The sequence below is a fragment of the Eurosta solidaginis genome, chromosome 3, assembly GCF_040869045.1.
Source record: "Eurosta solidaginis isolate ZX-2024a chromosome 3, ASM4086904v1, whole genome shotgun sequence".
Lineage (NCBI taxonomy): Eukaryota > Metazoa > Arthropoda > Insecta > Diptera > Tephritidae > Eurosta > Eurosta solidaginis.
This window is the reverse complement of record NC_090321.1, coordinates 193,738,461-194,026,818: the sequence shown is the minus strand read 5'-3', so window position 1 is coordinate 194,026,818 and position 288,358 is coordinate 193,738,461. Positions and strand designations below refer to the sequence as shown.

General features: G+C 36.2%; 5 protein-coding genes and 1 long non-coding RNA gene across 21 annotated transcripts; 2 read left to right on the top strand and 4 right to left on the bottom strand.

The window, feature by feature from the left end:
* Positions 1 to 20,340: 20,340 nt before the first annotated feature.
* On the bottom strand, positions 20,341 to 69,656 carry Pfk (ATP-dependent 6-phosphofructokinase). Of its 2 annotated transcripts, none has more exons than XM_067774423.1 (11): positions 68,799 to 69,656; positions 53,874 to 54,057; positions 53,650 to 53,807; positions 52,198 to 52,352; positions 49,728 to 49,836; positions 40,876 to 41,064; positions 40,546 to 40,815; positions 40,316 to 40,476; positions 23,851 to 24,470; positions 23,555 to 23,777; positions 20,341 to 21,759 (listed from the first exon to the last, which is right to left on the bottom strand). In XM_067774423.1, exons 1-11 carry the CDS (start codon positions 68,943 to 68,945, stop codon positions 21,621 to 21,623), a joined length of 2,355 nt encoding a protein of 784 aa, XP_067630524.1. In that variant the 5' UTR covers positions 68,946 to 69,656; the 3' UTR covers positions 20,341 to 21,620. The 2 variants fall into 2 exon arrangements, with proteins under 2 accessions (XP_067630524.1, XP_067630523.1); XM_067774422.1 differs by lacking the exon at positions 49,728 to 49,836 and adding an exon at positions 46,739 to 46,847 and having other exon boundaries at positions 68,799 to 69,654.
* On the bottom strand, positions 55,376 to 56,949 carry LOC137244833 (uncharacterized). The gene is made up of 4 exons (XR_010951207.1): positions 56,421 to 56,949; positions 55,998 to 56,313; positions 55,776 to 55,902; positions 55,376 to 55,713 (listed from the first exon to the last, which is right to left on the bottom strand). It is a non-coding gene; the product is annotated as an uncharacterized lncRNA (long non-coding RNA).
* Positions 69,657 to 84,381: 14,725 nt separating the features above from the next.
* 14-3-3zeta (tyrosine 3-monooxygenase/tryptophan 5-monooxygenase activation protein zeta) lies at positions 84,382 to 210,802 on the bottom strand. Of its 6 annotated transcripts, none has more exons than XM_067774427.1 (8): positions 210,528 to 210,769; positions 165,223 to 165,301; positions 111,046 to 111,261; positions 110,743 to 110,856; positions 107,318 to 107,444; positions 96,812 to 96,935; positions 96,394 to 96,557; positions 84,382 to 88,656 (listed from the first exon to the last, which is right to left on the bottom strand). In XM_067774427.1, exons 3-8 carry the CDS (start codon positions 111,105 to 111,107, stop codon positions 88,501 to 88,503), a joined length of 747 nt encoding a protein of 248 aa, XP_067630528.1. In that variant the 5' UTR covers positions 111,108 to 111,261; positions 165,223 to 165,301; positions 210,528 to 210,769; the 3' UTR covers positions 84,382 to 88,500. The 6 variants fall into 6 exon arrangements, with proteins under 6 accessions (XP_067630528.1, XP_067630527.1, XP_067630530.1 ...); XM_067774426.1 differs by lacking the exons at positions 165,223 to 165,301; positions 210,528 to 210,769 and adding exons at positions 145,621 to 145,707; positions 145,791 to 146,109; XM_067774429.1 differs by lacking the exons at positions 96,394 to 96,557; positions 165,223 to 165,301 and adding an exon at positions 93,264 to 93,427 and having other exon boundaries at positions 210,528 to 210,802.
* An 8,098-nt stretch (positions 210,803 to 218,900) lies between these two features.
* Positions 218,901 to 223,785, top strand: Sgf29 (SAGA-associated factor 29). 2 transcript variants are annotated; one of them, XM_067774418.1, is made up of 3 exons: positions 218,901 to 219,057; positions 222,786 to 223,407; positions 223,469 to 223,785. In XM_067774418.1, exons 1-3 carry the CDS (start codon positions 219,019 to 219,021, stop codon positions 223,681 to 223,683), a joined length of 876 nt encoding a protein of 291 aa, XP_067630519.1. In that variant the 5' UTR covers positions 218,901 to 219,018; the 3' UTR covers positions 223,684 to 223,785. The 2 variants fall into 2 exon arrangements, with proteins under 2 accessions (XP_067630519.1, XP_067630520.1); XM_067774419.1 differs by lacking the exon at positions 218,901 to 219,057 and adding an exon at positions 219,083 to 219,232.
* RpLP0-like (ribosomal protein LP0-like) lies at positions 222,318 to 224,797 on the bottom strand. Of its 2 annotated transcripts, XM_067774421.1 has the most exons (4): positions 224,651 to 224,797; positions 224,321 to 224,568; positions 223,754 to 224,269; positions 222,318 to 223,678 (listed from the first exon to the last, which is right to left on the bottom strand). In XM_067774421.1, the coding sequence occupies exons 1-3, from the start codon at positions 224,676 to 224,678 to the stop codon at positions 223,778 to 223,780; spliced, it is 768 nt and encodes a 255-aa protein (XP_067630522.1). In that variant the 5' UTR covers positions 224,679 to 224,797; the 3' UTR covers positions 222,318 to 223,678; positions 223,754 to 223,777. The 2 variants fall into 2 exon arrangements, with proteins under 2 accessions (XP_067630522.1, XP_067630521.1); XM_067774420.1 differs by lacking the exon at positions 222,318 to 223,678 and having other exon boundaries at positions 223,705 to 224,269.
* A 25,088-nt stretch (positions 224,798 to 249,885) lies between these two features.
* mi (minus) lies at positions 249,886 to 257,151 on the top strand. Of its 8 annotated transcripts, none has more exons than XM_067774412.1 (9): positions 249,886 to 250,102; positions 250,546 to 250,672; positions 252,850 to 254,198; positions 254,265 to 254,399; positions 254,479 to 254,610; positions 254,674 to 254,738; positions 254,799 to 255,502; positions 255,795 to 255,955; positions 256,020 to 257,151. In XM_067774412.1, exons 2-9 carry the CDS (start codon positions 250,613 to 250,615, stop codon positions 256,738 to 256,740), a joined length of 3,327 nt encoding a protein of 1,108 aa, XP_067630513.1. In that variant the 5' UTR covers positions 249,886 to 250,102; positions 250,546 to 250,612; the 3' UTR covers positions 256,741 to 257,151. The 8 variants fall into 8 exon arrangements, with proteins under 8 accessions (XP_067630513.1, XP_067630511.1, XP_067630512.1 ...); XM_067774410.1 differs by having other exon boundaries at positions 249,886 to 250,208; positions 250,571 to 250,672; XM_067774411.1 differs by having other exon boundaries at positions 249,886 to 250,258; positions 250,571 to 250,672.
* The last annotated feature ends 31,207 nt before the right edge of the window (positions 257,152 to 288,358 follow it).

Below are 288,358 nucleotides of genomic sequence, written 5' to 3'. Positions count from 1 at the left end.
CTAACAATTTGACAACTAAAAATTATTCAATAGTATTATAGCACTGAAAAAAATTTGTAATCAAAATTGATTCATAAATAAAAAAAATAAAATAGATAATTGTCCGCGGAGCTGAAATATATGGGGCATATGACCAAAGCATATAAGCAAAACTGTACCAAAACAAGCGGAGCCTATTCTAACTTCATATGATATTAGTTAATTACCCTCAAGGGAAGTTAGTAACTAGTGATACAAAATTCTTGTTCAGAACTAGACCTGGAGTGCCAAATAAGTATTAGTTCCTAATAGCTAGATTTTCAGTTATAAAATCGACAATAAAACTGCTACCAGCTGTAACGAGCTGCGACTACATATGAGTATGCCTCTTTCTCAACACTATTCCACCAGTACGTAACTATTGGAAAAGTATGAAAAAGAAATGTGTATATAGTTAGGAACTAGTGAAAAGTTAATGCAGCGGGGACAATTTTCACCGCCTAGGAAATCGCCATGTAAAATTCTCCAGTTGAAAACATGTAAAAGAGATAGATGGCGAACTATTAGTGGTTCAGAATGCAGTAGAAATGCACTTATTTTGAACTAGAGATTCTCCTTACGGTGTAGTTTCTGTGACTTTTTATTTCAATTCGGTATATATATATTTTTTTTTTGTGGTTATGAGACATTTTTTGACTGGAAGTGTGAGGAACCGTTAAGTAACCATGCCTATCATTTACTTGTTAAACATTTTATTAAATTCAAGTGGCATTTCAGCACCTCAGTAATCTCTGTTGCTAATATATGTATGTAAATTTGAACACATATTTAAAACAAACCACACGGAGCCCTCTAATTAGGCATTTCAAAAGTTCCAATTCAATTTCCAATGCAACATTCGCGGAAATCTCCACATTCACTTTTAGTATGAGTATTGAAAACCAAATTCCGACGATATAGTATGTATATAGAATATGTTCCCACAAAAATTGAAGCTAGAGGTCAATGTAATTTTTCGCTACTTTCAGAAATAAATTTATTGGCTCTGGTATATTGGTGATATAACTATTGACGTAAAGGGCCAGTTAAACTTCCTTAACCCTAACGCCATAGTCGTAACCATGCACATATCCATAACCATCTCCATTGTGTTTGATTAATGGTGCCATAACCATAAACAGCTGACATTTTCATAAAAATGAGGAAAACACAAAAACTTACAAACATATTTCACAAACAATAAGTCTTAGTCAAAACGTATCCAAAACAATAAATAAAATATACAAAAAGTTAATAAATTCACCAACTTTAATATTTTTAGGTTATGGATATGGCGAAAAACCAAAAACCAATTGTTTGGCTATGATATGGTTATGGCTTTAGCGTTATGGTATGGCACCATTAATCGATTACATTGATTTACATAAGGTTCGTTCGATCAGCTGTTTTATATGATTATGTATAAATCACCATTAATTGGCCCATATTTTAAGCAAATATTTTGTAACTTGAAACCAAATATTCAACTTTTTCCGACAATTAAAATTTTTTAAATATATTTTTTTAAATACAAAAGCAGTTTCCCCAGCCAGCATTTTTTGAAAATTTTGATCAAAAAATATTTAAATATCATACCCTAAGATGATTAAAAACGTTCAAATTTAAAAGCATTTTCTGTTCGAAAATTAACGTATCGTCGGGAGAAAGATGTACCATAAATGTGATTATTCCTATTTCGAAACGCTTTTTATTCATATTTGATATCATTGTAAAATTGAGCTTTAATATTTTTAGAGTAATATTTGACTGCTTTTCACAGTCATTTTCTGATCATATTCGTGAATATATTTCAATCGTTTTGGTCGAGATTTTTGAATCATTTTTGAATCCCATTATAATGCATTTATTCTTCATATCTCATTCAAAATATGATACTACACAATAATCTTATTTCATAAGGGGAAGAAAGCATGCGAAAGTGAGCTATTCGAACCGCAGCTAACTCGCAAACAAACTTGACCGATATACACTTGCGACTACAATATCCAACATCAGCATTATCGTCTGCATCTTAAAATACGGATACGGATGTTAAAGACGTATCCAGGTATGTCAAGATAGTTTCACTTACCTGGGGTTCAAATAGCTCACAACCTATGTATTGTCCAATCATTATGTATTTTCTGGGAAGCTGAAGGGGAGAAATTGTTTGGGGAATCTTCGTTCACGAGCAGCATTACAATATTTTTGTCGTGAAGAATATCTTTTGCATAAATAATAAAATGTTTATATATTTTTTCTTAGCTTCATGATTGAAAAAATATGTGTATGTGAAAAAAATAAAATTTTTAATGAAAAGTAAAATGTCAACAAGTATAAAATTCATTATTCAGTCAACAAATATATTCATAAAAGATTCAGAAAGCTGAATGAAAAATGAGTATAAATTTTTGATCACCTAAAGTAAACACATTTGATTTAAATATGATTCCGAAATGTGATTGAAAAACTATATTCAGTTTTTGGTCATCAAAGGTATGAATATTTGATTATTCTTTTTGTTGGTTTTTATGAAATATTAAAATTTAGTCATTAAAGGACTTCAAAAATGATTCCAAAAAGTGATCGAAAAATGCTTTTTAGTTTTTCATCATCAAAAGTATTCATATTTGATTATTTCTTTTGTTCAATTGTAGGATAACTCATTATTTAGTCAGAAAGAGTAATCAAATTGTTTTGATATGTAGGGAAATTCAAAATTGAATCACCTAAATGCTGAGTGGGATCACATTTTGGAATCATATTTGAATCAAATGTGTTTACTTTAGGTGATAAAAAATTTTAATCATTTCTGAATCTTTTCTAACAATCTTTGTTGACTGAATAATAAATTTTATACTTGTTAAAATTTAATTTTTTTTTTTTTTTTAATTTAACTTTTTTATTTTTTTTCACATACACACATTTTTTCAATCATGAAGTTCACAAAAAATATATTAAAATTTTATTCTTCAAGACAAGAAATAATGTACATATATACTGCTCCTAACAAAAGATATCGGCTTCCCAGAAAATACAAATTATACCATTAGACAATACAAAGGTTATGAACTATTTGAACCCCAGGTAAGTGAAACTCTCTTGACATATGTACCTGGATATGGCTTCAACATCCCGTACCATATCGTATTTTAAGATGTCGACGATCATAGCTGATGCTGGATGTTGTAGTCGCAGATGTATATTGGTCTAGTTTGTTTGCGAATTACCTTTTGTTCAATAGCTCACTTCTGCATGCTTTCTTCCCCTGATGAAATAAGATTACTATGTAGTTTTGTATGAGATATGAAGAATAAATGTATGATAATCGCATTCCAAAAATTATTCAAAAATCTCAACCAAAATGATTGAAATATGTTCACGAATATGATCAGAAAATGACTGTGAAAAGCATTCAAATATTACTCTAAAACAATTAAAGCCCAAATTTACAATGATATCAAATATGAACAAACAGCGTTTCGAAATATGAATCATAAATGATTATTCAAGAATAATCTCATTTATGGTAAATTTTCTCCCGACGATACGTTAATTTTCGAACAGTAAATTCTTTTAAATTTGAACATTTTTAATCATCTTGGGGTATGATATTTGGATATTTTTTGATCAAAATTTTCAAAAAATGCTGGCTGGGGTGGGTCAGTGCACATACAATTTTGTACATGTATTGTGATTCGCACTTCCATATAAAAAAATTTGAGCAGCAATGGTTATAAACATACAACCAACTTATGTTTATTAGGGTGAGCCATTTTTTTTTTTTTTTGCGTCATCCTTCCTTTCAGATCCGGATTTTCTATGGTAGAGTAGTCACATTCAAAGCCGCGCAATTTTGTAAGAAGCTTCGCATGAGTGAGTGTAAATATTTGAAAAGCTTTCACGCTTAAGGTATTTAACCGATCTTTCTGAAATAGCTGCATATAAATTGTCCCATCAGTATATTTATAAATGATGTAGCATTTTTTTAAGTGTGCATGCCAAATTTCTTTTTACTGTAATAATCTCCCAAAATACTTATGTACGCACGTATCGACATACATATGTATTTAATTCAGTTTATTTACAAAAAACCATGTAGCTTCATATGTTGAAAAAAAAAAACAAAATTTTAATTAGTGATAAAAATTCAAAGAGATAAACGTAGTTGTTTTGACTACGTACCGAAAAACTGCGTTATAAATCGATCAAATAAATAAATAAATAAAAATAAAATAAATGTAAGTCGCGATAACCTCCGAAGAGACTTTAGGCCGAGCTTCCCTTCCAATTTAGGTCGTGCTCCTTTTTTTAATTTTTCCTACAAATTGTCGGGACGGGACCTACTTATTTTATGCCTACTCCGAACGGCATCTGCAAGGCAGATGATCTTTACTAAGAGCCTTTCATTGCAGAAATACACTCGGAGTGCTTGCCAAACACTGCCGAGGGCCGTTCTCGCTTAGAAAAATGTTCTTCTAATTGAAAAAAACTGTTTTCTAAAATTTTTGATGTTGCTTTGCCCGGTACGTGAACCCAGGATCTTCGGGGTAGTAGGCGGAGCACGCTACCGCGGCCGTCGTCGATCAACTACACCGAAATAAATGAAGCTAGTAAAATCAACAGATCAAGTTTTTCGTTCTTGAATAAACGAAAATTCGGCCAAATTGATTGCGTTATGGTTAGTTAAGCCGAGTTTTTTTCTAAGAGAACAAATTGTTTTGGTAATTTCACCGAGAGAGAAACTGCTGGTCTCATGTTAACAATATTCTGTCAAAAATGACAGATTATCAATCAATCTAAATTATGTTTCTGTTAAGAGAATCGTAGCACCAACTTTCTTACCAATATTCGACAGAGGTAACTAAGCTTAACCACAATTTTCACAATTCTGCTATTCACTTACTTTTGAAAACCCCAAAACTTCGAAAAATAAACCCAACTGTTATCGTTGCCAACTTCGACAATTGGCAATTGTCGTGGCCTTTGTTGATGTGGTTAGGCTGTCGAGAAAGTTTTTAAAATTTATTTACTGACTTAAATACCCTTGTTAATATTATTTTGAAGTTTAATTTGTGATTTTTTGTTTAGAAAATGGCAAATGAGCTTGCAGCGAATAGTTTGCCGTGGAGCGCAACTGTGAATAAGGCAAGAGTGGTGGACCTTGCTGGTGCACGCCATACTGAAAAAAATATAAAAAAGGGCAGTAAATCGTGCCACGGAAATATCTGTCATATCAACAGCCACTGTAATGCAAATATTTAAACTAAGCATTTAAACTCAATGCAAAAAAATCACTTTCATGACGAGTTTAAATGACTCAGACGCTGACAGCTTTGCATAAAAAGGGCTGCACTCCATAAGGCGTCAGATGATTGCTGAAGAAAAATGATCGCCGGTAATGCCATACTTACAAGAAAATACAGCTTTGTTCATATAAAATTATATACATTTATTGCTTAATGAAATTAGAACTAAAGCTGCCTGAGGTTTATAAAGCAAAACAAAAAGCCATATCGCCATTCGACGACAGAGTCAATGCCAATTGTGGTTTAAGTTATATTATACCGAACAAAACTGAAAAATAGGTTTTAAAGTTCTTTGCATCTTTTTTGGCAGAAATCTCGCGGAAAATTATGTCAAAAAGCTGTAACTAATTTTAAAACCCAATTTGAAATTTCGATTGCGCTAATAACTACGCCAAATTTTAGTTACTGACTTAAGAAACATCTCGCCCTACAACGCTCTGTAAAACTTAAAGGCTAACCTTTTCCAGTGACTGAGTCATAACTTAAAAAGAGGCGTGAGTACCAAGTACTCGTGAAGTTCGATGTGTAAACATGCAGGTGAACGTCCAGGAAACTAGTTTTTTTTTTACTAGAGCTCACACAGGGTTTGAAGCCAATCCACAACAGAGGTAATTTTACCAGAAACAAATAGTTTCGGGCGTTTTGGGGAGAGCTTTGTCGGATTCTTATTGGTTACAGCATTGTATTATTAGCGGTTTATTATTTACAGCGAATTATTATCGTCGTGTTTTCGATTTGTTATCAGCTTGTCATCGACTTCTTATTGATTTCTTATCGAAGGGTTACACAATTGTCGCCGGCTTTATTTAAAGTTTTATTTACGTCCTATCCTAATCGATAACATGCCGATAACAATATGGTAACACTCCGATAGGAATTCGGTAAATTTTTGACAGAAAAATCTATTATTTCTCACCAATACGACGATAACAAATTGGAAACACTCCGATAACAAATTTATAAGTCTCCGAGAGGTAATTGATATCCTTCTGGTAACATATCGATAGCTTTTTGGTAAGTAATCGATAACTTTTTATTGAAAATTTTTCCATAGCACTCCGATAAGTAATTGGTAACAATATTGATATTTTTCGATGATAAACATTTTTTTATTTTGTATTACTTTTTTAATTTAATTTAATTTTGTTTTATTTAACTACATTTTACTTCAATTATTTAATTTGTTTTATTTTAATAACTTTTTTGCGCGAAATTCGAAAAATCTCGAAAAACTGAAAAATTACAAAAAAAAACTTTAAACATTTTTTTGAATTTTTTCCGAAAATTACATTTAAAAACATAATTAAAAAAAAAACTGATCTTAAACGGTCAATTTTTGAAAAAGTTATAGCATTTTGAAAACAAAAACGGTGTTTTTTTTAAAAATTCATAACTTTTTTTGAGTTGGATGAAAAAATTTGAAAAACTTCTGAAAAACGTCTTTCGTAAGCTAGAAAAAGAAGGAAAACTTTCAGCCAATTCTAAAGGGGTCGGGTTCAAAATTGGTCGAAATGGATATATATTATATATAACTCTTATAAAATAAAGTCGCTAAATGCCATGCACGCACATAACTTCACACAGAATGCTCCGATTTTAAAACGGTTTTTTGCATTTGAAAGCTTAGCTACGTGAGATGGTACAGCTAATATAATTTGAAGGTATATATTATAGGGGCGTAGAAAATTGCCAAAATGTAGTAAAAAATCATAAAATTTTTGTTTACATAGCTATAACTAATAAACGGATGGATGGATTTAAAAAATTCTACTTTTCAGTAAAACTTTGAAATATTTGCCTTCGATCTGCATCAAAAAAATGCTTGATTCCTTTCTTATATCAGCCAAATTGTTCAAACAAAAGTAACATTTTTACCACAAAATGCGTGTGTGAGGTTGTTCGCTGTCAACTGTGCGCGCTAATTGCTTTTGAGTGAGGCATGATGCGACACATAGTACATATATAGCATTCGCTGCGTTATTTAACTTCGGGCGTAGGTTTAATGGTATGTATGGATGTACATCACTACATAGTATAAAACTTACTTACTTACTTACTTAATTGGCGCTTAACCGTCTAAACGGTTATGGCCGTCCAACAAGGCGCGCCAGTCGCTCCTTCGCTCCGCCAACCGGCGCCAATTGGTCACACCAAGGAAGTTTAAATCGTTTTCCATCTGGTCCTTCCAAAGGAGTGGGGGCCGCCCTCTACCTCTGCTTCCATAGGCGGGTTCCGATAGAAACACTTTCTTGGCCGGAGCATCATCATTCATTCGCATAACATGGCCTAGCCAGCGCAGCCACTGCGTTTTAATTCGCTGGACTATGTTGATGTCTGCGTATAGCTGGTACAGCTCATCATTAAATCTTCTTCGGTACTCGCCATCGCTAACGCGTAGAGGTCCATAAATCTTTCGAAGAACTTTTCTCTCGAACACTCCCAAAGCCGCTTCATCTGCTGTTGTCATGGTCCATGCTTCTGCCCCATATAGCAGGACGGGTACGATAAGTGACTTGTAGAGTATGATTTTCGTTAGCCGAGAGAGGACTTTACTTTTCAATTGCCTACCTAGTCCAAAGTAGCATTTATTGGCAAGATTGATTCTTCGCTGGATTTCAGTGCTGATGTTGTTGCTAGTGTTGATGCTGGTTCCCAAAAAACGAAGTCTTTGACTATTTCGAAATTATGGCTGCCAACAGTAGCGTGGTTGCCAAGGCGCGTATGCGCCGACTCTTTGCTGGATGACAGCAGGTACTTCGTTTTGTCCTCATTCACCATCAAACCCATCTTTACCGCTTCTTTTTCCAGTTTGGAGTAAGCAGAACTAACAGCGCGGGTGTTTAGGCCGATGATATCAATGTCATCAGCATATGCCAGTAATTGCACGCTTTTATAGTATATTGTTTCAGTGCGGTTAAGTTCTGCAGCTAGTATAATTTTCTCCAGCATCAAATTAAAGAAATCGCACGATAGGGGGTCACCCTCTCTGAAACCTCGTTTGTTTCGAACGGCTCGGAGAGGTCCTTCCCAATTCTGACTGAGCTGATGGTGCTGCTCAACGTCATTTTGCACAGCCGTATAAGTTTTGCGGGGAAAGCAAATTCAGACATAGCGGCATATAGGCAGCTCGTTTTCGTGCTGTCGAAGGCGGCTTTAAAGTCGACGAAGAGGTGATGTGTGTCGATTCTCTTTTCACGGGTTTTTTCCAAGATTTGGCGCATTGTGAAAATCTGGTCGGTGGTAAATTTACCAGGTCTGAAGCCGCACTGATAAGGTCCAATCAGCCGATTCACGGTGGGCTTCAATCTTTCGCACAATAACAGGACCTTATATGCGATATTAAGAAGGCTGATTCCACGATAGTTGGTGCATTTTGCAGTATGCCCCTTCTTGTGGACTGGGCAAAGAACACTTAGATTCCAACCGTCGGGCATGCACTCGTCCGCCCATATTTTGCTAAGAAGCTGCTGCATGCGCCTTACCAACTCCTCGCCGCCGTACTTGAATAGCTCCGCAGGCAATCCGTCAGCGCCCACGGCCTTGTTGTTTTTCAATCTTGTTATTGCTATTCTAACTTCGTCATAATCGGGCGGGGGACATATATTCCACCATCATCGATTGCGGGATCGGGTTCTTCATCTCTGCGCGGTAAATTGCTGCCTCCATTTAGGAGAGCAGAGAAGTATTTCCTCCATAATCTAAGCACTAAGCGTAGTATAAAACAAAGTCGCTTTTTCTGTCCCTATGTCCCTTTGAAGGGAGTGCCACGAAATCCTCAAAAAAAAATACCCAAACACAAAATCCCCAAAATCAAAAACCCCAAAATCAAAATCCCCAAAATCGAAATCCCCAAACACAAAATCACAGTGCTATGATAAACATCATGACCGTGTACAAAATAGCAATATCTCTTTCCTCTTTCATTCATATTTATGTATGTATAACTTTATATTCACGTTTTGGCAATACATATTTTTACTTATCCATATATAGGACTGCTAGTCGCTCTAATTCGAACAAGCTAACAGAACCGTGTACTACGCAGAAGGACATCACCGTGGCGGCAGCCACGGTTATACCACACACCCGGACTTGGCATGGCGTAGCCCAGGGTTATTCTTTATAAGCGCGGCCGAAGGCCGCCTATGCAGAAAGTTGGTATGGATTATTAGCCTTTTTTGGTCGCGGCGATTTTAAACCTAATTTGAATTTATTTCACACATAAAATGTGGATTTTGTGTTGGGGATTATGAGTTTGGGGATTTTGATTTTAGGGATTTTGATTTTGGGGATAGCGTGGTAGACCCCCCTTTGAATGCTTAAACCTTTAAAAATACGCAACGGATTTTGATGCGATTTTTTTTAATAGATAAAGAGTGATTGAAGACGAAGGAGCGGATAAACATATTTGGCTGAAAATTGGTGGAGGAGTAGCTTAAAACCAGAAGACAGACATGGGATAATTTTTATCCCGTTCTGGCTAGGGTCTTGAGATCAAAACGTGGACCTGGGTAATCCTGGGATATGTTTGTACAATATGGGTATCAAATGGAAGCTATTTATGAGTAGTTTCATACGGGGTATTTTTCGTACTCCTGGGTGACTAGGGTCTCGAGATATAGGCCAAAACGCGAACCCGGGTACCCTAGAATATGTTTATACAATATGGATAACAAATGAAAGCTGTTGATGAGTGCTTTAGTACAGAGTAATTTGTATACCGCTGGGTGACTAGGGTCTCAATGGATGAAGAAGAATGGGAAAAACTTGAGAGAAGAGAAAAGAGGGAAGGAGAAGGAGACGGAGATAGAGATAGAGATAGAGTGAGACGAAGATAGAGATAGATGAAGCGAAAAGACGGAGGGAGGAGTGAATAAAAGGAGTAAGAAAAAGTGAGGAAGGGAGGGGGCAGAGTTAGACGGAAAAAGCTTATTAAAATGTATGCAGATAGACCAAATTTAGGGAAGTACAACGTCTGACGGGTCTGCTAGTCAGTAATAAAGTTTACGCATTTGCTTACTTTTGCCATTATATCCCCGGCTATCTATTTCCAACACAACAGCAGTGTCACACATATTCGTACACTTTCATGCATACAAATTGTGTAATGATATGCTCAGGGACATTAATTTATATGAAGGTGGCAAACACGTGCTTTGCGTTTTTGCTCATATCAACTCTACCATGTACTTATTTTGTTTTGTTGATTTTCCGACAGGGTGGATAAATGATGTATATTGGAACGATTTTCCGTCATCCCTTTACAAATTTGGTTTCGAGACAAACCGGTTTGTGTCGAAACCAAATTTGGCAAGGGATTACGGACATACATATATTTCTTCAATAGAGAACTAATTCATCTTAAGTATTAAGGGGTTTTTTCTGCACATAAACTTATTATGAAATTTATTCATAACCGAACATTTTCCCATGCGTCTATATCCGTTGGTTATAACTTTGTGATACTGCACTTTTACGTCATTTATTTAAACAAAGTATGTTAAATAATGATTTTAAAACTCCAAGTGATTACACCGTACAACGACAATTTTGCACCTACTAAAGTATATGTAAGTGTACAGTCCTACAAGTCCTCCCCGCCACAACTCTGTGGCCGCAATTCAAAATATTTCTATTATTTTCCTGTAAAGGAAGTTTTCTGTTTATTGCTGTGAGTAGAAGTTGCATCTGTACCGCCTCAGCAGCGTCCAGCAGTACGCCTACCTTTGCAAAATCGTCAGCCTCCTCGCTATTCGCAATGTTGCCGTGACCAGGTAAGCCAATGAGGGTGATACTGAGCGAATTTTTGCAGTTACCGGTGGCCTTGATTGCGGCTTCACTATCTGACTACCGGCTGGAGCAAGTCACTAGATTTATTGACCTGGGTGTTACATTGAACCCAAAACTTGAATTTAAATTTCATATTGAATCTTGCGTGACCCGATCGAAACGAGTTCTTGCTTGTGTCTAAGGAATTTAATGACCCATACGTTACAAAATCGCTCTTTACTGCTTTAGTGAGACCTATATTGGAGTATGCATCAATCGTTTGGAACCCGCGGTATCAAATCTATCGTGACAAGCTTGAATCGGTTCAAAAACAATTCCTACTTTTTGCTTTCAGTCATTTGGCGTGGGATCCAACCTCTTACAGTCGGTTAAAGCTTATAAACCTCCCTTCTCTCGAGAGTCGCAGGGAAATGCTTGGTGTGTTGTTTATGGTGAAATTATTGAGTGGCACGGTGAATAGCCCGTTTTTGCTTAGCGAGATCAAACTAAATGTTCCCATGAGGCTATCAAGGCATTTCCATCCGCTTTTTTTGAGCACATGTAGGTCGAATTTCGAAATGCACGAAGCTCTTCGTTGTTTGTGCCTGGATTTTAACAAGCATTATAGTAATTTTGATACGTTGGACTTGCTTTTCAAAATAAAGAGGTGTATTTTATTTGAGTTAAATTAGTATATATGTATACATATTTCAATAACGGCGGCCACCGTGGTGTGATGGTAGCGTGCTCCGCCTACCACACCGGATGCCCTGGGTTCAAACCCCGGGCAAAGCAACATAAAAAAAAAATGTTAGAAATAAGGTTTTTCAATTAGAAGAAAATTTTTCTAAGCGGGGTCGCCCCTCGGCAGTGTTTGGCAAGCGCTCCGGGTGTATTTCTGCCATGAAAAGCTCTCAGTGAAAACTCATCTGCCTTGCAGATGCCGTTCGGAGTCGGCATAAAATCATGTAGGTGCCGTCCGGCCAATTTGTAGGGAAAATCAAGGGGAGCACGACGCAAATTGGGAGAGAAGCTCGGCCTTAGATCTCTTCGGAGGTTAATGCGCCTTACATTTATTTATTTTATTTCAAATAACTAACTATAACTTACTGTTACTCCATTTTATGTATATATAATATAGCAGCTCTTTCTGAGCGATTCGCGTCAGCTCCCTTCTGAGCACCTTCGTCTGCCCCTTACTGGGCATACGTATACAAAACTCATACCCTCTTGTAAAGTTAAGTTATTTATTTAAATTATCGCGCATATAATTATACATGTCACCTCTTAATATCAAATATGTAACTATAACTCGTTAAGATCGTTTACTTAATGTTTTACACTGCACATTCGTTTTGTATAAGACATACTATTTGTAAATGTACTGCTATTTGCTATTTAGTCTGTTTAAATTACTCAATTTGTAGACTATTAAATAAATAAATAAATAGATATATCGCGCTCCCTCACTTAGTGGTCCAAGATGGGCTCACAGCCGGTCTCTTTCCATTATTTCTGCTTGATAGAAACTTTCCCAGTAAGGAACGTGGACAGAAAGAGGGACCCTAAGCTTCTCAGAAAAAATACCAAATACCACACCGCAGTCAACTTTAGAGTCGGTGATGAAATACGAGAGCGAATTGTAATCTGATGCCGGCGTCACCCCGCACAGTGTAACTTTTCCACTTTTAGGATGCCAAAAGTCCAAAAAACAATGTTCTCCAATCTCAAAAATGTTTTGACATGCAACAGATTAATAACCAACTGTTAAGAAAATGTATACACAGCAAAGTAAAAACCCACGATCACCATGATAAGCATTATGAAACTTGGATAAATGAAATGGATAGAAACCATTTCACAGTCCAAAATTTTTGACCAACTTTGTGGCCACGTGGTGGATTTTTCGATAACTGTTTTGACTTCAAACTATTTTATTTAACATACTTGGGTATTTTATAACAGGTGTGTAGGTTCCTGGGCATTCATCTCAGATCGCTATTTAAAATGAACGAAATCGGACTATAACCACGCCCACTTTTACGATATCAAAAATTTCGAAAAATCCAAAAAGTGCGATAATTCATTACCAAAGACGGATAAAGCGATGAGATTTGGTAGGTGGGTTGACCTTATGACGTAGAATAGAAAATTAGTAAAGGTTTGGACAATGGGCGCGGCACCGCCCACTTTTGAAAGAAGGTAATTTGAAAGTTTTGCAAGCCGTAATTTGGCATTTGTTGAAGACAAAATGATGAAATTTGGCAGGAACGTTACTACTATTGCTATATATGTGCTAAATAAAAATTAGCAAAATCGGATAAAGAACACGCCCGCTTTTTAAAAAAAAAATTTATTTAAGTCAAATTTTAACAAAAAATTGATTATCCTTACAGTATATAAGTAAATTATGTCAACATTCAACTACAGTAATTATATGGTGCAACAAAATACAAAAATAAAAGAAAATTTCAAAATGGGCGTGGCTCCGCCCTTTTTCATTTAATTTGTCTAGAATACATTTAATGCCATAAGTCGAACAAAAATTTACCAATCCTTGTAAAATTTGGTAGGAGCATAGATTCTGTGACGATGATTGTTTCCTGTGAAAATGGGCGAAATCGGTTGAAGCCACGCCCAGTTTTTATACACAGTCGACCATCTGTCCTTCCGCTCGGTCCTTAACACGATAACTTCAGCAAAAATCGATATATCTTTACTAAACTTAGTTCACGTACTTATCTGAACTCACTTTATCTTGGCATAAAAAATGCCCGAAATCCGACTATGACCACGCCCACTTTTTCGATATCGAGAATTACGAAAAATTAAAAAAATGCCATAATTCTAAATCAAATATGAAAAAAGGGATGAAACATTGTAATTCGATTGGTTTATTGACGAAAAATATAACTTTAGAAAAAACTTTGTAAAATGGGTGTGACACCTCCCATATTAAGTAGAATAAAATGAAAAAGTTTTGCAGGGCGAAATCAAAAGCCATTGGAATCTTGGCAGGAATAATGTTCGTGGTATTACATATATAAATAAATTAGCGGTACCCGACAGATGATGTTCTGGGTCACCCTGGTCCACATTTTTGCCGATATCAGAAAACGCCTTCACATGTAAAAGGCAGTGTTAAAACCCTCATTAAAACCTTTAATTTGATACCCGTATCGTACAAACAAATTCCAGAGTCACCCCTGGTCCACCTTTATGGCGATATCTCGAAAAGGTCGACCTATAGAACTAAGGCCCACTACCTTTTAAAATACTCTTTAATACCTTCCATTTGATACCAATGTCATAAAAACACATTCCAGGGTTACCCTAGGTTAATTTTCCTACATGGTGATTTTCCCTTATTTTATCTCCAAAGCTCTCAGCTGAGTATGTAATGTTCGGTTACACCCGAACTTATCCTTCCTTACTTGTTTTTATACTCAGTTGAGCAGAGCTCACAGAGTATATTAACTTTGATTGGATAACGGTTGGTTGTACAGGTATAAAGGAATCGAGATAGATATAGACTTCCATATATCAAAATCATCAGGATCGAAAAAAATTTGATTGAGTCATGTCCGTCCGTCCGTCCGTCTGTCCGTTAACACGATAACTTGAGTAAATTTTGAGGTATCTTGATGAAATTTGGTATGTAGGTTCCTGGGCACTCATCTCAGATCGCTATTTAAAATGAACGATATCGGACTATAACCACGCCCACTTTTTCGATATCGAAAATTTCGAAAAACCGAAAAATTGTGATAATTCATTGCCAAAGACGGATAAAGCGATGAAGCTTGGTAAGTGGGTTGACCTTATGACGCAGAATAGAAAATTAGTAAGATTTTGGACAATGGGCGTAGCACCGCCCACTTTTAAAAGAAGGTAATTTAAAAGTTTTGCAAGCTGTAATTTGGCAGTCGTTGAAGATATCATGATGAAATTTGCCAGAAACTTTACTACTATTACTATATATGTGCTAAATAAAAGTAGCAAAATCGGATGAAGAACACGCCCACTTTTTAAAAAAAAATTTTTTTAAAGTCAAATTTTAACAAAAAATTTTATATCTTTACTGTATATAAGTAAATTATGTCAACATTCAACTCCAGTAATGATATGGTGCAACAAAATACAAAAATAAAAGAAAATTTCAAAATTGGCGTGGCTCCGCCCGCTTTCATTTAGTTTGTCTAGAATACTTTTAATGCCATAAGTCGAACAAAAATTTACCAATCCTTCTTAAAGTTGGTAGAGGCATAGATTCTATGATGGTAATTGTTTTCTGTGAAAATGGGCGAAATCGGTTGACGCCACGCCCAGTTTTTATACACAGTCCACCGTCTGTCCTTCCGCTCGGCCGTTAACACGATAACTTGAGCAAAACCCCATATATATTTACTGAACTTAGTCCACGTACTTATCTGGAGTCACTTTATCTTGGTATAAAAAATGGCCGAAATCCGACTATAACCACGCCCACTTTTTCGATATCGAAAATTACAAAAAATGAAAAAAATGCCATAATTCCATACCAAATACGAAAAAAGGGATGAAACATGGTAATTTGATTGGTTTATTGACGCAAAATATAACTTTAGAGAAAACTTTGTAAAATGGGTGTGACACCTACCATATTAAATAGAAAAACTTGAAAAAGTTTTGCAGGGCGAAATCAACGGCCCTTGGAATCTTGGCAGGAATACTGTTCGTGGTATTGCATATATAAATAAATTAGCAGTACCCGACAGATGATTTTCTGGATCACCCTGGTCCACATTTTGGTCGATATCGCGAAAAAGCCTTCACATATAACATCTAAGGGCCACTCGCTTTTAAAACCATCATTAATACCTTTAATTTGATACCCATATCGTACAAACACATTCTAGAGTCACCCCTGGCCCACCTTAATGGCGATATCTCGAAAAGGTGTCCACCTATAGACCTAAGGCCCACTCCGTCTTAAAATGCTCATAAAAAACTTTCGTTTGATACCCATATCGTACAAATATTCTAGAGTCACCCTTGGTCCACCTTTATGGCGATATCTCGAAAAGGCGTCCACCTATACACCGAAGGCCCACTCGCTTTTAAAATACTCATTAACACCTTTCATTTGATTCCCAAATCGTACAAACACATTTTAGAGTCACCCCTGGTCCACCTTTATGTCGATATCTCGAAAACGCCTTCACATATACAACTAAGGCACACTCCCTTTTAAAATACTCATTAACACCTTTCATTTGATACCTATATCATACAAACAAATTCTAGAGTCAGCCCTGGTCCACCGATATGGCGATATCCCCAAATGGCGTCCATCCATAGAACTATGGCCTACTCTCTCTTAAAGTACTCTTTAATACCTTCCATTTGATACCCATATCGTACAAACACATTCTAGAATCACCCCTGGTCCACCTTTATGGCGATATCTCGAAAAGGCGTCCACCTGTAGAACTAAGGCCCACTCCCTTTTAAAATTTTCATTAACCCCTTTCATTTGATACCCATATCGTACAAACAAATTCTAGGGTCACCCCTGGTCCACCTTTATGGCGATATCTCGAAACGGCGACCACCTATGGAACTAAGGATCACTCCCTTTTAAAATACTCATTAACACCTTTCTTTTGATACCCATATTGTACAAACAAATTTTAGGGTCACCCCTGGTCCACCTTTATGGAGATATCTCGAAACGGCGTCCACCTATGGAACTAAGGATTACTCCCTTTTAAAATACTTATTAACACCTTTCATTTGATACCCATATCGTACAAACAAATTCTAGAGTCAACCCTGATCCACCTTTATGGCGATATCCCTAAATGGCGTCCACCTATAGAACTATGGCCCACTCCCTCTTAAAATACTATTTAATGCCTTCCATTTGATACGCATGTCATACAACCACATTCCAGGGTTACCCTAGGTTCATTTTCCTACATGGTGATTTGCCCTTATTTTGTCTCCATAGCTCTCAACTGAGTATGTAATGTTCGGTTACACCCGAACTTAGCCTTCCTTACTTGTTTTTTTTTTTTTTTTTTTTTTAAACAGCCACTAAAAGTTTGGTAAGCTTAGAAAATTTTTCGTTTTCAATAGAATAAAACTTGCCTGATTCCGCCCAATTCCATTGAACGAATACATACACGTTAAAGAGAATTTGATATAGTTTCAGATAAAAAAAACAAACAATTGCGAAATTTTGCGTTTTTCTTTGTAATCGCCACGTAAGAAGCGCAGTGACCTAACAATGAAATATCCTCAATTCAAGTCTACAATACTAGATCCCAAAAAAGACAGTTATAACTGAAATAGTGAAACCCAGAAAAAGGAAACTTGTGCACTGAATAGCGTTATGAATATGTATAGCGAATATGAGTTTTCCCATAATTAACGAGTTGTGCACTTATCCCATCAACTTATGTTATGCACGCCTACCTGAGAGTCGTCTATTATAGGTAATACTTCTAAGCAATTGATTGCTTCTCCAAAAGATATGAACAATTTGCGAGCCCTGTCAGAGCGAAATGTTGACAAAAGCATGCTGGCTTACGGAATTTCCCCTTTACATTCTTGGATACGATGCATGGAATATATGCTACACATCGCTTATCGAATGGAAATGATGACCTGGTGTGTGCGGGGCGAAGAAAATAAGGAAAAGATGAAAAAGAAGAAAGAACATATCCTAAATAGATTCAGGAAAGAAGTTGGTCTTTTGATTGATATTCCAAAGCAAAAAGCACAAATGATGACAACACTGCGAGAAGATTCTTTGGAGATCCTGAAATAATATCAGACATAACCGGCATAAACGTCAATCTTTTGAAAAGGTTTCATACAATACTTTCATGCATAGGATGTGGGTTTCAAATTAATTCTGAAGCTTTTGACCACTATGTGACAGAGACAAGTGTACTATATTTATCGGAATATGCTTGGTACAATATGCCAGTGAGTGTACATAAAATTATGTTTCATGGAAAGAGCATAATCGTGTCTGCTATTGTTCCTATTGGTCAACTTTCGGAAGAGTCCAGAAACAAAGATGCACGAAACTATCGTGAACTTTTCACCACAAAAAAGTCCAGAATTTGTAGTAACTTGGATTTGCTGCACAGATTGCTGATATCGCCAGACCCGTTCATAAACAGTTTGCGGAAAACCCCTAGGTCAACGCGGCGAGCATTAACGAGTGAAGTTATTGGCTTATTATCTAAACCAGAGCATGTCGACGATATTGACTCCGACTAACTTTATACCAGTCAAAATATCACTTTTTATTTATAAGTATGTATTTCGATTCAGTTTTTACAAATAAATGTACCTATGTTGTGTTTGACTTTGAAAATAAATTTTTTTAAATATTGTAACGAATTTGCTGCAAATCCTCTTATTTGCCCTTTTGCTAGGTTCGTATCGCTAAACTGATGAATAAATAACTCCAATATTGAATAATGGAAAAATGGCCTTTATTAAAATATTCCACAATAACACTCAAACTGTGCAACGAATAGCTTAATAACCAAACTGATAGCTTAAATGAAACTAACTTTCAAAATAATACTGCTATTGCTCGCTAGATATCGTCTTAGTCGTAGCTGCTTGACAACTCAAATCAAACTGAATTCCAGCGCCTCTACATCTGTCGCCTTTTATACTCTTTGGTTTCCTCGTTCGCATCTTCTAGAATCTACTAGCATTGTCCATGAGCTCTCAAACTTCTAAGCTGTAACTACAATTGCACAATTTTATAGTTTTTCTCATTGCATACTTATAGGAGTATCTCTCTCCGCTGCTCGTATACGTACATGGTACATATATGTAGACGCAGTTATTGTTTCGTTTATGTAGATACATGATGATTGAATTATTGATGTGCATTCACGTCACTGCTTAGCATCGGCTTAGAGCTGGCAGCACTTCTTACTTTTGCTAATATTCGTAACAATATTAATCAAAAGCCTCTAAGCTAAAGTTAAGAAATATAAACAATTTTTATTTATATTGGCACTGGAAAAGGCTTTTAAAGTAGAAAATATGATTATGTGAAATTTCACCTTATATAAGCGCAAGGAGAAAAAGTGGGCGGATCACGCCCATTTTTATTCTCAAATCAGATTTAGGCATCTGCAACCACATTGCAAAATTTCAAATGGATTGCTCTATTGGTTTGGCTATTATTAATTTTGACATCCTAAAAGTGAAAAAAGTTACACTGTGCCCGGGAAGGATGTTGTGAATACCACTGTAGCCATAATACGTCAAATGCTACCCGCTGTATGTCATTATGAGTCTGACGACTGCCGTACGAAACCACATCATGCCATTGGGTTTTAGAGCTTACTCTCTGCTAATTATTTTCCCACACGAGTAGTAAGCTTATGAGTTATACGTTCGATGTAAATTTTCTAGCTAAGCTTACTATTTATCTCTATGCCAAAATACTGAACTCTTGTAAATATGAAAGGAGTAGTTCCATTTAGACAGGGCAGTCGAAACTGTGATATGTTGTTTTCATCATCAGCTCCGTTGTATTTGTTTGTACATTTAGCCCGCTTTTAAAAGCCCAGATACAAGAGGGAAAAGGCATAGAGAAAGGAGAGAAGAGAGATAGCAACTGGGAGGAGAACGTTTAGAAGTAAATTGGGAGAGGAATGAAGGGTAGCCGCTTATAAGAAAGTGTTTTCAATTACAAAAATGTTGTGCCATGGAAAGCTTCTCAGTTAAAATTCATCTGCGTTGCAGCTGCCGTTCGTAGTGGGCATAAAACATGTAGGTGCTGTCATGCTAGGAAACTAAAAAGGAGCACGACGCAAAATGGAAGAGGAGCTCGGCCTTTATCTCCTTGGATGTAAATATTTATTCTTTTAATGAAGGAAAAATGAATGTATGATGAAAAGGGAGGCGGAGAGAGGAATTGTGGAAAAGGAAAGGGGGAGACGAAGAGAGTATGTAGATGAAGAAATAATATTGAAAATAACAAGACGAAAACCTCGAAAAGAGTCTTGAAATGGTGGAGGTGAAACTGTTGATATCCTCTGCCGGATATATATTCGATACGCCCCGGCAAAAAGCACTATTAAGGTACTAGCCCTACCATATTGGGAACGATTTAATATGAAACAGTGGACCTTCTAGACCAGCCCTACCCCCAATCTTCTATATCCATGAGGAGCTTTGGATCGCCAGAATCAAATATTTGTTTAAATAATACACCACATTTTTTCTTACGTTTCGTTTTTTTTTTATTGACAGTGATAGTTGTTACAGAGATGAGTTGACTTTAAGTATACGAGTTTTTTAAATTTTAATAACACTAAAATATCATCTGGCCAGCGTAGTCGTCTCTTTGGACTCCATTGATTTACTCTTATGAAAAAAGTACTACCTATGCTGCCTAGACTTAAATAGTTTCGAATAAGTTTGTATGATAGATTGCAAGTACTTCGATATTTATATTTACTTGTACATACATAAGAGTATAATTGTTAAACCATGTAATGATTTATTGTGTGATGCATTCCCGATGGCTGCGGTGGGTGCATGCGTTTCATAATCCTTTTTTAAATTCTGCACAAAAAGTTTATAACAATAACAACAACAATTTGATATTAATTACATGCTAATAGATGTATGTATGCATGGTATTTCTTATAAATTTAGGTTTTAAGCTTTACTTTTACACAAATAAAACATGATGTTAACATTTTATAAATAAATCACTGTAATCCTTTCGTTTCCCTAAATATAATTTTCTACTAATACAAATTGCTGAATATCAATTTTTTGTTTGCCTTTAAACAATTAAGCCAAATTAACCAAAAAAACGTAATAATAATAATACATTGGGAGTCATAAGCGTAGACGTACAAAGGACATACTATGTACGTATGTATGTAAATAGCTATGTATGTATATGGATATTTATGTTTGTTCTGGCTAAATAAAAAAAAAATTGAAATTAAACTCAATATATGAAGATCTACATACATACATACGTTCCACATATGTGGCTTGATAAAATTAAACATCTAGTTGACAATCGCAAAATTTAAAACTAAATGAATGTACTAAAACTATAAAACTAAAATTTGCGCCACATGTACATGGTACAATTATATATGTTTTATTGTCTACATATGTATGTGCTAAACATTTAAACTGAGTTTTTATAGAATTGTGCTATGTCCTGAGTTATCGTTAACAACTTTCAACTTTTACTGCAAAATGTTTCTTCAAAATATTTAATGAACAATTGTTAAAACTGTTATGAAAACAATAATAACTTAAATCATAAAAAGTTGTGCAGTGCACCTTTTTCGGCGCCCGAAAAAAAAATTTTATGTGAGTATGTTTACTTTATGCTTTTTGGTTCGTGAATGTTATAACAATTTTTATGCTGTCGAGCAGCAGCTACTACAATAAATATGGCTTGCTTTTAATTACGACTAGTAGATTGCTGCCTAGCCGTGTCTTTAATGTCGCCAAATGTTTAGAAGCTTAAGCAACTGCATCTGTAGCACATTCTTCTTCGACAGTGATGTACATACCCTCCTCCTCGTAGGCCGAGTCATGTTTCGCCAAGATTCTTAAAAGCGGACGTAGTTTTAGCCACCATTGTGTTTTAGGTATGCGTTGCCTGTGTGTAAACAAAAAAATTGCATTTTCAAAAATACATTTTTTATAGAATGGTGGTAATAAATGTGCAGTCTCGCATTGTCAATGGAAATCTGGCAGCAAACCGACAATACCAAAAAGGTTCAAAAGTACTGTGCAAGTGCAGTATCTTGAGATTAGTATCGTAGAAGAACTTTGTATAATGAACTTGAAGACACAGAGAATAAAAAAAATTTACGTCCATTACAAATATATAGCTTTTCCAACCAATTGTCAACCTCACCTTCGAGCGGCGAATCCCGTTTCACTAACAGACAAGGCTCTGGCGACCCCAAGCTCCTCATGGAACTTGGGGGTGGAGAGGGAGGGATGGCCTGAAGGTTTAATGTGGCCATATAAATCGTTCCCGAGATGGTCGGGCTAGCACCTTAATGGTGTTGTTTTACCGGAGCGTGCCGGATCTGTATCCGGCAAAGGACCATCACATCGATAACCCACCCCAAAGCCTTCGGGGAGTAACCTTATCGCTACAACAACAACAACAGCGGCAGAAAAAACAGTTGGTACTTCAGACAACCCAGCAAGTACCGCTCCGAAACCATCAGTGGTAATATAGCTTCAAAGAAGATGTGTAGCTAGCTAATTGGGGATTCGACTCTTTAGTAACATCCTAGATACGAATTCAGTTTGCTACCAAAAAAAGATGCCAGGTATCTCTGCCAAGCAAATTCATGGCAAACATCAGATGGCCGACATAAAGGGTCTACTGCTGGACATCATCCAATCCACGACACAGTTCGGCTGCGCGCTGTGGCCAAATATACTTCAGTAGGAAAATAATCATGGTAAGCTCTGTAACAGAACCAGCCGTACAAGTGATCACCAGAACAGTCCCCACCGACCTATTAGCGCTGCAAAGGAGAGCGTTCGAATCAAGAGCGCCTGAAAGTCGTTACCAAGGGAAGGAAAAGTTGCAAATTTTTTTAGATACACTACTAACTTTCCTATATCTTAATAACTGCGGATATTCTCCGACCCCAAGGCAGACCCAGGACAGCCAACCGAATATTCTTTTTGTTTTGGATTCCCATCTGAATTGAATAGCAATAATTTATAGCAATTACACTTGGAGGGCTTGATGTTAGTTGTCTATACAAAGCCGGGCTTATTATAAATAATATTTAAACTATTAAAAGTTTCGTGCACACAAGTTAACAAAAACAAGTTTAAAAGAAAACTAGCTCATAGCAATCGCCAGAACATCAGATTAATAAATATCCTCTTTCTCTATCCTGCTAAAATAGATTTCCTTTCATTGTTCTCACATTTCAGTACAATACGGAATTAAAACATATATAATTTTCCTCGTGGGGTTTCCATTAAGAAGAGAAGGATACTACCGTGACGAGAACCGATGTATTCAGCGTGGTATGGTCGTTGGGAACCCCTGGGAATATACCTACCCGCGGTAGGTATGGCTGTCGTAAGAGGCGACTAAAATACCAGATTCAAGGGGCTGTGTAGCGCAACCCTTCAGGTGCCAGCGCAATATATAGCTTCTCCAAACCCAATTGTCAAGCTCCTCATGGAACTTGGGGGTGGGGAGGGAGGGATGGCTTGAAGGTTTAATGTGGCCACATAAATCGTTCCCGAGATGGTCGGGCTAGCACCTTAATGGTGCTGTGTTACCGGAGCGTACCGGATCTGTATCCGGCAAAGGACCATCACATCGATAATACTCCCCAAAGCCTTCGGGGAGCAACCTTACCGTTACAACAACAACAACAACAACCGTTCTGGGATTTAATAATACTAACTCGAAATTTGTTTCACCAATCAAATCGGCCAATGGTGTGAAACGATATTGGCGACGTACAATACCAAGTAGACAGGCTGAATCGCTACTCTCACAACGAACAGTACCATCTGGTTTTATATTATTCTTAATTTGCGAATTTAGCCAATCAACACACTTGGCAGCCATCTTAGTGCCCATATTACGATCGAATGGTGTTGGTGAACCGCCCTGTTGCATATGACCTACCCAAAAAGAAAATAAACAAACATTAAACAATTAACTTTCAATACACAATGTTAAATTAAGTTTGCTTACCTAAAATATTCATACGACAAGAGAATAACCCTTTGCCTTCTTCCGAGTAGAGGCGGTGAATGAAATCCGTATTGTAATTTTCGGAAGCCTTCTCATTACGCAAAATCAGACCACGTTGTACACCTTCAGCCATTTTTGATGCCATATGATAGACATCTTGTTGTAGATCTTTTATAGAGAACTTTTCCTCAAAAATATATGCAGCATCAGCACCACCAGCTAGACCAGCCAAAGTAGCCAAATAGCCGCAATAGCCACCCATTGTCTCAATAACGAATACACGACGCTTTGTACCTTGCGCCGATTGACGTATACGATCACAGATTTCTGTGATTTCATTTAAACCAGTATCGCAACCAAGTGAAAATTCAGTGCCTGGAACATTATTCGATATGGTCGATGGTACTACAACCATTGGTATGCAAAATTCTGGATAGTTAGGACGTTGATCCGAGATTTGACCACAAGCATGATAAGCCTCAAAACCACCAATCACAAGTAAACCTTGAATTTTGAATTCTTTGAGACGTGCAGCAATCTCCTTAAATTTTCCTTCGGGCAGCGTACGTTTAGTACCAAGAAAAGCACCACCTTGACCAACCCAACCAGTTACATCGGACCTAAAATAATGTGATAGTTTGTATGTTAAGATTTTTCGATGTTTGGTAGTCTGCATGTCAACCACGCCAAAAGATGAAATTTTACGCACAGAGATGACCAATAGTTGGGAAGAATCAACTGGCAATTTCTTTTATTTAAAAGGGCCTCCCAGGGGACACTTACGTTTTAATCGGCTTTGTGATTCAATCACGCCGCAATGGCTTGCCAGATTTGGGACACTTATAGCCAATAGTCTGGGAGGCTATGTTTATTCGGAAACGGTGTTGGGTCTCACGTCTCTGCAAACAGCAGCTTTCGAATTATTATTTATCGTTATAACTCTTAGTGGATTGATCGACATCAATGATATTGCGAAAAAGAGGTACATATGAGTTGGGGTCTAAGAAATTTAGGAAAATAGGACCTATTCCAGTACATTCATTTATTCCGATCAAGTACATTCATTTCTTCCTGAGGATGGTTTCAGATTAAAACCGAAATATCGACCAATTATATAAATTATAATACCACAAAATATATGGTGTTTTATTTATCTTTACGGCCTTGAGCTCAATAATTAACCAAAACGTTAAAATTAAATATTTTCTGTATTTGCTGCAGCTTTTTCGAAAATAGGTACATGTTTTGTTGGGTGCAACATCTGGTGCCCCCTCCCCCCCCCCCCCCCCCCCCATAAATTCAGAAAGCAAAAATTCAGAAACACATTTTTTCAGAAAACATTAGTCAGAACCATTTTCAGAAAGACAAAATTCAGAGGTCAAAACTCAGAAGCCAAAACTCAGAAATTTAATTTGAGAAGTCAAATTTCAGAAGGCAAAATTCAGAAATCAAAATTAAGAAAATAATCAGACGACAGCAAAAACATTAAATTTTTCTCAAAATTCAAAAACGTTTATTTATTTGGAAGGAATTATGTATAATGAAAAAGTAGTACAATCTAAAATTTTTAATTGTGCGCAATAGCAAGCATGTAATTAATTAATTTTTTTTCGCGTTTATCTTTTTCAAATGAATTTACAATTTTTGTTGTTATATCGGCCTACCGATTTGCAAGATCGCGGGTTTGAATCGAGCTCAAGGTCTAAGAATAATTGTTTTATCATTATTATTGTTATGATACATTTTTTTCTTAATTGAAAAAATTGTTTAAATTAGAATAGAATAAAGAAAAATTGTTGACAACTGCCAAAGCTCGTTGTATAGATCCATTTCGGGAACTGCTAAATTCCGTCATCGGCAACGTTTAGGCGCCGCGCATAGCGGAATGATACAAGGTGGCAGCATTGTGACATACCTACAAACATAACCGCCGCGGCTATAACCATTCAGCCATTGTGAATGATAACTAAGTGTGATATCTGCTGCATAGACGTCAAAATTCCAAAGTGATTGGATCACCTGATTTGTAATTGACTATCGCTGTCTCATTCTGTATCTCTTTCTATCACCCGCTGAAGATAGGCGCCGCTATATTGAACACCCTGTCAGAACGCTAAAAAGTAGCCATATTGAACATCCTGTCAGGCAGTTGACAGATAAGATATCACACTTAGTTATCATTCACAATGCATTCAGCTATCTAAGCGGTTGTTTGTTTGTCTTCTTTATTTCTACTTTTATCCTTCTTGCCAATTGATATTCACAGCACTGCGACATCTGTTGTAGAATGGATGTGAAAATTGGATTTGTTTCATGGCAATGATGCCATAGTGTCATATTTATTGACACTTTTTCCCCGTGCTCTGGGATGTATTAACACTGTTTGTTCTTTCAATTAAGAAAAAATTTATCATAACAATAATAATGATAAAATAATTATTGCTAGGCCTTGAGCTCGATTCAAACCCGCGATCCTTTGAATTTACAGTATTCAAAAAACGAAGTCTTTATATTTTTTCTTGCGTTTCCGATATGGCTCGTTTCCAGCTGAAAATTGCTGCAGTTTTGTTTCTGTTATTGCCTGTTCGTTTTTTATTTTATTTATGCAATTAAATATATTAGGTTGTGTCCCAAACGCACTTCGAATGACCACCTTTCTATGGAATTATTTGTACGGACTTCAACCAATTTGGTGATATTATACATATTTCATAATTCGATTTAATGTAACGTCTTCTTTCGACGTTGCTGTGTTCCAGGGTAAAAAAAAATTCAGAAGTCAAAATTCAGAAAGTAATCAGACAGCAAAAAACATAAAATTTTGAGCAAAATGAGAGAATTTTGACTTCTGAAATTTTACTACTGAATTTTGACTTCTGAAATTTGACTTCTGAAATTTGACTTCCGAATCTTGACTTCTGAAATTTGATTTCTGAATTTTTGTTTCTGAGTTTTTACTTCTGAATTTTGGCTTTCTGAAAAAAGGGTTCTGACTAATGTTTTTTGAAAAAATGTGTTTCTGAATTTATGGGGGGAACCGCAACATCTATGATTAGGTGCGCATGCATTTTATTTTCATTGTCTTTATACTTAAGCAGGAATCGGTTATTATCTATTTTAACATTTTATGTAAAAGCGTAATATATCGAGCCCTTCCCGCAATTTAGGTGTAACCAACAAAAAGTAAATTTTACAGTAGAAGATTTTTTGCAATTATCTTCTGACAAAAACTAGCTACTATCATGAAATTTGGTATGTGTATAAAATATTTCTTGAGCCTACAATTAAGACTTCGGTTTTTGACCACACTGTACCGAAAGTCCTGTTATCTGTACTTAGGTTTTTTTTGCTGTCATGTTGGCTCACTTTCCAAACACTATTTTGTTGGTTACCTTAAATTTGAAGTTATTCAATTATATTTTTCAGATTACATAGGAGTACATTAAAGGCGTATTTATTGTAATTTTTTAGTACATACATACATTTGAAATTAAAGGAAACTTATACAATTCCAAATTTGAACACAATATATTAAACAGTATTGTTGTAAACAAAATAATTCAGTAATCTTCGTCTGTCTCAGGCAATGTATACATATATTATCTTTCCAGTATGGGATAAGCTAATATATTCATAGTGAAATTGTTTTGGTATGATATTCATTTCGCAAAGAGCTTTTAAGTCGTTATATTTTGCAGATGAAATATGTAAGAAGTGATCATACAAGGTAACAGGACCCTTACTAAGTATGAGAGAATTTCCTCTTGACCGCACAATTGTACTGAGATCGTATACCTTTTTTTCCGCTATCGTGAAAATAACCATGGTGTAGTTTAACCAATGGAGAATTTTTTTCGAAGATAGCGCAACGCAAAGACGTAAATGATATTTTAACTGAAGCTGGAAGCAAAGCTTGAGAAAAGGTTTTCCAATCTTTAAAATCCGAATTATGAATTGAAATGCATGTATAATTTTCTGGTATAGTTCTTGCATTCGAAATAATTGTATACCATTCACTTGGAGCCCAAACATTTGTATCGCGAATAAAAGACTCAATAGTGCTATGTATGGGGTCCACGGGCATCATGGTATGTCCAGGCAACAGGTAAGTTAATTTAATGTGTTTTATATTAGCAGCCTTCTCTAAGAAATATATTATCATTGCTTGCATAGCTCTGTTCCTGTTCTGCCCAACACAACTATCATAATATAGACTTATATCAGAATGAGTCCCCCTTTCATCCACGATATTTAAGTATTGGAAAATTGCACTGGAAATTTCGCTACATCCACGTTTTCCATCCGATTGACCCCATCAAAAGCAATAACCGTTTCTTGTGCCGTTTTCGTAAACGCTTTCATTATAAAAAGCATATTTTCTTGAATAGAAAAGGTTTACGCTTTTTCCGTGTGGTGTATTCAATACTTTCTGAAGGTCGAAGCTGGCGCAGATATACGTCCCATTCTCTTTGCTTTTTCTTTGGTCCTCTAAGAAAATTTATTTTGATTTATCTCTGTCCCGTATGTGCATTTTATGTTCCTCAGTTTGTTGTAAAATGTTTTGTGCTTCTCTGTCCGAATGCTTATACTTTTCACAAATAATGCATTTGTCCTTTTTTGGCAAATGGAAGCCTATATGGTATTCATTTTTGAAAATGGTACGAAAAACTCTTAGGGATAACTTAGCTTGCTCCTGATTTGTATTTATCAAGTGCTGCGTGTAACACCTATACAAAGTTGGCACGTTTCGAAAGTACTGTGCAAGATATAACTTAGTATTTTTGTTCCTACAATAGTGTGAAGGAACTGCTGGTAGGTGTTCAATGAATGATTTCAAAAGAGCCACATTTATTTCGTCAGACTTATTATGGGAAGGAGGTCTTTTTTTGGTCAGGCAAGAGGTATTTGAAGAGTTATGTTTTTTTCTAACATATTGTAACGAATTTACTGCAATTCCCCTTATTTGCAATCTTCTTCTAACGTTCGAATCACTAAACTGTTGAATAAACAACTCCAATATTTAATAATGCAAAATGGCCTTTATTCAAGCTCTTTACAATAACACTACAACTGATTTTCAAAATAATACTGCTATCGCTCGACAGATAGCGTGCTTAATCGAAACTGACTGTAGCGCCTCTACTTTTGACGCCTTTTATACTCTTTCATTTCCTCGTTGCATCTTCTAGGCGCTTCTGGTCTATAATCTACTAGTTGGTTATCTGTTATAATTATAACTACAGATGTACGTGTATAGCTCCCATATGCGCGTGTGTTTGTGAGCGACACTTCCACAATTATAATTGCATATCTAAGATAAGATATATGCATGTGTTTGTGCGTTGCTTCTCTGCTGCGTGTACGTACATATGTGTAGACATAATGATTGAATTATTGATGTGCATTCACGTCACTGCTTAGCATCGGCTTAGAGATGACAGTACCCCTTAGTGTTGCTAATATTCGTTACACTGCCCTCCACCTAAGTCTGATCGTCCCGATCAGACAAATCTCTCGATCTAAACGCTGCCAGCCTTTCCAAATGGACCACTTTCATTTTGGTTCTGGTTTACCGATGGTTTGTATGCGGTACACTACATCGTTGATCCGTTTTATAACTTTGTATGGGCCTTCCCAATTACACTGCAATTTCGGGGACAAACCTTTTTTTCGTTGTGGGTTGTATAACAGCACCAAATCTCCTTCCTGAAAACCTTCTTATTTAATTGCTTTATCGTATCGGACTTTCATCTTGTCACTCATAATCTTTGCTCGTTGTCTTACAAGATCGTGTATCTCTCTCAGCTCTTCTTCCAAGACACCAGTGGATTTCTTGACATTTCTCTCAGTATCGGCATCTATCCCAAACTTCAAATCAGCTGGCAGTCGAAGGTCATTGCCAAAAATTACCTTTTCAGGGGTTTGGCCCGTTGTCTCATGCACTGCTGATCGGTAAGCCATCAAGAATAATGGTATGCGGGAATCCCACTTCTTATGGTACTACTTTTCTTAAGTGCTCCTCCAATGTTCTATTGAATCGTTCCACCATACCATCGGACTGAGGATGCAATGCAGTTGTCCGCGTTTTTCGAATGCCCAATGATTTACACATTTCCTGGAACACAGCTGATTCGAAATTCCTGCCTTGGTCAGAATGTAACTCTATTGGTACACCATACTTTGCAACCCAATTGTTTATAAACACTTCTGCTACTGTTTCTGCTTCTTGATTTGGGATTGGGTATACCTCTGGCCATTTGCTGAAATAATCCATAACCACCAGTACATATTTGTTTCCGCAGTTGCTAGTAGGAAATGGACCTGCGACATCCATAGCGATCCTTTCAAATGCGCACCTGAGTTATATTGCTTCATCTGGCCATGACTTCGGGTGTTGGGCCCTTTCGCTCTGCTGCAAACCACGCAGTTCGCAATCCACTCAGTGACCGACTGACGGCAACCAACCCAATAGAATCTCTGTTTAATCTTCTCGAACGTCTTCGTGGTTCTAAGATGACCTTCGCTTGGACCATTATGCAGCTCACTGAGCACGTCAGGAATCCTCTTTCTGGGAACAACTATCAGTTTCTTCTTGCATTGACCATCCTCACTCTCCCATACTCGATGCAAGCAACCGGATATCAATTCTAAACTGTTCCACTGTGCCCAATATGACTTCGCAATGGGACTCACTGCTGACATCTCCTCTCTATTTGGTCTTTCGTTTCGTTCGAGCCCTTGCATAACATGTGACAGACCTGTATCTTCTAGCTGACACTTCCTTAGCTGTTCCTTGTCCCATTCATCTGTACATGTTATAGTCATTAGCCGGACATCTATAATGTCTGCTTTAGCCTCGGCCCTTGAACAGTGCTTGCATTCCAAACTACATGGCCTTCGTGACATTGCATCGGCATTCCCATGGGTACTACCTTTCCGATGCTCAATGGAAAAGTCATAGCTTTGTAGCCGCTCGATCCACCGTGCCAATTGTCCTTCTGGATTACGGAACTGCAGAAGCCATTTCAACGGTGCGTGATCTGTCCAGACGCGGAATCGCTGGCCGTAGAGATATTTGTGAAAATGTTTAATGCACTCAAAAACAGCTCTCTCCGTGTAACGCAATAGTTCCTCCCTGGTTTTCCAATCGAACGGCTGTAGTATGCAACTCCCTTCTCCTGTACATCGACGAGTTGTGATAAAACGCCTCCTATAGCATATCCACTCGCATCTGTATCTAGAATAAAGGTTGCTCCTGGAATCCGATATGCCAACATTGGGGCAGTGCACAAACGCTCTTTCAATTTTTGGAAAGCCACTTCTTGCTCCTTCTTCCATTCAAAAGCTTTATTTTTTCTTGTAAGCTCATGGAGGTTATGGGCTACGCTGGAAAATTTTGGTACAAATCGACGGTAATATGTGCACAGCCCAAAGAAACTTCTTAATTCATGCAAGTTATGTGGTCTTGGCCAATCCTTTACTGCCTCTATCTTTTCATTTGCTGTACGGATACCTTCTGTCGTTACCTTGTGACCCAAATACTTTACTTCCTTCTTAAACAGCGCACACTTTTTGGGACTTAGTTTCAGACCAGCGCCAGCTATTCTCTCGAAAACTTCCTCCAAGTTTTTAAGATGTTCATCGAAGTTCTTGCCCAATACGATGATGTCGTCCAAATATACCAAGTATGTTTTCCAGTGCAGTCCTTTCAATACCTGATCCATGAGTCTCTCAAAAATAGCTGGTGCATTACAAAGTCCAAAAGGCATTACTGTAAATTGCCAAAGACCATCTCCGATGCTGAAGGCTGTTTTTTCTTTGTCTTCCTCCTTCACTTCCACTTGCCAGTACCCACTTTTCAAGTCCAGTGTGGAAAACCATTTTGTACCGGAGAGCGAGTCCAGAGTGTCGTCAATTCTTGGCAATGGGTAGTTATCCTTTTTCGTGACATCGTTCAACTTGCGGTAGTCCACGCAAAACCTCATTTTCCCATCCTTCTTCTTCACAAGTACCACAGGTGAGCTCCATGGACTAGCTGATGGTTCGATTACGCCGCTGTCGCTCATTTCTTGTACGATTTGACTCACAACTTCCCGTTTTGCCAGTGGAACACTACGAGGACCTTGACATATCGGCCTCGCGTCTCCAGTGTCAATTTGATGTTTCACAACATTGGTGCGGCCTGGTTTGGAACCATCCTGGTCAAATATGTTTGCGTACTTTAGGAGCAGTTGCTTTGCTTTACTCTGATAATCTTCCTCTAGCCCATGCCGTGATGTCATTTGAAAGATCAGTATCACTAGATGAAACGTGTTCCTGGAGCTGTTCACAGTTAGTAACTACTTCAGCCTTTTGGCATCTTCCCAAAATAGCTTCTTTAGTCAGTTTGAGTGGTGACTTGAACTCATTTAGTACTCTTACCGGAATACGTCCATCTTGTTTTGTCATAGCCAGGGTTTTTCCTACAAGCATGTTCGGTGCTGATTTGTTTGCTGCTTCGACAACCCACAATTTTTTTGTCCCACAATCCCCATCAACCTTTGCCCAGATGACTGCTTCGGATTTTGGTGGTATTTGCTGACTTTCTTCCACCAGCACTCGTTTACTGCTGTAGCCTCTCTCGTAGCCGAAATTAAGTGGCAGATCCATGTTCTTATATCGCATCGTCTTGCTTTGCATATCGATCTTGATGCCTTGGTCGATTAAGAAGTCCACTCCAATTATGATTTCATCAACAATATCTGCCACTATAAAATTGTGTAGTACCGTGACGTTCCCAATTGCTACTTCACATGCTACTTCTCCAATTACCCGGGTGTCCTCTCCCGTGGCTGTACGTAATCTTGCTGCAAGAAATGGTCTTATCTTCTTATTGACTAAATTTGATCAAATGATGGAATGGGATGCACCCGTATCTACAGTCAGTAAACGTTCCTTTCCATCCACATATCCTCCGACAGTAAGATTGCTTGACCTTCTTCCAATTTGCGAGATAGAGACTATGGGGCATTCAATTGAGGGAGCCAGCTGTCGCCCTTTGCGGCTGACTCGCTTTAGTTTAACGATTGAGTGGATTTTGAGATTTGCTCCTCTCCTTCAGCCCTGCGTTTACGGCCACCCACATTGGTGGAACTGTTAGGATTGGTACTGCAATAACGTGCAATGTGCCCTGGCTTTCCACGTTTAAAGCATTTGACGGCACCATCGTTTTTCTGCTGCGTTCCTTTTTATGTTTCCAAAATTGTGTATACCCAGTCTGGCCTTTCCACTTCCACGCGATGAGCTTTGTATGTGGGCTTACTCAAAAGTGACGCTGTTTCCTGAGTCAGCGCATGGGATACCGTTTCTGCGAATGTGGGTTTTGGGTTTGCATATGTCGCTCGCTTCGTTTCTATGTCCCGTATGCCATTTATAAAACTCTGAATTTTTACCCTCTCGGTGTACTCCACGGGTGCGTCCGAATTTGCCAAATGAGCCAACCTTTCAACATCATAAGCAAACTCTTGCAAAGTCTCATTAGCTTTTTGGTAACGGTTTTGCAATTCTATTTGATATATCTGTTTCCTGTGTTCGCTTCCGTATCTTCGTTCTACAGCAGCCATCAATGCGTCATAACTGTTCCGTTCGTACTCTGGAATAGTCTGTAAGATTTCCGCGGCAGGCCCTTTCAGTGCCACGAACAGAGCTGCAACTTTATCTTCAGCATTCCAGTTGTTCACTGCTGCGGTCTTCTCAAACTGTGGCTTAAAGACCTGAGAAGGAACAGAACCGTCAAAGGATGGTGTCTTTACCTTTGGATTACTCGCTGAAACTGTTGGGCGATTTATTTGTAACTCCTGTATACGACCTTTCAAAGCTTCTATTTCGGCATCCATTTTGTCCCCGAGCTGTACAATTTCTGTGCTTCTAACTGCGAAGACATTTGTGCCACCTGCAATGATAAGCGCTCCAATTGTGCTTCCATCTTGGATGTAATCTGTGTCGACATATCTGAAATACGCGTTTCTTGTGCTTCAATCGTCGATGTTATTTCTGACGACATTTCTGCAATACGTGTCTTCTGTTCTTCCATCTTGGATGTTATACGGTTCTCCTGGGATTCTAGTTGAGATGCCATATATGTCTTCTGTTCTGCCAGTTGAGATGACACTGTCGATGTTTGAGCAGATATTACAGCTAAAATCATGTTCAAGTCTGTGCTCGTAACTGTCTGCGATGTTTCATTTTGCTCTTCAATTTTTGTTGTCTCGTCGACACCAAGATGAAAGACATACTCTTTCACGTTAATTCCTTCTGCTTCCATTGCCTCTCGTGGTCGTGCCTGAAGTTCGAGTTTAATGCCGGTTGTATTCAATCCACGGCTCTCCAGCTCCTTCTTCAGTTGCTGGATCTTCAATTCACTGTACTTTGCCATGTCCTTGTTTTCCTCTGGAATTTATTCAACAATTCCTCTTCTGACACCAATTGTAACGAATTTACTGCAATTCCCCTTATTTGCAATCTTCTTCTAACGTTCGAATCCTTAAACTGTTGAATAAATAACTCCAATATTTAATAATGCAAAATGGCCTTTATTCAAGTTCTTTACAATAACACTACAACTGATTTTCAAAATAATACTGCTATTGCTCGACATATAGCGTGCTTAATCGAAACTGACTGTAGCGCCTCTACTGTTGAGGCCTTTTATACTCTTTCATTTCCTCGTTGCATCTTCTAGGCGCTTCTGTTCTAGAATCTACTAGTTGGTTATCTGTTATAATTATAACAACAGATGTACGTGTATAGCTCTCATATGCGCATGTGTTTTTGAGCGACACTTACAAAATTATAATTGCATATCTCAGATAAGATATATGCATGTGTTTGTGCGTTGCTTCTCTGCTGTGTGTACGTACATATGTGTAGACATAATGATTGAATTATTGATGTGCATTCACGTCACTGCTTAGCATCGGCTTAGAGATGGCTGTACCCCTTAGTGTTGCTAATATTCGTTACAATATATTAACGTGTTTTGGGAAATATTAAGTGTTTTCAGTAAAAACTGCTGACAAGCTTTAAAACGCTTTTCGTTATAGGTAATGAAATATGCATAGCTCCACTATTTTTTAAGGCTATCTGATGTTCTCCTTTGAACGCATTTCCGGGTCATGCACGATAGAAGCCAATCTCTTTGTCGTATATTGTTGCCTAAGCCCCAAAAGTGTTCATTTAGCACCAACCGATCTTGCTCACTAAGCTTTTCACAACACTTGTTTCCACACTTTTTACCTGCGCAGGGATTTGGTTTAACTTCATACAGCTTTCGTTTTTTACTCCGAAATCTTTTAGGAAGTTTTCGTTTCTTCTTGTACCCTCTTGTTCAAACGCATATCTCGTTTTCTAATTCCCCAGAATATGGCTTTTCAGACAGTATCGCCATATGGCACCAGTGATTTACTCTTGATCGTTCATTGGTATAAAAACACAGTTTTGTTATTTTATTTTAAAGATAATATAAAATAATTTATCACCTTATTTTGTAAAAGCTCCATATTAAAATAATAAAACAATTTTATTGTATTTCACGAACTTAAGCAGAAATGATTTGTATCAAACTAAAATATTGTAACGAATTTACTGCAAATCCTCTTATTTGCAATCTTCTGCTAAGTTCGAATCACTAAACTGTTGAATAAATAACTCCAATATTGAAAAATGGAAAAATGGCCTTTATTAAAGTACTTCACAATAACACTTATACTTTGCAACTAACTTGCTTAATAACCAAACTGACTGATAGCTTAAATGAAACTGATCTATTTCCCGACAGATAGCGTGCTTAACTGAAACTGCTTGTAGCGCCTCTACCGCTGGTGCTTTTATACTCTGTGATTTCCTCGTGGCATCTTCTAGGCGCTTCCATAATTTACTTAGTCACCGTCTGCTTTATTGTTGTTTTGACTTCGTTTACTTAGCATCAGACTAGGGATGTGAGTATCACCTAGTGTCACTCATATTCATCACACTGCCCTCCACCTAAGTCTGATCGTCCCGATAAGACAAATCTCCCGATCTAAACGCTGCTAGCATCTCCAAATGCACCACTCTTCTACTTCGTGGTTTACCAATGGTTTGTATGCGGTAGATGGTGTCACTGATCTTCTTCACAACTTTGTACGGGCCTTCCCAACTGCACCGAAATTTGGATGGAACACCTTTCCGCCGGTGAGGGTTGTATAACAGTACCGAATCTCTCGCCAAGAAACCTTTCGAATTATTGTTCATCCTACTACTCAATACCCTTGTTCGTTCCTTCACACTCTGTTGTTTGGCCAATGAACTACTTCGTAGAGCTTGCACTGGACGGATTTGCCATGCATAATCAGTATCGTTCCGACGCTTCACAATAGTAGTGTGCCCTGGCTTGAAACCACCCTTGCATTCTTTCTGCGAAGTTCTTTCCTTCGTTTTAGTATGTCCGTTAGGGCTTTTCAATGCCAGTGTTTCTCTCACAGGTACCTTCGGTTTTGTTTGGCCCATTTGTTCCATCAACCTTTACCTTTGAATTTCGTGGTCTTTGTCGAGTCTTCTCCACCAGTACCCAATTACAGCTGAACCCTTTCTGCAAACTGAAGTTAAGTGGTATATCCTGGTTCTTATAACGCATCACCCTTCTCTGCATATCGATATTGATGTCATGGTCAACCAAGAAGTCCACTCCCAATATGACTTCATCAACAATCTCCGCCACAATGAATTTGTGTAGAACCATGACCTTTCCAATTAATACCTCACATACCACTTCTCCTTGGACTTGGTTATACTCGCCCGTGACCGTACGCAACCTTGCTCCAGGTAACGGTTTTACTTTCCTGTTGACCAAGTCAGATCGGATTAAGGAATGAGATGCGCCCGTATCTACAGTCAGTACACGTTCCTTGCCATCCAGCTTTCCTTCGACGGCAAGACTGCTCGATTTTCTTCCAATTTGCGACACAGATATCACAGGACATTCAATAGCTGGGGCAAGTTTTCGTTCTTTACATCTGACATGCTCTTGCTCATCCCCTCCAGCTTTGTTATTAAGACCACCCATGCTGTTGAAACCACTAGGATCAAGATCGCAATGACGTGCAATGTGACCGGGCTTCCCGCATTTGGAGCATTTGATAACTCTTTCACTCCGCTTTTGATATCCTTTCAGCGCCTCCAATATTGCGTCTACCCACTCTGGCCTTTTCCACTTCCACGCGATGAGCTTTGTACGCTGGCTTACTCAAAAGTGAGGCTGTTTTCTGAGTCAGTGCATGCGATACCGTTTCAGCAAATGTTAGTTTTGGATTCGCATATGTAGCCCGCTTCGTTTCCACATCTCGTATGCCATTTATGAAACTCTGGATTTTTACCCTTTCCGTGTATTCCACGGGTGCGTCCGCATTTGCAAGATGAGCCAATCTTTCAATATCTGAAGCAAACTCCTGCAATGTCTCATTTGCTTTTTGGCAGCGGTTTTGCAACTCAATTTGGAATATCTGTTTTCTATGCTCGCTTCCATAACGTCGTTCTACAGCAGCCATCAATGCTTCATAACTGTTCCGTTCGTACTCTGGAATCGTCTGTAAGATTTCCGCTGCAGGCCCTTTCAATGCCACGAACAGTGCAGCAACTTTATCTTCCGCATTGAAGTTGTTCACTGCTGCGGTCTTCTCAAATTGTAGCTTGAAGACCTGGAAAGGAACAGAACCGTCAAAGGATGGTGTTTTTACCTTTGGATTGCTTACTGAAACAGCTGGACGATTTCAACTGCTCCATACGACACTTCAAATCATCGACTTCTGCCTGAAATTGAGCGATTTTTGCATCCTGCGCTTCCAGTTTTCATGATACCCTTGCTTCCTGTTCTGACAGTTGCGAAGATATGCGTGTCTCTTGTTCTTTCAGTTGTGTTTCCATCTTTGATATTATACGTGTCTCCTGTGGTTCCAGTTGGGATGCTATACTTGTCTTTTGTTCTTCCAGTTGAGATGCCATATATGTCTTCTGTTCTGAGATGACACTGTCGTTGTTCGAGCAGATATTGCAGCTAAAATCATATTCAAGTCTGTGCTCGTAACTGTCTCCGGTGTTTCTTCCATTTTTGTTGTTTCCTCGCCATCAAGATGAAAGTCATACTCTTCCACGTCAATTCCTTCTAATTCCATTGCCTGTCGTAGTCGTTCCTGAAGTTCTAGTTTAATGCCGGTTGTATTCAATCTACGGCTCTCCAACTCCTTCTTCAGTTGCTGGATCTTCAATTCACTTTACTTTGGCATGTCCAAGTTGTATTCGAAGTCTTCGGAATTTATTCAACAATTCCTCTTCTGACACCAATTGTAACGAATTTACTGCAAAACCTCTTATTTGCAATCTTCTGCTAAGTTCGAATCACTAAACTTTCTTCTTTTTCTAGCTTACGAAAGACGTTTTTCAGAATTTTTTCAAATTTTTTCATCCAACTCAAAAAAAGTTATAAATTTAAAAAAAAAAAACCGTTTTTGTTTTCAAAATGCTATAACTTTTTCAAAATTTGACCGTTTGGGATCTTTTTTTTTTTTAATTTGTTTTTAAATGTACTTTTCGGAAAAAATACAAAAATATTTTTAAAGTTTTTTTTTAATTTTTCAGTTTTTCAAGATTTATCGAATTTCGCCATTTTTTTTGCTCATAAAGAACTTCAATCAATTCTGCAATCATCCCCACTAATCCCGGAGTGGGCCGATTTTTTTTATACTTTTTTTTAGTTAATTGAAAAAAAAATTTTCAAAAATAAAATTTTTTTAACAATTTTATTTATATAACAAAAAAATGTAAGAAAATGATTTTTAAGTATCCTTTTCTTTTTATATTATGGTAATTTATGTGTATACCGGCCTAATGCAGTTGCTGGACAGCGAAAGCGAGTCATTTTAATCGTAGATTACCATAATATATAAAGAAAAGAATACTTAAAAATCATTTTCTTACATTTTTTGTTATATAAATAAAATTGATAAAAAAAAATTTTATTTTTGAAAAAATTTTTATTTTTGAAAATTTTTTTTTCAATTAAATAAAAAAAAAATATAAAAAAAATCGGCCCACTCCGGGATTAGTGGGGATGATTGCGGAATTGATTGAAGTTTTTTATGAGAAAAAAAAATGGCGAAATTCGAAAAATCTCGAAAAACTGTAAACTTTAAAAATATTTTTGTATTTTTTCCGAAAAGTACATTTAAAAACAAATTTAAAAAAAAAAGATCCCAAACGGTCAAATTTTGAAAAAGTTATAGCATTTTGAAAACAAAAACGGTGTTTTTTTAAAAATTCATAACTTTTTTTGAGTTGGATGAAAAAATTTGAAAAAATTCTGAAAAACGTTTAGAAAAAGAAGAAAGTTTAGTGATTCGAACTTAGCAGAAGATTGCAAATAAGAGGATTTGCAGTAAATTCGTTACAATTGGTGTCAGAAGAGGAATTGTTGAATAAATTCCGAAGACTTCGAATACAACTTGGACATGCCAAAGTAAAGTGAATTGAAGATCCAGCAACTGAAGAAGGAGTTGGAGAGCCGTAGAAATAAAAATGTTTTTGTCTTTTTCCCGAAAAGTACATTTAAAAACAAATTTTAAAAAAAAAAAAAAGATCCCAAACGGTCAATTTTTGAAAAAGTTATAGCATTTTGAAAACAAAAACGGTGCTTTTTTTTAAATTCATAACTTTTTTTGAGTTGGATGAAAAAATTTGAAAAAATTCTGAAAAACGTCTTTCGTAAGCTAGAAAAAGAAGAAAAACTTTCAGCCAATTCTTAAGGGGTCGGGTTCAAAATTGGTCGAAATGGGATGGAATACCCCATATACATACTCATATACATATGTACGTAGGTTAGGTTAGGTTGAACTGGCCGATCAATTGAGACCTCACATAGACTGAATATGTCCATAGAAAAACCCCTATTTAGGTACCAGGACTTATGTAATAAATAATTCCGCTCTCTTGGCAAATATTAGAAGTTGTATAGGCCCTAGCTTAATTGTTGCCTCGAGATCTGGCAGCTCTGCCGCCCCTACCAGCTGAAGCCTTGACCACGCGAGCGCAGGATACGAACACAGAACGTGCTCAACCGTTTTTGATTTAGCTCGCACTTCCTAAATCTGCTGTTACTGACAAGGCCAAATTTATAAGCATGTGATGCCAGAAGGCAGGGATCAGTTAGTATGCCCATCGGGAGCCTTAAGTCTTGTATCTTTGGAGATATGAGCAACTTTGTGAGTCTAACGTCGTAAAATTTGCATATGATCATAGACATTTTGCAGTCCTAGATTTTTTCCACATCTTTCCCGTTTGATGTGTATCATATGCAATTCCTGTCTCCTTTTGATTTCTTCCAAACGGATTGGAACGTCTACCGTTGATTCCTCGAGACATATATTAGTACCAACAACAATATTTTTGCTTAACTTACCAGCCCATTTCTTTGATATTACCAGCAATAAGACCCTCAATACCATCGTGTACACCAAATACGGTATCACCACGATAAATGCAGTTTCGCACAAAGCTACGCACGGCAGCATTCATACCACAAGCCGGAGCACCTATATGCAACACAGCCATACGATAACCCTGTTAAATATAGATGTGAAAAATTTATAAATTTACACATTCAAACTGAATTCAAGACCACATACAGACCTTGGCATTTTCAACTGATTCTTTTGGTGGCTTTAGTCGTGTCAACATCTTGTAAGTTTCTAAATTGCGTTCGAACGAACGTCCACGCAATTTGACGGCAAGTTCCCAATTTTTCTCCGCCATAGCTTTTGCCACCTCTTTGGTGCGTTCAACGCATTCCATTAATGGTACACGCACTGCCTGATTACCATCTAAAGAGACAACACATGGCACTGAATCGGGAGTGGCTTCCATAAGTGCGAGAGTAGCTTCAGCACCCATGCGACAAGCCTGTAAGAACGAAAATGTTAGATATGTGGGCACGTACACAATTATAATGAAGTAACATACCAAAACGCGATCAAAAGCACTGGGATTCCCACCACGTTGTACATGACCGAGCACAGTTATGCGTGTGTCCTGCTGAAGCTTATCAACAACCACTTTTTTGACATCTTCAGCGGTGATGGGATTACCGTCACGATCAATAGCACCCTCGGCAACGATAATAATGTTCAAACGTTGACCAGCATTACGCTCCTATGTGATGCGCGGTTTATAATAAAATTTAAAAAAATTCTAGTTATTTCGCAATTTAAAAAAGTTCGAGAATGGAAATAAATGATGATGTTGTTAACTTTTAATATAAAACATAAATTGATAAATGCGCATACAGCTAAATATAAACATATGTATATACCGCAAATATTTTTGTCTCAGCATGGAAAGGGCATGACTCGCACTCTCTCAGATTGGTTTGGAAGAAGAATAGTTGTTTGAATTGAGTCGTAATAACCTTTTAATGACAATTTCATAGTAGCAGGGTTGTATATAAACCGGACAAACGGTCGGAGGTATTTCGCTTGGAATCAAACGCTTGAGGGGTGTCACACTGAAAAGACAATCTGATAGTTTGGATGTGCAGATAATTGGAAGTCCAGAGTTTGTTTTTGTGACTCAATCAGTATGGCAGGGCGGATTTGATTGAATAGGCAATAGTATGGAAGGATCTAACATTTAATTTTTTTTAAAAAGTGGATGACGAGTCCCTGTCAAACAGTCACTTTTTAATAATTTGTAACCATTACAACTTTAAGTTATATTGATCTTGACGACTAATATAAACTTTATGGATCATATGAATCGAGATCTAACAGTTTTTGAAAAATGGGCAGTGCTAAGTATGACTTTGAGTATGCCGGTATAATATGTCAGGGTATAAGCAAATGTTACTTGTTTGGGTATAAACATCGGAACCATTTCAGATTACCTTCGGAATTGTTTCAAAACTATATTACAACCACATCGAGATCAATATTGCTTTTGAAATAATTTCCAGACTGTTTTCGAATCATTTCTGGTCCTTGTCAGGGTAATTCCGTTTTCTGTTTCGTTTGAGGTCCATTTTAAAATGTTTTCGGAATTATTTTAGGGATCGTATCGGAACTACTAGGCTACATTTCAAGATAACCTCTAAGTGATTGTTTTCGCGACCATTTCGAAAATGTTTCGGAATTGTTTAAATTACTTCAGTACTACTTTCGACTACTAATAGTGATCGTAGGACTATTCGGGACCATTTCGGAAGTTGTTTTTGCGATAACTCTACGACCAGTTTAGAATAATTTGTGACCATTTCGAGATAGTTTCGGAATTAGGAATAATAGGATAACTCCAGGATGACTTTCGGGAATGCTTAAGGGTAGTTTCGATATTGTATTCCTGATCATTTCGAAAACGTTTCGGGATTGCCTTAAATATTATTTCGTTACCACTTTCTACTACTAATAGTGATCTTCAGACTATTTCGTGATCGTTTTCTGACTATTTCGAGATAGCTACGGTAAAAAAGATCTTTTTCAAGACCGTTTCGAACATTTTTCATGGTAACTTTAAGATGGCTTTCAAGATAGTATTAAGGTAACGATCCAACAACGATTTTTTACTCACAAACCAAAACGAATTTTGTTGTTGTAGGTGGCAGTGACAAGAAACTCCGATCTTTTAAAGAGGCAGAACGCGCTTTCCATACTATTATGACAATATATCGAATTCTAACCGTCAAAAGGTTCTAAGGGCTTGACTTAGCAACCAAATTCAACTATTTTAACACAATTTTTATATTCTTGGGAAATATTCTTCTGCTGTTCAAGTTGCTTAAGGGCGTTTAGAACTCGATATATATGGAATGAAAATGGTGTTAAGTTTTTCTAACTTAAATCTAAATGCAATGAAAAATCGTATTATATGACAATGAAGGGAATGAACATGTGAAATTTCAAAAGCTACAACTAAGTACTAGAGAACATGAAAAATTAAATGAACGGAAAAAGCTTTCAACTAAAATGAAGAAAAAGTGACAAAAATATATTACATACATGGAATACTGAAAGACTTTTGTGCATAGAATGTAGATGAACGCCATATAAATATGGCGAGAAGCGGCAAAGTATGAGAGCGAATGTAGAAAGGTATTCTGCCATGTTCCAGCTTTCGATTTCAAAAAATGGTCTCAAATTCAATTTAAAAAGCTTTCTTTTTCTCGTATCGATAAAATTTGCCGAATTCAATTGGAGCATACAATTTCGCGAAAATCCAATCTCGAAAAACTCGTAAGGCTCGCGAGGTTCTCGACATTCAATTTAATCGTTGCATTGGCAGTGTTCGAGAAAAAATCGTAAGTTTTAAATATAAAATACTGCCAATGCAGCGACTAAATTAAATGTTGACAAGCTCGCGAGCTTTACGAGTATTTGGAGAATCTTGCGAGAAGCAGAATTTTCGATTTCAATTTCTCAAATCTCGAAAATCTCGTTTGTATTCGAGAAGAAATCATAAGCTGTAATTTCAATTCAAATAGCCCCCAACGTATGGATTGATTAATATTGAACATTTTCAATACGACTGCTATAACAGCAAACAAATTAATCGTTCGAAGTGGTTTCAAAATCGATTCGACACTTTTTGTGAAGACCGGAACAGTGGAGAAAGTTGTTTTTTGTTTAAATATACATAAGTTTTTATTTGTATGACTATTTATTTAAGAGTTTCGATATATTTTTAACGCCATCAAGAACAATTTAACGAAATTTGTACATAAAAACACATAACAACAAAAAACAACAAAAGCGCCAGTTTAAAGATGTCAACACAAGAACCCTTACCATAATTAATTTACTTTAAGTAAAAAAACACAAAAAGTAAATAAAGCGTATATGTAAATATACACATACACACGTAAAAGGAAAAGAGCGAAGAGTTATTTGGAAATTTTATCAGGTATTTTCTTTTTTTGATGGTCGTTAATTCAAAAAATAAAGATAAATAAATTCTATAACGAAAACAATAAAAACCGAATCAGAAACATGTTCGATACATTCGAAAATTTTTATTTTATATTTTTATATGAAAAAAAATCTTTTAAAAAAGTTTTTTTCAATCAGTGCGAAATTCAAAACTTCAGACTTCGTCTAAAATGAATTTTACAAAAACTCTGAATAAAAATTTGAAGTTTTTATAAATTTTTTTTTAAATTAGTTAACATAACTTTCCAAAAAAAAAGTTAATGAAATCCATAACGAAAACTATAAAAGTAAACGCACTTAAAAGCGTGTTGAAATATTTTCGAACATCTTTATTTTTTTTTTTGTAATTTTTATAATTGGGAAAATTTCTTAAAAAATCTTTTTAATCAATGCAAATTTTGAAGCTCCAAGCTTCGCCTAACTGAAATGAATTGGACGAAAATTCTAAATAGGGATTTCAAAATTTTTATGGGGCTTTTTAAAAACTAGAATTTTTGTCTTGTTTCTAAAAAGTTATCGAAATCGGTTATCATAATTTTCCAAAAAAAAAAAACTTAATAAATGTCATAACGAAAACTATAAAGGTAAACCAACTTAAAAAAATGTCAAAATATTTTCGAAATTTTTTTTGTAATTTTTATATGGAAAAAAAGTTCTTTAAAAAGTTTGTTTTTGAAATCAGTACAAATTTTTAAGCTTCAAGTTTCGCCTAACTGATATGAATTCGACAAAAACTGAAAACAAACACATGAAATTTTTATGAAGATTTTTAAACAACTCAATTTTTCGCCTTTTTCCCAAAAAGTTTTCGGAATAGGTTAACATAATTTTCCAAACAAAATTATTAATAAATCCCATAACTAATAATCTACAAAGTATTTTCAAAAATCTAAATTCATCATCATCATCATCCTTCTCAACTCCTATTGGAGCATAGGGCCTCGACCACCGACTTAAATCTTATTCTGTTAGGTGCAGTTCTTGTGATGTCATTCCACGTATATCCTGCGTCTTCGAGTTCTTTATCCACAGTTCTGCGCCAAGTTTTCGCAGGTGCACCAGGTCGTCGGCTTCCTTGTGGATTCCATCGCAATGCTTGTCTGGCTATATTTACTGGAGGTCTTCTGAGAGTGTGACCAATCCACGACTATTTACGCTTGGTTATTTCTGTGGCAGCCTTAGGTTGATTCGTTCTAGACCATAAGTCGTCATTTGAAATTCTTTCCGGCCATCGAATTTTCAGGATTCGGCGCAGACATTTATTAATAAGAACTTGTAGACGTTTCTGAATTGAAGTTGAGCTTTTCCACGTCTCGCAAGCATAAAACTGTACTGATTTAACATTCGAATTAAACAGTCGAAGCTTCGTTTTTAAAGATATTTGGCTGGACCTCCACACGTTTGCCAGTTGCCCAAAAACCATTCTTGCTTTGTTTATGCGAGACTGAACGTCCTCATCTGCACCGCTCTTATTTGAGACAATACTACCAAGATAAACAACGGACTCTACACCTTCGATTTCATTGGCTTATTAACAATTGTTTTTGTTTTATCGGCCTATTGATAAAGGATTCAAGGTTCGATTCTAGCTCAAGGCCAGAACAATAATTTTTTAATGATAATTATTGTTTTTTAATTTTTCTATAATTGAAAAATTGTATTTTGTTTTTGGAATAGTAAGTATAAAATTTATTTAATTATAGAAAAATTAAAAAAACAATAATTATCATTAAAAAAAATATTGTTCTGGCCTTGAGCTAGAATCGAACCTTGAATCCTTTATCAATAGGCCGATAAAACAAAAACAATTGTTAATAAACCAAGGGCACACGGGAATGTCAAACAAAGTAACTGAAAATAAACAAAATCAGGAGTATCAGTGAATTGCAACAGATGGCGCAACGCTGCTTAAATATAGTTGGTACAAACCACCACTAAATGGTTAGTGCAGCGTGCCTAAAGCGTACTGATGATGAAGGCTTAGCACCTTTCCAAATGGATCTATCTGCGCAGCTATGGCACTTACTATTCCAAAAACAAAATACAATTTTCAATTATAGAAAAATTAAAAAAACAGTAATTATCATTAAAAAAATTGTTGTTCTGGCCTTGAGGTTGAATCGAACCTTGAATGCGTTTTTTTTTTTGCAAAATTATGTTAACAGTTATTGATAACGTTTTTGAAAAAAGACGAAAATACGAGAAATTTTTAAAATTCATTTTAGTTAGACAAAGCTTGAAGTCTCAAAATTTGCACTCATTTAGAAAAACTTTTTTTAAGAATTCTTCCCAAATTGAAAAAGTTTCAAAAAAACAAAAGTTAATTTAGATTTTTGAAAATACTTGGTAGATTATTCGTTATGGGATATGTTAATTATTTGGTTTGGAAAATTATGTTAATCTCTTCCGAAAACATTTTGGGAGGTAACCAACTTCAAATTAGAAAATTTTCGAATTTTTTTGTTTAAAATTTTATATGGAGAAAAATTCTTAAAAAAAATTTGTTCAATCCGTTCGAATTTCGTCCGAGTTAAAAGACTTGGACAAAGATTAAAAATAAAATTTGCAAATTTTTATGAAGATTTTTAAAAACTTACGAATTTTTGAGTTTTTGCATACGTTTTTGAAATTGGTTAGTTTTAATTTGTTTTTCTTCGTTATAAATTTCACTAGATTCTTTAATTAAGGCAATAAAAAAGTAGAAAATCACTGATAAAATTTGGTAATAATTTTTGCTGTTTTTAATGCCGAAATTAGTTTTAGTAACTTAGTTAATTGCAGCTTTTCATTCTACGCACCAGCTAATAAACTTTTTGACAAGCAATAACTTAATTATTTTACAAAAGCTTATATTAACATAAAATAGTTGAAAAAAACTAAAAATTTCCAATTGGAAGCTGCATTCTGACCTGCAGTATTTTCTTGCATATTTTTTCGGGCCAGTTAACAGGGACCGGCTCCTCGGGTATAAATATAAAATCGGCTTCACTCGCTAAAGCCGCCGAAATGGCTAAATAACTAAGTGAAATTGTAAAAACAAAAAAACAAAAACATAATAATAAAGTTAATCAAACACACAAAGCAAATATACATACATAAAAACATACATATAATAATGGGTAGTTACACAATTAATAAAATACAAAATAAGTGTAATTTTAAGCTCATTAGGGGTAATCATAGTTTCGTGTTACATAGGCTGTTAACTTCAACACACTTAACACTCTGTTAACATTATTTGTTGTTCATATGTATTTAATTAGCGAGCTTTGCTCATATTGCTTTATACAATGGTTTTTGTAATTGATATTAGAGAAAAATTGTAAGTTTACAAACGGCGATGGTTACTAGGACATGTTTCCGAATTTCACTTCTTCATCAGCTAGCTTTTCGGGAGCTGAGCGTTGAACTCGAATCTCCAACATTCATATCAGTGCAAGCCTTTAGCTGCTAAACCATATGAATGTCCCGTTGTTCGCTGTACAATTGGTCTCTAAGAGTTGCCTTTTTGTTTTATATTCCTTTTGATCACCATGTAGGCACATACACTCTGTATGTAGTTTATTCCTAATGGTGTGGATATGATTTTTAGACGCGCTTTTGAAAGCTTAGTAACATTTGTTCGGATTTTTACAGTATTTGTTTTTTAATACTTCCGCTGTTACTATTATATCAATATGATCATATGTATTTAATTAGCGAGCTTTGCTCATATTGCTTTATACAATGGTTTTTGTAATTGATATTAGAGAAAAATTGTAAGTTTACAAACGGCGATGGTTCCTAGGGCATGTTTCTGAATTTCACTTCTTCATCAGCTAGCTTTTCGGGAGGTGAGCGTTGAACTCGAATCTCTAACATTCATATCAGTGCAAGCCTTTAGCTGCTAAGCCAAATGAATATCCCGTTGTTCGCTGTACAATTGGTCTCTAAGAGTTGCCTTTTTGTTTTATATTCATTTTGTACCTTACAATTTTTCTCTAATATCAATTACAAAAACCATTATTTGTTGTTGTTTCAAAAAGAAACGAGAGGCTACACGAGTTGGCAAACATATCTCGCTCACTTTTGTGTTGAGCTGGCAGCTGGCATCAGCTGATTAAATTTTGCTCATTGATGTTGCAGTTATGCTTCGCTTAATTGATTAGTTCAAAGTATGGCCTCACGTGTATCTTGTTACACAAAATTTGTGGAATTTAAAGCGAGAAAAAAGTTAAGATATTTCAACTTATGGCGCTGTCAAAGCTAAGTAACGCGGCAAGTAAATCCGGTACAGGAATGATAAATGGCAACTTTCATTCTTCAGCGCAAAGCTTCTTTCGGTTCACGAAGTAAATCAGAGGGGCAAACATACAGAGCATATATATGGCAGATTTCTTCTTTAAGGACCAATTAATGGTGACTTATCCATAACCAGATAAAACAGCTGATCGAACCAACCTTACGGAAATCAATGTAATCAATTAATGGTGTCATTACTTGCATTTTTACTGAAAATTCGATGCGATACTGCGGTCGAAATACTCGATACCAAAAAGTATCGCCATAAAATTATCGATTGTAAGTATCGGCATCGAACGTCAAAAGAGTCGGTATGGTAAAATATCGTTTCGAAATTCGTGTCCCTGGTGGTGATACCAAAGAGAGAGTATTTGTTGGCTAAAGATGTGTTAATTTATACACCAAACTTTGATTACCCGTAATATTGAAAAAAGGAAGGGAAAAGATTTGGGATTACCTCAAATATATACAATTAGGAACAATATTCATTAACAGAAATTTTTGTTTTTAGAAGTTGGTAGGGGCAGGTAAAAGTGCAAGAAACTGAAAAATTTAAATAATTTTAAAACACTGAAAAATTTAAATAATTTTAAAACATTTAAAATCTTTATTAGCAATACTAATTACAGAACAAAACAAATTTTAATTGCTCCTCAGAGAACGTCCTATTTACGAATGGAGCGTCACTAGGCAACCATAAAATAGGTGCAAATTTGCACAATGAGTGCAAAAAGATCCATAGAATGAGGAATTTACTAAAAAATAAGAGCATGTCGTCAAAGCGTATGTAAAATCAGCATAAATATGAATAGCACCTTTTTTGTTAATCTGAAATAGTTTGTATCTATTCGGAAAAAGATACTTTAATGTCTACACGGAAAGAAATGAAGCTAGTAAAATCAACAAAGCAGGTTTGTTGTTCTTGAACTAAAAGAAATTCAGTCAAATTGATCGCATAATGGTTAGTTCGACTGAATTATTCGTCAGAAAAAAAAATGTTTTCAGGTTATTTCAACAGAAGAAAAACTGTTGATTTCGAGTTATGACTATTCTGTAAAAATTACCGATTCTCAAGCTCGGAAAAAGCTACATCAAAATCTTGAGAAGAAAGTATTTTCATTTAGAAAAAAAAATCCGAACGGCTTCGCCCCGTAAATATTGTATCTATTTTTATTTTTTTAACAGACCTGTGGCCAACATTTGATAAATTTTTTTTTGTTGATTATACTGTTGACTCAATTCAGAATCAACACTCAATTCAGAATAAACAATTTGTGCGAAGTTGATTCAATAGCTATTTGCGATAGATAAAAACTTACAGAAATACCCGTAAAACTTACAGAAATGCCTATGTCGCTAGTGCTTTTTTAAACATTGTTTAGTTTAATTTATTATCCCAAGTCAATAATAATGAATTGACCCGTAATTCGGTTGATTTTATAAGCCTTTTTCTTTCAGTGTATGAAATTTATAAAAATTGATAAATAAATAAGTAACACGTTGATTGTGATTATAATGAAAGCAATAACATTCTACTAGTAAAATAGTCAAATTTATGTGTGCTTATAGTATTTAAGTGTTGCTATATTTAAAAGTTTCCATTTCTTTTTTGCTTGCCTGCGACAATTGCTGACATAATCTATTTGGCCAATCTGCTCTTGGTGGATTTTCGGGTATGAAAATATAATCAGCCTCACTGCACAGACCGGCTACAAGTGCCAAATAGCTGTAAGAAAAAAGTTTTTGCACCATAACGAGAACACAATCAAAAAAAAACACTACATAATGCGTCTCCTTCATTTAGGTTATATATCTTCACTTTACAACGTTTCTTCAATTCTCTTGGGGAGTTGTGTATATTGTTTGATAAATTTCCTGTTCTACGATTTGCTGAGCCTGTGGCAAAAGATATTTTGTGGAAACTGGTGAAGAGAATACGTACACCGTCCACGGTAACAGATTCTTTGTACCGGAATGACTCAGATTTTTTCCCGACCAAGGTCTGTAATTTCAATTCAACGACAACAACAACAAAGAAATAATCGGCTTTCTGTTGGCAAACTAGTGAGTACGATTTATAGATGTATACCCCACAGAGAGCATGACCCCAGTTCTCTGTTGGTATTGGTATAAGAATAACGTATACGAGCCTCGTTAATATTTTGGAACTCACAGCTACCGATGAAGTTCTTTAAAGTATTCCGCAGAGTATCATAACATATGTAAGTACGAACTAGGACAATACATCTGAATGGAATGGAACAAATGTTATAAAAATGTCAAACAAGCAGTTCCAGAAGAAAACAAGTAATATAAGAAGATATATATGTACTATGAATGTAAGCATATTTGTACATAGGTACTTCTGGTAAAATTTAGGCACATATGTATGTTAATTCATATTCATTCATCAAAAATATATACAACTTTGTCACTAACTCACTAGGTACATCTTGCCAATTATTTTACAATCGTATTTTACTGAGCGCATCATTAACGAGTGCGGATGGATATGTGCGTGTGCAACTAACACTACATTCAAATGCTCTCATATGCATATGCATTTAAGCCGATTTTGCATCAGTATTTCAATAAATAAATATCTAATAAAGGCGAATTCAGTTCCAGGTGGTGTTATCCCATCAGCTGATTTCTTCTTCTTGATAATTTCCAAGCAATCGCCTCGGCAGAGCAATATGTGAGTCAAGGCGAATTCAGTACCAGGTGATGTTATCCCATCAGCTGATTGCTTTTTCTTAATAATTTTCCATACAAAGCCCTCTACAACAAAATGTCAGTTAATAGGAAACCTATGAAAATTTTCTTTTGACTTGACATTCATCTGCACGGCGAATTCTTTGAATTCGCTTTGCCACCCCCTGGTATAGATTCGCCTTGATGTGAGTGAATCGAAATCAATGATAATTTTTTTTTGATTTGGCATTCTTTTTTGCGGCGAATCGGGTAAATTCGTTTTGCTATCACCTTATTATATACATAGATTCGCATTGTTGATATATTATTCAGTGACGGCGAAAATATAAACAAGGTGGTGGCAAAGCGAGTTCAACCCAATTCGCCGAGCATAAGAATGTCAAGCCCAAAAAAAAATTTACATTGATTTCGATTAACTGGTGATACAGCTGCCAGATCTAGAAGCGGCAAATGGCTTAAAAAAACAAAAAAGCTTCTAGTTTTTTCCAAGAGGACGGAGTTATTTTATAACATAGGTGCTGGTTTTTGATAGGGGTTTTCAGTTTGGTCGGTAAAATAAACTTCTGGTAACAATACGGACTCATCCAGTCTATGTGAGGTCCTCATGGACCGACCAGTTCAAACTAACCTAACCTCGATTAACTGGCATCTGGCTGAACCAAGGCGTTGCTAGGAAATTATTAAGAAGCAGTAACCAGCTGATGGAATAACACCTCCTGGTACTGAATTCGTTTTGTTAAGTGAATAGATATTAGAATATTTGTATCCAATTACTGCTAGTCAAAATAGTTCTGCTAATCAATCTTCACTAATTTATGTATAAATGATTATACTAGTTTGGTGGATATGCTGAACCAATTTGTGCACATTAAAAAGGTGTAGCAATAGCTTCAGTTTCTTAGATAAAAACTAACAATCCAAAGGATATAAGAAATAAAATAAAATATCAAATGCCATATGCCATATGTGGAAAAGAACCACACTCATGTACATAATTCGCTTGCCTGGATTAGTTTATTGCATAGACGTTCGGGCCAGTCGCAGGGTGGTGGCGATTCAGGGCAAAAAACGTAATCAGCTTCGGAAATAATACCAGTAACGACGGGCAAATAACTGCATTTAGAAGGAGATCGCTTATTTAATAGAAGGACAATTAAATTAATAAAAAACAAAAATTGTTAAATATTTCCGTTCGTTTGCTACTTTTTTATTCGCTTCTTATTTTGGTCGCATGCCATTTGATAAGATAGGTTTTGTTTTACTATAAGGACTTAGGCATTGATTTCTTATTGTTAATTGAATTGCACTTTTTATATGGTAAAATAAACAAAAAAAATTATTGTAAAAGAAAATGCTTGTTAAAAGTTCTTACCCACAATGACGCCCCATCACCTCCATGATGAATGTACGTTGATGAGAGTAAGCGGTGCTCACAATAGCATCGATAGCCTCAATTATGCGGTGCAATGCTGAATCAGTGCCGATAGTCATGTCAGTGCCACAAAAGTCATTATCAATGGAGCCGACCTACGTCAACAATAATGATAATTTTAAAACAATACGTATACACATTAAACTGGGTTTAAAAAAAAATTGCAAAAGTCCGCCCTAAATTTTAATCTTGGTCAAAATTTTTGTCTTTATAATCTCTATAAATAATCCTTTCGAGCTACGAAGTCGTTTTCCTATGGTTCATATTATACCAAACTATAAAAAATCGAGCATGTGAAAACGACTGCAGGGCTCTAAAGGACATTAAGACGATGTAAAGATCTTCTCAAAGCGAAAATAATGACATTTTTTAAAATCTGGTGTCAAATAACTAATATTAATAAATAATAAAATACAAAAAAGAAACAATTTCGGCTGCAATTGCAAGGTTAAATAAAAAATAAAAATGTTTCGAGACCTTCAACATACATAAGCGTAAAATTAAGGGGCGGACCCTTGCAACTTTTTTATTTCGTAAGAAGACCAACCAAGTCTAATGCACATTAGTGTATAATCAATGACATTTTCTGTCGGTATAGGGGACAGCGGAAAAGGAGCACCTGCACCCAGGCTTTTTGACGTGAAAGTGATATTATCATATCCGCCTTCCCCTATTACTTTAGAACACAATATCTAAAATTTTTCGGGACAAATCAAATGTTTTTAATAAAAGTCATATTTGTTGGTTATTACGTAGTACCAAGCGCGGCTGCCTTCTTCGGCAGCGCCCAACTTTTCTTTCTTCGAAAATTTTCAAAAGTAGCGACATAGGCAAATATTTGCCCTACAAATTAACTTTTTTCTCGACCCCTAACTCCCAAAGTCTACACTTTCGGATATTTTCGGAGAGATAAAAGTTGGGCTTTTCAGAGAAAAGGTTATAAGTTCTCAGCAACAAACAAGCTGCGCTGGAAAAGTCGACTAAGCTAAAAACACGACGGAAATTATAACGACTAATCAATTTAATATGACAGTCTCAAGCGTCTTGCAAAAAGTCCTTTCCTTACGCTTTTAAAAATCGCCTACTTTCGCGACTGATCCAGAACGCAATATATATAAATATCTTTTATTTTTGCAAAGAAAGGGCTAAATTTTTTAATTTGGGATTATTTCTCTTTCATTATGCAAATTTCACCAAAACATAAAAAAGATTACCAAAACCTCACAATTTTTTCCTCAAGTTATCAAAAAAAATACCGATTATAGACTGAATGTCTTGTTGCCTATAGAGAATTTTCCAGCAAATTTTCAGCGTTTTAACTTACTAAAATGCTTTTGAGTTAAGTCACAATTTTAAAAAATTTTGCCATTTTGTACTGTAAACAAAATTTACCATGCCGACAATGTGCAATACGTCAAATTTTTTTCGTTGTTCTGGTGTAATTTTCTTTGATTCCAGCAACTCATCCAATAAACCAGACCATTCGGTACGGAACAAATTCGCACCAGTAAGTGAACCATCACCACCAATTACAACAAGATTGGATATGCCTATATATATTTATGCATTGGATTATAACAAGTCATTAGTTAAATAAAAATTTAATATGAAAGTACCTTTTTGTATTAAGTTGTAGGCAGCCTTTAGACGACCAGTGCGCTCACGGAAATCTTCACAACGTGCCGATCCAATCACTGTACCACCACGATGGATAATAGATGACACAGAGGCCCAGTTAGCTTCGACGATATTATCACCACCATCAACCATACCCTGATAGCCTTCACGTATGAAGTACGCCTGAAATAAGCAAACAAAAATTAGTATTTTTTATAGTTTCATATTTTTATTAATGCAAGTGGCTGATGATGATCTTATACTTAATTTAGGAAAGAACATTTGGGGCTATTTCGGTAGTGTTACAGGATCATTTGCAGACTCGTTTGGAACCATTTGGTTGGGTTAATGGTCTTATTGAAAATTATTTCATGACCATATCCGGATTATTTCGGGGCTTTTTCGGTATTATTTTCAGATTTTTTAGGTAAGATTTTGGAAATATTTCAGGACGCAATTGGAATTGTTTTCTGTTATTACCTCGTGATCATCTCCAGCTCTTTCGGGATTATTCCCAGATTTTTTAGGTATGATTTCAAGACTACTTCAGAATCAAAGCGGAATTGTTTTGGGATTCTTTTGGGACTATTTCAGTTTTTTATTATTGCGAGCATCGGAAATAAAAAAACTGATTATTTCTCAATATACGGCGGCCACCGTGGTGTGATGGTAGCGTGCCTCGCCTACCACACCGTATGCCCTGGGTTCGCACCCCGGACAAAGCAACATCAAAAATTTTAGAAATAAGGTTTTTAAATTAGAAGAAAATTTTTCTAAGCGGGGTCGCCCCTCGGCAGTGTTTGGCAAGCGCTCCGGGTGTATTTCTGCCATGAAAAGCTCTCAGTGAAAACTCATCTGCCTTGCAGATGCCGTTCGGAGTCGGCATAAAACATGTAGGTCCCGTCCAGCCAATTTGTAGGGAAAATCAAGAGGAACACGACGCAAATTGGAAGAGAAGCTCGGCCTTAGATCTCTTCGGAGGTTATCGCGCCTTACATTTTTTTTATTTATTTTTTTATATGTAAATAAAACCAAGTAAGTACAAAACCCAGAAAACAATATCAGGACCGGTGGAAATTTCATTTGATTTGCATATTTATGTGTTGCGCGTAGACGTCTGTAAATCTTAATAAGAACTTTTCTCTCGAACACTCCCAGAGCCGCCTCATCTGACGTATTCATGCACCATATAGCAGTACGATAATACATTTTAATATTTCAATATTTATTTTTCTAAACAAGGTAGTATGTTTGTTTATATAATAGGACATATAAAGGTCATCCCTAGTAGATATTTCGTTGTACAAAATGTTTTTAAATATAATACTGTCACCATGCTCTGGACATATTACCATCATTTCATCTACTTCATCATTAACTTTGTATACATTTATAAAATTTTAGAATTGTTACATTTACACAAACCGATATATTGTTTGAATCTATCTCAAAAAAGTATTTTTGTATGAATTGCCAAACATGAGCACACTGTTTATGATATTGAACATTTAAAATAAAATGCAATTTAAAAATTTTTGACACTGCGTCAATAACAGATGTGTAAGAGTATTTCATATCGTCAAATATTCCAACTATCTGTAAATTTCAAGGGTCTTCGTCGCAAATTAATACTACAAGGGGCTGTAGTTGTAATCCGTACTCCTTTAATTGCATGGAAAGGGTTTATAAAGATGTCTGTAGATCGTTAGCACTGTTGACTCTTAATAAAAATTGTCCTTGAGAATCGCTGATCCGACGGCTTCCAAAATTTTTTATTTTTCGATTTAATAACTTTGGTAGGGGGCATTATAGCTGACAACAAATAGAATACGCGTAAATCTAAGCAATTGGAGAAATTATGTAAAAAATGCACATTAACTAAAAAACACTGACTAGATTACCTTTGTTTGTTATATCACAAAGTGTTGAAAAAACTTCCACCTTGTGCTTATATTTTATAAGGAAATTAATCCCATTTTGATTACAGTCCATAGCAATTGCCTTCGCTTAGTTAAAGTCTATGTCGAGCTAAGATACCATAAACAAATTAAATAACAAAAAATAAGCATTTGAATACTAATACATTATCATATATATTTTTCAAAGCGATGGGGTGCACTTACCAAAGCCTTTCCAAAGTGCTTTTTGTAAGCAGGCCACTCCAAAAGTAAGTCGGTAATTGGTTTGTCCTTACTTTTCTGTAAGGATGTTTTGCGGTATTCTGAAGTTTCTACCCAACGTCTTTGAACCTCCTCCCACGGTTCACAAAAATATCGGAGCCATTCCTTGTGTTCCTCAAAGGCATCAACTGACGAGCTTGGAATCGGTTCGATGTCTTGACGAAAACAAACTTTCCTTACGCAAATGTGCAACTGCATTTTTATAAAAATGGTAAAATTTTCCGCTTGGATATCTGCTGTTCTTATTCTAATAAACCTCCTGTAATTGTAATTGTTTTAGCAGTGCATAAAATTGAAATAACTTGCTAAAACTATTTACATTTATGCATTTTTTGTTTACGCTTTATTTTAAATATATTTACTTACAATTTAGATGCCCAAATAACGTGTCCAATTTCCACTCGCTAAGTGTTTTGAACAAAATATCCGCCATTACTTCTCTTGTTCTATTTTCTAATCACTTGTATGAAAAACGTATTTTCACTTTAAAATGCAACCACTAACTGAAGATTTTTGTGTGCTTGTGGTGCCAATAACATTTTAATTTTAAAAGATCCCGTTATTATGTCTGGTTTCGTTTATCTTAATAGCGAATGAGAGCCCAAGAAACTTGGTAGGCGATGCGAAAAAACCAAGATACGTTTTTCTTCATTATAGAAAACATTTCTTATTTATTTGCAAGCTTCTGCTACAATCTGTTGTACCCAGATTCAAACTAAGCAATATTAGGTAAATGTTTTCTTGATAATTTTCACAGTTTTAAACCGTTTTTCTTCATACATTTTTGTTGTTGTTTGGCAGCAAGGAAATCGTTTGCCTAATTTTTTCTTAATATAAGTAAACCCCTTATTTCAAATTAAGTAAATGTTAAGAAATATTTTCTTGTTTTTTAATTATTTTTTATTTACATTTTTCTTCCTGTATTTTGTTTTTTAATAAGAAACGAAATTTCTTATTTCAGGAATAGTCGTTTTGTTAATTCAAGTAAGAAACAAGTCAATATTGATTATATCTTAAATTTTTGGAATAAGAAAATATTTTTCTAGATTTAAGTAAAATATTTTTCTCCGTGAACAAACGCCAATTGAGACCAATAAGGGAGTTCACGTTCTCCTTTCTTGGCCGGAACTTCTTCGTCCGTCCGCATAACGAGTTCTAGTCAGCGACACCTTTGGGCTTTTATTCGTTGCACTTTATACATATCTGCATAAAGCTCACTCAGCCCATCCGTATCTCTCCTTCGATACTTTTCCTCGACATCGTAGATAGGGCTATCTCATCTTCTATCAACACCATCAAGAGAGGACTTTACTTTTTAATTGGGTTCTCAATCCAGAGGACCCCAGAATACCTCATCACTCTCGCCCTCTGTATCCTTTCATTAAAAAACGTCAAAATAGAACAAGCACAAGTAAACCAGAAAAATGTGGATACCTATCAAACAAATAAAATAAATATAAACATTTTTGTCACTTGCGATATGGGAGGTTATTACTCCTATTACCAATAAAGAATAAGTTTAACGAGAACAACTGAGACTCGCCAAAGTCATATTGATTTAAAATTGTCAACAAAGTAATTTTGCAATCATATTAAGAAAGATGCTTAATAAATAAGCAAGAAGAAGAAATTAATGTTCAAATTGATTGTTGGGTTAGTGATGTTCTGTTCTAAGACTAATCGAATGTTTGGTTTTGGTACTAGCAGGTGCATTCGCGCCTTGGCATCCAAATCACTGCCGACGAATTTATATTCAAAACAGTGAAGGGCTTCGTCCTTTTGGAAACCAGCATTAACAGCAAAAACAATGTAAACTTAGAAATCAAACGGAGAATAACTCTTGGCAATAAGTACTGCTTCGGTCTGAGTAGGCAATTAAAAAAAATAACGCTCTACTAGTCGCTCATCATACTTGTCGTGATGTGTGGCTCGGAGTCATGGACGGTATTGAGAGAAGATGACATGGTCCTTGGAGTATTAGAGAAGAAATGTCTCTGGGTCTTGTCCGGGATGCCGACGGCGAGCATCGAAAGGAGTTATACGGATAAGCTGTATGAGCTTTACGCAAATATGAAGATAGCGCAGCGATCAAAAGCTCAAACGCTTCGGTGGCCAGGTCATGCTAAGCGAATGAACGAAGGCGCTCCTTTCAAGAAAGTATTTCAGTCGACACCGCCTTTTGAAAGAGGAGGAAGGGGAAGCCCTCCACCGTGTTGTGTGTGGCAGGTGAAGAAAGACCTCCCTCGGTGCTACCAATTGGCCTCAGTTATCGCGAAACAGCGAAAGATGGGTGTTTTATTAGTCTTTTGAAATCCACGATACTCGGGAACCGGTTTCTCAATTATGTACATCATTAATAAACATGCTCAAAGAAGTTCGTTAATAAATTTAGTTTATAATAAACGTGTAGTCGTAGCGCACTTTTTCACTTTCATCTGCGCTACAACAAATACTTAAAGTGTAGATACAATTTACGTTGCCAGACAAACAGAGATCATTTAATAGGTCTCACAGTTGCACTAGATGGTAATGGCAAGCACTTAACAATTATTCATGGAGATAAATAAAAATATAATAGAAGCATGCATATTAGGGTGCTCCCAAAAAAATATAGTGACCGTTTTTCCATTTAAATGGTAAAACTAAGGTCAAAAATAGCACATATGTATGAATTTTGGTATTGATTGTAGACGATTGAAGATTGCCGCACATGCACCAGAGTTAAGATTTCTCTATGGAGACCAAAAAAATTAAAATTTCGGGACATATTATGTATAACGCAACGAGTTGTATTTTCTTCTCCGACATATGCAGCAGAACTACAGCCTGGGACCGGGCCTAGGTGCAATACCTTTCCGGAGCAGGAGGGTGTGGAGCAGTCCAGCTGCAAGCAGCTGCTCCGAGGATGACAATTTGTGGGAGGGACGTAACAAATTAAATGGAGTTACACTGAAATGACAGCCCTTGGTCGGGAAAAAGAATCCTGAGTCGCTCCAGTACATAGAACCGGCTGCCGTGGGAAGCGAAGGAGTTACATTCCCCACCAGAAGGAGTTACAATCATTTTCTATGCCGACGATTGTAATGGCAAAGGGACTTGGCCCTTCAATTGATGAATTAGTTTCTAAAATAAACAGCTATCTCCCCGATCTTTCTAGTTTCTTCACCTCACGCAACCAGGCATTATCACCGACAAAATCCACGGCCACTCTGCTTACGACGTGGAAGGAACAGATGTCGCAAATATTGGACGTTCACGTCGAGTGTGTCACACTACCGACTGTCAGTGACCCAAAGATCTTAGGGGTAACGTTCAATAATACTCTGACCTTCAAGGCGCATGCCACCGAATTTGTATCTAAAGTACAATGTCGCAACATAATCCTCAAGTCGATTGCCAGTAGCACCTGGGAAAAGACAAAGAAACGTTGCTAACCACGTACAAAGCAATTGGCCGGCCGCTCATGAGCTACGCGTCACCAGTTTGGTCGCCTGGTCTTAAAAACACATACTGGAAAAGGCTGTACGCCTGTCAAAATGCTGCAATGTGAAATGCCACCGGATGTCTCCTTATGATCCCCGAACACCACCTACATAGTGAGGCCAAAGAGCACAACGAAATGCTGAACAGGCAGTTTTCACAAACCAGGTCATCCTAGCAAACAACTGCTTGATCTAGCCCCGCCCCCCACAGGGGTTAAAGGAACATCTCCATAAGCACTATGGCGAGATCCGGTACCTGCCAACACAGACGTTTTATCCAGACAAGCATAAGCAGGCCCTACGCCTTGGACTCCCGTTAGAGGACTTTGATGACAATTTGTGAGTGGTCGTGCCCATTGAATGGGGCGAAGCATTGTTAACACAACAACATCAGCGCCGAATTTTCTCGTGTGAACCATTATTCACCTCAGTGAGTGACAGTAAACCTGATTGCCTGTATGAAATTTTTAGAATTATATAGTGATGAATGTGAATGTGAAATTCTTCATTGTCTCCTATCGGGACCAAAATTTATATGTGATATACCTGACTTGGATATTGGAACCACCCTAATATAAACGCTCAAAGGTTCGATCTCAAAAACTTCAAAAATAGAGAAAATGGATAATGATTAAAATTATTGAAGCGAAAAAATCGGTTAAAGTCTAGAACAACGGTCGACTGCTAATACGCATTGAAAATTTCTAGAGAAGTATCAAAAGACGCATTTTGACCTCTGTATCATTAATCCGAAGGCGAAAAAAGAATGTTGCGTCCATCAACACAAAAACGAAAAAATCATCCCGGACCACAGCGAAACCGGTGGTGGATCCATAGTATTTTTGCACATGACATCTTTCTACCTTCCGCCGCGCTTGTAAAAAATTATACTGGCCGGTCCACCAATTGTTGGGGATCCAAATGAAATTCGTTCATATACACACTTTTTTCCTGTGTAGAACAAAATAACAAACACGTGACATTTTTCTTTTCTTTCTTCGGAACATTATTGCCGAGGTCAATACGCGTCGTTTGACATCTCCCTCGATAATTTTGGACGCGTATTACCTGTCGACCGCTGTTCTAGACTTTTACCAAAAAATCTTCGGAGAGTATACATATCTATTAGGGATGCCAATTTTTTTGATTTGTATAATCCCGGGATTTTCGGGATATTTATTACAGTCCCGTGATCATGTCACGAGATTCAGATATTCATTATTTTGCAAGAGCTTAACTTGAAAAAAGTTAATCAATGCTGTTTGCGCAACCGCCGACTTAATGATAAGAAAGATATTTAAAATATTTTGTTTTTTTTTTCAAAAATGTTATTATTTATTTCATTTAGTAACAAACAAAAGAATACAGGTACACAAATTTGTACAAATTTAATAATACTTACACGCATGCACATGTTTGATATATTTCAGAGCAAAATCGATGCAAAAAACGAAAAAAAAAAATAATGTATGAGTTTCAAGCGGGGATTACCCTTATTGCTTTAAATGTATGAAAACATTTATTTGAAGCAATTTTTAATTTATAATTTATTTAATAATTTGGGAAAAAATTTAAACAACGTGACATCAGGACGGACAAGGCGGCAGCTGCTTCCCCGCTTAAAACTCACACAAATAGGCAACATTGGTTAATTCTTTGTAGTCCTATAAATAGAACAAAAGCAACAACACCAAGTTACTTTGAAACCGCCTTACCGATGTATAACTTTACCACATGATGCCATAAGAAGTGTGGACTGTGAATAAAGAAAATATGCAAAGGCAATTGGGATAAGGTTTACAACAACTAAGGCATGACTAGGCTGAATACGTTTGTAACACTTCAACCATCGTAGGAGTGCGGATTCAAATCACACTCCCGGGAGAAAAGGCTTTGAAGAGATTTACAAGGTATAATCGAAACAGCTGTCGCCTTGTCCGTCCTGATGTCACGTTGTTTAAATTTTTCCCAAATTATTAAATAAAAAAAATAATAATAAGAATATTTAATACAAATTCATTGAATTATAATAAATTTTGTCCTTGAATAAGAATCTCTGAATATTGAAGAATCTTTGCACCTAGCTTTAAATTATGATGTATGTTAAAAAGTATAAAAAAAAACACTTTCGTCCAGCAGGGCAGCTAACGTTGCCTTTAGGAACACAGTTAAGAAAAAAAAATTCACTGTTGAAATAAGGTGTCCCTAATTTAATTTTTCTAACATGTGAAATTTTTTTAATTAAAACATTATGTTGGTAATTTCTTATATAACGTAAAATATATAAACAGAGGGTAATATACCCTCAACTAGGGTCGACTGCTAATACGCGTCCAAAGATATCGAGAGATACAAATTTTAACTCGTTCAAAAGATATTAACAAAAAACCGAAAAATTACCCCGGGTCCCTCCGAAACCGGGGGTCGGATCCATAGTATTTTTGCGCAAAAAACCTTTCTGCGTTGGCGGTCTTCGGCCGCGCTTATAAAAAATTAACCTGGCCGGTCCACCAATGGGGTGGGATCAAAATTAAATGCGTGCAAATTCCCTTGGTACATAAAATTTTGTTCAGTGCACAACAACATTACAACAACCACATGAAAATTGCCAACTTCAACTACAAATATCTTCGGACAGAGATAAAATTTTTATTTTCGCCTTCGGATTATTGTTGTCGAGGTCAATACGGATCTTTTGACACATCTTTTGATATTCGTGGACGCGTATTAGCAGTCGACCGCTCAACTAGACCAAACAGAGTTTAAAACTATGCATTAACTCCGTGAACAAATTTTTATAGCTCAAAAAGTTTGCATAAAGAACTTCACTCATGGGGATATCCATGGAAACTCACGTAACATCGCAAACCAAATGTTACAAGTTAACACCGCATATTACTCTTTATATAGTATTTGTAAACAAAATTGCATTATCGCTACATCCAACTAGGTGGACGTTATGAAAATACATCGTTTTTTAAAAACTAAGATAAATAATTCTTTCGGTCACTCACTTTACAGTTTGTTATGAAAAATTTTGAGAGCATTCGGAAAACCCCAAAACTCTCGGAGTTACTTCCTTCAACAAAATTTTAATAAAACCTACTTCAATTATGTTCAAAGATATTTATAAAATTACAATCACTCACTTTACAAAAATTTGGTCAATTACGTTATATCTGAAATGTACCAAGCGTGTAAGCGTTTTTAAAGTCGATACGGATATTATAAGATAGCTCAAAATACCCAAAATTTACTAACAAAGAGACCCAACTAACATTCTGCCTCGGTTGCAAATTTTATGTAGCTTTTTATTCATCTAATTTGCAGTAACAAAAACTAATAATGGAGACCGCCGTGGTGAGGGGCAGCGTGTTTCGCCGGGGGTCCTGGGTTCAACTCCCGACAAAGTTACATCAAGATTTAGAATAAAGTTTTTTCAATTAGAAAAAATTTTTTCTAATCGCGGTCGCCCCTCGGAAGTGATTTGGCAAACACTCCGAGTGTATTTCTGTCAATAAAAGCTTCTCAGTGAAAATTCATCTGCCTTGCAGATGCCTTTCGGAGTCGGATAAAACGTGTAGGTCCCATCCCGCCAATTTGTAGGGAAAATTAGAAAAAGAGCACGACGCAAATTGGACGAGAAGCTCGGCCCAAACCTCCTCCGAGGTAAATCGCGCCTCTTTAACTAAAAATTTACTATTTTTAATCAAGATAGGACAAGGTGATTCAAAAAAAATAAAGATTCAGAGATTTTTTTTTTGTTAATATGTTTTTTTATTTGTTTATAAGGTGGGGTTATGCTCACGATCAAACAAAATATCGACCATAATGTGGTTTTTAGTTTTTAACGCAAATTAAGCGCTTTTGACGCCGTACAACTATCAAATTTAGCAAATTTTAATGTAATAAAAAGTACTGCCGTGGAAAAAATTGGTTAAAATTGGTTGGTGGCGGCCGCGTCGCAGCTGAAAGAAAAGACGCTGCCTACAGGGCTACGTTGAAAGCGAGCGCAACAAGAGAAGTGTGTGAACGCTATCGCGAGTTAAAAAGGGAAGCGAGACGCCTTTTCAGAAAGAAAAAAGCAGAGGCAGAAAGGCGTGAGTGCGAGGAGCTTGAGCTGCTTGCCACCAGGAATAACGCCCGAAAATTTTACGAAAAATTCTGCGACAGACCGAAGGTTTTAAGACCGGGGCAAACTCCTGTAAGAAAGAAAACGGCGACTTTGTAACTGATGCCCATAAAGTACTTAGATTATGGAGGAAACACTTCTCTGCTCTCCTAAATGGAGACAGCGATTTACCGCACAGGGATGACCAACCCGATGCCGCAATCGATCATGATGGAATAAATGTCCCCCACCCGATTATGACGAAGTCAGAATAGCAATAACCAGATTGAAAAACAACAAGGCCGCGGGCGCTGATGGATTTCCTGCGGAGCTATTCAATAGTAATAGAGTTGTTAAGGCGCATGCATCAGCTTCTTCGCAAAATATGGGCGGACGAGTGCATGCCCGACGATTGGAATCTAAGTGTTCTTTGCCCAGTCCACAAAAAGGGGATACTGCAAACTGCACCAACTATCGCGGAATCAGCCTTCTTAATATCGCATATAAGGTCCTGTTATTGTGCGAAAGATTGAAGCCCACCGTGAATCGGCTGATTGCACCTTATCAGTGCGGCTTCAGACCTGGTAAATCGAATTTAAATCCGCCATCGACAGCACGAAAAGGAGCTGCCTATATGCCGCTATGTCTGAATTTGGTTTCCCCGCAAAACTTTTACGTTGAGCAACACGTAAAAAGAAGCGGTAAAGATGAGTTTGATGGTGAATGAGGACAAAACGAAGTACGTGCTGTCATCGAGCAAAGAGTCAGCGCATATGCGCCTTGGCAACCACGCTACTGTTGGCACCCATAATTTTGAAATAGTAAGTCTCCGTTTATTTGGGAACCAGCATCAACACTATCAACAACATCAGCTCTGAAATCCAGCGAAGAATCACTCTTGCCAATAAATGCTACTTTGGACTAGGTAGGCAATTGAAAAGTAATGTCCTTTCTCGGCAAACGAAAATCATACTCTACAAGTCACTTATCGTTCCCGTCTTGCTATATGGTGCAGAAGCATGGACCATGACAACATCAGATGAAACGGCTCTGGGAGTGCTCGAGAGAAAAGTTCTTCGAAAGATTTATGGACCTCTACGCGTTGGCGATGGAAGATTTAACGATGAGCTATACGAGCTATACGCAGACATTAACATAGTCCAGCAAATTAAAACACAGCGGCTGCGGTGGCTAGGCCATGTTATGCGAATGAAAGATGACGCTCCGGCCAAGAAAGTGTTTCTATCGGAACCCGCCTATGGAAGCAGAGGTAGAGGGTGCCGCCCCCCCTCCGCTGGAAGGACCAGGTGGAAAACGATTTAAACTCCCTTGGTGTGACCAATTGGCGCCGGTTGGCAGAGAGAAGGAGCGACTGGACAGCCATAACCGTTTAAACGGTTAAGCGCCAATTAAGTAAGTAAGAATTTTGTATTTTTATTAATGTCATTAATACAACAAACAGGCCGTCGAAGAAGCTATGATAACTTTACATTTGAGATATAATCTGTAAGTACTACGTACGTATGGAATGGGATTAGTAGAATACCACTGAGCGGTCGCATGAACAAGTGTACATTGGTGCGGAGATAACTTTTTAAACAAACAAAAACCTTCAGTCAACCTTAAAATATTAAATTTAATCTTTAAATCCATTTTCATTATCCATTTCTCCTCTTGAATTAAGGTGCTGATTTCACTATTTCAATAAGGTTGAAATAGCTTGGCTTTGAAAAACTGTCAAACAGTTTATGACTTACCACTCGAGTGATTAATAGGAAAAATGACTTCCTCGTAAGTCGCCTTTATTTAATGAAGCTGATTTAACCTTCCTATACTCGCGCCAATTTTTGTAACACATATACTCGCGCACGGTCTCACAGACCGAAAGTTTGAACTAGATGAAATACTAGCTTTTTGAAACAAAACTTTAAAAAAAAACGATTTTTATTTAAACTCGATGATATAAATTAAATTAATATTCAGTAATTTTATTGATTTTCAGTCGTTAACAGATTAGTCTTCAAAATCGATTGTTTGTTCCTACATGCTACAAAAATAAAACAAAAGCATATTTTTTTCTTCAAATAAACGAAAATTAATCTTGGAATTTTAAAAGCACTCCTTGCGCAATACACGAATTGATTTAATTATCGGCCTTTAAATAAAAATTAGGGCATATCACATTTCATTAAAAAAACAGCATTCAAAAACATTAGTGTTGCTGCAAAAACAAAACTTAAATTTTGCTTCCTTTAGAAAAAAAAAATAACTCTCTTAGCTTAAAAAAATACTTTTTTTGCAATAATAAACAATAAGATAACTTTTTCATTATCCTTATAGTAGCAGTTAGAACAAAATCAATAAAATCGTCAACCTCGCTGTCATTTTCATCTTCATATTCAGAAATCGAAATTTCTTCCTACAAAAGTAGTCTGATTTGCTCTTGATTCATTTTGATAATTAAAGGTGCCTGCAAAATAACAAAATACACAACAATGGTGAAAAAACACAAACAAAAAAAAATAATTTTTACCTGCACAAAAAGTTACACATACACGCGCCGGTCTCACAGACCAATTGCTATCAAATACACCAATATGTCCGTCTCGCACAAACACCAAAACAGCACTAAAACAAAGCTTGTAAAAAAAGCGGCAGCTAACAGAAAATTCAAATTTCTAGGGTTTCTGGAAAAAAGAGTATTTACGGAGAAGCGTTTTGTCGGTCTCACAGACCAACGCGCGAGTATAGGAAGGTTAAATGCCTAATTTTAGAAGCCCTATGCTCTTATTATTAGATGTATCGAGCAGTATTAGGTTTGTGTCACTCGTGACCAAAATTGTACATTTTAAAAGTCCTATTTCATATTTGTTTTCAATGTGAGAAACTCGTTTCAAATAATCTAACAATTAACTTCTATTATTGGGTGAGAGGAAAAAGGTAATTTTTGGCACACCCTAATGTGTACATATGTCATTTTTAATACAAGCTTTATTTAGTAAAACAAAAAATAAAACTACTAAGAAATAATAAATAAATAACCATTATGAAAGCTCGAGCGTACAGACATTTTGTCGCGGGTATGCATGCAGTCAGATGTTCAGCACTCTATATATGTATGTAGGTATAAACAAAATTGAATAAAAATAAACCCAATGCCCATGATTCAATCACAAGAGGTTTGCTCGACAGACACATTTTTTGACAATTGCAGCCATTTTGCTCCCAAATCGAGTTGACATCCGTTAACTGTGTTGTTTCTTTGGGAATTTTTGAAAAATAATAGTAGTAGAAATAGGAAGCAATTAGTTTACAAATACCCGATAAGTACTTAACTGCATAATTCCTTACAACATTTATTTTAATTTTATGATGAATTTATTAACTATGCCATGATCTATTAGTGTGGCTGAACATAGGTTTTATGAAAAGTACGGACACCAAGGAATCGTGCACTTTCGTATACCTATGAACATACAAACCTAAACTAATTCAAAATTCATCGTTCAACGTCAAAACCTCGATTATTAAATCGATTCACGTAAAAATGTCATTAGTGAACAATGGAGATGCCATAACGAAATGTACTCATTGTGCATTTAACTTATTCAGGTAAAAGTCTAGAACAGGAGTCTACTGCTAATACGCGTCCAAAAATATCGAGAGAGGTGACCTCGACAACAATAATTCTAAGGCGAAAGAGAAAAATTTTATCTCTGTCCGGAGATATTTGCAGTTGAAGTTGGCAATTTTCATGTGGTTGTTGTAATGTTTTTGTGCACTGAAAGAGATTTTGTGTACAAAGGCATATTGCACGCATTTATTTTGACCCCACCTCATTAGTGGACCGGCCAGGATAATTTTTTATAAGCTCGGCTGAAGGCCGCAACCCGGGGTCATTTTTCGGTTTTTCGTCAATATCTTTTGAACGAGCTAAAATTTTAATTTCCGCCTTCGAATTATTGTTATTGAGGTCAATACGCGTCTTTCGACACTTATCTCGACATTTTTGGGCGTTTATTAAATGTCGACCTTCTGTTCTATTAATTCCGTATGTTCGGAACATTCGTCTTCATTTTAGAATTTGGATAATCGGATTATATTTGGAATATTATGCATATTCGGACCTCGTGAGGTAGTATCAAATGAACGTATTCCGAATATTCTAAATTAACGGTTTATCCGGAACGCTTCCATGAATACTTAACGGAAAAGAGCTTTCCGAAATTTCAGAATAAAAAGGAGAATACTCCCTGTGTAGCAGGACCGAACAAAAGCTTAACTCTTCTGTCAAAGTCAAGGTAGGTATAAAGTTTTAAGACAATAAGCCATTTGCTTTTATTTTTGTTTTTGTCAGTTCATTGCGGCTACTGAGTAGCATATCACCCAATGTCGGCTGCCTGTTCAAAATCATGCTATCTCAAAATATTTTTCAAAATTTTCCCAATTCAGGATTTGACACAAAATCGCCCTATATTAGAGTTGGATTGAAGAACGATTCATCTCAGAATACTTTTCATTAACCACCTGTTATGACAAAATGCATTGAACTTATGCTCATGTAGGGAGTTCTGGGAACAAATTTTGAGATAGTGCATTTTCGAATAAAATTCTAACGTACGGCATTCTTCAAACAATTTCTGAAAGAAGGACCAAACCAACATAACACGAAATATTTAGAGCAAAATGAATTATTTCCCCAAAATATTTTGGCATTTATAAATTTATTATCACTACTAATATACTACCAAAGATACTTGTCTACTACAATTTCACTGAAGGGGATTGAATTATTCCCCGTTTTCCGTACTTCGTAAAAGCAACCCGTCCAGATTTTTCAATTTGGGAGTGTCAAAGATCTGTCATCATTGAAGAACAAACCTCTAGTAATTGAATCATGCCCAATGCCATTGTTATGCACTTAGACAATGCGATGAGATAAAGGAACTTCAGCTGACGAAATAAAAATTGACATAATACATATGTTCATACGATTTTTATAAACAAATTTAAACGAAGCCGACAGACGACAAATGTGGCTTAAGACACGCCCACAGCCCATCCCCCTTTTCGCTAAAAAACAAAAAAAAAAAAAGAAATGCTAACCCACACAGGCATACATATGTATATCTAAGTATGTATGCGACTTACCTTGCATCCCAAATAGATAGCCATACGAACGCAGGCACGCACTGCAGCGTTCATTCCCTGCGAATCGCCGCCACTGGTGAAGACAGCAAGTCCTTTGCCCTTATGAGAGCCACGCTCAATAAAGCGTTGTCTTAGTTCATTAGGCATTTTGCAAAGTTGAATGATGCAACAACTAACTTTTAGATAACTTCACACACACCCAATAAAATAGAGCACTTTGCACTTTTAGAGAATTTTTTAAATAACTTTTGCAATTGCAACGGTTTATTTTTATTCACTTCAAAATATACACAAAAGTTTATTATAAAAAAAATGTCACTATGTCATATGTATTTATGCGTATGTGAGACTTTGCATTCGCCACAATGCTGCTATCATCTGATATATTTACACCAACACCACCGCCAAATATACAGAAAACACTGGAAGCACGTAACAAGTTAACTAGCTTTTGCCTTTTATCAGTCACTGGTGCCCGCTGCACATTGACTCACTCACGCACACAAATTATGAAAATTTATCCAAAATTTGCGAAATTTTTTTGGCAAAATAAAGCGTTAAAATTCTCTTTTTTGTTATGTGCGCTCAGTAGCAATCAAGGTGACACAGTTTGACATTTCAAGGTGACCTTTATCGATTGGAGCGCTGCAGCGTTGAGAGACAATTATAGCGTAGATACGTCGTATGGCGTAATTGCAGTGAGATAATACAAAAAAATGTTATTACAACATAAAATCGTAATTATTCAATGTAAATCAGTTTATTAATCACTGCTTTAAAAAATTATGTTAAACGCTTAATAAATTGTAGATATAAAAAGCAATTAACAGCAAAATATAATTATGAAATACGCGCTTTCATTTGCCATATACATCTAATGCACACTATTACTTCATTTGACAATCAGCTGTTGCACAGCTGCTTGCACGCTAAAGCACATGTGACGTTCTCTGCCACACTAGTGGCCAATTTAATGCAATCGGAAATCGAATTTTTTGTTTCACCGGAAATAGATTTTATTATTTCCTGTATGTACAAGTTCAACTCAGTTTGTCAGTTAAACTACTCTTGAACTTATTAAACTTAAGCTGAAGTTTAAGCTGAGCTGAAGCAGCTGAATTAAACTCTAGTTAACCTATCAGCTATTTGCGTTCTTATTTGTTTTGATTGCAAAATATAAAATTGAAAACATTCCTACATTATACAATTTTTGTATGTGCATATATGTATAAAAAATTTATAAAAAGCACATGTCGCTTATTTACTTCAATAGTGTCATAACTCAAAAAACATAATTTTCCAGGAGAGCCATTCAAAGATTTTAACTGCCAAATGTTGCGCATATAAAGGCATATTTTCATTTATATAGCACGTGGTAAATTTTTAACTGATCACAAAAATTTCTTATACAACATAGATCATGATGTTGTGTAAGTTTATATGTTATTAACTCAAAAGTCGTGTTTTTTGAGTTATGACACTATTGAAGTAAATGAGCGATATGTTATACTCCTATATTGCTAATAGAGCATGCTCGCAATGAGTTTTGAATTCGAAATCAAAACAAGACCATAAACAAATGAGCCAAAACAAGACTGCCTACAAAATTTTTGTGATTGTAGCAGCATAAGTGCGACAAGAAAAAAGATAAATTTAGGTACATTCGTACATTATTGAATACAAAAACAAAAACACTGATGTTTAGGAGTGTACCTAGCCTGTAGTAGCAATATAGGAGTATTACATATATCGGTAGCTTAATGTGAAAATGTGCTAACTCACTTTTTACGAATTTTACAGGAGACGGAAAAAAATTAATAATTTTTGAAATAATCCTTTTTTTCAAAACTGTGAAGGAGGATACCTTAGTTGCAATACTTTTCAGTGTAGAAGCTTTGAAAAAGATAAATAAAAATCATATATGCTAACACGCACTCAAAACAAATTTTTTCTCCTGACTTAGCTATTTTTACTCAATATGTTTCCCCATCACTCCTCACCTTTAATGATTGAAATATAACACTAAAACTATATATTTCACAAAAAATGCAATTTATGTCAAACTATTTCTAACGGTTCTGATCTGGACTCTTTTGCCGGATGGTGCGCAGACAATAATTCATTTTTAAATTCAAACAAATGCTGCATTGTGTCTTATTCCATAAAGACAACTGCCACATACTTTATCTACAAAGTAAATGCTAAATCTCTTAAACGTTGTCAAGAGAGTAAAGACTTGGGTGTAATTTTTGACTCCAAACTCTCTTTTTCTAGCACATTGTCTTCATTGTGTTCAAAATTTGTTGCAATGGTTGGGTTCAGTAGACGTAACACCAGTGACTTTAAGGACCCTATGACGTTGAAGGCACTTTATATGTCCTTGGTCAGAAGTGGTCTTGAATATTGCTCAATAATATGGAATCCTTTCTATGAACCTAACTCCTATAAAATTGAGAAAGTTCAAAATATGTTTACAAAAATTGCTTTACATATGCTTCACTGGCCAGACGGCCTCCCATCATATACAAGCAGTCACAAATTGATTGGTCTTCAGGCTTTGCATGACAGAAGAACTTTTATCTCCCTCATGCTTGCCTATAATGTCATACACGAATTGCTCTTATTTATCTAATTTGTCCATTCCATATATTCCACTGCGTGATCTTCGGCATAATAGATTATTTATCGAAATAAGTCATAAAACGAATTATGCTATGAATGGACCTATAACTAGGACTATACATCTAGAAAATGGATTCAGTAGTGTTATTAATTTTAATAACAGCTTATATAAGTTTAAGCTTGAATTGTTTTCTAGTTTTAACTAGTCTGTAAGAAACCATGTACTTTTAGACTGAATGAATTAAATAAATAAATAAAATGCGCGCACAGGTTGACTTAGCACATTTTTTTTGAACAGTTGACGACTTAGCACATTTACACCTCATTGCCCACAGCACCTAAAAATGAAAAATGAAAATATTTTTTTTTTGTGATCGATTTATTTTGAATTCAGTTTTAAAACTGCATTAAAATAAAATTTTTCAAAAAAAGTGACTTAGCACATTTTCACATTAAGCTAACGATATGTAAAAAAGTGATATTAGTTTATTATTTTATACTTTTTACTTATTTGATCACAGCGTTTTTTTCCTCAGCAATGGCGTCGAAATTTGGGAACCAGCATCAACACTAGCAACAACATCAGCACTGAAATACAGCGAAGAATCAATCTTGCCAATAAATACTACTTTGGACTAGGTAGGCAATTGAAAAGTAAAGTCCTCTCTCGGCGAACGAAAATCATACTCTACTTATCGTACCCGTCCTGCTATATGGGGCAGAAGCATGGACCATGACAACAGCAGATGAAGCGGCTTTGGGAGTGTTCCAGAGAAAATTCTTCGAAAGATTTATGGACCTCTACACGTTGGCGATGGCGAGTACCGAAGAAGATTTAATGATGAGCTGTACGAGCTATACGCAGACATCAACATAGTCCAGCGAATTAAAACGCAGCGGCTGCGCTGGTTAGGCCATGTTATGGGAATGAAATATGATGATCCGGCCAAGAAATTGTTTCTATCGGAACCCGCCTATGGAAGCAGAGGTAGAGGGCGGCCCCACTCCGTTGAAAGGCCCAGGTGGAAAACGATTGAAACTCCCTTGGTGTGACCAATTGGCGCCGGTTGGCGGAGCGAAGGAGCGACTGGCGTGCCTTGTTGGACGGCCATAACCGTTTAGACGGTTAAGCGCAAATTAAGTAAGTAAGTAAGTAATGGCGTCGAAAATGTACCAAATAAGCATTTGGACTTGAGTGCCTTTATAGCTCTTGTTTGTAACTATCATACTTCAATGGCGGAACCATATAAGGTGGTGACTTACGTACAAACATAATTAAAAATGCCCTGTATTTTGTTTTTGTAAAAAGATGGACCAATGTCAAAATCGTACTGCGTCGGAAGTCAAAGTGTCGATTCATATTAAAACAAGTACCAATCAACTGATTTACGGCGGTCATCTGGAGCGCTGTTTCTAAACAACTGCTTAACTTGAGATTCATAGCGTTCTCAACAAAAAAAAAAACATTTTTTATAATACAAAAAGTGATGTTACTCAAGTTGAAAAGAGATAGTTAGACTCTCTAATTGGACTGAAATTTCAATAATGCAGTATTTTCATGAAAATAAACTAAAACAAAAAATCACTTATGTGAGAAAGTCACAATAAATAGCTGTTGGTTTTACTGGTACTACCTAGGAGAAGATTTGTTCATCGCCATATCCAATGTAGGATATCAACTGAAGAAAAGTACTGGATATTCATTTGAGAAACATAAATTCTTAAAATCTCCCTAAGGCTAAAGAATAATTTGAGAATGATGTTAATTAACTCAAGAGCTATAAATTTTACAAAATTTCTCCAAAGTTGGAGTGTTTGGAAAATAATGTTGGGTATCAACTTGAGAGCTCAGGTTAGAAAATAATTAGATTAATGTTGGATATCAACTTCAGAACTAGATACTCCAAGGTTGGAAAAATATATAGTAAGTTGTGGAAACTCATATGTGGAAAGGAAAGCGTAGAAAACATCCGGGGTACTATGTGCTCGCAAGGGGATGCTAGGATTCCACACAGCCATACAAAATAGTACGTATGTATACTAAAAAACTTTAGGGGTGGTGCAGATTATCAATGATTGCCATAACGGGAGCCCTGAAAACTACCCCGACGGCAGCCTTGCATTCCATACTGCACATCTCGCCTACAAACCTAATAGTCAAAAATGTAGCGCCAGCAACTGCAACAAGGCTTAAGGTCTTGAGACAGTTTGAGTACAGGCCGTATGACCATAGCAGTATAAATAAAATTAATACAAAGCGCAATATACCTCCAAAGAGAATTTAGGTCGAGATTCTCTTCCAATTTGCGTCGAGCAAGGGTGATGAAATTTTACTAAGAAGCTTTTCAAGGCAGAAATACACTCGAAGTGCTTGCCATATCACTGCACAGAGGCGCCTCGCTTAGAAAAACTTGTTTCTAATAGAAAAAATGTGTTTCTAAATTTTTGATGTTCTTTTGCACGGAGATCGAAACCAGCATCCTCGGTGTGGTAGTCGGAGCACGCTACCACCACCGCCACGGCGGCCGCTGCAGGTCCCGTGCCTGGGCTTCGAAAAAGATCGTGGGGCCACAATAAAGCCTGTGGTTGGCCCAAGAACGCAAAATGACAGTACAGTGTTTACCGATGGTTCCAAACTAACGGAAGTCGTCTGGTCCGCTGTTTACTGTATCGATGCAGAAGCAATTAATCCCACCGGCTTTTAGATGATAGAAGTTAATTTCAGACATAAATTGTTGCCGTGTAAAAGCGGCAGAAATACTGGAGGGAGCGTGCTTAAGCTGCAGTGGCGTCGCGTCAATAAACATATATATTGATAGTCAGGCGGCAATCAAGGCAATAATCTCACACAGCACTTCAACAATAAGTGCCCTGGAATGCAAAGAAGCATTAAGGAGACCTCGCTCAGGCCGGATTATACATCTATACTGGGTTCCCGATCACAAATGGATAGAAGGTAACGAAAAAGCCGAGTTGACAAACGAGGATGCAGCACTCGATAAATCGAGGGTAAACGTTCCAATCCGTTTGGGAGAAATCAAAAACAAACAGAAGTTGCATATAACCTATAATTCTACGTTACACTCAGAATATTTCTCATATCTCTAAAGAGAGATGGGCATACAGATGTAGAAGGAAGAAACGGTTCAGCACGTTTTATGTTCGTTTCGTGCGCTCGTGAGGCCAAGGCTCCGCTACTAGTGGCAGCAGAGTTGCCAGATCAGAAGGTAGCAATCAAGCTACATAGGTTTTAAAAGACTTCTTGTATTTGGCAGCAGGGCGTAGTTATTATATAAAATAAGCCCTGGTTCCTTTTGGCCGTCGAACAAACTCGGGGTAATACTGTGGACACATTCAGTATATGTGTCTTTATTGATCGGCCAGTTCAACCTAACCTATAAGTTATGGCAAGATAAAACTTGCTCATATGGTAAAACAGGGTAAACATAATCAATCAGGGGTCACAGCTTTTTTTCTAAATCTATGTAAATATTGAAACTCCGATATTCGTTTTACAGTGTCGCCTTCCGGTCCAAAAATTAATAAAACACATAATAGTTCTTGTTCTTTTTTTAGTTATCTTTTATTGTTTTTTTTTTTATAATTAAGAAACTGTAATTTCGATAAACTTAAATTGTTCAATCTTCACCTCCATATTTTTTTTAAGTTTATAGTTTTCTTTCCTTTTTTATTTGCATATGGGTATTAACTTATTTTTTTGTTTATATTCACGCTTGTTTGAGTTTACGTTTTTCGTCTTCTCTGGCATTTTAGCGTTAATATTGAAAAAATTTTGCATTTATATATCACACTCCATAGACATATCATAAGTATGAATGTATGTATTTGAGAAAACGTTCAAGGACATGTTTAAAAAATGTGAAATATAAATTTGCGCACATTCCAAACTTTTTTAATTTTCCTCTGGCTTTTTGTTATCTTTTTTGTGTGTTTGAAAGTACATAAAATGTTTACCATTTGCATTTAGCATTTCGTACATATTACAACATATTTTTATTTTTTATTATAATAATATAATTTTTGCATTTACTGTTTTGTTCCATATGATAGCACATTAAATTTCGTGTATTTTTTAAACGATTCGTACCATTGTGGCTGCTTCTTATTTATTGCAGATAATGCTTTTCGAATACTTTCCTGGCCTCGTTTGGAATAAAAAAAGTTCTGAGCTTTTAGTACATACATTTGTTGTTGCCTTTGGCTTCTAGTGTGTTTTGTTGTTTCAATGCAAAAAATAATTATTATTTATTATGTATACAGGCATGTATGTATGTATAATCCGCATACGCGAAAAATGGGGAAGCAATATATCAACAATTTTGTTTTTTTTTAATTTTTTTGTTACTTTATTTAAGTTTGGTTAAGTGTAAGTAAATACAATATTTTTTGTAATTCAATAATGAATTAAATTGATGTATGACATGTTGATTTCAGGCTAATTTATTTAGACTATTTATGTGGGCCTTTGAACGAAAAAGTGAGGTTGTAAACGAAAAAAGTTAGGTTATAAATGAAAAAAGTGAGGTTATAAACAAAAAAAGTGAAGTTATAAACGAAGTTTCACCACACATTTTCGACAAAGAACATCTGTTTTAAAAAATAAGTTTTGAAGAACGATCGAACTTTGAATTAAGCCATTGTCAGCTACAGCGGTTTGGTTTGGCTGTGACAAAATAAAGTCCAACTCTGGACGCACCGTTGACTCTTGCTACCAATTGACACATCTACAGATGTGAACACGAAAATAGCAACACTTAATTAGTTTTTTCTTCTTTAACTTTGTTTACTAAATTTAGAAAAACAATAATGAAATTTGTAACGAAATCAGTATAAACCCACTCCCAAAAAACTTTAAATAGTTTAACAAAATGCATGTTAAAAAAATTTTGTAAACCGTTTTCAAAAAAAGGTTTAGACAAAAATCGAAAAGAAAAAAAAACAGAATGAGAACTCTAAACTAGTTTCAAAAACGTTTTCGAAAAAATTCCAAAACATCTAAAAAACAAAAAAAAAACTTGAACATCGCAATTATTACGATAACTATGTAAATCAATTTCCAAAAAGTTTTCGAAAAAAGATTAAGAATACTCTTTCAACAAAATGCAAGTATAACGAAAACTATGTAAACCAATTTCAAAACAAAGCTTCAAAAAAACAATATATTAAAAAGAATGCTTTGACGAATGAATGTATACGAGAACTATAAAAACCAAAACAAACCCAAAAAAACTATAGCGAGACAGTAGTTTCAAAATCGTTTTCAACAAAATTCGAACATTTGTAACGATAACAATGTAAACTAATTTCAAAAGTGATTGCAAAAAAAAATTCGAAAATTTATAAATACTTGAAATTTTCAGAAACTTTTTGCGCATGCATTTTTGTAGCACGACGAATTATAGTCCAACAAAGTACAAATTAAATGTAAAAACCCTTCGGAAAAAATTTTCAGAGACTTATCTCTTACAATAATACTCAAATTAATTGGACTAAAAAACTACATGCTGAAAATTACAAGAAAACGCTTTAACCATTTCATAATTTTTAAACACTTCTCGAATTTTTCAAAAACGAATTTGTAATTGAGTTATATAACGTTCACATTGCGTTTAGAACAGTAGTGGAGTTTAATAGTACTGGTAAACTCCAAAATGACCCATAAACTCCAGTTTATGGCACGATGTGAATGCACACAGTTTTCGTTAAACATTTTATTAGTAAAAAATAATTAAAAATTCGCAAATGTTTTTGAAATTGGTTTACATAGCTTAAATTAAGCGGTTCAATCCAATATTAAAAATAAACAAGACTTCATATTCTGTCTTCCTTAGACACTTAGACTTGAATCAAATGGACTATAAAACTGCATACTACTAAAAATTTCAAAACTTTGATGATTTTTTAAACATTACAAAAATTTTCAATTTTTTTTTTTTTCAAAACTTTTTTGAAATTGTGTTACATAGTTGTCATGGTACTGCGGAAACTGGTTGGACTACTAAATTAGCACTTTAAGCTAGTCCAAAATTTTTAATTAATGCTTCACCTTAAATGAAGTCCACCCTTACAAAAAATGTTCGCTTTGGTTTCGGTCAAAGTGCGGTTCTGTTCGTCGGGGCTTAAAAAATCAATAGTCGATCGTTCTCTCAATTTTCTTTGCTTTCGAAATTTTTTAATGCGCTTAACAAAACTGGAGTCAGATTCAAGGGCGCTTTTGTTCAGCATAGTTTTCGCAAATGCTCTACCTCAGAATTGGGTCGAAAACGACCTACCTCATAATTCTGTTCAAAGCACGATATTCTGCAATTAGTTTCAAAAACATGCCATGAAAACTGAAAATATGTTTTAGTTGTGATAGCGCGTTTACGATACAAATTATATTCAACCAAATTCTCAGGTCATTTGCTGAGATTACGTTCTATCGAATGATTTTCTACTAAAATGACAAAAAAATTAACTAAAATTTCAAGGTAAGAAATGAAAACCGCATTCGCACACACTGAAATACTTAAAAAGGTGACATCAGGGAAATATAAAATTCGGCAACATTAAGATTTATAATAATTGTATGTATGTATGTATGTACATACATATGTATGTAGTATCGTTTTCGTTTATGTATGTTTTTGATATACATATATGTATATCTAATAATGAAATTGTATTTATATACACAAAGAATTAATTGCTACTTACCATTTTAAAGGGTTACAGTGCAGGATATGCGAAAGTATTTTATACACAAACATGCATTTAGAAAATAAGAATAACTGAATAAGAAACGGGGTAGAGGAGTTACCACAAATTCAGCCAATTTCAAGGCTCCAGATGACCTAGTTCAAATGTTAGAATTTGAGAGTGCAATATGAGGGTATCATTTTTTCCAGAAAAGAAAACGCCATAAGATTCGTTTGCAATACACCGTTTTTGAAAAAAGAAAAAATTCTGAGAAATAGAGTTCATTTCATTTTGTCCAAAAAATACATAAAAAAAAGCAGCTGGTCGTAAAATAAAATCAGCAACCCTGACTTGCAATTTTGGTGCTAATATTATTTTTATTTTATTTTAAAAAATAAGTAACGATATTAAGAAAACTTTGCAAACAAATTCTGAAAACATTTTTGAAAAATTTGAAATCTCGAGAAGAGTTTCAAAATATTCATAAAAGTTTTCTGTTGCTAAATTAAAATTTTTATGAAATTTTTAAGTATGCAAAACAAATTTTGAAAACGTTTTCCAAAAAACGACAAGTGTTTTAAAAATTACATAGTAATTTCGAAGTTTTTACTTTGATTTTCTAGAAATGTTTTTAGTACGCGGTTTTGTAATCCTATCAACTTTAGTACGAAGACTGAAAGGTAGCATTGATTTTTTACAATTTTTTATTTTTATTTATTTATATGTTAAAAATCAATGCGAATTTCGTTTGTACTTTGTTAGACTTAAATTGTAGTCCACATTAAAATTTGTATGAAGCCGTTGAGTATGCGAACCAATTTTGAAAAGCTTTTCGAAAATTCGAGAGGTGTTTCAGAATCTTCATAAAAATTTCGAAATTTTACTTTGATTTTTTAGAAACTTTTTCACTTATAGTCCAATCAATGTTATACTATGTACAAACACACACCAAATTGACAATTTATACCATTTGGGCAATTTATTACGCAATTTATCATATAATAAATTGTAAAAATAAATTGCCAATTTAAAAAAAATTCCGTAATAAATTGTTTCAAACTGCAAATGCAACGCTGTAAAGCGTGTTTATTGATTAGATTTAAACGTCAGTTATACTATGTTCAAACAGAAAAATAAATTGAGGAAATTTCGATTTGAATTGAGTGCTGTTCATACAACTCGATTTAGCTTACACAATAGTAATTTGATAGCTGGTTGGCTTATCTCTACAGCAAGAGCATACCTTTGTTCAGACTGTAAAAATGTGCGTATTGGTATTAGGCGAATGAAATGGAATGAAAACATAAAACTTTGAAATTTTTGTGTGTTGTAAGAAAATGTGTTCAATGTTTTGGTTTCATTTTGAGTTTGCCATCTTCTTTTGACAATCCCTACTCCAGTGAAATGAAAGACATAAAATCAGCTGATGAGATGAGCCAACCATATAGTTCAGCCATGCGTAAGTGACGTTTAAATATACTCAATAAACACACTTTACAATGTTGCATTTGTTGTTTGAAACAATTTATTACGCAATTTTTTTTAAATTGGCAATTTGTTATTACAATTTATTATATGACAAAATGCGTAATAAATTGCCCAAATAGTATAAATTGCCAATTTGGTGTGTGTTTGAACCTAGTATTACGCATGGCTCAACTCATCAGCTGATTTGATTTTTTTTTTTTTTTCATTTCACTGGAGTAGGGATTGTCAAAAGAAGACGGCAAACTCAAAATGAAACCAAAACATTGAAAACATTTTCTTACAACACCCAAAAATTTCAAAGTTTTATGTTTTCATTCCATTCCATTCGCCTAATACCAACACGCACATTTTGACATTGAATAAAGGTATGTTGTTGCTGTAGAGATAAGCCAACCAACCAGCTATCAAATTGCTATTGTGTAAGCTAAACTAAGTTGTATGAACACCATTCAATTTAAATCGAAATTGCCTCAATTTATTTTTCTGTTTGAACATAGTATTAGTCTGAATAAAGTCTTTGAAAATAAGAATTGAGTTTTATATTTTTTTTAGTATTCATTTATCAAAAATCATTGCGAAATTCTTGAACTCAAAACGTTTCTAAAAAATCAATGTAAAGTTTCGAAACTATTATGTAGACTTTTAAACACTTGTCGAATTTTCGACAACGTTTTCAAATTGATTTACATACTCAAAGCTTTCCGAAAATTATAATTAGAAATTTCTCGCGTTTTCTTAAAAAAAAAAAAAACAAAAGCAAATCTGATAAGTGCAGGTCGCAGTGAAAACAACATATTCATAGACATTAACAAGCGAACATAAAATCGATTTGTGTCAAAGACGTTTATATTTAGGGTCTAGACACGGTGCGTCTGACTCCCGAGGCAGATGTGTACATGTTGACTCGCCGTCAAAATCAAACTCATTTTGATTTTCACGAATCAGCCAGTCATCTCTGTGTAACCAATGCTCAAATATATTTTCACTAACACGTCAAAACTGTGTCTTGACTCCAACTCGCTGTATGTAGACCCTAATAAAGATGAGAAAATTTTCGTTTATGTGGTATAAAAAAATTAATTAGAAAAATCAAAATTGGGGGTTTATTGCTACTTCGAATATATTCCGACGGGAATTTAAAACTGAAATAATTTAGAGAAGTATTTAAAGACCCCGCTCTAATAAAAGAGATGTTTTGCATGTGGCTAGTATAATTTTCTCCAAGTTTCCAAAGCGTTAGCAAATTCGAAAAGCGTTTTAGCCTGAACTCCGCTCCAGATGGCTTGGACATTTCAGCAATTTTCGAGAACGTAAAATACTAAGACGCTTGAAACGTCCCATGTAGATTGGTGTGAAGATCGAACTTAACTTTTTTAAGCCACATCTATTCTCATACAATGAAAAAGCACAACTGGAAATGTTCTGTATGCTATACAGAAGTCACTATCATAAGAATATTTTATACGTATTTGCTATTTATTCAATTCAATCTCCAACGAATGTTTCATGCCACACATACATGTTGATAAACATACACTCATGGACAAAATAATAGGTGTGCATAGCTTTGGTTCTCTATCATTACAAGATTTTGCAAATGAAAACAAATTTTGTGTGGTAATATTAATAACTTTAGTAACTTATACTAAATATATGAAAATGATTACAATTCATCCATTTACAAGGAAACTGTATATTAATAAAAAAAATTTCGTTGGTCAAAATAATAGGTGTATGAAACTTTTCTTAGAAATCAAAGAACACCATTGAATTATAATTCCATACTCCGATATTTTCTTAATCACCGGTATCTCCTCCACGTTTAGTATAACTTTGCCTATTCTATTGGGCATGGTTTAAAATAATTTTTGGCATGCTTCCAATGGATTGCTATGCCATTCCAAATCCTTCGTCTTCTGCCAAAATAACTCGCTTGTTGTGAAATGAAAAGGACACCAATCTTCCCCTAAAGTCACTTCACAAGTTCTCAATCGGGTTGAGGTCAGGGTATTGACTTGGCCATTGCATACATGTGACGATTCCATTCCGGAACAACTTAGATACCTCCCGAAAAGAATGCAGGAATACCTTGCGAAATGTTAAGCTGCCATATGCGGAGGAAAACACCTCACTCACATTGAGTTATCACCAAGATAACGATACAAAACATTATTTTCGGGTGGTATCTGAGAGGTTCAGCAATGGAATCGTCACATGTATGCAATGGTGAGGTCAATACCCTGACCTTAACCCGATTGAGAACTTGTGATGTGACTTTAGAAGATTGGCGTCCTTTTCATTTCACAACAAGCGAGTTATTTTGGCAGAAGACGAAGGATTTGGAATGGCATAGCACTCCATTGGAAACATGCCAAAAATTATTTTAAGCCATGCCCAATAGAATAGGCAAAGTTATACTAAACGTAGAGGAGATACCGGTGATTAAGAAAACAGCGGAGTATGGAATTATAATTCAATGGTGTTCTTTGATTTCTAAGAAAAGTTTCATACACCTATTATTTTGACCAACGAAATTTTTTTATTAATATACAGTTTCCTTGTAAATGGATGAATTGTAATTATTGTAAAATTTTCATATATTTAGTATAAGTTACTAAAGTTATTAATATTACCACACACAATTTGTTTTCATTTGCAAAATCTTGTAATGATAGAGAACCAAAGCTATGCACACCTATTATTTTCTCCATGAGTGTGCATACTAAACTTGTGTATGTATGTGCCAGTGAAGTTAAATTTTAAAAATTTTTCATTTTAGTTTATTAGCTAAGCTCTTATCAAGACAGAATAATAGTAGTACGTATGTTAAATTTTCCAATTGTTTTTTTTTTTATTCGACACCATTTAACATGCACATATACATATACATATTCTTTTTATATGTATATAAAAAAATTTAACAACCAATTTCCTATATTAACACTTATTACGCAATTAAAAGAATTTGAAAAATTGTTTAATAGAAAAGCTGCGATAGTTTACACCTAGAAATATATAAATATGTATATATTTTTTTTTTCTTTGATAAAAAAGCGCGAAAGATTAAAAACAAAAACAATAGATATAATGATGTTAGCATACCTACATCTGCATGTAAACATTAATAAATAAAACATATAACAATCTGCGTGTGAAAATATAGCAGCAAAAATTATTTACAAATTTTTTCAGTAACGTTTCTCTCTTTTTTTGTATTTTTCTTTTTTTTATTATTGAGAAAAAACTTTAGATGAATATATTAACGATAACTATGTCAACCAATTTAAAAAAAAAGTTCGAAAATTTGAATAGTGCCTAAAAATCTTCATGAGAATTTCGAAATTTTTATTCAGTATTTTCAAAAACTTATTAAGTACTCAGTTTTGTCCTACAATAAGTTTTGGAGGAGAAGCTCGGCCTAAAATCTCTTGAGGTTATCGCGCCTTACATTTATTTTTTAACTCAAAATTTGCATTGATTTTTTGGAAAATTATAAGATAAAAAATTGTATACCACTTGCATAGAAGATAATTTAAACACCATTCTAAAAAAAACCAAGGCGCGATAACACTCTGAAGAGATTTCAGGCCGAGCTTCTCTTACACTTTGCGTCGTGCTCCTTTTTATTTTTCCTACACATTGTTTTATGCCGACTCCGAACGGCATCTGTAAAAAATAAATAAAATAATAACTGATGCATTTTTTAATATTTTTGCTGCTACTTTCTTTACAAAGTGTTTGTGATAGCATTTCACCTTCTTTCTTTGATGATGTCCTTTTCAATTTCTTTCAATATATTCGAAAATATCTCATATCCACCATATGCTGCAGTTTAAATTGCAAAATTCAATTCAATTTTAAGTAAAAAATGCATTTCTTTTGAAATAACTTTCAGAGTAACTGAAAAATCATATGAAATCATTCCCACTTTTGCTGTGAACTAAAATAATGGTTTAGTTTAAATAATTACTAGCAATTGCATTACTCAAGCCTGAATATAACATGTAAAGCTTTCTAAACACCTGCAGCACAATGTAAAAGCATTCACTGAGCTTAATATCAAAAAAACACATGTTTATAAATTTGGTACGAAGTGAAGAAAAGAGTTGAGTCTGCGGGCAAGTCCACGCTCATGCTGTGCAATAAGATTTTGGCAAATGACATTATCGTATCTACATATATGTTAATATGTAAATGGATCGGAGCCTTCAATTCTCAGTGATAGCGAAATTCGACTTAAGCTACCACACATTTTTTGGTAATAATTTCAAAATATGCATTAAGCTTAACCATGGTATGTACTATTAATACACACATACAAATATATGTAGCTATAACATACAAAAAGAAATGTTTAAATAATTACATAGCGCTTTATTTAAGTTGTTTATCAATTCGGCATAATTTTTATTATTTTCACATTTATTAAAATATCGTATTATATAGTTAGTGTGTACTCCATATTATGTTAAGTAAATGAATTTTTTTTTTGTTTTAATTTAAAATTTGCCATATTTAAATTATGTTTGTTTTTGTTTTTATTCTACTTCATACTGCAATTAATGTTTCTGTAAAAAGCTGATGATAATAAACGAATATGAATACGAATTCGAATATGTACTAGGGGTGAGACTATTCGTATAATAAGCGATTTTATAATAGTCAATAATAAAGTATTCGAATAGTAAGATATTCCAATTATTCGTTTATTCGAAAATATTCCCACTACAAATATGTACCAACAAATGAAAAAATCTTAGATAATGTTGGGTGAGTTTATTTGCAATTGTTGTATTTGTTTTGTGGAATTTTATTTTTGGTACACACACACATAAAAATTTATTAGCACAAACTTTGATTTAATTTCACACATAAACATCATCAATTTACATACATACATTAAAAGTTCTTAATGCTGCGAAATATTGCAATTACAATTTTTGAATTTCAAAAAATAAATAAAATACAAAAACAACAAAACACGATTACCAAACACAGAATGAAATAACACATTCAACCACATTATACAAACAACGCCATTTTAGAGGGAAGCAGGGTAAACGTATACTGGCATTAAAAGCAAAATGCAGCGCGCGCATTTTGCATGCAACAGGAATCGATTGCACAATCAACATTGAATTCCAAAGAAAAAAAAGAGTGACCAAGTGACTACATTTTTCAAAAATTACAAAAGCAAAATTTTTCATAAAATATTTGCATAGTTCTAGGCGCATATCCGCTTTGACAGAGCCACCGTAAAAAATGCTTGGTATTGAATTTCATTATCCCTACTGGACCACAGTATTTCTAAACCTGCATTATACGTATAATGTATTTGGAATAAAGCATTTTAGCATTTTGTTCACAACGTTGTTCCAAAACATTTTTCTCACAACTGGTTCATCGCAATAGCTGGCGTTCATACAGCCCCCGAATTCCAGCTTCTACTAAGCTAAACTTCCATCGCCAAAAATATCTAAAGCAGTAGCAAGTCCGCAGAAAAGCATGCAACATTTAGCACCATACGGTCATAAGGAATAGCCACCTAAGTCCTATGTAAAAGTATAGAAGTTAAGCTGATATTCCTTGTGACCATATGGTACTAAATACTGCACACTTTTTCTGCGTACTTGATACGGTTTTCGATATTTTTGGCGATGGAGTTTTAGCGTTAACGAAAGCTGGAGTTTGGAGGCAGAATTTATCCCGCGCAAACAATATTACATACTGCAATTAAAGGTTTTCTTTTTCTTCAAAATATTAGTTACGGCTAGAAAATATAGCTCTCCATTATAACTTTATCATTTTTTTAAGTTAACTTGATCTATATCAAAATGTTAAAAGTAGTTTAATAGAAGTTAGTAAAACGCTATCAGTTTGCTTTGTTATAGTCAATTAAAGTTAAGGATGATAGCAATAAAAATATTTAATAGATATTATTCAAGCCATTTTTCGGCGTTTTAGTCAACTTAATGAATGTGAGACGTACGTCGTTTTAATTTTGCTCTCAGTCTCCCACAATAGTAAAGAGAGAACATTCTCAGTTTTCTCAGCTACCATTACCAGCTTGTCAGTGGAAGGTGTTTTTCAGTAGTAACTTTTTTGTTTGCTGAAATATATACGATTGTTTTTTAAAAATACGTCTAAGAGACGTTATCTTTTACGTGACTACAAATTTTATATGTAATTTTTGCCTAAAATGGTAATTTTAGCTTAATTTTTAATATATTAAAAACCCATATTTTTCTTTAAAAAACATTTAAAGGAAGTGAATATATATCAAATAAATGATTAAAAAAAAACCAAAAAAAAGATGTAAGTTTTATTTATATCTTTAGGGTCCTTAAACTTGAACACGTCTCTCGGACGTACGTTATCTTTCTAGGGTAAAACAATACCGTTACCTTTCTAGGATTAAACTTTGTACAAACGCCCCATTTTAAAATTTGATTAAAATATATTCAGTGAAAATTTATTTTCAGAAAGCGCTATCTCAGTTCTTGTTTTTTAAAAACGAACTTTCTGCACATAGGCTCAATACATTTTTTCAGATGCGACGAGTTCTGAGAGCCGCTTTAGCCGTTGTGTTCTTTTAACTGGAAGAAATCGTGAAAATTAGAATTTTTGAACATGCAGCTGCTATATATTGATCTTCCACTCACTTGTCGGCCATACATAATAATAAGCCTAAAATAATAGTAACTAAACAAAAACAATCCATATTTATAACGTATTAACGTTTTTTTTTTTTTTATTTAAAAATTATAGAAATCATCTTTCATGGATTTTTCTTTACAAAACATTTTTTTAAAAGGAATTAAAACGAAATTGGTATGTAGCCACTAATTATGTGGAAAAAGCATGCTGCATGAGTTGCTTCTTATTATTTCTTTTTTGGCGGCAAACTGAAAATGTGTGCACTTCTTCAAGCTACCCGAAATTTGGCGACTTTTGATTTCACTTTCCTTTTGGCAAATTTGTTTTGTAATGAAATTATTATAAGAAAATGTGCACTCAAATCACTTAATCTTATAAACACTTATCTCAAAGTGTAAGAACTACGTTCTGGAATTGCTATTGAGCGCAAAAGAGCGTCGAGTAAAGAGTATGATTTTAAAGTTCTCTGTACCCGCAGCCTTGGCTTGTCGCTTTCTAGTCCACAAAGTGGTAAGGAAGCAACATGTTGTTTTAGTGTGCTTTTTTACTGCTTCGTACTTTTACCATAGGTTTATTTTTTTAGTGCACATTTTCTTTTTTCTATGAAGGTACGTACAAAATTTGGAAAAACAAAACAACTATGACTGACTTTTGGTTAATACACAAAAAAAAAAAATTATATAAAACAAAATCAAAATTATTTATTAAAAAATAATAAATAATATTTATATATATATATTAATATGTATAATGCTCTGCCTAACAAGTATGCTTTCATAGCTCTGTTGTTATCGTTTCATTTTCATGTATATATATGAATCTTAATTCTTGCTTTGATTGTGAAATTTTGCTCATCTTGTTGCTTGGTTTTTCTTCTTTTTTTGTGAATTTCTCGACCGATTGTTTCAGTGCCTCATTGCTGTTGTTGCAGTCACACACATATATATTCTTTGTCATATTTTTATTGTTACTGTTTTTGTTTTATGGCAAAGGGCATAATAATTAGTTTATGTATTTGATTGTGCAAACAAACCCAATACAAGAAGGCGAAATTTTCAAATTCCAAATAACTTAGGTCGTCCCTTTGACTGTATGTGGTGTTGCAGTGCACGCAACCAACGCCTGCGTTATTCAATTGTGGGAACAGTAAGTGTGGAACTTGGGGAAACTGCCAAAAAGAACATACACAGCATTACATTTTTTTGCGCTGACGCATATGGCTACATGCCCATACTTTTCAAAGTCCAACTCATAAGTGAGCCTGGGGGCGTTGTATATATATGTACATAAGATGAAACGAAAAACTTTTTTCTACAAATTTCCATTTAATTTCATGCTTCTGTTTTTACTATGCTGCACACAAAATAATACACATTTATGCTATGCTCTGTAGTAGATGCTTAAATATGTATGTACATATAGATGGTATGATATATATACATATATAATATACACATATACATACATACATAAGCTCACTTTTATGTATATGTATGTGTGTAATATGACCAATGCAATGCTCAGCAAATGCAACCGAATTAGAAATTCGTTGTACAAGATTTCTTGTAAAGCGTATGGCCAATAGTTTTTTATTTTTCATTTTATTTTGCTGCTGCTAATACAAACAACAACGCTGTTGCCTATTGCCTGTTGGAAATCACATTTGACATTTTGTTTTGCCTTTCTTTTCATTTATTCATTATTGTGTTAAAATATTGCTATTCATTTAACTTGATGATGGTTGGATGGTTTTGCTTTTTAGTTAATTTTTTCTAAAATTTCGCATTCACAAATGGTAATCTGTTCTATTGCTGGCTGGTTTTCGGACACTATTGCTGTTGTTTCTTTTAGTTGTTGTTGTAGTTCACTGCTTGTTGTTGTTGTTGTTTGTTCCTGCTTTCTATTTTAGTTGTTGTTGTAGTTCACTGCTTGTTGTTGTTGTTGTTTGTTCCTGCTTTCTATTTTAGTTGTTGTAGTTCACTACTCTTTATTTCAATTGAATTCTTTAGTTAAATTTAGATTGTAGTTTTTTGCCTCTGTGTTTCACTTATTTTGCAGATTGCCTGTTGCAGTTTTGTTTTTGCTATAATTTTTTATGTTGCTGGTACTTGTGTTTTTCCTGTTCTTCTCTCTCTGGATGTTGTTGCTGTATATTGTTCCTTTGCTGATTTATTTATTTATTTTTTGTTTAATTAATATTTATTTGCATAGTCAAAAAGGAAACAGTTTAGTTTGGTTAGTTGTCGCCACCCTCTTGTGGTTCATCGCCATCCCCTTGCGTATCCGACGTCCAGAGTGTCAAATTGTCTCTCAACAATTGCATAATCAGCGTTGAGTCTTTGTATGAGTCCTCGTTGAGGGTATCCAGTTCAGCTATCGCATCATCGAACGCCTAAACACAGGCGCCAAGAAATTGTCGTATATTTAAGAAAAAAAAAGAGAAAGAAAAAATTGTATTAATTTACTATGTTTAAGCAAAGTACTTTAATGCAAGCAAAGCCATATTAACCCTGCAAGGCATAGTGTGTCACATATAATACACGTTTTAAACTTTTATAGCACATAGCGCAAACATTTTTTTTTTTGCTTTAAAGAACATTCTGCATTAAAGGGTTAAAATTGCAAAAAGATGCTTTACATATACATACATATAATTTAAACAGAATAATTAAAGCATTTCAAATTTAAAGCAAACAGTTATATGAAATTAATTATAGCTATATAAGTATGTATTTGTTTATATGAATCGGTAAGTATAAATACACAAATATGTGAAAATGTATATATTGCTTTTTTTAAATTAAGCATAATTCGCCATATCGACGGATCAGTGAAAGCAACTATCTTTCTATTTGCCACATATGCATACGGAGCATTCCATAGTTGATAAGGCATAAATCGTACGAATTTTAACAGTTTTCGTCCTTAACTAAACAAAAAAATTCGGGTAAAGATTCCCAAAAGAACGAACATTTTTTCAATTAAATTTTTTTTTTTATTTTTTCATTTTTTTTTTTTTAATTTAAATGTTTCTTATTTTTTTGTATTTAAATTTTTCTTATTTCTTTGTATTTAAAATTTTCATATTTTTGTATTTAATCTGTTCTTTTTTTGTACTTAAATTTTTTTTAATTAAAATGTTTCTTATTTTTTATATTTGTTTTATTTCAATTTTTAAATTTTTTTTAGTTAAATTTTCAAATTTTTTGTTTTTTTAATAAAGTTATCATTTAGTTTTTTTTTTTTTAATGAAATCTTTATTTTATTTTGGTATTAGTTTATTCTTTTTTTATAACTTTTAATTTTTTATAAATTGGGTGACAGTGTCTCAAGTGGACCACCCAAAAATTCTTAGGTCTCCATTTTTGTAACAAATCCACCATTTCGAGACTTTGACGCCTTTTATTCATGTGCCAAGTGATTTCGATTTAAAAATTTGTTTGTTACTAATAATATCAACAAAGTTTTTTTTTGTATAACTTTCGCTAGATTTGTTCGATTTTAAAAGTTCAAACGGGCATCGACAGAGAATTTATCGTTCTTTAAGCTTATAATTTTTTTTTCGAATTCATTATTATATTTAAATGTTTTTCATAATAAATTTGTTATGTAAAATAATGCAAAAAAGGTGTTCTGCACAAAATACTGGATGCGCAAAAATCAGTTATGTTTATAATTCTGTTGAGATAAAAATTGATCGAATTGGGAATAAAAGTTATAAATAATATACTCATAACCCACACGTGAGTGAAAATATATATTTTCTTTGTCAAATTTTTTGCATTATTTTGCATAAAAAATTTATTATGAAAAACTTTTAAATATAATAATAAATTCGAAAGAAAATCATTTGCTTAAAGAACGACTAATTCTCTGCCGATGGCCGTTTGAATTTTTTAAATCAAACAAACCAAGCGGAAGTTAAAGATTTTTGCAAGAAAATACTACAAAAACTTTGTTTGGTGATATTAGCAACAACAAATTTTTTCCATCGAAATGGAGACCTAAGAATTTCCACTTTCACCCAATTTCATTTTTTATAACTTTGTTTTAATTTTATTTATTTTTTATAACTTTATTAAATCATTTTAAATTATTTCTCTGTATATTAAGGTGTGATATACTCAAAATATAATCGTGTTAAAAATTAAACAGAATAAATTGGAAAATTGGCAGAAATTTAAAATTTTCTATGGAATACTCCCCTATACATATGTAGTATGTAACTTCGAATCAAAAAATATTGTAAGAGTTACATATTATAATAAGAGTTATATATTATAGATTCTAGCTAATTTCGATAATATTCGAAAAATAGTACCGAGCATAAACACGTTACATCATCATATTCAAGTCAATACCGATCCAAAAAAAAAAAAAATGGGGAAAAAACATTATTTATTCACATTCCCGATTTGTGGACTTTTTGCAAACTATTTGAAACGTTTTACAAAAACACATGGGAGAAAACAGCTGTTTGGTATGTAATACAAGCAAGTAAGATATTAAAATATTGCAAAGGTTAAATTCAAATAATTATGCACACAAGCCGCAGCAATAAGCCTGATAAGTTTTATTTTGTTAAGCGGTTTCGCGCCTCCGCAGTGATTTGGCAGCAAACACTCCGAGTGTATTTCTGCCATGAAAAGCTTCTCGGTGAAAAATCATCTGCCTTGTAAATGATGTTCGGAGTCGGTGTAAAACATGACGGTCTCGCCAAATTGTAGGAAAAATTAAAGCACGACGCAAATGGAAAGAGAAGCTCGGCCTAAAATCTTCGCGGAAGTTGGGTCGATTCGTATTTATTTATTTTTTGAATACTTTTATTTTCTTGTTTGTTTGTTTTTTATCAATTTATTTTGTTTTAATTTTTATTTTATTTATAATTTTTATTTTCTTGTTTTTTTATATATATTTTTTATTTTTTATATACATATTAGGGCTGGGACTATCCTATTCGAATATACGGATATCCGTTTTTTTTTTCTTTTTTTTTGGATATCCGTTGAGACGGATAAAATCCAGACGGCACGGATATTCGGTTAATATTCGTTTGTGAAACTATCCGGATATCCGGATTTATGAAGATCCGGTTAATAACCGTATTTTGGGATATCCAGTGAAAGCAACAAATTGGTGTACCATATATGTTTATTTAATATTAATAACAATAAATTCGTGGGTCATTTAAATCAATTAACAACGTTTTTTGACAATATAAACAAATGGCACTGTTCTTATTTTCACTTGTTTGTAAAATTGTAGCTTTTTTTTATTTTTGACGTTGATTTAATAATCCACAAACATATTTTGAGATATTCAACTTCTATATTCTAGTATCCAGACATACGGATATCCGGATTTCCCATTTATGAATCCGGATAGCCGGATTTTTTGCTTAGCTATCCGGTTATTCGAATATCCGGTTTATCCGAAAAGTTGAAAAAATCCGGATGCAGTTCACAGCCCTTATACATATATATTTATTTAAATTTATTTTTTATATATATATATTTTTTTTTACTTTATTTTTTATTATTTTTACTTGTTTTTATTTTGTATTTCCTTTAATTTTAATTCCGTTCTATATTTTAAGTTTTTTTTTTTCAATAAAATAGCTCCTGTCCCGTCCAGAATTCATTTGGAAAAATTCCGGAACAAAAAAATGTGTAATTTTATTCTTGTTTTTAATTTCTTTTAACTTCTATTTTCCCCCCTTGACTTTTAATTTTTTTTTTGTTGTACATTTTTTATTTTCGCTTTACTTAAATTTTTTAGTTACTTTTTTTTATACTAATTTCTTTTGTTTTACTGTTTTATTATTTTTTTTTTGTTACTTTATTAATAATTGTTTACTTATTTTATTTATTTTTCTAAATTTGTTTCTTTCTTATAGCCCTTTTTATTTTAATTTTTTAATTTTGTTTGTTTGTTCCTATTTTTACTTACTTTTATTTAAGTTCTGCATTATCCTTTTACTTCTGTTCTATATTTTTTATTTTTTATTTAAGTTGTTTTAATTTGTTTGGTTCGATTTTAAAATTTTGGTTCTGTTATAATTATTATTTTTTTTTTTTTTTTGTTTAAACTGATTTAATCTGCAAATAATTTTTGCTGTTATCTTTTTATTCGCAGGTATGTACTCTCATAGCTCCTTGTCATAACTCTTTCTGGATATCTCGAGTGCCTTTGGTCTAAAGGTTTTGTTCTAGGTATGCATTTTTTAGGAGTAGCAAACATAAAAAAGTAGCATAGAAACATTTAGCAAATAATTAAAAAATAAATAAATGCCGAAACAATCAAATTCACACAAAAATAAGCTGTTTTCAGAGTTGGGCAAAATTATGCGAATTTCGAATGCATTGATTTGTGCTAGAAATTGCGAGGTATACCAATTTCAATCGGAATCATTAGAACTGACGAACTTGTTAAAACTATTCACCCGAGGAAAAACTTTTTTACACAAGATTTCTCACTTTTTTTCTAAAAATTAAATACGAAATAATCCAAGCTTGATGAAATCTTTACAAATCTACTTATTAGTGTGAACTTTTATTAGCACAATCACCTTAATAACATGTTATACGAAACAATGCCCAACTCTGTCTTTCTTTTTAAATTGATGACATGCCGAAAAGAAACAGAAGTTAAATTAATAAAAAAGATAATTTTTCGCTATCTGCTTTTCGCCTAATGTTTCTTTTCGTTACTTTTCTATTCAAGCAGAAGTTAGTATAATCTTTACAACCAGGAAATTAATAAAAATGGAATTTTCGCTTTAGGTGGCTGGCTTAAGGACACAAGTGAGCGCATGTACATACATACATCTAGAAGCTTTTTTGTAAATGTGTAAGTAGAAATTATAAAAAAATACAGTTAAATATGTAAATCATACAGTGGTTATTAAAAATTCCAAAAAAAATCACAAGGTCAAAAAAATGTGTTAATGATCTATGCACGTTTAATTAACCTAAAACCAAAAGAAAACTTTAATTCAACCTGTTTAGCCAAGTGACAAGCCCGTGCCGGCGAATTGATTATTTCGTAATAAAATACGGAAAAGTTGAGAGCGAGGCCTAAACGTATTGGATGTGTTGGCTGCATTTTGCCCTTAGCAATATCGAATGCCTCCTGATAGGCCTTTTTCGAATCCTCAACCACGTCTGGTAAAAAGCCAAATCACGCAAGATTTTTTTGTATTGAAATAAGACAATTTTTGTTTGTTTATTTGAAGCGAATAAAACGCGATTTCATCATTAGAAACAATTTCGGGAGATAATTCGTGCGTGCATTTTTGTGGGTGTGAAGTTGTTGAACGTACACACAAACGGAAGAGGTGTGTGTGTGTGTGTGAGTAGCAAATTCGATGAGCACATGAGTAGGTAATGAAAAGAAACAAAAAAATTACAAAATAATAAATGGAAATGGACAGTGGCATAAAAATATGTGTACAAGCAGTGGTAGTAAATATAGATACTAAATTCAGGAAAATAATTGAAAGATTGGGAGAACTTCTTACACATTTTAGCAGATACAGATGTAAATAAATATATATTTTTTATATAATAGACCAAAAACAACCAGTTGAAGACGTAATGCTAGGAATCTTTCAGCTGATAAAACTTTAATGCTGGTATTACTACTAGCGAAGCAGGCCAGTTTGCCGAACCGATTTTTGGCTACATAAGTTGGGTATAATTTTTGCAGTAAGAGAGGAGAGTCTGTCGAACGGGTTATAACTTTAAAAAATTTATTTTTTAATTTTTAATGTACAAATTTTTCCTTTTTATAAATTTTATTAATTTTTTTTTATTTTCTTTTATTTTCCATATTTTTTTTAACTTTTGTTTATTTCATATATATATTTTTTTATTTTTAATATATATTTCATTAAAAAAAATTTATTTTATAAACTTTTCAATGAGCAAAAAAGTTTTTCTAAGCGGGTCGCTCCTCGACAGTGGTTTGATAAACACTCCGAGTGTATTTCTGCCATGAAAAGCTCCTCAGTGAAAATTCGACTGCCCTGCAGATGGCGGTCGAAGTCGGCATTAAACCACGTAATTTTTAGGGAAAATTAAAAAGTGGCACGATGCGAATTGAAAGCGAAGCTCAGCCTTAATCTTCTAGGAGATAAACCACGCCAATTATTTATTTATTTTATTTTATTTTTTTATTTCTTACACATTTTTTTTTTTCTTTTTAAGCTTTTTATCTTTATATTTTTTTTATCTTTTCTACTTTTATATTTTTTCTGTATTTTTTTTTTATTATTTATTCCAGGTTTTTTATAATTTTATGTATATTTTTGCTTATTCATTTTAATTTTGAAGCTTTTTTATTTTTTTTATTTTTCTTTTTTAATTTATTATTCGGTTCCAAAAGTTGATCGTGGTAGACTTTGTTGTACTTTTTCGTTCATTTTCTTCTTCATTATCGTCCGTAACTTGTTTTCGCCATTTTCATTCATTCGTTTTCACCCTTGACTTGTTGTTGGCGTCACTGCCTTCATTGTCACATTTTTCTAATCTTTAATAGCTTTTTACTATCCCGTTCCCCCTTCGTCTTCTTTGCCATTATAATGTTGGTCTTTAGTTTGCTTCTATCCATTCTACTCTTTGCCATCTAACTTGCATATTGCACTTGGCTTTTTTTATCTTCGAGCTTTTGTTTATCCTCATCGTTCTGTTCATTTTGGTCTCATTTTTTTTACTTCGTATTGGCATTAATTTTGTTTTGTTTTTGTTCATCTTTATATTTGCTCTCGTCTTTCTTTTGACCTTCGTCTTCCCCAAGCCTTCCCATCATCATCATCGTCTTCATTTCTCATAGTCTTTTCCCTTTTCCTTGTGCTCTTAATCTTTATAAATGGCTTTGTTCTGTTTTTATACTCAGCTGAGCAGAGCTCACAGAGTATATTAATTTTGTTCGCATAACTGTACCCTGTAACGGCACAAACTAATCGAGATAGATATCAAAATGATCTGGGCGAAAAAAGAAATTCATTTAGCCAAAACCGTCCTTCCCTCCGTCCGTCCGTAAACACGATAACTGGAGTAAATTTTGAGGTATATTATTGAAATTTGGTATGTAAATTCCTGTTATTTAAAATTAACGAAATCGGACTATAACCACGCCCACTTTTTCGATATCAAAAATTTCAATAAACCGAAAAAGTGCGATAATTCATTACCAAAACCGGATAAAGAGATGAAACTTGGTAGGTGGGTTGACCTTATGACGCCGAATAGAAAATTAGTAAAATTTTGGACAATGAGCGTGGCGCCGTCCACTTTTATTAGAAGTTAATTTGAAAGTTTTGCAAGCTGTAATTTGGCAGCTGATTATGTAATGTTCGGTTACACCCGAACTTAGCCTTCCTTACTTGTTTGTATTTGCATTTGTCTTAATAATACCAGCTTAAAGCTTAATTTTTTAAACTCAAAAAATACCAAAGAGTTTCATCTGTCATCTGATGTAATAAAATGTGTGACATGTTCGAAAATTTTAGAAACAAAAATTTATTCAAATACATAATTTTAAAAATTAATAAGGATAATGCACGTCAGTATTTCTTTTATTAAAGCGGAATCTCCGTCACGATTGAATGCTTAAAGAAAACTTAATATTGTCTCGAGCTTATCCTAGAACCGACATCAAATGTAATCTGCTAGGCAAAGATTTTTTATGACAAAACTATACTCAGTAGGGCTTACCATGCGCACCTGCTTTGAAACAACTATTTGGAGACATTGTCCTTTTTAATCTTACGTGCCTTGAGAATCTCAAGATTCCGATTTTATACGAATTAAAAAAAATTTATAAATCCTACTACTTTTTGTAGAGTCCTCTAATAAGTTTCCGAGTTCCCACTGGTATACAAATGTACAGTCAACGAATAGTCAACCAAGAAATTTAGAAACTTAAGCCAAATAGGCCGCTACCAAAACTCTGAATGCATCAATAGTCAATGTTTATGAGTGTAATTGGAATATTTTGGCTTTGATCGATCGATGACGTGTTGTGGTTTAAAACATTTTTAGTGTAATAATCTTAATAAATAGTTTGCTTCAATTGTGTTGAAATGCTTGAATTTTTCAATTTGTTTAAACTTTTTAATTTTATTAACCTGTTTGGCTAGTTGGCAAGCCTTATCTGGAGAATTCAGAATCTCATAATAGAAGACTGAAAAGTTTAGAGCTAAGCCCAACCGGATGGGATGTGTTGGCTGCATTTTTCCCTTACTAATTTCAAATGCATCCTGGTAAGCGGTTTGAGAGTCTTCTACAACGGCTGTACGATGCATGATTATATGCAATATTTGGAATTTTTTTTTATTTTTTGTAGTAGAAAAAAGTTTAAAATAAATATTAGAATATTTTAAATAGGCACATAATATATGTAAGCTAAAATGATTTCATGTAAAAAACGGGAATGCAATGTTGGGAGCAGAATATTGGATTGTGTCTTCAATGGATGGTAGGGTAGTGGTAGTGAATTGTGGGCCAGTGAATTGAACCTAAAACAGGTACAAATCGAAAACTTACCGTTGCGTGCGTCTCCTGTGGCCACCTCTGCTAAATACCTGTAATAATCTCCCTTCATTTTCAGGTAGAAAACCTTGCTCTCTGGATTACTGGCTTTGGAAATAAGGTGTTTGTCCAGAAGACCCTATGAATCAAAAAGAATAGCAAACGAAAAAATAAAATACGATATATGTAATAACAAATATGTTTAGTTTATCTAGATATCGATGATCGAACAATCAAACTTAAATGAACCGCCAACAATAAAAGCGTAGCTTTAGTACAAACTAACATATAAAGTATGTACTGTTCGAAGACTAAACTAGACAAAGAAGCAGGCAATTGGGAAAACTTGCACAACAACAAAGACAGTTCAACCATCGCAGAGTTACGGGTTAAATGCCACTACCAGGAGAAAAGGCTTGAAAAATATTACAAGGTAAAATCAAAACAGCTGTTGCCTTCCTGTCCATCCTGATGGGACGTTTCAATTTTACCCAAATTATTATATAATTCAAACTATATGCAGTTGTGGGCGTTAAAATAGTAGGAAAATCAGGAGCATATTTTATAAGTTATTTTCTTTTATTATTTTTGCCTTAAAAACATTTTTCAGTTTTAGTCTAACAAAGTACAAGAGTTTGAAGTATAAAGATTTGCATTAATTTTTGAAAATTTTTTTCCGAAGAGTGCTTATAGAAAATCTGAAAGACCATTCGAAAAAAAATGTCTAAAAATGCGAATATTTAGAACAAAGTTAAGTACAAGAGATGCGGGTCGTTCATTAATGCACCAGCCTGCACTCACAGTTGAGTAGTAAAACAAAATAAAATAATTTAAAAATTTTTTTTAAGTTAAACGGTTTTATTGAAAACAATACTTACATGAAATAATAAAAGCGTTGGACGCGTCAATTTTCTATTGATAGTCATACATATATAAGACCAACTGAACCTTAAACAGGTTATGCTACGCCTCACAATTTTTGAAATTGTGCTGTAGCTAGAGCCCAGCTAAGGTTCCCGTTTCTAGAAGACCTCAGAGGGTTATCTGTGATAGCAATCCCGAATATTCTTAATTTTATCAACAACTCTGGCTGGTTGTAATACATTGACCGTAAAATTCCGTAGGTTTTTAGACGAGTTACATGGCATCAAAACGGCTTTAAATAGCTACTTGGGCGACCAGATTCGCAGCCATTTCACCTACCTACCTCCCTAATGCTAATGAAAGTGTAATTCAAAACCTCCAACAATGTTAAGTACTCGGTTTTTTTAAATTTCAAACTCAAATTTTCGAAATTTTTAGGTTTTGCTGAAGAAATACAGTATTTTCTTAATTAACGAAAATACCTGATAAAATGTGTTAATGAATTTTGCTGCCATTTTCGTGTTCACAGCAGTACTAATCCTTGTTGGAGACTGCACATAACGACGTCGATTTCCCCATGTCAGAGGGCGATCGAGCGTTTGAGGAGTCGTAAAAAATGACTTCGAAAGGTGGTGACGCTTTAAGTTCGCGGATAATGGAAAGAGAGATGTTCGATACGGTAACGTACAGGGGACACTGGCGGTAGATTGTGAGCGAATACATCTTGCGTCGAGATGAAGCGGTTTCGCAGGCTGTTGAGCGTCAATGAATACCACAGAGAAGAGAGAGACTATTTCTGAGAAGCTCTTAGGAGCACCGCAAAGACGATTCCGGTCTTTGAAAGGTTTACCTATCGGCAGCACTGCCGAAGATGAACTATCATCACATAGAGCGTATTATTCAACGAACATGCCCAGACGGCGATATTTGCGAAGGACAGACAGCCACAATGACTGGGTAGAAGAAAGACACAGCCTCTGTTGTAGCAGCAACAAAGAAAGGCTCAGCAACTCTCACTGCAAGAGACAAAGAGCCTATGAGGAAACATCGAAAAATGTTAGCGTACTTGGTTCCTAATTTAATTGAGCGTGGACGTTTCAAATTAACAAAGCTGTAATCACGACTTAAAGGAAGCTAAAGCACAGAACTTTTACTTTATTTTAACTTGGCCGGATCCTCACTTGAAGTTGGTACTTTATTTGGCATGCGTTTTTCAATTACAGAACTGCAACACTGTAACGTAAGGAGCACATGAACATCATATTTGGGGCATCCTTTAGTTCCTTAAAATAGCAGGTATCATATACATATGCATACGCATTATGAATGTGTGTTATTGTATATTTATTCCTTTAATCCGAATTATTTACGGGTGATTAATTGTTTCGATTAGTCTACGTAAAAGCAAAGGAGTCTCCACTCAACGGTTGTAAAAAGTTACTGTGTGATTAAACAAGGGGAATGTATGTACATTAGACTGGGTCGATTTATTAACCGATATCACGCCATCGATTTTTCGATAGGATTTGGGTTCAGGAAAATAAAGTTCCACTTAACATTTTAAAAAGAGAATTTTTAAGTTATAGCAAAGTAAAGAATCAAATCGCAGGAAGGTAATTCACCACTGGAGTAACTTTACATGTAATTCGGCAAGTTTAATTTTCGTAACGCTTTAAGTTGAAGCGATTCCAAAACAACTCAAACTTTTATTTTCTCGGAAACATCAACATTAAAAAAGGATGTTTTTTTTATTATCTTATTAGATTCGTTCGCGTGAGTGAATATTCATAAAAACTTGAACAAAATGTTACTAACTTTGGAAAAATCCTGTTCGTTCAAGCAAAACTTTTGCAGCAAGATGGCGCAATTTTGCATTTCGCTTGGAAGAGAAGTTGCAAAATTGTACCTGATAAATACTTTTGTGTTTTTTCGATTTGATGGTTTTCTTAGTTTGGTGTTTTTTTTTAACAAGTAGCACCATTCATAAGTACAAAGTAGAAAGCGCAGTGAGCGTAAAATTCGCTTTCAAATTTGCTCATGTATTGACAGTTGCTCGCCGTTGAAATGACCTGTAAGATCAATTGTGTTAACAGAAAAATCTGTTAGATTGATTAGGAATCTGTCAATTTTACAAAATTTTATTAACTTAAGAGCGACAATTTCTCTTCTGTTGAAATGACTAAACTAATTTGTTCGCTTGACAAAGAACTCGGTCGAATTAACCATAATTCGATCAATTTCACCGAATCTCCGTTAAGTCAAGAACAACAGAACCGATTTGTTGATTTTACTAGCACCATTTCTTTCAGTGTAATACTCCTATATTGCTACAAAAGCCTAGGTACATTCCCAAACATTAGAGTGCCGATATATTGCTGTTTACACGTTTTTGTTTTTGTATTCAATAATCGAATGTACCTAAATTAAAATTTTTTCTTGTCACACTTATGCTGCTACAATCACAAAAATTTTATAGGCTGTCTTGTTTTGATTTCGAATTCAAAACTAATTGCGAGCATTTTCTATTAGCAGTATAGGAGTATTTTTTTATTTTTATATTTTTTTTATTATTTTTTTTTTTTTTTTTCAAATACTGTTATCGACAACGTTTTTAGCGGACATTTTTGGTTCGGACAGGGTATACATATGAAAGTTTTTTTAGTAGGTTATGAATTTACAAATCAAAGTCGAAAAAAAGTAAAAAAAAATTAAATTTCGCAAGCTCGAAAATTATTTTTTTGGGTATGCGTAGTGGAACTTTTTTCCAGAGCCCAAATCATATCGAAAAATCGATGGCGCGATATCGGTTAACTTTCGTCCGTATAAATCGACCCACCCTAATGCACATGGAGAAGTACATATGCTATTTCAACGTTATTGTTGTACGCATATCCAAATAACGGGGTAGAGTAAAGAATATAGTGTTTTATTTCACGCATGTATAAGCATTAGGTATGTACGCATACAGCTATGGACACATACATATATGACACAAATGCCATATGAAGTAAATGTGAACATTTTTCGACAAAAATTTTATCGTAACACAAAATGTGTGTGCTATTTTTGGTGACGCAGTTTTGTTTACCGTTATTTGTTTGTTACAGCGCCATTACATAAGCAGTTTTTCATACAAATGCTTTTAACGCAATCTTATGCATGATGAGTAGATTGCATGTATTGTTATGGAGATCGGCAGATCGAGCGACACTGGCGCCATCTGACATGAAAAAGTAGCCAACTTCAAACTTTTGTTGCAAGCAATTGCTTTGGTTAAAGGTGCTTTCAGACTTTGCAAGTGATATTATTAGTCCCACGTGTTGATACTTTTCTAACATTTTTTATAGTTAAAAGCTGCAATATAACAAATGAATAGGAAACAAAATATGTTAGCAACAGTGCTTTGCGAAATTTTGTTTGTGAATGGGCAATGCCAAATAAACTTCAATTGCTAAGTCTGAAGTTCCGTTATATTTACAAACGCAACATCTTGCGTGATTGTGGCGGTGCTACTGGCATGCAAAAGATTGCGCTGAACGCATTTATATGAAAAAGTTGATTGTGGCTCGGCTTTTAGCTTCACTGATTATAAGTGGGCACATAAATGGTACAGTTTTCTTCTGTATGCACTAAAGGCACAGCCTTCATTAGAAGTGTACAATATTTAGAGTAGTTAAAGTGTCTTGAAAATAAAAAGAAAATAAAAATTAACTCTATATGGGGTCACGTAAACACACAACAATTGAAGAAAGAAGGATCATAAGGAAAATGCATATAGCAGGGCAAAAAAAGCTAAATTGCTAAAATGTTTATATGATTTTAATAATCGGGGATTGCCCATATTGCTTTTTTAAATGTATGAAAACATTTATTTTAAGCAATTTTTTAATTTTATAATTTATTTAATAATTTGGGAAAAATTTAAACAACGTGACATCAGGACGGACAAGGCGACAGCTGTTTCGATTATACCTTGTAAATCTCTTCAAAGCCTTTTCTCACGGGAGTGGGAGTCGAACTCGCACTCCTACGATAGTTGAAATGGTTATAAACGCATTCAGCTACGTCATGCCTTGGTTGTTGTAAAGTTTTTCCCAATTGTCTTCTTTTTGCATATTTTAATCATTTACACATTGCTTGCTTCGTATGCAATTATGTGTTAAAGATATGCTTGGTACGGCGGTTTTCAAAGAAACTTTGGTTTTGTTGCTGTTTTTGTTCTATTTATAGAACTACAACGAATTAACCAATTTTGTCTGTTTGTATGATTTTAATAATCGGGGATTGCCCATATTGCTTTTTTTAAATGTATGAAAACATTTATTTGAAGCAATTTTTAAATTTTATAATTTATTTAATAATTTGGGAAAAATTTAAACAACGTGACATCAGGACGGACAAGGCGACAGCTGTTTCGATTATACCTTGTAAATCTCTTCAAAGCCTTTTCTCCCGGGAGTGGGAGTCGAACTCGCACTCCTACGATAGTTGAAATGGTTATAAACGCATTCAGCTACGTCATGCCTTGGTTGTTGTAAAGTTTTTCCCAATTGTCTTCTTTTTGCATATTTTAAACATTTACACATTGCTTGCTTCGTATGCAATTATGTGTTAAAGATATGCTTGGTACGGCGGTTTTCAAAGAAACTTTGGTTTTGTTGCTGTTTTTGTTCTATTTATAGAACTACAACGAATTAACCAATTTTGTCTGTTTGTATGATTTTAATAATCGGGGATTGCCCATATTGCTTTTTTTAAATGTATGAAAACATTTATTTGAAGCAATTTTTAAATTTTATAATTTATTTAATAATTTGGGAAAAATTTAAACAACGTGACATCAGGACGGACAAGGCGACAGCTGTTTCGATTATACCTTGTAAATCTCTTCAAAGCCTTTTCTCCTGGGAGTGGGAGTCGAACTCGCACTCCTACGATAGTTGAAATGGTTATAAACGCATTCAGCTACGTCATGCCTTGGTTGTTGTAACTCCCGGGAGAAAAGGCTTTGAAGAGATTTACAAGGTATAATCGAAACAGCTGTCGCCTTGTCCGTCCTGATGTCACGTTGTTTAAATTTTTCCCAAATTATTAAATAAATTATAAAATGTTTATTGTTTCTCGAAAAAAAGTATACATTGCAATTAATTCATGTGACGAAGGGCAAAGCTTGGAAGATAGAACCATGACAGACCGATGCGCGAGCGGATACTGCCATTATAAGGATGGGGAAAAATTATTATTTTAAGCCATCGCAGCATACAGCATCAGATATTAGTAAATAAGAAAAACATGTTTTTGCGCATTTCCAGCAAAAAATACATATATTTCATTTTCATGGCACTACGCTACCGACTGTCCTACACCCCAAACTCTTGGGTGTGACGTTTGATCAGGATCTACATTTTGGTGAGCATGCAGCCGCAATTGTACCGAAAATTCAGAGCCGTAATAAAATCCTCAAATCTCTTGCTGGCAGTACTTGGGGAAAAGAGAAAGAAACGCTCATTACCACTTACAAAGCAATTGGCCAGCCGATTGCATGCTACGCGTCCCCTATATGGTCGCCAAGCCTAAAAACAACTCACTGGACAAAGCTAAAGGCCTGCCAAAATACTGCTCTCAGAACCGCCACGGGCTGTCTTCTTATGTCCCCAGAACACCATCTACATAATGAGGCGAGAATACTCCCCATCAGGGAGAGAAATGAGATGCTAATCAAACAGTTCCTGTTGAATACCCAGAAACCTGGGCATCCCAACAGACATCTGATTGATGAGCCAACACCGCCCAGGGGCTTAGGGAGTCATCTCCGTAAGCATTATGAGGAAATACGGCACCTGTGAAATCATCCGTATGAAACAAAAAACACAAGCAGGTCCCCAGTGAACTCCACAAACAGGCGTTGGACCTTTATGCCAGGAATTGCGCGGTGAATCCAGTACTAAAAGAACAGTACCCAAAACTTGTGGAAGAGGAAAGCATACTCTGCAGGGAAACGCGAGTCACTCTAGCCCAACTTCGATCTGGATACTGCAACAGGTTAAACTCTTTCCCATCCAGAATCAACCCCGACATACAAAATGTGTCCCCACATGACACCAACAATCTATTTAATTGTAATGTGGAACCAACACCCCTCTCATTATGGTCCACCCCTGTTGAAACAGCAAGTTCCCTTGGGCTCCCGTTAGAGGATATTGATGACAATTAGTGATCGGTGGCACCTATTGGATGTGGCGAAGCACTGCTACAACAACAACAACAACAACAACAACAACAACAACAACAACAACAACAACAGGGTAGAACCAGACTGGAGTATTTTTACATCGTCCGAAATGCCAAGAATACAATCCCACCTTCACCCAGACATTCGTCTTGTTCGAATTGATAGTAAAATGGACAACTTTCAGTACTTAAACATTTTAAAAAATCACGTGTAACCCTATGCCTTTAAAAACATGCCCATTAAATGGTATTTTATGCAAGACAATAAATAACTCAAAACCCTCAGCCAAACGAGTTAAAGTGGGTTTAGTACGAACAAATAAAATTTTGGATTGGCCTGTAGGCGGAGTAAATTACAATGAGTCATCCTTAAAAAGATTATGGACAAAATATATTAAATAGGTGACTTTATCCTCTCATTTTCGAAGTGGACCACCATGAAAGGCCACTGAACGCGTTGATAGGAATATCGCCACCATGGCTCTTCTGAATACATTGAAAACTACTCCAGAAACTTCCGCGGAATTGAAGGATGGTATAAACATGAATATTAGAATCGCAACGGTACAACGTCTCTTGAGAAAAAATAATTTCATGGCCCATGGCTATAGAAAAAACCCGCTTTCCACCACAAAAAACCGATCCCGCACGCTAGCTGGTATTGCGAAATCATAAATTGGGCAGGAAACGATTGGATTTGATTCATATTCTCTTATGAGTGCAAAATAAGTTTTATCCAGTTAAGGTTCGCGATGCGTAGTAAGGCCCTAAAATCAGGAAGGTTAAGTCAAAACTGTGTTAAGGCAACAGTGAAGGATTCTCCGTATATAATGGAGTGGTACGCATTAAAAACCGTGAGAGTTGCTTAGATTTTGTTAATGGGGAGTCAAGCTACCTTCGCCGCCTACATCCAGCATTCACGACGGCATCTTACCAAGAATTGGGGGGCTTATCGGGCACGGTAATCTGAACGCAGCTGTGAATTTTTTGTATTTTTGGGGCTAACCACGCATAACAAAACTTAATTGAATATACATATTGCAACGAATTTAGGAAAATTCCGCTTATTTGAAACCTTCTGCTAACGTTCGAATCGCTAAACGGTTGAATAAATCACTCCAATATTCTGTATTGCAAAATGGTCTTTATTAGCTTACTTTGGGAGTAGTACAATTATACTTCACAATAACACGTATACTTCACTTCGCAACTGATAGCGTGTTTAAATCAAACTGATTACTGATTGTTCAGCTCGCGCTGCTTTCATACTCTCCGTTGCTGCGTTCGTATTTCTCCAAAGGTATAGACGTTTCACCTTCTAGAACTCATGGTAATAAGTGTATGAATGCATGCATATTTGTAGTTTATAGCCATACTAGCAGAACCGGCAGACGTTGTTCTGCCCCAAATTTGGTCTATCTGAATACATTTTAATAAGCTTTTTCCATCTAACTCTGCCCTTCCCCCCTACAATTTTTCCTAATCTTTGTATTCACTCCTCCCTCCGTATTTTTCGCTTCATCTATCTCCATCTTCGTCTCATTCTATCTCTTTCTCAGTCTCCTCTCTTTTTGTTCTCTCTAGTTCTTCTCATTCTTCTTTATCTCTTATTGCCAGTCCCAGAGGGTGGTATGTATTTTGTTCCAGTCCCACTCCGAATCCCAGTCCCAGTCCTAGTCGTAATCTCAGCCGCAATCCGTCTCTGGGCTACTTCCCGGAAAAAAGCATCGTAAATACTAATATAGGCAAATTTATATACCAAATTACAGGCAAATCGAATAGGACGTATGTAAATATGTATGTGGGTGTTATTAATTCATGCCTTTATTTCGGCTTTGCATGCATATTTATCAGTTTTGCCACGTTGATGCGACTAAATCGAATATGACAATGAAAATTTCTTTACAGCTCTCAGCAACAGCTTTCATACACACACTATACACATATTCTATGGGTATCCGGGTCCATGTTTTCGCCTATATCTCGATACCCTAGTCATCCAGCGGCATGATACTTACTCTGTACTAAAGCACACATCAACAGCTTCAACAGCACATCCTAGTGTTACCCTGATCCACGTTTTTGCCTATATCTCGAGACCCTAGTCACCAATAGGTATGAAAACTACCCTGTACTAAAGCACTCATCAACAGCCTCAATTTGATACCCATAATGTAAAAACACTATCTAGGCGTTCACGGGCCCACGTTTTGGCCTAGGTATATCTCGAGACCCTAGTCACCCAGGGGTATGAAATTACCCCATGTTCTATAAACACGTTCTAGGGGTACCCGGGTCCACGTTTTGGCCTATATCTCGAGACCCTAGTTACCCAGGAGTATGGAAATTACCCTCTACTAAAGCACCCATCAACAGCTTTCATTTGATATCCATATTCTATAAACACATTTTAGGGGTACCCGGGTCCACGTTTTGGCCTATATCTCGAGACCCTGTGTGTCGATCGCAACCAAACCTATGTGCAAACCACCGCGTGAGGTATACGCAACTTATGTGAAAGTTTGAAAAAAATCGACCGGATAGTTTTTGGGGGTGTATGTGTAACTACTTCGGCTGATGACCACATCTGTGTGTGTGAGATAGTTCTTCGTTGCTTTCTACATAAGTGTTGCTAGATTTAATGTGTACATGTACATAAGAGTGCCTGCTTCATGTTTTTGTTGTTTTGTGATTATTTACTAACAGCTTAGTGATGCTCATATTCGTCACAATATTTATCTTACGCTAATCAGAGAATATGACTCGTTCCCAGTCGCTCCGCTGCCAGTTTATATTTTCGCAGAACCTGCTTAATGTGGGAAAAGGATTTTTGTGGTAAGACGCTGGTTTTATTCTAGCCAGGGACCATCTAATTATTATACCACAAGCGAGGGCGGACCAACGGTATTATAGTTTTCATTTTTATACTATCCCTTAATCCCGCGGGAGTTTCTGGAACAGTATTAAATGTATTCAGAAGAGCTATCGTGACGATATTCTTATTAACGCGTTCAGTGGCCTTTCGTGGTCGTCCGCTTCGATACCGAATGGATAAAGTTCAATATATTTCGTCCAGAATCTCCTTAGGGATAATCCATTTTAATGTTCTCTGCCAACTATTTTTATATATTTTGTAATTTGTTTTTTTAGATAATTATGTTAATTTTTTTGTTTCAAGGATAAGACTATTATATGAAATATAGCTGATTTTACAAAAACTGCTAGGCACTTTCTAACTTTCTCGCCTTAAGATACCACATAATGTGTTAAGGAATTATCGATGTTAACCACAATAACTAAAAAGTTTCGTTACTCAGATGTAGTTACTGTAAAAACGCACTAATTGGAAAAACATTTTCCTCGGTTGTTTTACCGTAAGTGTATATCTAACTTTAAAAAACAACCAAAAAAATATATATAACTTACCAAAACTTCGTAACAAATTTCCCTAAGTTCCTTCTCCACGCGTTCTCTGTACTCGCGGGCGAGCTGTTGTTTTCTGGCGGAGGATTCAGTTTTTTGCTCGATAGATGAAATCACTCTCCACGACGATCTATAATGTAATTTAGAACAAAATATAAATATAAATGGCACATGATTCAGTAAGTTAGGCCCACTTAGACCACTAACCCTGATTCTAAACACAATTTAAAAATAAGTAAATATATATATTAGGGCGGGTCGATTTAAAAGCGCTCATTGCTCTGTGAAAATCGTATTCTAGGGATCTAAATAAGAAACTTTGCCGAAGGAACCATACCTCTAAACGAATTCTGATGCCCCCCCCCCCCCCCCCAGGTAGGGGAAAATTTTGAAAAATCCGACTTTGACCCATTTAGAGTGCTACAATCGAGTCCAAATGTATGACCGACCCCCACTAACTTTGGAAACCCGACCCACCGATTCCAGTGGCACACCCCCTGGAATCCCCTAGGGGTTCACCATACAAACATTTAAAATTATTTTATTGCACATTTTTGTATATGTTTATACGTAATAATAAAATGTTACGTATACGCAGTGGTGCACCTCTTTTCAGTTGGTATGGATATGTTTGTGATGATTTTTTCATGTAAAGTGCAAAACCGGCGATTTTTTGAAATGTTTGTATGGTGAACCCCCAGGGGGTTTTCACGGTTTTCACAGAGCAATGGGCGATTTTTTTGCCTCCCCACAAATCGACCCGGCCTAATATATATATATATATTTTTTTTTTTTATTAAAAAAAGTCGGGCCCATGCTATCCGTAATGGAAATCCATTTTGTAAATCACAAAAGCTCTGAAGTGATTAATCCTTTGAATGACATATGTTGACTAGTAACCATACGTACTCATTGGATGAGAATGTTTGGGCATAGAATTCACGCATGAGATCCATACCTATTGTAGTACTAGATAAAACTGATCCGTGGTAGTATAAAACGATACGGGCCCAGTTTTTAACTCGAAAACTTCTAAATTTATACTGGCGTCAATTCAGATGCCTCTTTCCACTCAGCCATTTGAATGCCTCGTTGCATGCTTTGTAATTTGTCTCTAAGTACTGCGTTTTTGGTGCTCATTTTTTTTATACACATTTGTGGGGAATATTTTTGGGCTCGTTCAACAGAAATTGATCAGTGAATTTAATTTTCTAGCGGGCATTATTTGCAATGTTTCAGCTGTTAACCATTGAGTATGTAGGGGCATTTGTCTTAATACCAGTGTGAATGTACGAGATTTTGAGTTTAAAACTCAGCTAGCTTATGAAAAAGTGAAATTCAGAACATGACCTAGCAACCATCGCCTATGCAAATTTTGTAATTTTTCTGTAATATCAATTACAAAAAAATTTATAAAGAAAAATAAGCCTGTCTTGCCAATGAAACACAAACAAAAAAATTTTATTTCAAAAATTTGTTTATATAAAAAGAATTATGTTACTTTACGGGCGGCGCACCTGGGACTTGTGAAACTATATTTTCGTAAATAGATAAGATAAAATTTGGGTATTTTAAAACCAACACCTTCAAATATTCTCCCTATTGCAAATATCATCGGTATTGCCTAGAAGTTTACAATAGAGCGGAACTGAGTACAAATGAGTAAACGTAATTTTCACATTCCCTGTTTTTATTTATATGTAAGTTTTATTAGTTATTTTCGCTAGTTAAAAAAAAAAAAAAACTTGAATGAATTGCATAGCGGAAACTAAGCTAACTAATTACAAGACGTTCTCGAAAAAATCGAAGTCTTGAAAACTACTGGGACAATATGTCCTAGTTTCTTTCAAAATATATTTTTATATATGACGACTTCTATTTTTCATTTACCCTCAAACCATATTTGACCTGTCATGTCTAAGTTTATCAAATAAATATCAATAAAATAAAATGCCGACCTATTTTGGTTGTTATTATTAAACATGTAATTGAAAAAATATGTCCCAGGATAATAAATGGAATTCCTGATTTATTTCGCATTTCAAAAATATATGTGAAAAAAATCCTAATTGAATGGAGACAAAACTGCGATTTTTGCGAATTAAAAAATTTAATTTTACGCACTCTTCAGAAAAAAAACGTGCACTTTATTTTAGTGAAATTAATGAAATTTAATTAGTATTTGGAAATCTTCATTCAGATTTTAAAAACTGATCGACTTATTTCGAAAACGGTTCCGGAATTGGTTTCCATAGTTGGATAGTACAGTTCAGTCCTATAGGGCTGCTGCACTGTGAACAACATAATTTCACAGCTGGGCTGGTGTGTTGCGTAATTTTTTGCAAAAAAGTTAACATGACGGCGTAGTTAAAAATTTTGTAAAATAATATGGTTGCTAAACATGCTAAGAATTCTTACAAACAATAGTACTTGAAGTTATTCACTATAAAAATAACTTTTTGATAAGTTATTGCGAAGATATACATCTAAAGCGATGAAGCTAGTAAAATCAACAAATCAGGTTTGTTGTTCGTCATTTAATAGAAATTCAGTCAAATTGATCACCTACGCGAGGGGAATCCTGTTAAAAATATAAATGTATCATACACATATTTATCAGGCGAGGCTCTGGCGACTCCAAGTCCCTCATGGAACTAGGGGGTGGGGAGGGCGTATGGCCTAGAAGGTTTAATGTGGTCATATAAATCGTTCCCGAGCCGAGATGGTCGGGCTAGTACCTTAATGGTGCCTTGTTACCGGAACGTACTGGATCTATATCCGGCAAAGGACCATCAACATCGATAACACTCCCAATACCTTCGGGGAGTGTCTTTATCATTAATACAACAACAACTACATTCTTATGAGCATCGTGATACAAAAATCTCTGTCATATCAACAGCTATGTTATTCTTTTGTTGACGGACATCTGTTATTTTAACAGCTTGCATTGGTATTTTTAGGGTTTAATTAATATATTTTAGTTAATAGAGCGGAGCTAGGCGGCCACTATGGTGTGATGGTAGCGTGCGAGGCCGAACCATACCGAGAATCCTGGGTTCAAAATTTTCAGAAAAGTTTTTTCAAAAACAAAATTTCTGAGCGGGGTCGCCGCGCAAATATTGTATGTATTTAAATTATTTTTTACATTTTATGAACTTTTTTTGTTGATTTGATTGTTGAAACACTCAATTCAGAATCTACAAGTTGCGCAAAATTGATTTAACAGCTATTTGCAAATGGATAAAAATTTCCAGAAATATCGTTTGAATTGACCTGTGTTTGGATTAACGAACCTGCCGAATAGCCTCTAAGAAAGGGGGAAGAACAAGTATTTTGGTCAGGTGTACACACCCGTAAACAAACAGCGCTGTTACATATCTTACTTGTAAGTTATTTTATTGTATGTAGTAAAAAGGCACACTTACCGGCGGGCACCTACAACATTTTTGTATGCAACGGAGAGTAAATTTCTTTCTTCATTTGACAGTTCAACGCCTGTTTCTGTGACTGATTTCATAGCTTGGGCCATGTCATCGTATCTGAAATGGAAAAATTATTCAATCAAATATAAGAACTTATGAATCTATATATATTCATAGATGGGCAGCTTCCGTTACATTTCAATATCCATGAAAGAAAAAATTTCTTTAAAAAATTGCAACTAGTTTTGGAAACCATTCAAATAAATTGGTCAGAAATGCCCATCTTTGCTTTGTATGAATGCTCACCTTTCGGATTGTTCGGCTAATTTAGCTTTTTGGACCAATTCCTCTTTATCGACTGTAGACATTTTGATGTGTTTTTGTTTTGTTTTTTGCTTGCTTACGCTGAGCTTACCAAGAGCTTAAAGAAAAAAACTGAAGTTGGGTTTTCCTATCAAACCGCCAAAAGAGATAACAACGCAGGATTTCTTAAACTGTTTGCGCTGCTTACGGTGTCACTATCTGAAAGAAAAAACAAAAATGTAAAAAATTAGTTTATTTATTAAAAATTAAAGCAAACTAAAAAATGCTCTGAGGTATGAAATTATAGTGTGTATGTTATCTAGAAGAAAAAAATTCCTCAAGAAATTCAACGTTTTCAAGCAAATGTAAATCGCATGTCAAAAGTTTAAGTTAAATACTATCACTTGTTTTGAAGTTTTCGCAGTAAGTTATGCCATAATTACAGTTGGGAACGCAAAGATAGCACGCAAAATTCTAAAAAAAAAACTTTGTCAGTTTATTTCTTTTATTTATTTCACTAGGAAAACTTTAATGAAATTTCAAAAACATTTTCGAAATAGTTCGAAAATATTGGAGTTATTGCTTAAAATTTTCATAAATTGTTTGAGTTGTGTAGCTCATTCAATTTTAGCCGATCAAAGAACATGATTGAAGACCCTCGATACTCTTATTAATTTTTGATAATTTTTTGTTCGAATGCAGATTTCTTCCTTATATACAATTTTAAATATTCAAATTTCTTCTAATCCGTTTAGAAACCGGTTTCATAGTTTTCGTTACACAATTTGTTCAAGTTTCTTCTGAAATTAACAAAACAATAAATTGTAGCATTCGAAGTTAGGCTCTAAATATAGATCGGACTTTGGATAATTTTATCGTAAATTAACATATTTTGAGAACTGAGAACATCTTTGTTATTTTAATATTATAATTTTGTGTTTTTTTTTTTTGCAAGTTTCCCATATAGTCGAAAGTAAGATCTTCGAAAGTTATAGATTATTATTCTAGTCTACGACCTTTTTAAACTTGTTTTATACAAAAGTGGGCGTGGTCTTTACCGATCCCGTCCATTTTTACTAGAAATATTTTCTGCTATAGGGAAAACTTGTGTACCCAATTTTGTTACGATATGTAAATTTTCCTTCGAGTTATCGCTCCCGAAACATAGAAAATTGCTTAGTCATAAAAGGGGCGTGCCACGCCTATTTTTTTTAATTTAAAGTTTTTCCTATTTATTGTTATAAATCCACTTGGGAAATGAAATACCATTGATATAAAGCTTTTTTTTTGCAAAGATAGCTTATTTCATTCGTCCGCGACCTTTTTAAAAATCTTTTATATAAAAGTGGGCGTGGTCCTTAACCGATTTCGTTAATTTTTCTTCAAAGCATTCCTTATAGTAAAGGCAGCCTCTCTGCCGAATTTTGTTACGATAGGTTTAACGATTTTTGATTTATAATAAATAATATTTATGAAATTGATTTTATCACAAGTGGCCGGTGCCACGCCCATTTAAAAATTGTTTCCCAAATTTTTATCAAGAGTCTCAATATCAGTCCACATGTCAAATTTCAACATTGTAGGTGTATTATTTACTAATCAGGTTTTTTGTGTTTTCCAAAATGTTATATATATAAAAAGTGGGCGTGGTTATCACCCGATTTCGCTCATTTTCAATACCGATCTATTCTGTGTCCAGATAAGCTCGTGCACCAAATTTGGTGGAGATATCTCAATATTTACCCAAGTTATCGTGTTAACGGCAGACGGACGGACGGATATGGCTCAATCAAATTTTTTTTTTTCGATACTGATAATTTTGATATATGGAAGTCTATCACCCTTATCGCGAGTTTTCGTTCACCCTATCACAGAGGGTGGCGAAACAATTTTTCGTGTTCGAAAAAGATTTCACCTTATCGGCAACTCTTTGTTCGGGCGAAATGAACAGCGGGGAAACCCAAATTTGTTCACTTATATTTTACAGGCGAACGAGAGGAAAACAAAATGTAAATAATTTTTTGGTTTGAAATTTGATACTCTTATAATATGTACTTTTATTATTAGAAATAAATCAATAAATAATGCATAATCGGAAGCTGAGTGGAAAAAAGTGAAATTCCTGTATTGCTAAGTATGTAAATTCTATTTTTTATGACAACGTATCAGTTGGCCAAGTTATCCATAGTGGACAAAGCAACGTTCCAAAATGTTGAGCACCTCACTGAAACAAGATTGGCTAAGACCCACTTCATGGTCCTTTCCAACACCTTTTCCCTATGCGAAAAAATGGAGACATGTACTCAACTTTACAATTGGTGGAACTCCAAATTTTTGCTTCAATGGTGGCAAGGAGTTGGTAAGAATATCTAGCAAATATTAGAATGCCGGCTTGTTTAGCCTGTAATATTGGCGAAAGCTAATTGAAAAAAAATTAAATTGTTATTCAAAAGTGCTGACAATAGTAATTCTTAGCTTACAGTGAATCATTCAGCTCCAAAGGGTTAGAACTGTCCCTTAATCAATACCAACCTAAGTGCAATACTAAACATTATTTTATTAATTTTTTATTTATATTATTGTTGTATTTTAAGGAAATATATGCTTGCTTACAAAATTTACACAATTGTAAGTAAATCATTTGCCAATTCGCAATAGAGCATCAGCTGTTTCGAAGTGAACTTTTGTTCGCCCGAAATTGCCGATAGGCGGAAAAAGTTCACCCGAACAAAAGTAGTGAAGGCGAACACTTTTCCGCGTGAACTTCGCGATAAGGGTGTATATCTATCTCGATTCCTTTATACCTGTACAACCAACCGTTATCCAATCAAAGTTAATATAATCTGTGTGCAAAGCACGCTGAGTATAAAAATATGAAGTTCTGACTTTTCACCTCGTATAACAGCTGCTATACTAAATTTATCAAAAAAAATAATTCAGGAAAACGGAGATAGTACTTTTTAAGCATCAATCTCCTCAAAAAAGTTGGTTTGGTCCAATCCCAGGAAAAAAGTTGATTTTGTCGCATAGTGTAATGGATTAGCCTTACTTGAACCCATGGAAACGTTTTTGGATGGTGCAAAATGCAATTATTTCATGAGTTTAGAGGGGACTGATTTGGTGGAAACTCCCATACACAGGGGTTTCTCAATTTTTTGGCGCTTCTCATTTAAACTTGAAAGGAAATAAGTATATACCGGTAAAATACAAATTTTTAAACCAGCAAATAAAGATTTATAGACAACGGTGTTTCAAATTTCGAGCTTCGAAAACTCGTACCTCCGGAAACTAGTTTTCCAAAACGAAAAAAAACCATTTTGCCAATACGTTGCCTGTACAGTGTAATGTATCTAAAATCAAAAAATAACGCCAATGTACAGAGAAATGAGAGGTGTGGCATACTTTTAAGAGTTAGTAGATTTAGCAGCGTTTACTTTTCTCGATATAAAGAATACATCTATTAATTTTACGTATGTCTCAAGACGCAAGAGAGCGGCAAAATACAAGGGAGCGACAAGTTGTTTTTAACCAAATTGGACAATCAATCAAACATCAGTCTTCAACAAACACATTCATACGAAATTCAAATCAAAATTTTCTTGAAACACCAAGAACATATTAAATGAATTTGAACTTATCCTAAAATCATCCGACACCACACAACTAATGAGCTAAACTTGACACAACACCCACCACTTCCACTGGAAGAGCGCAATGACCAAAAATAAAATAGTACGAGTTCTATAGGATTACTATTCGGTAACCAGGAAAAAAAGCACAGGGCTTATCAGTAAAAATTTTATATCACGCAAACACACACAAACCTCACATGCGTTTGGGCATGCAAAAGTGATTGCATAATCGAGGAGCGTCATGAGTGTGATTATGTGCTTTGCTTTTGCAATTTTTTTTTTTTTTTCATTTTTGCGCATATTTGCCATCTTGCTTAGTTTATTACTGTTGCAAATTTGGTTTTTTCCTTTTTTATAGAAAAGTTCTTTGGAAACGCTTGGCTAGTTGGTTGGATGTGCCCAATTCAAAAAGTGTGAACTGTGAACAACCCTGGCCCCACAACTTTTATTCATGAAATTATAAATACAGCAATAAAAAGACTAAAAATATTTCATAAAAAAGTAAATTTAAATAATTAGCATAAATCAGGGACAAGCAAATCAAATCAGATATAAATTTAATTTTTTATTTGGTTGATGCATCTTATTAAAACTGTAGCCTGATGTTGATTGTCTTAAACTTTTTCTCCTGAAAATTACAATATATGTAAAATAACAAGATAGAAGCTTAATGCTAATCTCAAGGGATGAATGTTTACAGTCTGTATTAATATACAAAAATGTACATATATCTGCGAGTTAAAAAATAGCAGCAAAAAGTATTTGCAAATTTTATAACTTTTTTATTTTTATTTTTAGATAAATTTTGATGTGTTTTAAACGAAAACTATGCAAATTAATTTCGAAACCGATTTCGAAAAAATTTTGAAATTTGTAAAATCTTTGTTAACGCAATTTTGCAGTCCACAAAAAAGTTTGAGGACTCCCAAAATTTACGTTGATTCATGAAAAAAATAAAATGAACTACTAAACTGCATACTTAAATTTTTTTACATTCTAAATAAAATTTTGGAAATTTATATGGGTTTAAAAAATTTTTTAATTTTTCGAAAACGTCGCCATTTTTTTTTTTAAATTAATTTACGAAATTGAAATTGGAGAAAATAGCTGATAAAGTTTGCAAAACATTTTTACTGCTGTAATTTTTACACAAAGTTCTATAAATAGCCTTAATTTGCATCAAAACGTTTCAATATGGTATGGACGTACAGATGTAACCCATTCCAAAAAAAAAAAAATTTTTTTTATATTTTTTTTTTTGTATTTTTATAATTTTATTTTTTATAATTTTGGTGCTTTGCACACAGAGTATATTAACTTTGATTGGGTAACGGTTGGTTGTACAGGTATAAAGGAATCGAGATAGATATAAACTTCCATATATCAAAATCATCAGTATCGAAAAAAAATTTGATTGAGCCATGTCCGCCCGTACGTCTGTCCGTTAACACGATAATGTGAGTATATATTGAGATATCTTCACCAAATTTGGTACACGACCTTATCTGGACCCAGAATAGATTGGTATTGAAAATGAGCGAAATCGGATGATAACCACGCCCACTTTTTATTTATACAACATTTTGGAGAACACAAAAAATCTGATTATTTAGTAAAGAATATACCTAGAATGTTGAAATTTGACGTGTGGACTAATATTGACTCTTGACAAAAATTTGAAAAAAAAATTTAAATGGGCGTGGCACCGCCCACTTGTGATAAAATCAAATTTACAAATATTATTAATCATAAATCAAAAATCGTTAAACATATCGTAACAAAATTCGGCATGGAGGTTACCTTTACTATAGGTATGCTTTGAAGAAAATTTAACGAATTCAGTTAAGGACCACGCCCACTTTTATATAAAAGATTTTTAAAAGGGTCGTGGACGAATAAAATAAGCTATATCTTTGCAAAAAAAGAGCTTTATATCAAGGTATTTCATTTCCCAAGTGTATTTATAACAGTAAATAGGAAAAACTTCAAATTTTAAAAAATGGGGGTGGCACCGTCCCTTTTATGACTAAGCAATTTTCTATGTTTCAGGAGACATAACTCGAAGAAAAGTTAACGGATCGTAATAAAATTTGGTACACAAATTTTCCCTATAGCAGGAAATATTTCTAGAAAAAATGGACGAGATCTGTTAAAGACAACACCCACTTGTATATAAAATATTTTTAAAAGGATCGTAGACGAAAATAATAAGCTATATCTTAGCGAAAAAAAGCTTTGTATCAATAAAATTTTACTTTCTAAATTGAATTATAACATTAAATTGGAAAGTACAAAAATTTTTGAAAATGGGTGTGGCACCGCCCCTTTTATGACTAAGGAATTTTCTATGTTTCAGGAGCCATAACTCGAAGAAAAATTAACGGATCGTGATAAAATTGGGTACACAAATTTTCTTTATAGCAGGAAATATTTCTAGAAAAAATGGACGAGATCGGTTAAAGACCACACCCACTTTTATATAAAAGATTTTTAAAAGGGTCATAGGCGAAAATAATAAGCTATATCTTAGCGAAAAAAGCTTTGTATCGCTAGAATTTTACTTTCTAAATTGAATTATACCATTAAATTGGAAAACACTAAAATTTTTGAAAATTGGTGTGGCACCGCCCCTTTATGACTAAGCAATTTTCTATGTTTCGGGAGCCATAACTCGAAGAAAAATTAACATATCCTAGTGAAATTATGTACAGATATTTTCCTTATAGCAGAAAATATAATAAAAGGGTCGTAGACTAGAATAATAAGCTATAACTTAGTAAAAAATAGTTTTGACCCAATGACATTTCACTTATCAAGTTTTATTGTAAGAGGAAATGGGGAGACATTTTTTTTAAACGGGCGGTGCCACGTGTTATGTAGAAAAGTAATTTATCTGAAATGAAGTATACGATTGAAGCTCACGCTGAGTATATAATGTTCGGTTACACCCGCTTTTAGACAACTTTACTTGTTTTTTTCTAAGTTTTATATTTTCCACTTCCTTTTTCATTTACATATCTTTTTATTATTTTCTTAGTTTTATATTTTTTTCTTTATTTTTTTTTGCCGCCATGGTGTGGTGTTAGCGTGCTCCGCATACCACACCGCAGATCTTGGGTTCAAGCCCCGGGCAAAGTAACATGGAAAATATAGAAAACAGTTTTTTTTTAATTAAAAGTTTTTCTAAGCGGGTTCGCCCCTCGTAAGTGATTTGACAAACATTCTGAGTGTACTTCTGCCATGAAAAGCTTCTCAGTTAAAGTTCATCTGCCTTGCAGATCCTGTTCGGAATCGGCATAAAACATTTAGGTCCGGCCAATTTGAAGGAAAAATTAAAAGTAGTACGACGCCGAAATCACTTCGGAGGTTTAAATTTGTTCTTCAAATTTTTTTCGGTATATTTTTCTTAGGTTAATATTTTTTTTAAATTATTTCTTATTTTTATATTTTATTTTTTCTTAATTTCATATTTTTTAAATTTTGTCTCAATTTTTTTTTTTAATTTTTTTTATTGTTATATTTTTAGGGTTTTATAAATTTTTTAATTATATTTTTAAAATTTGTATCTATGTATACTTTTTAATTGTTTATTTATATCTTTTTACAATTAACATATTTCAATCAAAATATTAAAATTTTTAATTTTATACTTTTTTACATATTTTTAAACATACTTATTTATTTCTTTTGATATTATGTTTATTTTTCATATATTTGTTTATATTTTTATTTAATTTTATATTTTTTTTAATTCTTCCCTTTATTATTTTTAATTTGTTATAAAATGTTTTTAGTTCTTTTAACGAGTAAATTACATACAATATTTTTATTGTGGCATTTGTTAAAAATAACAGAGTGGCAACGCTGGCCACTTATGTACTTACTACATGCAAAGGATACATCCAATTTTGTACTGGTTAGACGTGGGCGGCTACCAACAACTTTTTAACATAATTAAAAGTTTTTGCGCTCTAACGGAAAGTTGTCACAATTAAAAATAACTTAGACAGAGAAACTTAAATAGAGAAACTCATTCATACATATGTACATACATACATTCAAACACAGAATCAACAATTCAAACAAATAATTCAAAACTGCTAATTGCAGTTCTAGGAAAGGCAAAAAAATTGGATTGTAAAACATTTAAGACATGTAGGTAGAAAAGTTTCAGCATGAAAAGTGAAACCAATTTAAAAGCCAAATTATTGCAATTAAAACTGATTCAACATTGTTATTGAAAATTAAAGGTGAAATTAAAAGGCACTACAACTTAAAGTATACATTTTCTTCCACGTCTCCATAGCTTAATTTTTTATATTTAAGAAAATCTGAGAAAGAAAAAAATACAATTTTCGAATATCAATGCGAGTTTTTAGGGCCTACAACATTTGCTTCGTTGTACCAAAATTGATTGGGCTACAAAACTACATACTGAACAATATTCAAATGTTTTAAAGATTGATATGCATAGCTTCCATTATAAAGCTCATACAATTTTTTCTTAAAGTATCGAAAATAATAAATCCGATAAAAATTGCCACAGCTAACTATTATTCGTATAAGCAATATATGTAGGTATGTACTACATATGTATATGTATGTCTAATCTAAGTTACTGTACTCTATATTAACGTAGCTTATAAGTAAACGATTTTGCACTATTTTATAATAAAAATTAAATGCGTAGTTAAAAAAATTTCATCTGTAACTAAGGCCAAGCTGTATACACACACCATAAAGCATTTGAAAACAAAACTACAAAAGTATGTACATATATATATGCGTATATATCTACGATCAAAAAAATAGCAGCATGTATGATTTTCAAATTTTATCAATTACTTTTTTTCTGTTATGTAAGTTAATTTCGAAAACATTTTCGAAAAATCCGAAAATTGTAAGTTTCTAAAGTTTAAATTTTTTTCGTAGCCTTTTCTTTCTTTTGCATAATTTTGCAAATAAAACAAACGAAAATAAAACAAAAAAAAACAAGTTCATGAGTACGATGTTTAAACATAGAACTGTACGTATAGAAACTATTGTTTTAAATTAGCACCCCCAAGTTTAAACACGACAGAGGTAAAAGAGACATGTGTACACACTAAGAGTGCATCCAAACAAAAGGAAACTATTAGATGAGTCATTTGAGCAGCAGACCGAAAACACTTCCGTAATTACGTCGTCGATAACAAATCGGAAACACTTCGGTAAGTAATCGATAACTTTCAATAAGAAATCAATAACTTATCGGTAACGAATCGCAAACAAACCTATAAGCCGTCGATAAAAAGCCGGTGACTCATCGATATGGTTTGGTATCGATAACAAATTATGATAGTTCGATAGCAAAGCGATGTCTCATCGATAAGATAGGTATTTCAAGTCCGACAACGGGTAGAAAAAAAGATAACTTAAAGAACCGAACCCGCCGATAACAAACCAATAACTCAGCGTTAACGGTTATTATCGATAACAAACTGTTAATACTTCGAAAACAAATTGATAGCACTCCGCGCAATTTCGATACTGGTTTCTCGTATAGCCTTTCCTCTCCCCTTCTTTTCTTTTTTCCTTCACTTTCTTCCCGTCCACTCACACACATTCCCGTACAGTGAACCAAGATGTTTTTACACATCAAACAATAAGTGTGTTTGTTATAAGTTCGCTTCTGCTGTTATGTTGACAGGCTGGTAATTGCTTTATTTATTTATTTTTTTCAAAGTGGCGGAAATTTTCGCGATTCTATGAAATAATAAAACAAATAGTTCAGTATTACCTCAATAAGACGAATGTTTTGGTCACACGACAGTTATTATTTGTGTTCTTTTATCTAGCAAACAAATATAAATTATAGCAAACAGTTGCGAAAAATTTAGAAAAAAAAAATTATGTTAAAAAACACGTCCAAAAGAATGGTTCTGGCTTTTATTATCTTTTATTTACTTATACGCACCGGACCCGCGCGCATCTTGCGCAACAAATATAAGTCTGATATGAAATATCAACAGAAATCAGCTGCTCTATCAATCCAACATCTATAAACCTACACCCGCTTGCGGTGCCATCTGGCGAATGCTAGCAACTGCCGGTAATGCAGTATTAGCTCTAATCAAATATTCACAATAGTGCCATAGTACAAATAGATTTCTTTGTGCGCTCACAATTATTTTAATAAAATATGGCTAAACAAAAGCACTACGACTAATAATGCCCAAAGCTCGCCAATAGTCCGAATCCCCAGCTTTACAACCAAAACTTTATTTATAGATTTGGATTCCAAATAAGAGCGAAAAATTGACCTGTACATAAAAACAGCAATTGGAAATAATATATAAGATTTAAGTTTCAATTGACAAAATAAAAAGGACGCCACTCGCTGTCGCTGCCCATAAATAGAATTTGGTTAAATCTGGCTTCAATAGCATTCGTGATTGTTTGTCGTGCCGCTCTGTCGCGTCGAAAATAACGAACCTCATAAGAACATGTGTAAAAATTATTCGACAGATGTCGCTTTGTAGCCGCCGTCGCGAATGTAATCAGGCCTAATGCTTCACAACGCTCGTGTGCAATCTGACATTAACACAATTGAAAAGAAATTTGCTGGTCTCTTATTATCTACCTTTTTTCTGTAGTTTTTTCTTGCGCCTGCTGTTTCTCTTTCTCTCAATCTTCCTATCCCTTACATTGTATTCTAATACTGTTTTCACACAGACGGCTTATTGAATAATAAAGGCAGTTTTCTACATTAAGACGCTTATTGAGCTCAATCTTCCCTACAAAATTCGAATCTATTATTATTTCATTAGTAGCTAATGCGAATGCCTAATGAAGTCAAAAGCACAATGCAACTCTGTTGGCAGCGTTCCGCTTCCGTTTCCGCTTCTTAGTTTTCAAAGCAAATGTCATTGTCTGCATGGCGGAACGATACAAGGTGGCCCATCGAACAGATGATTATAACCTTTTTTATTTGATTTGATACATCAACTACCGGCGCAGTACGATTTTGACATTTTTGTACATCGAATTTACAAGTACATGGATTTTTTTTGTTTGTAGGTATGTCACCATGCTCCCACCTTGTATCGTTCCGCCATGATTGTCTGTCTCATCCTTCATACTAATCGAGCAGTTACTTCTGTGTGAAAGCAAAAAATTTACAATTTCATTAGCAGGTGAAATGAGATCATTAAGTTTCTGTGTGAAAACAGTATAACTCTCGCTCACCATGCGCTTCAATCTCTCCCGCTATCTTTTTGCCTACTTTTACTTTTTACCTCCGCTTCCATTATCACCCTTTCTTTGACTATTTACACCAGCCGTTTAGAAAATATTTATTATACATTTTTTATTATTTCTTTTCAAATTATGATACTCACATTAAATATTTCTTTTTTTGTACTTTAAATTTTCTTTTTTGGCATTTTCCTATTTCTTTTAAATTGTTTTGTTTGTTTGCTTTTTTAATTTTTTTTTTGTTTTCTCTCTTTAAATCTTTTGGTTTACTTATTTTTAAAATTTTCGTTTAACTTCTTAAATTTTGTTTACTAATGTTATATCCACTTTTGAATATTTTTCAAAGTTTTTTAATTTTTTAATCTACATATCGCTCGCTGCATTGCAAAATGATGTAATCCAAAATTTTAATTTTTCCAAATTTAAAGATACCCCACAATAGCCGACTGGTAAGATTATGTTCACATATGTACATAAAATATCTACTCCTGGGGCAAAAATGAAGCTCTTTGAAATTAATTTTTGTAATGAAACTGTATGAAAAAAATTAAATTTTGCGTTTTCCTAACAAATTAAAGTTTTGAATTGCATCAGTTGACAATAAAACGGGCGATATGTATATATTTTTGTATATGTATTTTTTATGTATGTATATTTTTTTCCTTAATTTTTTTTTTAATTTTTATTATATATTTTTTTTATTTTTATAAATTGGTTTTTAATTTTTATTATATTTTTTTTAATTGTTCTGGATTTGTTTTACATTTTTTTTTTTAGTTTCGATTAGCATAAACAGGACAATGCCAAATCTACTTCCCAAAAAATCTTGTCTACTGGCGGCACTATTTTAAATCTACATAGTTTAAGTTTACAATAAAAAAATATTTAATTTTATTGTAGCACAAAAGCAAACACTACCAAGTTTTATAAATGTGAACAGCTTTTAGAAACATGACGTTATTTTTTTTTGGTTATGCTTTAACTTTTTATTCACAGCATAGCAAACAAAAATAGAAAACCGAAAATAAACTTAATACACACACACAAAGAAGCCGAACACTTAATTGCAACGAGTTAGTAACGCACTTAAAATAAGTAATAAATAAAAAAAGAAATGTCCGTGGAGCCGACAACAAATGCAATGGCATATAAAAGTTAATATTTGAGGATATACACATGGAAAAAATTGGAGAATCGACTTAGCAACTGGATGGATAATAAATGTGGGGCGCGGTGGGATGGGGTATCATGCTGGTCGTAAATACAAAACGAGGCTACAAATAATGCGGCAGCTATAAAAAAATATATGTTTATGCGTTTGAGCAAATAAAATATGTATGCACATGTGCATAGATATATATTATAGAAGAAAGAGGCCAACACTGCAGTGCTAGCAATGAATATTGACCACGCCAGACTGGTGCCACACATAGCGTACAGATAGTGAAGATGATGGCACCAACGATAGCATTCGATGACTCACCACTGTCCACTTCCAGAAAACCACGAACTTAAAGCTTTGATGCAGTTCAAAGAAAGAGAGAGAGAGCAACTAATCTCGTCAAATTCTGCTACAACAAAACATCGTATGCAAAATGAATCAAACAAAGATATATGTACAATGTACATTAGACTGGGTTGGTCCCCATACAAAAAAAAATTGCAAATGTCCGCCCCTAAATTTAAAGATTATGTTGAGAGGGTTTCGAAAAAAACATTTTTTTTATCCTTCGAAATACAGCCAAAAAGGTTTTTTCATTTTAACTTGGTTATTTGACGTCCGATTTTTAAAATTGACATGCCATTATTTTGACCTGGAGAAGCTTCATATTTCCGTTTAATGTCTTTTTAAGCTTTAAAGTTGTTTTCACATGATTAGGTCAGCTAACAAAGTTGTACTCCCCCTAAAGTACCCTTTTTTCCTTACCAAACGAAAGTACTTAAAAATTCAAGAAAATGTTGCTTTCAAACCATATTACTAAAATAATAAACAAAGAAGTTATATCACTTTCAATATTTATTGCAACTGTTATTTTACCTGATTCTTATTATACTTGGACCTGAAAGTCATGAATTTTTGGAGGAAAAATCATTATTAGGGTTTGCATTGAAAAGTTAATAAAGATATGCCAAATATCATAAATAGGGGAAGTCAAAGTAAATTAGTGAGTCAAACCTGTTGTTTCGTATTTATAATAATAACACTATGCAACAAAATCAACTTTTTTTCTGATTATTGGACAAACCCCACTTTTTTTTAGAGATTAAGGTTTAAGTAAACAAAGTACTATCTCCGTTTTTGGAAGTTAGCCTCCAAAAAATAGATATCGGCTTTCGAAGTTCGAAATTCTACATTTCGAAATTTTATTTATTTTTTTTTGAAGGGCTGAATTCTTTTTTTCATAAATTTAGTATAACAGCTGTTTTAAGAGGTGAAAAGTCAGAAGTCAGAGTCTGACTGTAGTCAGAAGTCGTTAACAAAAAATAAAATTTCGAAATGTAGAATTTCGAACTTCGAAAGCCGATTTTTAGCGAACATTTTTGGGTCGGACAGGGTATACATGAAAATTTTTTTTCAAATGAAATTTTTTTTAATAGGTCATGAAAAAAACCTTAAAAATCAAAGTCGAAAAAAGTCAAAAAAATTAAATTTCGCAGACTCGAAAATTATTTTTTTGGATATGCGTAGTGGAACTTTTTTTCCTGAGCCCAAATCTTATCGAAAAATCGATGGCGAGATATCTGTTAACTTTCGTCCATACAAATCGACCCACCCTAATATCCATATCATATTATTGTAAAGTATATGCCCAGCTATATGTTTCACTGGCTCTATCACGCCGGAACGTCTTATAAGATTTTCGACGCAGATTGCCAATAACCAGCAAGGATTTACTATCTATATCGACCAATACTAACGTATGGAGCACTTGTCTGGTGGAATGCGCTAGACAAAAAAAAGCAAACAACATAAGGTTGGAAAGGCGCAAAGGCTAGCATGCCTGGATATGCTAAGAACAGTGAGCAGCGCACCTCAGGAAGGGTTAAACATAACTTTTAACTTGATGTCTATACAAGTGTTTGTGCAGGGATTAGCCGCGAAAGGTGATCTACGACTAAGATAATCCAACACGTGGAAATCAACCGAATATGGGCACACGACGATATAAGATGACATAACAAGTGGAAGTTAAATCAAAACTGACCTAATGTCCGATACCGACTATATCACAGCTTCCAGAGGGTGATAAGATATACTTGAAAGGAGGAAGCCTTAAACAGTGGAGGGAGCAGTACAAGCTACACATGAGGCTCCCTCTTATTTGTGGAGCCTATTGGGAGTACCTCGGGATACTTTCCAAAGTACTTTTAAAGACTATTTCTGGATTATTTCGTTATTGATATAGAGATCTATCTAGCGCAGCTTTCTTCTTATACTCTTCTATTGTTGTAGCTGGGTAACTAATTCATATTTCAGTTGGTCATAGGAAACACAAGTAATATGGTTACCTATTAGCCTTATACATTTACATTGTTTATCAGAAAAAGATATTTAAACTCAATGTCTGATAACAACAGTGCAGCACATAAAATACAGATGAAGACCTATTCTGGAAAGCTCAGGGACTATATTCAGTAAGTTTGAGTTTTAAAATGTACATTTTTCTTTTATACAATTTATATGAAGAAAAGGTGTACATTGTAAATATCACCGTTACTGAATCTACCCCCAGTACCTTATGAAATCAGTCTTATATAAGGTGTAACCTTTTTGGGCGGGTTTACATATGTAAATGTTTAATATATGCAATTTAACTAGTTAACAACGTTGTTTGCAGATTTAACAAGCGAACCACACAAAACCCAGTGGTTCAGCTTAGATGGACACTTAGCAAACCGGCGAAAAGAAATGGTTGGAAGACTTACCGGTTCTTAAGTGAGCGAACTATTTGATAGTATTGCGCTCGCAAATAGTTCACACTTGTTCACATTTTAATGCCAATACTACTCACTACTCGTTGCATACAAAGTTGGCACAAATATAAATTAAACATTTAAAGATAAAACGACGCAATGCAGCAAAATGTGCAAGTTCACAACGAAATTCAAAACGAATCAATGTTAAATAAATACACAAAAAATGTAACAACAAAAGGTTAGTAAAGAGAAAGCGTAGCACACAAACCAAACGCTTAAGCGAATGGCTCAAGCACGCAAGCGGAATATAGAATCAGATTTTAATTGAAAAATAATAAACGGAAATTTTATAAATCAGTAATTGTAAAATTATAAATTTAAACATTGTTCTTGTACTAAATTGGATGATAAGATAAGAATTCCATATTTGGATTCGACACAGTAATTGCTAGGAAAAATAATACAGATGTTCGAAATATTTACATTTTTTCTTTCTTTCTTTCTATACATATTTCTTGTTTAGAAGACCTTTATTTATTCTCGTTAAGATTTTTTTATATTTATATTTCTACTCAATCAGTTTTTAATTTTATAAGTTTTTTCATTATTTTTAAATTTTCCTTCGTGATTTTGCCAAATTTAATTTTTTAGTTCAAATTTATTTTGATAGCTTTCTAATTCCTTAGCTTTTTTATTCGTAGGTAATTTATTTAAATTTTTTTTATTTTTTCCCGTTTTTTATTTATTTATTATTTTCATTTATTTATTTTTTTTTGTTTTTAGCACAAAAACAAGAACTAAAAAATTAAAAATAAATAACAGGAAAAACTAACCGAACGAAAAATTAGAAAATTGTTTTTAATCACAAATAGTTTATGTTACAGTAAGTGAAAGTCGATTAATGCGTGCGGTCCTTGATATATTAAATGTTACAATTATTCTATAAGAAGAGAGTTATGAAAATGGAGTAAAACGAACCCCACCCTTTTTACTCTGAATTGACTTATTCTGTTAATAACTTAAATTTTGTATATTGGAACGATTTTCCGTCATCCCTTGTCAAATCGGTTTCGGCGTTGTGCCATCATCAGTGTCGATTTTCGTTCTCAATATACATCATTTATCCACCCTGTCGGAAAATCAACCCAACAAGATAAATCAACTTAAATTTTATTATAAGTAAAGATATTTTAAGTTAACTTTGTATAGTAAATTATTCGACCTTCACCTACTGTAACACAAACTATTTGTGATCAAAACTCTCTAATTTTTAGTTCTGTAAGCTATAAAAGGGTTTTTTTTTTTCAAACATTATTTATTTATTTACTGTTTAATTTTTTATTTATGTACTTTATTTTTTGTATTTACTTTTTATTTTATTTTTTTCCTTTTTTATTTTTTTTTCCTTTTTTATTTTTTTTTTTCCTTTTTTATTTTCCTTTTTTATTTTTTTATTTTTTTCCATTTTTATTTTTTTATTTTTTTTTCTCCTTTTTTTATTTTTTTTTCTCCTTTTTTTATTTTTTTTTCCTTTTTTATTTTATTTTTTTTTCTCTTTTATTTTTTTATTTTTTTTCCTCTTTTATTTTTTTATTTACTTTTTCATTGTGTTATTTATTTACCTTTTTTCAATTTTTTTTTTTTTGTATTTTTTAATTGTATATATTTTTTTTTAATTTTTCATTTATCTACTTATTTTGTTTATTTATCTATTTATTTTTTATTTATTTAGTTGTTTTTTTATTAATTTTTAACCTTTTATATTCAGCCCAATTCTAAACGAAAATTCCGTGCGAGTTTTTTCCCTTCTCCCATTCCTCGTATTCTAAATAAAAATTCCTTGTGAGTTTTTTCACTTCTCCCTTTCCTCCTATTCTGAACAATGTTCGAAAAAGAGGAAACCGGTTATGGGAGAAAATTAGGTATTATGAATGTGAGGCAGAGGGAGATTTCTTTGCCATTTCATAAGAGTTTTTTCACTAGTTAAATTAAAGGGAATGCATCAAAATAGTTAAAGGAAATTCGTTCTTTTAAGAAAGAGCACTTATTTGTACAAATTTGTGCTAAAATATGTATTTACATTCTACCACAATATTCTCACTGTTAATACAACAACAACAACAACCACAATATTCTTTATTTTAAGTCGAAAAGTATATCATAAGCAACGGAAGAGCTCTTTGTATATTTGATGCAGCCATCCAGAAATTGCGCAAGGGTTTTTTAAGAAGGCTTAATTAGATTTTGACATATGGTGAAAGGCGAACTCAACTCGACGTTGCCGCCAGAAAATTGCTTTGCAGAATGAAAGCAAGCAACTCCGGCGGATTTGTGTTATCCCGCCGTCTTCTTCTTATGCTCCTCTGTTGAGTTGCTGTGGCACCAATTCATTACTCATTTCAGTGAATACCACATGAAATGCAATAATGTGCATTGTTTATACCTTATTTCTTAATTTCAAACGAATTCGCAACAATAATTAAACTTTTAATTTTTTAAACAAAATAAGAAATGCGCAACGAAATTTCAATTGACAAAACAGCTGACTTCGAAAATTCGAAATTCCTATTCCCCAATTTTTCTTCTCCCTAGGAGAAAAGAATTGGAGGAATTTTACCGCGGGAATAAAAAAATCCGCGAGAACAAAATTCCGCGAGAATATTTAGAATTGGTCTGATTCTCTTAATTTGTTTCTTTATTTTTATTTTTACTTTTTTCTTTATATTTTTATTTATTTCTTTCTTAATTTTGTTTTATTTTGTTGATATTTTGTTGTTGGTGATAAAGGTTTTTTGAAAAAAAAAAACTTAAAAAACAATGTCGAAAAAAGTAAAAAAAATGAAATTTCGCAGGTTCGAAAATTATTTTTTTGGATATGCGTAGTGGAAATTTTTTTTCCTGAGCCCTAATCCTATCGAAAAATGGTTGGCGCGATATCGGCTAACTTTCGTCATACAAATCGACCCACCCTAATATACATACATATATATGAACATCTCCATTTTGTCCATCTTCAAACATTATTGTACAACTATTATGTAGGATTTTATTAACCTCCAGATTAAATAAATAGATAAATATAAAAATATAATACATATTAACTTCCTGCTTATAGCATGATTAATACATTTACATATGTACATACATACAAATATAACACTTGCGAAATTTTTTTTGCCTGCCAAATTATGATTGCTGAATACTGTTTATTACTCTTAATTCATAGTTCTGTTTACTTTAAAATACTGCTACATACGAATGAATGTATTTAAGTAGATATATTTTTATATACATATACACACATATATGTATATAAATAAATATCAAGCAGAGCCAAAGAGTATATATTTATATATATATATATATATATATATATATATATATACTCTTTGGCAGAGCATTAACCGAACTGTCTGACTGACTGATTTGTTCAGCGAACATTGAATGACTCAACTTTTGAATATTGTAAAAGTGCTGTTGTTAAAATTCATATATTTACATATACTAATTTACCCATGATACTCAATAAAATTGTCTTAAAAAACAGAAAAAATAAAATTAAAATAAAAATATTTGAATTAAAAAAATAAGTAAAACATAAAATAAATAAAAAAAATAAATAAAAATATAAACAAATTAAAATATAAAAAATAAAAATAAAAAAATTTATGTCAATTTACAAAATTAATTCAGAATTTGCAAATTGGATTAAGTTTCAACATATATCTTAGTTTAGATGAACTTATTTTTAATCGTGTCGGAGTGACCGTTACCCCGAGCACCAAAGTGTTTGTTGTTAGCAAGAGTTGTTTTTAGCAAGCTTTGAAATGGTTATTTTCAAATTTATCTTATCCTTATTGTAATTTTAAGCTCTGGACATGTCGGCGATAGCAAATACATACCTATATAATAATATATTGAGTATATTGTCGGAATATACGTGATTATGAGCGGCAGAGTACACTTTTCGAACAGCAATTATGGTTGCGCTGCATGGGAAATTGGAAGCCCCCTAACCCGCGTTCCCAAGCCACTCAACCTAAAAATTGTTCTTAATTATTCAAGCCAGCAAGTATACTATTTTTAATTTTATAATCCGAATAAGAATCAGCACACAGAAGAAATGCGGAAAGTACGCCGTATAAAAACAAAATTGCGTTATTTAGTTGTGAAGCCTAAATGAGGTTTTTTTAAGTAATTATTAACTATAAATTATTTAATTCTTCTTGTTTTTGTTTTGGGTTTATCTTAGCTAGTTTAGATATATAAAATTCTACTTCTATTTAACTTATTTTGAACCGCTAATTATGTATGTATACATATGTATGTAAATTGTATTATAAAATCAATAGAAATATATTTGAGCGCGCAATTACAAGTTCAATGGCTTTACTCGACCAGAGAATCGCGCATAAATTAAAATATTCTTACCAAAGTCAGAGCGGTCATTCATTCATTCGGCCAATAGACCGGCCGGCCGGTAAGTTATGCACGAAGATCGAAAATCTAAATATCACTACGACTTTTCACTATATATGTATGTATATATAATAGGCAAACAAATTTAAATGTGTATACACGCCTATACTAAAACCAGTGATAGAATGTCTCGCCGCCTACCGCCCTCCTTCGAAAGCAACCATCACTATGATCGCACCTAATGATCATTAACACTATTTGAAAAATGTTAGATACACGTTAAGTTGCATACACGCAAGCACATACAAAACGACTGGCATTTTATATATGTACATTAGACTGGGTCGATTTATTAACCGATATCGCGCCATCGACTTTTCTATAGGATTTGGGGCCAGGAAAAAAAGTTCCACTACGCATACCCAAAAAAATAATTTTCGAGCCTGCGAAATTTAATTGTTTTGACTCTTTTTCGCATGAAATTTTTTCAAATCAACAACTTTGGCTTTTGAGTGAGTAAGAGTGTACGCCTTCCTCAAATACTAAGAAACATTTGAACAAACCCAGTAAAAGAGGTGTAAGCGATTGAAGGATATAAGAAACACAGCCGCACTGGTCTTGGTCCGTTCAGCAAAATTCATTGCAACGATCTGGATCAACTTAATGAAAGCTGGTAGCACTAATATAAAACATCTGTTTTGTTGAAAATAAGTGGAAGAAATACACACAAAAATTGAAGATACTGATAGCATTATTAAAAATAAAATAAATGTAATGCGCGATAACCTCCGAAGAGATCTAAGGCCGTGCTTCTCTTCCAATTTGCGTCTTGCTCCTCTTGATTTACCCTACAAATTGGCCGGACGGGACCTACATGTTTTATGCCGACTCCGAACGGCATCTGCAAGGCAGATGAGTTTTCACTGAGAGCTTTTCATGGCAGACATACACCCGGAGCGCTTGCCAAACACTGCCGAGGGGCGCCCCGCTTAGAAAAATTTTCTTCCAATTGAAAAACCTTATTTCTAAAATTTTGATGTTGCTTTGCCCCGGGTGTGAACCCAGGGCATACGGTGTGGTAGGCGGAGCACGCTACCATCACACCACGGTGGCCGCCATAGCATTATTAACATTTAAATAGTTTCGCACGTAAACAAACTATTTATTTTCCTAACATTTTTTTCAAGTTGGTTACTCTTTCCGTGTTTTTGCCTTCAAATATGGCGAAATCTTTTATGTATACACATATTTATTTCAGTGCTACCATGGCTCAACTATATGGTTGGCTCATCTCATCAGCTGATTTTATTTTTTTTCATTTCACTGGAGTAGGAATTGTCAGAAGGAGATGGAAAACTCAAAACGAAACCAACACATTGACAACATTTTCTTACTACACACAAAAGTTGCTAAGTTTTATGTTTTTATTCCATTACATTCGTCTAACACCAACACGCTGGTTTTGACAATCTGAACAAAGGTATGTTGTTGCTGTAGAGATGAGCCAACCATATATGTAGTTGGGCCATGAGTGCTACCAACTCAAAAGTGGTTAGCTGTTAAAAAATCTACTACAGAAAACGAAATGTACAGAACTGCTCTACGGATCAGAAATTAAACCAGATAAATGTTAGGATCACAACGTTGTTGTTACATTTGCATGTTAAATTTCTATCCGGATCTGGTTCACGGGTCTTTGGAACGTAACTTTTGTACACAAATGAACATACAATTGAGCAACTGATATCGGCCTTATATAAGATGACAATTTTTTGTTGGTTTCATTTAGTTATGTTTATGTACGGTTATGATTAAGCCATTTTCAAATGCGTGCATAGCTACATTTTCGTTTCTACAAGTCATGTGTGTACCTACATATATGTATGTACATACATGTATGGATGTACATAGATATATCGATAAGGGTGAATATTTTAGCGCTCCAGTTTTAACTTTAATGTTTAAGAAATTTTTAAATTTCTTTTCATTTTTCATCGTTGCTGTTCCCTTAAACTCTTTTTATTATTTCTTTTATTATTAAAAAAAATTTTCTATTTTTTATTTTCGTTTTTTTCTTTATTTTCTTATTTTATTTTACTTTAATTTAATTTATTTATTTTTTTTTTATTTGATTTCTTTTATACTTAATATTTTAAGAATTTACGAGCTTAACACCGGCTTATAACAATTAAATATTCAAATCTTTCTTCTATTCTAATTTAAAATTTTTTCAATTAAGAAAAAATATATCATAACAATAATAATTATAAAATAATTATTGTTAGGCCTTGAGCTCGATTGAAACTCACGATCTTACATTTCAATTATTATGTTTGTTTTCAAGAGAAACTGAAAAGAAAAAACATTTACTGGCATATTGCGATGGTACCATTTCGAAAACTGCCACGTAATCATCATCAGGCAATTTCGTAATGATATCAAGGATTTCCTGATTTCCTTTATTTTTTATTTTATAATTTTTATTTTCTTTGTTTTTAGTTTTATTTTCTTAAATTTTTATTTTATTTTTTAAATTTTTTACTTTTTTAATTTTTTTTTTTTTTTATTTTAATTTTTTATGTAATTTTTATACTCAGCTGAGCAGAGCTCGATATCGAAAATTTCGCAAAAACCGAAAAAGTGCGATAATTCATTACCAAATACGGATAAAGCGATGAAATTTGGTAGGTGGTAGGTGGGTTGACCTTATGACGCAGAATATAAAATTAGTAAAATTATAGACAATGGACGTGGCACCGCCCACTTTTAAAAGAAGGTAATTTAAAAGTTTTGCAAGCTGTAATTTGGCAGCTCAGTATGTAATGTTCGGTTACACCCGAACTTAGCCTTCCTTACTTGTTTATTTATATTTTCTTTTCTTTATTTTTTATGTAAATTTTACATTTATATTATACGAGCCGAACTCTTGCGCATCTTGCGCAACCAATATAAAAGTCTCTTATCAAATATCAACAGAAATCAGCTGTTCTATCAATCAATTAAAACTTACAGCTGGCGTATGGGATTGGCCAACATAAGGTTGTCGCCAGCAAATCGTCCCATAAATTAGATATGGAATAGGTCGACTCCTGAGCTGGGTTCTCTAACTATGAGTACGAGCCGTACCCGTGCGCATCTTGCGCAACCAATCTAAAAGTCTCTTATCAAATATGAACAGAAATCAGCTGGTCTATCAATCAATTAAAACTTAAAGATTGCACTACCATCTGGCGTATGAGAGCAACTGCCGGTAACGCAGTGAAAATATTCACAATAGTGCCATAGTACAAATAGATTTCTTTGTATGCTCTCAATCATTTATTTTTAACAAATTATTTTAATAAAATACAGCTAAACAAAAGAACTACGACTAATAATGCCCAAAGCTCGCTAATAGCACGAATCCCCATCTTTACAAACAAAACTTTATTTATAAATTTGGATTCCAAATAAGAGCGAAAAACGGACCCGTACATAAAACCAGCAATTTGAAATAATATATATTTTTTATTTTCTTTATTTTTATATACTTTTTTTCTATTTTTATCCAATTTTGTTTTTTTTTTATTAATCATTTTAAAAAAGTTTTTTTTTTATTTATTTAATAATCAATTTATATTTTGTATTTATTTTCTCTAGGATTAAATTATAAAGCATTGTTTGCTTATTTTTATATTTGTATTTTTATATTTTTTTAATAAAAATTAAAAATTATTTGTTTCAAATTGTTGAAGTTTTTGTTAGTTTTTACTGCAACCGCTCTCAGTTTTAAAGCGAAATGTAAAGCAGCAGATGGCCTGAGTTAAAAAGTATTGTTTTTTTGGCACCCGAGCAGGAACTTATAAATTCGTGCTACCTAAAGACCTAATATGTATTTGTTGCTAACATTTCGACAAGCGTCTTATAACGTATCAAACTTGTTTTTGTTGCTCGGGCACAATCAAAATTGATACGTCAACAAGAAATACACATAATATGGAATTTCTTTATTAAAAAACACTGACGTAATACACATATAAATACATATTATTAATTCAATGCCAACGGCACAAACCTATAAGCAATCAAAATGAAAAGAAAATATGTAATAAAATAAAATTGCAAAACACACTTAAAAAAAGTAAGTAAACAGCATAACGTAGTAAGCCTCAGATAGAAACACACCGAAAATACAAAAAATCGTGAAATATCGCGCACTTGACATTCAATGATGTGAATGGAAAAAGGAAAACGAACAAAGTGATTAAATTATGTAAACGAAGGTTAGGATAGGAGGATAGAAAGAAAAGCGAAATGCTGATAGATAAAAAAACATGGGCTTGCTAATAATAAATGAACATTACACCAAAAACAAAAAACCCCTCATGATTTTTTGACAGCTTAACCGTAAATTGATTTCAAAATATATAGAACGCTGATACAGAAATAAATAACAAAATTATATTAAATGGTAATAAAATCACGTATGTAAATATTTGGCAGCCCTCCTCCATTCAAGTACATAAAGACAAGAAACATTTTTTATCACGACAGAACGTACCACACGAAAAAGTGGGCGCGAAATTAAGGCATATTCTTATATTCTCCAGCCACTCCAATCTCTCCCCTTGCAGTGTGTTGTACCGCGCAATACCCCTCAGTTCACTACATCAACCACATTGAAGCGCCGCGATGTGAAAAAAATGCGTAGGCGATGAAAAAGAAAATTGAAAGTTTTTCCAAGAAAATTCACCCACCCCACCCCCACTCTTTGAGTACCAATACTAAGTTAAATTTTAAAACTTTTCAAGCAGAAGGTTTAAGACAAATTGGAAAGAACAAAACAACAACCTGCGAACTACAACAACACTTATAGGTAGGTAATTACTTAAGAAGCAACACAAGAAAATTCGGTTTCAATACTAAGCTGAGCTCTCAACACAAACCAACAACAATAGGCAAAGAGAAATACAGATACAGTGTTGTGGATATAAATAGCAAATTTTTATAGAAATAATATCCACAATGGCTTGTATGCTAACATTTTTGTGTAGCTTTCTATATACCGATACCGGAGTTGAATATAACCCTATGCTGAGAAAGGGCATTTTTGAAAAAGATTCTGATATAGGGCGTTCTTCGAAAACAATTCGATATAGGGCGTTTTTCAAAAGTTTGCTAAGATGGGGCGCTTTGGCAACGGCAGCCAAGATAGGGTGATATTCCAGTCAGCAGTCTGTATATAGATGTGAGTCCCTATGAGCCGTGTATATATTTACACGCTAGGAAGAGAACCAGGTCTATTCCTATAAAAGATCTTATTTATTGAGGTATTTGTTTTATGTACATACCCTTCTGGCATCTTGCCGAGGTTACAATTTAGGAACTTTTTATGGGGAATTGGACGAGGTGCCGACACCTGTTCTTAACAGGTATTATTTATTAAAAACTATGATTGAATTTGGATACATAGATAACTTTTTGAAAAGGTTAATTTTTCGAACATTTTTTTCGAGAAGTCGACAAATAATACCACGCTCTGCAGGTTGTCGCTGATTATTGATTTCCAAGCACGCTTGCTTAAGTACTTACACTGACCCACCTTATGAATGAAAATGACATGGCGTTGATGAGGAGGCTTTCTGCAGAAAAAATTCGCAGTAATAAGAGGTTAGCTTAGTTTGAATTGACCGGTTCTTGAGGAGCTCAAATAGACTGAATACGTCGAGAAGTTTGTTCAACGACCAAAATTGAAAAACTATCAGATACCAGGATATATGTGATAAAATAACTTCATCCTCTTCGCAAATACTAGAAGCTTTCTAGGACCTTTGCAACTTGCTGCTTATGGATCTGATAGCTGTATCACTACTTATAGCTAGGATCCTATCCTGACGAGCTCAGGGCACGAGCACAAAACATGCTCGATCGTTTCCTTCTCCAACTCACACCAACTACATCTGCTATTACTGAAAAGACCTTATTTAAAAGTATGTAGCGCCAGAAAGAATAATTTGTTAAGTCTAAGGTTGTAGGATACCTGCACATTATCTTCGAAACATGCAGCCCCGAACTTGATTCCACGTATTTCCGGCTCGGTCATGGTTATGTGGAACGTCTACGGTACAAGCTTCGAGGAATGCGCCCTGTTTAGCTAGCTCATCCTCTTTTTCATTTCCACCTACTTCCATATGCCCAGCGATCCAATAAAGATGTATACTTCTACCTATCCGATTCTTTCCAAGGATTGCTTACACTCTAAAACACTTTTAGATGTTCTGCTAGGCGAAAGTACTGCCTTAATTGCTGATTGGCTGTCAATTTAAAAGTTAACACGGTTAATCTATTTTCCTTCATAGATTCTACTGCTCACAGGGACTACTTCTAGGTGTAAATACTACATCTGGCTGCTAGTAACATCTGTTTATTTCCGGATCAGCGTAGTTTAGCAAGCTGGCCCAGCCACCGAATCTCGTTGCAGTTGTTAATGCTGTGTTCTTCGCCGCCATGTCTTCAGGTGGTATGTGCAGAATGGCATACAGTGCAGCCGCCAGGGTTGTTTTCGGGGATCCCGTCATGCTAGAGAGAAAGTGTGAGAGAGAGGGAGAGAAAGAGAGAGGGAGAGAAATAGAGAGGGTAAGAGGGCTTGGGTACAGCACACCTCAGCATTCTGTTACGTGCATAAAGTGCCTTCGAGGCCTTCTTCGCTCTCTCCTCCACCTTGAGTTTCCATGAAAACTTAATGTCTAGAATGGTTCCTAGATATTTCGAACAAGGTTTCTCCTGTAGGGTCACCCCTCCTAGCTTAGGCCTAATCCAATTAGAGTATAAGGATACCTCCTTGAAAACAAGACCATATCCATCTACTCTGCGTTGGCGCTCAACCCGATTAGTAGATGTAGACTTTGACGAACTAAGTTAAAAATACTTAAAAAACCATGATGAGCCTTTGAAGTACAAAATATAGTGGCTGGGGCGCTGCAAGTTCACAAACATGACTGTAATACCATACCATCAGTCATAGTGGACTCGTTTATTAGCCTACACAAATTCAAAAGCAAACTTGAATGAGTTATTTCAATACCAAATTGTGTGGCTTAATTGGAAAAGGATAACAAAAATTGTTGAGATAATTAAAAAGTTGAACTAAATAAGTAGGCAACGCATTGACACATATGTACAAGATGTGGGCGTCATGATTTGTAATGTGAAAGGAGTAGGCTGGATTATTGCAATTCGTCGACTTGGTTTGTTTGCAGAAAAGTGAGAACTTTATAGAAGCTTGGCAAGAATTTCAAGTGCTAAGAAGTGGAAAAAAGGAGTGCACATTCTTATTCAAAGAAAGAAATACACAAACACCTATAGTCCGATGGTACGTTTCATCTTATGGAATTGGGGAAACGGTCCCATCATCTCTACTTAGCAATGAGAAAAAGTGGTACCTCCATAACTTAAGTACACTCTGCACATCGGTCAACCTTACGTCATTTGCATTTTCGTTTATTTTACCTATCGGCCTCCAAATCGAGGTCATGCGGAAATTGTTCTTGATGCCCGTCTTGGTGTGGTGGCACCCTAACACACCGATGATCCACAGGAAACATCATAAAGTGGAAAGAAACATCATAAAGTTTAAAAACAAGTTTTTTTAATCAGGGTCGCCCCCGGCAGTAATTTGGCAACACTCATAGTGTATTTCTGCCATGTAAAGCTTCTCAGTGAAAACTCATCTATCTTGCAGATGCCGTTCGGAGTCGGCGTAAAACATGTAGGTCCCGTCCCGCCGATTCGTAAGAAAAATTAAATAAATATAGTTTAAAAAGAACTAAAAAAAAAACACAAATATAGTGCCGTTTTAGTATCTAAAATCCACTTGGATATTTGATGTTAGAGGGTTCGTGTCTCCGCTATTAAGCACAACTCGTTGTGTAGCGAGTTATTTAGCCAATGCCGCGAATCTTCAATAATTGCCGCTAGATGGGTCTAACTCTCCTTTACGCGCCCAGCCTAGAGAGTTACAAACAAGCATACATACAAGTGAAGCTAATATGAGCGGGTTAATAAGGAGTACGACGCAAAGTAAGAGAAGCTCGGCTTAAATGCTCTTCGGAGGTATATTGCGCCTTGCATCTATTTATTTACTATTTTTCATGATGCCCAAGATGATGGTCGCAGTGGATGTTTGCACCTTAAAATGCGGTCTCTGGAGCTATACATGCCTTCCATCATTTCGTCATTGATTGATCATTGAGCCGTAGATTTGGTTCCGGGCTTTTTGCTTAGGAGACACAATTAGCCTGTTTTTTTTTCCGGACCTTAAAATACTGTTACCCATAGAACGAGGCGCAACGAAGGCCAATAATCTCTTTAAATTGAGAAGTATTAAGTCGTTGAGACTGAATTTTCCGGCTGTAAAACCAAATACCCAGCCCACCTCAGGGCAATCCCTTCAGCCTATCCGTCCTAAGAGTTATCCAATCTTATAGATCACAGCTTTTTATAATTGCAAGCTTGAAGGCAAGCATTCGGGAGAACTCTCCGAAGAAGTCGTCAACATCAGGCATCTCCACTTTATCCACCTGATAAGAGTATTTTGTGGGCCGGCACATCTAATTCGCATGATATGACCACTGCAGCTGTAGCTGTTTGCTTTAATTCACTGGACTATGTTGATTTCTGCATAAAGCTCATGCCTAAATCTTCTTCGGTGCTTGCAGTCGCTAACGTTTCGGCTTTCATTAATGTTTCATAGAATTTTTATCTCAAATACCACAAGAACCTCTCATCATATGTTGTCAGTGACTTTTTGAGCTTGATTTTCGTTTGCGGAGCCAAGCTTATTGAACCCAACCGTAAATGAACTCATTCGGCTGGATTTTCTTCATACTCAAAACCTTTCGAGAGCCTTCCACATCTTGCTCAGTAAATGCGTCACTTATAAACCGGTATATTTTTTTAATTGTGTAAAACAAAGCAAATTAGGGCTTTGAGGGGGAGGGCAGAGTTAGACGGAGAAAGCTTATTAAAATGTATGCAGATAGACCAAATTTAGGGCAGAACAATGTCTGCCGGGTCTGCTAATTATTGAATAAAATTTTTTAAATTTTCATTCAGAAGCTAGTTTGAGGCAACATTAATGCGATAAAACTTATAACTATTATTTACCTAGCTTTTAGGAAATTTGAGTGCACATGACTTCTTCCTGGCTGCAGTAATGCAAAATCACTGACAATATTTTACATTGGCGAAAAGGTTATAATCTCTTACTGCAGAAAACTGATGCAACACTAAATCGAAAAATCGCCACTCAAACCAGAGACGTAAAACTATAGAGAACCGCCAACGACGGGCCGCAATAGAAATTGTCAAACTGGCGGTAGGTAATTCACCACATTACCTACTTGAAGATTGATAAAAAAAACGCGGTGTTTTCGTTAAAGTTTCACAAAAAAGTGATTGAAAACGTAAAAAAATAGTTAAATTGTGGTTTATATATCAACATAAAGTTTTTCTACCGTTGGAATTGACGAATTTCATGCCACATTTCGCCAATGGTGAATTACCTACACGCGATTTGATGGTTTACTGTTTCCCACTATTCGTTCTATTTGCGGTTCTCTATTGTTATATGTTCTCTGACTCAAACGATATATTCTTAAATATTACTGGAAGGTAAACACTTTTGCATATCAGTCATTTTGTTTTCTCTTCTTTCATTTCGTAGCCATTTTTTGCCACTACAAAACGATTACCACGCTAAATGACATTAAAATATTGTCGTCATGTACACAACATTTTTGGGAGTGGCTGGAGTAAATGGTTGACTGGTTAAAGACAAAACAGACAAAAAACAAATAAAATCCAAAAAAAAAGCGAGAATTGTATGCGATGGCAGGCGTGTAGCACCATAAAATATGCAAAGAAACCCAACCTTGGACGTAAAAGAAGCAACGATATTTATAAAACATTTATTTGTATAAAATAAAAATGTGTCCTAAAACATTACCACAGCGAACTGCAGGCACATTGAGAAGCAAATCCTATTCCAATAACTACATAGGCAGATATTATTACTATTAAGCCTCGATGCCTTGCAATCTTTATTTAGAACTACGAGGCGGACCCGTGCGCATCTTGCGCAACCAATATAAAAGTCTCTTATCAAATATCAACAGAAATCAGCTGTTATATCAATAAATTAAAACTTACAGCTTGCGCTGCCATTTGGCGTAAGATAGCAACTGCCGGTAATGCAGTGCAAATATTCAAAATAATTCCATAGTACAAATAGATTTCTTTGTATGCTCACAATCGTTTATTTTTAACAAATTATTTTAATAAAATATAGCTAAAGAAAAGCACTACGACCAAAATTGCCCAAAGCTCGCTAATAGCCTGAATCTTCATCTTTACAACCAAAACTTTATTTATAGATTTGGATTCCAAATAAGAGCGAAAAATGGACCCATACATAAAAACAGCAATTAGAAATAATATTGTAACGAATGTTAGCAGCACTGAGCGATGCTATCGTCTCTAAGCCGATGCTAAGCAGTGACGTGAATTCCCATCCATAGATCAACCATTATGTATCTACATAAACGAAACAATAATTGCGTCTACACATATGTACCATGTACGTATACGAGCAGCGGAGAGTCAATGCACAAACACATGCATATATCTGAGATACTCCTATAAGTATGCAATGAGAAAAACTATAAAATTGTGCAATTGTAGTTACAGCTAAGAAGTTTGACAGCTACTGGACTAGTAGATTCTGAAAGCGCCTAGAAGATGTATAAAATTGTGCAATTGTAGTTACAGCTGAGAAGTTTGAGAGCTGCTGGACTAGTAGATTCTGGAAGCGCCTAGAAGATGCGAAGGTTGAAATCACAGGGTATAAAAAGTGGCAATTGTAGAGGCGCTGGAATTCAGTTTGATTTGAGTTGTCAAGCAGTTTCGATTAAGACGATATCTAGCGAGCAATAGCAGTATTATTTTGAATAGTAGAGTTTCATTGAGCTATCAATCAGTGTGGTTATTAAGCAAGCTATTCGTTGCACAGTTTGAGTGTTATCGTGAAGTACTTTAATAAAGGCCATTTTGCATTATTACATATTGGAGTTATTTTTTTCAACAGTTTAGTGATTCGAACTTAGCAGAAGGGCAAATAAGAGGATTTGCAGTAAATTCTATTGTGCTTAACCTTTCAACCTATTACTCTATGTGGAAGCTTTTAATGCAATTACATAAGTACCTCTTCAGGCTTTTTACTCCATAACAGCAGAGAAATAAAAGTCACGTCCCCCTAGATGGGAGGTTGCCTTACCCGAGCGATGCATTCGAAGACAAAGTGAGCCGGAGTTTAATTCTCCAGTTCACAAAAGCGACAGGTTTGTGTATGGGATAGGTTTAACTTGCTTCTCTCTGCTTAGATTAATGAGTTGTGCTGATACTCTCCTTGCTGGGAGTATTAACAATTTGGCCTGTCTTTGCCCTGGACATTCAATCCAGTGTCGTTTGAAAAGCTATATGTGCTAGTTACTTATGGTTTCCCTAGTATGTGCTTTTGTGAGTCCACATCCTAACCAAACCGTTTTTGTCTCCCAAATAATTTTGGACTTCAATGGGTTCGTTCACTAGTTTTGAAGTAATTGTGTCAGACTGCAAGGCACTTAAGGCTGTCTGACATAATGAGGTTACTTTTCGAGTATAAGCCCCTTCTAAGACATTACCTACCGTAAACTTCTATTGCATGGATTTCTATCTTAAAAAATAGCGGGGTAGCATCCTATTGGTATCGATTTCTTGAAGTTCGGCCTATAGATAGCAGCTCACGTTTTTCCGGCATCAAACTTCGATCCATCCGTGAACCAGAGCTCTGAAACAGGCTCAGCATAAAGGGGTTGCCTGTTTCCTAAAAAGTGCTGTCCACAATGGACACCTCAAAGTTACGTGAGATTCTGGGCGTAGGGGCCATTGCATCGCATAGTTGCAATATGGGATTTCCCATGAATTTTCATATAACCTATATGCTTTGTTATGTTTCCGATATTAAGCTTAGAAATAGTTTGAAGTCTTAGCGCAGCAAGTGTTGCCTCTTTCTCAGTTATAATGGGGAAGGGAGGTATTCCCACTTAGGCAGTAAGTGCATCAGCAGGGGACTTTCTCCTCGTATTCGTTCTAGGAATACAAACTAACTAGTCGATGCAGTTTGCTTAATATAAGCTGTGTTTTTTTTTAAATCTATAAACGTTTAAGCTTGAACTTTATATGGACTGCTAAGCGTCAAACTTTAAATACACCTCTGAAATTGCTGCGCATAAAATTTGTCCTACTAAATTTCAATACGCATTATACTCAGATGTAACTGAAATATGTGTCTATGTTTCACCACAACACTAATTCTATGTTTCATCTCTAAAAATTGTGTATCCACTATTCATCGCAACCGATTCAGCTATTTGTTGTACATTTTGGACACCAGAGGTTCGAGTCTTCGATTTTAGGTACACCCTGTTCTGTAGCTAGCTATTTAACCACTGCCGCTAGATGGGTCTCCTAAGCATTATCTAAGCGAGGATAAGCGTTTTTTTACGCGCAAACGTAAACGTATACGCTTGTAAAAAAAAACACGGCTATTGTTATTGCTGTTCTTTCCGTGGTTTTCGGCCACCAAACTAAGAAAGCATACATTGGTGATTATTAGCTTCACAACAGTATTAAATTCCACTATACCATTTTGGGAGAGTCCCCATGTTTTGCCATAGAGTCGAGTGCATGATAGGAAAGCTCCTGTTGCTTTGTTGAAGTTAGCAGCAGATGAGCATTCCACGTAAGGGTTCTGTCCAGTGTAGGCATTTTTGCTTTCATTGAAAATCGGATGTTGGTACCACACAGTGATGGTTCTGGCATGGATAGTTTTCTTATTCGGGTAAAAGTCACTAGGACAGTTTTGTTAGACAATCTTTTGCTATCACATCACCTTTCTATTACGCACAGGGTGATGCAGATTACTAAATCATATGCAGACCTTTCTGTAATTAGATTTCGGAAACTGAAAAAGGCTATATATGCCTTATGTCCACAAGATAGGAGAGAGTCAGTCCCTTGATGGCATCCCCTAGTGGCACAATTGACTCAGTTGTTTCGCCCAACTCAAGACTGATTTTTCGTCTCTTTAGCAATGGATTCTTGCAAATTATAGCTTGATGTTTCGCGTTTTCTAAAGCTACTGAAATTAATTTATTTATGGTTTCAATAAAAGCGGGCCTGCTTTATTTTTAGACTCCAAAGCCTTTTCAGCGAAGAATCATTTTTGCCAATAAATGCTACTTTGGGCTAGTAAAGTCCCCTCACTGCAAAGGAAAGTCATGCTTTACAAGTCACTTATCGTACCTGTCCTGCTATATGGCGCAGACGTATCACATAACACTACTCGGAGTTCCGCATTCCCACGACGTGCTGATTGGAATCTTGTTGCATTCCAACAGCAAGTCGATTGGAATCCAGAGCATTCCGAAATAATGCTGAGCCGAATCTGATGCTCTTATTTCTTACTATTATATTCTGAAATTAAGTTGTAATGTTAAATAATATTGTAACGAATTTACTGAAATTCCTCTTATATGCAACCTTCTACTAACGTTCGAATCACTAAACTGTTGAATAAATAACTCCACTATTCAATAATGCAAAATGGCTTTTATTCAAGTACTTCACAATACTACTACTTCTCGACAGATAGCGTGCTTAAATCAAACTCATTGCTGATTGCTCAGATTGCGCTCTTTTATACTCTTCGATTCATACTTCTAGGCGTTTCCAGAATTTACTTAGTTATCAGCTATAAAATTATAACTACAGATGCACGTGTATAGCTTCTCATATGCGCGTGTATATGTGAGTGATACTTGCACAAATTATTGCCTACTTTTGGGAGTATCTCAAATATATGCATGTATTTGTGCGTTTCTCTCCGCTGCTTGTATGGACATATTTGTAGACATAATGATTAATTTGGTTATGTGCATACAAGTCACTGCTCAGTGTCGGCTTAGAGATGATACTATCCCTTAGTGTTGCTAATATTCGTCACAATATATTTCTGATATAACATTGTTGAAATTTCGATGTATTTTAATTTGAACTTTTGAGTTGTATATACATACATATGTATACATATATATATATATATATATATCTTTTATATCATGTAGTCGACCATTTTACGTTTGTTGTCGACTTTAAATGAATAAAAAACAAGTAAAGGTGTCTAAGTTCGGGTGTAACCGAACATTATATACTCAGCGTGAGCTTCAATTGCACATTTCATTTAAGATAAATTACTTTTCTACATAACGTAAAAAAAATGTCTCCCCTTTCCTCTTACAATAAAACTTGATAAGTGAAATATCATTGATTCAAAACTATTTTTTGCTAAGTTATAGCTTATTATTTTCGTCTAAGACTCTTTTAAAAATATTTTATATAAAAGTGGGCGTGGTCTTTAACCGATCTCGTCCATTTTTTTCTAGAAATATTTCCTGCTATAGGGAAAATTTGTGTACCCAATTTTATTACGATCCGTTAATTTTTCTTCGAGTTATGGCTCCCAAAACATAGAAAATTGCTTAGTCATAAAAGGGGCGGTGCAACGCCCATTTTTTTAAATTTGAAGTTTTTCCTATTTATTGTTATAAATCCATTTGGGAAATGAAATACCATTGATATAAAGCTCTTTTTTGCAAAGATATAGCTTATTTTATTCGTCCACGATCCTTTTAAAAATCTTTTATGTAAAGTGGGCGTGGTCCTTAACCGATTTCATTAATTCAAAAGCATTCCTTATAGTAAAGGCGACCTCTGCCGAATTTTGTTACGATAGGTGTAACGATTTTTGATTTATGATTAATAATATTTGTAAAATTGGTTCTATCACAAGTGGGCGGTCCCGCGCTCATTTAAAACATTTTTTTTTTATTTTTATCAAGCGTCTCAATATCAGTCCACACGTCAAGTTTCAACATTCTAGGTGTAATATTTACTAAATAATCAGGTTTTTTGTGTTTTCAAAAACTTTATATATATAAAAAGTGGGGGTGGTTATCATCCGATTTCGCTCATTTTCTATACCAATCTATTCTGGGTCCAGATAAGCTCGTGTACCAAATTTGGTGAAGATATCTCAATATTTACTCAAGTTATCGTGTTAACGAACGGACGGACATGGCTCAATCAAATTTTTTTTCGATACTGATGATTTTGATATATGGAAGTCTATATCTATCTCGATTCCTTTATACCTGTACAACCAACCGTTATCCAATCAAGTTAATATACTGTGTGCAAAGAACGCTGAGTATAATAAAAGAAATTTGGAATTCATTACCTCAACTAAGTTGTGAGCAGCAATGAGTAATGTCGCGACCGCTTTTCAATGCAGAGATGTATCTACTTTCTGCAATATTTGCAACAGCTAAAATAAAAAAAAAACACTGCAACATGCAACAAATCCAAGTACGGATATATGTATGTATGTAGTTTCGCACCAATCCTTACCACTTATTCTGGTAGGATGATTTTGCAGTGTAAAACTGCGTGAACTTGTAGCCAATTCTGGGTCGACACTTTTAAAGAATTTACACGTTTTTACAAACAAACAAATGTTTTAACAAGTATTGCAAATTTTTTTCCTTTTTTTTTCAATTTTCCACTTTAAAAATTCGTCAATTCTTTTTTGCAGGGAATTAATAATTTTTTTTGTTTTCAAAATTTTCTAGTGACTTTCTTTGTTAATACATATGTATATGTATGTGTATTTAACTTGCTGCTTTTTTTCATTCACGCAACACCGAAAATAAACATGCTAACACGCTTCTCACGGTAACTAAACTAACTACCCAGATACCAATAGGCCGAACTGGAGTTTAGCATCCATCTGAACGAGCCGAAAAACAAACGAACCAAATCTCGGCGCAGCCAGAGTAGCGAGCAATACACAAATGAGCGCTTTAAAGAAATGGGCGAGTAAATGAGAGCGAAATTTGTTTCGGGTTTTTTTTTCGTTTAACGATTTTGCGCTGCTTGTGGATGCTCGCTTTGGGGCGAGATGATTAATGCTCTGACGCGGTTCTGTCACTGATGGCGCTTTAGTGGGGCCTGAGTAACATTTTGCAGCTTTGACGCCACAAAAGCCATCGATGAAACAGCGAATATACAGCATACATTTGATTTACAATTCTTTGTATGCAGTGTTACCCAATGCCAACATTTGTTACCCAAATGAAGATTTTTTAGCTGGGCCCGTATCACGTGTTATGATCAGTGACTGAAAACCATTTCCAATCAAGCGATAACTATGCAACTGTCAAGCTATTTTTAAAAAATTATAATAAGTGATGGATCTAACGAGTACTATTTATCACAAGTTCGCATATGCCATTAATCCGATCTACCGTTTCAGAGCTATTGTGTTTTAAAAAAGGAGTGCCGATTACGGATCGTAACACGTAATACGGGCCCTGTTTACCTTTATTTGCACTAGCCTCATTCTAATTTCGCTTAAACTTCCCTGCAAGACTCGATTGCCAGGACAAGAATCCATCGCAAGAAAATACACTCACGTTATTTATTTATTTTTTTTTTTTTAAGCTCATAACACGTCGTTTAATCATTATTTTTCTTCCGGGGCTTCTTTTAGTAAAGGCATGTCAAGAGCGTGTGTGGATCCCATTTGCAGGCCAAGTGCGCTGAAATGAGTCATTTGGGATATACGATTTGTATGAGGAAATGCGTCGCATTAGGAACTTTTCACGCAAAATTACGCATTTTGTCCAGTTTAGATGTAGCATCAGAATCTTCAAATGAATTGTGTTGGAAAAATTAAGTCCTTTAAGATATACGCTAAGCGATTTGGCAACCTACAGCGCACCGTCGAAATAGTGATTTCTCGTGTTGGTAAGATCATGAAGTTGTTCAAGGACATAGGTCTAAAATGCCTTTGGTTGTCCAGGCAGCGCTTCTTTGTCGGATCATTTGGTGGTTAACAAGATCTTAGATGGCAATGGCACCAATAAGGATGGTATAAAATTATCAATTCAAGTCATCGGGGTAAATAGCATCCGATATTAGCCAGCCGTTGGGCACACAAATATCCGCGGTTAAACGAGGCAAACTGGTGGTCTTTGAAAAAAAAAAATATTACGAAAGAGTCCTGTAATAATGAGGCACTGAATGAACTTAATAGAATGAGAAATAATAGGCAATTAAATTAAGACTAAAAACGTGAAAATAAAGTAATAATAATAAAAATTTAAGTTAAACGGTTTTATTGAAAACAATACTTACATTAATTAATAATAATACTAAAAGCTAGAAAATAATTAAGTAAGTCCTAGGTACTAGTCATCACACTCCTAATCAATCTAAGGCGTTGATCAGACAATTAAATAAAAGCGTTGGACGCGTCAAATTTCTATTTATAGTCATAAGTAAGACCAACTGAACTTAGCACACATTCTCACTAGTCTTAATTTTCAGCTAACATTGTGACAATATATCCAAAAATTGTGATGGAGTTAGGATAAGTTTTTTTTTATTCTCTTCTAAACTTTTAACTTCAAATAAAAATTTACTTAATTTGTCCCACTTATAAAAAGTAACGGTACTCATCACCTGATCGATGAATAAATAAAAAAGTAGGGTTGCCATGTATGGAAAACTTCCAAATATAATAAAAAACGAATTTGAGATATTTACATTTACTAAGTTTAAATTAAGAATTTAAGTTTGTTTCAGTGACCTTTTTTATAAAAAACCAATTAACAAAATTCAAGGTTTAAGGAAGTCCCGATAAAAGTGCGCAAGTCTACTATTAAAAATGCTGTTCGAAATGATTTAATGGATACATTCCCCATCGTTTGTCAAAGTTTTATAGAAATATCTATCGATGAACTTTTTTGACTTTTGGCCGCTTCGCGACACTGTGCGCCGTCGCTAGTTATTGTTATTTATGGCTGCTGCTGCTGCAACTGAACAGCGGCCAATGTTATATGTATGTACATAGATGGACCATACTACTTGCCGCTTGGCACCACTAACATCATCCAGGCGCATAACCCCAAAAGCAGCTATTATAGAGTTTGGGGCAGAAATATGCAATGAAAATGGTTAATAAGTAAAAACAATTGCAACCGCATTGAGACAGTTAGGTGGTATCATTTACATGTGTTAGTTGGTTTAGTCCAATTGGAAATCGAGTACACGATGACTACATTTTTCCATAGGATTGGCATTCGGAGAATAAGTAAATATGTATGTAAGTCAGTAAATCGTGTGCATGCGTACAACTCGACTTTCGAGTTCCGACGCATTGGCGTGGCATTTTAAAGCAACACATGAACACGTTGCTATGCGCCATGACCACAAGCTGTAGCACATACTTTTTTTATTGTGGCAATACTAAAGAGTGAGTAATACGCGGTAAATGAAAATTTAAATGATCTAGGTAAATCTAGGTTAAAATAATTGTTTTTGACACAGCCGCCCGACTACCACAGCAACCTCACTTAACACGTATCCATACGTCCCCTTGCTGGGACAACGAATTTTCCACAAGAATCCCAGAGAGGAACGAGTGGGCAAACGGCAGGGAGCCGGGATCTCACGATGGCTCTAAACTGAACAACAGAGTCGGCAGCGAAATATTCTCAGAGACGCTCAATCTAAGCGAGAACTTACGCTTACCCGACCACAGCAGTGTTTTTCAGGCTGAACTTATAGCTATCTGGGAAGCAGCCCTCTATCTTGCTAACCTGCAGGAGACCAATTCTATTTCAATTTTCTCGGACAGCCCAGCACCCATAAAATCCCTGCGATGCAGTAACACCTCGTCACTAGTGGCGTTGAAGTGCAGAGAAACCCTCAACAAACTAGCTGATAATTGCAACCTGGGCATAATATGAGTTCCTGGTCACTGTGACAACTCAGGAAACTACGCTGCGGATGAGCTAGCTAGCGAAGGCACCAATCTGCAAACAATAACCTCCGCTGGTTGGGCCAGCCCTCCCCTAAACACCTGCAAACACTGCTTACGATATATATTCACGGATCAAGCCAGATGGGCCATGGAACCTACATGTATAATATCCAAGCAAATCTGGCCTCAGCTGGATGAAAAGAGATCGCAATGGATGATACTGTTAAAACGTATCTCTATAAGCCCACTAGTGGGCCTTCTTACAGGTCACTGTCTCATGGGCACTCTTGGTGCCTATATGGGCCTGCAGACAAATGACTTCTGCCGCAAGTGTAGGGACGAGGAGGAGATAGAAAGCGTAGAGCACTATGTGTGCCACTGTCCCGCACTGTCAAAAACCAGGTACCGATGCCTTCACAGACACTCCTTTGGGTGCCTTGCGGAGCTTGAATCTGCAAACACAAACAACATCTTGCGTTTCATCAGTCAAACGCGATGGTTTAGCCTCACCGGGGTCTAAACGTTCTTCGGAAGTAGGGAAATAGGAAATAGGGGCCCCGCGTGGTAGCACAACGGCCTACGTGAGTCTCCGCTTGGACAGCGGAGGCAGCCACTTCAACCTAACTGCAGTAGAACGCTCACCACTGACCCATCAATGCGAGTTTAAACTATAGTTAAAGATGACTCGAGTTTGCTGAGATGAGCAGCGAAAATTTAAGTTATCGAAGAAAGTGGCAAGGTTAAACTCTCTAGTCAACTTTAACTGGAGTTTAAACTCGCACTGAAAACCAGGGCATAAGTATGTGGCGGATTGAGTATGGCGCACTAAATTTAAAACTCTTAAAAACTCTTAAAAACTCTACACCTGTAGTGGAATTCACTAATCTTTTTAACGATTTTCGTGATCGATATACTGACGAATGGACAACTATAACCATTTTGGTATTCAGTAGCTAGTTTTTACCGATATTAGTCAAACTTTAATTAGCTATTGACTCTAAATTATAGAAGATCATTTTAAGATTGTCAACGGCATTAGCTGAAATTCTATTATTCCTCTATTTGAACTAATAATAATTACCCTTATTGTCATTGTCGGCGTCGACATCGTCGGCGTTTTTCAGTCGACGTTACATCGTATCGACGTCGATGTCACTTCGACACCAAATCGGTATTGGCTAATGTGCCTATTACTCATACTTAGCATAGACTTGACTTGACTTGAGAACTGTCACTTACAGTTCTGTTAAATGAGCATTGCATGTTACTGATTACTCAAAAGTTAGGAACACTTAACTTAGCTTAGAAGTCTGTTAAATTTTGATTTTCTATGTGAGTTCTAATTGACGTTTACATTTTGAGATGCCATTTGTTTGTTTCCATTTAATTTGGATATTTTGTCATACACATTGACATTTATTTTTATTTTATTTATTAATTTTTACACTCATAAATTAATTGTAGTACTCAAAATTAACTTTGTTTAAAAAGCACCACTTTTTGTAGCAAATATTTCACAATAAAATTACAGCTGGAAAGCAGCTGATTATGATGCCAGATTGTATGCGCTAAGTGGAGTATAATCGTGGCAACTTAGCCAAGTTTACGCCAAGTCATGTCAAGTCTATGCTAAGTATCAGATAACACCACCTCTACTGAATTCGCCTTGGTATCAGTAATGGGCCCTTAAGCTTGTTGAGACGACGACGACAATTTATCGATAAAACGAAAGAAAAATATACAATCTATGCAATTTCTGGATCAGCTGCTCGATTTTTTTACTATTTCTGTATATTTTTTGATATGAGATTTATTTAAATGTTTCAATTCAAGATTTTACAAAAATGTTTTATTATGACAGTAGTGCGAGCTCTAATGACGAAAATAATAAAGAGGAGCTTAGACTCAATAGAAAAAAATCAGAAATAACTCCGATTTTTTCTAGCTCAGCTACAAGAACCTCGAATTGTTGCGCACTCATTTTCAAGTAAAAACAGCGTCGACAAAAATGGCGTCGTGTGAAGGTGACGACGACAGCAAATTTGCTTAGCCAATACCAAACATGTGTCGATAGTCGTCAATAGTTATCGAAAACGACGATGGCAATACCGAATTTAACACGTCGTCGTTAGTCGGCGTCGTTTGTGATGACGACGACCCTAATGACAATAAAGGTGAATGGTCACCACATTAGCCATATTAAAACTGACTTAGTTAATAGCACAATCGTTAACGAAAAATCGTTAGTTAAAATATCCACAAATATCGTTAAATGTTAGCGAATTTCAGCACTGAAAGTTTGTTATCGATAATTTTGAATTATGAATTTAGATTAACAGCCTTATTCTGTGCACTTGACAAATTTTCAATTGACAAGTAATCAAGATTTTTATCAAGTTGACAAATATTTCTATTCTGTGCATAATTTGCAACTCTAAAAAGCTCTACGACCTGTGCTTTTCACCATACTGTGGTGACCTAAATAAATTAAACAGAAATCAGCTGTTTAGTGCAACAATCGCGAAATGGAATAAACGTAAGAATTAAATATTGTTCATTATTTTTTGTAACAAATATTTTAAAATCATGTTTTTTTTTTCAAGGAAATCAAAAGTGGAACGTGCTACGCATGAGCAATTGGAGCGATATGTCTCATTTTATGCTGCTAACCCCGAAATGGGAATAGGAAAAAATAATCCGCGGGGTTTTTTCGGGGGCATGGCTTTGGAGACTCCCTCGGGGTCATTTGGTGGTCATTCCTGGATGGTTTTGGGGACTCCATCGCGTCCTCCCGGGGTCATTTAGGGGTCGTTCCGGGATATTTTTGGGGAATCTCTCGGGGTCATTTGGGGGTAATTCCAGGATCGTTTTGGAGACTCTCTCGGGGTCATTTGGGGGACATTCTGGGATGGTTTTGGGATACCCTCGGGGTAATTTGGGGGTCAATCCGTGATCTTTTTGGGGACTCCCTCGGGGTCATTTTGGGGGTCATTGGGGAATGGTTCGGATGACCACTAAATGACGCCGGAGGACCCGATGGAGTCCCCAAACCATCCCGGAATGTCCCCCAAATGACCCCGAGAGTCCCCAAAAAGATCCCAGAACGAACCTAAATGACCCCGGGGGAGTCTCAAACACCATCCCGAAATGACCCCCAAAAACCCCAGGAGGATCTTCCCACAATAATAGCAAAAGTAATAAATGTTCTTCCATTTTCTCTCGATCGCAAACAAACAGAATTCTAATTTAAATTTATCCGTATAAATTAAATTATCAAGAGCGTTTGACTTATTGACAATTTGTCAGCGAAAAAGCTTTTTATTTTTTACATAGAATAGCAATTACTTGATAAATTGTCAAACTTGACAAATAAGCAAGATGGTGAATTTGTCAAGTGCACAGAATAGGGCTGTAATACTATGTCTCCACGGTACACGATTTCGGTAGTATGATTTCGCAAATAAAATTCCTGTCCACACGATTTTGCTTCTTCTTTTGCATAATTTCAAATGACATTTGTTTTCGATTTTTTCCCACAGCCGAATTAAAACATTCAAGATAAACATATGTTTTTGAAATTTGACAGCTAGTGCGGGCAGACCATCGATTATTTTGTGTAAATTGTAATCGACCACAGAGTCGCTCAGTAAATTGCACCTAATTTCGATGAAATTAAGAATTCCTAATTTCGTTTGACAGTTTTCACATAACGAAATTAGCTAATTTCGAGGTAGGTAATTTCGGCTGAAATTAAGTATCTTCCGAAATCAACTTAATGTCGGTGCCATGGAGACATAGTATAAGTTACATAATTCTACTCGGGAACCAGATTAAGAATTTTAGTATACAGGTTTTCATGACGTATGAGTGACTTGACTGCCATTTAAAGCAGTTCTAAAGAAAACCAAAAAATTTATAAAAAATGACACTCAAGCAATGCTTAAGAAAAAAGTCATTTGCCATCTTTTCTTATGAAGTACCTACGCAGCTCTTAAAAAATGTCGACTACTATTTTCCAAGGATTTTTAGTAAATAATTCCCCCGAAAACTCTGGTTTTGATAAGAAATAATTGATTATGCATTGTTTATAAAGGAAAAAGTGACATTTCGGCAGGAGGACAAACACACAAAGTTAAACATTTATCAAATTCAATTGAAATTCAATATTCTTTTCTGTACTGTGCATAGATCACTATGCGTCGTGAAACGCCAACATTTTTTGGCTTCTGCTATTTCCTTGCAAAAGAAATAAATCCAAATATTTCTTAAGCGATGAGTTTTAACTGAGAGCTTTTCATGGCAGAAATACACTGGGAGTTCCCCCTGCGGGCTAGGGGTGAAGAATATATCCGCGGTAGGTATACCGATCGTAAAAAGCGACCATGGCTAACCAATCCATGAGTAAGGTGTCTTTACTCGACAGGGAGCAGAGTCGACGCGGCTTATCACCTGCGCGACCCTACCACGGTCGTTAATAACTGTACACGCGGGGAGCAGGAAAAGCCAGTTGTGACCTGATACACTGCATCGCGTGATGCTTGTATTCAGGCCTCACCTCCTGTCCTTGGGTACGGCCCTCTTGTGGGAGAATCGCGGCGGCTGTGGTTTCAACCCAAAGAGTTCACTTATAGACTAGCTCTGAGTAGACAATAAAGTCTTCCCCTGGGACTCCAACCCAGGGGAATTCGGTCTCTTGCTTGTCTCGGTAAACCTCAATCATTGAAAACTGACCCTGAGGGGCAGATGAAAAGTTTGGCCACATCCCATAATTGTGACAACCGGAGAAAAAACGGTGCGCAAGCGGAGAAACGCATGCCTGTCGTCACCTAAAAGCTATCGATAATTGTAAGAGTGGGCCAGTGCTCATCTTGTCTTTTCAGATGTTTGAAGCTGCCTTAGGCTACGTTAAGAAAGAATGCTTTCGTAGAACGGGTGGCCACATCCAAAACTGTACGCTTCCCAAGGCAGTCGGTTCTATGTACCGGAGCGACTCGGGATTTTTCCCGACCAAGGACTGTCACTTCAGTGTGACCCCATCTAATTTGTTTCGTCCCTCCCACAAATTGTCATCCTCCCAGCAGCTCCTTGCAACAGGACTGCTCCATATTCTCTTACTCCGGGAAGGCATCGAATCCAATCCGGGTCCGTCTCCTGACCCCGGTCCTGAGAAATGGTTTTGCTGCATCTACCGGAAAAGAATCTTTTTAGGACGGTCATACTCTGTTCAGTGTGTCTCGTGTAAGGGATGGTTGCATCGGACAGGTTGTTCTGGGCTTGATCCCAAAACCCGACGTCCACGTAACTTTTATAAATCTTTTGTGGCTCCTTGCTGTTCACGCCCAAGGGCGTCCCGTATTCTACGCCTTAGCGCCCCCCCCCCCCCCCCCCACTACCTTCCAGCAGCCCCGCTGCTCAGCAAGCCACAACAAGTACCCGCTGCTGCTCGCGCCCCACGGCGCCAACAACTCAAACAGCTGATACCACTCATAACTACTACCTTCGTAGTAGAGTTGGTAGCAATGCTGAGCTTCAGCCCCTGCCCCCGTCTTCTCCCACCCTCTTTTCCGGCAGCAATCGTGCAGGTCAGGGAAACAGACTCTTAGTCCCTACCTCCGTTTGCACCGTCTGCCAGCACAGAATATATAGGTTTGCGACATCCGCCCAATGCAGCACCTGCCTTGGGTGGTGCCACTTTCCCAGATGTTCTGGTCTCCGCGACAGCAACCCCCTGACGGGTTTCATCGCGCCATGTTGCCAGGTCGCAAACCCAAATCATCCGGGTACACCAATGCTTGCCCAAGGACGCCCAGTCCCAGGGCCACAACAGCAATTGCGTCCTGGCCTTCCACAACCCAGGCGTAGTCACCCGTCACTTACCCCCAGAGTGCCGACGTCTCCTCTTATTCACTTCAGAATCCTGCAGTTAAACTGTAATGGACTAACTGGGAAGATTACGGAGATAGTCCATTTCATGAAGTGGCACAACATCCGCATTGCTGCGATTCAAGAGACTAAACTCACAGCAAGATCTGCATTGCAGACCTGCTCTGGGTATAACGTCCACAGGAAAGATCGCGAGAGCGGAAATGGAGGCGGTCTTGCGTTTATCATACACCACTATGTGCAATATTATATATTTGATCCTGGCATCGACCGCAGGGACAATGTCTTAGAACGTCAAGGCTTATCTGTCCGGTCAGGCGGTGCAAACCTAGAAATCATCAACATCTACATCCCTCCTGCCACCTGTTGCCCCAGTGGATACCGCCCTAATATCAGGGCCTTACTCACTGGCAACAATCGCATTATCTTAGGTGATTTCAATGCCCATCATGATCTATGGCATTCAAACTTTCGGGCGGACAGTAGGGGTGAGATGTTGGCGGATCAAATAGAAGAAACGACGTTCTGCACAATAAACGGAGACGCCCCCACACGTATGGTAGGAAGCTGTCACAGCTCGCCAGATATCTCAATCGTGAGCGCAGAACTCTTAAACTGCGTCAACTGGCAGCCGATGGTAACATTGGCATCCGACCACCTGCCCATACTTATTTCGCTTGCGCGTACCGCCGACTTCATCGTCACTGAAAAACGCACTTTCATAAACTTCAAAAAAGGAAAGTGGGAAGAATATAAATCCTTTACAGACAGCCGCTTTGCTGCCCTCCCTATCCCGACTGATGCCCGCCAAGGGGAGCGTGCCTTCCGTAAGGTCATTAAATCCGCCTCGGCACATTTCATTCCCGCCGGGAGAATTCCCGAAATCCGGCCCACTTCCCGGCGGAGGCCGCAAACTTAGCGAGAGAACGTGACCTTATACGACAGCTTGATCCAGGCGACCCCCAAATAAGGGATATAAACCAACGCATCAGATTGCTTGTGGATGAACACAAGCGGGCGAAATGGGAGGAGCACCTAAGAGGTTGTAACCTCTCTACCGGTGTGGGTAAACTTTGGTCCACCGTAAAGTCCCTATCGAATCCGACTAAACACAAAGACAAAGTTTCCATCGCCTTTGGCGACAAAGTGCTGTCGGACGCGAAAAAATGCGCGAGCGCTTTCTGCCGACAATATATAATGCATCCTACGGTCGACAAAGATAGACGGATAGCCAATAGACACGCACATAAACACAAATTCAGCGCGTCACCAATCACCATCACCGCTAAAGAGGTTGAGGACGCCATTGGTCGTGCTAAACCATCCAAAGCAGTGGGCCCAGACGGCATAGCCATGCCGATGCTTAAAAGCCTAGGGAAAGAGGGTTTCAAATATTTAACGCATATCTTCAATCTGTCTCTTTCCACCTTTGTCATACCTGAGAAATGGAAAATGGCCAAGGTGGTCCCGCTACTAAAGCCTGGGAAACCAGCTAACATAGGTGAGTCGTATCGTCCGATATCTCTCCTATCGCCAGTGGCAAAGACGCTTGAATCCATTTTGCTCCCCTATTTCCAAGCAAATTTGCAGCTAGCCCCTCATCAGCATGGCTTCAGAAAACTCCATAGCACTACCACCGCGCTAAATGCCATTAGCACCCAGATAAATTGCGGTTTAAATCAATACCCCCACCATAGAACAGTACTCGTAGCGCTAGACCTATTAAAAGCTTTCGATACGGTCAACCATGGCTCGTTACTGCAGGACCTGGAAGGGTCTACCCTTCCCCCATGTCTTAAAAGGTGGACTGCAAATTATCTGGGTGGTCGGCAGGCATCGGTGCAATTTAGAAACGAAACATCAAAACCAAGGAGAATTAAACAAGGGGTGCCACAGGGTGGTGTCCTATCCCCACTTTTGTTTAATTTCTACATATCTAAGCTACCTTCACCACCGGAAGGAGTCACAATCGTTTCCTACGCCGATGACTGCACAATAATGGCCACAGGCCCAGGCCCAAAGATCGATGCGCTATGCAATAAAATAAACGGCTACCTCCCTGATCTCTCCAGTTTTTTCGCCTCGCGAAACCTGGCATTATCACCGACTAAATCTTATGCGACCTTATTTACAAAATGTCGACCATTTTGAACATCCACGTCGATGGCACTACGCTACCGACTGTCCTACACCCCAAAATCTTGGGTGTGACGTTTGATCAGGATCTACATTTTGGTGAGCACGCAGCCGCAATTGTTTCGAGAATTCAGAGCCGTAACAAAATCCTCAAATCCCTCGCTGGCAGTACTTGGGGAAAAGATAAAGAAACGCTCATGACTACATACAAAGCAATTAGCCAGCCGATTACGTGCTACGCGTCACCCATATGGTCGCCAAGCCTAAAAATCACCCACTGGAAGAAACTACAGGCCTGCCAAAATACTGCTCTCAGAATCGCCACGGGCTGTCTTCTTATGTCCCCAGAACACCATCTGCATAATGAGGCGAGAATACTCCCCATCAGGGAGAGAAATGAGATGCTGACCAAACAGTTCCTGTTGAATACCCAGAAACCTGGGCATCCCAACAGACATCTGATTGATGAACCAGCACCGCCTAGGGGCTTAAGGAGTCATCTCCGTAAGCATTTTGAGGAAATACGGCACCTGAGAACCCAGCCGTATGAAGTGAAAAAACACAAGCAGGTCCTTGGTGAACTCCATAAACAGGCGTTGGACCTTTATGCCGGGAATTGCCCGGTGAATCCAGTGCTTAACGAAAATTATCCAAAACTTGCGGAAGAGGAACGCATACTCCCCAGGGAAACGCGTGTCACTCTTGCTCAACTTCGTTCTGGATACTGTAACAGGTTAAACTCTTACCTATCCAGAATCAACCCCGACATACAAAATGTATGCCCCGCTTGCAACGTGTCCCCACATGACACCAACCATCTCTTCAATTGTAAGGTGGAACCAACGCCTCTAACACCCCTTTCCTTATGGTCCACCCCTGTTGAAACGGCAAGTTTCCTTGGACTCCCGTTAGAGGATTGATCGGTCGCGGCTATTAGGTGGGGCGAGCATTGCTACAACAAAAACAACAACAACATCCAAAACTGTGGCGAGAATTGACGGAAGATGTTGAGAAATCGGCTGAGTATGTTGGTTGACAGCAGTGGACGAACTACTTTGCGAAGATATTGTTGAGGCAGGTGCGCGTTGCAAACAAGTCTATGAGAAGAAAAGGTTGATCACAGCCGTCAATTGTGGTTGAAATTGGAATGAAATTGGGAATGGAAATTGGAACGAAATCTGGAATAATAATTGGAGTGAAAATTGAAGCAAAAATAAAGCGCAAGAAGGTGCATAGCTTTGGTCAAGGAAGTACCGTCTTAAGCAATATCGAAGGAAAGGCAGTTTGTCGTCAACAATGTATCATACATTGTTGCAACGGCTGGGCAGAAGAGGTTGGTCACATTCCTAAATTGTGAAAAACAAATACATATCTCGTACTGATTGATACCTTAATCAGATATTGACAAAACAAAATCAATCAGAATCAATGGGCCTGTGATCAACGGATATTGTTAATGTTTAAGTACACCGTGGGCTTGGGTCTTCCATGACCGGTAACCACGTAACTTTTACACTAGCATAAACTGGGAGTGCTTGCCCAAAAACTGTCGAGGAGCGGGCCCGCTTAGAAAAAATTCCTTCTAATTGTTTCTAGCGGAGCACGTTACCATCACACCACGGCAGCCGCCAAAATAAGGAATGTTCACACCAATATGATGTGGCTCAATAACGTCTCGTCCTCAAAACACCTTAAGCTTAGATACAATTGAAAACTATTGGCTCTTGCTACCATCTCTTTGAATTGTTGGTTGCACACAAGCGACAGTTTGAATCAGATAATGGCTGTATGGAAATTATGCAAAAGTTGAACAAAGATGCACAATTTCCGAGGTCATTGTGTCAATATAATTGCCATGCGCACATATGTATACAGTGATGGTCAAATAAATATGCACTTTTATATTTTCAAAAAATATGCAGAACTTACGTTTACTTTTATTTTGTTAATTTTCAAAACAAAAAAAAACATTGCCATCATCCATTTATACTACATAGATTGTGTCTATAATAATATTTTATAAATGATCATCCTTTGAAGAAAGTAAAAAAAAAAAGCGTAAAAACACCGTGGATCCAAAATTAGTTTGCATTTTCACATTGCACTATTTTAAATTAGTTTGGTTATTATTCCAAAAAGTGTTAATACTGCACTTTATATTTTGGTGTGTAAGAGTTAAACTAAACGCGTTTTTAGATACTTTAAATTTATATTTTGTTGGACAAACATCTTTAAATTTAAAAAAAAAATTTTTTGAATTTGGGAACCTCTTTGAGAGAGGTTGAAATCGGTTGACATAGTTTACACAAAAGTCTTTGTGGCGTCGGAATCCTTTGCAAATTAATTGTTCAAATAAAACGCGATATATCTAGTAATTCACTTCACTTTATTAAACAATTAAATATTAACTTTTACAAAGGTTATAAGCGGGTTGAAAAGGGGTATTAATATGCGGAATAACTTTAGCGAAAGTTTACTGAGCGACGGTGTAAAACTGCACTAGTCGAGTTATTAGTTACGGAAATGTTAAGTTTACGGACATAGCCACGGTTGCCACACCATGTTTTCATTTGGGACCGAAATTCATCGAAAAAAAAGGACCAAATCTCAAAGAAATGCACCAATTTTTTTATTCTTTAATTGGTTTGTAAAAATTCACAAATGTGTCAAATTCATTGTATCATATTTAAGTCAGGTTGTGGTCAAGTACAATGTCACACCCACCCACTTTCATTTTAACAAAAAGCCTTATATAAATGTATGTTTGAACGAAAACCCTTAAAGAAACCCCGTGACGCACGCCAAACTAGTTCAGGCCCCGTATTACGTGTTACGATCCGTGGCCGAAACTAATTTTTCAAATCACAATAGCTCTGAAAGGAGGCATCAGGTTAATGGCATATTCGAAGTCGCGACAAATAATACTAGTTAGATCAATAACTTTGCATAGTTATCGCTTAAGTGAAAATAGTTTTCAGTCGCTGATAGTAACTCGTAATACGGGACCAGTTTCATTTACGTAAAATTCTTATTTTTTTTAAACTAAATTACTCCATAGCTCGGTTTTATCACAATATCTGTTCTAAAAATGTTTTTCCAATAGCTGGGTATTCCAATTTTTTTTTTAATGGTAAGCAAATTTAATTTTTTACTCTTCCGTTTGCCAATACACCCTCACGCTTCAATTTTCCCATCTATGGCCTACATTCAGTAAAGACCAGTTTTTTTTTTTTAATGGTAAGCAAATTTAATTCTTTACTCTTCCGTTTGCCAATACACCCTCACGCTTCAATTTTCCCATCTATGGCCTACATTCAGTAAAGACCAGTTTTGAAATGTACACTTTTTTTCATATAATTTTTTGAGAAAAATTTATAATTGAAAAACTCACAGTAATGGAATCCAGCCACAGCCCTTAGATTAACCATTGAAAAATTTAAACTGTCTAGTAATGGAATTTTGATCACATTTAACTAGGTACGAGAAATTAGTTAACAACGTTATTTGGGTAGTCTGGGGTCTTTTCTCCAAGGGGAGTAATTTGGCACAAAGCGTTTATAATGTTATCGCTTTAAAAAACATTTCTAAATTATGTACACTGAAATTGCTTAAATATCCAATATTTTGATACGAGCCGGGCCCGTGCGCATCTTGCGCAAGAAATATAAAAGTCTCTTATCAAATATCAACAGAAATCAGCTGTTCTTTCAATCAATTAAAACTTACAGCTTGCGCTACCGGTAATGCAGTGCAAATATTCACAATAGTGCCATAGTACAAATAGATTTCTTTCTGTGCTCACAATCGTTCATTTTTAACAAATTATTTTAATAAAATATAGCTAAAGAAAAGCACTGCGACCAAAATTGCCCAAAGCTCGCTAATAGCCCGAATTTTCATCTTTACAACCAAAACTTTATGTATAGATTTGGATTCCAAATAAGAGCGAAAAAGGAACCCGTACATAAAAACAGCAATTAGAAATCATATATATGATAATCCTTGTACATACCTAGAATTACTCAAAATGTGCTTCATATTAATGGTATGATCTAGGCAAACAAACCTTTTCTGATTGCACTCTTCCAGAGTGAGCCAACAAGTAAAATAGATAGGCCGCTTGCTTCATCAACGATTAACGAAAACGGGTTTGCTTCAAGATCCAGCACTTTTGTAAACTATCTGCCAGGTGAAGTGTTATTATTCTGCTACATTTTAATGACAGAATTTTTTTCGTAAGAAATCTAGTATGGTAAATTGAAAATTAGATAAGGGTCAATGAGAGACCAGCGGACCAAATGGGGTTGGAAAGGACCATTTTTGGTCCAAATGGACCAAAATGGCAACCTTGGACATAGCATAAAAGGAAATGGCAATTACAGTAGTGTAGACTTGTGCGTTAACCCTTAATGTTGCGATATTTACATTAGCTTTAAAATATGCATAAGTGAACTCGGCAGTATTCCGTAAAATTCAAGGGGTTGTGTAGCGCAATATATACATTCTCCAACCCAATTGTCAACCTCACCTTCGAGCGGCGAATCCCGTTTCACTAACAGACGAGGCTCTGGTGACCCCAAGCTCCTCATGGTGGAGAGGGAGGGATGGCCAGAAGGTTTAATGTGGCCATATAAATCGTTCCCGAGATGGTCGGGCTAGCACCTTAATGGTGCTGTGTTACCGGAGCGTACCGGATCTGTATCCGGCAAAGGACCATCACATCGATAACACTCCCCAAAGCCGTCGGGGAGTGACCTTATCACTACAATAACAACAACAACAACAGTCTTCCATAACAGACTGTTGCTATTTGTCCAAAGAATTGAGCCCATAACTTCCGTGTTTTGTTATTTTTTTTTTTTTAATAGTTTGTTATATATTTTTCCATAATTTTATTTCTTTTATTTTCATTGTTTTTGCTATTATTTTCTTGCATGTTTTTTCTCTAATTTTTTCCTTTAGGTTTTTTTTATTTTTTTCCTTCTTTTATTATTATTTTTCCTTTTTTTATACCTTTCATGAACATGAAATGGTATATTAACTTTGGTCCGATGTTTGTAACGTTGAGAAATATAGAAGATAGACTCACCATTAAGTATACCGAATTGATCAGGGCGACGAACTGAATTGATATAGCCATGTCCGTCTGTCCGTCCGTCTGTCTGTTTGAACGTAAACTAGTCCCTCAAATTTTGAGATATCTCAATGAAATTTGGCACAAGATGCATTTTTGTATGATATTAGACATTTGTCGGATCCGGTAGGATCGGACCACTATAACATATATCTCCCATACAACCGATCGTTCAGATAAGACGATTTTGGTAATTTCTGCCGCAATTTAGAAAGTATAAACGTGAACTCGGTGATATACATATATTCTAATATGTCATAGAAGATATTCTGAAAAAATTATTTTGATCGGAGCTATATATATTATATATCCCATACAACCGATCGTTCAGATAGAAAGATTTTTGCCATTTCTCCCTTAATTTCCAATATAAAAAGGTTTAACTTGGTGATATTTATTCTAATATATCATAGAAGATTTCCTGAAAAAATCACTTTGATCGGAGCTATATGTATATAGTATATACCTATCCCATACAACCGATCGTTCAGATAGAAAGATTTTTAACCATTTCTCCCTTAGTTTCCAATATAAAAACGTGAACCTTGGTGATATATATTCTAATATATCATAGAAGATTTCCTGTAAAAATCATTTCGATCGGAGCTATATATAATATATATCCCATACAACCGATCGTTCAGATAAGGGGGTTTTTGCCATTTTTTATTTTATATTTATCTTAAAAATCGTTTAGGTATGTATGTACATCTGTTCACTATATATTTCCTATCTTATTCATCCTATTATTTGGAGATTACGAACGATACGATAAGATTATTGTTCAGCCCCATTCATGAAAGGTATGAAGTCTTCGGCACAGCCGAAGACAGTCCCGTCCTTACTTGTTTTATTTTTTTTACGTTCGATTTTTTTTTGTTCTGATGTTCTTCACTCCAGACAAAGAAGTTGTTTTCTTTCTTATGAATAGCTACTTCGTAACATTTATCTGACCACTACTGTTATGCACATTTCCATAAATAAGCAAAATTGCTTATTAAAATCATAAACACGTGAACCGTCAAGATCAATGAAAATGAAAATAAAACAAAATTTAAACTTAATTGAAAACTGACTATGATGATTAAGAAAATGGAATAAAAAAACTTGAAACGGAAAATGTGAAAAGCACCATTCATTTATTCAATATGAACATACAAAGCTACTAATCTGTAGTCATTGATGTGAAACAATAACAACAGCGGGCGTTTTTAGAGGTAATACCTAATCTAAAAAGCTTTTTAGTGTTGAAATGTTGCTAAGTTGTGGGGTAAAACGTCTTCCCGATACCATAATCGCCGTTTACGAAACGTGGTTCCGGCACCCGACTAAGACGAAGTGAGAATGGCAATATCTAGGCTAAAGAATAACATGGCGCCGAGAAATGACGGACTACCCGCCGACCTGTTCATAAAGGGGGGCGAAGAGTTGGTAAAGAGTATACATCAACTCCTATACAAAATATGGTCGGATGAGCGTATGTCTCCAGATTGGAATTTAGGTATGCTCTACCCAAACCAAAAGAAAGTCGATACCACAAACCGCGCCAATTACCGCGGAATCAGCTTGTTTAATATCGCATACAAGGATCTATCTAGCCTACTGTGCGACCGGCTGAAGCCCAAAGTCAAAGAACTGATTGGACCTTCACTGTGTGGCTTCAGACCTGGCAAATCTAATATCGACCAGATCTTCACGATGCCCTAAATCCTGGAGAAGACACACGATAAAAGAATCGACACTCGCCATTTTTTTGTCAATTTCAAAACAACCATTGATAGCGCGAAAAGAGATGGCTGGTATGCTGCTATGTCTGAATTTAGGTTCCGTGCAAAGTTAATATTGATCTGCCAAATGACGTCGAGCAACACAAGTAAGGATTGGGAAGGACCTCTTCGAGCCGTTCGAAACTAAACGAGCCTTCAGGCAAGGCGATTGTTTTTCGTGTGTTTGACATAATCCTGGGTAAGATAGTTCTAGCAGCAGAACTAAACCGCGATAGCACAACTTATTATAAGTTATTATTATTAATTGAAAAAACCTGTTTCTAAAATTCTGATGTTGCTTTACCCGGGGCGTGAACCCAGGATTTTCGGTGTGGATAGCGGAGCACGCTACCATCACACCACGTGGGCCGCCCTAGATAAAGGTGCGAAAAATTTAGTCTTGCGGTAAATGAGACAAAGTTATCCAAGAAAGAATCGGCGCCTTGATAGCCTCGTCACTGTTGATAAATTGAATTGAATGAATTTGAGACTGGGAAGGACTTCGTCTCTTCATAGGCAATTAAAAAGTAGTCATGTCTTGAACAAAAATCACGCTCTACAAGTCGCTCAGCATACCTGTCCTGATGTTTTTTAGATATTCTTACACACAAAGTGTAAAAATTGTTTTAATGCAAGAAAATCTATAAAAAGCTATTTCGAAAAAAATTTCACACACTGATGCGATTTTTGAGAGATTTCAAATTTGTATTTGTCATCCCAAAACTGATTGAAATTTACAAATATTTTCAAAAACGTTTTAGGTCGTGTTTTTTTTGAAAATTATTAAAATTAAATAAAGTAATATCAAATTAGGTTGTTGTTGTTGTTGTTGTAGCAGTGCTTCGCCCCATCCAATAGGTGCGACCTATCACAAATTGTCATCAATATTCTCTAACGGGAGTCCAAGGAAACTTACTGTTTCAACAGGGGTGGACCATAATGAGAGGGGTGTTAGGGACGTTGGTATCAAATTAGGTGATAATTGTTACTGATATTTTCGTGTTCACAACTGTGAATCTCTGTAGTTTGATCGTCTATAACTTCGAGTTGACAACACGAAATAACGTAAAAACAATTTAAGTTGCATATTTTTACCTGGTGAAGATTATAGGCACATTTTTATCACACAATTCCGGGAAGTGCATTAGGGGTGGAGTTCTCTCACTGTGAAAAACTGAAAAATGTACAGTGATTAAAAACTCATTTGCACACAAAATTTATACTGAACATTATCATGCTGTGCTGTATGGTATTTAGCATACTGTTTTGCTGAATAAGAGCTGAATGTCATATGTCAGTGAGAAAGTATTTATCAAACGTCATGAAAACAAAAAAGTCATTCTGCAACAATGCGTGTGAGTTTTGACTGTCCATAATAGAAAAATCACGAAGTTTTTATCAGTGAGTTTTCTTTGTCACAGTTGTTCTTTGCGGAATCAAAATTCTAAAGTTTACACAATTTCCAGTGTACACATTAATCATATATTATTTCTAATTGCTGTTTTTATGTACGGGTCCCTTTTTCGCTCTTATTTGGAATCCAAATCTATAAATAAAGTTTTGGATGTAAAGATGGAGATTCGGGCTATTAGCCAGCTTTTATGTTGGCCAATCCCGCAACTTCTCCGATTTGTTCTTCTGGACTCAAAAAAAAACTGGTACACTGCAAGTTCAACTTCTTTGGTTTACGTAACTTGCTCATTGTATCATAGAATGATGTGTTGGGAGCTTTGTTTGTGTCTGTAATTGCTTTTAATGGTAAGCGTGATTGGGAAAGGGAAGCAGATGCTGTCGCAATCAGGCAGTCACGGTTATTCCTTCCAAGGTCACGCCGATATCACAATCACAGTAACACGGATGCCACTTCTATGATTATCATAAATCACGGACATTTATACCACGATGATCAGATTTACATAAAATAAAAACTGTCACATAAAAAGTCAATAAAAATTTACCGCGCTTTAAGCTGTCTGCTCTGAGATCTGATTTTTTTTATTTAGTCCAATACCGTCGCTATCAAGGCGAATCCATACCAGGTGGTGGCAAAGCGAATTCAACCAATTCGCCGTGCAGAAGAATGTCAAGTCAAAAGAAAATTTTCATTGATTTCGATTAAAGGGTCAGTTATACTTACAGTGCATTGCATGACAAAACAGTACATAGCATGTGAAACATAAACGTGATTATACTTTACGTAGCGTACATAGACTATCGCTGACAAGGGCAAGCAAACACATAAATAAAGTTTGTATGTAAAATATACACAACCACAAGCAAGCAATATGTGCTACTCTGAGTGTTGCTCATTTTTCCACTCTTTGCAATAACAATGTTAACAGCACGGGAGTGAGAGAATCGCGCGCATAGCACAAACATGAAAATCAAAATTCAACATACTTCCATGCAATGCAATGCAATGCACTGCATAGTCTAATCAAGTACACGCAAATCTCATTGAACAGATATTGTTTGTGAGAGCAATGTTGCTGTGCCCTGCTATGCTATGTAAGTAGAGTAACTTCAGGTATTGTGATATGGGAGGGTAATGTGATATACCCGCTTATTTTCTGAACTATGCATGCTTCAACAAGAACTTGCTGTTTAAAGTAGGCATAATGGAAGAAAACTGCTGCAGCAGAATTATATATGCTGACGAATGCTTCGTTTGTTCTCATTGCGAAAAAGTTCATTGAGTGGTGGGGTCGTAATTATTTAAGTGCGTACTTTGCAAATCGATTTCTTTGAATTTAACACAAATTTTTTTAAAATAATATTTAGTTTTCCATTAACGCGAGTCTATTTAGCTGTAGATCAGGTAAGTTTTCAATAAAGTGAAGTGGAATTTTTAAAAACAAATTAAATATAAAAAAAGTTAAATTCGGCTAATGTGATATAGCCTTAGTCGTCTAATGTGATATGGTATATCACATTAAACTCCTAACCTGTTAACAACAAACAAGTGATGTATTTTCTGTATTTTGTTAGATCATGCCCAAGAAAGGCAATATTCGAAAATGGGATGCCGAGAGTATGAGGAAAGCCATTTTAGCTGTGAGAGGAGAAAAGATGGGTATACTCTTGGCTTCAAAACCACTAGGGCGTAAACCTGTATTCAAGCAAGATTTGGAAATGGAACTGGAACAATATTGACAACTCATTTTTTTTGATAAAGGAATGTGCGGGTAAGGATTGGTTGTATGTCTTTCTAAAAAGGCACAAGTCCGAAATAAGTCTTCGAAGCACGACAGGAACTTCAATGGCTAGGGCTAAAGGCTTTAATGAGGAAAGCGTCATTGATCATTTCCTACGGTTCACCAACCCTTCAAAAGAAAACCCAATGCTGCTTATTTTAGACGGTCATTATAGTCATACCAGAAATATTGAGGTTCTTGACAAAGCTCGTCAAAATGGTGTTGTTATTATATCTTTACCACCACATTTTACAACCAAGATGCAACCTCTCGGTAAATCGTTTATGCGGCCCCTTAAAACGCATTATAATGACGAGAACAAGGCCAAAAGATAACCCAATTCGACGTTGTTGAGTTGTTCTCAAAAGCATATCTTAAGGTTCAAACAGCTCAGGTCGCAATAAACGGGTTTAAGTGTACTGAAATGTATCCTTTTGATAAACATATATTTCAAGAAATCGACCCTATCGCTGAAAGACAAGATCATTTTCAAGAAGAAGCTTCTATGCAAGCAAACTTAGAAGAACCAGTCGCCAGCACTAGTAGTGCAGCTATGAGCAAATTTGCAACACCTTGGGAGATCTCACCACAACCGAAAATAAAACAATCTACTAGCTCCAGAGATAAACGATCAGCTGCGACGGTATTAACAACATCACCATACAAATCATCTTTAGAGGAGATCATAAGAAATGCCGAGAAGCAAAAGAAGAAGCCACCAAAATCCCGTAGTGGTAAAAACCCTCGCAAAAAGCCAAATAGGGAAAGTTCTGCGAGCGAATCTGGCCCAACTAAAAATTATGAATCTGAAGAAAGTTTGTAGATGAAGACCTTTGGATAGAGGCTCCACCTAGTAACGATACGGTGTGTGCTTTTTGTAATAAGGTATTTGAGATTGACGAAGGCAACCCAACATGGTTATCGTGTTTACAATGCTATTTAATTTGGGTACACAGTAAATGCCTCCCTAAACGGCAAGCTATTTTTGTATGCGAGTCCTGTGAGTCATCTTAGGAAATTGAGACTCAAGATCTCATCAATATCTAATTATCTATCAATGTATTTTATTTGAACTTTTTTTAAATTTAGTTTAAGAATTTTTAAAGATATATGTACATATGTACCCATGAATAAAATGTTTGGTTTTGTTTGAAATTCTGAATAATAAATGAAAATATATAAAATTTCGATGGGCCTTACTTTTATACATGTTTGTCTGGGGCTAAACTCTTCCGGGAGTATGGGCGTATAATGTGATATATATATATCACTTTACCCGAATAGAGTATATCACATTACCCGCCAAATTTTACAAAGCCCTCTTTTCGACTATTTTTGATTTCAGTGGAAAATCTTCCGATTGGCTGAAAATAGAATACTCATAACTCAAAATTAACTACGCAATATATCAATACATTATATTAAGCAATAATATTTGAATAAAAGGGTGAAATTATGAAGTAATAGCAGAACAAGGATTACCTATATCACAATACCCGAAGTTACTCTATAACTGACCATTAACTGACATATTTGCCGTCATCCAGTGAGTTTTACAGCTTCGGCTCACGCTCAATTCTCACGGGAAAGCTCTGGATCATTGAGAGACTTGAGAAGCAGATGTCGTGATATTTTCGCACACGTGAAATATAGGCAAATGTCGCCGCTGTTTTTCATTTATTTTTGAAAAAGTAGGTTTATTAAAAGCAGCGTTGCCAAACTAAAGACAAGTAATTAACAAGTTATCTGGCTCACAAATCGAACCAGACTTCTATCTGGATTTATCTGGCTCAAATCGTTGTTGTTGCATTTACATGCAAAATTATTTATCTGGCTCAGGCTCTCTGCCACCGGAGGATGGCTATTGTTCTCCAAAGCTTTGTATGGAAAATTATCAAGAAGAAGCAATCAGCTGTTGGGATAACACCACCTCTAATGAATTCGCCTTGGTCGCTATTAATAAAGTTACTTCACATACAAAATTGGGGTCAGCAGGTAAGCTCAGTTCTATCAGAACAAAAACAAAACAAAAAGCAGTAACATTGTAATTACAAACTTTTGGAAAGGAAAAGCAGTAGGACGCAAACTAATAATAAAACAAGTAAGGAAGGCTAAGTTCGGGTGTAACCGAACATTACATACTCAGTTGAGGGCTGAGGAGACAAAGTAAGGGAAAATCACCATGTTGTAAAAAGAACCTAGGGTAACCCTGGAATGTGTTTGTATGACATGTGTATCAAATGGAAGGTATTAAAGAGTATTTTAAGAGGAAGTGGGCCATAGTTCTATAGATGGACGCCATTTAGGGATATCGTCATAAAGGTGGACCAGGCCTGACTCTAGAATTTGTTTGTACGATATGGGTATCAAATGAAAGGTGTTAATAAGTTTTTTAAAAGGGCGTGGGCCTTAGTTCTATAGGTGGACACCTTTTCGAGATATCGCCATAAAGGTGGACCAGGGATGACTCTAGAATTTGTTTGTACGATATGGGTATCATATGAAAGATGTTAATGAGTATTTTAAAAGGGAGTGGGCAATAGTTCTATAGGTGGGCGCCTTTTCGAGATATCGATAAACTGCCCTGCAAAACTTTTTCATTTTCTTCTACTTAATATGGTAGGTGTCACACCCATTTTACCAAGTTTTTTTCTAAAGTTATATTTTGCGTCCATAGACCAATACAATTACCGTGTTTCATCCCTTTTTTCGTATTTGGTATATAATTATGGAATTTTTTTTCGTTTTTCGTAATTTTGGATATCGAAAAAGTGGGCGTTGTCATAGTCGGATTTCGGCCATTTTTTACACCAATACAAAGTGAGTTCAGATAAGTACGTGAACTGAGTTTATATCGATTTTTGCTCAAGTTATCGTGTTAACGGCCGAGCGGAAGGACAGACGGTCGACTGTGTATAAAAACTGGGCGTGGCTTCAACCGATTTCGCCCTTTTTCACAGAAAACAGTTATCGTCCAAGAATCTAAGCCTCTACCAAATTTCACACGGATTGGTAAATTTTTGTTCGACTTATGGCATTAAAAGAATCCTAGACAAATTAAATGAAAAAGGGCGGAGCCACGCCCATTTTGAAATTTTCTTTTATTTTTGTATTTTGTTGCACCATACCATTACTGGAGTTGAATGTTGACATAATTTACTTATATACTGTAAGATATTAACTTTTCTTTTAAAATTTGAATTAAAAAAAAAAATTTTTTTAAAGTGGGCGTGGTCGTTCTCCGATTTTGCTAATTTTTATGAAGCAGACATATAGTAATAAGAGTAACGTTCCTGCCAAATTTCATCATAATATCTTCAACGACTGCCAAATTACAGCTTGCAAAACTTCTAAATTACCTTCTTTTAAAAGTGGGCGGTGCCACGCCCATTGTCCAAAATTTTACTATTTTTCTATTCTGCGTCATAAGTTCAACTCACCTACCAAGTTTCATCGTTTAATCCGTATTTGGTAATGAATTATCGCACTTTTTCGATTTTTCGAAATTTTCGATATGGAAAAAGTGGGCGTGGTTATTGTCCGATATCGTTCATTTTAAATAGCGATCTGAGATGAGTGCCCAGGAACCCACATACCAAATTTCATCAAGATACCTCAAAATTAACTCAAGTTATCGTGTTAACGGACAGACGGACGGACGGAGATGGCTCAATCGAATTTTTTTTCGATACTAATGATTTTGATATAAAAATAAAAAAAAAATTAATGTAAGGCGCGATAACCTCCGAAGAGATCTAAGGCCGAGCTTCTCTTCAAATTTGCGTCGTGCTCCTCTTGATTTTTCCCTACAAATTGGCCGGACGGGACCTACATGTTTTATGCCGACTCCGAACGGCATCTGCAAAGCAGATGAGTTTTCACTGAGAGCTTTTCATGGCAGAAATACAATCGGAGCGCTTGCCAGACACTGCCGAGGGGCGACCCCGCTTAGAAAAATTTTCTTCTAATTAAAAAATCTTATTTCTAAAATTTTGATGTTGCTTTGCCCGGGAGTTGAACCCAGGGCATACGGTGTGATAGGCGGAGCACGCTACCATCACACCACGGTGGCCGCCATATGATTTTGATATATGGAAGTCTATATCTATCTCGATTCCTTTATACCTGTACAACCAACCGTTATCCAATCAAAGTTAATATACTCTGTGAGCTTTGCTCAACTGAGTATAACAAGTAAGGAAGTCTAAGTTCGGGTGAAACCGAACATCACATACCCAGCTGTACACTTGAAATGCTGTTGTTGTTTGTTTTGTGTGCTTAATAGTGTAACAAGGCTGCGCAATAACACATATACATATGGTTCTATTCTGAACCAATTTTTCTTCGAGTTATGGCTACCGAAACATAGAAAATTGTTTAGTCATAAAATGGGCAGTGCCACGCCCATTTTTTTAAATTTTAAGTTTTTCCTATTTCTTGTTATAAATCCACTTGGGAAATGAAATACCATTGATATAAGCTCTTTTTTGCAAATATATAGCTTATTTTATTCTTCCACGACCCTTTTAAAAATCTTTTATATAAAAGTGGGCGTGTCCTCAACCGATTTCGTTAATTTTTTTTCAAAGCATTCCTTATAGTAAAGGCAACCTCTCTACCGAATTTTGTTACGATAGGTTTAAAGATTTTTGATTTATGATTAATAATATTTGTAAAATTGATTTTATCACAAGTGGGCGGTTCCACGCCCATTTAAAAAAAAAAATTCAAATTTTTATCAAGAGTCTCAATATCAGTTCACACGTCGAATTTCAACATTCTAGGTGTATTATTTACTAAATAATCAGGTTTTTTGTGTTTTCCAAAATGTTATATACATATATAAAAAGCGGGCGTGGTTATCATCTGATTTTGCTCATTTCCAATACCAATCTATTCTGGGTCCAGATAAGCTCGTGTACCAAATTTGGTGAAGATATCCCAATATTTATACAAGTTATGACGTTAACGGACAGACGGACGGACGGATAGCTGGACGGACGGACGGACATGGCTCAATCAAATTTTTTTTCGATACTGATGATTTTGATGTATGGAAGTCTTACATCTATCTCGATTCCTTTATACCTGTACAACCAACCGTTTTCCAATCAAAGTTATAATACCCTGTGTACAAATACAGCTGGGTATAAAAACATTGCTTTGTCACGCACATACACCCGCAAACAATTCATTCACAGCAAAACACCGGCGACAGCGCCAACTATATACATTGGACTTTGTCGATTTATTAACCGATATCGCGCCATCGATTTTTCGATAGGATTTTGGCTCAGGAAAAAAGCTTCACTACACATACCCAAAAAAAAATTTTCGAGCCTGCGAAATTTCATTTTTTTTACTTTTTTCGACTTTGATTAAAAATAAATTGATTGTAAAATTTTCATGTATACCCTGTCTGACCCTAAAATGTTCGCTAAAAAGTTGTCGATAACAGTTTTTTGAAAAAAAAAAAATATTTGTATATATACATATGAAAATTTTTTTGGTAGGTCATGAAAAAACCTTAAAAATCAAAGTCAAAAAAAAAAATTTCGCAGGCTCGAAAATTATTTTTTTGGGTATGCGTAGTGGAAGTGTTTCTTCCTGAGCCCAAATCCTATCGAAACATTGATGGCGCGATATCGGTTAACTTTCGTCCATACAAATCCCACCCCAATATACATACATTTGTAAATCACATGTGTATTATTTAATGTGGGTACGTACAATATTGTAACGTATTTGCTGCAAATCCTCTTATTTGCAATCCTCTGCTAAGTTCGAATCACTAAACTGTTGAATAAATAACTCCAATATTGAATAATGGAAAAACGGCCTTTATTAAAGTACTTCACAATAACACTTATACTTTGCTACTCGCTGGCTTAATAACCAAACTGATTGATAACTCAAATTAAACTCTACTATTGGCCGCCAGATCGCGTGCTTAATCAATAACTGAGTGCTCAACTCAAACTGAATTACAGCGCCTCTACATCTGTCGCCTTTTATACTCTTTGGTTTCCTCGTTCGCATTTTTCTAGAATCTACTAGCATAGTCCATGAGCTCTCAAACTTCTCAGCTATAACTAAAATTGCACAATTTTATACATCTTTTAGGCGCTTCCAGAATCTACTAGTCCAGTAGCTCTCAAACTTTTCAGATATATGCATGTGTTAGTGCATTGACTCTCCGCTGCTCGTATTCGTACATGGTACATATGTGTAGACGCAATTATTTATTCGTTTATGTAGATACATAATGATTGAATTATTGATGTGAATGTTTGTAGCATTGTAAATTTTACCAAGTAGCGCAACTAACAGCTGATCGGTGAAAATTCGCACATTCACACGCACAGTTCTCGACTCAGTTTCAAAACAAAACTTTAGATTATTTAATTCAAATATTCAAGTGAGATAATCCTTACAAATTTATGTATACAGAATATATATGGTATTTTTGTTGTTATTAAAACAATAGTTTTATTTATATGAAAGCTTCTATCATTTTTTTTTTTTTAACTTTGAAAAATCTCCGAACACCATTCCTTCATTATATGACATTCGACTGCCTAGTACACTGTCTTCCACTCTATTCGCAACATAACCTCTACTTAAGCTGCCAAACTATATAGTAAACAATGGTTTGAAGTTTACAGTCTCTCGCGCACACATAGGCGTATAAGTAAATGCATCTGTGTGTGACATCTCTCGGCTGCCTTATATATGTGTATACATGATTTGATTATTGACGTAAATATCGCTTAGCATGGCCTTAGCATCGCCTTAGTGACGGTATAGCTTAGTGATGCTAATATCCGTGACACTGCCCTCCACCTAAGTCTGATCGTCCCGATCAGACAAATCTCTCGATCTAAACGCTGCTAATCTCTCCAAATGAACCACTTTCATTTTGGTTCGTGGTTTGCCAATGGTTTGTATGCGGTACACTACATCGTTGATCCGCTTTACAACTTTGTATGGGCCTTCCCAGTTACACTGCAATTTCGGGGACAAACCTTTTTTTCGTTGTGGGTTGTATAGCAGCACCAAATCTCCTTCCTGAAACCCTTCCGAATTAATTGCTTTATCGTACCTCGCTTTCATCTTGTCACTCATAATCTTTGCTCGTTGCCTTACCAGATCGTGTATCTCTCTCAGCTCTTCTTCCAAGACACCAGTGGATTTCTTGACATTCCTCTCCGCATCGGCATCTATCCCATACTTCAAATCAGCTGGCAGTCAAAGGTCATTGCCAAAAATTACCTTTGCGGGAGTTTGGCCCGTTGTGTCATGTACTGCCGATCGGTAGGCCATCAAGAATAATGATATGTGTGTATCCCAGTCCTTATGGTACTTGTCTACTACTTTCCTTAAATGCTCCTCCAATGTTCTATTGAAGCGTTACACCATACCATCGGACTGAGGATGCAATGCAGTTGTCCGTGTTTTTCGAATGCCCAACTTCTTGCACATTTCTTGGAACACAGCTGATTCAAAATTCCTGCCTTGGTCAGAATGTAACTCCATTGGTACACCATACCTTGCAACCCATTCGTTTTTAACCACTTCTGCTACTGTTTCTGCTTCTTGGTTTGGGATTGGGTATACCTCTGGCCATTTACTGAAATAATCCATAACCACCAGTACGTATTTGTTTCCGCGGTTGCTAGCAGGAAATGGACCTGCGACATCCATGGCGATCCTTTCAAATGGTGCATCTGAAATATCTGCTTCATCTGGCCATGACTTCGGGTTTTGGGCCCTTTCGCTCTGTTGCATACCTCGCAGTTGGCAATCCACTCGGTGACCGACTGACGGCAACCAACCCAATAGAATCTCTGCTTAATTTTCTCGAGTGTCTTCGTGATTCCAAGATGACCTCCACTTGGACCATTGTGCAGCTCGCTGAGCACGTCAGGAATCCTCTTCCTGGGAACAACTATCAGTTTCATCTTGCATTGACCATCCTCACTCTCCCATACTCGATGCAAGCAACCGGATATCAATTCTAAACTGTTCCACTGTGCCCAATATGACTTCCTAATGGGACTCTCTGCTGACTCTCTGGGACATTGGGGCAGTGCACAACCGCTCTTTCAATGTTTGGAAAGCTACTTCTTGCTCCTTCTTCCATTCAAAAGCTTTATTTTTCCTTGTTAGCTCGTGGAGACTATGGGCTACGCTGGCAAAATTTGGTACAAATCGGCGGTAATATGTGCACAGCCCAAGGAAACTTCTAAATTCATGCAGATTCTGTGGTCTTGGCCAATCCTTTACTGCCTCTATCTTTTCATTCGCTGTACAGACACCTTCGGTCGTTACCTTGTGGCCCAAATAATTTACTTCCTTTTTAAACAGCATACACTTTTTGGGACTTAACTTCAGACCAGCGCCAGCTATTCTTTGGAAAACTTCCTCCAAGTTTTTAAGATGTTCATCAAAACTCTTGCCCAATACGATGATGTCGTCCAGGTACACCAAGCATGTTTTCCAATGTAGTCCTTTCAGTACCTGGTCCATGAGTCTCTCAAAAGTAGCTGGTGCATTACAAAGTCCAAAAGGCATCACTGTAAATTGCCAAAGACCATCACCGACACTGAAGGCTGTTTTCTCTTTATTTTCCTCCTTCATCTCAACTTGCCAGTAGCCGCTTTTCAAGTCCAGTGTGGAAAACCATTTCGTACCAGATAGCGAGTCCAGAGTGTCGTCAATTCTTGGCAACGGGTAGCTATCCTTTTTCGTAACGTCATTCAACTTTCGGTAGTCCACGCAAAACCTCATTTTTCCATCCTTCTTCTTTACAAGTACTACCGGTGAGCTCCATGGACTAGCTGATGGTTCGATGACGCCGCTGTCACTCATTTCTTGTATGATTTGACTCACAACTTCCCGCTTCGCCAGTGGAACACTACGTGGAGCTTGACGGATCGGCCTCACATCTCCAGTGTCAATTTGATGTTTCACAACATTGGTGCGGCCTGTTTTGGAACCATCCTGGTCAAATATGTTCGCGTATTTTATGAGCAGTTGTTTTGCCTTACTCTGATAGGCTTCCTCTAGCCCATGCGTCCATGCCGTGATATCATTTGAAAGATCAGTATTACTAGATGAAACGTGTTACTGGAGCTGTTCACAGTTAATAACTACTTCGGCCTCTTGGCATCTTCCCAAAATAGCTCCTTTGGTCAAATTGAATGGTGACTTGAACTCATTGAGTACTCTTACCGGAATACGTCCATCTTGTTTTGTCATAGCCAGGGTTTTTCCTACAAGTATGTTCAGTGCTGATTTATTTGCTGCTTCGACAACCCACAATTTGTTTGTCCCACAATCTCCATCAACCTTTGCGCAGATGACTGCTTCTGATTTTGGTGGTATTTGCTGACTCTCTTCCACCAGCACTCGTTTACTGCTGTAGCCTCTCTCGTAGCCGAAATTAAGTGGCACATCCATGTTCTTATATCGCATCGTCTTGCTTTGCATATCGATCTTGATGCCTTGGTTGATTAAGAAGTCCACTCCAATTATGATTTCATCAACAATACCTGCCACTATAAAATTGTGAAGTACCGTGACGTTCCCAATTGCTACTTCACATTCTACTTATCCAATTACCTGGGTGTACTCTCCCGTGGCTGTACGTAATCTTGCTCCAAGCAATGGTCTTATCTTCTTGTTGACTAAATCTGATCGAATGATGGAATGGGATGCACCCGTATCTACAGTCAGTAAACGTTCCTTTCCATCCACATGTCCTCCGACAGTAAGACCTTCTTCCAATTTGCGAGATAGAGATTATGGGGCATTCAATTGAGGGAGCCAGCTGTCGCCCCTTGCGGGCTTGATTGAGTGGATTTGGAGATTTGCTCGTCTCCTTCAGCTCTGCGTTTACGGCCACCCACATTGTTGGAGCTATTGGAATTGCTACTGCAATGACGTGCAATGTGACCTGGGTTACCGCACTTGAAACATTTCATAACTCCGGCATTTTTCCGTTGTGATCCCTTCAGAGCTTCCAAAATTGTATCTACCCACTCTGGCCTTTCTACTTCCACACGATGAGCTTTGTATGCTGGTTTACTCAATAATAGTCTGTAAGATTTCGGCAGCTGGTCCTTTCAATGCTACGAAGAGTGCGGCAACTTTATCTTCCACATTCCAGTTGTTCACTGCTGCGGTCTTCTCAAACTGTAGCTTAAAGACCTGGAAAGGAACAGAACCGTCAAAGGATGGTGTTTTTACCTTTGGATTACTCGCTGAAACTGCTGGACGATTTAATTGTAACTGCTCCATACGACCCTTCAAATCATCGACTTCTGCCTGAAATTGAGCGTTTTTTGCATCCTGCGCTTCCAGCTTTGATGTTACCCTTGCTTCCTGTGCTTCTAACTGTGAAGACATTTGTGCCACCTGCAATGATAAGCGCTCCTCTTGTTCTTCCATCTTTGATGTTATGCGTGTCTCCTGCGATTCCAGTTGGGATGCCATATATGTCTTCTGTTCTTCCAATTGTGATGTTATACAGGTTTCCTGCGATTCCAGTTGTGAAGAAATTTGTGTCGACATTTCTGAAATACGTGTTTCTTGTGCTTCAATTTTCGATGTTACTGTCGACGTTTGTGCAGATATTGCAGCCAATATCACGTTCAAGTCTGTGCTGGTAACTGTCTGCGATGTTTCATTTTTCTCTTCAATTTTTGTTGTCTCCTCGCCATCAAGAGGAAAGACATACTCTTCCACGTTAATTCCTTCTGCTTCCATTGCCTCTCGTAGTCGTGCTTGAAGTTCGATTTTAATGCCGCTTGTATTCAATCCACGGTTCTCCAACTCCTTCTTCAGCTGCTGGATCTTCAATTCACTCCACTTTGCCATGTCCAAGTTGTATTCGAAGTCTTCGGAATATATTCAACAATTCCTCTTCTGACACCAATTGTAACGTATTTGCTGCAAATCCTCTTATTTGCAATCCTCTGCTAAGTTCGAATCACTAAACTGTTGAATAAATAACTCCAATATTGAATAATGGAAAAATGGCCTTTATTAAAGTACTTCACAATAACACTTATACTTTGCTACTCGCTGGCTTAATAACCAAACTGATTGATAACTCAAATCGCGTGCTTAATCAATAACTGAGTGCTCAACTCAAACTGAATTACAGCGCCTCTACATCTGTCGCCTTTTATACTCTTTGGTTTCCTCGTTCGCATTTTTCTAGAATCTACTAGCATTGTCCATGAGCTCTCAAACTTCTCAGCTATAACTAAAATTGCACAATTTTATACATCTTTTAGGCGCTTCCAGAATCTACTAGTCCAGTAGCTCTCAAACTTCTCAGATATATGCATGTGTTAGTGCATTGACTCTCCGCTGCTCGTATACGTACATGGTACATATGTGTAGACGCAATTATTTATTCGTTTATGTAGATACGTAATGATTGAATTATTGATGTGAATGTTTGTAGTTTACAGTCTCTCGCGCACACATAGGCGTATAAGTAAATGCATCTGTGTGTGACATCTCTCGGCTGCCTTATATATGTGTATACATGATTTGATTATTGACGTAAATATCCCTTAGCATGGCCTTAGCATCGCCTTAGTGATGGTATAGCTTAGTGATGCTAATATCCGTGACAATATGTATCATTGAATGACAAGTGCGCCGTATGAGTCGTTCAAATAACCCAAAGGGGTGAAATTCATACTTCAGGAACAGCAACAACCGTAGTAAAAGCTTTTGATTTAAAGGACAAGGTCGTCGTCATCCAAACATAAATGACGACAACGACATGAGTAATTTCAACAGAAATGCCAGCACAAAACTTAGTACTCACAACAACATTTTGTACAAAAGTATGACAAGCAAAAGCGAACATAAAAATAGCAGCAAAATTTATTAACATCAGTTATTTTATTTTTTTTTTTTTTTTCGTTAATTCAAAAAACAAAAACTTTAAAGATATATATGTATGTATAAACCATTGTAATTTTTACCAAGTAGCGCAACTAACAGCTGATCGGTGAAAATTCGCATATTCACACGCACAGTTCTCGACTCAATTTCAAAACAAAACTTTAGATTATTTAATTCAAATTTTAAAGTGAGATAATCCTTACAAATTTATGTATACAGAATATATATGGCGTTTTTGTTGTTACTAAAACAATAGTTTTATTTATATTAAAGCCTTTATCATTTTTTTTTTTTACCTTTAAAAAATCTTCGAACACCATTCCTTCATTATATGACATTCAACTGCCTAGTCCACTGCCTTCCACTCTATTCGCAACATAACCTCTACTTAAGCTGCCAAACTATATAATAAACAATGGTATAAACCATTGTGAATTCATACAAGTGAAAAATCTTTCTGTCGCGAATGGCCAGAGAATGGAGGAAAGGTTTATTTTTTGCTCGCGATAAATAAATTGAAGCGCCATGAACTGCTTATTTGTGTTTCAAACCAGCTTTTCTTTTAAATGTATCTACAGAAAATCGGACAACATATTATTATTAATTTTTGAAATTTAGTTAAAAGAGAGGAAATATGAGCAGCCAGTTAAGCAAACATTTTAAAATATGTAAATAATGCAATATACCAGTCGTCTAAAAAAATGTTTGAAACACTTTATTTAGCAAATAATTTAAGTAATCAAACAGCGATTTAACAGGTGATCCAGGCTGTTTACTATTGTGAACGTTTTTTTTTTCAAACATTTGCCACTTTATGTATTCACAATGGTATAAACAAAAGCTGTGTATTGTGGCGAATTTTAGCATCACTAAGCTGGTAGTAAAGAAAGGCACAACAACAATAAAGCAAGCTGCTACTCTCATGTACATGAATACATGAATTTAATTCAGGGCTATTCAAAACTGAAAGTGCACCTGTATTAGTGAGAGCGCAATCGTAGCGATGATCGTGCGGGTGAATTAATTTTTTATTTAGTCGCTTACTAGCAAGCAACAAGCATATGTATCGCGCATAATTTTTCATACATATTTTGATACCGATCAGCCGATACCCACCACCGATGTTGCTACGCCAAGTGCCAAGCGACGACTAAAGCTGGAGACATTGGTGCTTTATCGGTAACCTTATAACAGCTGATTCGACCAACCTTATGAGAATCAATGCAATCGATTATTGGTGCCTCTAAGGTCGTAACCGTATCGTAGCCAACCAATTGGGTTTTGGTTTACCGTCGTAACGATAAACAGCTGATTACGTTAGGGATACGGATACAGCGATACGACATACGGCACCAATGACTCTGGCTTTACTCAATTAACGACGACAGAGCGAATCATACGCGTGTGAATTGAGAGGGCACAATTGTGCTATGAAATGAATAGCCCTGATTTAATCCATTTACACACGTACATAAAAGGTGACGAAGAATGACTCACGCACACACATGTTGTCATCAGCCGAAGTTAGTTGCTCAGACATACACACGCATATATGTAGCTCAATTACCAAGCAGGGGATACAACAGTTCTAGCAGGCGAAACGTCAAGACTTTAGTAGAAATATGCGAATGAGGCAACGGAGAGTATAAAAGCAGCGCAAACTGAGTAATCAGTAATCAGTTTGATTTAAACACGCAATTAGTTGTGAAGTGTTATTGTGAAGTACTCTCAAAGTAGTCCAATAAAGACCATTTTGCATTACTGAATATTGGAGTTATTTTTCGACAATTTAGCGATTCGAACGTTTGCAGAAGGTTTTAAATAAGCGGAATTTCCCTAAATTCGTTACAGTATATATGGAAAACAATTTCAAAAGCATTTTCAAACAAAAAATGTTTAAATTTAAAAATGGTTTCCAACATTTAAAACTTTTTTTGAAGAAATTAAAAATTCCAAAACAATTACGAAAAAATTCGAGAAATTAAAAACGTTTTCGAAAGAATTCGAAACCTCTAAAGTTGGATCTAGAAAATGAACTGGACTACAATCCAAAAAAAAAAAAATATAATTAAGCAGTACAAACTTGAAACCCCTGTTGTTGTTGTGGTACCGACAAAGACACTCCCTGAAGGTTTTGGGGAGTGTTACCGATGTCCGGTAACAAGCAACAATAAGGTAAAAGTCCGACCATCTTGGGAGCGATTTAATATAACCACATGAAACCGTCTAGGCCATCACGCCCTCCCACCCCCTAGATCCATGAGGAACTTGAGGAAAAATGCAGGTAGGCGAGGTTGGCAATTGGGTTGGAGAAGCTATAAATTGCGCTGGCAACCTCTTGAAAGGGTTGCGCTACACAACCGCTTGAATCAATTTGGTATTTAAGTCGCCTCTTACGACAGGTATATTCTGAGCCTCCGAACACGTCGGGCACTAGAGTGAAAATAATAATTGTTTGTTAACGGAGCCAGGCGGCCAAGCGTTTTGCGGTGGATAAAAAATCTACAGAATATCGGTTGATTTTACCAGTTTTCTTCTTTCAGTGTTGTATATCAAGTTTGTTTTAGGAGTTTAAACAGAGCTTTCTCCCCAATGTGTGATGCGCTACTGTAATTACTCCTATTAATTGACTTATTTAATGCTGGTTCCCAAATTTGGGAACCAGCATCAACATTAGCAACAACATCAGCACTGAAATCCAGCGAAGAATCAATCTTGCCAATAAATGCTACTTTGGACTAGGTAGGCAATTGAAAAGTAAAGTCCTCTCTCGGCGAACGAAAATCATACTCTACAAGTCACTTATCGTACCCGTCCTGCTATATGGGGCAGAAGCATGACCCATGACAACAGCAGATGAAGCGGCTTTGGGAGTGTTCGAGAGAAAAGTTCTTCGAAAGATTTATGGACCTCTACGCGTTGGCGATGGCGAGTACCGAAGAAGATTTAATGATGAGCTGTACGAGCTATACGCAGACATCAACATAGTCCAGCGAATTAAAACGCAGCGGCTGCGCTGGCTAGGCCATGTTATGCGAATGAAAGATGATGCTCCGGCCAAGAAAGTGTTTCTATCGGAACCCGCCTATGGAAGCAGAGGTAGAGGGCGGCCCCCACTCCGTTGGAAGGACCAGGTGGAAAACGATTTAAACTCCCTTGGTGTGACCAATTGGCGCCGGTTGGCGGAGCGAAGGAGCGACTGGCGCGCCTTGTTGGACGGCCATAACCGTTTAGACGGTTAAGCGCCAATTAAGTAAGTAAGTAAGTAATTGACTTATTTACAGATTTTATGCTGTCCCCGAACGGCATTTGATGAAGCAGTTGCCTTTTTTGTTTTTTTCTAACAATCAAAAGATTTATATGGCAGAAATACATGCAGAGGCCTTGTCGAGCATGGCCGAGAGGCGATAGTGTCATGTATTTCGAAGTTACCAGCTCTTATGACAAGTCAACCAAAAGTGAATGAATGGATGAAATCGATTTGTTAAAATTTTGATATGCTTTGTTTTATGCTGTTGAATCATCATTCTGCAAGCGTCGAAGGTTGTGTGAGTTGGTTTTGTAGTGGTTATGTTCTTATGCATGTATATGAAAACCAACTAAATTATTATGTTAGCGAGTATGAGAGATTAAAATGTAGCGCTGTTTGATTTTTAAAAGGGTCGTAGACAAAAATAATAAGTTATATCTTAGCGGAAAAGAGCTAAATATCAATAGAATTTTATTTTATAAATTGAATTATAACGTTAAATTGGAAAACACTCAAATTTTTGAAAATGGGCGTGGCACCGCCCCTTTTATGACTAAGCAATTTTCGGTTTCGGGAGCCATAACTCGAAGAAAAATTAACGGATCGTAATAAAATTGGATACACAAATATTCCCTATAGTACAAAATATTTCTAGTAAAAATGGACGGGATCCGTTAAAGACCACGGCAATTTAGATATAAAACAATTTTGAAAGGGTCGTAGACTAGAATAATAAGCTATAACTTAGCAAAAAATAGTTTTGAATCAATGATATTTCACTTATCAAGTTTTATTGTAAGAGGAAATGGGGAGACATTTAGGAGACATGTAGAAAAGTAATTTATCTGAAATAAAATATACAATTGATGCTCACGCTGAGTATATAATGTTCGGTTACACCCGAACTTAGACACCTTTACTTGTTTTAAATAACTTTTGAACAGTTAGAAAGAGTTATATTTCGCAATTAGTTTCTTATAACTGGCAGTGATACGCATCGGTTGATACCACTTTCAACCATATCCGACCAGATTTCGACAGTCTTAAACGAGTAGAAAATATAGTAACGCGCCGCCGCCGCCGATATTTTTGACATTCGGCGGCCACTTGCCAAAAAAGACCAAAATCGGCGGCGGCGTTTATCGGCGGCGAATATCTCTAATGTGTATACATAAATGTATAATATTCCAATGCTTGTGTAATACTCTAATTGCTTGACAATAAAGAACAAATTAGCACATAAAATGATGATTTCCTTTATAATTGTCTATATATTTGTAACAGCTTTGCAAAATAACACCCACCAGATCAAATGATATGCCAAAATAACCTAAAAGTGGTTAAAATAAATAAGCAACTAAATGAGCAACTACTCCGACTGATGACCAAAAGTGTGTGCGTGTAATATCTCTTCGTTGCCTTAAATATATGTGTGTAAATGATGATTGATATGTTCATGTATATACGAGTGACTCCTTCATGCTTTTATTGTTGCGTGATTATTTATTTAGTATCAGCTTAGTGATGCTAATATTCGTCTCAGTATTATTTAAGTGTTAAAGCCCCGTCACATAAGCAATTTCCACATTAATGCGTTTACCGCAATCTTATGCATGATGAGTAGATTGCATGTTTTTTTAATGGATAATGGCAAATCGAGTGACACTGGCGCCATCTGACATGAAAAAGTGGCCAACTTCCAACTTTTGTTGCAAGCAAAGCATAAAAAGAGTTCGACATTTGCTTTGGATAAAGGTGCTTTCACACTTCGCAAATGAAATTATTTTTCCCATTCGTTGGTACTTTTCTAACATTTTTCACAGTTAAAAACCACAATTTAACAAATGAATAGGAAACATGTTAGCAAGTATTTTTCTTATATCGTAAGAATGTTTGGAACCGTGCTTCGCGAAATTTTGTACATGAATGGGCAAGACTTCAATTGCCAAGTAAGAAGTTCCTTTATATTTACAAACGTAACATCTTGCGTGATTGTGGCGATATTACAGGCATACATAACATTTCGTTGAACGCTTCTATATGAAAAAGTTGATTTTGGCTCAGCCATTGAGCTGACATTTCGGATTAGCTGATTTAATTTTGTACAGGCAACTAAAATGTTGAATTGTTTAATGCATGTTCAAATTAAAACACAATTTTATATTAATAAAATACTAAGTGTGCTTACAGATAAAATATGTTATCTAAGTAAAGATGCAAAATGTTAACTTTGCTACCAAACTTTGATTACCCCAAACAATGTGGTAGTAATTAGGTGAGTGCGAAGATTCCACTCAGTGAGCGGGCGTGAGAGTCAGTGGAGTGAAACTGCCTGTTCCGTCATCGACGACAAACTTTCCTGTGCACTTTCTTTGAAAAATAAGATAAATTTATAGACGAATTCATTGAAAGAAAGATACGTAATATATGTCGCGACTTGATAATTAAATTAATAGAACAATTAAGGCAACGCTTGCCGCACAATATAGAAACGCTTAGCAAAATAGATTTCTTTTCGGTTGAGAATTGTAAAACCTCAAAGGTTTTCATATTACACAAATGAAAATAACAAGTATAGTACTGATGAAATAACGAGATTACAAGTGCAGTGGAAGAATATCTATCTCCAAAATTGGAAAAATGTGGATTCAACACTAAGTTTTTGGTTTGATGTTAAACAGTATAATTCCAAAAGATTTTCCATTTTGTGCTGCCACTAAGTGATGCTAATGTTGCAAGAACGTTTTCAAACATGTGTTTAATTAACAGAAACAAAATGAGTTTAGTTATGTTTAATTCGCTTCGGACTATAAGAAGTGGTCTTAAACGGCTGAATATATGCTGTCATGACTTTGAAATAAACAGCGATTTCTTAAAATTAATGAACACAAAAAATATTTATGAGTGTAGCAAAAATAATAATCCATCTTCTGAGGACGAAATTATAGATTTTGAAGTCTAAGACCCTTCAAACATATCTCGTCTCAATATAAACTTGAATATAGCACACGTGTATTTTAATGGTGATTCGTACACCCGTAGAACGTTAAAAATTGAATAAAAAAATTGGAAAAATTTTCAGTGGCCAACATTTTGGCAAGTCGTATTTTTGGCGAACCTATAGCCGTGCCGTCATTGTAGTAAGGTGAACAAGTAAGGAAGGTTAAGTTCGGGTGTAACCGAACATCACATACTCAGTTGAGAGCTATGATGACAACATAAGGGAAAATAACCATGTAGGAAAATGAACCGAGGGAAACCCTGGAATGTGTTTGTATGACATGTATATCAAATGAAAAGCATTAAAGAGTATTTTATGAGGGAGTGGGCCATAGTTCTATAGGACGCCATTTAGGGATATCGCCATAAAGGTGGATCAGGGTTGACTCTAGAATTTGTTTGTACGATATGGGTATCAAATGAAAGGTGTTAATAAGTATTTTAAAAGGGAGTAATCCTTAGTTCCATAGGTGGACGCCGTTTCGAGATATCTCCATAAAGGTGGAGCAGGGGTGACTCTAGAATGTGTTTGTACGATATGGGTATCAAATTAAAGGTATTCATGAGGGTTTTAAAAGGGAGTGGTGGTAGTTGTATAGGTGGTCGCCATTTCGAGATATCGCCATAAAGGTGGACCAGGGGTGACTCTAGAATACGTTTGTACAATATGGGTATCAAACGAAAAGTGTTAATGAGTATTTTAAAAGAGAGTGGGCCTTAGTTCTATAGGTGGACGCCTTTTCGAGGTATCGCAATAAAGGTGGACCAGGGGTGACTCTAGACTTTGTTTGTACGATATGGGTATCAAATGAAAGGTGTTAATAAGTATTTTAAAAGGGAGTAATCCTTAGTTCCATAGGTGGACGCCGTTTCGAGATATCTCCATAAAGGTGGACCAGGGGTGACCCTAAAATTTGTTTGTACAATATGGGTATCAAAAGAAAGGTGTTAATGAGTATTTTAAAAGGGAGTGATCCTTAGTTCCATAGGTGGTCGCCGTTTCGAGATATCGCCATAAAGGTGGACCAGGGGTGACCCTAGAATTTGTTTGTACGATATGGGTATCAAATGAAAGGGGTTAATGAAAATTTTAAAAGGGAGTGGGCCTTAGTTCTATAGGTGGACGCCTTTTCGAGATATCGCCATAAAGGTGGACCAGGGGTGATTCTAGAATGTGTTTGTACGATATGGGTATCAAATGAAAGGTGTTAATGAGTATTTTAAAAGGGAGTGGGCCTTAGTTCTATAGGTGGGCGCCGTTTCGAAATATCGCCATAAAGGTGGAGCAGGGGTGACTCTAGAATGTGTTTGTACGATATGGGTATCAAATTAAAGGTATTCATGAGGGTTTTAAAAGGGAGTGGTGGTAGTTGTATAGGTGGTCGCCATTTCGAGATATCGCCATAAAGGTGGACCAGGGGTGACTCTAGAATACGTTTGTACAATATGGGTATCAAACGAAAAGTGTTAATGAGTATTTTAAAAGAGAGTGGGCCTTAGTTCTATAGGTGGACGCCTTTTCGAGGTATCGCAATAAAGGTGGACCAGGGGTGACTCTAGACTTTGTTTGTACGATATGGGTATCAAATGAATGGTGTTAATGAGTATTTTTAAAAGGGAGTGGGCCTTCGTTCTATAGGTGGACGCCTTTTCGAGATATCGCCATAAAGGTGGACCAGGGGTGACTCTAGAATGTGTTTGTACGATATTGGTATCAAATTAAAGGTATTAATGAGAGTTTTAAAAGGGAGTGGTGGTAGTTGTATATGTGAAGGCGTTTTCCAGATATCGACCAAAATGTGGACCAGGGTGACCCAGAACATCATCTGTTGGATACCGCTAATTTATTTATATATGTAATGCCTGCCAAGATTTCAAGGGTTTTTTATTTCGCCCTGCAGAACTTTTTCATTTTCTTCTACTTAATATGGTAGGTGACGCACCCATTTTACAAAGTTTTTTTCTAAAGTTATATTTCGTGTCAATAAACCAATCCAATTACCATATTTCATCCATTTTTTCGTATTTGGTATAGAATTATGGCATTTTTTCGCTTTTCGTAATTTCGATATCGAAAAAGTGGGCGTGGCCATAGTCGGATTTCGTTCATTTTTTATACCAAGATAAAGTGAGTTCAGGTAAGTACGTGAACTAAGTTCAGTAAAGATATGTCGATTCTTGCTCAAGTTATCATGTTAACGGCCATGCGGAAGGACAGACGGAAGAATGTGTATAAAAACTGGGCGTGGCTTCAACCGATTTCGCCATTTCCACAGAAAACAGTTAACGTCATATAGTCTATAAATAAAAATAAATGTAAGGCGCGATAACCTCCGAAGAGATCTAAGGCCGAGCTTCTCTTGGGCGTGGTCCTTCTCCGATTTTGCTAATTTTTATTAAACGTACATATAGTAATATGAGTAACGTTCCTGCCAAATTTCATCATGATATCTTCAACGACTGCCAAATTACAGCTTGCAAAAGTTTTAAATTACCTTCTTTTAAAAGTGGGCGGTGCCACGCCCATTGTCGAAAATTTTACTAGTTTTCTGTTCTGCGTCATAAAATCAACTCACCTACCAAGTTTCATCGCTTTATCTGTTTTTGGTAATGAATTATTGCACTTTTTCGGTTTTTCGAAATTTTCGATATCGAAAAAGTGGGCGTGGTTATAGTCCGATATCGTTCATTTTAAATAGCGATCTGAGATGAGTGCTCAGGAACCTACATACCAAATTTCATCAAGATACCCTTAAAATTTACTCAAGTTATCGTGTTAACGGGCGGACGGACGGATGGACATGGCTCAATCAAATTTTTTTTCGATCCTGATGATTTTGATATATGGAAGTCTATATCTATCTCGATTCCTTTATACCTGTACAACCAACCGTTATCCAGTCAAACTTAATATACTCTGTGAGCTCTGCTCAACTGAGTATAAAAATACTTCTTACTTTTTAACGATAACTTACCACCAAATGGCAAAACAAAAGTTAAATAAAAAACGTATTTTTGTTATTAAAAAATATAAAATGAACTATCAAAAGTAAAGGTGTCTAAGTTTGGGTGTAACCGAACATTATATACTCAGCGTGAGCTTCAATTCAGATAAATTACTTTTCTACATAACACGTGGCACCGCCCGTTTAAAAAAAATTTTTCCCCATTTCCTCTTACAATAAAACTTGATAAGTGAAATATCATTGATTCAAAACTATTTTTTGCTAAGTTATAGAATATTATTCTAGTCTACGACCCTTTTAAACTTGTTTTATACCTAAGTTGTCGTGGTCTTTAACCAATCCCGTCCCTTGTTTCTAGAAATATTTTCTTCTATGGGTAAATTTGTGTACCCAATTTTATTACGATCCGTTAATTTTTCTTCGAGTTATAGCTCCCGAAACATAGAAAATTGCTTAGTCATAAAAATGGTGGCGCCATGCCCATTTTTTTAATTTAAAGTTTTTCCTATTTATTGTTATAAATTAACTTGGGTAATGAAATACCACTGATATAAAGCTCTTTTTTGCAAAGATGGAGCTTATTTTATTCGTCCACGACCCTCTTAAAAATCGTTTATATAAAAAGTGGGCGTGGTCCTTAACCGATTTCGTTAATTTTTCTTCAAAGCATTCCTTGTAGTAAAAGCAACCTCTCTGCCGAATTTTGTTACGATAGGTTTAGCGATTTTTGATTTATGATTAATAATATTTGTAAAATTGATTTTATCACAAGTGGGCGGTGCCACGCCTATTTAAAAAAAATTTTCAAATTTTTATCAAGTCTCAATATCAGTTCACATGTCAAATTTCAATTCTAGGTGTATTATTTACTAAATAATCAGGTTTTTTGTGTTTTCCAAAATGTTATATATATAAGAAGTGGGCGTGGTTATCATCCGATTTCGCTCATTTTCAATACCAATCTATTTTGGGCCCAGATAAGCTCGTATACGAAATTTGGTGAAGATACCTTAATCAGACCAATTCTAAATATTCTCGCGGAATTTTGTTCTCGCGGATTTTTTTATTCCCGCGGAAAATTCCTCCAATTCTTTTCTCCTAGGGAGAAGAATAATTGGCGAATAGGAATTTCGAATTTTCGAAGTCAGCAGTTTTGTCAATTGAAATTTCGTTGCGCATTTCTTATTTTGTTTAAAAAATTGTAAAGTTTAATTATTGTTGCCAATGTGTTTGAAATTAAGAAATAAGGTATAAACAATGCACATTATTGCATTTCATGTGGTATTCACTGAAATGAGTAATAAATTGGTGGCACAGCAACATCAACAGAGGAGCATAAGAAGAAGACCGGCGGGATAACACAAATCCGCCGGAGTTGCCTGCATTCATTCTGCAAAGCAATTTTCTGAGGGCCAAGTCGAGTTGAGTTCGCCTTTCGCCATATGCCAAAATCTATTTAAGCCTTCTTAAAAAATCCTTGCGCAATTTCTGGATGGCTGCATCAAATATGCGAAGAGCTCTTCCGTTGTTTATGATATACTCCTCGACTTAAAATAAAGAATATTGTGGTTGTTGTTGTTGTTGTACTAACAGTGAGAATATTGTGGTAGAATGTAAATACATATTTTAGCACAAATTTGTACAAATAAGTGTTCTTTCTTAAAATAACCAATTTCCTTTAACTATTTCGATGCATTCCCTTTAATTTAACTAGTGAAAAAACTCCTATGAAATGGCAGAGAAATCTCTCTCCCCCTTACATTCATAATACCTACTTTTCTCCCATAACCGGTTTCCGCTTTTTCGAACATTGTTCAGAATAGGAGGAAAGGGAGAATTAAAAAAAACTCACAAGGAATTTTTATTTAGAATACGAGGAATGGGAGAAGGGAAAAAGCTCGCACGGAATTTTCGTTTAGAATTGGGCTGAATATTTAATCAAGTTATCGTGTTAACGGACAGGCGAACGGACATGGCTCAATCAAATTTTTTTTCGATACTGATGATTTTGATATATGGAAGTATATATCTATCTCGATTCCTTTATACCTGTACAACCAACCATTATCCACTGTGTGCACAGCACGCTGAGTATAAAAACAGTATTATTTATGTAGTTAATTTTTTTTTTTGTTAGTTTACTGTACCTTTTTTATAGCTTTGTTTAAGTTTGATTTGAAATAAATGTGAAAACTTACATTGAAAAATATACATATACTTTTAGCTCTTTTTGCAACGGTTTTTGGGTTTTCTTGAAGAAATTTAGCTCTTTCTAGCCCTTTTTTTCTAGCGAGAGCAAAAAAGAACACCCCGAGATAAACCAAAAATATGACAAGTTGAAAAAGAGGGAGAAATAGAGAGCGAGCGAGATACATATCTATTTTACAAGAGAGTATGAACCAGTGAGTGTTGAGCGAACATTGCAAATAGCAAACGGTTATAACTGCAGGCATCCTATGACAAAAGCAACACCACCACTGCCGGACAAACAAGGGGCGAAAGATGAACGTCATACTTTAGATACGAAAGGTAAATGAATGGGCGGATGTGTGGTTAAGGAAAATGAAATAAATTTTGATACAAACATTTTTTTTATCAGAACGAACGTCGCCGACAACCCATCATAGTGTCTTCAGCCTCAACAAGGTGGAGAATTTGACCAATACATTTACAAAAATATACACATGCACATACATACATCCGTTTATACATAGATGCAGATGTGTGCAAAAAGTACCGAATAACTAACTACTTGGTAGCCAAGGCAAGGAACAACATCCACTCGATCCGCACCATGAATTAAACTGACACATGAGAGCTCACATAACCGCAAATATACATTTATTAGACTGTATTAAAAACAAGTATCTAGATCTCCGAAAGGATTTGAGATTTTGCATAGTTGACTAAAAAGGAGCGCTGATAGAAGATGAGCTCGAAAATCTTACATTTCACTAACACCAGGACCCAAGTTTCGTAAGGAAGCAGGGAATGGCATGATCTATAAAGTGCACCCCAGCGGGTTAGGGGGTCAGAATATACCCTCGCCAGGTATGCCTGTCGTAAGAGGCGACTAAAACACCAGATTCAAGGGGCTTTGTAGTGCAACCCTTCAGGTTGCCAGCGCAATATATAGCTTCTCCAAACCCAATTGTCAATCTCACCTATCCGCGGCGAATCCTGTTTCACTAACAGACGAGGCTCTGGCGACCCCAAGGGGCTAGCTAGCACCTTAATGTGCTGTGCTACCGGAGCGTACCGGATCTGTATCCGGCAAAGGACCATCACATCGATAACACTCCCCAAAGCCTTCGGGGAGCAACTTAATCGCTACTACTACAACAACAACTACTACAACAACAGATTTATACTGACGTCTTTTTACCTAGTTGGAACTATCGGAAAAGTGTCAATGAAAGAACTATTCCTAAAATGGAAATTTGTATCTAGATCGGAACTACAGAAAGGTAGACAAGAAATGTAGCAGCGGGGACAATTTCCACTCCTAGGCGGTCTCCATGTTGAGTTCTCCAGTGAAAAGATATAAAAAAGACATACAGTGCGAATCAGTAGTGGTTCCGAATGCACTAACAGCGTACCGGTTTTGAACTAGAGTTTTTCACTACAGGGATATTCCAACTATATTGAAGATTAATACCAAGTTTACAATTGATTATTGTTTTCTCATCATTTTAAAGCAAAGCCGGCCAAAAGTTGCACATTGTGCAATTTGAGTTCGTATTTTCACACCGACACTAACGATGTGTGATCACGATCGTTTGCTTTCGCTTGTCATTCACTAAAATCAACAGTGAATGCAAAAGGAAAAGTCCATTCTACTTTTTGGGCACATAATAAAAACAATATGCTGCAATGTTAAAGTGACTTTTAATACGTTTTAGTTAGTATTATTTTAGTATTATTAAGTTCCTTGAACATACATATTAATATGGACAATTTAAATATTAATAATTAATTAATTATTAATAAATAATGACAATTTAATATAAGTAACTTTGTATACGTTCTACCTAGTTTTATTAATTTTTATAATTCTTTTTCTTATTGAATAACTTTATGTTTTGAAAATATATATTTCTATATTTACATTTACTTTGTTTTATAACTCTTTTTTAATGAAAAAATTATTTTTTTAATTAAATTTTGCATTGAAGAAACACCATTCCTTCTTTGATAAAAAAGTTTTACTGGCTAGCTCGACCTCCGCGTTCTTAGTTATACGAATATAAGTAAATATAGTCAGGATTAGCTTGAAATCAAATAACCAAAGTCCGTTTTAATTTCAAACTTCACAGTCCACATTTTCTTTTAGCACACTGTGGGGAGTTGTCACTCAATTTTTACACACTTATGCAATTGTTTTAAAGCATTTTTTGCGACGGCCTAGTGCACCGTGAAGAGAATTGTGAATGTGTGAACTTACATATGAATTACGTAGGTATGTATGTGGTGGTACGTGCTACCATGGATAATATTAGAAAGGCAATTAGAGAAAATACGACATTAACACCAATCAATTTTTAAGATAATATATGACAATTTCATTTGATTATCTCGTACGATAGATATTTCCAAAACGATTAAGAAGTGGAACGAACAAAATAATGAATGAGGAAGAGACGAGAAAGTAATTGAAAAAATGGATAACTCAAATTATTGGCGGTTATGTTCGTAAGGAAAATGGCAGGGAACAGTTATTGGCATTAACTGCCAGTCGCCTGGATTGCCAAATGTGTGTTGCCCCCCAACTTGGTGGATGTATGTACATTCATAGATGGACAAAGCTGACTCACATGAGCTGTATGCTCATCCCACGTATTCTTACGCTCTTCATTTCAGTCGTTGTTGAGAGCGAAAAAGCTATTGCGCCACAGTGGTGTAAAAACATAATTTTCAGATCAGTCATTTCAAAGACAGCAACGAGGTAACAAGACAGTCGCTTAATTGCTTACATTTAATGAGATGGCAGTTTGCGCGCGATTAAAAATGAATGACAAAAACTTCTTTATATTTTCAGATGCCTTTGGTAACGCACAATGTCTCTTGTGTTACGCTCCTATAAAGGGGACCCGGTAATATAAATTTAGAAGACATTGTAATTATTTTCATAAAGATTTTGATAAATATATGAGTGTAAAAAGAGATGATATTTTTTTTGGAAAAAAATTGCACCTTTGCAAAAGTTTAAGGTGTGAATTTCCCAAGTTGAAAAAGAAGGCCAGAAAAATTATACACATGCAGAAACTGAATTAAAATGGATCTGACAAACATAATTAGTTTAAGCATTGTTAGGCAGGGAAGACCTTTTGTAGACGGAATATTTATGAAATAAATGTTTGTAATAGTGTTAGAAAAACTTAGCAGCCCACTCAAAATTTTCTTTGAAAAAATGCCTCTATCATTCAGAAATATGAGACGAAATGTAGACCAAATAGGCACATCTATTAAAATAGCAATAAAAAAAGAGTTCATGACTTAAATTTTTGTTCATATGCTTGAATGAAAGCACTGATATAAACGACTTATGTCAAATGGGAATTTTTGTTCGACGTGTAGATTCGAACTACGAAATTTTCGAATCAATGCTATCATTAGAAACCTTTCATGGAAATGTTACTGGTAAGTTGATATTTAACACAGTTTGCCAAAAATTACTTTCTGAGGTGGACGTTAGCAAGTTTGCTGGCGTATGTACGGATGGGCCAACGTAATGATTGGTAGAACGGAAGGTTTCGTAGGGCGGTTGGAAAAGCATAATATTAAGCTTAATTCTTTTAATTGCATAATACACCAGCTCTCTCTTGCTTCCAAATTTTTTAGCACTCTTCCCTATATGAAAACTGCAGAGCAAATAATTACCAAAGAGAGGTCATCATTCACTTACCCACCGGAAATTTAAGTTTTTAAAAAATACGAAGGCTAAATATAATGACCTTAAAATGTTCACCGAAGTACGGTGGTTAAGCCGGGGTGATTGTCTAAACAGATTATTTGCTCTAAAGAATGAAGTGCTACAGTTTTTAAAACAGGAGAAATTGCCTGGAACAAAAGGCTTTACAGGATAAAGAATTTATTTTTCATTTGGCATTTCTTTCTGATATAAGTAATCATTTAAATCAGCTTAATTTGAAATTACAAGTAAAGGAAAAAACTTTACCAATTTTAAAACTTTGGCTATGCTTTAGTCAACAATAATAATGTTACAGAAGTAATAAATAGGTATGCTGAATTATTGGAAACCCTTTTTTTAACTTTGGGGACAATTTGAAGACGTCGGAAAAATACATTTCGATGAGACATATTTGAAAATCCTTTAACATGTCACATAAGCCAATGAGGGTTTGAAGTACAATCAGAAATAATTATTCTTAGGAGCGAAATATCATTTATTGATAAAAATGTTATCACCGAGTTCTGGAGGAACTTAGATAGCTCATTTTATCCTCAGCTAAAAGAAATTTCATTCAAGCTTTTATCATTTTTTCCTTCAACTTTCTTTTGTGAACACATTTTTTCTGATATGAAATTTATGTGTTCCAAGCAAAGAAGTAGATTAACTTCCAGAAATTTATCAAATATACTCTTAACAAGGAACTGCCATAAAAGTATCGTTATCAATATATGTAAGTATTCCAGATTAATTTACAGTTTTTAGTGTTTCCGATAAATTACAAATAATATTTTTCGCAGCGTCCAAACACGGTTTCGTTTTAACAAAAAACCTTAGAGTAAGCCAAACTATTTTATTTTTATTTACATAAAAATCTTATTTTCAAACTGAATATCTCCAGAACTCGGTTATATCAATTTCCTCATATGATAAGTCCTTAATATTTGTAAATTTTGTTTTTATTAAACTATTATGCAGAAAAGCTGAAAAAAATTAAACATACCGGCTGACATTACAGTTATTTCCATCCCGCCTACAATTAGGCTATGACGGCGCGCGGGATTCGAAATTTGATGGCTCTGTTTCGATTCTGAGCTTGGGAGAATGTAATCTCTAATTTAAAAATAGAAAGACACCTGATGAAATCTTTTGCAGGATGAAAATAACTGTAATGTCAGCCGATATGTTTAATTCTTTTCAGCTTTTCTATCATAATAAAGCATAACAATTTAATAAAAACAACTATATAACTCATAAAAATTTACAAACGTATAAGATGAAAAGACGATAAAAATTCAAGATCAGTCCTAAAAGTTAAACACAGTCTCCAATAGCTGAGTGTTCCATTTTTTTTATTCAACACATTTCCGTTTTGGCACCACTGTAGCGCAATTACTCTCCCGTTTACCAATACACCATCACGTTTCCATTTGCCCACCTATGATGTACATACATATGTAGATAACGAGCGAATGAACTAAACGAGGAATTCCACACATTATACTTACACACACATACATACACACACACATGTTTCACATACACAAAATTTAGTTGACTACTATTATGGGGCTAGTGTTTTTGTTTTTGTTACTGTTGCTGATTTTCTACTCGCCGCTGTCGTCAGTTCTTTTTGCGTAGTATTTTTATCGATCGAGTGTAGCGCGCGTGTGTGTGAGGGGGTGTGCATGTATGTGTAGGCCACACCACATTTATTTTATTAAAAAAATTTATTGCGGCAAATACCGAAAAGTAAAAAATCATTTACTAATCGTATTTTATGCAATAGCTTTCATATTTTCACAGAGTTTTCCATAACAATCGAGTTACATATTAAGTTTTAAAAGGTTCTTGTCTCCCTTGTAGTTAAATATGTATGTACATACATACGTACATCATACCTGCACACACAATTTTTTGTACATACATAAATTGTAAAAATTTCAATTTAGTTGGTTGGTTTAATTTTAAGATTGGATTTTTAACACCTTGGTTTCTCTAATTTGCTTTTCACTTTTTTTTTAATTTTCCATTTGCTATTTGAAGTAGGTAAAAATTATATTTTACTTACTTTAGCTTCAATTGAAATGACGACAACGACTACAACGAGAACGAACGACTGAAAGCGACGGCGACCCCATATAGGCGATGGAAACCACTATGCTGCAGCCAGCTATGGCCAAAAAGAAAACTATTCAAGTTCTCGTGAGAACGAAGAGCGTAAGCATGTGTTGCAAGTCTAGAGCGGAATACTATCTATATAACTGGAATGCCAACTACCCTTAGGAATATACCCTCGAAAATCTTATAATAATTCGTTATTTTTAGAGGTGCCCATTAACTATTTTTGGTATATAATGGGTGATGACAAAAAAAAAATTAGAACTTTTTGAACAAAAATTAATAATACGAGGGTTGCATTTTATATTTTGCGCCTTGTCATTAGCTGTAATTAGATATTTTTATCGTAAAGTTAGGTATTTTTTGGCATAAACTTGCATATAACGTTTTCACTTACGAGTTTTATTTGTGTTTATTTATAGGGAGTTTAAAAATGCATATTCAGGGCTGTCATGGAATCCAACTCGGTTTTGCGTTTTTTAGGATTTACAAACCAATATTGATTTAAATTGGTGTCATAAAACCGTATTGGTTTTGCTCTTTTCGAATGTAAATAAAAGCGCTGTTCGAATCAGCTGTTTTGCGATGCACCGGCAATTTTGATGTTAATTTTTTTGGCAAAATTTTATAAAATAATTGTTTTGTGCATCTAAACAGAAATAAACAAATTTATTGACATCAAAATGGCAGTAGCAGTTGAAGCATTTATATTATTGGAAGAAGAAAGTTGTGAGAGGGTCAAAAGGAAAATTTTGAGAGATCGCAGCAATCCATTTAAGTTGTCAGAGACAGCGAAATTAAAAATATTTCTTAATGTGGGTTTCTAAATATTTGCATTTACATTGCAGTTACATTGCATACTATAGCATAAACAAAGAGGCTATCCGAATGGTATTGGACACCATTGAAGGACGCTTAACTGACTCGAAAGTTCTGCCCGTGCTGCTATTAGCAGCTACGTTACGATTTTTAGCTGAAGGATCCTATCAATGATCAGTTGGCAAGGATTCTAGCGTAGGATTCTGAGTGTAGGTAGAAGCACGGTGTCAACGATTTTAGATGATGTGCTTCGTGAAGAATTTCGCAATATCTGGATGTTTCTCCATAAATTCAATCAAAATACTGTTTTGCATTGAATTTTTATGTTTTCCCATATTAAGAATGAAAATATATGTAAATTTATATTTTTTTTATAAAATAAACCTTTATTTACTTACATTTTTAGAAAATACTCAACTGCAAGAGAAATACAACTAGGAAAAAATGAAATCCAACAGCATTTAACTGATTGGATTGTTTCCGATAGCAAAATCGATATTATCGGATTCTGTGACACCTAAAACCGACACTAATTCCAATTCGAACATTAAACCGACAACATTGGATTTCATAACACCAAAGTAATTATTTTGTCGTTTTTAAATCCGATTCCGACAACAATTGGATTCTATGACAGCCCTGATTGCCTAAAAATGGAATTAACCCGTGAACATTTTCGTGCGATGATTTACTACGATTTTTGACGTGGATTATCGAGACAGGAGTGCATCAATCAACTTACTTCTACTTTTGGTGTTGAATCACCACACTTAGCCACTGTGAAACGATGGTACAACGGGTTCCTACGTGGCCGCCAATCTTTGCAGGACGAATTTCGTGAAGGTCATCCAAAAATGGTGGTTGTGCCAGAAACAGTCGATGCTTTGCGTCAATTGATAATACAAGATCGTCATGTGACATATCGCGCGATAGAGGCATCCTTGGCCATTAGTGGGACCAGCATACATTCAATATTGCATGAACATTTGCTCGTAAAGAAGATTTGTTCTCGTTGGATACCGCATAATTTGACAATTGCCCAAAAAAGGACTCATGTCTATTGGTGTAAAGAAATGTTGAAGAAATTTCTTATATAATATATATTATTTAGTGGTGATGGATCAAAGCACGTCTATGACATCGTAACAGGTGACGAATCTTGGATCTATGCATATGAGCCGGAAACAAAGCAGCAATCGACTATATGAGTGTTCCAAGACGAGCATAATCCAACAAAAGTTGTTCGCGCAAGAAGCACCTCAAAGCAAATGGTCGCCTGTTTTTTTTTTCGAAAAATCTGGTCATGTCGCAACTGTTCTACTAGATAAACTTAAAACGATCAATTCTGAGTGGTATACAACCATTTGTTTGCCAAAAGTTTTTTTTAGAATTAAGGAAAACCCACCGCCGAAGAAAAATCATTCTTCACCAAGACAATGCGAGCTATCACGCATCGATTCACACAAGAGAGTTTTTGAGGACTCAAAAGGTCGAATTGATGGGTCATCCGCCTTACAGCCCTGATTTGGCTCCTAATGATTTCCTTTTATTCCCGAACATAAAAAAAAATGCGAGGTCAACGTTTTTCAACGCCTGAAGGAGCTGTAGAAGCCTTCAAACAGCTCGTTTAGAGGTGGCCTCTTCTGGGTGGCAAAAGTGCTTTGAAAATTGGTTCGAGCGAATGCAGAAGTGACTTGGATGGAGATTATTTTGGAAAATAATAAAACTATTTTCCTTAATATTTGACTGTGTTTTCATTATTAGGCTCAAAATATAAAAGGCGCCCCTCGTAGATTATCTTGTTCAGCTATAGGACATTAATGCCCGGTTTTTCAGTGCGAGTTTAAACTACAGTAAAAGTTGACTAGAGTTTAATCTTGCCACTTTGTTCGATAACATAAAATTTCTCTGCTCATCTCAGCTTAAGCGGCCGAAGTGGCAGGGTTAAACTATAGTCAACTTTTACTGTAGTTTAAACTCGCACTGAAAAACCGGGCATATTAAAAATGTATGTATTTTTGCAAAAGGTCTAGGGATATCTCCAAATTAGCGCTTGAGTTCTTCACAATTTTCGGCTCTTCAGTTGTTCTTATGTACCAACGAACTTAATAGAGCAAGATCCCAGAGCCGTGTTATAGCGTGTGTTAGCGTGTAACTATGAAGGTATGCACACCCGCTAGTTTGGGCCGTGGGCCAATTTCCCAGTACGGGCCGCTGAAGGTGCGTAAAAATAACGCTAACTTTACTTATTTATTATAAGAAATTAAAAAGTAGCATTGCCAGAAACTTTTCGTGGGCCGGTTTTTCTGCCAGACGCTTCAAACTCAATTCTGTAGGAAAATGTTTATTCGAGTTTTTTCTACAATAAATTATGGAATGTGTAAAGTACTTTTTTATGAATATCTTTGTAGCTTTTAACTTTCGTCATCGTCTTCGTTGATAATTGATAACACGTCATCCACCTATTCTTGGTATGGATGTGAAAGAAACCACCATCGTCATCACTGTCAGCAATATTGCCGCAGTTGAATTGATATCAACGAAAGTGATGAATACTTCTGTTTCATAGGTCAAAATATATTCTTGATATGTGTGGAAAGCCTGCAAACGGTTCTTTACGGCAAGGAGTTTTATTTGAAAATATTTTAAGCATCGAAAAGCCCGAGTATCTCACGAGCTTTGAATACACGGATGATGATGATGTTTTTGACATCCAATACCAAGTGTAAGTTCATGTGCTTTACACAGAAAACCTTCCAATCCCATGAGTATGTGATTGGAGATTATGTTATTAAGCAAGTCACCAACTTCACTGGCCTAGGTGTTACAATGGACCCTAAGCTTGAAAGCTTGATTTTAAATCACATATTGAAATTTGCGTTAAGGAGCTTTAATTTTAAGCTTGGTATCTCCACCTCTAACTACAATAAGTTGATAGATTCGTCAATTTGGCCATCGGAGGTAAAAATTACGTTGTTGTTGTTGTTGTTGTTGTTGTTGTTGTTGTTGTAGCGATAAGGTTGCTCCCCGAAGGCTTTGGGGAGTGTTATCGATGTGATGGTCCTTTGCCGGATACAAATCCGGTACGCTCCGGTACCATAGCACCATTAAGGTGCTAGCCCGACCATCTCGGGAACGATTTATGTGGCCACATTAAACCTTCAGGCCATTCCCTCCCTCCCTACCTCCAAGTTCCATGAGGAGCTTGGGGTCGCCAGAGCCTCGTCTGTTAGTGAAACAGGATTCGCCGCGGATAGGTGAGGTTGACAATTGGGTTTGGAGAAGCTATATATTGCGCTGGCAACCTGAAAGGTTGCGCTACACAGCCCCTTGAATCTGGTATTTTAGTCGCCTCTTACGACAGGCATACCTACCGCGGGTATATTCTGATCCCCTAACCCGCTGGGGTGTAAAAATTACGTCGTTTCGTTTCTTCAAGAATTGTGGCACAGAAGGACAACTAAGACCTCTGAACGATTCTGAATTTTATTTTTTCATATCATAATATGGAGTCACTCTTATGAGGTACACAATACGATATAAAATTCGACATGACCATTCCCCCGCATATCTCTATGTGTGAGCTAATTAATCTTCACACATTATCTAGAGAGACCGATCACAAATTGTCATCAATATCCTCTAACGGGAGTCCAAGGAAACTTGCTGTTTCAACAGGGGTGGACCATAATGAGAGGGGTGTTAGACGCGTTGGTTCCACATTACAATTAAAGAGATGGTTGGTGTCATGTGGGGACACAATGCAAGCGGGGCATACATTTTGTATATCGGGGTTTATTCTGGATAGGTAAGAGTTTAACCTGTTACAGTATCCAGATCGAACTTGAGCTAGAGTGACTCGTGTTTCCCTGGGAAGTGTGCGTTCCTCTTCCGCAAGTTTTGGGTACTGTTCTTTGAGTACTGGATTCACCGGGCAATTCCCGTCATAAAGGTCCGACGCCTGTTTGTGGAGTTCACTTAGGACCTGCTTGTGTTTTTTGGCTTCATACGGCTGAGTTATCAGATGCTGTATTTCCTCATAATGCTTACGGAGTTGACTCCTTAAGCCCCTGAGAGGTGTTGGCTTATCAATCAGATGCCTGTTGGGATGCCCAGGTTTCTGGGTACTCTGAGCTGAACTGTTTGGTTATTCTCTCCCTGATTTGGAGTATTCTCGCTCATTATGTAAATGGTGCTCTGGGGACATAAGAAGACAGCCCGTTGCGATTCTGAGAGCAGTATTTTGGCAGGCCTGCAGCTTCTTTCTTCCAGTGAGTAGTTTTTAGCATGCAATCGGCTGGCCAATTGCTTTGTAAGTAGTAATAAGCGTTTCTTTATCTTTTCCCCAAGTACTGCCAGCAAGGGATTTGAGGATTTTATTACGGCTCTGGATTTTCGGTACAATCGCGGCTGCATGCTCACCGAAATGTAGATCCTGATCAATTAACTGCAAAAATTGAACACAACAACGTTCCAACTTGCTTAAACGAACATAATCAACATTGATTTAAAATCAACCAACATATTGCATGCCTGAATATAATCAATTCAGGCGTTTACTCGTTTGCCTCAACGGCGATTACATTCATCGGAATGAAAAGGCAAATATGAAAACTCCATGCGTCTGAATATTTGCATGATTCTTCTGTCCTTACGTCACGGCGACAAGCTACATATAAATATACATATAAACATACATATAAACATTGCTTAGGATCAGCGTTGCCATATATTTTTTTTCCAAGTCGTCAGACGCCGCCCAAAAAATCGTCAAAAATCGTCATATATATGGCAAGAACCAAAGTTGAGTTAGGACGAAGTTGGGTTATTACCAGGGGACGTACGTTTGTATTCGCCGGAAACCAAAATGAAATCGCCGGATTTCATTCAACAATATTAACTTTTAAAGCGCTTTTCTGAAAATTGTCTTGATTGTTATTTTTTGTTAACACATACAACATATAAACTTGTTTTCAATTCATTTCGTTTTATTTCATAAATAACAAAAACGTCTTAAAACATAAATTTTGTATTACATACAAAAGGTACTTGTTTTCAGTCATTTTAGCAATTATAAATTTTTTTTCTTTGAGCTCGAATCGAACTTCCTATATCATTTTAGTTTCTTAGTTATACATTTTCGCGTTCATTTTTTTAGCATATTTATTTGCGGTTCAATATTATGACAAGAAAAGTTGTTCAATTTTAAATAATCTTGGGCTAGCAATATTCCTTTTAATGCATCAGTTTCCAGACGGTTTCGAATTTTTGTTTTGTTTAAATTTATTTTAGAAAAAATTCGTTCTACATTCGCTGAAGAGCAAGCACATTGGATTAGAAAGTGTATGTAGAGTCAGCTCTTTTGATAGTAGAAGTAGGTTTCCAAAAAACTTCTGGAGGAACCTTAGAAATGTCTTCAAAAAAGAGGAACTACGGCATTTGTGGTATAGCGTTTAGTTTTTGGGTAATTTTGGCCTAACCAAAAGTCCAATTCACCTCTTTTTCACCACATTTTGTTTGGGGAAATATCATCTTTAGAGTACTTTATCAAAAGTTGTATACTATCATCAGTTTACAATTTATAAGACGAAATTCGGGTCAGCCCGAAATGCCGTTTCCCAAAAAATTGGCGGGTAATGTTATACGCAAACGTAGGCTAATATGGTATAATATATCATTTAACCCGAATAATAACCAGATCAGTTTTACTAAAAAAAATTTATATAACTTCTTTTAAAATTTACCCATTTTATTAATAAAAGATAAATAGCTTCTCAAAAGATAAAATAAAATGCCTCCTTGGCTCGTTGATATTAAAAATGAATAAGTTATTGGAAATATCAAAGTTGCTTAAAACTTCAAATTTGTGCAAGACTCGCAAATAAAAATTGGATTATTTTTGGGAATGCAGACGTTATGAGCCCAAACCGTATCGCACTGTAAACAAGCACTCCATTCTGATATATTTCTTTCGTCCTTGCATAACTTTTCACAAAACGAGCAAATTGCTCCGTCTGGAGGCATTTCAACAAAATCCCCATGGTTCGATTCTGCGTAGACGACGCTTACTTCGGAATCACTGGTTGATTCTTCACATTCAGCTTTTCTAGCTTTCGCTGCTGGGTTTTTGAAGGTTCCTTTTCTATTTTAATTTTTGGCTTCACTTTTTCCTGGATCTTCCAAATGCTTTCTTCTAACTGATTCTTATATGGTGATTTTGTTAATACTGCCGCTTTTGACTTTTTTTCTCTTCCGGTTGCAACTGGCTTTCTAATCTTTGGCAATGGTAAAATCAGCCATGGTGAAACGACTCCTTTACTGGTTGATGCCACAGGTTCTGGAGAAGTTACTCGATCTGTATTAGATGTCGGTGAAGTTAGATACGTCCAGTATCCGAAGTTGCATTTTTTTTGCTCGGAGACTTCAGAGTTTTCGGCAGTTACGTGCTCATACATATCATTTGCAGCAATATAGTCTGCATCAGTAAAAATATTTCTATCGAATGGGTGTATCAGTACATCTGAAACCGTTAACTGCAATCTGGCCAGTCTGAACCTTATAACACGCTTTGGAAAGGAGACCAACTAAATCGAATTGAGTAACTCTTTGTCCATTTTCTCTCATAAAACGCTTTAATTCGTTACCGTAATAAGTCTTGAGTGGGCTCATGAATGCTCTATCTAGCGGTTACATTTTATGAGTGGAATGCGGAGGCAATGATATCATCACCACTCCGTTTTCACGAGCTAAGTTGATCACTTCAATATTTATTACTGTAGTGTCCATCTAAAATCAACATTATTCGATCTATTTCTTGGCGTTTGAATATTTAAAATAAATCTTACATAGAAGGCAGGCTTAAATCGTCATTTTTCATTACAAAATCGTCCAAACGTCATTCTAGTTGAAAATCGTCAAAATGACGATGGCGTCGTCAATCTGTCAACACTGCTTACGATTCTGTTTGTTTGCCGAACTAAACGATACTAATTCTCGTGCTTTGATTTTATTATCCGCTTGCCTTCAATTGATCAATAAATCGTACGCAAAACCTGTTCGGTCATTCGATCGCAATCATGCTAACATAGTCTTGTAAAGACAGATGCTGAGTTTATTCAGTTACGAGTTTATTCAATTATGAGTTTATTCAATATGAGTTTATTCGCATGATTGAACGTGAATCCAAGTTTTAGTGTTTGATTAAATCAAGAAAATTTTGATTTTTGCAGTTCTCTGATCCTGATCAAACGTCACACCCTAAATTTTTGGGTGTAGGACAGTCGGTAGCGTAGTGCTCATTTATCATATTGTTGTTGGTTTAGCGATAAGGACACTCCCCGAAAGTCAAAAATTTTAGCCTGGATTTCTGCAATAGAAAGTGTGTTTATAGACTCTAGGTACCACGATAGGTCGCGTTGGGATAATCGCAAGGTGAAATTTTGAAATTTATTTTCTTGAGACTCAGAATGGGTACAACAGTCCTAGGAAATAAAATATTAAGCGAGAGTCCAAGAGTCGCACAAGCATTGTGAAACATTTTTGAAAGGGTCTTTCTAGTAAAAGAAGGTAAGTTTACGTTCCTCGGTACTGCGGCAGCTTCAGGCGAGCTTTTATAAAATTTGTATCCGATCTCTTATATAACAAAGAATAAATGTAATATGTATCTGTAAAGCGGAAAAAAATTAATTTTTAACCTAAGAAACTAAAGTGAATCCTGTTACCAAATAGATTTCTTTGGTGCTCACAATCGTTTATTTTTAACAAATTATTTTAATAAAATATTGCTAAACAAAAGCACTACGACCAAAATTGCCCAAAGCTCGCTAATAGCCCGAATCTACATCTTTACTACAAAAACTTTTTTATAGATTTGGACTCCAAATAACAGCGAAAAAGGGACCTGCACATAAAAACATCAATTAGAAATAATATATAAGATATTTTAGTATATTTTACATATCATATTTTTCAAAGAGCTGAAAGCCCTGGCAGCCAATGCTCCTTTAATGTTAACACTTTAATTTAGTTAACTTGTTAATAAATAATAATAATACTCATATTTGTATACGTTAATATAATTAGTTTTGAACCGAGATTCAAATGTTAACAGTCTCTGAAACAGTCCGAATAATCCCGTGATTGTCAGTTTCAAGTCCCGAAATCCCGGAATTGCAAAAGATTTTCGGGATTCGATGCCTTAGTCACAGCTCATATTTTCTATTAAAACCAGCTTATATAATAAACTGTAAATCTTATAACTTTAAACGAGCAATTCTTGTACATATATTCGTATATTTGTATGTTTGTATAGCCGAAGTGTTTCTATCGGAACCCGCCTATGGAAGCAGAGGTAGAGGGCGGCCCCCACTCCGTTGAAAGGACCAGGTGGAAAACGATTTAAACTCCCTTGGTGTGACCAATTGGCGCCGGTTGGCGGAGCGAAGGAGCGACTGGCGCGCCTTGTTGGACGGCCATAACCGTTTAGACGGTTAAGCGCCAATTAAGTAAGTAAGTATAGCCGAACGCTCTCGGGAACGGCTCAACCGATTTAAATGAAATTTGGCACAGACTTTCTACCTAGGTGTTGCCCAGGGGCGTAGAGAGAAAATCCGGGCCCGGGACTAAACAATTTACGGTCCCCCTTCGGGGAGCAACCTTATCGCTACAACAACAACAACAACATTAAGTTGAATTAATGATGTCTCATTCATGAATCATTATTGATGGATTACATCACACAAATTTCTTGCCACATCAACTAAATGATTTTTAGACTAAGAGCTGACAATAAAATTAACACAGAATATTTACTATTTATACTATTTTATTGAAACGTAGAAATAAAATTCTCTCCACATATTAGCTGTGTTTTTTTTTTCACATCTGTATACGTTTACGCTAAGCTTTATATGGACTGCTAAGCGACAAACCTTAAATACACCTCTGAAATTGGTACGCATAAAATTAGTACTACTAAATTTCAATACGCATTATACTCAGATGTGACTGAAATATGTGTACATGTTTCACCATCTGAACTAATTCTATGATTTCTATGCGCGTCCACTATTTATCACAACTGATTCAGCTATATGTTATACACAGGAATACAACAGAGGGTTGTGTCTCCGCTTTTCGGTACACCCTGTGCTGTAGCTAGTTGTTTAACCACTGCCGCTAGATGGGCATTATCTAAGCGAGGGTAGGCGTTTTTTTTTTCACGCGCAAACAAAACGTATACGCGTGTAAAAAAAACACTGCCGTTGTTTCAAATAATCTTTTCTAGTTATTTGGTAATACATTTCTGATAAATTTAATGATGATTATAAATTTTAATTATTCAATATAGAAAGTTCGAATATCAAAGAGTGACTTTACTTCCTTTTTTCGCTGCAAAATTTTTATAATAATATCGAAATTTAACTGTCTTGCCAAAACGGATTCAACACAAAGCGTGGCAAGTCCTGAAACTCGCTCTTGAGATGAACACGATCTATAAAAGTTTTTGATTCTTGAAAGGACGCTGAAGTAACGTTCTGGACTAGCTACCGTGACAGGTATAGTGCAAAAAATACGTAAAGCAACACAAATGTTGGGGAAATTCCTATACAGATTTTGAACACATGTAGAAAGCATTTAGCAATTCCAATGGTGACAGATCTTTATCAAAATTTGCTTCGTAAATGTGTTTCAAGTGAATTATTTCGCATTCTAAGCTTTGAGAAACGTCCGACTTGTATTTTTCGACAAATTTTGCTGCGCTCGCATCCATATCTTCAAATTGCCACAAAAAGGAAAACGTCTCGTTTAAACTTCTCATAGCTGCAAATCGTTCAGTAATTCCAGTGATTACCGAATCAACGATCACCAGGAATGTATTGTTTTTAAAATCACGACTCTGGATCATACGCAATCATCTCATTTCCATTATCTTCAGAACGTCTTTTGGGATTTCTCTTTCGAATGTCCGGGAACTTTGGCGAGATGCTCAGTTGAATAGCAGCTGTTTTGCATTCGTTTAAAATTGTATCCCATTGGTTCCTGATCAACTTCAAATCAGCTAATAAGGCATCTAGATGTCGGACCTCAACATCTATGGTGGCGTCTTTAGCTTGGAGATCCACGTTTCTTTCATTAATGGTAGTCAGTATTTTGAACCAAATTGAGAACAGCAAGATACTTTCGAACTTTTTGATGTACTTGAGAATGCCGGAAACATCGCCGTATGCTTGCGCAGTCAAATTTGGCTTTTGGCTGAAAGACTATGAGGAGAGCTCGGTACATTTTTATTGACGATGTCCTATCGTTGTGGAGTGCTGCTGAAAATAGTAAAACATTTTTGTACAGCCCAGAAGAAAGTAATTGCAGCCGTACAGCATTCTGCAGCATCAACACCACATAAATTGAGACTGTGGGTTGCACAAGGCGAGTAATCAGCATTCGAGTTTTTGTAGAGAATGTGACGTAGTGCTCCGTTGTAAGCTCCTTTCATATTGGCGCCGTTATCGTACCCTTGTGCACGACAATCTTCAATCAAGTATGGCAAATTAGATCAGCGATTTTCTGACCAGTTTTTTGGTTACAATTTACGAAAGCCAAAAACCGTTCTAGAATTGTAAAATTTCTTGCTTTCGAATTGAAATGGAGTTAGCCCAAAATGAACGTAGGCAACGTGACTAGCATCAGGCGTAGCATCAACGATAATAGCAATATACCTGGCTTTCTTGCCTTAGCTGAGGTTAGGTTGAACTGGCCGGTCCATGAGGACCTCACATAGACTGATTGAGTCCGTAGTGTTACCAGAAGGTTGTTTTAACGACCAAACTGAAAAACCCTATCAAAAACCAGGACCTGTTATAAAATAACTCCGCCCTCTTGGCAAATACTAGAAGCTTTTTAGGACTTAAGCCACTTGCTGCTTATAGTTCTGACAGCTGTATCACTCCTAATAGCTGGAGTCTTAGCCTGGCAAGTGCAGGGCACGAGCACAGAACGTGCTCGATCGTTTCCTCCACCAACCCGCTCTTCCTACATCTGCTATCACTGACCAAGGCTAATTTAAAGGCATGTGGCGCCAAAAGGCAGTGTCCAGTCAGAATACCCGTCATGAGTCTACAGTCCTCTCTTTTTAATGATAGAAGCAACTTTGTTAGTCTAAGGTTGTAAGACCTACACATAATCTTCGACACTTTACAGCCCGCGCTTGAACCCACGCCTTTCCCGCTTGGTCGATCATGTGCACCTCTCGCCTTCGCTTAATCTCGCCCAGTCTAATTGGGACGCCTACGGAGCAAGCTTCAAGGGATGCGCCCTTTTTAGCTAGTTCGTCCGCTTTTTCATTCCCATCTCCCTGTCCCGATTCTCTCCAGAGACTGCTTACACTCTAACACGCATTTAGATGATGTGCTATGCGAGATTATTGCCTTAATTGCTGCTTGACTGTCAATATAAAAGTTAACATGATTGCAGCTTAAGCTATTCTCTTCCAGGGTTTCTACTGGTTACGGCTAATATTTCCGGTTGGAAAACGCTACAGTAATCCGGCAGCCTGTAGGATCTGCTTATTTCCGGATCAGCACAGTATACCGCAGACCCTACTCCTTCCACTACTTTGGAACCATCTGTGTACACATGTATCGCCTCGTCCGCCATTTGCGCACCCTTGCGCCAACCGTCCATCTCTATTGTGGCCTTAAGATCTCCCTCGAAGCGCAGATAGGGAATCAGGTAGTCTGTTCGTCTTGTGATTGATTACGCTATACTACTATGGCCATATGGTCGGCGCTCAAGCTGCCCCGTGGCACTGAGCCTCGGTTGGCGGTTGTTAATGCTTTGTTCTTTGCTACCAGGTCTACGGGTGGAATGTGCAGAATGGCATACAGTGCAGCTGTCGGGGTTGTTTCCAGGGCCCCTCCTAACTTAGGCCTGGTCCAATTTGGGACCTTGTACCTCTTTGTAAACAAGACCATATTCGTCTTCTCCGCATTGACTTTCAACCCGACATTAGATGCCCAGGTATGAATATCCCGAAGCGCCCGATCCATCAAAGAACTAATCGTCGGAAGGCACTTTCCATTTATGACAATTGCGAACTCAGTTCTTATTCTAGGCAGTCTTATATTATTGCAATTTCTAGTTCCATAATTGTGGATTTCATGATTATTTTACTACTCAGGTAATTCGGTAACATTCTTAACCTAAACTGGTGTATAAATTTCAATGTGAAATAACTGTCTGTTTAATACTAAGCCAGTTTAATCTATTGAGCATTACAATTTTTGGAGTTCTTGGAGAACATTTTAAAATAAATCGCATTGCCTTGTTTTGCTGTATTTGAAGTTTCTTAATATATATATTATAATAGCCACGGTTATACCACACACCAGGACTTGGCATGGCGTAGCCCAGGGTTATTTTTTATAAGCGCGGTCAAAGGCCGCCAACGCAGAAAGGTGTTCTGCGCAAAAATACTATGGATCCCACCCCCGGTTTCGGAGGTACCCGCGGGTCTTTTTTCGGTTTTTCTTTAATATCTTTTGAACGAGTTAAAATTTTTATTTTCCGCCTTCGGCTCATTAATACTGATGTCAAGACGCGTCGTTTGACACCTCTCTCGATATTTTTGGTAGCGTATTAGCAGTCGACCCCTCAACTAGACTATTACCCTAAATTTAAAACCTATTTTATTTTGACTATGATTATGCGCCTGTATCTTCATGTTAATTATTTTAGAAAATGCACCAAAATAGGAACAAGCAAATAAAAAATCATAGGTACTGATATCAATGTCACTATGCGGCCGGGCGGCATCCATGACCGAGCTAACATACATATTTTATTACGTCATCACGTTTTTATGGTACGCTGCACTGCACAATACACGAATATGACAGCGAGAGTTGGGCCAACCTCATTACTTAAGTAATCTATCTTACAGATTCTAAAATATCCCTTGAAATCATTTCTCCAATCCAATTAAAAATCCAATCCAATTAAAAATAATTTACAATTATCCAAGTATTTATGCATATTCTTAACGGCATACCTGTCCGCTTCCACCTACACCCTTTCAAACGAACAGTTATTGCCAACATTCTTACAAAAGCCAAGCACATAACCCATTCTGATTAATACCTATTTACGTCATATTTCACTAATATTTTAGGAAATTTATTGTCACTTTGTTATGCAGAAATGGGAACTTTACTTACCAATTAATTTCTACAATAACCAACAACTTAATATACAATTTATTTTAACTGCGGCAGATAAAATTGATTTCTTTTCCCACGCGTTGACGAATCGATGACAAATCTGAAGTAGCGATGCAAAACCGGGTTGCAAACTTCGATAAAGAGCATTCGTAATGAAGGATTGAAGCCTTGATGTAATAAATACCTTGATGTAATAAAGCAATTAAGACGTAAATTGTTGCAAAGTTATTTAATTACTTAATTAATTATCAAGTCAATATCGAAAATATTGAACAATTTGTTTTCAAATAATTTCAGACTATAATGTATTTAACAATCGACCCTGAAAGCATACGGTTGCTTAGAAAGGTATCTACGCCATCTAAGTCAAATAGCCCTCATCCCGTCGTAAGGATCCGGAGCCAGATAAACAATTTTGTATGTAAATCATGGATCAATTATATGGTTGGCTCATCTCGTCAGCTGATTTTATTTTTTTCATTCCACTGGTATGGGGATTGTCAAAATTACAGCTATTTACTGCCGTGGTGGTAAATTTTTTATAAAAAAATAGTTTCACATTACTTTGAGATGTTTTTTTAGTAAACGCATCTAATTTAGCGCAACACACAAGAATTGCATTTGCCTAACACGAGCCGTGTTTTTTACACGCGTATACGTTTCGTTTGCGCGTGAACAAAAACGCATATTATCGCTTAGATAATGCTTAGGAGACCCATCTAGCGGCTGTGGTTAACCAACTAGCTACAGCAACAGGGTGTACCGAAAAGCGGAGACACAACGCTCTGATGGCCATATGCTATGTTCAAACAGAAAAATAAATTGAGGCAATATCAATTCAAATTGAGTGGTGTTCATACAACTCAATTTAGCTTACACAATAGTAATTTGATGGCCGGTTGGCTCATCTCTACAGCAACAACATACCTGTGTTCAGAATGTCAAAATGTGCGTGTTGGAATTAGGTGAATGGAATGGAATGAAAACATAAAACTTTAAAATTTTTGTGTGTTGTAAGATAATGTGTTTAATGTTTTGGTTTCATTTTGAGTTTGCCATCCTCTTTTGACAATTCCTACTCCAGTGAAATGAAAAGATAATATCAGCTGATGAGATGAGCCAACCATATAGTTGAGCCATGCGCAGCTGACGTTTAAATCTACTCAATAAACACACTTTACAAGGTTGTATTTACAGTTTGAAACAATTTATTACGCTTTTTTTTTAAATTGGCAATTTGTTATTACAATTTATTATATGATAAATTGCGTAATAAATTGCCCAAATGGTATAAATTGCCAATATGGCGTGTGTTTGTACCTAGTAATAGAGTATAACATATAGCTGAATCAGTTGCGATGAATTGTGGACACACATAGAATACATAGAATTAGTGTAGAGGGTGAAACAAGGACACATATTTCAGTTACATCTGAGTATAATGCGTATTGAAATTTAGTAGGACAAAATTTATGCGCAGTAATTTCAGAGATGTATTTAAAGTTTGTCGCTTAGCAGTCCATATAAAGTTTAAGCGTAAACGGATATACGCGTGTTAAAAACACGGCTACGGACACGCAGATTTTGACAATCTGAACAAAAGTATGTTGTTGTTGTAGAGATGAACCAACCATATATTTGAACCATGAAGCACATGCAACTACGATTTGAGACAGATAAATCCAGATAAAAGTGTGGTTAAACTTAAGGCCTCCTCCGATTTACAACGAGACTGACTGAATTTTGTGTGTTAGTGCAGTCGGGTGGCTTCGTGACTCACGTATTTGTTGTCGGTTACACGTTAACGAAAATCAAAAATTTTTGATTTTCTCATTTGACGCATGCTTATTCGATAGTCGCGGGGTGTGATTGACAAAACAGCAGTGTTGTATTTAGTTTGTGTCGATATTCAAAATGAATAAGGGCGCGGAAGAACAGCAATTCATATTAAAATTAATTGAAAATTATCAATGTTTACCAGCTTTATGGAATGTAAAGCTTTTATTATTATTTAATAAAATTTTTATTAATTTTTTTATTATTTAATAAAACTGCTGTAGTTGCAAGTAAAAAAAATCATCATCCGATGGCGACATATTCACGTCCGAACGCTACGGTTTCTCAATGCAAATGTTGATTGATGGTTTTTTGTTTGATAGTCGCGTGGCAAGCGTCAAATACCCGACACGCACACATATAAAAATTCAGTCAATCTCGTTGTAAATCGCAGGAGGCCCTTATGCTGGCTGGCAACGGACAAAAAATGCTAACCATAGAGCCTCCTACGATTTACAACCAGATTAACTGAATTTTGTGTGTGTTAGTGCAGTCGGGTGGCTTCGTGACTCACGTATTTGTTGTCGTCTACACGTTGATGAAAATCAAAAATTTTAATTTTTTCATTTGACGCTAGCTTATTTGATAGTCGCGGGGTGTGATTGACAAAACAACAGTGTTGTATTTAGTTTGTGTCGACATTCAAAATGAAAAAGTGCGCGGAAGAACAGCAATTCATATCAAAATTAATTGAAAATTATCAATGTTTACCAGCTTTATGGAATGTAAAGCTTTTATTATTATTTAATAAAATTTTTATTAATTTTTTTATTATTTAATAAAACTGCTGTAGTTGCAAGTAAAAAAAATCATCATCCGATGACGACATATTCACGTCCGAGCGCTACGGTTTCTCAATGCAAATGTTGATTGATGGTTTTTATTTTGATAGTCGCGGGGCAAGCGTCAAATACCCGACACGCACACTTACAAAAATTTAGTCAATCTCGTTGTAAATCGCAGGAGGCTCATAGCAATGGGCGATCGGCGGTAGTCGTGCACGTACTTGTTGTCGGTTTCGCGTTGATGAAAATCAAAATCAAAGTTTTTAATTTTTTCGCTTGACAGGTGGCATGGCGAAACGATACAAGGTGGTAGCATGGGACAGCTGATCATACCCTTTTTTTATTTGATTTGATACATCAACTTTCGGCGCAGTACGATTTTGACATTTGTCCATCGAATTTACAAAAACAAAATACATGGAATTTTTATTTATGTTTGTAGGTATGCCACCATGCTGCCACCTTGTATCGTTCCGTCATGACAGCTGGTCTATTTGATCGTGGCCAACGTGATTGACATGCATTAAGCGGGAGTCATTAGTGCCGTATGTCGTATCGCTGTAGTCTTATCCCTAACGTAATCAGCTATTTGTCGTTACGACGGCAAACCAAAAACCAATTTGTTGGCTACGATACGGTTACGACCTTAGCGGCACCAATAATCGATTGCATTGATTCTCATAAGATTGGTCGAATCAGCTGTTATAAGGTTACCGATACGGTTACCGATAAAGCACCAATGTCTCCAGCTTAACGATAAACAGCTTGCAAAAATAGGGCACTATTGTGAACGAGCGAATGAAATGAACATACGAATGTGCATATAAACAAAAATAACAGCGTGGCGGCAGGGTGACATACATACAAACAAACACATGCATTTCATGTATTTTGTTTTTGTAATTCTCTGGTTGAGTGTCAAAAAATTCTGCGCTAGTAGAAATGTCATAGCAGGGAAAAAAGTAACAATTAGCTGATAAACCTCCACCATCTGTATGGTTTTGGCATAATGAAACTGTTTAGCTAGTTGAAGCGTTTTCTTCAAGCTCGCTTGAAAAAAAATACACCTTATATGTACTAGTATGTAAGATTTTGTGATGATAGACTAAATAAACAAAACTTAAACTAAACTCAAATGAATTTTTATGTACACATGCATGTGTACATTTAACTATAAATCTATGGCGCATAGTCATAGCCAAATAAAATAGGGTTTTTATTTAGTTGCAGCTTTTTTGACAGATTACTCATAAACAATTATGTCAAAAAGCTGCAACTAAATTTAAAATCTATTTTATTTTGACTATAACTATCAGTGTTGCCAGAAAAAAAATTTCTAGAAAAAAGGGCTAGAAAGAGCTAAATTTCTTCAAGAAAATTCAAGACCCGTTGCAAAAAGAGCTAAAAGTATATGTATGTATATTTTTCAATGTAAGTTTTCACATTTATTTCAAATAAAACTTAAACAAAGTGTTGAAAAAGGTACAGTAAACTAACAAAAAAGAGAGGTACATAAATAAAACTGTTTTTATAGTTCATTTCACAGTTTTTCATAACAAAAATATGTTTTTTTTTTTAATTTTTCTTTTGCCATTTGGCGGTAAGGTATCGTTAAAAAGTAAGAAGTATTTTTCACACTACTACAATGACGGCACGGCTATAGGTTCACCAAAAATACCACTTGCCAAAATGTTGGCATATGAAAATTAATTTAAATTTTCTCCAATTTTTTTATTAAATTTTTAACGTCCTACGGGTGTACGAATCACCATTAAAATATATATATGTATATGTATGTATATTTTTCAATGTAAGGTTTCACATTTATTTCAATTCAAACGTAAACAAAGTTATAAAAAAGTACAGTAAACTAACAAAAAACAAGGTACAAGAAAGGTACATAAATAAAACTGTTTTTATAGTGCATTTCATATTTGTTAATAACAAAAATACGTTTTTTTTTAACTTTTGTTTTGCCATTTGGCGGTAAGGTGTCGTTAAAAAGTAAGAAGTATTTTTCACACTACTACAATGACGGCATGGCTATAGGTACGCCAAAAATACGACTTGCCAAAATGTTGACCGATGAAAATTAATTTGGTTCAATTTTTAACGTCCTACGGGTGTACGAATCACCATTAAAATACACGTGTGCGATAGTTAAGTTTATGTTGGGACGAGATATGTTTGAAGGATCTTAGACTTCAAAATCTATGATTTCGTCCTCAGAAGATGAATTATTATTTTGTCTACACTAATAAATATTTTTGTGGGCATTAATTTAAGAGATAGTTGTTTATTTCAAAATCATGACAGCATTTATTCAGCCGTTTTAGACCACTTCTTATTTTCTTTTGGAATTATACTGTTTAAAATTAAACCAAATTAGAGCTATACTTGTTTTTTTCATTTGTGAAATATGAAAACTTTTGAGGTTTTACAATTCTCAATGTGCTTTCAACCGAAATCTATTTTGCTAAACGTTTCTATATTGTGCGGCAATCGTTGCCTTAATTGTTCTAATAATTTAATTTTGAAGTCGCGACATATATTACGTATCTTTCTTTCAATGAATTCGTCTATAAATTTATCTTATTTTTCAAAGGTATAATGAAATAAGGCACGGAAGACAAAAATTTATTATAATCTGCAGTTAAAGGGCCGAAACTCTTAGAAGGTGGCACTAACTGTATTTTTTTTTTACATCTATAGACGTTTACGCTTAAACTTTATATGGACTGCTAAGCGTCAAACTTTAAATACACCAATGAAATTGCTGAGCATAAAATTTGTACTGCTAATTTTAAGGGATAGTTGTTTATTTCAAAATCATGATAGCATTTATTCAGTCGTTTTAGACCACTTCTTATTTTCTTTTGGAATTATACTGTTTAAAATTAAACCAAATTAGAGCTATACTTATTTTCATTTGTGAAATATGAAAACTTTTGAGGTTTTACAATTCTCAATGTGCTTTCAACCGAAATTAATTTTGCTAAGCGTTTCTATATTGTGCGGCAATCGTTGCCTTAATTGTTCTATTAATTTAATTGTGAAGTCGCGACATATATTACGTATCTTTCTTTCAATGAATTCGTCTATAAATTTATCTTATTCAGCCCTATTCTTGAATCCATCGTATACTCGATTTTCGTAAGTTCTACGAAAGTGCGTTTACTGAATCTATCGTAAGTTCGAAATTCGTAGAAAGCCTTTACTGAACACACTCGAACTGTCAAATCGTAGAGTTTCGTACAAATTTTCTACGATACGTATCAGTTTGCGGGAAAAAGTAAAATCATTAAAAATTTAGAATAAAAAGGGATATTAAACAAATAAAATTTTGGGAAAACATTGCAAATAGTATTGCGTCACCAACAAAAGATGCAACTACCTGGAAAAAAGTAATGGTTTTGTAATATGTATGCATGTATGCATATCGGCAACAGAGCTTCACAGATTTGGAAGAAAGCTTAAAAGAATTAAATTAAAATTAAATTACTAAAATATTTATTTAAATTTTTAAGGGTTTTATAATAATGACAATTATTACAAAAACTATAAAACATGATTACACCCTGAAACCTATATTTTTCGTAGAAATCCCTTTTTACGCTACGTTTCTCTTCGTTGCTCATATCTAAGTGTATCATTTGTGGACATAGCCGCGTTTGGAAAATTAATAAGGCACCTTTCAAAACTTTGGAAAATGTGGTCTGACACATCGGAGAGTCAAAATTTTTTCCAACAACGTGCTGATAGCTGCCTTCGCAAAAAAAAACGTAATACCGATGCTAAGCGTATTATAGGAGTCATTGAAGATGACCCACCCAACGGTGCACTTCCTTCATTTATAACACCGAGCACGTAGGTAAACGCAGCCTTGTTTATGTGGAAAGTTTTTATAAAACACAATTTTTTAAAACCTTTATAAGTTCATTAAAACACGGATCCTTTCACATACATAGCCTCTTCTAATTTCAAGACTCCTCGCAATTTTTAAATCACACCTTTCTTGCTCATTTTCTTCTAACAAAGCTGCAAATGATATGGAATCCATTTTAAGCACTAAAATTTTATTTTAAATGATATAATGCAATTTTAAACTAAAATTTAAGTTGAAATTTTTTATTTACAATCGCTCAGCTGACTTCGAATAACCAAAATTTGACATTTTATGTTGGCAGCACTTTTTTCGGTTTCACATGAGTTCAGTGATAGCAAATTCTTCGTATTCGTAGCGGAGGGTTGTATTCGTAGATCTTCTACCATGGATTCAAGAATAGGGCTGATTTTTCAAAGGTATAATGAAATAAGGCACGGAAGACAAAAATTTATTATAATCTGAAGTTAAAGGGCCGAAACTCTTAGAAGGTGGCACTAACTGTATTTTTTTTTTACATCTATAGACGTTCACGCTTAAACTTTATATGGACTGCTAAGCGTCAAACTTTAAATACACCTATGAAATTGCTGCGCATAAAATTTGTACTACTAAATTTCAATACGCATTATACTCAGATGTAACTAAAATATGTGTCTATGTTTCACCTCTACACTAATTCTATGTATCACCCCTTAAAATGGTGCGTGTCCACAATTCATCGCAACTGATTCAGCTATATGTTATACACAGATATACAACAGAGGGTTGTGTCTCTGCTTTTCGGTACACCCTGTACTGTAGCTAGTTATTTAACCACTGCCTCTAGATGGGTCTCCTAAGCATTATCTAAGCGAGGATAAGCTTTTTTTTTTAACGCGCAAACGTAAACGTATACGCGTGTAAAAAAAAACACGGCTACTATGCTGTTGCACAAAAAGAGCTAGGGGTAAACCGGAATTTTTGGAGCTAAACGCAAAAAAAAAGAGCTAGATATGGCTCCAAAAGCACCGAAATGGCAACACTGATCACTATGTGCCTATGTATTACTTTGCTGCTAAGCGCGTTGCTCCGTTTTGCTTGCTGACATGCCAACGTAATAAAAACGCACTGCGGCAGTTTTCTGCCAAAGATGTCTCATGCACATATAAATTGTATGAGAGAAACCGAAATTGAATTTACTGCGTAAAAAGCTAACTCGATTTCCAATTTTTGTTCCGCGTTACATTTTGGTTTGACGTTGGCATACATGTTTTACATTGTTGCAATGCATGCTTATTTCGGTTAGGCCAAAAAAAGCCGTTTAAGTGCGTGCGTTGAAAAACCGCAGTGCGCTTTTATTAGATTGGCCAGAAAATGAAGTAAACACAGCAATATAAACTAGCTCGCTAATAGAATATACCTCGCACAATAGAACATATCATTGTGAATGAAACTAAGTGTGATATCTTATCTTCCAACTGCCTGACAGGATGTTCAATATGGCTACTTTTTAGCATTTTGACAGGGTGTTCAATATGGCGGCGCATATCTTCAGCGGGTGATAGAAAGAGATACATGAGACAGCGATAGTCAATTACAAATCAGGTGATCCAATAACTTTGGAACTTTCACGTCTATGCAGAAGATATCACACTTAGTTTCATTCACAATGGAATATATCACTCACAAAATATAACAGCATAAACTAGGAAACCAAGTTTTTAGTGAATCGCGCTACTGGATAATCGTCGATTAGTACGTAATTATAGCATCGTGGACGTGAATTACTATACCGAGGTGTACTGTGAACACCGCCTTAGTGCTAGTCAGAAAGCAACCATACCCATCTTACTTTCACCACAGTGAATCGGTGAAGATTTTATCGAGGTATATCACATCTCAAGTTGTTTATATTTAAACTTGAGTGTCATTTTTCATCAAATCATTTAAGTAGTTTTACTATAACTAAGTTTGGAAAAATCACAGCTGAGATATTCTCAATATGCCATTAACCGCTGAAAATGCCGCTTCACAAATTCAGGTAAGTACGCACAAACACCAAAGAATTTATTTTTTTTTCGAGATTTCATTACGTGGAGGGGACCTTATTTTGAAAGTTCCAGGTTATTGTCCAAAATAAGTTTTGGCCTTAGTGCAGTATAGGGACAATTCCAAAATCAAAAAATGAAGTATGAGGATTGATAGACATGGTCAAGGTGAGTATAACTACACAATTTTGTTTGTGGGCAAATGACAATAACAGGAGTTATTAAGGGTCAAAGTTCATATGAAGCATTTTTTTAAATCTAAATTTCTATTTAAGTATCGAACCGATTTTCAAAATTCATTGTATAGGTAGTAAAATTACCTTTCATTTGATATGCTGTTTGTATTCCTATCCCGTAAAATACTTAAAAAAATCGATATTTAAAAGTGCTATATTTACAAGTAAATTACGCATATTTATTTGTACATATGTATGTATGTGTATGAATATTGAAATAAAGCCAGTATGGCCTTATTGCCATTTTCAAAACATGGTTGTTGTAATTTTATTAGGCTGTACCTAAAAACGCGCAAAAGAGTGCGTACCGTGGCATGTTGCCACGGTTCAGGCAACCACCCGGACTTGGCATGGCATAGCCCAGGGTTATTTAAATAAGCGCGGCCGAAGGTCGCCAACTCGTAAAAGTGTTCTGCACATAAAGGAAACAAATACCAGGTGTTCTGCGCAGAATTATTGTTAATTTGCCCAAAATTAAGTTTTGGTATACCAGGAACAGGACAGTTGGTATTGCATTGATGGGACTAAGGATATTATATATAATTTTAAATGAAAGCTTAAAATATTTCCCATCTACCAAAATATTTTTTCATATGCATTTAATTAGCGAGCTTTGCTCATATTGCTTTATACAATGGTTTTTGTAATTGATATTAGAGAAAAATTGTCAGTTTACAAACGGCGATGATTACTAGGACATGTTTCTGAATTTCACTTCTTCATCAGCTAGCTGAAAGCTGTAAAAATCCGAAGAAATGTTACTAAGCTTTCAAAAGCGCGCCTAAAAATGATATCCACACCATTAGGAATAAACTACATACAGAGTGTATGTGCCTACATGGTGATCAAAAGGAATATAAACAAAAAGGCAACTCTTAGAGACCAATGGGATATTCATATGGCTTAGCAGCTAAAGGCTTGCACTGATATGAATGTTGGAGATTCGAGTTCAACGCTCAGCTCCCGAAAAGCTAGCTGATGAAGAAGTGAAATTCAGAAACATGTCCTAGTAACCATTACCGTTTGTAAACTGACAATTTTTCTCTAATATCAATTACAAAAACCATTGTATAAAGCAATATGAGCAAAGCTCGCTAATTAAATACATATGATCATATTGATATAATAGTAACAGCGGAAGTATTAAAAACAAATACTGTAAAAATCCGAACAAATGTTACTAAGCTTTCAAAAGCGCGCCTAAAAATCATATCCACACCATTAGGAATAAACTACATACAGAGTGTATGTGCCTACATGGTGATCAAAAGGAATATAAACAAAAAGGCAACTCTTAGAGACCAATTGTACAGCGAACAACGAGACATTCATATGGCTTAGCAGCTAAAGGCTTACACTGATATGAATGTTGGAGATTCGAGTTCAACGCTCAGCTCCCGAAAAGCTAGCTGATGAAGAAGTGAAATTCAGAAACATGTCCTAGTAACCATCGCCGTTTGTAAACTGACAATTTTTCTCTAATATCGATTACAAAAACCATTGTATAAAGCAATATGAGCAAAGCTCGCTAATTAAATACATATGATTATATTGATATAATAGTGACAGTGGAAGTATTAAAAACAAATACTGTAAAAATCCGAACAAATGTTACTAAGCTTTCAAAAGCGCGCAAAAATCATATCCACACCATTAGGAATAAACTACATACAGAGTGTATGTGCCTACATGGTGATCAAAAGGAATATAAACAAAAAGGCAACTCTTAGAGACGAATTGTACAGCGAACAACGGGACATTCATATGGCTTAGCAGCTAAAGGCTTGCACTGAAATGAATGTTGGAGATTCGAGTTCAACGCTCAGCTCCCGAAAAGCTAGCTGATGAAGAAGTGAAATTCAGAAACATGTCCTAGTAACCATCGCCGTTTGTAAACTGACAATTTTTCTCTAATATCAATTTTCATATATTTAATACAGCAATTAAGTTTTTTAAAAATTTTGATATGTTTTTTAAAAAACTATATTAATTCAGGAAATTCTTTGCAGTTATATACTTAAGATATACATCAAATGAAAGGTATTGGAAATACATATCCAACGACGTCAAAATTGTGAAAATCGGTTCAATACTTTAGAAGTAATTTAGATTTAAAAAAAGCTTATTATGAACTTTGAACTTTAATAACTTTTGTTGTTGTTGTTTGCCCAACAAAAAAAATATACCGTTATGTTTCTTTTATTATTACCTATCGATCTCAATTTTTCGTTTTTTATATCAGCATTGACAGTATACTGCACTTGTTCCTAAGTTTTTTAATTTCTGGATTAAACTTCCCTTGTTGCTTGAGTGTACATTTGGACCACCAGTACACAATGGTAATAGCATAGAGGCCAGCACTATTTGCAGCAGCTTGCCATTAGAAAAGTTGGTAATATTCTAGTTGAGGAGTCGACTGCTAATACGCTACCAAAAATATCGAGACAGGTATCAAACGACGCGTCTTAACATCAGTATTAATAATCCGAAGGCGGAAAATAAAAATTTTAAGTCGTTCAAAAGATGTTAACGAAAAACCGAAAAAAGACCGCGGGTACCTCCGGAACCGGGGTGGTATCCATAGTATTTTTGCGCAGAACACCTTTCTGCGTTGGAGGCCTTCGGCCGCGCTTATAAAAAATGTCCCTGGGTGGGTCCAACACCGGTTTGGAGACCAAAACTATATCCGCGCAAAACATGTTCACAACAACATTACAACAACCACATGAAAATCACCAACTTCAACTGAAAATATCTCCGCCTTCGGATTATTGTTCTCGTGGTCAATACGCGTCTTTTGACACCTCTCAATATTTTTAGTAGCGTATTAGCAGTCGACCCCTCAACTATACTTACCGAAAATTTTTATTATTTTAAATTTTCAGTTTCAATAAATTTATTTTAAAAAAAAGTTTATTTCCTTTCAATATGTTGTAGTTATTATGAGTGCAATGAAAATTGCATTTATTTCATGATTGCAAGGAAATTGCAGTTTGATGTGTGAAATTAGAATTGCAGAGTATATAAAACGAGCTACTTTTCAGCATGAAATACATATGCGATCAATTATCTTTTATACGCCGTTAATTTGTTCCGTTACAATTCGAGATTTTTTTTTATTTTAGTATATAACTGTTAAGTTTCAATACGTCACTTGCTGCCATGTGTTTTTCACTGTCCCGTCACGTTCCGTTAAGCATATAAAACGAGTATGGGTTTTAAATGGCACCACGCTAGTTTTTAAATCTTACAGATTTATGTTAGGAGTTCAAAAAAATGACGCCCTAGCTCCAGGTTAGGGAAGCATTGCATCTCCCAACTCCGCCAAAACGCCAGAAGGGGCACAGAAGCCAACCTTGAGCCCTATTTTAATTTTCAGCTCAACCAAAAACCGCCCGAAAATATTCCACTCAGCCGAAAAGACATGAACGGAATGCGACTCAAGAATTTAAAAGAAAAACGTGTCATTTCTTTTTCCGTTGTAGGATCGTTTGAAGGATTTACAACGTCTCATTCATCAAATAGACGAGGAACGGAGGCGTTCCGAAATAAACGTGAACAGCATAGTTCGGGCGCAACAAACAAATTTTCCACCACAGAAATTGAAAGCGCTGTACAAGGCAAGTCTGCAAGATGCGTCCCATGAGGAAGCAACTATACGTGGCGCTTTAGATAAGATACAAGAAATTCGTAATATTCGCAATGAACGTCGTGTTGCAGCTCGTAATGCTGGTAATAAAGAAGCAATACGACGTGGAGCCCTTATGAAAATGGTACAGATCTCTGCTCAAACATTACCTTTGTTTGTTAGTAAACCTGGCGAAAAAGTGCCACCATTATGTGGTGCTACACCGGCTGAAAGTAATTATATTGCAAAGGTGGGAGATAATGTTGCCGCCTTAGTCAAAGGTGTAGAGGATGATGAGAATTGGATTTTAGCGGAAGTTGTACAATTCTTACATCGACAAAACAAGTATGATGTCATTGATATTGATGAAGAACAAAAGGACCGACACGTACTTAGCAAACGAAAGATAATACCATTGCCACTTATGAGAGCTAATCCCGAAACCGATGGTCATGCATTGTTTCCAAAAGATACAGTTGGTAAGTATAAGAAATGTATCCCGGAAAAACATGTACAAAAATTGTATACTCTTGTTTTTAGTAATGGCTCTTTATCCCCAAACGACATGCTTTTACAAGGCCATTATACACCGCTTGCCTCATACAGCCACAGAAGACTACTTGGTACTTTTCGAGGATTCATCCTGTACAAATGGGTATGCTGATCCGTTACCTGTAGCACAGCGTTATGTTATTGCATACAAGCCAACAAAGAAGAGTGGCGGAGGTGGAAGTGGTAGCGTTTCTTCAGCTTAATTAAAATAAAAAAAATACGAATATATTCACATTTGTTATATTTTATTAATACAAAGCTAAACCTACTTACTTCCTAGTAAATAAAATAATTAAATTACTCGACTTCCTGTTCATTATTTGAATCATCCTGCTCCATATCTCCATCGTCCACCTCATCACCTTGTCCACTATCAGCTTTCTCCTCGTCGTCATTAACATCATCCTGTACATGCAACTCAAAGCCGGTATCTTTAGACCAAGAGCATTTCATCGTCAATTGAAATTTAGCCATAGGTTTCGCGATCAATTTTAAAATTCGCGCTTGTTCTGGGGTTAGAACTTTACCTTCCTCGCAAACTGTATAATCACTATAAAGTGTTACAATTCCTTTCTGCAGCTTAGTTGGCATACCCAGCGATCTCAGATGTGGTTCAATGGAATGAGTGAATTCCTCAAGCGGACCTGCTGGCAGCACTACTGTTTCAGTGGCTTTAAAACCACTACGCGCATATTCTACTGCCCAATAGCTTTCGGCCCACTCAAGAACTTCTTTCTTCGATTTCTCTGTAAATAGTAGCCCTACCTGTCCTGTCAAGCGTTTAGAAAGCTGAAAAATTAATTTTTTATTGAAATAATTCAATAAAATTCATTTTATTACCTTGTATATATCAACTTCAATTTCTTCAGCCTTTGTACGCCCTAGCCCGATTTGCATTATGCGGTTTTTGCCAAAAAAGAACCGTGAATTTGCCTTCCATTCGTGTCTGAGATCCTTTAAGAGATTATTGCGCATATTCTGCACTTGGAAAACAAAGATATTTGGGTATTTCTCCACGCAGTGACGTACATCTTCTATAATTTTTTGTTTCCACTCCAAACCTTTGCGATCCGTTTTGGTCAAGGAAACTATTCAATGCGATATATAAACAAACATAACTACGATTATAAAACAATGCGTTAATGGAATATTGCATGAGGTTGTACTTGCTTTTTTTGTCTCTTTTGGAACGTGGCATACCAAAGTGGTTTTATAAGTATGGAAAAGAAATAAAATGTACCTATTGAATTTGATACGAAATGCGATTTAAATTCAACACGTGCAGATTAGAGATGGAGAGTCGCCTTTGTCATTCAATAATCGATATTTCGCTTGAAATAATCGACATTTAGCCGCATTGTTCATTACCATGGTACAATAACCAGGTAAAAGCATCAGAGTTTCATTTTACATGTTTTTTCATTCGAAGTTGGTCAAAAAATGTCAAACTTTGTTTATGTTAACATTTTTTGTTTATTTACTTTTGATGTGAAATTTTATTAGGTAATTCTTTACTTTAGCTCACAACTACTAAAACTCGTCCAAAAATATCGGGAGAGGTGTCAGAAGACGCGCTTTGGACCCAGGACCACGAATCCGAAAACGGAAATTGAAAATTTTATTTCTTTCCAGATATATTTACAAAGTTGACAATTTTCATGTGGCTGTTGTAATTTTGATGGTGTTGAGTACCCACAAAAAAAACTGTGGGTAAAAGTGTTTTGCGCGGATATAGATTTGGTCTCCCATGGTAATTTTTTATAAGCGCGGCCGAAGGCCGCCAACGCAGAAAGGTGTTCTGCGCAAAATTACTATGGATCCCACCCCCCGGTTTCGGAGGTACCCGCGGGTCTTTTTTCGGTTTTTCGTTAATATCTTTTGAACGAATTAAAATTTCCGCCTTCGGATTATTAATACTGATATCAAGACGCGTCGTTTGACACCTCTCTCGATATTTTTGGTAGCGTATTAGCAGTCGACCCGTCAACTAGACTATTACCTGCGCAAAAATACTATGGATTCCACCCCCGGTTTCGGAGCGCCCCGGTGCCATTTTTCAGTTTTTTGGGAACATTTTTTGACAAATAAAATTTTTAATTTTCGCTTTCGGATTCGTCGTCCTGAGTCCAAAACGCATTTTTTTGACACCTCTCCCGATATTTTTGCGCGAGTTTTTGCAGTTGTGAGCTAAAGTAAAGAATTACCCCGCAAGATCAAGGAAGAGGAAAAATTGGGAAAAAGCTTGTGGCGTTAGCTTCCCTAAAATGGCTTAATTTTTTCGCTCCATTTTCAGGCCTGTGACCTTATTGTGGGCGCTCAGAGAGTAAATTTGATGCCCAACTCCACTCCATCGCTATATTTACTGTTATGGTCCACTTGGGAGATTCAACCTTAGAACGTACCAGTTGGCTAGTGTTAGGGAAAAGATAGGATTCACCCTCACTTATCTCTGCCTGGGGTGGTTGAAACAAAATTTTGTTAATTTCGCGCAGGTGTCATCACGAAATAATCCAACGATGTGGGAAAATTCCCAATAACGGCAACCACCATGGCGTAACTATACAAGGTGACAGCTGACTAGTAGGTTCGTACGAATTGACACATTAACTTTCAGCGCAGTATGATCTTGACATTAGTCCATCGGTTCACACAACGGAAATATATCGAACGTTTAATGATGGCTGCAGGATTGTCACCGCGACTACCACCTTGTATGGTTCTACCATGGCAACCACAGTTAAATCATGCGATTTAACGGCGCCGTTCCACTGCGCAGTCGCAATAATGGAACGAAAGTTTTCCACAATACCATGGCGTGGATGGCCATTTTTTTTGCGCGAAAAGTCAAGAAGATATTCGGTGGAGTGATATTGATCAGGTCTGACGTGCTGGTACCTCGCGTGTGCTTAAACGAAAAAGTATTTGAGATTGCTGCTATAGAAATGTGCAATGAAGCAAAGTAGACAATATAATCTAAAAAAATATATTCTTATCAAAACCGCCTAAATTATTATTTACACACATTCATAATTTGGATGAAAAGCAAGTGGGACTACGATTTAAGAAAAAAGGAATTTGTGATAAAGTGTTTATGCTTCAGAGTATGATGCTAAATCTGTAATAATTTAAATGGAGTTCAGACACATATGATTGGGGAAGATGATTTTTTTTCAACAACATAACCAAAAATGGCAAATCTGGGAGCTAAAACATTTATACCGTGAGACAAATGAAATGGAATAATATTTTCAGACATACATACATTAATGTGAATGGCATTACTTATCCGCCAACCAATCTGACACCGAAAATTCTGGATAACATTTTGGCAAACGATACCAAGCCAAGTCAAATAGTCGCGATACAAAATCTTCAATCAGCAAACAAAAATTCTCAATTTTAATAATTCGACAGCATAACCTCTTTTTGGCAACGAAGAACGTGGAGAATTGTACTGTGTCATGGCTTGTTAATCGATTCACTATCCACCAACCAATGTGACGCCGAAAATCCTGATAAAATTTTGCAAAACGATACCAAGCCAAGTCAACTGATTGCGATACAAAATATTCAATCAGCTACCAAAATTCCGATTCAATCAATTCGACAACATAACCTCTTTTGCCAAGAACGTCAAGTAAATCCATTAAACGGCCGTTGCCATCAGGAGCTATACGTCCAAGTACGAGTCGTGCCAGTTCGCCATCGGCGATAGGCCTGCTGAAACACCAGATGTAACACCGACAGCGGGGCTGCTAAGCGTAAGCCGGCTGCACCAGCACCTACAACAACAACGTTTGAAACCGGGTGAGTCCGTTCCAGCTCGGTGAAATTATATTATGTATTTATATGAAGTGATAAAATTCGTCACTTACAGATTATCGTTTCAAATTTTTGTAATTCATTCCAAGCACACTTAATGAACCTAAAGACCCTTTTCTGTAACTCGATTCGAACATACGGTATATGAATTCGAACACTTTGGTGCTCTTAACTCTGTTGACCCGTCGGATATGTGCAATGTAAAACCAGTTCTGTAATCTTGCGAATAAGAAACATTGTTCTGTAAAGCTTGTGAAAAGTCAATACAGTCAAGAAATAGAAAACCAAAATTATAAAAGTTTGAGTTCTGCAAATTATTTTATTCAAGTCAAGTTACAGAATAGTGTCACTAGTATATATAGTACTTTACATATTTGAATGTGTCACTCTGAACCATATTTTTTTATATACATACAGGCGAAAGCCAGGCGAATGGGTAATGCATTACACATTAGCGACATATGCCTTTACGCGAGAAATTAGAATCTAGTCGCAACAAGAGATAGAGGATTTATTTCTTTGTGATCATGAACAAATAAACTCTTTCTATAATTTTTTTTGAAATATTTTTTTACTGCTCCACTATACTGTTGCGACTGAAACGTCACCTAAAAGTTCATAAATTGCATGATCTCTATATGATCACACGGCACAAGTTGGTATGTGCCAACGAAGACTAAAGCTATAAAAGCTTATTAAATTGTTACGAGAGTTTTGCCCGACCATATCTATTGGTGTGGTAATCAAATTTCCATAGACTCGAAATAAGACAAATGAAAATGAATTTAATGCAATTGATGAAAGATAAAAAAGATAAAGTATGTTTTACATTCAGAACATAAAACATTGGTATGCAATTTAAGTGCAATCATAGAAGTTCCAGATAGTATTCTAAGATTAGGTTAGACCACTAAAATTTGTAAGTTGTACCTAACCATTTAGTTAAGAAGCTTCGCATTCCAAGGGGTTGGGTTCCTTTTATTTTCCTTCCTTGTCTATATATATATATATATAAATAGTGCGTACATATAAATTTGATGCACACGGGCGAGCGTTGTCGCATTTAGGAATCTGCAGTCTAACTCTACTGGAGCGTAGTTTCAGTTGACTTATTTAATTAAAGGCAATTTTCTTGCATTCTCTTACGTATTAGCGAAATTAAATGGAATTTATTGTAACCCACTTAAATACGTCAACATAAGGATAGAAAATAAAATGAGCTCAGTGACCTTATTAAAACGACATACTTATGTTCGAATTAGTATATTATATTAGGTAATGCCTTGGATTTAAAGATGTATGAATAAATAAATTGTAATTAAAATGGGAATGTTGACATCTTCATTCTTTTAGAAGGCACTTAGGGCTAACAGGTAAGGGCCACCGAAATTCAGGTGCGTCGGTGGCCATGGATTTGAGGGTGGGATAAGCACAGGGCGTCGCAACACCACCCGCGGCGCCCCTCTGTATATTCGGCCCTTTTATTTGTATTTTTATTTTTCAGCTTTTTTCTCTCTCTTTGATTTTTCAGATTTAGTAACCGGTCGTTTCCGGTTCGGTTAGTTTTTTTGATCGTTAGTTAGTTTCTTTTTTTTGACAGTTTTTTTTTGAATTTGAATTTGAATGTTTAACGGTCTGTCCGTGACATCCGGTTCGGCCGGATTTTGTTTTCTTTTGAATTTATAAGCGTTTTGAGTCGGTCTCTGCGCTTCCGTCAGTTTGTTTTGAATTTGACAGCTTTCAGTTTTGATAGGCATGATAGGAACTTTTTTCTGTTTATGGCGCAGGAACAGTAAGGTTGGCAAAGACCCGCCCCAGCCGACAATGACTAGCCACTGTGCACCACCACATCATGCCGACCGCCTTCCTTACTGCTTCCATTGTAAATGCGATTCCATAACATTACCGTCTTTGATGTAAATATTGTTTCCCAAATGTTGTAAGATAAAAAATATAATATAATTTTATGTATGACTTAGCAGTGTTAATCAAGAGTTTGTGAAAAACGGAAGTTGTCTCATCGTCCCCAACGGTCATTCCTACAGTTATCTACCAAAATATCGGACAATACTTTCGCCGCTACAACGTGAAGGAAGGACGAAGGATAAATAATAAAGTCCCTTCTACATGTTCGCTTTTTTTAAGTGACACCGTTGGAGCGAAAGGTCAATACTTCGCACGGAACAGCCGCAGCACACAAACGGATATGCATGATGTACCACTAATAAGCCGTGAAACCCAGACGCCCCCTAGTTTCAGGGCCACCATTGGTTTACAAAGAGCGAAAATATGCTATACAAGTATACGCAAAACGGCCCTTTTCAGGGCCACTAGTCAACAAAGAGAAAAAAAATGCTAAACAATTATACCTACGAAAAGGGGTCCTTATCAGGGTCACAAACAGTTTGCGAAGAGATAATATTGCTAGACAATTATGCTTTACATGCTATAGATTTACTTTTAGATTATTTATATCATCCATATGATAACAAGAAAAAAACTGGAGTATAACCGATACTGGAGTTGAAAACGGAAATATTCCATGCCGAACTTTTACCGTAGTAGGTACTGATACCAGATCCAACATAAAGCCGAAATTGCTACATAAGCCTCCTGGGTAGAGCCAGAAGGAAAACCCGGAACCGTAATTGAAGTCAGTACTACAATCCAACTAGTATGCAAAAATTAAACCGAAAGCAAAATCGGTTCCAAACAGAGGAGCAAAAGGAAAAATTGGATCAAAACAACCATGCAATGGCGCTGAACCCGAAATTTCTGTGGCATAGCGACTCATTTGAAATTTTCAACATACCCGTGCTTTTTTTAATTAAAAAAGATTACATCTAAAGACATGGAGTACATATCCTTCAAAGAAATCTGCACCTCAAATACCGACACGACGAGTTTCCAACGTTAAACGTTATTATGTATATATGTACCTTCGATATTTATTAGGTTACTAAATTACTTAATTTTTACTTTACAAAATACATGAAATTTTAAAATAAATCAGTACTTATTCATGAACATACTATTAACTCAGCATTTTATATACAATCTCATCCCAAATTTTCAACATCTCTTGAAGACAGTAACGTTAGCACTCATACATACATGTATTGAAAATAAGGTCCACATCAAAAAACATTTAGCAATAGCATTTCCCAATATAATTTTAATACTACAAAATAACGACCTTAGGCAGATAAAGTAGGAACAATATAATTCCTAAAAAGTTGTATCTCACTTTACATTAAACTGCTTTGGAATATAAATACATACACTAAAAGATGCATACAATACAAAATGGTGCCTTATTTATATATCATAAACAAAATTAATGTTGCAACCATTGGATATTTTTCAAATCAGTTGGTTCTAGCACCATCTCCCATAATGGAGACATTTTACGTAAACGTTCGACATGTTTGATGCAGGTATCGGTAATATAATCAACCTCTTCAATGGTGGTAAAACAACCAATACCAAATCTATAAAAAATTAACAATAAATTACTTTCAAATTAACTAAACAATTCAGTACGGTAAACTCGTATACCTTATTGAACTATGTGCCAAATCCTCATCAGTTCCAATAGCACGTAGGTTCCAGTGATGCAGAAGTACATGCTGAGGCACTAGACAACGCCCCATCTTTTAAGGCCATAAGTAATGATAAATTTAATAAACCACTATACCTTTGCTCTGGATCACCATTACATATACCATGTGATAATCTTGAAGTGATCATATAAACGTTTCGACAGAAAATCTATAAGTTTCTTATCATATTCCATTTCTTTGAGTGCAATATAACATGCAGCACCAAATCCAATAACAATAATCCGAAGGCGGAAAAGAAAAATTTTAGCTCGTTCAAAAGATATTCCCAAAAAACCGAAAAATTACCCCGGAGTGCTTCGAGACCGGGGTGGGATCCATAGTATTTTTGCGCTGGCGGCCTTCGGCCGCGCTTATAAATATTAATCTGGGTAGGTCCAACACCGGTTTGGAGACCAAAACTATATCTGCGTAAAACACTTATGTCCACAATTTTTTTTGTGGGTACAATTATCATCAGCATTACAACGCGCACATGAAAATTTTCAATTGAAAATTTTCAACTTCATTTGCAAATATCTCTTGTCCAACACAATATATTTTACCTCCGCCTTCCGATTATTGTTGTCGAGATCAATGCGCGTCTTTTAACACCTCTCTCGATATTTATGGACGCATATTATAGTGTCATGCTGTCGTATAGAATTACCAAGAGTTGATGCGCTGGAAACGTTGAAGAAGTGATTCAGCTGCTATATGTAAATAAATAATAACAATAAATTAAATATACATCATTGAAAAACCAGCTAATTACCTTTATTTTCCATTAAAAATGCCTTTTTCCTCCAGCTTCATCAGCAAACCAACTTTTTTCTTTTTTTGTTTTGGCTTTGTTGACGAAAATTACATGTGACATTTTTCTTTTCCATCACTTTTGGCAGAAGAAATTGAAAGAACGATTGACAGTTTATGTACAATCAGCAACAACAAAATACACGGGAGGGTTGGATTTTCGCTAATGCTTCTACCTGGTAATTGTACCATGGTTCATTACCATGGCGGAACGGGACAGCTGATTATAAACTTTTTTTATTTGATTTGATACATCAACTTCCGGCGCAGTACGATTTTGACATTTGTCCAACGAATTTACAAAAGCAAAGTACATAGAATTTTTATAATGTTTGTAGGTATGTAACCATGCTACCACCTTGTATCGTTTCGCCATGTTCATTACCAATGCACACTGGTCGGTCTTCCCTACAAGAATACTGACTATCATATGACTATCATCTGATTGTCAGCAATGTCAACCTAAAAGCCTTCCGCGATTTACAACCAGATTGACTGAATTTTGTGTGTGTTAATGCAGTCGGGTGGCTTCGTGACACACGTATTTGTTGTCAGCTACACGTTGATGAAAATCAAAAATTTTTCATTTTTTCATTTGACGCTAGCTTATTTGATAGTCGCGGGGTGTGATTGACAAAACGCAGTGTTGTATTTAGTTTGTGTCGACATTCAAAATGAACAAGTGCGCGGAAGAAAACCAATTCATATTAAAATTTATTGAAAATGATCAATATTTACCAGCTTTATGGAATGTAAAGCTTTTATTAATATTTAATAAAATGGTTATTAATTTTTGTATTATTTAATAAAACTGCTGTAGTTGCAAGTAAAAAAAGTCATCATCCGATGACGACATATTCACGTCCGAACGCTACGGTTCCTCAATGTAAATGTTGATTGATGGCTTTTTATTTGATAGTCGTGGGACAAGCGTCAAATACCCGACACGCACACATACATGAATTCAGTCAATCTCCCTACAAGACAGGTACCCGTTACCAAATCGATTACTTAATCGTCACCAATAACTTGTTCGCCAATTATCGTCTTAATGACTTTTACATTGCTGTCGTGAAAAAGGTAACGCATGTGCTCTCTCAAAATAGTGTACGTGTGACCAAAGAGGATAAATGTATTCATCTTCTTTGGTGTGACTCGTTTTCTCGCTCTTACCTATTGTGTTTTCGACATTCCCTCTCGCTCGATGTTATTTACATTTTTAAGTTACTTATCAGTTAGTTATCGTTATCGCTAACCAAAACATATGCAACAACAACAACACGGGTAACTGGCCTATCGGTTACCCGTATCGGTTACCTTCTGCCAAATCGCTTTTTTCATTAATGAAACGCGTCCTTTATGTTCAGATAATATATAATTATAAATAATTCATATATACAATGTTTTTTTACAATTTAAATTATTCCCTTATTACTCTAGTGAATTTTACATATGTGTATATTGATATGTACAAGCTAATTAAGTACAATAACGTCTATTAATAGCTGTGACCTCTCTGAAACTTTCGAAGCTCAGTGATGATGCCCAATTTTTCCTGCGCTGGTGGTGTTGTTCAACATCAGTTTGCAGAGCCATATGAGTTTTGTAGGGATAATACCGGAAGCCCCAATTCGTGCTATCTAAGTCGATTTACAGGTGATATTGATCATTTGGTCTTGACCCTTTCCCATAGTATGCTTGTTAGCGCCTTATCTGTGGTACTAAAAAGGCGGGGGGATAGTTGTCGCAGTTTTCTTATAATTTGAGCAAATTTATGTTCTTCCTTCAGCTACAGCTGGAATATTTGGAATATTGCTATGCGCACATCGTCAAAATCAAATTACCTAGAATGAGAAAGAACCTAATATCAGTAAGGATAGATTAAAGTTTTTAATATATTTAACCCGAAAAGTATTCTATAAATAGGGCTCCACAATTAGCTCTTTTCTGAGAGGCCAAAGGCACAAGGGACTCAAGAAGATTTCAGATAACTAGAATCAGGGTGTTATGGAGTTGCATTTACTATGGAAGCAGTAAGGAAGGCGGTTGGCATGATGTGTTGGTGCACAGTGGCTAGTCATTGTCGGCTGGGGCGGGTCCTTGCCAACCTTACTGTTCCTGCGCCATAAACAGAAAAAAGTTCCTATCAGGCCTATCAAAACGAGCAGTTGTCGAATTCAAAACAAACTGACAGAAGCGCAGAGACCGACTCAAAACGCTTATAATTCAAACTAAAACAACATCCGGCTGAACCGGATGTCACGGACAGACCGTTAACATTCAAAAAAATTCAAAAATCTAAAATTCAAAAAAAAACTGGCGCAAAAAAAAATTACCGAACCGGACATGACCGGTTACTAACTCTAAAAACCAAACTCAAAAAAAACTGCTGAAATTAAAATAAAATAACCAAAGGGAAAATAAACATAAAGGGCCGAATATATATAGGGGGCGCCGCGGGTGGTGTTGCGACGCCCGGTGCTTGTCCTTCCCTCAATAACCATGGCCACCGACGCACCTGTATTTCGGTGGCCCCTTACCTGTGTGCCTAAGTGCCTTCTAAACAAGTAAGGAAGTCAGCATTCCCATATTGTCAACAAATTTATTCAATGCTCATTATTACTACTAACATAGATTTCTCTTTTGTTTTCTCTTACTTCTTACTACACGGGTTTTGGAACCTCTTTAAGCTTATAAACAAATTTTTTTTGAAAAAATTTTATAGCAATCAAAAAGGCTATATATGTACTAAAATAAAAATATACTATATATGTAATGAAAGAAAAACTTTTTTTTTTTGTAGAACTTTGGTCAAATTCCCTTTTTTCTCCTTTTTTTTTCTTTTTACAAATCTATCTTAGGGCTGTACAGTTTGGATACAACTTCTGCTAATTGGGGCCCCCTTACAAAATTAATAGTTGTTGTATTAAAATTACTTTGAGTTTAACTAAACATCAATTCGGTATTACACGTAGTATAATGACAGTAATATGTACTATGCGCTGAGAAATTAGTCATAAACGCAACTAGGACTAAACTTGGGGTAAATCCTACCCCTCAAAAAATATTGTTTCACAAGCTCAAGTAAAACGTAAGCTTTTAGATTCATGGAAAAATTACCGGAGTCATTCACCTGTTCAGGTAAAACATGAACCTTTTAAACTTATAGTACAATTAATGAAATTGTTTTACTTGTTCAGTTGAAACGTTAACTACTTTACATGTAACAGTCAGGGTTGGTATTGTTCGGGTTTCGTGCAACTCAGTCACCAAAAAAAATGTATACAAAAAAAAAGTTTTGTTTTGATAATGCAAGCTAACCCGCATTACTTGTTATTTGCGTCTCTTAATATAGAGTTAATGCATTTTAACTGATAATGCAACTGAACTTGAATTACCAGTAAAACTTTATTCCTTACCGAAACAATATCAACACTTTTGCTCACTCCAAAATCATATTCGCCACGATGGCATCAATTAAAAAAAAATGTAATAGTAAAATTCTACCATAACGCAAAGCAAATTTTAATAACTGAAACACTTTTTCTTTTGTTTCACAGGCAGTATACATTGCACACCTATGACCATTAAAATATGCTTTGTTTTTTTTGGTTAAAAATTTTTTTTTCAGTATGCAACAATTTTGAACGTACAACAAGAATTGCTTTTTGTTTCCTTTTTAACTTTTCATTTCCTCCGGCCATTGTGCATATTGCATTAGTATTCACATTTGCTTTGATTCTACACTAGGGTGATAGCCCTAAATTCGAGTATGTTGGTACATTAACATTACATAATGTTGCGGAGTCAAAATTATAATTTTAAAGGATAGGGTTAAGGCTACAAATACATAACTTTAGTTCAGTAGTGGAACGAACTCACCGCTTTAACCGCTGATGTTCGTTATCTCAATTGGAATGTCCACAGGCCTATATTCGCTGTATCGTGATTGTCATTGTAGCAGGTTTAATGTAGCCCAATTTGGTCGTAGTTGATAAGGGTTGCGCTAGTAGTGTTATTGCCGGTATGGACGCAGTCAATAAAGGTGCGCTAGTCTTGGGGTCGGTGGAACCGTCTGTTGTTGGTGTTAACCTTAATGGCCTCAAGCCTATGTACGTGCATTGCAACTGGTGTGGCGGTACGTCTGATGGTTGTTGCGCTCGTGGTTGCGCTTATGAAGGAGTTGGGGGAGGTACTACCGATGGTGATGCCCGTGGTAATAATAGGCACCGTTGGCGGTGGTTGGCGCGGTGGTCCGAGGTGAACAAAAGACCCAGGTGGCGATAAAGCTTCGTGCTGGCCTTTACGCCGGTGGTAGTGTCCTCCTAGGTTAAGATATATTACCACCCAATTCCCCCCTTTTTTTTATTTCTGCGCAGCATACAATTGCCACTTGAACATGCCTAATGGTTGATAGGTTAAAATGCAGATCTAATTCTGGCGTTGTTTCATTGATGGGAAAATGTTCACGTTGTAAGTCCCAATAATCCTTTAAAAACACCATCGGTGAATACGTTTCACCACCATCATCTAATTTGGTGTCGATTTGGCCGGCAACTCGGCGATTTTTCTTGATTTAGTTTTTTCTTACCAAATTTTTTCTTTCCTTATGTGTATACGGCGGAAACTCAATCTTCCAAAAGGGCCGATTTTTTTCGTAGTGATGGCCGGTCTGTCTTTTTCTTGTTTTTTCGATATCTTTTTATCGCAACTTTCGCCACATCGCTAGGTGTGTTCGCGTGAACACGCTCCCAAGTGGATCGTGGCCGTAGACCGTAGCAGCAGACCGTAACAAGGGGTACCCGAAGATACTTCGCTGTTGCATTCATAGAGAACACAACATTATAACAAGGGATAATTGATTGATGTTACGAAGGAAATTAGACGTGATACAAAAACAAACAAATGCATATGACTGTTTAATTCAACAACAACAACAACAACAACAACAACAACAACAACAACAACAACAACTGTTTAATTCATTATCCGAAATTCTTGTATGGACGTGCAGTATGAAAAGTCCAAAGTTCCTTATGGATCTACATTTGAAGGCGCTTAGTTAGCTGACATCGCTTACTTAAACGGTTGATTCTAAAGGAAAAACCAAAACAAAATATAGGTTAGGTTGAACTGGCGGGTTCATGACGACCTCACATAGACTGAATGCGTCCGTATTGTTACCAGAAGTTTGTTTTAACGACCAAGCTAAAAACCCTATCAACAACCAGGTCATGTTATAAAATAACCCCGTCCTCTTGACAAATACCAGAAGCTTCCTAGAACTTAAACCACTTGCTGCTTCTAGATCTGACAGCTGTCAGCTGGAGTCTTAGCCTGGCAAGCGCCGGGCAAGAGCACAGAACGTAATCAATCGTTTCCTCCTCCAACCCGCACTTCTTACATCTGCTATCACTGACCAAGCCTAATTTAAAGGCATGTGACGTCAGAAGGCAGTGTCCAGTAAGAATACCCGTCATGAGTCTACAGTCTACAGTTTAATGATAATGAAAATATAAGAATCAGTGTTTATGAATAACATATTTTAATTAATCTCTTACAATAACGTGATCGGTGGCTACATCGCCATGTAAACTTAGGTACTGTATGTGCGCAACCGTGCAAATGGACATAAGCAGTAACATTATTCACATAAACATAGCTTGGTATTTGTGCAGGCATCAATATAGCATACATTGGCCCAGTTCGGTGTGCACCAGCCACTGGTACAAACACTTTTGAATGCATAGCTTTCATATAGATTGGATGTCCGGCAGTGCTCCGGTTGTGCCAAAATGTAATGGGCTGATCAGTCTCTTGGTACGGCATTTGCGGCGATCGAAAAAAAGTCAGCAATGGTTCTACAGTGCGTAGAAAAGCTAAATCAATTAGGAGCACACAACGTAGTATTGTCGCCCTGGGTCCTAGGCCACAGGGGAGTAGAGGGTAATGAGCAGGCTCGCTGGCAGTACTTGGGGAAAAGATAAAGAAACGCTCATGACTACATACAAAGCAATTAGCCAGCCGATTACGTGCTACGCGTCACCCATATGGTCACCAAGCCTAAAAATCACCCACTGGAAGAAACTACAGGCCTGCCAAAATACTGCTCTCAGAATCGCCACGGGCTGTCTTCTTATGTCCCCATAACACCATCTGCATAATGAGGCGAGAATACTCCCCATCAGGGAGAGAAATGAGATGCTGACCAAACAGTTCCTGTTGAATACCCAGAAACTTGGGCATCCCAACAGACATCTGATTGATGAACCATCACCGCCTAGGGGCTTAAGGAGTCATCTCCGTAAGCATTTTGAGGAAATACGGCACCTGAGAACCCAGCCGTATGAAGTGAAAAAACACAAGCAGGTCCTTGGTGAACTCCATAAACAGGCGTCGGACCTTTATGCCGGGAATTGCCCGGTGAATCCAGTAATTAACGAAAATTATCCAAAACTCGCGGAAGAAGAACGCACACTCCCCAGGGAAACGCGTGTCACTCTTGCTCAACTTCGTTCTGGATACTGTAACAGGTTAAACTCTTACCTATCCAGAATCAACCCCGACATACAAAATGTATGCCCCGCTTGCAATGTGTCCCCACATGACACCAACCATCTCTTCAATTGTAATGTGGAACCAACGCCTCTAACACCCCTTTCCTTATGGTCCACCCCTGTTGAAACGGCAAGTTTCCTTGGACTCCCGTTAGAGGATATTGATGACAATCTGTGATCGGTCGCGGCTATTAGGTGGGGCGAGCGTTGCTACAACAACAACAACAACAGCAGGCGGACTCAGTGTTTAATTTATTGCGTCCCTCCCACAAATTGTCATCCTCCCAGCAGATCCTTGCAGCGGGTCTGCGCCATACTCTCCTCTTCCGGGAAGGTATCGACCCCAATCCGGGTCCTTCTCCTGACCCCGGTCCTGAGAAATGAGTTTGCTGCGTTTGCCGGAAAAGAATCTTTTTAGGACGGTCATATATATAAGGGCCTGAAATATTTCAATGAACTTCCTAATCACATAAAAAGTAGTTATAACTTCAATACTTTTAAAAAAAGTTTATTGGAGCATTGTAAAACCCTTCCAATAAGATAAAGTTTTTCTCCTCTTATTTTTTACATGATATATCCGATACTGGAGCGCGAAAAGGGAATGGTAATAATGGAAGCAGCAAAATACAATGCATCCGGCCCTAAGGAAAAGAAAATCGATCGCCACCTGTAACTCCAGACAGTTCCAACAACTAATTTCGCTGGAATTCGGTATTTCCAGCTGATATTTACTGTTGCTGATCGGAATCACTCGCATTCCGACAGCATTAATATAACAATAAAATTATATAATGTGTAACAAAAATAACGAAAATAAGGCCAAACAAAAGTTGGAGCAGGGGGATTGGAAACCCGTCCTTTTCAACCTCCCATTATATGTTGAGCTGTGCTAATCGGAATCTTTATGCATTCCGACAGCGTCTTTACTAAACAAAGTTGAGGGGTGATTGGATACACGTTATTTTCAATTTCCAACATCCAAAGACATGTTTAGCTGTGTTCATCGGAGACTAATACATTCCGACAGCTTAAAATACACATATAATTGAAAAATATAAGTTCCAAATTTTGTTGACTTAAGCTGGGAGCAATGGAGGATTGGAAACGCGTCCTTTCCAACCTTCCTTAAATGAGTGGCTCCCACACTCGTCCCTTTGTCACGCTAGTAAATATGCTGATCGGAATCACATGGCATTCCAACATCATATTCAATAGAAATAAGTGATTATAACAATGTATTGTTCTTAGTAGTTTAAGTTTTAGGCCTAAACAGCCATAATAATAAATAAATTTAATTTAAAAAATAAATACTCTTGTCAGTGTTTCACGTGCAAAGGATGGTTGCATCGGACAGGTTGCTCTGGGCTAGATTCCAAAATCCAGCGTCCTCGTAACTTTTATAAATCTTTTGTGGCTCTTGTTGTTCACGGCCTCATTACATTATGAGGAAATACGGCACCTGCGAACACAGCCGTAAGAAGCTAAAAAACACAAGCATTTCTTCAGTGAACTCCACAAACAGGCGTCGGACCTCTATGCCGGTGATTCCTGTACTCAAAGAACAAAACTAGCAGAGGAGGAACGCACTCTCCCTAGGGAAACGAGAGTAGTCACTCTAGCTCAACTTCGAGCTGGATAACGTAACAGGTTAAACTCTTACCTATCCAGAATCAACCCCGACATACAAAACATTGTGCTGCTTGTAATGTGTCCCCACATGTCACCAACCATCTCTTTAACTGTATTGTGGAACCAACGCCTCTAACACTCCTCTCATTATGGTCCACCCCTGTTGAAACAGAAAGTTTCCTTGGACTCCCGTTAGAAGACATTGATGACAATTTGTGATCGGTCGCACCTATTGGATGGGACGAAGCACTGCTATAACAACAACAGCAGGCGGACAACCCGGAAAGAGAGGCAGCAACTGCATGACCCATCGATCCCGAGCCGTTCCTGGCAGTTGGCTCACTCAATAAATGCCCCTAATAGTAGAAGGGAGGGAAAAGAGAGATCACTGGCGCAATATGCCAGGCCTGAGTCAATCTAAGTTACTGTTAGGGGGTTACAGCACAACTCGATATAGGGCATTAATAGACTTTTCAAAAAGATAACCTAAGAATCCTAGCGGCTATTCTTACAAGACACTATAGACTGAACAGCTGCATGCAAAAGCTGGGTTATGGATCAGTAGACGGCGGACCATATCCTTCTAGATTGCGGCGCAATTTCAAGACGTAGGGCTAAATTTATGGGCTCACCATGGCCAGAGCATTCCCACATTTAATCCCTCAAGCCAAGAACACTGCTGGGGTTCATCAAGGAAGTCGGCTAGGATGAGGTGCTGTGAAGGGGATTCAAGGGGTTGTGTAGCGCAATATATAGCTTCTCCAACCCAATTGTCAACCTCACCTTCGAGCGGCGAATCCCGTTTCACTAACAGACGAGGCTCTGGCGACCCCAATCTCCTCATGGAACTTGGGGTGGGGAGGGAGGGATGGCCTGAAGGTTTAATGTGGCCATATAAATCGTTCCCGAGATGGTCGGGCCAGCACCTTAATGGTGCTGTTTTACCGGAGCATATCGGATCTGTATCCGACAAAGGACCATCACATCGATAACACTCCCCAAAGCCTTCGGGGAGTAACCTAATAGCTACAACAACAACAACAACAACAACAGGTGCTGTGAAGGAGATGTGCAAGTCACTGTGCAATCCTCAATAAATTATCTATCCACGTTCCGGTAACAAGCACCAAGTGGTACTAGCCCCACCATCTCGGGAACTATTGACATGACTACATTAAACCTTCTAGGGATTGAATATTAATAATGACCGCTATGATGCGAAAGTCTGCTAAAATGTACCATTCTCCATGGAATGATCGATATATAACTTTCCACGTTTTGAAACAGTGATGAAAAGAGCAAAATTTACTAAAATTTTAACTGGCTGTGGGTAGTAAGGTGTTGATGTCCTCTGTTAACGCAATATAATGACAACTGCGACGCAGGGAAAATGACAAAAATCTTGTAAATCTACTGATAATAATTAAATAATTCCTCTCCTTCTATGCAGTTCTATGCATACATATGTATTTTTCTCTTCAAACGCTAATTAAAAAATTAATTGGTTTTCACATGAACTTCGAACTCTGTCGTATTTGCATTCTTCAGTTGATTATCAACAAAAACATGACAAATTATTTAATATGGTAGCCAATTTACTTACCCTTTCTGGTGCGATGATTCCTGGACAATCGGGCCTGACTAGACGCGATTTTTTTTTTTTGCCTTAAGAGAGCGTGCTTAACGCGAACCATATCATGTTATGGCACACCTTTGGTGATGCAAACAATCAGACATTTCTGCTCCTAATGCTTCTAGGATAGCAGCAGCAGCTCCCGGTGGCGCCACATAAATAACAGTTGCATGCCGATCAGTTGCCTATTTTGCTCTGGCTACCTATTCAATTTTAATTCACATTAAATTATCTATTGTTGCAATTTTTTATCAATACAAATCAATATAAATTACCGAAGCAAATACTGGCAAACCAAGATGCGTAGTTCCCCCCTTTTTAGGAAAATACATCCAACCAGTTTGGTACCGTATTCCAAAGCATGTTGGTTGTAAAGTACCTTGTATCCTTGGCAAATGACACGTGAATCTGCATTTAATTGTAGATTTCCTCTGATTTTGGCATATTCTGAGCTGCATCGCAACCCTGCGGAGATGCTATCTATTAGAATAATATAACATTTTTTTATTATTTAAAAATGCACATACGTATGAATGAAAATCAGAAAGTAAAGGTAGTAGTGCAGTTTACGGTACCCACCCTAAAGTTGGGCCAAGAGTTTCGAGTGAGGTATCAAAAGACGCGTATTAATCTCGAGAACAATAATCCGCGGAAAAGAAAAATCGTATCTCTGTCCGGAGATATTTGCAGTTGAAGTTGGCGATTTTATTGTGGTTGTTATTGTGGTGTACCCACAAAAAAAATTGTGCATCACCGTGGCGGTAGCCACGGTTATACCACACACCCGGACTTGGAATGGCGTAGCCCAGGGTTATTTTTTATAAGCGCGGCCGAAGGCCGCCAACGCAGAAAGGTGTTCTGCGCAAAAATACTATGGATCGCACCCCCGGTTTCGGAGGGACCCGCGGGTCTTTTTTCGGTTTTTCGTTAATATCTTTTGAACGCGTTAAAATTTTTATTTTCCGCCATCGGATTATTAATACTGATGTCAAGACGCGTCGTTTGACAGCGTAGCGTATTAGCAGTCGACCCCTCAACTAGACTATTACCACACTCCCCTTTACCGACTTTGTTGGTCCTTTGCCGGATGCAGATCGGGTACGTTCCGGGAAAAATTAAGGTACTAGCCCGACCATATCGGGAGCGATTTAGTATGACATGAAACCTTGTAGGCCATCCCGTCGATTATATACAGCTTAATATGGTAACGATTTAAAAGACGGTGCACCACCTAATTTTTATCAAAAATTATCAAACGTGGAATCAAAAGACGCGCCCCGAGTTCCGTTTTTATTGTTATTTGATATTTTTCAATTAGGTGGTGCACCGTCTTGTAAAGCGTTACCCTTAATATTATTTTGGGCGAAGGCCGCCAACGCAAAAAGATGGTCTCTGCAACAAAATTTTTAATTTCCGTCACATGTCACAACTAAAAGCACAAGATATTTTTCGTTGTAAACAATGCTATTTTTTCTCCGTTTCAAAGTTTCCCGGAATAATTAATGAACTGTCATTTCGATGACAGCATGAAACGTGGATGGGTTAGTGGAGAGCGAAAAAAGCTTTGAATGTGTGGGTGAACTAGTTACCTACGTCTTGTAGGCATGTTGTTGTTGTTGTAGCGATTTGGTTACTCCCCGAAGGCTTTGGGGAGTGTTATCGATGTGATGGTCCTTTGTCGGATACAGATCCGATACGCTCCGGTAACACAGCACCATTAAGGTGCTGGCCCGACCATCTCGGGGACGATTTATATGGCCACATTGAACCTTCAGGCCATCCCTCCCTCCCCACCCCCAAGTTCCATGACGAGCTTGGGGTCGCCAGAGCCTCGTCTGTTAGTGAAACGGGATTCGCCGCTCGAAGGTGAGGTTGACAATTGGGTTGGAGAAGCTATATATTGCGCTACACAACCCCTTGAATCTTGAAGGCATAGATTAGATTGATACGAATCTTTTGTTTACGCTCTCATATTTTCGCTCTCACGAGGGATTTATCTTCTAGTTGTTGCTGGCAACAATCACAGATAAATCCCTCGCGCCAGCTGAAGCGGGTGCCAGAACAAAAAATATGCCAGCCACAACGAAAAACATGCCAAAAATTTTGGTGAACTTTAGTTTGACCTACAACTGTAGAATAGCGTTCAAAAATTATGGGAAAAAGGATAAAAATACTTGTTTTAGTGTAAGTATTATTAGTTCGAAGGCGTAGGGTAAATATTATTTCCCATTCAAAAGTTATCACTAAAAACAGGTTTTGTAAATATGAACTCCCGATGCAACCAGTCCATTTTGATAAGCCCTATCCATTAAATAATGTTAACTATTATATCATAGGTCCGATTTACTGAAATTTCAAAAGAATATATGGTTTTCATTGCGAGTTAATTGCGTTACAATATTTGACTTATTAAGTTAATCGAAATGTTAGTTTTACTTAGATTTGTTTATATTTAACTCTAACTAGTCATATTATTGTAAAATAACTTTAAGGAAATAAATATTTTACGACTATCATTTTATTAAATGATTGAAACTATAATCGCCGAAATGTATGTCAAAAATCCCCATTTTCGGGTCTATTCATTTTTGTTTGGAGTGGCATCATTGATAAATGTTATAAAAAATGTGCATTTTGACAGCGCTCTCACGAAACAAAGAGTTGCAAATCCATTCATCTATGCTTGTAGGGCTGGTTGTAAATCGCAGAAGGCTTTAACGATCAGCGCCTCATACAAACTTTCTATCACAAACTTAAAGCTGGAGTCATTGGTGCCGTATGTCATATCGCTGTATCCGTATCCCTAACGTAATCAGCTGTTTATCGTTACGAAGGTAAACCAAAACTTAATTGGTTGGCTACGATACGGTTACGACCTTAGCGGCACCAATAATCGATTGCATTGATTCTCATAAGGTTGGTCGAATCAGCTGTTAAAAGGTTACCGATACGGTTACCGATAAAGCACCAATGTCTCCAGCTTAAAGGGACTTGCACAAATGTGATATATCAGGTTTGACTGTTATACTATCATAAATTACCATTGTTATATTCCGCCAAAAATGAAACAATGCTTTTTGCTTTTTGTTTACTTTATTTCATTACGTTTTTAATTTTGTAGGTGATCAAAGCCTACGTGTTTCTTATTTGTTTAAAATAAATAGTTTTATAAGAATTCGAGTTCAGAATGTTCAATTTAAATTCAAAAAATAACAAAACAACAGAAGAGCGCTTTCCTCATGCGGAAACACGTTTAAAAATGAATCACCACTAACCACTATTATTTTTCGCGTATCATTTTTTTGAGTGCGCCCCACACATTCCGACAGCTTTTGGTATTTTTTAATATTATTTTCGATTTTTTTCTTTTAGCATGGAGCTTTAAAATGCTCTCTTTTTCATTTTTTAAACTTATTTTTTATATGGTTTTCGTCGGTTGAAAATGGCGGAATTTAAAAAATAACAAAACAACCGTGATAATCATTTGATTGTCATATGACAGTCAGTAGTGACAACATGATTAAATCGGATAAACTGTTCTCGCATACATAAAATTCCGTTGAGAATTATATATCTGTCTCACATGCATAATGGTATCTGCTGTATGTTCGTTTGTTCTGTACCAGGTGTCCGAAGCTTTCCCAGTTTGTTTTCTTTGTCGTTGGGTACATGCGGACATGCATGAGCGAACAAAAAAACATAAATTTGAGTATCAATGTTTACGTCATCGCAGGATCAGCATTGTCAATTACAAGTGTGAGTGTATTAGTAAACCTATCAGCGTTTCTTGTAGGGTATGTAGTTGGTGGCTAAAAAACTTCCAGTAGAGATATCGACGTGAAGCTTTGGTCAATGATGACATGATACGAAACATTCATTCTCTCTCAATTCGTTTCCAGGAATGGGTCTTAAAGTTCATTCAATTGTAAACATTGGTTCATTCGATTGTAAACAAACTTCATTCGTTTCCAAGAATGGGTCTTGAAGATCAGAGTTGCGTAAACCGCGCAAAAAAAAATCCAAGAAAATCGGTGCGTTTTCATTATTTTTCATTTCAAGTGCATTCAACTACATAAGCGGATCAAAAATTTGTAAAAAAGGTACAAGAAATAACAAAATTAAATGAGCTGTTATATTAACGCACGAAAAGAGATAAGTACATTTTATCTTAAAAAAATAAAATAAATGTAAGGCGCGATAACCTCCGAAGAGATCTAAGGCCGAGCTTCTCTTCCAATTTGCGTCGTGCTCCTCTCGATTTTTCCCTACAAATTGGCCGGACGGGACCTACATGTTTTATGCCGACTCCGAACGGCATCTGCAAGGCAGATGAGTTTTTACTGAGAGCTTTTCATGGCAGAAATACAATCGGAGCGCTTGCCAGACACTGCCGAGGGGCGACCCCGCTTAGAAAAATTTTCTTCTAATTGAAAAATCTTATTTCTAAAATTTTGATGTTACTTTGCCCGGGAGTTGAACCCAGGGCATACGGTGTGATAGGCGGAGCACGCTACCATCACACCACGGTGGCCTTAGCTATCAAAAAATTAAATTTCACGTGTTGTCACGGAAAAATTTTTAACGGGTAAACTAAGCTTTTTTTGTATTTGTGATCCTGAAAAAATTCGAGTTTTTTGATATCCCATTTGACAATCTTGAGTAAGTTTTCGGTGAAAATCATAAATTAAACCTTTACCATGTAAAATACCCCAAAGTTATTCCGAAATGCCCAAATTTGATTTTGAGGATGATGGCATCTATGGTCAATGTTATAAAAAGTGCACATTTTCACGCGCTCTCAGAGAGCGAGAAGTTTCATATCATGTCATCATTGGCTTTGGTCACGGCTTTACAAATATGTGAGAATTATTTTTTCATACCGACCCACAACCACCGACTTTCACCGCATGCATACAAAAAGTAAATAAATGTGGGGGGGGGGGAGGGGGGGGGGGGAAGTGTTAAGATGTGTCTATCGCAAAAACAATGTTTAACAGGATTAAATAAAGAAATTAAAGTTATTAAAAGATCTTGCATTCATAACAATAACAAAACAACAAACACACACAAAATTTTACACTTGCATATCGTCGACTGGATAAAATAATGGCGTATGTTACATGTGAACACATATAATATACGACAATAATTTATCAGGCTGACGCCACCAGAAAACTGTCGCAAAACATAGTTAGTGGCAGCTGATATTAACAATTTAGAATCTTAAAACTTTGACTAATATCAAGATATAAGTTCCAACGTGATTAACCCAACTAAAACTTTAGCTAAAATTGAAATATTTGTGCAAATAAACACTAATAAAGTCACTGCTGAAATTTTAAATAACAAAGGGTTGGATTTTATATAAGGTGCCACGATTTTCAAACTTTTGTTGATTAGTAGGGGTAGAGGGGTCCTAAAAATCACAAAATTATCGTCCGCAACTCTAGGAAACTCTTAGTTTATGAAATATAAGCTTTTTAATTTCCAAATTTAGTAAAATTTAAACTTAAGTCCTGCACATAAAATTCGGGTCGCACATGTCGATAGCGGTATCAAAAGACGCGTATCCCTGCAAAAATTGCGCGTACTGCATGCATGCATGTATGGAGTACTCGCTATGGACCAAGCGAGTGCTCCAAAATTAACCACAATTCATACAAAAAATATGGTCCAATTAACATTGCGATGTCCTAGGACTGGACCATATACTCCAGCTTCGCATTACATCAGAGTAATCCATGGAGTACCCACAGTCCAGTAAACATCGTGTAGTGATTACAATCGTTAAGAACGAGCAATGATCGGCTTACAATATGTTCGTGTAGAAACATGAGTTGGTCCATTGCTGCATTACAGTGGAGTATAATGGTAAGTACTCCAGTGGACCACATGATCCAACGATTTTTGCAGGGATTTGAGTCAAGATTCAGAATCCGAAAACTATATTTTTTATCTCGTTTAAAAGTTATTCGCGGAAAAGCCGTCGATACTATTTTTTCGTTGTTGCAATTAAACGAAAACAAATGAAGGTGGTGAATAGTGTTACCAGCTAAGCAACAATATCTTTTTATCTTGGTAGAACATTATAAGGTGGTGGCACGTCGACATAAATGCAAGCAAACATACCCTATCAATGTATTTTGATTTTGTATAACTCTTTGACAGGTTTGTTTGGAGGTGAGTTTTTATGTTAGTTTTCTTGTTGCCGGTGTCGGATCGATTAAGGGTAATTTTTTTAAAGGTGTTCTACGCAGAATTACTGTGCATGGCGTAGCCCGTGTTCGATCGGCTAAGGGTTGTTTTTGTAAAGTGCGGCCGAAGGCCGCCTACGCCGAAAGGTGTACTACGCAGAAGGACATCACCATGGCGGTAGCCACGGTTATACCACACACCCGGACTTGGCATGGCGTAGCCCAGGATTTTTTTTTTATAAGCGCGGTTGAAGGCCGCCTATGCAGAAAAGTGTTCTACGCAGAATTACTGTGCATGGCCACCAAAAAAGAGCTTTTTCAAATTTTTGGTAAATTAAGACTAAAAAATTTAAAGATATTGTAACGAATTTACTTGCAATCCTTTTATTTGCAACCCTCTGCTAAGTTCGAATCACTAAACTGTTGAATAAATAACTACAATATGTAATAATGCAAAATGGCCTTTATTAAAGTACTTCACAATGACACTCAAACTGTGCAACGAATAGCTTGCTTAATAACCAAACTGATTGATAGCTCAAATGAAGCTCTACTATTCAAAATAATACTGCTCTTTCTCGCTAGATAGCGTCTTAGTTGAAACTGCTTGACAACTCAAATCAAACTGAATTCCAGCGCCTCTACAATTGCCGCCTTTTATACTCTTTGATTTCAACCTTCGCATCTTCTAGGCGCTTCCAGAATCTACTAGTCCAGCAGCTCTCAAACCTCTCAGCTGTAACTACAATTGCACAATTTTATAGTTTTTCTCATTGCATACTTATAGGAGTATCTCAGATATATGCATGTGTTTGTGCATTGACTCTCCGCTGCTCGTATACGTACATGGTACATATGTGTAGACGCAATTATTGTTTCGTTTATGTAGATACATAATGATTGATCTATGGATGTGAATTCACGTCACTGCTTAGCATCGGCTTAGAGACGATAGCATCGCTCAGTGCTGCTAACATTCGTTACAATATATATACATCAGATAAAATGTATTTTTAGAAGTTATTTTCCGATTTCCTAATTTTTGAAATCCATCCACTAGATTCGGGGATATTTTGATTTGAAAAATTCATAATTTCGCCTTTTGACATGGAATTACAGCCAAACCTTTCATTTGCACCAAAATAGAAATATTCCGTTGGAATCAGCATAAAAATCTCTATAAAGTCCGATTTGTTATTTTTGTTTGACAATTGTATGTATTCTGCACTTAAGCCCCTTTTTCTAAATTCTTAAAATTCCTGAAAATTTTTAATTTTTGATCTCGCGTTCCGCTAATTAAATACATTAATTTCAAATTATTCAGAGAATTACAAAAACAAAATACATTGATAGTGTATGTTTGCTTGCATTTATGTCGACGTGCCACCACCTTATAATGTTCTACCAAGATAAAAAGATATTGTAGCGGAGCTGGCAACACTATTCACCACCTTCATTTGTTTAATTCCAACAACGAAAAAAGCGACAATAGTATCGACGAATTTTTCGCGAATAACTTTAAAACGAGATAAAAAATATAGTTTCTGCTTTCGGACTCTGAATCTTGACGCAAATACGCGTCTTTTGATACCGCTATCGGCATGTGCGACCCGAATTTTAAGTGCAGGACTTAAGTTGAAATTTTACTAAATTTGGAAATTAAAAAGCTTATATTTCATAAACTAAGATTTTCCTAGAGTTGCGGACGATAATTTTGTGATTTTTAGGACCCCCTCCACCCCTCGAAAAAGAAAAAAGTTGGAAAATCGTGGCACCTTATTCAAATATTCCCCCATAATTAAGTTGATACTTAGGACATCTTTGTCTTCGGTTTGAAGGAAGCATTTCGCTCCTTTTCCCAAACTGACGTCTCTTAGGCCGGGTTTTTCAGAGCGAGTTTAAACTCCAGTTAAAGTTGACTTCAGTTTAACCCTGTCACTTGGGCCGCTTAAGCTGAGATGAGCAGCAAAATTGTATGTCATCGAACAAAGTGGGAAGGTTAAACTCTAGTCAACTTTAACAGAAGTTTAAAGTCGGACTGGTAAACGAGGCATTATATATTTATCCTCTTTGGTCTAGTCATGTGCGTGTACTTATTCTATTTATCAACTTTTAAAGAAAATATTTGATATACTTTGTCACACTGATCTCTGACAACTGTGTGACATCCCGCGAACAACTCTGTGTATCGGGTGTTGAGCTCAGCCACGGTAGCAAAAATTTTGTAACTTATTTTACCAAACTATTATGAGACTTACCATATAAAGTGGCAAAAAAATGCAGTAAATTAAAAGTACTATAGAAAATTTCTTAGCATTTTATGATACATTAATGTCGGTAACCAATTAATTCACCGATTGTGCATTAAAATATATGTAAGTGCAACAACAATTGCAGGCGCGCGCTTTTACCACGCTGGTGGTGGTTTTATGCTATGAATGCACGCATCTGTCGCTAAAGGATCATCGAAAATTTGTCGCTGTCAGTAAATATAAATAGTTTTTATTTATTTATTTGCAATTGATGCGGTGGTATGTAGTTGTAGGTTAAAAGGAATTACAAGTTTGTATTATAGCTATTTTTAGAATCTGTTGAAATTTCGGTAGAGATGAAATTACTTTCGCTAATTCTATACGACAGCATGACTCCTAATACAAGTCAAAATATATCGCGTTCGGAGCGCTCCGGGGCTATTTTATCTTTTGACAAGTTTTTAATTTCCGCTTTCGGATTCGAGATCCTGGGACCCAAACGAGTCTTTTAACACCCCTCCCGATATTTTTGGGTCGTGTATTAAGAGTGTCATGCTGTCGTATAGAATTACCTTACTTTCCTCACCACAGGTGATTTCAAAAGCCGGAACTGGTAGCGCAATCGTTTGAAGCATGAGCGCAGAAAACCACATCAAAATTAACAACAGCTATGAATCTGAACCATCTAGTAGCGTAAGTTTCACCTACAATCAATAATTTTTAACATTTCCGCATTTATGAATATCAGTTGCATGCATATACTACTTTCACTATGGCTTTCGGCATGATAGTAAACATATAATAAATGAAATAATTAAAAAAAAAAAATTTTAAGTTAAACGGTTTTATTGAAAACAATACTTACATGAAGTAATAATAATACGAAAAGCTAGAAAATAATTAGGTAGGTCCTGGGTACTAGTCATCACACTCCTTATCAATCTAGGGCGTTGATCAGACAATTAAATAAAAGCGTTGAGCGCGTGAAATTTCTAAAAATGTTAAGCGTAGCATAACCTGATTAAGGTTCAGTTGATTTTACTTATGACTATCAATAGAAATATGACGCGTCCAACGCTTTTATTTAATTGTCTGATCAACGCCCTAGATTGATAATGAGTGTAATGACTAGTACCTAGGACCTACCTAATTATTTTCTAGCTTTTCGTATTATTATTACTTCATGTAAGTATTGTTTTCAATGTTGTTGTTGTTGTAGCGATAAGGTTGCTGCCCGAAGGCTTTGGGGAGTGTTATCGATGTGATGGTCCTTTGCCGGATACAGATCCGGTACGCTCCGGTAGCACAGCACCATTAATGTGCTAGCCCGACCATCTCGGGAACGATTTATATGGCCACATTAAACCTTGAGGCCATCCCTCCCTCCCCACCCCCAAGTTCCATGACGAGCTTGGGGTCGCCAGAGGCTCGTCTGTTAGTGAAACAGGATTCGCCGCGGATAGGTGAGGTTGACAATTGGGTTTGGAGAAGCTGAATATTGCGCTGGCAACCTGAAGGGTTGCGCTACACAGCCCTTTAAATCTGGTATTTTAGTCGCCTCTTACGACAGGCATACCTACCGCGGGTATATTCTGACCCTCTAACCCGCTGGGGGAATTGTTTTCAATAAAATCGTTTAACTTAAAATTTTTTTTTTATAATCTTTATTTATTTATTTTATTTTTTATTTATTTATTTTATTTTTTATTTATTTATTTTATTTTTTATTTATTTATTTTATTTTTTATTTATTTATTTTATTTTTTATTTATTTATTTTATTTTTTATTTATTTATTTTATTTTTTATTTATTTATTTTATTTTTTATTTATTTATTTTATTTTTTATTTATTTATTTTATTTTTTATTTATTTATTTTTAATTATGTTGTTTTCAAGTTTTTAGTCTTTATTTAATTGCCATTATTTCTCATTCTATTTAGTTCATTTGGTGACTCATTATTACAAGGACTCTTTCCTGACAATTTGTTACAACCTAAGTCCTCAATACATAATCCTTCCAAAGACTTTACTCGACTCTGCGCCACGTATGATTGTCCCTCCTCTAACTCCAAAATATTTTGATGTCACTTCTACCGGACTGTATGCAATATTTGTTCCAAATATGAGCCAAATCGGGCATCATAGGTCGCTTTCTATTCATGTATGTATTATGTGTTCCAAATATGGACCAAATCGGGCCACAAATACGATTTTTGAGAATATCTCGATCCTTGCGCCACCTAGCGGCGATTTCTTTTCATAAGTCACTTTTTATTCTTGTATGTATTATGTGTTCCAAATATGAGCCAAATCGGACCACAAATACGATTTTTGTGGATATCTATCCTTGCGCCACCTAGCGGCGATTTTTTTCATAGGTCGCTTTCTATTGTATGTTTTATGTGTTCCAAATATGAGCCAAATCGAGCTACAAATACGATTTTGTGAATATCTCGATCCATGCGCCACTTCTACCGGACTGTATGCAATATTTGTTCCAAATATGAGCCAAATCGGGCATCATAGGTCGATTTCTATTCTTTTATGTAGTATGTGTTCCAAATATGGACCAAATCGGGCCACAAATACGATTTTTGCGAATATCTCGATCCTTGCGCCACCTAGCGGTGATTTTTTTCTTATTATTGCATTGTCATCGGGTTCTGAACTATATTCGGAGTTTCAAGCTTGTAGCTTATCGGGAAGTTACTTAAATTTCAATTACAAAATTCGTTCACAACGCCCGTGCATGCGGCCTGCCTGTCAAGTCAAACTAAATAAAACCGTTTAAAAACCACAAAGTTAAAGCGCCAATAATAGCAAATCAAAACTTCTTTTATGTATTATTTCTTCTACATACATTTACAGTCGTCGCTCAGCGAGCAACTTGAATACAACGAGAACTATAATGAAAATATGCATTTACCATATATAGTAAAGCCACCATCATATGAGACTGAAGTAATAATCGCAGCGGATGGTAACTTTTATGGGACCAGTCAGGAAAATAGAATGTCTGGCTCCTTACCGGTTGTTTATGAACAACAATTACCAACTAAGGATGATGGGAATAACACGAGTTCGCCACAAAGTCAAGAATCCGCCTTTAAAGGCTTCAGTGAAAGTCCTTATGGTAAATTGCAAAGACAGTTTTTTCCGTCCACTTCCTCTGACTCTCTAGAAAATGTTAGCACTAATGTCTCTAGTGAAAACAAGAATTCAAGAACCAAGGGCAACACAGTTTTTACGAGGTTCTATGATATGGTTGTTGAAGAAAATAGTTGCAATGCCGTCGATATGCAATTATCGAACGAAGCAAAACCTCCGACAGTCGTATGTAAACAAAAAGAGTCACAAGAAAATGGTGTAGATTATTTATTATCCATTTGCAAGAAGTTGGAACCGCAAATGCCAACTATGTTATCTAGACCATTTAGGCTCTCCATCGAACTATCATTCAATGGTAAAATTAAAAGTCTTACTCCACCAAGCGAAGATGAAGAAGCGAATATAGAAATTAGCAAGAAACCTGAAAATCAATCGTTTATTCTCAAAAAGGATAGTAACACAAAATCACCGGATCTTTTTGGAGATGATGACGAGGATGATGACAATTACGACTATAACGACAATGCAAATACTGTCAATGAAATTGATAATGGACTTAACACGTCGGCATTGATAGAAATTGTCCCCTATACCTCTAACCAAGCCGATGATAGTTTTTTAACGCAAAGTAAAGTAAAGGGACTGCAAGAGGAAATCGGTACATCAGTAGATGAAGTTAGTGAAAAAAATATCGAAGTTTATGCAGACACAAGCACAAATAAGTCACGCAATATTTTAGACTCGGAACGTGCTGGTGATAAAACTTGTGAACCAGAACCTAAGCAAATAGGACGTCATACAGATGCTTATAGTTTATTTCGTGAGAATTGTCGCCGAGAAAAGGAGCTTTTGAAACGTACACGCAAGTGTTTAGCAGGTATACCACCTCCACCGTCAGTCACCATACCACAATTAGACATGTTTAGCGCTGTAATTGAACGAAAACAAGATATATTGGAATTCAGCAACGATTTTGTTGCTGTTAGTGAACAATGCGTTATTAACACGTCAATAAAATTTAAAAGTCTCTTTAAACCTACACACTCAATCGATGAAGCAAAAGAAATGGGTTGGCGACAAGTATTAGGCGTAAGACAACATGGATTTTGGTAAGAATTAAATTGGAAACAGCTTCATCCTTTATTTGATTACGAAAATCTTAATTCTATTTTTAGCTTTAACTTATGTAAAGCTTCTGAAAATAATGAATATTTGGGCCTTTCGGTTATTGAACGTTTTATTGGTGCAGAAACGGCATCTTCGTATCGTAACTCGCCATCAAGCGCAAAGAAACGTAATGCGCGCATGAAGTGAGACCAATTTTCAATCTTTAATTGTGTAATTATACTTTCTATATTTATGTTGATCGTTCATTACTCTAAATTATAGATTACTTACGCAATCCCCGGGAAACCGTTTAAGTCATTTGGCTAGACGTCGTGCCACATTTTCTTCAGTGCAATTGGCCAATCAAAAGTCAAACAATTTACATGGACCACAAATATTAATGAATGTTAAAAAGTAAGTTCAATAAACGACATTTAAAAAAATTAAAACTAAATCAAATATTGACTCCATTTTTAGCAAAAAGATAAAACACCGGCGTAAAAATACACCAAAGCGTTTGACACCTGGCAGCAAAAAGAAAAGTAACTATACATACATGTTTAATAGATTCACTCTATTGCTAAATTTATTTCTCCTTTAAGCGCGCAAAACCCCTTCATCATCCGCGCGTAAACGGCTTTTTCGTTGTGATCTCATCAAAACGGGTCCTTCACGCGAAGCATCAAAACGTGCATTGTTTCAGAGTCCAGCAAAGCAATTGGCTCAAAAGACAACTTTTCAGAAGATGATGCCTAGCATTAAGCCAGAAATTGCCAATCGTGTTGAGAAATCAAAACGTGCCCTCTTTTCTCCGGAGACCGTCAACCCAAATGATCCCATCTCCGATAGAAAATCTAATTCAATACAACAGTCCAGTCGTTTAAGTACAACTCAATTTGAGTCAATACTGAAGCGCAAACGTTCGGCTATCGATGATGACGATACTGGGGATTCTACTGGTTTACCCTCGCAAAGCAGCAATCTGTTTCGTGGCGGTGCTGAAAATTTAACACCACGTGCATTAAAAATAAAAAGTCAAAGCTTTTGTATTGGCGCTAGTTCTTCCTCAGCAACAACTATCGATTTTTCTGCAATGATAAGCACAGGCATGCCAAATGCTGCTGTAGATTCAAACTGCGATTTAATGGCAATTAGAAATTCTGCGCTTAGCAGCAGTAATGTAACAGTCAATAGCGCAAATCCATCGACAAATAGTATAGCGTCTGCTGTTACTGGCGGCAAAATGCAGCGAGCACACTCGGATATGGTTGCACAAACTAATACTTTAACAGAAAATCAGCGAAAGGTATGAAATTATATCGCCCATTTACTTCAACTGTGTCTTAACTCAAAACCATGGTTTTTGAGTTAATAACGTTTATGCGTATTTAATATTATGATCTATAAAAATTTCAATGTGATCCGTTAAAAACTGCGCACTGCGTAAAAATGAAAGTATAGCTTTGTCTGCAAAACATATGACAGGTGAAATGGTCGAGTGGCTCTCCTGAAAAATTGTGTTTTTTGAGCTATGACACTATTGAAGTATTACTTCCTATTTATTTTTTTGTTTCTTACTTTTTTTATAACTTGTATAGAAACTTTTGTGGGCCGTTTCGCAAGCGTTGCAAGAAAAGAAAATCACAACTAAGCACGAAAGTTTTAAACAATATGCAGCAGTATTAGCAAGAGTTGTGCGTCGTATTTTTCAAGAGTTTTTTCAAAAGAGCAGCACTAGCAACAGTGAGACATTGTTGCGGTATGAAAAAAGATGATGGACTACAAAATATAACCAAGGAATAATATTTATTATTTTATTTCAGTTTGGCTAAGCGGTATGTGCACTTTGTAATTTCTGGCCGTTGTGCTGATGAAATATACCTACAAGCAAAAACGAAAATAACGCGCGAGAGAAACGAATCCAGTTGTCGCTTAACCGGCTATATTGGACCCGAGGAATATCAACGTTTTAAGAGTTCACGGCAACAGCTCATGCAAGATGATCAAATAAATTTGTTTAGTCAAAATTCATTTTGTTCGGGATCGATACCAAATTCACATGCTGCAAACCCCACTACAATGGAATCTTATCGCAATAGCAACGAAACTGAGGTTTTACCAAATGCAACAGACTTTAAATCGCACTGCCAAACTCAATATGAACTAATTGAAATTACATCAACACCATCCTCATCACTAAAAAAATTATCAACTCAACCGAATGGCTCATTACAAAATAGCTCTTCCAAGAATAATATGTGTGGTCTTGCTTTGCGGGAGAATGTCAATTTTGAATCTGATCAACGTCGTTCTGCACAAAAGAATTTTACCGGCAAAGATCAACGCAATGTAAGCCCATATGCTAATAATACTCATTCATACAACAACAACAACCAGTTAAAAACAAATAACAATAATCAAAGTTCTGCGTTGAGATGCACCAATTCCGCCGGAATAACACAAATACAAACAAAAAACGTGGAATCTACAAGTTTGCTACATCTTTGCACAAAAGTTAAAAGACAGATAAGTTTTGATAATTAAATTTTGCGTTCTAAATATGCAGCAAAGTATATAATAGCTATAAAAATTGGTTAGTAGAATTCGCAATGTTTATATATATTTTTCTAGAAAGGGCAAACACTATTGATATATGATACGATATAATATCTACGCAATAGTTCTCTTCTTTCGATTCAATAGTATAATTTTGGGCAATACGACCAGATGCGCTCATTCATTATGTTTAATATTTTCTTTATTTTTATGCTTAGCTGTATAGCGTATGATTAAACTTAAGTCTGCTATTTCTATTAAACATGTAGTTGTATGGAAAATTGTAATTAGATCTTAGTGTTTTTAACCTTTCCCCTGCAACTTTGCGATATCAATAGGTCATACCTAAGTAATTGCTAGTAAAAAGACTTAATTTAAATAAATTACAATTGAAAGCAACTAACTTTTTTTTATTTACATTACATGTACAGATATCCAAGAACGAAAAATGGCTTTCTCATTGTGATATGTTTATTTTTGAACTTTCAGTCTTTCTCAGTGAATAATTTTTTATTTTCAAATGTTTTCTCACTATCACTGAGACCGTTTAGTGTGATTTATTGCCTTAGGATTATTTAAAACTTTTTTTGCATCCGAAATAGGCTTCGGGAATGGTAAATCCTGCTCTGATAGAATTAACATAATGTAAACTTAACATTAGGCTATCATAATGGTCTAGAAATAAGTGTTATATCTCAAAATTTAAATAAAAAAACACCATACTTCGGCCCGATCGTACATAATATCTGGACTGTTCAGAGATAATTTGGGATCATTCCGGAACTATTTTGAAATCGATTCGGGATTGTTTCAGGTCAATTTAGGAAGGTGTTGGGGAACATTTCGGGTTTATTTGCACGATTTATTCGGCATCATTTTGGGATTATTTCTGAACTAATTTGAGATCGTTAAAGAATCAACTTGGGATCGTTTCGTAGCCGCTTAAAATTAATTACAGGATTATGTTAGCGATTATTTCAAGGACATTTTGGTACTATTTTGGAATCATTTAGCAGGGTTCGGAAAATTTATTTATAAATACGAAAAATTATAGGGCTGTTATTATTATTTGCAGGGTATGCATCAGCACAATTCCATTGTATAGTATTCGACTTGCACACTACCAAACCAGTGTTGGCAGAAATTTTTCAGAAATAATTTAAATTTTTTTTTTAGTTAAACGGTTTTATTGAAAACAATACTTACATGAAGTAATAATAAAACTAAAAGCTAGAAAATAATTAGGTAGGTAGGTCCTAGGTACTAATTAGGTAGGTTCGCGGTACTGGGCGCGTGAAATTTCTAAAAATGTAAGGCGTAGCATAACCTGATTAAGGTTCAGTTGGTCTTACTTATGACTATCAATAGAAATTTGACTCGGCCAACGCTTTTATTTAATTGTCTGATCAACGCCCTAGATTGATGAGGAGTGTGATGACTAGTACCTAGGACCTACCTAATTATTTTCTAGCTTTTAGTATTATTATGTAAGTATTGTTTTCAATAAAACCGTTTAACTAAAAATTTTTGTTTAAATTTTTTTATTTTCAAGTTTTTAGTCTTTATTTAATTGCCTATTATTTCAGACTCTATTGTTCATTTAGTGACTCATTACTGCAAGGATGTTGTTGTTGTTGTTGTAGCGATAAGGTTGCTCCCCGAAGGCTGTGGGGAGTGTTATCGATGTGATGGTCCTTTGCCGGATACAAATCCGGTACGCCCCGGTACCATAGCACCATTAAGGTGCTAGCCCGACCATCTCGGGAACGATTTATGTGGCCACGTTAAGCCTTCAGGCCATTCCCTCCCTCCCTACCCCCAAGTTCCATGAGGAGCTTGGGGTCGCCAGAGCCTCGTCTGTTAGTGAAACAGGATTCGCCGCGGATAGGTGAGGTTGACAATTGGGTTTGGAGAAGCTATATATTGCGCTGGCAACCTGAAAGGTTGCGCTACGCAGCCCCTTGAATCTGGTATTTCAGTCGCCTCTTACGACAGGCATACCTACCGCGAGTATATTCTGATCCCTTAACCCGCTGGGGGTCCGGACAATTTGTTACAATCTAATTCCTCAATACATAATCCTTCCAAAGGCTTTACTCGACTGCGCCACGTATGCTTGTCCCTCCTCCAACTCCAAGATATTTTGATTCATTTCTACCGGACTGTATGTAATATTTGTTCCTAATATGAGCCAAATCATACCAAAAATACGATTTTCTTTGAATATCTCGATCTTTGCGCCACCTAGCGGAGATTTTTTTCATAGGTCGCTTTTTATTCTTGTATGTATTATGTTTTCCGAATATGAAACAAATCGGACCACAAATACGATTTTTGTGAATATCTCGATCCTTGCGCCACCTAGCGGCGATTCTTTCTCATAGGTCGCTTTCTATTCTTGTATGTATTATGTGTTTAAAATATGAGCCAAGTCGGACCACAAATACGTTTTTTGTGAATATCTCGATCCTTGCGCCACCCTTGTATGTATTGTGTTCCAAGTATGAGCCAAATCGGACCACAAATACGATTTTTGTGAATATCTCGATCCTTGCGCCACCTAGCGGCGATTCTTTCTCATATGTCGCTTTCTATTCTTGTATGTATTATGTGTTTCAAATATGAGCCAAATCGTACCACAAATACGATTTTTGTGAATATCTCGATCCTTGCGCCACCTAGCGGTGATTATTCATAGGTCGATTTCTATTCTTATATGTATTTTGTGTTTCAAATCTGAACTATATAAGTTTCAAGCTTGTAGCTTATCGGAAAGTAACTTAAATTTCAATTACAAAATTTGTTCACAACGGCCGTCAAGTCAACCTAAATAAAACCGTTTAGAAAGGCAAGAGTGACAAAAATAAATTCGCTTCCCAAGGCCGTCGGTTCTATGTACCGGAGCGACTCGGGATTTTTCCCGACCGAGGACTGCCATTTCAGTTTAACGCCATTTAATTTGTTGCGTCCCTCCCACAAATTGTCATCCTCCCAGCGGCTCCTTGCAGCGGGACTGTTCCATATTCTCTTGCTCCGGGAAGGTATCGAACCCAATCCGGGTCCGTCTCCTGACCCCGGTCCTGAGAAATGGTTTTGCTGCATCTGCCGGAAAAGAATATTTTAGGACGGTCATACTCTTGTTAGTATGTCTCGTGTAAGGGATAGTTGCATCGGACAGGTTGTTTTGGGCTAGACCCCAAAACCAGACGTCCACCCAACTTCTATAAATCTTTTGTGGCTCCTTGCTGTTCACGCCCTAGGACGTCCCGTAGTTTGCGCCTTAGCCTCCTCCTTAGGCGATTTCAATGCCCATCACGATCTATGGCATTCAAACTTGCGGGTGGACAGTAGGGGTGAGATGTTGGCGGATCAAATAGACGAAACGACGTTCTGCACAATAAACGGAAACGCCCCCACACGTATGGTAGGAAGCTGTCACAGTTCGCCGGATATTGAGCGCAGAACTCGTAAACTGCGTCAACTGGCAGCCGATGTTAACATTGGCATCCGACCACCTGCCTATACTTATTTCGCTCGAGCGTTCCGCCGACTTCATCGTCGCAGAAAAACGCACTTTCATTAACTTTAAAAAAGGAAAGTGGGACGAATACAAATCCTTTACAGACAACCGCTTTGCTGCCCTCCCTATCCCAACTGATGAACGCCAAGGGGAGCGTGCTTTCCACAAGGTCATTGAATCAGCCTCGGCTCGTTTCATTCCCGCCGGTAGAATTCCCGAAATTCGGCCCACTTCCCGGCGGAGGCCGCAAGTTTAGCGAGAGAACGTGACCTTATAAGACAGCTCGATCCCGGCGCCCCCAAATAAGGGATATCAACCAACGCATCAGATTGCTTGTGGATGAACACAAGCGGGCGAAATGGTAGGAGCGCCTAAGCGGTTGTAACTTCTCTGCTGGTGTAGGTAAACTTTGGTCCACTGTAAAGTCCCTATCGAATCCGTCTAGGCACAATGACAAAGTTTCCATCGCCTTTGGCGATAAAGTGCCGTCGGATGCGAAAAAATGCGCGAGCGCTTTCTGCCGACAATATGTAATGCATTCTACGGTCGACAAAGATAGACGGAGCGCCAACAGACACGCACATAAACATAAATTCAGCGCGTCACCAATTACCATCACCGCCAAAGAGGTTGAGGATGCCATCGGTCATGCTAAACCATCCAAAGCAGTGGCCCCAGACGGCATAGCCATGCCGATGCTTAAAAGCCTAGGGAAAGAGGGTTTCAAATATTTAACGCATATCTTCAATCTGTCTCTTTCCACCTTTGTCATATCCGAAAAATGGAAAATGACCAGGGTGGTCCCGCTACTAAAGCCTGGGAAACCAGCTAACATAGGAGAGTCATATCGCCCGATATATCTCCTATCGCCAGTAGCCAAGACGCTTGAAGCCATTTTGCTCCCCTACTTTAAAGCAAATTTGCAGCTAGCCTGCCATCAGCATGGCTTCAGAAAACTCCATAGCACCACCGCGCTAAATGCCATCAGCACCCAGATAAATTGCGGTTTAAATCAAAACCCCCACCATAGAACAGTACTCGTAGCGCTAGACCTATCAAAAGCTTTTGATACGGTCAACCATGGCACGTTACTGCAAGACCTGGAAGGGTCTTCCCTTCCCCCATATCCTAAAAGGTGGACCGCAAATTATCTGGGTGGTCGGCAGGCATCGGTGCAATTTAGAAATGAAACATCAAAATCAAGAAGAATTAAACAGGGGGTGCCACAGGGTGGTGTCCTATCCCCACTTTTGTTTAATTTCTACATATCTAAGCTACCTTCGCCACCAGAAGGAGTTACTATCGTTTCCTACGCCGATGACTGCACAAAAATGGCCACAGGCCCAGGGATCGATGAGCTTTGCAACAGAATAAACGGCTAGCTCCCTGACATCTCGAGTTTTTTCGCCTCGCGAAACCTGGCATTATCACCGACTAAATCCTCCGCGACCTTATTTACAACATGGACTCCCAAATGTCGACCATTTTGAACACCCACGTCGATGGCACTACGCTACCGACTGTCCTACACCTCAAAATCTTGGGTGTGACGTTTGATCAGGATCTACATTTTGGTGAGCACGCAGCTGCAATTGTACCGAAAATCCAGAGCCGTAATAAAATCCTCAAATCCCTTGCTGGCAGTACTTGTGGAAAAGACAAAGAAACTATCATTACCACTTACAAAGCAATTGGCCAGCCGATTGCATGCTACGCGTCCCCTATATGGTGGCCAAGCCTAAAAATAACCCACTGGAATAAGCTACAGGCCTGCCAAAATACTGCGCTCAGAACCGCCACGGGCTGTCTTCTTAAGTCCCCAGAACACAATCTACAAAATAAGGCGAGAATACTCCCCATCAGGGAGAGAAATGAGATGCTAACCAAACAGTTCCTGTTGAATACCCAGAAACCTGGGCATCCCAACAGACATCTGATTGATGAGCCAACACCGCCTATGGACTTAAGGAGTCATCTCCGTAAACATTTTGAGGAAATACGGCACCTGAGAACTCAGCCGTATGAAGCAAAAAAAAACAAGCAGATCCTTGGTGAGCTCCATAAACAGGCGTCGGACCTTTATGCCAGGAATTTCCCGGTTAATCCAGTACTCAGGGAACAGTATCCAAAACTTGCGGAAGAGGAACGCATACTCCCCAGGGAACCGCGAGTCACTCTGGCTCAACTTCGTTCTGGATACTGTAACAGGTTAAACTCTTACATATCAAGAATCAACCCCGACATACAAAATGTATGCCCCGCTTGCAACGTGTCCCCACATGACACCAACCATCTCTTTAATTGTAATGTGGAACCAACGCTTCTAACACCCCTTTCATTATGGTCCACCCCTGTTGAAACAGCAAGTTTCCTTGGACGCCCGTTAGAGGATATTGATGACAATTTGTGATCGGTCGCAGCTATTAGGTGGGGCGAAGCATTGCTACAACAACAATAACAAAAATAAATTTAAGGCTAAGAAAAAAAGCTAAAAGTTTAAGACAACTTTCTATGCGTTTTATTAACTTTTTCCATAAAAACAGAATAAACATTTTAAATTAATTTTTACTCCCATTTCATAAAAAATAAAAAAAAAAATAGTTAGCAGATGCTATCTGTGTTTTAATTTAAAAGGAATACATGATAAATATAACTCCACAATAGTCTATAAGTTTTCGTAATATGTTTGAGGTAAATGGGTTTTTATTTGCAGAATAATAACGCCGATAAAACTATTTTCAATAAGGAAGTCTACTTTTTGTTCTTTTAAAGAACCCATGAAAGATGTAAACTCTACATTCCACACTGTTTGAGAACATCTTTTTCAAATTTTGGTATGTGTTTTATACCGACTCCAAACGATATCTGGAAAACGAATTTTTGGAGGGAATATTTTCATGACACTTTCTGGGCTGGCCGAACCACTGCCGATGAGTGACCCCCCAGTTAAATAAAGTTTTGAAATACGTTATTCTGAATATGAATATGTGAATTTGAAGTCAGATGGTGTCTTATTATAAGTCCAAGCAATTTTATATGTGCAAAAAAACTCATAATAATGTGGCGAATATTAGCATCACTATGCTGTTAGTAAATAATCACAACAGCAAAAACAGCAAGCAACGTCACTTAAGTACATAGAAGGCGACGAAGAATATCTCACATACACATAAGTAGTCATCAGTTAAAAGAAGAAGTAGTTACTCACACATACACACGCATATGGCTAAAATAAACGCATAAACTACAAATATACATGTATATAGCTGGGTAACCAAGCATTAGGTTCAGCAATTCTAGAACACATCGTGAAAAGACTAGACCTTAAGAGAATTCGCGAACGATCTTTCAAATAAATAGTATGCCTGTTGACATAAGTACAGAAAAACAAGGAGTTATCCCATTCATGTGGATGCGATTTGCAGCGGGTCGAGTCCGTCGTTTCACGCAGCATATATGTATCATTGCCTAGCTCTGTTGTCTACGTATGAACTTAGAAAACCAGTTAAATGTTTCTGAAATCAAAAATTTAATTTCGCTCCGAAGCGGTTTCGAAGCAGATGAAACAGTTATAGAATCGAGTGCCAAACATACGGAACGAAAATGATATTAGGTTGATGTTGCTTTAATAAAGTTACTACTCCTCGATTTCTGGCTACCATAATGTCAACATTATCTATTCCTTAGCCCCTCAAATTTTTTAAATCTAGCCCAATTTTATTCAATGTTCTTAAAATTGAATCTACATAACCATTTTTACTATAAATATTTTCTCATTCAAGGTTCGAATCGAGCTCAAGGCCAGAACAATAATTTTTTTCCAATGATAATTATTGTTATTTTTTAATTTTTCTAAATTTGAAAAATTGTATTTTGTTTTTGGAATAGTAAGTAGAACATTTTTCAGACAACCTGGCTTAGCACCCTTCGAAATGGATCTATCCGCGCAGCTATGGCAGGTTGTCTGAAAAATTTTCTACTTACTATTCCAAAAACAAAATACAATTTTTCAAATTTAGAAAAATTAAAAAAAAAAAAAAAATAACAATAATTATCATTGGAAAAAAATTATTGTTCTGGCCTTGAGCTCGATTCGAACCTTGAATGATTTATCAATAGGCCGATAAAAACAAAAACAATTATAAATATTTTCTGCTATAGGGAAAATTTGTGTACCAAATTTTATTACGATCCGTTAATTTTTCTTCGAGTTATGGCTCCCGAAACATAGAAAATTGCTCAGTCATAAAAGGGGCAGTGCCCCGCCCATTTTTTTAAATTTGAAATTTTTCCTATTTATGATTATAAATCCACTTGGGAAATTAAATACCATTGATATAAATCTCTTTTTTGCAAAGATATAGCTTATTTTATTCGTCCACGCCCCTTTTAAAAATCTTTTATATAAAAGTGGGCGTGGTCCTTAACCGATTTCGTTAATTTTTCTTCAAAGCATTCCTTATAGTAAAGGCAACCTCTCTGCCGAATTTTGTTACGACAGGTTTAACGATTTTTGATTTATGATTAATAATATTTGTAAAATTGATTTTATCACAAGTGGGCGGTGCCACGCCCATTTTAAAATTTTCAAGTGTCTCAATATCAGTCCACACGTCAAATTTCAACATTCTAGGTGTGTTATTTACTAAATATTCAGGTTTTTTGTATTTTCCAAAATGTTATATATATAAAAAGTGGACGTGGTTATCATCCGATTTCGCTCATTTTCAATACCAATCTATTCTGGGTCCAGATAAGCTTGTTTACCAAATTTGGTGAAGATATCTCAATATTTACTCAAGTTATCGTGTTAACGGACAGACGGACGGACGGACATGGCTCAATCAAATTTTTTCTCGATACTGATGATTTTTATATATGGAAGTCTATATCTATCTCGATTCCTTTATACCCGTACAACCAACCGTTATCCAATCAAAGTTAATATACTCTGTGTGCAAAGCACGCTGAGTATAAAAACAGAAATAGCTGCCATTTAAAGCTACTACTATGTACGTACACTGCGTCGATTTATTAACCGATATCGCGCCATCGATTTTTTTCAAAAAACTGTCATCGCCAACGTTTTTACAACAGTTTTTTGAAAAAAAAAAAAATATTTTTTGGGTTTTGGGGAGTGTTTTGGTCGAAAAATTGGCCCTTCCGCCATTTTTTTTTCACAAGCTCGAAAATAATTTTTTTGGGTATGCGTAGTGGAATTTTTTTTCCTGAGCCCAAATCCTATCGAAAAATCGATGGCGCGATATCGGTTAACTTTCGTCCATATAAATCGACCCAGGTTACTGTACATGCATATAAAAATTTATGAGCAGAGCGAAACACAGATATACATACACTAAAAATATACGATTGGAATTACAAATCATGAAAAAACATGGCAACAAGCCACATATTAAAACTTAATATTGTAACGAATTTACTGCAAATCCTCTTATTTGCAACCTTCTGCTAAGTTCGAATCACTAAACTATTGAATAAATAACTCCAATATTTAATAATGCAAAATGGCCTTTATTCAAGTACTTTCAAAATAACACTTCTATTGCTCGACAGATAGCGTGCTTAATCGAAACTGATTGTAGCGCCTCTACTGTTTGCTGCCTTTTATACTCTTTGATTTCCTCGTTGCATCTTCTATGCGCTTCTGTTCAAGAATCTACTAGTTGGTTATCTGTTATAATTATAACTACAGATGTACGTGTATAGCTCTCATATGCGCGTGTGTTTGTGAGCGACACTTCCACAATTATAATTGCATATCTCAGATAAGATATCTGCACGTGTTTGTGCGTTGCTTCACCGCTGCGTGTACGTACATATGTGTAGACATAATGATTGAATTATTGATGTGCATTCACGTCACTGCTTAGCATCGGCTTAGAGATGACAGTACCCCTTAGTGTTGCTAATATTCGTTACACTGCCCTCCACCTAAGTCTGATCGTCCCGATCAGACAAATCTCTCGATATAAACGCTGCCAGCCTTTCCAAATGAATCACTTTCATTTTGGTTCGTGGTTTGCCAATGGTTTGTATGCGGTACACTACATCGTTGATCCGTTTTATAACTTTGTATGGGCCTTCCCAATTACACTGCAATTTCGGGGACAAACCTTGTTTTCGTTGTGGGTTGTATAACAGCACCAAATCTCCTTCCTGAAAATCTTCCGGATTAATTGCTTTATCGTATCGGACTTTCATTTTGTCACTCATAATTTTTGCTCGTTATCTTACAAGATCGTGTATCTCTCTCAGCTCTTCCAAGACACCAGTGGATTTTTTGACATTTCTCTCCGCATCGGCATCTATCCCAAACTTCAAATCAGCTGGCAGTCGAAGGTCATTGCCAAAAATTACTTTTGCAGGGGTTTAGCGTGTTGTCTCATGCACTGCTCATCGGTAAGCCATCAAGAATAATAGTATGCGGTTGTCCCACTCCTTATGGTACTTGTACTTTCCTTAAGTGCTCCTCCAATGTTCTATTGAATCGTTCCACCATACCATCGGGCTGAGGATGCAATGCAGTTGTCCGTGTTTTTCGAATGCCCAGTGATTTACACATTTCCTAGAATACAGCTGATTCGAAATTCCTGCCTTGATCAGAATGTAACTCCATTGGTACATCATACCTTGCAACCCAATTGTTTATAAACACTTCTGCTACTGTTTCCGCTTCTTGATTTGGGATTGGGTATACTTCTGGCCATTTGCTGAAATAATCCATAACTACCAGTACATATTTGTTTCCGCAGTTGCTAGTAGGAAATGGATCTGCGACATCCATAGCGATCCTTTCAAATGGCGCACCTGGGTTATATTGCTTCATCTGGCCATGACTTCGGGGTTTGGGCCCTTTCGCTCTGCTGCAAACCTCGCAGTTCGCAATCCACTCAGTGACCGACTGACGGCAACCAACCCAATAGAATCTCTGTTTAATCTTCTCGAGCGTCTTCGTGATTCCAAGATGACCTCCGCTTGGACCATTATGCAGCTCGCTGAGCACGTCAGGAATCCTCTTTCTGGGAACAACTATCAGTTTCTTCTTGCATTGACCATCCTCACTCTCCTATACTCGATGTAAACAACCGGATATCAATTCTAAACTGTTATTCCACTATTTTCCCAACGTTTCGCTAATCTTTGTTAGCATCTTCAGGGGGGTATTTATTTTAAAAATCCCTGCCACAAACAAAAGTTAAAATTACAAGATAGTTAAATGAGTAAAAATGTTTAACAAGAAACACTTACACTATTGGATTTCGTATCGAAAACATGAACATAAAACAACAAAAACATTAGTCACTTAAACCTATACATGAATAAACTATAGTGCGGCCTGGTTTGGAACCATCCTGGTCAATTATGTTTACGGACTTTAGGAGCAGTTGCTTTGCCTTACTCTGATAATCTTCCTCTAGCCCCTCCGTCCATGCCGTGATGTCATTTGGAAGATCAGTATTACTATATGAAACGTGTTCCTGGAGCTGTTCACAGTTAATAACTCCTTTGGTCAGTTTGAGTGGTGACTTGAACTCATTGAGTACTCTTACCGGAATACGCCCATCTTGTTTTGTCATAGCCAGGGTTTTTCCTACAAGTATGTTCGGTGCTGATTTGTTTGCTGCTTCGACAACCCACAATTTGTTTGTCCCACAATCTCCATCAACCTTTGCCCATATGACTGCTTCGGATTTTGGTGGTATTTTCTGACTCTCTTCCACCAGCACTCGTTTACTGCTGTAGCCTCTCTCGTAGCCGAAATTAAGTGGCATATCCATGTTCTTATATCGCATCGTCTTGCTTTGCATATCGATCTTGATGCCTTGGTCGATTAAGAAGTCCACTCCAATTATGATTTCATCAACAATCTCTGCCACTATAAAATTGTGTAGTACCGTGACGTTCCCAATTGCTACTTCACTTGCTATTTCTCCAATTACCAGGGTATCCTCTCCCGTGGCTGTACGTAATCTTGCTCCAAGCAATGGTCTTATCTTCTTGTTAACTAAATCTGATCGAATGATGGTATGGGATGCACCCGTATCTACAGTCAGAAAACGTTCCTTTCCATCCACATGTCCTCCGACAGTACGATTGCTTGACCTCCTTCCAATTTGCGAGATAGAGATTATGGGGCATTGAATTGAGGGAGCCAGCTGTCGCCCCTTGCGGCTGACTCGCTTTATTTTAACGACTGAGTGGAGTTTGAGATTTGCTCCTCTCCTTCAGCTCTGCGTTTACGGCCACCCACATTGCTGGAACTGTTAGGATTGGTACTGCAATAACGTGCAATGTGCCCTGGCTTTCCACATTTGAAGCATTTGACGGCACCATCGTTTTTCTGCTCCGTTCCTTTTAATGCTTCCAAAATTGTGTCTACCCAGTCTGGCCTTTACACTTCCACGCGATGAGCTTTGTATGTGGGCTTACTCAAAAGTGACGCTGTTTCCTGAGTCAGCGCATGGGATACCGTTTCTGCGAATGTGGGTTTTGGGTTTGCATATGTCGCTCGCTTCGTTTATACGTCCCGTATGCCATTTAAAAACTCTGGATTTTTACCCTCTCGATGTACTCCACGTGTGCGTCCGCATTTGCCAAATGAGTCAATCTTTCAACATCCGAAGCAAACTCTTGCAAAGTCTTATTAGCTTTTTGGTAACGGTTTTGCAATTCTATTTGATATATCTGTTTCCTGTGTTCGCTTTCGTACCTTCGTTCTACAGCAGCCATCAATGCATCATAAATGTTCCGTTCGTACTCTGGAATAGTCTGTAAGATTTCTGCGGCAGGCCCTTTCAGTGCCACGAACAGAGCTGCAAATTTATCTTCAGCATTCCAGTTGTTCACTGCTGCGGTCTTCTCAAACTGTAGCTTAAAGACCTGAAAAGGAACCTGAACCGTCAAACGATGGTGTCTTTACCTTTGGATTACTCGCTGAAACTGTTGGGCGATTTATTTGCAACTCCTGTATACGACATCTCAAAGTTTCTATCTCGGCATCCATTTTGTCCTCGAGCTTTACAATTTTTGTATTCTGTGCTTCTAACTGCGAAGACATTTGTGCCACCTGCAATGATAAGTGCTTCCATCTTGGATGTAATCTGTGTCGACATTTCTGAAATACGCGTTTCTTGTGTTTCAATCTTCGATGTTATTTCTGACGACATTTCTGCAAAACGTGTCTCCTGTGATTCCATCTTGGATGCCATATATGTCTTCTGTTCTTCCATCTTGGATGTTATACGGTTCTCCTGGGATTCTAGTTGAGATGCCATATATGTCTTCCGTTCTGCCAGTTGAGATGACACTGTCGATGTTTGAGCAGATATTGCAGCTAAAATCATGTTCAAGTCTGTGCTCGTAACTGTCTGCGATGTTTAATTTTTCTCTTCAATTTTTGTTCTCGTCGACACAAGATGAAAGACATACTCTTCCACGTTAATTCCTTCTGCTTCCATTGCCTCTCGTAGTCGTGCCTGAAGTTCGAGTTTAATGCCGGTTGTATTCAATCCACGGCTCTCCAACTCCTTCTTCAGCTGCTGGATCTTCAATTCACTGAACTTTGCCATGTCCTTGTTGTCCTCTGGAATTTATTCAACAATTCCTCTTCTGACACCAATTGTAACGAATTTACTGCAAATCCTCTTATTTGCAACCTTCTGCTAAGTTCGAATCACTAAACTGTTGAATAAATAACTCCCATATTTAATAATGCAAAATGGCCTTTATTCAAGTACTTTCAAAATAACACTTCTATTGCTCGACAGATAGCGTGCTTAATCGAAACTGATTGTAGCGCCTCTGCTGTTTGCTGCCTTTTACACTCTTTGATTTCCTCGTTGCATCTTCTAGGCGCTTCTCTTCTAGAATCTACTAGTTGGTTATCTGTTATAATTATAACTACAGATGTACGTGTATAGCTCTCATATGCGCGTGTGTTTGTGAGCGACACTTCCACAATTATAATTGCATATCTCAGATAAGATATCTGCATGCGTTTGTGTGTTGCTTCTCCGCTGCGTATACGTACATATGTGTAGACATAATGATTGAATTATTGATGTGCATTCACGTCACTGCTTAGCATCGGCTTAGAGATGACAGTACCCCTTAGTGTTGCTAATATTCGTTACAATATTTATAAGAAAAAAATCTTTGTGCTACGGGTGTTTACTTTGTGACATGTGTTAGCTGCTTATGTACGTCTAAATGTTGCAAGTATATTACCCTTATACGTTTGTTAACCTGGCACTTTAAGAGGCAATTTAAGAGTCCTCTTGCCACCAATTGGAATTGGAAGATTAGATTCCCAAAACCAAAAAAAAATAAATGTTTTTGTGTATTGTATTTATACAATTTTACACAAAACTCTTAGTGTGCATAGAAATACACACAACACGCAACTAAGTGTGCATGCACGAATGCAGGCACAATTCAGATACAATACGAAGGAGTTTTGTGTTTCATTACACTGGCAGTTAGGGCAAGAATTTTAGTTTAAATGGCGAAGGCTTATTTGCTTACGGGCTAATTAGCTTTCCGTCTAGGTTAATATTGTACCGAATTTACTTAAAATCCGCTTATTCCAAATCTTTTGCTAACGTTCGACTCACTAAGCTGTTGAATAAATAACTCCAATATTGAATAATGCAAAAAATGGTCTTTATTAGACTACTTGAAAGTACACTTATACTTCGCAACTAATAGCTTGCTTAAATCAAACTGATTTTCCTGCCTTTACTGTTGCCACTTTTATACTGTCCGGTTTCCTCGCCGACATATTTCTAGGCGCTTCTATTTCCAGAATTTACTAGTTAGTTTGTTATGGATTCGCATTTTCGTTGGAAGCAGTAAGGAAGGCGGTCGCCATGATGTTGTGGTGCACAGTGGCTAGTCATTGTCGGCTGGGCGGGTCCTTGCCAACCTTACTGCTCCTGCGCCATAAACAGAAAAAAGTTCCTATCATGCCTATTCAAAACCAACTGACAAAATCAAAAAAAAAGCTGACAGAAGCGCAGAGACCGACTCAAAACGCTTATCAATTCAAAAGAAACGACATCCGGTCGAACCGGATGCCACGGACAGACCGTTAAATTCAAAACTACATTCAAAAATTCAAAAAAAGGCAAAAAACTAATCTTACGAAAAAACTTAACCGAACCGGACATGACCGGTTACCCTAACCTTCAAAAATCAAAATAAAAAAAGCTGAACAGTAAAATAACAAAAGCTGAAAAGAAACACATAAAAGGCCGAATATACAGAGGGGCGCCGCGGGTGTTGTTGCGATGCCCGGTGCTTTGCCCACCCTCAAAATCCATGGCCACCGACGCGCTTAAATTTCGGTGGCCCTTACCTATATGCCCTAAGTGCCTTCTAAATGCATAAGGGAGTCAGCGTTCCCATTCTTATTATAACAATCTTATTTACAATTCATTGTTAAACTTGATCAAAAAACTTTGTATTTTTAGAATTTAATTTATGCCGTAAATGAATCTGTACGATATTTTATGTAGGCTTTCACTTTCTCTCTAATTACTTGTCTGTTCACATTCAAGCACCTGTAAATATTTCTTACAAAAGCAATTCATGAATGCTCTTCGCAGGTTTTCAGCTCATAAGGCAATACAATTTAATTTTAATTGGTTGAAGTCTAAATTCGAATTTTGTTGGGCTTACATAAAATATAATATAAATTCACAAATGTATATATGTTTGCACATATAAGTATAATAAACTTATTATATTAACGGGTTTTTGGTATTTTTGTTTTAAACGTTTCCTTTAAATGCTATTCTGCTTTACATACATAAAATCTGTTATTTGTTTAACGGCAAGTTTTGTTTAAATTAACTTACTATTTATGTATATAGAGCAGCTTAATTAAATTATTGGGGGGGTAGGAATTAGTAAGATTTTCGAATTCGTATATCTTTGCATTTTCCGTTTACATATAAATTGATTTTTATCTCTGCTAAAAATATATCCAAAAAATATATTTTATACACTATTGTACAGGTATGTTTATATGCATGTATGTTAAGAGGTGAAGAAATCAACATATATGCAGCACGTAAAAAGATATTCACTAATAGGAGAAATTAATTAAAAAAAATATATATATATTTATACATATATAAATGTTTTTTTTTTCTTTTTTTTTTTGGCAAAATTTGTTTGAAAAAAAGGTAAAACTATGTTTTATTAATAATAGCGTTGTAAGAGGGAATTTAAAGTCATTCACACACATAAATATGTATGTAAGTATGGAATTAATCTATTATGATAGTTAGTTTATATACATAAGGAAATAGAGTTGTTGTTGTTTTACTTTTGAGACTACATATGCCTGTATAAGTACGGTGGGGATCAATAATAAAAATTGGTTACATTGAAAATTTGTTCATCAAAAAAAATGTGGTTTTTGTTATTCCAGAACGGACTCACCTAGTAGGCCGGTACCTACTTAGCCGGAAAAGACCGTCCGGCGGCATCTGCTGGTGTACCTTCTGATGATGTGGTTGATGGTAGTTGTTCTTACCGGTTATGTGTTGATGCCGGTTATGTGTCGTGACCGGTTATTATGGTTCTTGCTGGTAATTTTAGTTGCCGGCTATTATGGTTGGTGATGGTGGTAAGCCTGGGGGCTTCGTGGGCGCTATAGCCGGTGGTAGCGCGTGATGGAGTATTATACATAAGTTTTTCCAAGTTGAAGGATTTGGTTGTTTGTAGTTGCTACAGACTCATCGACAACACCGTATCGTTTATGGTCTTAACTCGGTAGATATTAGTAGTAGGAATCCGTGGAAGAGCACAACAATTTTGAATTTTGTTTCTGCAATGGGCTTTGGCTTCCAACTCCTTTGCAGATTCGACTAGTAATGGTTTTAATTACAATATTTTCTTGTGCATGCATGCCGAGGACTCAATATTTCCTTCTTATTTGAGGATTTCTTATTCCCTAAAACAAATCTTTTTCTGTCCAAACGAAGGCTCTTAACCATCGCCTTGGAAACTCCCTTGAAGCTATATATATGAAATTTCTTCGTCACTCGGTCACTTTCTATTTTCACTTCTCTAGCACTGCGCGTTTAGTTTATGTTATATTAAGATAAGGCAGCTCCTTAAGTTATTTTAAATTTGTATTATTCCAGCGTGACATTTCCCTTCGCAAAATGTTAAAAGTGCCAAGATATAAGTTCCATCACATGCACGTGATCTTCCTTTTTTCTTGCAGCCAGCTAACCAACCTTTTCTTTTCTTTTTCCGTCCGGAAACTCGTGGTTTTTTTCTTACTAGCGATTGCCGACTTTTTTTTTTTTGTTTCGATACTTTTCATTGCAACTTTTAGGTCCCATCCCCAGCCAGTAGACCGTTCCAACGAACACGCTCCCAAGTGGACCGTAACCGTAGCCCGTGCGCGTGTATATGTGAGTAATACTTGCACAATTATTGCATACTTTCAGGAGTATCTCAGATATATGCATGTGGTTGTGCGTTGCTTCTCCGCTGCGTGTACGTACATATGCGTAGACATAATGAATAATTTGGTTATGTGCATACAAGTCACTGCTCAGTATTGGCTTCGAGATGATAGTACCACTTAGTGTTGCTAGTATTCATCACAATATTTAGAAAACTCTTTCGTGAAAGTACGAAAATCGACACTGATGATGTCGGGAAATCAACAAAAGAAAAAATATGTATTTTTATCGATAGCTTTTCATAAAAAAAATAGATATTTCTTCAATAGCAAACCGATGTTTTTGCGATAACAAGTTGATAACTAATCAATATTTTTTTGGTAACTGAAGCGATAGTTTTTCGATATTTTGAAAAAAAAAAAATTTATATATTTTCGATATAATTTTTGAGGTGATCACTGTTTTATTGTTACTTATTTGGAGCTTGGACCCAGTTTTTATACCTTTCATGAAAATGAAATGGTATATTAATTTCGTCACGAATCCCAAAATTGTAAGTCCTTAAAGGAAAATAGATAGACCCACCATTAAGTATACCGAAATAATCAGGATGAAGAGCTGAGTTGATTTAGCCATGTCCGTCTGTCTGTTTGTATGCAAACTAGTCCCTCAATTGAGATATCTTGATAAAATTTGGTGAGCGGGTGTATTTGGGTGTCCGATTAGACATTTGTCGGAACCGGCCTGATCGGACCACTATAGCATATATCCTCCATACAACCGATTTTTCAGAAAAAGAGGATTTTTGTCATATCTTCCTCAATTTATAAGATTGAAGCTTGAAACTTCACCATATACTTTCGTATATTGCACATATTGTTGTCTGAAAAAATTGATGAGATCGGTCGTATATATAGTATATATCCCCACAACCGATTGTTCAGATAAGATGCTTTTCGTAATTACTGCCCTATTTTAAGAGCTAGAGGTTTCAGATTTCAACGAATGCTTACGTATATAGCATATGTATATTGTTGTCTGAAAAAATTATAAAGATCGGTGGTTTATATAGTATATATATATTTTTTTTGCAATTTCAGCCCCATTTTAACAGCTAGAAGCTTCAAACTTCTCCAAATGCTTACGTGTATAGCATATATTGTTGTCTGAAAAAATCATAGAGATCGGTGGTATATATAGTATATACCCCATATAAACTGTCATTTTTGCTTCTTTTTTACGGCTAGAAGCTTCAAAATTCATCAAATTTCATAAAATAGTTACGTTTACGTCAAATATTGTTGAAATAAGTGCTTCAATGTCATAGCTATTTCATGCAGACCACAAAAAATGTGAAACTTTACATCCTCACACAAAGTACCTACCTATTTTTTTACTCAGTTGAGCAGAGCTCACAGAGTATATTAAGTTTGATTGGATAACGGTTGGTTGTACAGGTATAAAAGAATCGAGATAGATATAGACTTCCATATATCAAAATCATCAGGATCGAAAAAAATTTGATTGAGCCATGTCCGTCCGTCCGTTAACACGATAACTTGAGTAAATTTTGACGTACCTTGATGAAATTTGGTATGTAGGTTCCTGAGCACTCATCTCAATCGCTATTTAAAATGAACGATGTCGGACGCCCACTTTCGATATCGAAAATTTCGAAAAACCGAAAAAGTACGATAATTCATTACCAAAGACAGATAAAGCGATGAAACTTTGTAGGTGAGTTGAAATTACGCAGAATAGAAAATTAGTAAAATTTTGGACAATGGGCGTGGCACCGCCCACTTTTAAAAGAAGGTAATTTAAAAATTTCGCAAGCTGTAATTTGGCAGTCGTTGAAGATATCATGATGAAATTTGGCAGAACGTTACTCCTATTACTATATGTACGCTTAATAAAAATTAGCAAAATCGGAGAAGAACCACGCCCACTTAAAACAAAAATGTTTTTAAAGTAAAATTTTAACAAAAAATTTAATATCTTTACAGTATATAAGTAAATTATGTCAACATTCAACTCCAGTAATGATATGGTGCAACAAAATAGAAAAATAAAAGAAAATTTCAAAATGGGCGTGGCTCCGCCCTTTTTAATTTAATTTGTCTAGGATACTTTTAATGCCATAAGTCGAACAAAAATTTACGAATCCTTGTGAAATTTGGTAGGGGCTTAGGCGATAACTTATTTCTGTGAAAAAGGGCGAAATCGGTTGAAGCCACGCCCAGTTTTTATACACAGTCGTCCGTATGTCCTTCCGCATGGCCGTTAACACGATAACTTGAGCAAAAATCGACATATCTTTACTGAACTTAGTTCACGTACTTATCTGAACTCACTTTATCTTGTTATAAAAAATGAACGAAATCCGAGTATAACCACGCCCACTTTTTCGATATCGAAAATTACGAAAAATGCCATAATTCTATACCAAATATGAAAAAAGGGATGAAACATGGTAATTTGATTGGTTTATTGACGCGAAATATAACTTTAGAAAAAACTTTGTAAAATGGTTGTGACACCTACCATATTAAGTAGAAGAAAATGAAAAAGTTCTGCAGGGCGAAATAAAAAACCCTTGAAATCTTGGCAGGTAATACATATATAAATAAATTAGCGGTATCCAACAGATGATGTTCTGGGTCACCCTGGTCCACATTTTGGTCGATATCTGGAAAACGCCTTCACATATACAACTACCACCACTCCCTTTTAAAACTCTCATTAATACCTTTAATTTGATACCAAACTCTCATTAATACCTTTAATTTGATACCAAATCGTACAAACACATTCTAGAGTCACCCCTGGTGCACCTTTATGGCGATATCTCGAAAAGGCGTCCACCTATAGAACTAAGCCCCACGCCCTTTTAAAATACTCATTAACACCTTTCATTTGATACCCATATCGTACAAACATATTCTAGAGTCATCCCTGGTCCACCTTTATGGCGATATCTTAAAAAAGCGACCACCTATAGAACGAAGGCCCACTCCCTTTTAAAAATACTCATTAACACCTTTCATTTGATACCCATATCGTACAAACAAAGTCTAGAGTCACCCCTGGTCCACCCTTATTGCGATACCTCGAAAAGGCGTCCACCTATAGAACTAAGGCCCACTCCCTTTTATAATACTCATTAACACCTTTCGTTTGATACCCATATTGTACAAACGCATTCTAGAGTCACCCCTGGTCCACCTTTATGGCGATATATCGAAAAGGCGACCACCTATACAACTACCACCACTCCCTTTTAAAACCCTCATTAATACCTTTCCTTTGATACCCATATTGTACAAAGAAATTCTAGGGCCACCCCTGGTCCACCTTTATGGCGATATCTCGAAACGGCGTCCACCTAAGGAACTAAGGATTACTCCCTTTTAAAATACACATTAACACCTTTCATTTGATACCCATATCGTGCAAACAAATTATAGATTCAACCCTGATCCACCTTTATGGCGATATCCCTAAATGGCGTCCACCTATAGAACTATGGCCCACTCCCTCATAAAATACTCTTTAATGCCTTTCATTTGATACACATGTCATACAAACACATTCCAGGGTTTCCCTCGGTTCATTTTGCTACATGGTTATTTTCCCTTATGTTGTCACCATAGCTCTCAACTGAGTATGTAATGTTCGGTTACACCCGAACTTAACCTTCCTTACTTGTTTATTTTATATTTATCTTAAAAATCGTTTAGATATGTTCAAATTACACCAAATGTTTACGTGTATAGCATATATTGTTGTCTGAAAAAATCATTGAGATCGGTGGTATATATATTATATACCCCATATAAACTGTCATTTTTGCCCCCTTTTTACGGCTAGAAGCTTCAAAATTCATAAAATAGTTACGTTTACGTCATATATTGTTGAAATACGTGATTCGTAGTCATAGTTTTTACATGCAGACCACAAGAAACGTGAAGCTTTGCATCCTCACACAAAGTACCTACCTATTTTTATACCTTTGATGAAAATGAAATGGTATATTAATTTCGTCACGAATCCCAAAATTGTAAGTCCGTAAAGGAAAATAGATAGTCCCAGCAATAAGTGTACCGAAATGATTAGGATGAAGAGCTGAGTTATTAAGCCATGTCCGTCTGTCCGTTTGTCTATTTGTATGCAAACTAGTCCCTAAATTTTTGAGAAATCTTGATAAAATTTGATGAGCGGGTATATGTATATAGGCGTCCGATTAGACATTTGTTCCATTGTTCAAATAAGAGGATTTTAGTCCTCATTTTAACTGCTTCAAATTTCACCGGATACGGACATATATTACGTGCAAAGGTGTATGAAAAAATCGCCAAGATCGGTCGAATATATAATATTTTTAGAATACAAGCCATTGTTCAGATAATAATGTTTTCGTCATTTCTTCATTTTAGTAGCTACAATTTTGAAGAGATGTTAACGTATATATTTACGCAGTTGTTGATCTATTTTAATAATTGGGCTACATACAACCGATTCTTCAAAGCAAAATAATTTGTATTATACATGCAATTTTGAATACAAAAGAATTTTTGCGTATAGTATAAATATCAGCACTAAAGGAGAACATATTTTTAACGCCTACAAAATGTTTGTCCTTTCTATTTAATCTTTCTAATGGCCTTGAGTAAAATACGTTGAAACTTATTCTTATCAATTTAAGACGCTTTTCTTCGAGGCTAAATCAATTTGTCTACCTGCTTTTAAAGGGGTAAAATGTTCAACTAAATCTAACGCTGCTTGCGACATTTATTTGATGCTACGTCTGCGGTTATGTAGACACGTACCTGTTTTTGTGGGCGCTGTAACCATACATTTACGTATATACACGCTTCCTTCAAAACTACTACGTTCTTTATTGTCAGTAAATATCTAGTGTGCATATTATTTCTACCTATCTCCTTCATTCTTAGATATCTTCTTAAAACATTTCTTCAGTAATTATTGCGGCTTCAAATACATCGTTCGTGCTCTCAAAATATAAAATATTTAGATAAATTACAATTATTTTACTTTCAAAGGAAATACGCGTGTTTTTTTTCAAAACAGTTATTCTAAATTTGTAAAGTATTATTATCAAATTCGATGTTCTTTTTAACCAGTTAAACCAATCAATTTAATAATTTTTGTGTTATTTAAAAAAATTATCAGTTTAATTTTGTTCATTAAATTATTAAAGTGTGTGTAAACTTTTGTTACTAAATTTTTGATGTGTTTTTCCTAAGCAATCATATAATTCTGAGCGTCGTTTTTTAAACTTTCACTCGTGAAAATTACCCAAAAAATATTTAAAGTACGTTTTTATATAATTCTGAAAATCACCCATAAAATATTTAAAGTGTGTTTTTAAATAATTCTGAGTGCTTATATAAACTTTCGCCCCTGAAATATGTAATACTAGCCTTTACCCGCGGCCCCGTCCGCAAGGAGAAATTAAAAATATAGGTTAATCGCGTTAGCCTGCTTATCAAGTTATCTGTTTAAAATTTTGTTTTCTGTCTAATGCATTTTATTTTTGTAATTGAGTAAAAAAAAAGAACTAAATGAGCTGATAACCTGATAGGATCCCAAATGATCCCGAAATTATCCAGAAAAAGTTACGAAATGACCGCAACGCTATCGCGGACGGATCCCGAAAACCATCCAGAAATGCCCCGAAAGGGTCTCCAAAAGTTCCCGGAATAGTCCCAAAAAACCCGAAATGACAACGACACGATTCTAGACGTATCCAGAGAACCACACAGAAATGATCCCTGAAGGTGTTCCAAAATGATCCCGAAAAGGTTCCGAAATGACCCTGACGGGCTCCCGGGCGGATCTCAAAACCCATCCAGAAAATATCCAGGAAGGGTCCCTAAATTATCCCCACATACTCCAGAAAAAGTTCCGAAATGGCTCCGAGGGGATCCACGACGCATCGCAAAAACCATACAGAAATGATTCCGGAAGGATCCCAAAATGATCCCGAAATAGTCCGGAAATGACCCAGATGGGATCCCGCACAGATCCAGAAATGATCCCGGAAGGGTCCAAAAACTATCCCGGAAAAGTAACAAAAAATCCCGAAATGGCTCCTACGGAATCCCGGACGGATCCAGAAATGATCTCGACAGGTTCCCCAAATGATCCCAAAATGGTCCCGAAATGACCCTGATGGACCCGGCAAACCATCAAGAAATTATGCCGGAAGGGTCCCCAAATGATCCCAAAATAATACAGAAAAAGTCACGAAACGACCCCTAGAGGATCACCAAATGATCCCGAAATAACCCCGACGGGATCCCGGACAAATCCGGAAAAACCATCCAGAAATGATGCCGGAAGGGATCCCAAATGATTCCGAAAAAGTCCCGCATTGATTCCGACGGGATCCCGAACGGATACCGAAAATCATCCAGAAATGATGCCGGTAGGTACCCCAAATGATCCCGAAATAGTCCCCAAATGACCCCGACGAGATCCCGGACGGATACCGAAAACCATCCAGAAATGATGCCGGAAGGGATCCCAAATGATTCCGAAAAATTCCCGCAATGATTCGACGGGATCCCGAACGGATACCGAAAATCATCTAGAAGTGATGCCGGAAAGGTCCTCAAATGATCACCTAATAATCCCAAAATGACCCTTAAGGGATCCTGGACGGATCCCGTAAACCATCCAGAAAAGATCCCGATATAGTCCCGAAGAAGTCCCGAAATGACCCTGACAGGATCTCGAACGCATCCCTAAATGACCCTGACGGGATCCCGGACAGATCCCGAAATCCATCCAGAAATGATCTTGGGAGGGACCCCAATTGATCCCGAAAAAGTCCCGCAATGATTCCGACGGGATCCTGAACAGATACCGAAAACCATCCAGAAGTGATGCCGGAAAGGTCCTCAAATGATCACCTAATAGTCCCAAAATTACCCTGACGGCATCCCTGACTGATCCCGAAATCCATCCAGAAATGATCTTGGGAAGGTCCCAAAATGATCCCGAAATAGTCTCGGAAAAGTCCAGAAATTACCCTGACGGGTTCCCGGACGAATCCTGAAAGCCATCCTTAAATGATCCCGAAAAAGTCCCGAAATGACCCTGACGGGACCCCGAAAGGATCCCGAAAACTATCCAGAAATGATGCCGGAAAGGTCCTCAAATGATCTCCTAATAGTTCCGAAAATATCCTAACGGGATCCCGAACGGATCCCGACAACTATTTAGAAATGATGCCGAAAGGGCCCGCAAATGATCCCGTATTAGTCGAGAAAAAGTCCCAAAATGACCCCGACGGTATGCCGGACGAATCCCAAAAACCATCCAGAAATGATGCCGGAAGGGACCCCAAATGATCCCAAAAAAGTCCCGACGGGATCCTGAACGGATACCGAAAACCATGCAGAAGTGATGCCGGAAAGGTCCTCAAATGATCATCTAATAGTCCCAAAATGACCCTGACAGCATCCCTGGCTGATCCCGAAGTCCATCCAGAAATGATCGTGGGAAGGTCCCAAAATTATTCCGAAATAGTCTCGGAAAAGTCCAGAAATTACCCTGACGGGTTCCCGGACGAATCCTGAAAACCAATCTTAAATGTTGCCGAAAAAGTCCCGAAATGACCCTGATAGGACCCCGAAAGGATCCCGAAAACTATCCAGAAATGATGCCGGAAAGGTTCCGAAAAGACCCTGACGGGATCCCGAACGGATCCCGAAAACTATCCAGAAATAGTACCGAAAGGGCCCGCAAATTATCCCATATTAGTCGAGAAAAAGTCCCGAAATGACCCCGACGGGATGCCGGACGATTCCCAAAAACCATCCAGAAATGATGCCGGAAGGGACCCCAAATGATCCCGAAAAAGTCCCGCAATTATTCCGACGGGATCCTGAACGGATACCGAAAACCATTGAGAAGTGATGCCGGAAAGGTCCTCAAATGATCACCTAATAGTACCAAAATGACCCTGAGGGGATACCGGACAGATCCCGAAATCCATCCAGAAATGATCTTAGGAAGGTCCCAAGATGATCCCGAAATAGTCTCGGAAAATTCCAGAAATTACCCTGACGGGTTCCCGGACGAATCCTGAAAGCCATCCTTAAATGATCCCAAATGACCCCGTCGAGATCCCGGACGGATCCCGAAAAACCATCCAGATACGATGCCGGAAGAGTCCCCAAATGATCCCGAAAAAGTCCCCAAATGACCCCGACGAGATCCCGGACGGATCCCGAAAACCATCCAGAAATGATGCCGAAAGGGTTCCCAAATGATACCGTATTAGTTTGCGAAAAAGTCCCGAAATTACCCTGACGGGATCCCGGACGAATCCCGAAAACCATCCAGATATGATGCCGGAAGAGCCCGTAAATGATCCCGAAAAAGTCCCCAAATTACCCCGACGAGATCCCGGACGGATCCCGAAAACCATCCAGAAATTATGCCGAAAGGGTCCCCAAATGATCCCGTATTAGTCGCGGAAAAGTCCCCAAATGACCCCGACGGGATGCCGGACGAATCCCGAAGACCATCCAGAAATGATGCCTAAAGGGTCCCAAAATAACCCCGAAAGTCCCGTAATGATCCCGGAAATCATCAAGAATTTATCTCTTGATGGTACGCAAATGATCCCGAAAGTACCCCGACGGGATCCCGGACGGATCCCGAAAATCATCCAGAAATGATGCCGGAAGGGTCCCCAAATGATCGCGAAATAGTCCCGAAATGATTCCGGAATAGTCCCGAAAATGTCCCAAAATAACCCCGACGGGATCTCCGTCGGATCACGAAAACTATATAGAAATGATCCCGGAAGGGTCCCAAAATGATCCCGAAATAGTCCCGAAATTACCCCGGCGGGATCCCGAACCGATCCCGAAAACCATCCAGAAATGATCCCGGAAGGGTCTCGATATGACCCTTACAGGATTACAAATAAGGTGAAGCTAATTATAAACTGTATGTGCCAGTATATCAACATTCAAGTTGATATTTAAAAAATCTTTTATTTTGATTTTGTTTTTAAAAATTTATATTTTGTTTATTTTTGAGTTTAGATATTTTCCAACTAATTAGAATTTTCTTTTTTTGAAGTTATTCAAAATTTTAAGTTAACACGAAAACTCAATTAAAATTATTTTAAAAACAAGTAAGGACGGGACGGGCTATGCCGAAGACTTCATACCTTTCATGAATGGGGCTGAACAATAATCTTATCCCGTTCGTAATCTCCGAATAATCGGATGTATAAGATAAGAAATATCTAGTGAACAGATGTGCATACCTAAACGATTTTTAAGATAAATATAAAATAAAAAATAGGTAGGTACTTTGTGAGAGGATGCAAAGCTTCACGTTTTTTGTGGTCTGCATGTAAAAACTATGACTACGAATCACGTATTTTAAAAATATATGACGTAAACGTAACTATTTGATGAAATTTGATGAATTTTGAAGCTTCTAGCCGTAAAAAAGGGGCAAAAATGACAGTTTATATGAAGTATATAATATATATACCACCGATCCCTATGATTTTTTCAGACAACAATATATGCTATATACGTAAGCATTTTGTGAAATTTGAAGCTTCTAGCTGTTAAAACGGGGCAGAAATTGCGCAAAGTTTCTTATCTGAACAATCGGTTGTTTGAGATATATACTATATATACAACCGATCTCTATGATTTTTTCAGACAACAATATATGCTATACACGTAAGCTTTTGGTGAAATTTGAAGCTTCTAGCTGTTAAAATGGGGTAGAATTTGCGAAAAGTTTCTTATCTGAACAATCGGTTGTATGAGATATATACTATATATACAACCGATCTCCTTGATTTTTTCAGACAACAATATATGCTATATACGTAAGCAATCGGTGAAATTTGAAGCTTATAGCTGTTAAAATGGGCTAGAAATTGCGAAAAGTTTCTTATCTGAACAATCGGTTGTATGAGATATATACTATATATACAACCGATATCTATGATTTTTTCAGACAACAATATATGCTATATACGAAAGCAATCGGTGAAATTTGAAGCTTATAGCTGTTAAAATGGGGTAGATATTGCGAAAAGTTTTTTATCTGAACAATCGGTTGTATGAGATATATACTATATATACAACCGATCTCTATGATTTATTCAGACAACAATATATGCTATATACGTAAGTATTCGGTGAAATTTGAAGCTTCTAGCTGTTAAAATGGGGCTAAAATTTGCGAAAATATATATATATATATACTATATATATATACTATATATACCACCATATATATACTATATATACCACCGATCTTTATGATTTTTTCAGACAACAATATATGCTATATACCTAAGCATTCGTTGAAATTTGAAGCCTCTAGCTCTTAAAATGGGGCAGTAATTACGAAAGTTCCTTATCTGAACAATCGGTTATATACTATATATACGACCGATCTCATCAATTTTTTCAGGCAACAATATGTGCAATATACGAAAGTATATGGTGAAGTTTGAAGCTTCAATCTGTTAAATTGGGTAAGATATTACAAAAATCCTCTTTTTATGAAAAATCGGTTGTATGGAGGATATATGCTATAGTGGTCCGATCCGGTCGGTTCCGACAAATGTCTAATCGGACACCCAAATACACCCGCTCACCAAATTTTATCAAGATATCTCAAAAATTGAGGGACTAGTTTGCATACAAACAGACAGACGGACAGACGGACAGACGGTCATGGCTAAATCAACTCAGCTCTTCAACCTGATTATTTCGGTATACTTAATGGTGGGTCTATCTATTTTCCTTTAAGGACTTACAATTTTCGGTTTCGTGACGAAATTAATATACCATTTCATTTTCATGAAAGGTATAAAAATAGGTAGGTACTTTGTGAGAGGATGCAAAGCTTCACGTTTTTTGTGACCTGCATGTAAAAAGTATGACTACGAATCACGTATTTCAAAAATATATGACGTAAACGTAACTATTTGATGAATTTTGAAGCTTCTAGCCGTAAAAAAGGGGCAAAAATGAGAGTTTATATGAAGTATATAATATTGTCACGGATATTAGCATCCCTAAGCTATACCATCACTAAGGCGGTGCTAAGCGATGTTCACGTCAATAATCAAATCATGTATACACATATATAAGGCAGCCGAGAGATGTCACACACAGATGCATTTACTTATACGCCTATGTGTGTGCGAGAGACTGTAAACTACAAACTCACATACATCTGAGAGACGCTGAAAAGTAGAAAATTGTAAACAAGTAGAAACTATATGAGAACTATAAACACTCGAAATAGTTGGTAAGTTCTGGAAATAGAAGAGCCTAGATGTATGCAGCGTAAACTATAAAAGCGGCACAAGCGAGTAAAATGGAATTCAGTTTGATTTGAATTGTCAAGCAGTTACGAGTAAGACGATATCTAGCGAGCAATAGCACTATTATTTTGAAAGTCAGTTTCCTTTAAGATATCAGTTTGGTTATTAAGCTATTCGTTGCACAGTTTGAGTGTTATTGTGAAGTACTTAATAAAGGCCATTTTTCCATCATTCAATATTGGAGTTATTTATTCAACAGTTTAGTGATTCGAACTTAGCAGAGGATTGCAAATAAGAGGATTTGCAAGTAAATTCGTTACAATTGGTGTCAGAAGAGGAATTGTTGAATAAGTTCCGAAGATTGGGAATACAACTTGGACATGGCAAAGTTCAGTAAATTGAAGATCCAGCAACTGAAAAAGGAGTTGGAAAACCGGGGATTAAATACAACTGGGAATAAGATCGAACTTCAAGCACGGCTACGAGAGGTAATGGAATCGCAAGGAATTGATGTGGACGAGTTTGTCTTTTATCCTGATGGGGACGAAACAACAACAAAAATTGAAGAGAAAAACGAAACATCGCAGACAGTTACGAGCACAGACTTGAACATGATATTGGCTGCAATAACTGCTCAAACATCGACAGTGGCATCTCAGCTGGAATCGCAGGAGACACGTTTAACATCCAAGATAGAAGAACAGAAAACGTATATGTCATCTCAACTAGAAGAACAGAAAACGTATATGTCATCACAGATGGAATCCCAAGAGACACGAATAACATCGAAGATTGAAGCACAGGAAACACAAATTTCTTCACAACTTGACGAACAGAAGACGTATATGGTATCCCAACTGGAATCGCAGGAAACCCGTATAACATCACAATTGGAAGAACAGAAGACACATTTGGCGTCTCAACTGGAAGCGCAAGAGGCACGTATATCTGCAATGTCGGCACAAATTTCGGAACAGGTATCATCGCAGCTCTTTGTGAAACTGGAAGAACAGGATGCAAAAATTTTACAACTCGAGGACAAAATTGATGCCGAAATAGAAGCGTTAAAAGGTCGTATGGAGCAGTTACAACTAAACCGCCCAGCTGTTTCAGCGAGTAATCCAAAGGTAAAGACACCATGCTTTGACGGTTCTGTTCCTTTTCAGGTCTTTAAGCTACAGTTTGAGAAGACCGCAGCAGTGAACCAATGGAATGCTGAAGATAAAGTTGCAGCTCTGTTCGTGGCACTGAAAGGGCCTGCCGCGGAAATCTTACAGACCATCCCAGAGTACGAGCGGAACCACTACGAAACATTGATGAGCGCTTTAGAGAGACGTTACGGAAGCGAGCATAGGAAACAGATATTCCAAATTGAGTTGCAAAACCGCTACCAAAAAGCAAATGAGACATTGCAGGAGTTTGCTTCAGATATTGAAAGATTGGCTCATCTTGCAAATGCAGACGCACCCGTGGAATACACTGAAAGGGTAAAAATCCAGAGTTTCATAAATGGCATACGAGATGTGGAAACGAAGCGGGCTACATATGCGAATCCAAAACTAACGTTTGCTGAAACGGTATCGCATGCACTGACTCAGGAAACAGCCTCACTTTTGAGTAAGCCAGCGTACAAAGCTCATCGCGTGGAAGTGGAAAAGCCAGATTGGGTAGACACAATTTTGGAAGCACTGAAGGGATCTCAACAGAAGAATGCCGGAGTTATTAAATGTTTCAAGTGCGGCAACCCAGGTCACATTGCACGTCATTGCGATCTTGGTCCTAATAGTTCCAACAATGTGGGTGGCCGTAAACGCAAAGCTGGCGGAAATGAGCAAGAGCGTGTCGAATGTAAAGAACGGAAACTTGCCCCGGCTGTTGAATGTCCTGTGATATCTGTGTCGCAAATTGGAAGGAAATCAAGCAGTCTTACCGTCAGAGGGAATGTGGATGGTAAAGAGCGTGTACTGACTGTAGATACGGGGGCATCTCATTCCTTGATTCGATATGATTTGGTCTACAGGAGAGTAAAGTCATTACCTGGAGCAAGGTTGCGTACGGTAACAGGCGAATATAATCAAGTCCAAGGCGAAGTGGTATGTGAGGTATTAATTGGAAAAGTCATGGTTCTACACAAATTCGTTGTGGCGGAGATCGTTGATGAAGTCATATTGGGAGTGGACTTCTTGGTTGACCATGACGTCAGGATCGATATGCGGAGAAAAATTATGCGCTATAAGAACCAGGACATACCACTTAACTTTAGTTTGGAAAAAGGGTTCAGAAGTAATCGGGTACTGGGGGAGAAGACTCGACGAAAGCCACGAAATTCAAAGGTAAAGGTTGATGGAACAAATGGGCCAAACAAATCAAAACCGAAGGTACCTGTGAGAGAAACACTGGCATTAAAAAGCCCTAACGGACGTACTGAAACGAAGAAAGAATGCAAGGGTGGTTTCAAGCCAAGGCACACTACTGTTGTGAAGCGTCGGAACGATACTGATTATGCAAAGGAAATCCGTCCAGCGCAAGCTCTGCGAAGTAGTTCTTCATTGGTCAAGCAACAGAGTGCGAGGGAACGATTCAGGATAATGAGTAGTAAGATGAAACACAGGTACGACAAGGAAAATAATTCGAAAGGTTTCTTGGCGGGAGATTTGGTACTGTTATACAACCCTCACCGGCGGAAAGGTGTTCCATCCAAATTTCGGTGCAGTGGGGAAGGCCCGTACAAGGTTGTGAAGAAGATCAGTGATACTCTCTACCGCATACAAAGCATTGAGAAACCACGGAGTAGAAGAGTGGTACATTTGGCGATGCTAGCAGCGTTTAGATCGAGAGATTTGTCTGATCGGGACGATCAGACTTAGGTGGAGGGCAGTGTCACGGATATTAGCATCCCTAAGCTATACCATCACTAAGGCGATGCTAAGCGATGTTCACGTCAATAATCAAATCATGTATACACATATATAAGGCAGCCGAGAGATGTCACACACAGATGCATTTACTTATACGCCTATGTGTGTGCGAGAGACTGTAAACTACAAACTCACATACATCTGAGAGACGCTGAAAAGTAGAAAATTGTAAACAAGTAGAAACTATATGAGAACTATAAACACTCGAAATAGTTGGTAAGTTCTGGAAATAGAAGAGCCTAGATGTATGCAGCGTAAACTATAAAAGCGGCACAAGCGAGTAAAATGGAATTCAGTTTGATTTGAATTGTCAAGCAGTTACGAGTAAGACAATATCTAGCGAGCAATAGCACTATTATTTTGAAAGTCAGTT

What these genes read in the sequence shown, in the direction of transcription:
- Pfk (XM_067774423.1), bottom strand. Translation starts at nt 68,945, where the DNA reads ATGCCTAATGAACTAAGACAACGCTTTATTGAGCGTGGCTCTCATAAG. An exon ending in CTATCTATTTGGGATGCAAG is followed by an intron (nt 54,058 to 68,798) that starts GTAAGTCGCATA and finishes TGCTTATTTCAG; the next exon opens with GCGTACTTCATACGTGAAGG. An exon ending in TTGTCGTATGAATATTTTAG is followed by an intron (nt 23,778 to 23,850) that starts GTAAGCAAACTT and finishes CTTTTTGGGTAG; the next exon opens with GTCATATGCAACAGGGCGGT.
- 14-3-3zeta (XM_067774429.1), bottom strand. Translation starts at nt 111,107, where the DNA reads ATGTCTACAGTCGATAAAGAGGAATTGGTCCAAAAAGCTAAATTAGCC. An exon ending in TTAGCCGAACAATCCGAAAG is followed by an intron (nt 110,857 to 111,045) that starts GTGAGCATTCAT and finishes TTTCCATTTCAG; the next exon opens with ATACGATGACATGGCCCAAG. An exon ending in CTTGTCACTTGGCTAAACAG is followed by an intron (nt 88,657 to 93,263) that starts GTTGAATTAAAG and finishes GCCTGTGTTTAG; the next exon opens with GCGTTCGATGATGCGATAGC.
- Sgf29 (XM_067774418.1), top strand. Translation starts at nt 219,019, where the DNA reads ATGCCATTAACCGCTGAAAATGCCGCTTCACAAATTCAG. An exon ending in ATGCCGCTTCACAAATTCAG is followed by an intron (nt 219,058 to 222,785) that starts GTAAGTACGCAC and finishes TTTCCGTTGTAG; the next exon opens with GATCGTTTGAAGGATTTACA. An exon ending in GTTTCCAAAAGATACAGTTG is followed by an intron (nt 223,408 to 223,468) that starts GTAAGTATAAGA and finishes TCTTGTTTTTAG; the next exon opens with TAATGGCTCTTTATCCCCAA.
- RpLP0-like (XM_067774421.1), bottom strand. Translation starts at nt 224,678, where the DNA reads ATGCCACGTTCCAAAAGAGACAAAAAAA. An exon ending in TTCCAAAAGAGACAAAAAAA is followed by an intron (nt 224,569 to 224,650) that starts GCAAGTACAACC and finishes CGCATTGAATAG; the next exon opens with TTTCCTTGACCAAAACGGAT. An exon ending in TTGAAGTTGATATATACAAG is followed by an intron (nt 224,270 to 224,320) that starts GTAATAAAATGA and finishes TTAATTTTTCAG; the next exon opens with CTTTCTAAACGCTTGACAGG.
- mi (XM_067774412.1), top strand. Translation starts at nt 250,613, where the DNA reads ATGAGCGCAGAAAACCACATCAAAATTAACAACAGCTATGAATCTGAA. An exon ending in AATCTGAACCATCTAGTAGC is followed by an intron (nt 250,673 to 252,849) that starts GTAAGTTTCACC and finishes ATACATTTACAG; the next exon opens with TCGTCGCTCAGCGAGCAACT. An exon ending in ATATTAATGAATGTTAAAAA is followed by an intron (nt 254,611 to 254,673) that starts GTAAGTTCAATA and finishes CTCCATTTTTAG; the next exon opens with CAAAAAGATAAAACACCGGC.